At 39.7% G+C, this 288,358-nt stretch overlaps 6 protein-coding genes, 1 long non-coding RNA gene and 1 other non-coding gene across 14 annotated transcripts; 2 read left to right on the top strand and 6 right to left on the bottom strand.

Annotated features, from left to right (window-relative positions):
• Positions 1-84,375: 84,375 nt before the first annotated feature.
• LOC149913118 (uncharacterized) lies at positions 84,376-105,786 on the bottom strand. 3 transcript variants are annotated; one of them, XR_016462103.1, is made up of 3 exons: positions 103,570-105,786; positions 100,970-101,104; positions 84,376-86,104 (listed from the first exon to the last, which is right to left on the bottom strand). It is a non-coding gene; the product is annotated as an uncharacterized LOC149913118 (long non-coding RNA). The 3 variants fall into 3 exon arrangements; XR_016462101.1 differs by having other exon boundaries at positions 100,970-101,101; XR_016462102.1 differs by lacking the exon at positions 84,376-86,104 and adding an exon at positions 99,775-100,555 and having other exon boundaries at positions 100,970-101,101.
• A 155-nt stretch (positions 105,787-105,941) lies between these two features.
• Positions 105,942-117,369, top strand: PTGER4 (prostaglandin E receptor 4). The gene is made up of 2 exons (XM_031594548.2): positions 105,942-107,282; positions 115,198-117,369. The coding sequence occupies exons 1-2, from the start codon at positions 106,452-106,454 to the stop codon at positions 115,789-115,791; spliced, it is 1,425 nt and encodes a 474-aa protein (XP_031450408.1). The 5' UTR covers positions 105,942-106,451; the 3' UTR covers positions 115,792-117,369.
• Positions 117,370-120,644: 3,275 nt separating this feature from the next.
• TTC33 (tetratricopeptide repeat domain 33) lies at positions 120,645-163,372 on the bottom strand. The gene is made up of 5 exons (XM_031594551.2): positions 163,262-163,372; positions 162,724-162,952; positions 143,238-143,319; positions 129,941-130,072; positions 120,645-123,276 (listed from the first exon to the last, which is right to left on the bottom strand). The coding sequence occupies exons 2-5, from the start codon at positions 162,942-162,944 to the stop codon at positions 122,926-122,928; spliced, it is 786 nt and encodes a 261-aa protein (XP_031450411.2). The 5' UTR covers positions 162,945-162,952; positions 163,262-163,372; the 3' UTR covers positions 120,645-122,925.
• Positions 163,373-163,813: 441 nt separating this feature from the next.
• On the bottom strand, positions 163,814-184,290 carry PRKAA1 (protein kinase AMP-activated catalytic subunit alpha 1). Of its 3 annotated transcripts, XM_031594550.2 has the most exons (9): positions 184,110-184,290; positions 178,709-178,850; positions 176,586-176,679; positions 175,630-175,774; positions 174,257-174,344; positions 173,169-173,393; positions 170,517-171,003; positions 169,348-169,474; positions 163,814-166,868 (listed from the first exon to the last, which is right to left on the bottom strand). In XM_031594550.2, the coding sequence occupies exons 1-9, from the start codon at positions 184,237-184,239 to the stop codon at positions 166,624-166,626; spliced, it is 1,683 nt and encodes a 560-aa protein (XP_031450410.1). In that variant the 5' UTR covers positions 184,240-184,290; the 3' UTR covers positions 163,814-166,623. The 3 variants fall into 3 exon arrangements, with proteins under 3 accessions (XP_031450410.1, XP_089988723.1, XP_089988724.1); XM_090132597.1 differs by lacking the exons at positions 178,709-178,850; positions 184,110-184,290 and adding an exon at positions 177,075-178,702; XM_090132598.1 differs by lacking the exons at positions 174,257-174,344; positions 175,630-175,774; positions 176,586-176,679; positions 178,709-178,850; positions 184,110-184,290 and adding an exon at positions 173,840-174,236.
• A 5,322-nt stretch (positions 184,291-189,612) lies between these two features.
• RPL37 (ribosomal protein L37) lies at positions 189,613-192,296 on the bottom strand. The gene is made up of 4 exons (XM_031594552.2): positions 192,185-192,296; positions 191,346-191,481; positions 191,008-191,092; positions 189,613-189,852 (listed from the first exon to the last, which is right to left on the bottom strand). Exons 1-4 carry the CDS (start codon positions 192,185-192,187, stop codon positions 189,783-189,785), a joined length of 294 nt encoding a protein of 97 aa, XP_031450412.1. The 5' UTR covers positions 192,188-192,296; the 3' UTR covers positions 189,613-189,782.
• LOC116229824 (small nucleolar RNA SNORD72) lies at positions 189,930-190,009 on the bottom strand. The gene has a single exon (XR_004167115.1). It is a non-coding gene; the product is annotated as a small nucleolar RNA SNORD72 (small nucleolar RNA).
• A 16,445-nt stretch (positions 192,297-208,741) lies between the features above and the next one.
• C7 (complement C7) lies at positions 208,742-229,488 on the top strand. Its single transcript, XM_090131696.1, has 18 exons — positions 208,742-208,920; positions 209,217-209,272; positions 209,908-209,983; positions 210,929-211,070; positions 211,815-211,956; positions 212,791-212,929; positions 214,132-214,266; positions 215,365-215,608; positions 216,253-216,366; positions 216,765-216,931; positions 217,893-218,121; positions 218,693-218,864; positions 219,232-219,319; positions 220,566-220,698; positions 221,610-221,801; positions 222,842-222,938; positions 226,302-226,486; positions 227,926-229,488. Exons 1-18 carry the CDS (start codon positions 208,915-208,917, stop codon positions 228,111-228,113), a joined length of 2,505 nt encoding a protein of 834 aa, XP_089987822.1. The 5' UTR covers positions 208,742-208,914; the 3' UTR covers positions 228,114-229,488.
• An 11,834-nt stretch (positions 229,489-241,322) lies between these two features.
• On the bottom strand, positions 241,323-268,814 carry C6 (complement C6). 3 transcript variants are annotated; one of them, XM_090131910.1, is made up of 18 exons: positions 268,770-268,814; positions 267,280-267,437; positions 266,451-266,607; positions 264,319-264,463; positions 263,539-263,680; positions 262,590-262,728; positions 260,469-260,669; positions 256,357-256,597; positions 255,204-255,326; positions 251,069-251,235; positions 250,618-250,843; positions 248,333-248,504; positions 247,234-247,345; positions 246,735-246,867; positions 245,574-245,765; positions 245,016-245,106; positions 243,879-244,120; positions 241,323-241,978 (listed from the first exon to the last, which is right to left on the bottom strand). In XM_090131910.1, exons 1-18 carry the CDS (start codon positions 268,809-268,811, stop codon positions 241,797-241,799), a joined length of 2,865 nt encoding a protein of 954 aa, XP_089988036.1. In that variant the 5' UTR covers positions 268,812-268,814; the 3' UTR covers positions 241,323-241,796. The 3 variants fall into 3 exon arrangements, with proteins under 3 accessions (XP_089988036.1, XP_089988037.1, XP_031460888.2); XM_090131911.1 differs by lacking the exon at positions 268,770-268,814 and adding an exon at positions 268,443-268,691 and having other exon boundaries at positions 267,280-267,464; XM_031605028.2 differs by lacking the exon at positions 268,770-268,814 and adding an exon at positions 268,443-268,691.
• Between the last annotated feature and the right edge of the window lie 19,544 nt (positions 268,815-288,358).

Below are 288,358 nucleotides of genomic sequence, written 5' to 3'. Positions count from 1 at the left end.
TTCCCTTTCTATTTACTGTTTATAACTGTCTTAAATCTCAGTTGATTTGATCTGTAGAGAACATTTTATGGAGTCCTCAGAAAGACTTATTGTTGGGGAGTTAGTGATAAAGTGTCCTGGGACAGACAGAACAACATGCAGTTCATGAAGGTTTTATTACGAGTAACACAAAAGCGTAAGATTCCCATCCAACAGATGAATCAAGTGAAACTTTAGTTAAATGAAAGCCCACAGACAAGGAAATCTGGGATTTTTACATAGTTAAATGTAAACCACTTTAGTAGGGAGAGGAATCAAAGTTTAAAGGCATAATACATAAACTTGCCCATGAATTCCAGGTTACACTTTGAACTGAGCTAACATCTGTGGTGTTTGTCATTGAATGACTTTAATAAAAAAAACAATTTTCCTACTTATCTCAGAAGAATTACCATCTGTATCTGGCAGTGGTATAATGCAGTGGATATCATTTTTTTTCTTCTTCTGAATAAGAGTCAGCTAGACCTTTGTTTATGGAAATCTTAAAGAACTTTGCAGAGAACAGTTATTGTCATTGCACTCTTAAAGTTGGGGGAATCTGAGGGTTGGAAAAGCAATGCCAGAACAGGAGTAGTATTTATTCCTATATGGTTTGTGTTTCCTTGCATATACTCAGCTTTTATTCCTATTTCCCATGCGCGTTAAGATTAACAGAGGAAAAAAAAAGTGATTGTGATCTGCACCCAGGATTACTCACAGCTTCTTGCCGTGTGAAAAGAGAAGTATGTGTAAAGGAAGAAGAAATAAAATTTCCCACTGAAAATATTTCAAAGCTGCTGCTAAAACTGATTTTTGTTGTTATCTGCTTTTTTTTAGTAGCACAGTTCATTTAAATACAAAAAAGAAAATCTGGATGATAAAAAAAAAAAATCTTCTCTTAGGTATATTAGAAATCTCTCTTTTTGCCAACAGAATGATTAATAAAGGGTTTTAAATGAAACTCACAGGTGATAACAATTAAGGACAAGAGTAACTTTACATAAAATATTAGAATACATGGAAAGTTCAGTTAAAACTAACTCCTTACAATTTACAGTTGTTACATTTGTGGAAAAACAAAACAAAAAATGTTGTTTGAAATTCTGGCTCATTGTAAAAGGAGCTTTTTCTCCATTGCTTGGTGTACACACAGCATTTCAGGTAGAGAGTTTTAGGCAGCAGCACCTGTGTCAGGAATCCATGAACAGTCAAACACATGTAAATATTAAACTGCATATCCAAAAACTTCCTTTGTAAACAATATCATATGTAATGATTTTTTTTTTTTAAAAAAAAGTTACCTGTCTTAAAAATATGAGCCAATGTTATCACTTTATACATGTCTTCAGTCAAAACCTCATGAAGATACTACAGGACAGTAAGCCTCACATCTGTGCCCGAGAAGATATGGAACAGATCCTCTGAAAGACATGCTAAAGCGCATGAGGGATGTGCAAGGTTATCTGAGACATGCATGGCTTTACAGGGAAGTAGAAGGGATGTAGAAGATGGCTTTACAGGGAAGGTTGCACCTGATCAATCTATGATGGCCTTCTATGGTGGAAGCCAGTATGGCTTCATCAGGGGAAGGTCATGCCTAAGCAATCTGATGGCCTTCTATGATGGAGTGACGGCACTGGCAGACAAGGGAAAGGCGACTGATGTCATTTACCTGGACTTGAGCAAGGCCTTTGACATGGTCCCCCACCACATCCTTATCGCCAAATTGGAGGGATGTGGATTTGATGGGTGGACCACTCGATGGATAAGAAACTGCTTGAAAGGCCACAGACAGAGGGTGGTCATCACTGGCTCTATGTCCAGGTGGAGGCTGGTAATGAGCGGCGTCCCCCAGGGGTCTGTCTTGGGACCGGTGCTCTTTAACATCTTTATCAATGACATCGATGAATCGAATGCACCCTCAGCAAGTTTGCTGATGACACCAAGCTGAGTGGTGCAGTTGACACGGTTGAAGGAAGGGATGCCATTCAGAGGGACCTCAATGGGCTAGAAAGGTGGGCCCGGGTGAACCTGATGAGGTTCAACATGGCAAAGTGCAGAGTTTTGCACTTGGGCTGGAGGAATCCCAGGCATCCATACAGACTGGAAGGAGCGGTCCTTGAGAGCAGCCCTGCAGAGAAGGACCTGGGGGTCTTGATAGATGAAAAGCTTAACATGAGCCAGCAGTGTGCCCTTGGAGCTCAAGAAGCAAATGGTATCCTGGGCTCCATCAGAAGAGGGGTGGCCAGCAAGGACAGGGAGGTAATTGTTCCCCTCTACTCTGCTCTTGTGAGGCCCCATCTGCAGTACTGTGTCCAGTCTGAAACCCCCAGTACAAGAAAGACAGGGAACTATTGGAGAGGGTCCAGAGGAGAGCCACAAAGATGATCAGGGGACTGGAGCACCTCCCCTATGAGGACAGGCTGAGGGAGCTGGGCTTGTTCAGCCTCGAGAAAAGAAGGCTGTGGGTTGACCTCATTGCAGCCTTTCAGTACCTAAAGGGAGCCTACAAGCAGGAGAGGAGTCAACTCTTTGAAAAGGTAGATAACAGCAGGACAAGGGGAAATGGTTTTAAGTTGAAGGAGGGGAGATTTAGGCTGGATGTCAGGATGAAGTTCTTTACAGACTGAGCGGTGAGGTGCTGGAACAGGCTGCCCAGAGAGGTTGTGGATGCCCCGTTCCTACAGATGTTCAAGGCCAGATTGGATGGGGCCTTGGGCAGCCTGGTCTAGTATTGAATGTGGAGGTTGGTGTATGTGGCAGGGGGGTTGGAGATTCATGATCCTTGAGGTCCCTTCCAACCCTGGCCAGTCTGTGATTCTGTGAGCAGTGGACAAAGGGAAAGAGATCACTGTCATCAGTCTGGACTTGTGCAAGGTTTTTGACATGGTTCCCCACCACATCCTTACCTCTAAATTGAAGAGTTAAAGATTCGAGGGATGGACTGTTTGGTGAATAAGGAATTGGTTGGACGGCCATCAACAGACGGTTGTGGTGAATGGCACTATGTCCAGGTGGAGGCCAGTGACAAGCACTGTCCCCCAGGAGTCTGTCTTGGGACCAGTGCTCTTGAACATCTTCATCAATGACATCAGTGGCAGGCTTGAGTCACCCTCAGCAAGTTTGCTGATGGCACCAAGCTGAGTGGTTGATACACTAGGAGGAAGTGATGCCACTCAGAGGGACCTCAACAAACTCCAAAGGTGAGCTGATGTGAACATAATGAGGTTCAACATAACTAAGTGTATGGTTTTGCACTTGGGTCAGAGAAATTCCAGATATGTATACAGACTGGGAGAAGAACTCCTTGAGAACAGGCCTGCAGAGAAATGGGGGTTCTGGTGGGGGCTGAAAAACTGAACACAAGCCAGCAGTGTGCTCTTGCAGCTCAGAAAACCAATGATATCCCGGGCTCCATCAGAAGAGAGGTGGCCAGCAGAGATAGGGAGGTGATTTTCCTTCTCTACTCTGCCCTCATGAGGCTCCATCTGGAGTACTCTATCCAAGTCTGGGCCCCCCAGTACAGGAAAGATGTGAGCTGTTGGAGAGGATCTACATGAGAACCACAGAGATGATCAGAAGGCTGGACCACCTGCCTATGAGGACAGGCTGGGTTTGTTCAGCCCTAGAGAAGAGAAGGCTGCGAGGACACCTCATTTCAGCCTTCTAGTGTTTGAAAGGGAATTGTAAAAAGGAAGGGAATCAAGGTTTTACAAGGATAGACAGTGTTAAGATAAGGAGGAACAATTTAATCTCAAGGAGGGAAGGTTTAGATTGGATGTAAGGGAAGTTCTTCACAGAGAGTGGTGAGGGGCTGGAATAGGCTGTCCAGAGAGGTTGCGGATGCCCCATGCTTGGAGGTGTCCAAGGCAAGGTTGAATGGGGCCCTGGACACCCTGGTCTAGTACCAGATCTGGACATTGGTAGCCCTGCCTGTGGCAGGGGGTTTGGAACCTGATGATCCTTGGGGTCTCTTCCAATCCAAGCCATTCCGTGATTCTATGATTCTAAGATAAATAATGTCAAAATAAACAGCATTTTGCTGTCTTCACTGCTTTTAACTCTGATACAAAATGTTAGGATATCTAAAATTGTAACTGTTCTGAAGGCTCTGTTTCATGGAAGTCTAGAAAGGAAGTGAACATAAAACCAGACCTTGCTTAAAGATACTTCCTGTGTTGAACATCTATACACATATCTGCTCACATCTTCAGAGATGCCCTTAAGAATTTAATCTGTTCACACATTTATTTGAAAGACTAAACTATCAGCAAAGGATACTTACATTGCAAAGTCTTCTTATTTTATAACATATTCTTCCTGATGACCATGAAACGGTATGTTGGAATAAGGAAGTACTTGAAAAGGGATATTGGACAGTTCAGAGCTGGACAGAGTTTATCAAGCTTTTGCTAAGGTAAATATTAGCTAACGCTCTTACATTCTGCAGATCGAAATCATCTTCAGAATCTTCCAGATCATCAGCTTAGCTAAGGGACAACTTGACATCTTGCCATGACAACACTAGAGAAAATGTTGCTTATTGCTTTACATATACCAACTGTAAGAAGCATTTGTCAAAGTTCAGAGAAATCTGAGGAGTCAGTATGACAGTATGTCAGTTTTTTGCAGCAATTCGCAGAAGCTGGGATATCCAATTGCTGTAAAAGTAGATTTATAGTGTCATGGTTTTATGGTTGGTTTTTTTTGTTGTTGTTTTCATCCTCCAAGCTACAAATGAGTTTGATTAAAATACAAATCTGCTGTGACATCATTCATAAAGGATAGCGAAGCCTGCCTGTTGCTAAGTCAACGTAAATAGCAATAAGCTGTTCTATATTAGGCTTAATTTGAAGTCTAGCTAGTTAATCTTTCTCTAACCTCACCCCAAATTCCTAAAATAGATACTGAAAGCGTTTTGAAAACTTGTACAAGATTGTGACATACAAACCAGTAATTTTCACCGTGTTAGCATTCACATGCAAAAACTGCTGCTAATTTGTTTCATGAAAGCTACTATTTAAAAAATAAAAATTTAAAATCTTTATTTTGTTATGCCTTGTAGCTATCTTCAGTCAAATTTCAGGTTCAAAAAATTACTGCAGGTACATGTTTCAGAATGTTAGAACACTTTGAGAGAGCACTACTGCACATAGTTGTCCATCAGCTTACAAATGTTTTCCACAACACACACTATCTTGACTTGACTTAGTAACTCCAAATATTACAAGATTGTCAACACTTCACTGGTGGCTTATCTTGTCCATCTTGAATATCAAGAAATTCCTTAAGGGTTGCTGAAGTGCCACACCAAGAGTGTTTTTGCTTCCACTCTCTTCTATCTGATCAACATTCAAAGTCTGACAGAGAGTAGTTCTAGCATTCTGGAAGAACCCATTACCAGCATTGATGTTAGCCAAAAGTAAAACAAAGTAAATCAAGTAATGATTAATACTGAGAAGTTCCCATAGAAGTTTAAAAGATTTTGAAGAAAAGGACATATATGAAAGCAATGTATTAATTGAAAACAGATATCTGCCTTATCAGAATCTTCTGATAGGAATTGTTGATTTTGCTCAAAATGTAGAGCAATAAAACACCACTGAAATGGTAAGGAATATAAAATATTACTGATGCTGCTATCAACAAGCCTGAAAAGTTGAGTGGTCATTTCTTCAGAGATAGAAATGAAAAATATGATAAAAAGAATCCCACATATGACACTTCATATTTCTTCATTACTGTTTGTAATATCTTATATTATGAAAAAATCACAAATCATTAGCTGAAATCCCTTGTTACTTGTTGCAATTCAACAGATACACTGTAGAGAACTAAGGGTCAGTCCCTGCCTTGAAGAACTATCAGTCTGAGCAGACAACATGGACAAAGGCTAGGGAGAAAGGACAGATCATTATTGGCAGGTTAAGTGCCTAAAGATTTTTTTTAGACACAAAAACTTAATGACCTTGCTTGGATCTGTGAATTTATATCAGTGTATAGCTACTACTGTCCATAAAATTGTGCCCACAAAACCACGTCCATAGGTTACTTGGCCAAAATTACAGTGTCTATAGCAGAACTAGTTGTGGCACTTAGATTTTTACAGTGTCAATTAGCCTGAATCACTTCATTGCCTTACTGCTTGTTGACATCATTATCCAGTAACCATGAACTGTATGTTTGTATTGCTGTAATGTGGGCAAGTCCCATTTAGATCTTATCTTCAAAGGCACTTGTATCTTCCTCTATCCTCCAGCACCGATCAGGGTCAAAATACATGAAAATTCAGTTCTTTTTGCAAAAAGTTTCAAGACACTCTGTGAGTTTGGATCTCTTGAACATCTGAGTCTTGTTATGACTGCTAGGCATAATGGAAATTTAGACTTTAATGTGCAAGATAGCAGTAAATAGTCACAAACTTTGTGAGAAGTGTGATGAGGAAGAAAGTTGTGGGGACTAAAGAGGAGCGGTACAGGAAGCAAACCAGAAATACCACAGTTCACAGTCATTTTATTTGCAATTTTCTCTTGTTACAGGCATGAAGAAAATCTAACTCAAGGCAGAAAGTTAGTGAATTTCAGGACATTTCAAAACACTTTGGGTTTTGAAATGTTCTGAAAACCAAAATTACATTTGAAATCTACATTTTCCAAGGAACAAATTTAAGTGTTGTTTTCCTGATTTAAAAAAAAAAAAAAAAAAAAAAAAAAGTGCAACTGGGATTGTTACAAGCTAAATCAAAAATAATTTGAATTTTACAGGATATTTTATATTTTTTAAGTAGGAACAATAGTGAAAGCTCAGAGTAATAGTTTCAGTAGGTATTTTCCCATCCTATTCCTAATTTATGTAGCTGTTCAAGAGATTTTTTAAAGTTGCAAACAAGCCTGAGAAGGAAGGAAAACTATCTGATTTGCTTTGCAGTTATATTTATCTCATAACAGTAACTCAAGATCCTACCTAGCCTGCAGAGTAGTATCTCCTGTAGCCTCAGGCAATGAAGCCTGCTACTCTGGTTTTCAAATGCCAGGGTGAAGAATTTTGTGTGTTTGCTTTAATATGAGCCTTTCAGCTCAGGCATTTAGGGAATGATGCTCAGAGGTTTTCTAGCAATCCTTCTACACCTGGGGAAGGGCTGGTATAATAATGCTGATGAGATTTATGTGCATGACATAGATGGAAAAACCTCAGGTGCTATACACAAAATCAACAAAGTTGTTTTCTTTGTAAAAAAGCTATGGTGGAAGCATCCCATAGGGGATAGGACAGGTAAGGGCTGCACTGATGAACTACCACTAGTTTGCTAGCTTTTGCAGCTAATTTCCTGGCCTGTGACTGATGGAGGCAGTTGTATCACAGAATCATGGAATGACAGAATCACGGGGGTTGGAAGGCATCTCAAGAGATAACTAAGTTCAACCCCCCACTAAAGTCACACATGTAGGCGTCCAGATATTTCCATGGAAGGAGACTCCACAACCTCTCTGATCGGCCTGTTCCAGTGCTCTGTCACCTTTACCGTAATGAATTTCTTTGCGTCTTAGTCTGGAACTTCCTATGTTCAAGTTTTCTCCTGGTGCTTACAGTGAGCAACATGAGGGATGATCTTATGTCTTGTCCATTTTTTTTTTTCTTCAGTCTTGGTCTCTAGATCATTTGTTGCTCTGACAGTTATGCAGCATTACCTACCATAACACTCACTGCAAATAGAGATACTTTACTATCATACTCCCTAAAAATATTCTGCAGAAGTAAGATACTATTGCCAGAATCTAGGGAGAACAACGGATTAACTGCAAAATGGCACTTTTGAATAAGGATTCAGCAGGAAATCTTAAGCAAATGACACTGGAACCATTTTAGGCCTGCGTTTAAGAAGTAATCAGAAGATATTTTGCCACATAGATAAGACTAGAGCACACCTAGAGGGCACCTCAAAGGCACTGCAATGCAGTGCTATTTTGCCAAATAGCCAGCTAACACTTTTCCCAGTAAAATCAATTCCTTTGAATGCAGTGTGATGCATATTCCCTACTCGTTGGATGGATTCCTTTTCCTGCCATCATAATAGTCTGTACAGTGAGTTGTAATGTAAGATTCATACAGCCAAAGAGTCTTCTTCCTTCTCAGGTGAGGCCTTTGCTACAATAACCTTGATCTCCTCAGAGAGGACACTCACAGATAGGTGGAGGTGAGACCACCACATGATTCATATGTGAACCTTCCCATGCTCACCTTGTAAAGAAAGAGGATTAAGAACAGAAACCCTAGGACTCCATAGATTCAGATCCAGTGCGCACCAGTGCCCTTGTTTGCCACGCTTCTAGCTCTTCTTTCTACATGCCACAACATTCTCATTCCGTCTCATGTTAGGACATTTATATATATATAAAACCAATTAAATGTTAATATAGGCTTAAGCAGGGATGGTGTCAATACCCATCAAACTCCATTGCATACTTCTGACCATATGCATATACATGTCTGCAAGCAAACATGCTATCCTAGGATGTGAGCTCACGCTGAAGATTTATTCACACATCTGAAATACTTTCCATTTAACTGAAATTTCAACTATGATGGCAAAGGATGGAAGAGTAAGAGGGAAGGGAAGGGAAGGGAAGGGAAGGGAAGGGAAGGGAAGGGAAGGGAAGGGAAGGGAAGGGAAGGGAAGGGAAGGGAAGGGAAGGGAAGGGAAGGGAAGGGAAGGGAAGGGAAGGGAAGGGAAGGGAAGGGAAGGGAAGGGAAGGGAAGGGAAGGGAAGGGAAGGGAAGGGAAGGGAAGGGAAGGGAAGGGAAGGGAAGGGAAGGGAAGGGAAGGGAAGGGAAGGGAAGGGAAGGGAAGGGAAGGGAAGGGAAGGGAAGGGAAGGGAAGGGAAGGGAAGGGAAGGGAAGGGAAGGGAAGGGAAGGGAAGGGAAGGGAAGGGAAGGGAAGGGAAGGGAAGGGAAGGGAAGGGAAGGGAAGGGAAGGGAAGGGAAGGGAAGGGAAGGGAAGGGAAGGGAAGGGAAGGGAAGGGAAGGAAAGGGAAGGAAAGGAAAGGAAAGGAAAGGAAAGGAAAGGAAAGGAAAGGAAAGGAAAGGAAAGGAAAGGAAAGGAAAGGAAAGGAAAGGAAAGGAAAGGAAAGGAAAGGAAAGGAAAGGAAAGGAAAGGAGGGAAAGCACTATCACCAGAATGAATTTTCATGCAGTTTTCTCACTCTGAGCCTCACAAGGAAAAAGAATATATTTAACTTAAAAGAATCCCTGGGCCTATATTTCACAGTGCTTAATTGATAGTTAGTGCTATATTATCAATCAACAGGATTTTTTTTTAAGCTTCTACTTAGGAGTCCTCTACACCTCTTCAGTTCATTTAAGCTCAAATTGGCACATGCAAAATAAATAACAAGCTAAGCACAATGTCCAGAGAAAGGCTTTAATGCCAGCAGAAATACTGAGGGATCGCTGAAGCACTACAGACTAATAAGCTCCCACCACAAACACAAGGGAGCGTGTTCTTGTGCTTAATATCTGCTTTTGGCTAGCTCTCAGCAGCTTGTGGGGATACATTCTCAGGCACCTGCCTATTATTACCACACACTGAGCAGGAATTTTGAGTACATAAGAACATCTGCTTCCAAAATAAAACTGCGAATGCCAAATGATTAAATTAGCTACTTTGGCACCAAAGCTACAGCTTTAAATCTCAGTTTCATACTGAATCTAACCCAAAATTCTCAGATGCAGGAAAAGGACCTATTGCAGAGAAAGCTCGAAGACTTAAGCTGATTAACACTGGCTACAGAATGGATACACAAGGTGTAACGTATTGTCCAGAGCTTTTGGATATTTATTGAATTCAGACGGCTTTGATTACCAAATTCCATGAAAATAATATTATCGGGGCATTGATAGTGATTCCTTTCTTATCTATAATTTAACACCATCACTCAAATTTGAACACATTATTTTCTTACAAGTATTAATTTCTTCCCCTTTTCATTTTTTAGTATTTAAATACATTTTCCTTTGTATCTTATGGTCAGTGCAATGACTGTGTACATATCAGTTTTGTGTAGTGAAAAATGCATAATCCACTTGTCAAATTAACTCTAGCATTACTGTAATGTCTACCTATAGTCATGACTGGCACAAGGTCTCACCTGAGGGCTAATTTGCCCCATCCTTATGCTGCCAAAATTAAATAAATAAATAAATAGCTCAATTCCTAGATGTTGAGGTAAAAAACAGCACACACACACACAAGACAAGAAAAAGAAAAAAAAAGAAAAAAAAAAGAAAAAATCAGAAAAATAAAACACCCCAATGCTCATTTTAATGAGAGTCTATTTTTATGTAAAAAGTGCACAGTGCCTAGTCATGTGCTTGTTCTTAAGTGCGTGTTGCACATAAGAAGTGAAAGTCTTTATTTCTGCTGCAACATTTGCCTTCTGGGTGGGGAAGTCCCCAGACTTGTGCTGATGACTGCTCTTTGACCGCTTGTTTTCTGGGACATTGCACAGTCAGATTTCTCTAAGTTAGCTTTAGGACTTTCTTATTCCTCTTTTAGATGTACGTCATAGAGTTAGGTCATGAATAACCTTTTGAGATACATGGTATGCCTAGCAATATTTCTTACTATATATAAGGAGTCACTGCCATCCACTTCATCAGTTGTAATCATTATGCACGAGAGTTTTGCCTTAGGGTTAGGCGTGCTAGATTTAGAAGATTTAATTGTCATACCTGAAAGGAACTGGCAGAACACAACGCTGTCTCATTTGTTGCTTTTTCCCTTTCTCTGCAGGGAAAGCAGCCCATATCTAAGCCTGGGTTCCCGTGAATCAACATGTTCTCTACCAGAGCCTTTTCAAGTGTACATTTGTAAAGCCAGTTCTAAATTACATTCCAACTTATAGCACAGGCCTCTTCTTAGCTGATTTAGCTGTGAACTATTGGGCAGTGGGAAATAGAGAGGATAAATTGGAGAAGCAATGCAGTATAAAAAGTGAGAGAAGAAAACCGGGGTCAACAAAGTCAGTGTGCAGTGCAGATTTAGATTAATGACTCATGTATTTGCTCCAGAGGAAAAAGAAGTTTCCTGCAACTCAGATTACAAACTGCCCTTCGCAGTTTTGGTCATCACAGTTGTGGATTAGGTTATTCAGTTTTAAGGGATTTTCTGTCCACTGTTCTTCTGTACACCTTGCATGAACTGCTGCAACCCTTTTCCACTCCTTGTAATTAAAGCTGACCTAGACAAGGAGAGAGGCAAGGCCCCAGTCATCATGCTTTGTGTATCAGAGTGGGTGATAAATCATGCAGTCACATGATGGTGCACTATGAAGGAGTAAACTAGTGCAGTCTGGATTTATCTCCATATCCACATCTATACCACCCAATCAGTCCCATCAGACATGTCTAATTGCATTTGAAGTAAGCAAGGGTTGGATGCCAGGAGGTGCTGAGCAGTTTCAACTCACAGGATTCGAGACTGTGGGAGCTGTCAAGATGACTCCACTGTTTTTGAAAATGCGCCTTCCTGCCTTGCTTGCTTTTGGTTAATAGAAGAAACAATAAAACAAATTCTCTGCCTAAGGGGAACACTGTTCATATGAAAAAGAAGTGCTTGTTACAGGTCTCTACTTGGCACAGCATTGTACCAAACAGCCTGGACAGACTGGCCAGGATAATTGTCAGTGCTGTAACAATAAGATGTGTAATAACACCTAAATATTTCTACAAATAAGGACTTATGTCATAACACTATTTGCTTGGCTTTTGCACAAAGTTCTGCACCTGAGATGAGTCACTTCAGTGCGTAATCTAGTAACGTTCTTTCTTTTTGAAGTTGTGTTATATAAAGGCTTTTATGAGGTGCGGTTATGCCAGGAACAACATGAGGACTGTATGTCCATGACACCTTGATGTGTTGAGTTCAACTGAGAATGTGGACAAGTAAAAACAACTTATTGTATTTCAATACATATTTGTACCCAAATGTACAATATCACAATCAGAAAATGGTAACAGCAGTGTAATTTTAACACACAAAGTAGGGATGGGCAGAACCCTTTGAGCAGAACGAGAAAGCAGGTCTGTGTTGTGCAAGAGTGTGCAAAGCAGAGATCCTGAGCTTGCACATACCCAAACAGGTCTGTCTGCATGGCACAGCAGAGTGCCAGGTTACCAGCGCGAGTGTTGGAAGCAGGGCAGCAGCACTGGTGTATTACCTGGGTGCGGTAAAGATCTTGGCAGCACAGTGCTGACACGGACATCCTTCTCCTGCTTCCAGGCCTCCATTATCTCAGGCACGCATGCAACGTGCTGCATAGTACTGTGAGGATAAGCTCTAAGTTACCTGGAGCTTTGGGCCCAGCAAAAAAAACAAAGCCTTTGAGAATGTCAAGAAAAGCAAGCCATCGAGTATTGGAAGAAAAAGATAAAGAGATTTAGAGGTGATTTTGGACATGGAAATCTAGTAATAATACAAGTCTTAGGATGGGGACATAACTCCAGCAACAGGACAGCACAAAATGCATGCACATAATTGGCAGCTAGTATGTGGTCTTTCACTGGCTCTCTAAAGCAGGGTGAGCTTCATCACCAAAGAACAATTAAGTGAAACCATCAATAACTCAGGCTATTTAAAGATATCAGTACTCAATCTCTGTGAGAAATTAGAATCATAGAATCATAGAATAGTTTGGATTGAAAGGGATCACCGTAAGATCACCTAGTTCCAACTCCCTGCTATAGGCAGGGACACCTCCCTCTAGTCCAGGTTGCTCACTGCCCCATCCAGCCTGGCCTCGAATGCTTCCAGAGAGAGGGCATTCAGATTGGGTCTCTTTTATTCCCTTCTTTATTGTTTATTTTGAAATAAAATATTTGCAATGATACTTCTAAATGAACTTCCTAAAAGGTGTCATATGAAAGATCTAAGCATTTAAATAATGTCTCAGAAATTTCAGGTATCTTGGAACTCCTAATTGTTTCCTGCCTAATGCTGAGTATCTTGTTCTTATAAGACCTGAGAACTCTTACATAAACCTTCTGTAAAATGCTGTGGCAGAAGATAATCATGCTGGATGGTGTGGTTTTACAAGCTGATTAAAGCCATGTTTAGATTATGGTCCTTTGCGGAAATGAATGCCAATGAATGTTGAAATGCTTTGTCAAAAGAAGAAAAAAAGGAAAAAAAAAAAAAAGATAAATCTGGGACAAAATTATCAGGAACACCAGCTAGTAGTTGATGCAAGAATAGAAAAAAAAAAAAAAATTCCTCATTGTTGAGGTCAGAAATCAAACAGCTGTTTGTTCTCTGCAAAGTGGTTAATGCCATGAGTTAAGAAAGGTTAGTTATAAATTACTAGCTAGATACTTAGATGGGTTTTTCCTATTTTAAAATCAGCACCTTCCACAGCATCACATCCCAAAAAGGCCAATTTTTGTCCTTAAGACAAAAAAAGAACAAACATTCGCATGGATTTAACTAGCCCTGAAGATCAGAGAAGATACAGATTCACACCCTCAATTTTCTTCTCTCCAAGTCACTTAGAAATATCTGGAACATCCAAGATCAGAGCATATCTCACATTCCCTGTTTAAGATAGGGTCAGAGCACTGAACTGATGCATCTACATGCCAAAGGTTACATTCTTGCTGTATGGGCTGCTCCCATTAAACTCTCTGCATTACCATATTTTCTACCAAACAGTTGGAATCTCTAATTCCCTGATATGATTCATATGATTGAAATGAATCTGCTATAAGCAGAGGTCACAAGATCATTGCATTTTCTCCATTAATGAAATCAAAACATAGGATTTTGAAGTAGTTTTCTACAAAACAATTGTTAAAAAAATAAAAAGAAAGAAAGAAAAAAAAAAAAAAGCAAGAGACAGAAAATTAAAAACAGAATCAAAAGGTCACTTTTCTGTCTACATTGTTTCTGATTTGTCATTTCTTACGTTACTTCCTCCTCCCATCTGTTCATAACTTCCTGGTATGAACTGTCACACCACAAATTCTTATGACCCACTTAACACATCCACAATTGCTGCTTAAGATTGCATTACTAACCATCCTGGTTTTCTAAGTCACAAATTCAGATACTATTTTTACATTTGCCTTTGTCCCACTTAGAAAAATAGCTCATCTGAAGTAGAGTGCATAGATTACACGGATTGCTGTAAGCCAACTTCTGCCTAACCTGAATTCTTACAGGGGAGTTCCCGAGCTCTGCAGTACTTCTCTAAATGGAGTTTCTCTATCTTTTTAATTAAAATACATAACATAGGGAACGTGTTTAGATCAAGACAGAAGTCACAAGTTGTAGCTGTAACCACCGCACACAGCAATAATGACGTGCATATAGCTGATAATTCTGGCATATAGAAGTCAGGGGAAACTTTCTCACAGCAAATTCTTCTGCTGATTGGATGTTCTTACAAAGTTTCCATATGCATTCTCAGAACCATGTTCTCAAGCTTCTCCTTAGACACTTTAAAATGTCTGGCTTGATGTGCATACAGATCAAAATATCTTTAAAGACTTTTTCCAGAATGATATGCCACAGTGCTGTATCTACCAAAGTAAAAGGAGTCAGCATGTCCAAGCTACGCTTTGAATACAGAAAGAGACAAAGGGAGGGTCACGCCAAGACCCAGGAATTACATCATAACAACATTATTGCACCACTGATATGAAGCTGATCTTACTACCTCTTGTACAGATGTAGTTTGGGCAGCTGAGCTGAAATGTTCGCTATGGAACTGATTGTAAGGCTGTTTTCATCTAATCATGAAATTTCAGTACTTCTTTCTATTGCATTGAGAAATTTTATGGTTTAGAAAGTGTTCCTTTTCTATAGCTTCATCTCATGTTTAGTACAGCAGGACTCAGCACAGCTGAAAATATATGTGGGTCAGGAATGCCTAGGCGCGTTACACTAAGATAAACAGAAACTCAGCACAGCTCATTGCAAACACTTCAGGAAATGTGGTTGGGTGATGTATGATTTCTATTTTGGTGTTTCTCTCTTTGTCACAAGTTGATGTGTGGTTCTATGATTCAGTTTCATGTTGCAGTCCCTGTCTGTCCCTGGCAGAACAGTTAAATTTGAAGAAAAATCAGAGTGTCAACAATACATGTTTTCAATAATCATTAAGCATGCTATGCTGCAATGAACAGCACTGAACATGTTGTGCTGTGCATTGTTTCTCACTTAGAAAAAAAATTCTCTGACAGTGATTGTTAACTACTGCTGTTTAAACTGATGAGAAACAATGTGTTATAACCTGGCATTTCTCAGTCTCACTTGAAGATGCTGTCATTGCACCTACTGAGGTTCCTTCTGATTGATCACTTGCCTCATTGGAACTGAGTCTGATTTTTAAAAGTTTTAAAATTATCTAGTTAGCAGCAAGCATTTCAAAAGCAAGGAATCTCACAGCTTTGTGAAATAGGAGAATGACATTCTAAATATGTTAGTACAAGTTAGACAACAGTCAGTATGCGACAGCCCAGCTGGAGACTTACTTGGTCCTCTCTATGCGTTCAAAGGACTCCTTTTATCTGAGGAAGAAAGTATCAGCATTTCACTTGAAGCACTTTGGAGTTTGATTTTTAGTGTTCTTTCCCTCAGAAGTACAGGTTACAAACTCATTACGGTTCTGGCACACTACAGACATACATATGCTCTCACCAAGAACACAGGAAGAGCAATGTCATCTCCTTAATGTTGCCCCATGCTTTCAAGTGCTGTTCTCAGTCTGGGACTTACAATGCAGAGCACACACAATCAATCTCTCCCCAAAAAAAAAGAGCTAAGAAAAAAACCTCAGAGAGATGATCTATTATTTTCCTTTGACAAGGAAACTCATTTTCAACAAAACTTTCTTCATAAAAAGTCCAGATAATGCTAATCACTATCAGCAGAGTGGATTTAAAAAACAATGTTGATTAGCACCTTAAAAATACAGTATTAGTATTTTATTCTAATCCCAAACATTTATACGGGCATTATAGGAGTGTTAGTAGAACAATACTTCAGTATTTGCCAGTCACACAGTTCCTGACATTTGCAAATATTCCTGTTTGAAAGACAAAATTAACTTCAGTTGCACCACTGTGTATGCAACATACATAGTGTTGACTTTTTCAGTAAAGTTTCCCAGGGAAACTAATTTTATTTCTTTAACCTATGAAGTGTCCAGCTGTAATTCCATCTATCTGTAAATTAATTTTTTAGAATAGAAGATTTTAAGTACAAGTAAGAACAGGTCTGTCCTTAAATGCAACCTTTTTCTAATGCCAAAACTGCTTATTTTGCAGGTTTCAGTCTTGTGCTTATCTCTTCTCTGAGCATTTAAAAAATGTCCTGCCTGTCTCTTATTTATTTTATCTATTACGATCAGCCTTGTTTGTCACTCCCACAAACAAAACCACTTTCAGGAAAAGATGATGATGTGGTTATTGTTCTGTATATTATTTCGTAAGCATCAACCATGTATCACACGAAAGCCTAAATATGTTACAACAGTGGATTTTTTTTAATGTGCACAGCAAGGTTGCAGTTGGATAAGCACTTTCTTTTCTGATCTCACTGATCAAGTCTTAGAAATATTTTCAGAGTTTGAATCTTTGCAAAATCATAGTATTGTGGTAGCAGAAGTGCATAAAACTTGGAAATAAAAATATTTTAAGAAAGATTTGTTCCAATTTAAGTTAAAAACATATGTTTTCAGATATTCCAGATCTAAATTGAGTAATTTTTTGAGTTTTTTCCCCCAAAATTTCATGTCCTAGTTAGTACAGAGTGAAGTCAGGCAGTCTTCATGCACAGACAATCAGGGTGCCTGAAACAAATACATGCCAGGAATTTCTGACTCCTGGCCCTGATGGCTGAAAAAATATATTATATATATATATAAAAATTCAATATCAGCATGAAAATATACCTTAAGATTTGATCCACAGACTGTTCACTTTCAAAACAGTGAGAAATCTCTTCATGAACCAACCTCATACTTGTGAATCCTTCTCTTCATAAGGTATACTGTCTGGAAAAGTCGTAGGGTAAATATCTTGACACCAAATAACTCTTTGATGAACTAAAACAAAATAGCAGGGCAGTTTGACCCTTAAAATAATCAAGGAATTTTATAATACTATAAATGTATTCAAAAGGCTTACCTGTATTCTCAGATATAATAACTTTGAAACCAGATGTTTTGAAGTTAGGACTAATAATTATATTGGCTATGGACATATTGTTTTATTTTAAATATGTGCATCTGCATATTACTTAAATCTTGCGTAATATACATGCGTTTGATTGGAATAAGTTTCTAAGTGTAAGCAAGCATAAGAAGATATTAATGCTAAATCTGTACTCTGTGCAGCTACATAGAAGTTATTGTATATAAATGTTCATTTAATTCAATTAGACATCGTATAAGGAAAAATCTAAACCTACCAGCTGCCTTTACAGTCTTATTAATGTGTGCATTTTTCTGGCAATAATGAGCCTGCCAAAACAAACATAGCAGTGTGGCATAATGAATGGCTATGCTTCACAGAATTTCCTAATACTTTAAAGAAATATGACAGAGTTCGGATGTTTATGCAAAAAATATACAGAACTTTTTTCAGATGATGTGTAAATAATCAGTAAGAGATGAGAATTTCTGGGTGGAAGAAATACATCTATTTGAGTGCTCAGATAAGACACGTTTCTTAGCTACATGTAATGATAGAATCTTAGAATGACTTCAGTTGGAAGGGACTTTAAAGATCATCTCCTTTTGTCTCCCTCCTGTTTAGAAGCTCCTGGAGGGTAACAATGAGATCTCTCCAGAACCTTCTCTTTTTCAGTCTGAACAAGCTTGACAGGGGAGATATTCCAGTCCTCTGAACATCTTCTGGATCTCCTCCACACCTTTCTTGTGTGGAAGGCTCCAGACCTGGACACAGCACTGCACATGGGACCATTTGCTCCCTCTCCCTGCTGGTCACTCCTCCTTTAATGTACCCCAGTATACAGTTGGTCTTCTGAGCTGCAGGCGCAAACTGCTGGCTCATGTCTGGCTTTTCATCCACCATAACCCTCAAGTCCTTCTCTGAGGGGCTGCTCTTGATGAGTTCTTTTCCCAGTCTGTACACATATCTGGAATTGCCCAGAGCCAGGAGTAACACCTTGCAATTGGCCTTGCTGAACCTCACCACATTCATGTAAGCCCACTTTTTCATCTTGTTAATGTCTCTCTGGATGATATTCCTTCCTTCTCTTTTATCAATTGCACAACTCAACTTGTCATCTGCAAACTTGCTGTGTGGGCATGTGATTCCACTATGCAATTGAAAAATATGCTGAAGAGCACTGGTCTCAGGATTGACCCCTTGAGGACATCACTTGTCACAGCCTCCACTCGGACACAGCACCATTGACCTCAACCCTCCAGCTGTGACCATCGAACAAATTCTTTATCCACTGAATAGTCCAGCCTTCAAATCCACATGTTTACAATCAGTTTTGGTTTTTTTTTCTCTCTCTCTAAGGTGTTTTTATTTTATTTTTTTACTTAAATCCTTCTTAATCTGTCAAAAAATGATTTTTTTTACCCACTATTAGTCCCGATTTACTTAAAAGATGAAAAAAAAATGTGCAGCACCAACTTCACAGAGATAACAGAATGAGCATCTAGTATAAGGGAAATTATATACTAACTTACACATAGATCCACTCAGAATCTCTAATACATCCTACTGAAATCCTTAACTATGTAATACTGGCACGTACATACTTTTTAATAAAATAAGTGCTTTACTTCCATTATAATACTGAACAGCCAACTTGGCTTGGCAATACAAGTTAAATCATAGACAGCTGATGCAAAATATAACAGTCTCCCTTTCGTGTCAGTACTGCACTTATAACAAAGTTCCTTCTGATGCTAGCAATTTTTTCCAATGCCCACACCACTAAAACATATTCTTCAGCTGAACAACAAGAAAATGTGATTCACATTGAGATAAACCTGACAGAGCCAATTCACTATAAAAACTTTGCTGGATCGCTAGAAGTATTGCAAGCTAAAGTCATTTAAACTTTTTCAGAAAATAAAGCTACAACAATCTGATTAAACCATGTTGTAAACCAATTTCTATAAATGTTTAAAAAAAAAAAAAACACAGTTAATAGACCTAGTGTCTGATGCCAATATAATGCATAAATTTTTCACATCTTTAGGTTACAGGTAACAGGAGTTTTTGGTCATATAACTCAATTTTAAATTCAAATTTAAAAAAAAAAAAAAATCCTCCAAGTATAGCCCAAACAACAGAAGTCTGAAGTATGTTCAGGTGACAGTCAACGTCAGCCAGCAGTTTGACAAGTCCCAGTTCTTCATGCAAGACTACAAGAACTATGAAGGTGCACAAAAAATATCACTCATATAGAATGCATTTTTTTTTGTTTAGGAAATGTTGACTCTTATTCCTTTCTGCAACAATAATTTGTACCTTAAGTTGCTCTAAAATGATCCATCCTGGATAATTCCCACAGAAATAACTATTTAGAAAAAGGAAGAATTCAGTAAAAAGCATTCTGAAAAGGCATAATCATTACTATAAAACTGAAAACCACATGTGCTTCTCAGAAGAGCTTAAAATCTCACTTACACCAATAAAAATCAGATTGAAAAACAAAAGAGCAGTTGAAATCTCCTTCTCCTAGGCTCAAATAAACTGAAAGTCAAATTAAGAATCCCAGTCTTTATACTTGTTAATTCCCGTTAAAAATACAAGAATTTTCAAACCCCAGGGCTGACGCAGATTTTTGAAATTTTTGAAAGAAAGAATCATTAAATGAATGCTTTTATTGAATTAGTTTTTAGACTGCCATATGTTGCAGATACTCAGGATATAACAATTATTTTAAGAGAAGTTTGCAACTATGCATAACAGTACTTACGCTGTCTGAAGGAGACAGATAATGATGGCTTTAAGAGGTTAATATTGACCCTTTTTGTCTTCTTGTTTATCTCTACAAAATGGACTTTTCCACTTCAGGATTGAAAAGATGGACTTAACTCTGTACCAAAGAGACACTTCAGGACCAATTCAAAACAGCATTCCAGCTTGACGGAAACACATTGATCAGCTGAGCAGATGCATAGGCTAAATTCATCACCCATTATTATGGATAATATTAAAATAAGGCTCATTAACATGATTTATTTATCCTTTTTTTCTCTAGAACCTAATTTCTGCCTGACCATAATAATTAGCTTCCTTCTCTGAACTTTCAGGGTATAGTTTTTATATCGGTCTTAGGAACATAGTGAAGTCGTTCTTCCAGAGCTGAACTGCAAACTTCACAAATTACAAGAACAATTTCTATTCTTAGGCAGATAGAGTATGCATTCAAGTACGCAAAGCAAGATCATATTTCCTTTGAGAAAGAATGTGCTATTCAGCCTTTGCCCAGCTGCCTTGTAGTTAGAACACCTGTACAAGAAATAGTACATATGGACTTAAGTTTTGGGTCTCTAACAGCAGCGCAGCAAAAAATTCTGTGTGAAAATCAACCCACAGCTGTGTTATCCTTGTGAGTCAAATAGATTCTTACAAACAGATAAACTTCAGCTTTAAAGAATCTTTTGTTTTCCTGTGTTGTTCTTAGTTTTCTTCAAATTGCGTTATAGAAAATGATTGTACTTCAAATTAAGATATGTGCTTTATTTTCCTCCTTCTAACTATTGGCAGATTCTCCAAGATTCTGTCACTGTTAAAGCTAAATTGTTAAATAAAATAACATAAAGAATTACAGTACAGCTTTTATTCAAAATGATGAAACATAGTAGTCCATACTGTGATGTTTTGCATTGGAGGCGGCGTATTATAAATACAAAAAAATTACTTCCATTTGTATGTAACATTTTCTATGTAGACGTATACTGCATCAGATCTAGACATAAACTACAGTGCACCAGGAGCACAGCAGCAGAGCAGACAGAACTAGGTTCTTATTACTGCTTCACATTTTTTAGATTAGGCAAGTTTTCTTTGATCAGTATGTTGTGGTTTGTGTCCTGCCCCTGATGACTAACATCTTGGTAGAACTATCTTCAGTCAAGGGATTATTTGTATACTCCCTCCTGAATACTGATCCTACCACATCCACTTTGTGTCACAACCCCAAACAAAAGGAGGGGGACTGCTGCCAGCACTTTTTTCTGTGATCTTTGTGTGAGCACCCCCGTCCAAAATGCTGCCCACTCACTCTTCCTGACATTAAGAGTCTGTTGTGGGAATTTTACAGCCATTGAAATGGCACCTTTATACACAAACAAAACACAGCTTCTGTTTCCTCCTGTCTTGTTTCCAACATCATTCCATTTGTCTGTTATTTTTTTCTGGGAAGAACCCTCTCATCTTTCCTCTATTGATAAAGCGCAGAAGTAAATAAGAATTAAAACCTCTACTAATAAGTTGGAATGCAATGGAAGTTGACAGTGCAAACTAGCAGTATCACAAGTGGCATGGGTAAGTTGGCTGACTCTGAAGAAATTGGAACAATATCTCCTTCTATTTCAGAAATGAAATTAACCCTTCGTTGGACTCTGAACTACCAGGACATATATTATTGCCACTTTAACAATCGGTAGTCAATGATTGTATACGCATTGTGATCCTCAGACTTTGCCACTTATGACACATATGGGTCTCTGCTCACTGTGCTGTTATGTGATGAAATCTGACTTTGAGGGAACTATTTCACCTTGTAGATTGCAGGGGGAATCAAAGAACAGCTTTAGCTTTGGCCTCCATTGTAGAGACTGTGTGCCCAAACATCGAGCACTGCAAGCCTCAGCATTACAACACTAAATTCCCTTTTGGATGTAGGCCTAATTTGCTGTATGTCTCTTCAAGCCTGAAGTAGTACCTTGGTAATGAGTTTAGAAACACTGACCAAATTATTGTGTCTGACAAATACATAAAAACTTCTCCCTGGGAGAACAGTCTGAACTTTCACATACAGAAGAAACCCTGGCATGTTTCCACTGTTTGGGATTTTGAGTCATACACAGATTTTTTCTCTGGACTCAAAGAAGACAAGTGGACCTAAAGAAGCTGTCTGTCCTCCTATTAGAGGTAAGAAAGTGTATGCAGTGTTAATGTTTATATGGATGAGGCAAACACAAAATAACTTGCCTTGATTTAGAACTGTAGGTGTTGTGCTACATAAGATATTCGCAGCAACGTGACTTAGATACACACTACTGTCCTTTACTGAGGCAATTCTCTGCAGAGTGTGCTAGCTGCCATGTTTTTCATCTTTATGCATCTACTTCTCCATATTCTCTCTCTCTCTCTCTCTATTATATATATATATATATGCAATATACCTAATATATAATTAGCCTCAGGGCCTAACTCAGGATTCTAAAACAATCGCGTAGCAGAATAGGATGGCCTAAATTTTCCCATCTAGCTGTAGACATTTGCCAAACTAAAGCACTATTTGCTCTCCATCATCTGCTCAGGCAAAAGGGTCAGCTAAGGGCACCTGCAGGGGATCAGTCAGATGCTAAGTAGAATGAATTACCTCCTAGTGCTGCTTGCTTCTCTTCAATAATTAGACAAGAAGGCTTCTGGTTGAGATGCCTGAGATAAATGCCTCAGTTTAGATGAGATGAATCTAGGCTCATGTGCTATATAAGGAGAAGCTGGCAACACACCCAGTTCTAACATGGAAATAAAGAATATTATGCATGGCTTTTAAATTGGCACTGTGACACCTCCCTTTCCTCTGTAGCTCTGCACTCAAGAACTTGAATGTGATTTACCCCACTATAACAGCTGCCAAGTCCACATCCAGATTGTCTTAATTAAAAGCAATCACATTAGATAAGGACAGGTAAAGACATGTCAGATAAAAGAAATAAGGTAGAAGGAATAATCTTAAATATGCCTCAGGTTAAAATTACCCTGAAAATTGCCAAGTAGGCAAAATACTGTGGATTTCAGTTTTATTGTGCCTGTATTATCATGACAAAGTTTGAATTCTTAGGTCCTTGCCTGTTAAAAGTCACTGTCTTCTTTTCTCTGTCTGGTACTCCAAGTGCTTGGAGACATTTGTCATCAGTAAGTTCATTCTTTGCTAGCTACTTGAATCAACATTTTAAGGCACTTTACTTTGTTGTCTCATACTGGCTAGCTTTCAAGAAAAATTCTAGGGATTCAGGAACATTTCCTCTAACCAAACCAAAGCTGTGGTATGAAGCACTGATTGTTCTCTTTTTTCTCCCCTGAAAGTTTTTCTCAGTGTAAGCAAACTCCACTGAGGGAGTTTCATAAAGAAAGTTATTTTGGCAAGTCTTTGTAATGACTGTTTTGGGAAAATGATACTCTGACATCGCTGGTGTAAGCTATAAATGAGTCCTAGGATAAAGCAGTTACATGATCACATAAAGAAAGGGACTTCAGGCATTGTACACAATGTGCATTTCTCCCACTGAGGATCAGGACAAGTTCCACAAAAAGATGAAGACTGTCACCCAGGGCAGCTTTCTGCAAGGGTGGGCAAAGCAGCCACAAACTCACTGTACATATTAGACTGGAAAAGCAAGTTTATAGATGTTGTTGCCTTCAAAACAGAATCAAGATTTGATGAGATCTTTCCCAAAAGACAAATCCCCCCCAAATCTTGCTTGTTTCTGCAAGCAGCAGGAATAGCCAAGCCAAAGCATTTCATTCACTCTCCATCTTGGCTGTATCCACTGTCTGCTAACATTAGAAACATTCTGGCCATAACCTGTCATCCTCTTCATCCTCCTGTAGGGCCCGCATGGTTAGGATGCCTCAAGGCAGCTCTGTTAGAATGACTCCATTTGTAGATGATGGAAAGAGAAAATGAAGTTAAAAGATTAAAATCGGAGTTGCGAGTTCTATCCAATCCTCAGAATGGAAGAAAGACTCTGGGAAAAGGAGAAAAAAAAAAAGGTAAGAACCATAAAAGATGTTGGTGAGAAAGAAGACAGCCTATCCAGACAGAACTCAAAAAGGTATCATTTTGAAGAGTAGCCAAGGAAATGTCTGAAAGCAGAATTTCTTAGGGTAGGCTTATCAAGTATGAAGATTAAATGTTGTAATCTGGAAACTAAAGACAAAAATATATGGAAGTCCCTAAGGACAAATATGCTGTTAGTTGAACTTCAACTTCTACAGACTTCTTTTTCTCCAAAACATTTGGGGAATGTTCACTACTTTAATTACATAGCATTAGTCTAAACTCTATTACCATCTAAGTCCATGCAGGTGCACTTGTCTTAAAGCTCTGATAGGCTGCCTGACTAAGTGCAATTACAACCTTGAGATACAGCTCTGGAATTTCAAAAATAATACAAAATCTGTACTCAGCAGACAATTAAGATTTGAATATATGCAGGAGCAAGCTGTTCTCAGACCTGCAATTAAATAGCTAACTGGATTAAAAGATTCTGTGAACAAGTTCTTCTACTGAATCACATTGGCTTTCATCAGCATGTCATAACAATCAGAGTTTCGGAAAACAGTGTTGCCTGGGAATATCTAGCTGAAGCTTACCAGCTTTCATACAAAAAAAAGGTCAGCTTTTTTAGAAATGTTGCATACAGAGATAATTATTTTTTTATCAAAATGTTTTATGATTATGGAATGAAACAGAAATTTAACATAGGCAAATGCATCTACATTTTAATGTCGCAGCTTTGGAGTTTACATACACATGAAAAAACAAACCTTCCCTTAACCACAGTTATCCCTCATCTCTTTTTTTATTTACTTATACTAACTTAAGTCCTAAATAGCATGTTGAAAAGCTTGTCTTCCATGTCTTGGTCAGATTAATCTTACCAAATAATAGCCATATGTAAGCTATACATCCAAGATTAAATACTATCTTAGTTAACAAGAGGAACACTTCCCCAGCTACAACACGTCCTAAATATCCTACACACCTATCTTAGAAAGGGATGAATTGCCTTCATCTGCCACAGATTATGGCGAGAAATTAATATAGACTGGATAACTAATTTGGTGGTGATCAAGATGAATCCCATACAGTCTATGTATGCAGCTGACGGAAAAAGAGATCATAGTACTTAAGTGATCTTTAAAAAACTAACAAACTGCTATTTAGAAATTCAAAATGGTGGAAGAAACATTAGGAAATATCATTTGGTTCATGACATGCTAATTTTAAAAATATCTCGTATCTCTAATCTTTCTTTCTCTGGATTCCATCAAGAATCTCATGCTGTTCCTCTTCAGCCATCATTTAGGCATTATTCTTCACATCTGTTTCTCTATAATCTCCTCACATTTAGACCAAAACTCTGCTTTCTGCAGCTGATGTCAAGTTAAGAAACTTTCTTATCTATATTTTATTTTTTGATTGACATGAAATCTTGGGATATGACAGTGTAACTGCATAGGTGGACAAGGGCAGAGCCACTGATATCATCCATCTGGACTATACTAAGACCTTTGACACAGTACCCCATAACATTCTTCTTCCAATTTGGAAAGATATAGATTTGATGGGCAGACAGTTTGATGGATGAGGTATTGATTATGAGATTGTACCCAGAGAATGGTATTCAGTGGTTCAATGTCTGGATGGAGGTCAGTCATGAGGGAGGTCACCATTCCCTTATGATGAATGGTGTCCATAAGGGATCGGTATTGGGACTGGTGCTCTTTACCATCTTCATCAATGAAATTGACAGTGGGATAGAGTGCACCCCCAGCTAGTTTGTGGATGACAGTAAGATTTATGTTGCAGTCAATACACCTGAAGGATGGGATGCCATCCTGAGAGACCCAGACAGGATGAGCAGTGGGCCCAGGAGAACCTCATGAAATTCAACAAATCCAACTGCAAGGTCTTGTACCTGGGTTGTGGCAACATTTGTTATCAGTACAGGCTGAGGGATGTAAGGATGGAGCAGAACACAGCCCTGACAAACAAAGAGGTACTGGTGGATGGGAAGCTGGATGTGAGCCAGAAATGTGCCCTCACAGCCCAGAAAGTCAACTGTATCCTGTGCTGCATCAAAAGATGTGTGGCCAGCAGGCTGATCTTGCCCCTCTGTTCTGCATGGGAGTGCTGTCTCCAGATATGGAGTCTTCAGTACAGGAGAGAAGTGGACCTGTTAGAGTCCATCCAGAGGAGAGTGACAAAATTGAATCAAGGAATGGAACACCTCTCCTAAGAAAACAGACTGAGAGAGCTAGGACAGTTCTCTTCCAGAGAAGTACGGCTCCAGAGAAACCTGAGAGTGGCTTTTTAGTATCTAAAGGGAGACTATAAAAAAGAAAAGAGACAAACCCTTTAGCAGGATCTGTTGAGACAGGACAAGGGGAAATAGTTTCAAAATAAAGGAGGGTAGATTTAGACTGGATATAAGGAATTTTTTTTTTACAGTAAGGTTGGTGAAGCACTGGAACAGGTTGTCCAGAGAGGGAGTGGAGGTCCCGCCCCTGGAAGCTTACAAGACCTGGCTCTGAGCGCCCTGATCTAGCTGTGAATGCTCCTGTTCATTTCAGGGGAGTTGGACTAGATGACCTCTAATGGTCCCTTCTAACTCAAATGATTCTATGAGTCTATTATTCTATGACTCTATGATGTTCTATCTTTTCCTACTATAACTCATTTCAGTAAGTGTTTTGTTTTGTATTTTATCTTTTGTTTTTCTAATAATTTTTAATTTTTCTCTTTTCCTAATAACCTTAAGGTAATTTTCAACAAAATCCTTATTCTTATCTGTAAACCTAGATAAGCATGTTCTTGCAATTTTGTAAAATGATTATTTGGAAAATATTACTACAATCACATTTTGTTACAGCTTTTTTCTCTTCAAACAAGTCAAATGTAATTGAATGTTGATGAAAGAATCTGGATTCTCCAGCTTTACAGCAGAACAAAATAATTTTACATTATATTATGTGACAAATCCACTGATTCTTAATTTAATACACTGTATGCAGCTCTTGCTGTCAACAGATAATGCTGTAATGTAACATTTTCCACTAAACCTTTCATTTATGTTTTGAAGCATTCGTCTATTGGCTAAAGAGGTTATCCCCTTTGCATCAGATCAGGGCCAATTTATGTGAAATTATTTTAAACATTCCCTGCTAGTGAAGATTCATGCTGAACACCTCAACTTCATTCAATTCTGGATATGCCATAACAACTACTCTGCACCTTGGTGACGAAGATTCCATGAAAAAGAAAGAAAAGTTGCATATGACATGACAGTTTGACGCCCAATGCAAAATCCATCTGTATAATGATAGAGGATTTACCAAAAGCTCCACAACAAGCAGTAGTTTTTATGTCACTTTTTTTAAGTAAAAGTGAATGGATTTTCTATTGCTTATGCTGAATTCAGTACCGCCCCTTCGCTTCTACTACCCAAATATGTTGAGCAGAGTCAGAATACCATCAATAATCTGAGTAATAAATTGTGATGCTTTTCAGTATTTTTTTATTTCAACAGGCCAGAGAGAGGAACCATATCAATGTAAGCTCTGATACCTTAAATTAAATAGGACAATCCACTTTGCCAAGGCATGTGCACAGATAGTCACAACCTTAACCAAGAGCTTGGAAAGGATTTTTCACTTTTGAAAACTGTAAAGTCTGTCCATATCTTATTTCAGGCACTCACACGCTCTTTTAAAATCCAATCTTTGGCCATACTCCTCGTCTTCTTTATGTCTATGATAAGATATCTAGGATACACAAGTTTCTTCAAATCATTGTCATCCTTCCTAATAGCTATGATAAATTGCATTTGTACAACTCTTTTTCAAACCAATTCTAGAAATATTTTGTCTTTAAGGCAGTTCAGAGCCCCTTATTTCATGATATATACACTAGACGTAATTAAACATCTGAAATTGTCTTGAATGATGAAATAAAATCTACTCTTCTATGACCTTAAATTTGTCAGTAGCCAAGGTATTTCTCATAGCAAATACAAATATTCATCTCTGTCATAGTTATCTTGCACAAAATTGCCGTGTATCTCAACATGATCAGTACATAGGAACTACAAATTAATGTATCATTTTACGTGACTGAGATAAATAGAATTTTTTTTTTACATTTCTAATATATTCTATTTGTTTGGTTTATTTCAAATTTTATAAAATTTTATATATTTTATAAAACTTTGTTCAAATAAATTTTGTTGGAACATTTAATATTGAACTGGTAGTTCTGTAGAAAAAAAAAGTGTCTTATAGTGATATATAAATATGGTTGGTTTTAGACTAAAATGTTAAGAAGAGCTTTTGTCAGAGGTTTATGTCATGATTTATGTTCTTTAGCATGACAAAAACGCACAATTATGGGTTAAAACAGTTCTGACAAACAAAAAATTCTTCAACTGGAAAAAGCATTGGAGAGATTCAAGCTAGATAAATGTTTCAATATCTACTGAGGTAACAGTTAACTGACATGAAAAGATGAAAGACGCAGTAAAATCATTTGAAGAAATTCAGCAGAACTTATGCTCTTTTTGAAATAGATAATCTGAGTCAAAATTTGACTGTGTCAGCTTCATCCTTCAGGGAAATATATATTTACTGCTCAGACCAATGCCTGAAGTACCCATTATATTAGACATGGATAAAATATATAATATCATCATTTGTGTCCGAAGGGTTTTGCGTTACCGTAATTTTTAGTGTGGGAAGAGAAAGAGGGAAGAGGAGAGATGTCAAGACCACCCAAAAGAAACTATGATTCAAAGATGACATGCTTTCAGAGAAATGTTCCAAACTTACTGAGAACCATTTCAAAACACATGTCTATATTAAATAACGGAGTTTTACTGCATTTAGGTGTCTCGATAAACCGTTTTAATTATGGAACTATTTTCTTAGTCAGTTAGCCTTCTGATCATCATTATCAATAGACGGCCAGTACATTAACTACAAACAACAGAGAGTTATATAAAAAAAGGATGCCAAATATATTGAAAAAAATTGTTTATACTCTAATTCACCATCATACAAAACACAGGGTGAGAAGCGGGAGTGGAGGAATGTTGTTTTTCTGTTGTTTTAATAAAAAGTTCTTGTTCTTTTAGAAACTATATGTCAGTAGATCAAATTTTATTCAAATTCACCAACATAATCTATTATTTAAATAAAGAATGAAAATTCCTTTATTCTTCTTGTGTTTGACAAGAATGAAGAGGGTAAACAGAGCATTCAATTTTCACTTCTTGTTTAATTCTCTCATATAGTCAAAAAAAATTGACCTTTCTTTTAAAATAACACTACAATTTTATATGTTTTATAAGTCAAAAATAGGGTTGCACACAAGTGAGAACTAATCTCTTATATTTCATTCAAATAATTAAAATTTAAATGCATAAAAACAAAGACCCATGAAACCTGATTTGAATAAATACAATTATATAAAAACTATTTGACAAAACAGCCACTTGTATTTATACATTTAAGACAAGCATAACAGCATAATGTCATTTTCTGAGAAGACAAATGGTTTCCAATAATTATGAATTGTGCAAAATAACTGACTCTCCTGTAATAGCTGTCAGCCCTGACTCAGTTTTGATCTCTTTCCACTGGAATTCAGAATTTTAAACATAGTAATATACTGTGTTTTTTTTGGTTTTTTTTTTCTGATTTTTTCTTCTATATAATGAATATATCAGCTGAAGATGTTGCCATCTGAAAAGCGCTTTCTGTAAAACCCTGGCTCATCTCTTTGAATTACATGGGAAAAATCTATTTTCTCCTTATTTGTTCAATATTTAAACTATGCACTTCAATGTAGGTAGCTTTCATTTGATTTCATGAGTTGATCTGAGATTTATTTGTTTTTTAAAAACTTTCCTAAGCAACAACAAAAAGTAGAAATAGTCTAATTTTATCTTCTTACTAAATAATCATGGAATCATACAATGGCTTGGGTTGAAAAGGACCTCAAAGACTATCTCTTTCTACCACCCCTTCACCAGCTACTAGACCTGGCTGCCCAGAACCATATCCAGCCTGGCCTTGAATGAATCCAGAGATGGGGCATTCACAACCTCCCTGGGGAACACATTCCAGTGTGTCACCACCCCCTGAGTGAGAATAAGAAAACTATAAAATAATGAAAAAAATTATTGGTTCTTTGTGTTCTAATTGCAGTCTTGTGACACTGATCAAGCCAAGACTAGCTTTTCAGTTTCAGTAACTTGCAAATCCATACAAACCTGTGAACAGGTATTGTGGTGTGTACTCGTAAGAAAGTGGAAGGAAACACTGCATCTGTAAAAATTAAGATTCACTATTCTTATCTCAGAGAAAATTCAGCCTCTAAGCAACACCATCTGGCAAGTATGTAGACAACTGACAATGTTTGCTCATAAAGGCAGAGCTCAGTTCTCCACTTCCTGGTTTCTCAGGCTCCAACTTTCAATTTTTCCTCCAGCTGAAATACATCAGCCAATTGAAATGCTGGGCCAGATTCTGAATTCTGCTGAGATTTCTTAAGTAGATTCTTGGCAACTGCAGTGGAAGAGGAGGATGAGGTGGTGTTGGTGGAAGCACGGATTAGGAAAATAGGGTAGAGAAGGGCCTAGAGCAGCAGGGTGACTACAGTCTGCAAGAAGGCTGTTCTCTGTGGTGTTGGGTTCAGCAGCCCTACTGTTCTGCTGAAAGAAAGCTGCCTTATCTCATTTAATCTGGGAGCAAGGTTGCAAATGCCATGGTCCAATGGTTAATATTTAGGTTTGTATATGAAAACATAATGAATTTCTTATTCCATTTGAAAGTTAAGGCCTATAGCAGTTGAGTTCATTCAGATGTGATCCTCTATGACATTGTAGCTACAGACCTACCATAGGTGTTTTGTTGGGTTTTTTTCATCAACAACTTTTGAACTTACAAGAGAGTAAATTTAAGAGAGTTTTCAGAGTTTAGGGAAGTATAACTGGATGGTATGCTCCCTATAATCTTTACTCTTCAGCTAATCTAACAATACACAGAGAAATAGAGAGATCTGCAATGACTAAAATACAAGACAAAAAAAAAAAAAAAAACATGCTCCACAATCTAGCAAGACAGAATACCTTGAGAAAAGACAACAGTGTAAACAGTGTAGCCACAAATGAGAAATCAGTCAATTATCAATAGTGTTCCACTGCCACTCTGCAAAAGGCTTCATTTGTTGCACTTCAACTTTGAATAACAAATCTGAAATATTTATTAGGCTTTATCCATAATTACACTGTGCTGATCCTGCAGTTAGAAAAGGACTAATGAAATTATACAAATCATCATGTTTTCACATCCTTGTCTGGGGACAAATTACTTTGAATAAGTATTGCCCAAAGCTAGAAATTCAAATCTAATACTGAACACTCCTAACCAATGTGATATTGGCAGTTTTTTCTCCCTTCCTCATAATCTTGAGAACTAAAACATCCTTGAACTGAGATTCCAAAACCATATCATGATTTAAAACTGAGACATGAAATAACTGAAAATCTTGATCTCATTGAACTTGTGCAACATTAGATATTTTATTAATAATATTATAATTCCACTGTTTCAGCTGAAAGGGCAGGACAAGGATTTGCAATTAACAAGGAAGTGCTCTGTAAAAATTCAAAAGATGTAACACTGCCTCATCAAACTGGTAATGTAACCGTATATAATGGCTTGCTTACATTCCTTGTATGCATGAACTGACACAGCTTAATCAAGGTACAGGCAGAACAAGTGAGAAAGCAGCACATTTCTTTTAAGTAACTAACCTCCTAGCAAGCACTCAAAAGTAATCATTGGATGCTAGCTCTCTTCCAACCTTTACTTCTTTAACGCTTGATCAGTTCTGGAAACAAGAAGATATAAATTGCTGAGATCAAAATACATGCAAGAACTTACAGTAAGTGTTTGATTTCCAGAAATCTAATTCTTACCCTTTTCTAAGAGCAGCCTAACTAAGAAGAATAACTACCCACAGTTACCTGAACAGCCAGCAGAGATCTGGACATACCTTTCCTGCTAGAATGCTGCTGAATGGGATCCTAACTAAGACGCATCTGAAGCAGAAATACCTAAAATCAGCAACATGTTCAGAAACCCACCTAACCATTGCAAAGCACTGTAGGCAGAGAGGAGACTCAGAGCTGATGTACAGTCCTCTGCTTACATTTTGTCTTGTGTTCTGAAAACTTGATTATGAAGGGTCTTTTTCCTGTGCATTTGCATGGGTTTAGGTTCAGTTGTTAATTTTCTGCATGGAGTCAGATTCCAGAAATGGTGAGTGAACTCTTCCTTTTAACAATCCTTACAACACTTTCTTTGAGGATAGAACCGCTTCAGTGTGAACAGATGTGGATTTTTTTTATGATTTTTTTTATCATCCTATTTTGAAATTTATTCCCTGGCATCTCCTTTCAGATGATTTCACTTCTGAACAGACATGCTTCTAGTTCTGTCTAGGGTGCTGAGCACCCTTGAGTCATTTGTTACAGAATGCTAGAGATCTGCATCTGAATTGCTCTTACTATAACAAAAACTAGCAGTACCACTAGCAGTGACCACAAGAGGTTTTCTGCTTCTACATGATGTTTTATGGCTCAGAAAACACAAGAACAAAATCAAATAGAATTTGCGTAACGTGGAAGGAAAAGAGACACTTCAGTGTACTGTGTTGAGATTCTAATTCTCAGCAGAGCTTCCAATGAGGTCACTCTTACCCAGGGTTTATTTCAAAGAATAATTACCCATTCCTATTGCCCAGGAATTAATGAAAACTACCCCATTTAGAGGAGCAGCTGTTCCCAGAATGGACTTTGTACAAATATCAAGGGGTTGCAAAGTTTATTTCCACTTCCAAATGCTTTGAAAATGCTTTGAATCATCAGCAAGGCTTTCATCCTCTAACTTTACTTCAAAACAAAAAATGCATCTATGAAACAAGCATTTCTGCTAAGTTCACCTAATGACACTTTCCTTACTGGAGTGTGCTTGTGCTTCTTTCTCATCTTTTTCATGTAAACTGATTTTTTTTTCCCAGGTATTCATCTCCACAAATACATTTTCTTCTCCTATTGTGCGGTGTTTTTAGAGGAAACTTGACAGGGAGAGAAAAAAAAAAGCTGGTAGCAAACCCTTATTCAAATATTGGCAAAACATCTATGAAACAAATCTTCAGCTGGAAAGGAAAAGTACAAGTTGTTTTAAATTAAAGACCTCATATTGCTCTCGTTGTTCCATTAAGTGACTCTAAGTTTATGGGACATCAACTCCCACAGTGGGACTGCAAGATTAAGCTGGCATCAAAAAGCTGTCATGACAAATGAAATGCAGTTTGACAAAGAAGTGACCCAAGATTCGGAACCATGTAATCATTTCTTCCCACCCTCTCCAGCATTTTACATTCTGGGTTGGTAATGTTGCTTTACAGTGCTAAGTCAACAATGATGTCTTTTATTTGTCAAGCATCATTTTCACTAAGACATAGCCTGCAAACAGAAAAGGAAAACAGTCTTACAGCTCCCAGAGGGCCTCATTATCTGATGGTCTTCTGACAGAGGGAGTAGTTTTACTGCTGCTAGTTTAACATTCTGCAAGCCTCCTGCAAGGATGTGACATCTCTCTGGAATTAAGTAATCACAGAAGAACTTGAGATAATGTAAACTCTTTGTGATCTCCACTGAAATTCCTGGCCAAGAGTGATAGACAATCTGTCTACCTAGTTGTCCATAGGAACAAAAGCTTGTACTATCTTTTCATGAAATAAAGGCTACACAATCTCTTCTTGTTTCACAATGACCCACTGTCCACTTCATTTTCCTTATGAAGCAGTAGTAATGCTGGCTGCACTAAATATAATCTAAGTGTTGATGTTAACTGAAAAGCTCTGAAATGAGTTGAAAAAATTTCAATACTCATGTAGTTCCTCTCCATGTGCCATGACACAAATGTACCTGTTATAAACACTGCCATAGGAATTATGCATATTTGCTCCTAACTGTGTTTATAGTGAAAACATATCCCAAATTTATAGCCCTCAGAGAGTGAGAAACAGAAAGACCTGAGACTGTCTTCAGGCTGATAGCTAAATAACTCCTCAGTAGCATATATGGTATAAAGGTATATTAATAAGGATATATTAGTAAACTTTTAATTGATAGTAGATTAATAGTCTTTTTTTTTCTTTTATAGTCTTTTAAAATTAGCTTTAATTCTTTAATTAATTAATTAGTATAAGAAAACAGAATCACATTTATTTTTCCCTTTGGAACCTGGACACATGCATTTGAATGAAGATGAAGTGACTGTGGACAGTAATGAAGTACAATCATTGTTTATATGTGTTAAAACAACAGCCAGTATACCAGTGCAAAATGAGGTTAAAGCATTTGGGCATGTACATATGCTCTCAAGGCAGTGTCAAAAGATAAGGCAAAGGAAAGATGGGGGGGGGAGGGGGAGAGGGGGAGAAGGAAAAGCCTTGCTCAAATTTACACAAGTTACTGAAAGAATTACATGCCCAGCCACATCTCCAAATTGCAACCTAGTAAGTTAAGTGGGAAAGAATATTGCTTCCCACTTAACACTTACTTTCTGTAAATATTGTATTTAATTTCTCTGGCTTTCTGTCAACAAATAGTGAATGACATATTGCTCGTAGGAAATTATAAAGCACATTGTGTACTCTAGGTATACATAATCTACAAAAGTACAGTAAACATCATAATTTAGTGTTTGCCATCTAGTTCAGTACTTCCAAGAAACAGATAAAGTGGTTTACAGCTAAAACAGTTAAGCAGAAATTCAGTAGAGGGTGCCTTATTGGATGCACATCTCTCCCTACTACCTTTCCTACATTGTTAGAAGTTAGGACTAAGTCTGTTCAAATTCAGAGTTACAAAGCAATGACAAGAAGTCATGACAGCTTCATGTAAATTGTACTCATAGGTATTATTGAAGATCTCATACAGTCAAAATGATAACAATAGAAAAAAATAAATTGGAGGGCTTTTACTTTTTTTTTCTAGTATGAATAAACACCACATTGTGGTTCCACCTAAACCCTTTCCTGGTAATGATTGGTCATGCCTGATGTTTCTGATTAACAACATTCTTTCCTTGAGAAAAATTTACATTTTTTTTTTGCTGAAAATTCATAGAAGAATCAACAGATACAGCATGGATTTGATTTTGTTCTGTCATGCCTCAAAGATTGGCAAGTGACTCTAATGACACACTCAGAAGCTATAGCAACAAAAGTTTTCTTTCAACTGCAAGTATTGCAAGGGTATCTAAATGTGAGAAATTTTCTTTGTCAGAGTTAGAGTATTCATATGAAGGTGACTGTCTCCATTTGAAAATACTTCAAGACTGTATTTTAAAGCTGTAATCTAAGTGACTATTTCAAAAACACTGGGAGCTGAAAGGAAAAAAAAAAAAAAAAAAGCAGAATAGTTTCCAATACTTGGCAGTATCACATATCTTTCTGGAAAAAAAAAATAATAATAATAATAAAGGGAGCTTAATTATAAAAGATTCAAAAGACATAGAACGAATAGATATGTGTTTTGATGAGAAAAGGAAAAATTAGCATTAACTGTAAAAAATGTGGATAAGTAGGCTAAAATGTAGCACCTTTCAATCATATAAATGCAGAATGGAGGAATTTCATAAGAGTTTTACTTACCAGAAACTGTGATTTCCACAGCATCTTTAAATTAGTAATATTGCAAAATGTAGAATCATTTTGTACCAGTCCTTTCTTTGTTTCATGTTCTGTTCTTGTTACTCAAGGTTTTTTTATATTGCATTTGTAAAAGATATTACCTAATAATATAGCTATCCCAGAATACACTTTTTATTCAAAATTGTTATTTCAGTACCATAATGAAAAGCTTTCCATTTTTCCATTTCTTTCTCTCTCAAACAAACAAACAAACAAACAAAAAAAAAAACGTATAAAATATTTTCAAAGACAATTTTGACTTTATTTAAGCTTAAGAATTCTCAACTGAACAAAGCATTGGAAGTTTTAATAAGCAAAAATCAAAGCATATAGAAACATCAACAGTTTTATGAATGGAAAGAAATTAACAGTGAGGCAATTTGCAGAACATTTAAATATGTAACACTATAGCTGCCTCGAAAATTGTCTAGGAACTGTAGAATCTGTAATACTCAGCTTATAGCCATTTAGAAAATTATCCTACAATTCTTACTTATTTGAGTAAAGCTACCAACGTCAACAGCCCTATACACATGTATAAGGATTTACAGGATCAGGGCCCAACGCAACCATTGGTTATACTCTCTGTAACCCCAAATATAAAACAAACACTGTTGTGCAACATTTATTGTAGCCCAGATGAATTCACATGTTTTGTTTAGGTTGTTTTTTGATTGTTTTTTTTATCTTCCTGACTTCAGTGGGAACCAAGTCAGGCCTTAAAAGCTAAAACAAAAAGATTAAAGAAATTGCATCAAAGAAAACTGGAATAAACACAGTGATGTTTTGATAAGAGTTATCAACTTCCAAACTGCAAAAAAGCACTGAGATTATTGGACAAAACATCCAGAATGTCTCATTTTAGAGCTGTTAAGCAAAGAGAGCAGTTGCCAAAGTATACACTCAATTACTGACACGTGTGTGGGAAAATTAAGGTTTTTCTGGAGTTTTTGTTCATTTGTTGTCAATTCTTGTTTTGGTTTTGTTTGTTCATTTTATACAATCTGTGTCTTATTGCTGTATAAAAAATAAAAGGATTATGTACTTATTCAGAGACATTCCAAGTTTGAATCTGTCTTGATTTGATTTTGAACAATAGATTGATGTTAATGCATGAAATAACCTGTTCTGTAGTTCTTAATACAGTCTCTGTAAATATCATCACCTTATAAAATAAGAAAAATAAATCACTGGAAAATTTTCTGAGACCTATACACACTGGGAAGAGGGTTTGGTCATTCTTTAGCATACTTCCATAATTTCTATCCCTAAAGTTTCAAAAGTTAAAGATTTCAGTCCACATAGTCTCTTGTTGACTTGGATACATACAGACCTACTTTCTCATAGGAGAGGAGTCTTATGTAGAGAAGACCAGTACTGTCTGAGTTCTTGCTATCCTGAATAGTGAAACACTTTCATATCCTCGACTAGTAGGGTTGCAGGAGCTGCAGCTGTGTTGTTTGTAGTGCTTTACTTGGGTAACAGTTATGGTCTGACAGTATCTTCAAATGAGTGTAACTGTTTCCCCAGATAATTAGGGGGAACTTATGCAAGTTAATTAGGGGAAGTCAGACAGAAATTTTGATACAAAGAAAATTAAGTGAGCAAGAGGGTACAAAGCACCTCCTTACTGGTATCTTTGTGAGGACTACCTGAATTAGACCTTACTTGAAGTCATGTGAATACTCCTAAAATTAATGAGTAATTCTGAAGATATGAAGATTCATATTGAAAAAAACCTTCATTTCCCTCTTCAGTCTTATTTTTAACTTCAGTTTAAAGTTTATTAAACTTTCTACTTTAATGAAAAGTTTAAAAAGTTAAAAAAAATACATTTCAGAATATTTTTGATCAAAATGTTCTTAAGTGGTTACTGAGAATGGAATTAACGTATCTGCAATACCTAAAGACAGGGCCAAGATCAGTTGGACATAATGACAAGAACTGAAATTCTAGTCACCTTTTGTGACTAAATCTCTCTATTCTTAAAGAACGCCTTGTCCACAAAGTACAAAATACATTAAATAATAGAGATTGAAGGACTGAAGCAAAGGTTACACTTGAACTACTCTTTGCTTTTTCTATCTTTCAGTCTCTGAAAGTTTTTGTCCAACCTGCTGGCAACTTGAGATCTTTTATAAATTATAGTGCAGATTAAAATAAGATCTATCCCTATACCCTTTATGTTTATGGAGGCCTTCACGAAGCTCAGCAGGTCAGCAAAACAAGACTTCTCTTTGCAAAGGCTTCAGGTAAGACTTGCTGTACATTTACTTCAAATTCATCTCCTTTGAACTACCTACTAGAACAAACATGCTCTATGTCAGAATCTTCCCAGCAGAAAAGTCTCCTTGCAGCTCTGCTATGACTTTATTACCCTTGTCTCTTTTAAACTGTTTTATCAAGCAATTACAGTAACTCCCTACCTTTAGAACTAACTAAATGTTCTTCAGATGCTACAAGCAACCAATAATTTTAGTTTTCTGTTCTGAGACATATAGAATTTTACAGAAATTGTGACTTTGGTAAAGAAAAATATCTAATTGTATGGGAACTCCTGAATCATGGCCTGAACCTCTGTTGATCACCTGAGGCAAGCTCTGAGTCAGTGGTGGGAGCACAGGTGAAGGCAATTCACTTGTGTGAATGGAAGTGGTACAGCCTGGCTGCACCTCTCCTAGACCCCATATAAGGTCTGACTGCTACTGAGGAAGGATCTCTCTCTGGAGATTGCTCTTCTTGGAGTCCTTTCCTGTAAGTCCAGGACACCGGTAAGCTTTTTCATTTATTTCCGATTATCTCTTTCTGATGTGATAATCTTTCCAGCTATATGCTCTCTAAGGACCAACCTAACTTCTCTGTGTACTTGTCAATTATACATCTGTGTACTTGTTGATTATACACTAATAAAAACTAAAACGTCCTGCAATTTTCCCATGATTTAGAAATCACTTCCCCTCTCATGAATTCAGTCAATATTTGAATCCACATGGTTCCATAAAAATAGAACTATTCTAGAGAATGGATTGAAGTTCCTCTAAGTTAACATCATAGTAATTACATGCAGAATTTATCTCTGCGTACTATTTTAAAATAAACAATATATATAATTAAGACATCTCTATAAGGTATATTCTCAATGAACAAATATTGGTTTTACATCTCCTATCAAAAAATGAATTAGAATCCATAACTAACAGTACAACTTTTCATACAATATGCGACTTCCCAGTATTGCTTCCCGGATTTGTTTTTCTATATTTGATCAGGTAATTACTAAGAATACTACTTATCTCTCAGTTGATGTTTACCAGGAAACTAACATCATAATAAAAAAAATTCCTGATCTGCCCTGCACTGTGCAGCCTCACCTCAAGCACTGTGTGCAGCTTTGGGCATTGCAATGTAAGAAGAAAATAAAACCATTTGAGGAAAAACCAAGGAGGACTGCAAAGATGGTGAAGGGTCTGGAGGGCAAGGTGTGTAAGGAGTGGCTGAGGGTCCTATGTTGGTTTGGAGCAGACTGAGGAGAAGCCTTATGGTGTCTGCAGCTCCTCACAGGGAGCAGAGGGCAGTGCTGACTTCTGCTCTCTGTGAGAGCAACAGGGCCCAAGAGAATGGCATGGAGATGTGCCAGGGAGAGAGAGGGGGTGAAAAGGCTAGAGTGTGGTGGCTGTGGAATGGGCTGCCCAGGGCAGTGTGCACAGCTCAAGCTGGCAGAGATCAAGGAGCGTTAGGACAGTGATCCCAGGCATAGGGTCTGGATTTTGGGTGGTCCTGTGTAGAGTCAGGTGTTGGACTCCCTAACTCTTATGAGTGCTTTCCAACTGAGTATGTTCTGTAAATCACAGTCAGAGAATCACAGCAGTTGAAGGGATTTCAAGAGATCACTGAGTCCAACTCCCCTGCTAAAGCAGGTACTCTACAGTAGGTTGCACGGGTAGATGTCTAGACAGGTCTTGAATATCTCCATAGAAGGAGACTCTACCACTCTGGGCAGCCTGTTCCAGTGCTCTGCCACCTTTACCATAAACAATTTCTTCTGCATGTTTGTCTGGAGCTCCCTATGTTCAAGTTTTAGGTCATTGCTCCTTGTCTTATGACTACATATCTCTGAGGAAAGCCTGGCCTTAGCCACTTGCCTCCCATCTCCCTTTAGGTATTTATAAACATTAACTGGATCCCTTTCCCAGTCTTCTTTTCTCCAGGCTGTATAGATCCAGGTTACTCAAGCTTTCCTCATGTGAGGTATGCTCCAGGCCCTTAGTCATCTTTGTGGCCCTCTGCTAGCAGATCCCTGTCTTTTTCAAACTGCTGACCCCAGAACTAGACACAGTATTCTAAATGTGGCCTCACCAGAGCAGGCCAGAAGGGGAAAATTGCTTTCCTCAGCAATCTTATATTATGGTGCATTAATATCACTGGCTATCTTTGACAAAAGGGCACACTGCTGGCTCATGGCCAGCCTGTTGTCCACCAGGACACCCAGGTTCTTGTCCACAGAGCTTCTCTCCAGTGAGTCAGCTCCTAACCTGTACTGACATTTATTCTTCCCCCATTGTAGGGCTCTACACTTCTTGTCAAACCTCATCAAGTTTTCCTCTTGCCAATTCTCCAGTCTACCCATGTCTTGTTGAATGGTAGCACAGCCTTCTGTTGTGTCAGTCACTGCTCCAAGCTTTATATAATCAGCAAACTTGCTGAGGGTGGACTTTATTCATTCATCCAGGTCACTGATGAAAATGTTGAACAAGACTGGACCCAACACAGACCTCTGCGGAACACCGCTGGTTATAGACCTCCAACCAGACTCTGTGCTGCTGCTTCCAGCCCTATGAGTTTTGCCAGCCAGCCAGTTCTCCATCCACCTCACCATCCACACATCTATCCCGCAGTTTATAAGTTTCATATCAAGGATATTGTGGGAGATGGTGTCAAACGCTTTGCTGAAGTTAAGGTACACAATGTCCACTGCTCTTATCCCATCTACCCAGCCAGTGATGACTTCATAGAAAGCTACTTTGAAAACTACTAGGTTAGGTGAACATGATTTCCACTTGGTGAATCCAGGCCATCTATTCCTGATAGACTTCCTCTCTTCCAGTTTCTCAACAATGTCATCCAGAACAAGTTGTTCTATCACCAGATGCCCAGTTTCAACCTCCCCTGGTGCAATTTTGCGCCCTTCTCTTCCTGCCATCCATTCCCAGTGAGCAGAGCCTGGCACCTCCCTCTCTTCCCCTCCTCAAGGAGATACAGAGAGCAGTGAGATTGGCTCTCAGTCACCTCTTCTCCAGACTGCACAACCCAGTGTCCTCAGCTTCTCCACACAGGACATGCCTCTCAGCCCTGTTACCAGCTTTTTTGCTCTCTTCTGTATTCCACTAAGTACCTTAAAATATTTTTTATACTGTGAAGTGGTGTGATACTCAAGGCGAGGCCACACCAAAACTAAATAAGCAGGAGAATCACTCCTGGCTGGCTGTGCTGTGCTCAATGTCCACTACAGTGTGGATTGCTCTCTTGGCTGCCTGGGCTTATGTTGAGCTGCTGTCACCAGCACCTCAAGGTCCCTTCCTGCTGACCTGCTTTCCAGCCAGTTGTCTCCCATCTGTGCCTGTGTCTGGCATTTTAGTGCCCCAGGTGCAGCTTCTGCCTCTTCCATTGTTGAACTTCATACTGTTGATGATAGTCCAGTGCTTCAAGGTACCTAGATCCCACTGCAAGGCCTCTCACTCTTTCAGAGAGTCAGCAGCACCTCACAGTGTAGGAGCATCAGATTAAGCATAAACTTTAAGAAATGAGAAAAGAAAGAAAGAAACAGCGGGGTGCCTTTTAACAAATTTATTTGTGGTCTGGGGTCTAGATACTCAAAAGGATTTACCCAACTAAACAAACTGAATTTCATGAGAGCTTCCTAAATCTCAAAGTGATGATTTCCAGACTCTGAGTTCTAATCCTGTGTCCTCTACCAGTATTGTTCCATAGCTGACTGCTGCTACACATGAATATGTGTCAAAATCCAGATCAATACTGAAATTTCTAATTTACTGAATAATAATAAAAGCTATTTAGCAAGAACCATCTTCAGAATAAACAATCCTTGTGGTCTTCACAGAACAATAAATTACATTGCAGAGTCACATTTAGTGGATGAATGATAATGTATCAAATCTATCCATCTTCTTTCTGTACATTTCTGTCCTATACTCACTGCCTTGTGGACACTACAGGGACACAACAAATACTAAATGAGTAAACCTATATTTCACACCTGTACCAAGCAAAGTTCATAAGCTTGTCTCTCTCACTACTGAGAAACATTTAATAAATAAATTTTGGATCTTGACATTTTGTAAGTGCTGCTGAAAGAAAAGTCAACATTTCCTTCTTTATCACATGGTAAAGTTCTCATCTAATACCAGGTTCAATTACTGAGTAAAACCAGTTTCAATTTCCGTCTTTTCTTAAAAGGAACTGATTTTCCCTGCCAAGATAAATGCTCTAAGCATGGTAATATAAAGGCACAGCTCCCTTAATTGCATTTGAATTTTTTTCTGCTTTCTTCAAGATAAAATTAAACATTTATTAGTCTAATAAGACTTAGTTCCACACCTCCATTTCAATGAGTATTTAAGTACACCTTCACTGGAGCAGAATAACCAAGCCATTAGGACATATAGGATCTCTTATTTTTCTTCTTTCATTAGTCATTCAAATCCCATGATGCACTGTAGCTACAGCTGCAGATTTCCCTAGAGTGAGGTGCTGCAATGTTCAGCATTGCAACACCTCATTTTGCTAGATCTGAGTGGCTACTGAGTCTGAGGAGCTACAACAGTCTTACTGAGGAATGACAGCCGCACACAGACTCATATCACTCATCTTCCATCTGAGCTCTACAAGCTCAGCCATGCCATAATACAGCTGTTGTCAGATCTTGAATCTGAATTGCTAATAACCTGTGTACCATTCTGGTAAGCAGAAGGTCTTAGGCTCACATTTTTCTTGCTTAGTATAAGGAAAGTGTGAGCTCTGAAGAAATTCTAAATGGAAAGTTTAGACTGCAAACATGCATTTATTTTCAATAGCCCAGGCAAAGGAAAGGTTGAAAAATGCTGATTGACTTCAGAGCTCAGCCTCTGACTAGCACAGTACTTTGGTTAAGAAGGATAGTATTCAGACTGATAAATTTTCACTCTCAGAAAAAAAAAGAAAAAAAAAAGATGACTGGTAATGTAGCATACAAGGACTAAATAATGGCAACTGCATTTGTCTTCCATACCTGAGCTAACTGAAGAACAGCTTTTTCATTCAGTCAAAAACAAAATACTGACAAGATTCTTCATGAATCATAAGCTTTGAAAGCCTTGAAGTGGAAGACTTATTAAATAGGACTGTCTCATCAAAGATTATCCTTAGGGATAAGACTTGTTTATGTATTTTGTCCAAGAACAGATAAAAGTGAATCACAAGCAGAATATGTGTCAACAAAGTAGTGTTCTTTGCGGAAAAAAAAAAAAGAAAGAAAGAGAAAAATGTCATCCTCAGATGCTTATCCATGGTAATGCCTTCAAGTGACATGTATAGCCTTCTAGTAACAGTGCTAGGCAATCGTCTGATGGAATGATGCATTCTGTCCTGAGAACAGTCCTTCAAAATCTATGCACTAACTAGAGAGAACCCACAAGAATGTTATCAGAGCAGTAGAATACAATAAGTATGAGAAAGAGAGAAAGGACAGAATTAGCATTGTTTAGTCTGAAACATATCCCACTGAAGCTGATAAAATCTTTAAATGCATACAAAGTTGCTGCAAAAAGAAATGGTACAGCATGCAAGCTTCTATTGGTCAAAATGGATAAAACAAAAAATAGTTCATAAGAGGAAAGATTTAGGTTAAATTCTTGGAAAATCTTTCTAAAACTGGGGGCAATTAAGTATTGAACCAAACTGCAGAAGGAGATATTGGAGTTATTTTTTTACTGAAAGCTTTAGTAAATGGAGTACAACATTTCTTCAGAAAATCTATGTTGCGTCCATATGATCCGCACCACGTTACTTTCCTAAATTCTATGCAGAATTCAAAAGAATTCATTGGGAAAAAGCTCAAAGTCCAATTCCATCTCTTCCACATATGTACCCTAGTTGCTTTGCTACAAAAATCAGAATTGTTTTTGTTCCTGAATCTTTTTTCTTTATTTAAATGATTATTGAAGCAGTTCGAGATGGGCTGGTAGGTTATGAGTCTACTAAAGGGTATTACTTCTGTTCTTTACCAGCAGATGACAGAAGTTACAGCATTTCCAAAACCCTGGAGAAGCATAACTTCTGCCTGCTGCAAATAGCTTTAACATTATAGCTTTAACATTATAGCTTTAACATTATAGCTTTAACATTATAGCTTTAACATAATAGCTTTAACATTTTCTTAAAGTCATTATTCCAAAACATAAGTGTGAAGCAAGACTATAGCACACCTCCTTGAAGCCCAAAATACTGCCTCTTCTAATAGCTACTTAACGGCAAGATTGCTGCACAGAGATTGTGTCTTCCATGTGCAGAGCAGAAATCAGTTCCTCTGTTCCTATTCCTATAAAGTAAAACACACATATACTTTAGGAAAATCAGCTCCCTTTTGCTCCTATATCTCATTTTCTATTGCCTTACACCATGTGTAAACTTATGCCAAAGTCTGAGTCTTAATTGTTATGGCATGCAGTTAGAAGTTCCCTGTGGAAAGGTTAGAATTTAGAAGAATGTGGCAGGAAGCATTCTGCAGATTGTTTCCTTGAGATTTCAGCTAGGTAAAAGCTTCTCTAAATAGAGAAGGTGCAGTTCTATTGATTTAATTCATTTTCTTCACCCACAGAGCCTTCCCCTCTCCTATCAGGTTCTGCTTTGAGGAATTGATGCCTGAAATGAAGAAGGCTGCATATGCTGCAGTTCATCTGGTCCTATCTACCAGGACCAGAATGAAAAAATGAGGGGATGACAGAAGTCAAATTATGCCTTCTACTCACACTGAAAATTCTTTTAAATATTCATATTGTCTAGTCCCTACAAACCTTTCAATCTTAATGTATGTCATGCTTAATCAAAGACAAGAGAAGTCACATTTGCAGATGTTTTTATTTGATCAACAGTCTTCTGTTTTATTAGCTGTGAGATTGATCTCACGTTTCCTTGGATGTGTCATGTTAACTCTCACCATACTAGATTGCACAAACCATACTGGGTTGCTGGACCAGTCACAAAGAGAAGTGGCTGCTTTAATAATGTGTAATATTTGCACAGTCTTCCAGACTTTCAACAGAGCTTCAACAACAGTGTTACACTGCCAAAAGTATGGGGAAAATATATTTTGGAATGCTTTGTTTTTTTGGAATCATTGACAATTTCAGGAATAACAAAGGAAGTTGGAATCCTCTCAAGATTTAGCCTTAAGACTTCCATAGAAAAGTATTAGCTCTAAAACTGGAGAAACGTGATTCAAGTACCCAAAAGAACTTCTCTGCAGAGAACTTCACTGCTGCTTGGGTGGTACTTACACACAAATCCATCCAATGAATCTTTCTATACTACTGCATATAACTATACTGCTATATATTACTGGGAAATAGCTGTGCCTTAGTAAACATAGCTTCTGGGTTCTTCTTGAAGAAATTCATAGATATATATCCACACACAGCAGAGGTCATTCCCCTGTGTGGAAAAGTCATGAGATCTGGGCCCTTTCTGCAATTGGGAATTCTTATTTCATGTTGTATTCTATAGCATTTTTCTGGAAGCAAAGCCATTTTAATTGTACTCTGTCCTGCTTCTTAAGCACTGCTCCATCAATGACACAACAGATCAGTTCTAGGTAGCATTACATGAGGTCAATGACATGCAATAGTTAGCAGACAAGAATTTGAAAAAAATCAACACATCTCATATTTATAGCTATAGAATTATAAAGAAAAAAAAATCCAAGTTTAGCAGTATTTGTTTACAAAGCTATATTTTCCTCTGCCCTTCATCATCTGATTTACTAACTAGAGAGAACAACATCGTTCTTTTAAAGACAATCAAATCATGCAGCAGAGCAGGTCATGAGATACACAGAGAACAGATCATAGAATCATAGAATTGTTTGAGATGGCAGGGACTATGAAAGGTTATCTAGTCAGGCTCCCCTGAAATGAAGAGGAACACCTACAGCTACATCAGAGTGCTCAGAGCCTGGTCCAGCCTGACCTTGAATGTCTCCAAATACAGGGCACCCACTACATCTCTGGGCTACCTGCTCCAATGCCTCACTACCCTTACTAAAAAAACCTTCTTATTTTCACTCTAAAACTCCTCTGTTTTAGTTTCAAACCAGTTTCCCTTGTCTTTTCACAACAGACCTTACTAAAGAATCTGTCCCCTTCTTTCTTATAGCTCTCCTTTAGATACTGAAAGGCTGCTATTAGGTCTCCCTAGGCATCTTCTAGCAGGTGCAAACAAAGTAATGAATACTTAAACACAGTAGAAGTACTTGCTACCTAAAGCTGAAGACACCAGTCTGATGCAGTAGATTCATCAGTAGGATCAATAACAAAACAAAATAAAATAAAACAATCTGAGAGCTACCATTCCACTCTGGGAGTAAGGGTCTATTGACTTCATGAAGTCAATATTCCTCATGGTTGACTTGCTAGTGCAACTAAGTTAGAACTTCTGAACTATATCTGAGTCCACTGTCTAAAGGCTATGGGAGTCCACAGAGACGTATGAGGAAAGTAGCAGCACTTCCCTTGTATCAGCATTTCCACCCTTCCTGTTCTGAAGTAAATTCTAGTTATCAAAAAGACTAGCCAAGAACTCACCTAAATTTAGCACACATTGTACTGGATGCACGATGAGCCACCTGTTTCCAGATCAGCAACTGCTTTTTGGTAGCAGAACAACTCTGCAGGGTTCCTAATCCTAGGGAGAATGTGGCTGACATGATAAAGAAATTCACAGAATCATAGAATCACAAGGTTGGAAAGACCTGCAAGATCATCTAGTCCAACGGTCCTCCCATTACCACTGCTATCACAAGCACTAAACCATATCTCATAGCTCCTCAACCAGAAGCCTCTTGAATACTGCCAGGCAGGGATGGCAGTGTCCACCACCTCCCTGGGCAGCCATTCCAGTGCCTGACCACTCTCTGAGAGAAGTTCTTCCTTATGTCTAACCTAAACGCTCTCTGGTACAACTTGTGGCCATTTCCTTGGGTCCAGTTTGTTGCCAGGGAGAAGAGGCCAAACTCCTCCTCATCACAACTTCCCTTCTGGAAATTGTAGAGACCAATATGGTTTCCTCTGAACCTCCTCTTCTCCAGACTAAACAATCCCAGCTCCCTCAGCTGCTCTTCATAAGACTTGTGCCTAAGACCCCTCATCAATTTCATTGCCCTTCTCTGGACACGTTCCAGGGCCTCAATGTCTTTCTTGTAGTGAGAGGCCCAAAACAGTACTCAAGGTGCAGCCTCACCAGTGCTGAGTACAGGGGGATGATCACTTCCCTGCTGCTGCTGGCCACACTATTTCTAATGCAGGCCAGGATTCCATTGGCCCTCTTGGCCACCTGGGCACACTGCTGGCTCATGTTCAGCTGAGCATCAACTAGTACCCCCCTCTTCACAGTCATCCAGCCACTCAAACTCAAACCTATTGTGCTGCATGGGGTTTTTGTGGCCAAAGTGCAGGACCCTGCATTTAGCCTTGTTGAACCTTATCCCATTCACCTCAGCCCAGCGATCCAGCTTGTCTAGATCCCTCTGAAGGGAGTAGAGATACTTTCAGGCAGATCGACACCACCTCCCAGTTTGGTGTCACCTGCAAATTTACTGAGGGTATACTCAATCCCTTCATCTAGGTCATCGATAAAGATATTAAACAGATGGGCCCCAGTACTGACCCGTGGGGGACACCAGCTGGACTTATCTCCATTAACCACTATCCGTTGGGCACAGCCCTCTAAGCCAGTTTCTTACCCAAAGAAAGGTATCCCTGTCCAGGCCATGGGCAGCCAGTTTCCCCAGGAGAATGCAGTGAGAGACCATGTCGAAGGCTTTGCTGAAGTCTAGATAGATTACATCAACAGCCTTTCCCTCATCTACCACTCTGGTCACCCAGTTGTAGAAGGAGATGAGGTTGGTCAAGCACGACCTGCCTTTCATGAACCTGTGCTGGCTGGGCCTGATCCCCTGGACGCCACTCACATGCCATGTGATCTCACCCAAGATGATTTGCTCTGTAATTTTCCCTGATACCGAGGCTGACAGGCCTGCAGTTCCCCGGATCCTCCTTACGGCCCTTCTTGTAGATAGGAATCACATTGGAAGCCTCCAGTCCTCTGGGACCTCTCCAGATAACCAGGAGCACTAGTAGATGACCATGAGTAGCTCAGCAATCAACCCCGCCAGCTCCCTCAGCACCCTAGGATGGAGCCTATCCAGTCCCATGGACTTGTGACAGTCCAGATGGAGGAGTTCTCTAACCATTTCCACCTGAATCACCAGGGGTATATTCTGCAGAGCATTCCAGGCTTCCAGATCAGGGCGTAAAGTTCCCTGAGAATATTTTTGAGGATAAAATTATTGTTTAATACATTTTGAAAACATAAGGATATTATCCTTAATTAACAGAAAATAAAAATTCAAATAATAATATTAAAAAGCAACAACATGCACCTATAATCTTGATGTATGTTGTGTATTGTATATATATTATATATATATAAGGATGTATACATCACTGATTACAGTAGGAAGTAGGAAATTTTGTACTGAAATACTGTAACACTGCTTTCCATAGTCAACTGTAAACTTTTTTTTAAAGAAAAATAATAATAAAAATAATAATAATTAGTGTGAAAATGAGAGGTGTTCTTGATCTGTTTTCTTCAGAATATACCCAATTTTAATCTAATTAAAATATAAATATACCCAATTTTAATCTAATTCACTTGAATGATTCACAGGCTTGAAGAAAGGCATGTGCTGAATAGGGATTTAAATCTCTGTAATGTCAAAATACTGATTGACGTCATTTCAACGAGATGCTTTACTTATATTGTCCAGAACTTCATACACTGTATTGTTTCATTGTCCTTTGGCTGAATGCGTGGCCCCAGTTTTGGCTGGGAAAATCATTACTCTTTCAGAAATTTTCTTCCTTGAAATCTTTTTTTTTTTTTTTTTGTCTTTTCGTTTGGAGCCTACCTCAAACTGCATTCTGCAGTTTAAGCTGCTTTCTTTTCTTTATTGCTGTTGAGGCAGAGTTAGTCTGACTGTAATTCTGTTTCACATAAATTAATAATTACTTTTCTGGTAAGTCTCCAGTGCTGATAGGACTAGGTCAAATGCCAGAATCCACTGCTAATGGAACAAATTTTAAACAGCTCAGAGTGGAATTCAGGTGTTAAACAAGAGCTTGGTCATACAGTCAACACATGTGCTTGTAAATTAAACAGCTCCAGTTTAATTAAACAGTATCACTTGCCTATGCTGTTAACATCTCAGATGTTTCATGTAAGCTAAAGCTAGAGGACAGTCCTAGAACTTTAATGTATGCATACATATTTGTGCAACCACAGATCCTTTCTGAGATCAACTATGTATTCATTCCTGTGCAATTTCTAGGTTAAATGCATAAATAAGGATAAAACCTATGAAAAAAAAGTGTATAAACATGGACAATCTAAACATTAAAAGAGCTTATAAACATATGCAAAATTTTCCTTCTGATAGGACAGGCCATAATGATGTAAATTAATTAATAATCTACCTCACTGTTACTACATTGATTGATGTCATTGATTTGTTAAGTAGCAAATATTAATGTACAATATTTCTTTCAATCTCTCAAGTAGACTGCAGTAGTACTAGATGATACTTTAGCAAAAGATAACTAAGAAGAACAGATTAAACCCCAGCATTCAGAAGTATTTCAGAATGACACTGGAGACTATAAAGGGAACTTCAGTGGCTATTGAAAAATGCTATCATTGAATTTTCAATTCATAAATCAAGAATATAAAGAATAAAACAAGCAGAAGTAGATGGAAAACAGCCCATTGTAAAAAATAATATTTATTCCAGTTCTTTTGAGCCTTTACTAAAGAAAAAAAAGAAATAGCACACACATAGAAGAGAATAAATTGAATGGGCAGCTCAGAAATGCATGACAGCATGGCTTAAACTTTGTGATCTTTTGTAGCCACTGAAGGTCAGGAACTACAGTACTGTTACACAAATTCACACTAAGGATGCTCTAACACTTAACCCAGAGCCCAGTAAGCAAAGAGTCCTAAAACTATCTCCAGTGAACTTCAAATCTGTTCCAGTTAAAGAGCAGTTGCAATTACATGTAAATTCATTTCTTGTCTTCCATTTGTTTCTTTAGGGGAAAAAAGTGCATGTGTGCACTTGCACCCAGACAAAAGTTATCCAAGTCTCACACTACATTTCTTCCTTTCTTCTGCCAGGACAGAAGTGATGTGCCCGAAGAGTTTTCCAACCAAGTAAAACCAAAACATATGCATTGCCATCTGGAGAGCAGAACTGCTTCAAAACTTACTCTTTGAGGTCAGCAGATGATACAGCCGAGTAATACTCTTGCTTTATGAAACAGTGTCTCAGTTCAGGAATTAGTCCAGTCAAAACCACGTTCTACATTCTCAGCCAATGAAACATGGCAAATGAGGCTGTAACCAAATAAGACTACCAGGTCAAATGAAGAAAGACAATGTTCTTGGACCTGGGGTACAGAAAAGAGAGATTTTGACTTTCAAAAGTGTCTTCTAGCAGTATTAAAATACTGAAAGATTAAAAAAAAGTTGTATTTTCCTTTTGAATTACTATATAGAGCTGAAAAATATGTACACACAAAACATAATTTCACAGGCCCAGAAAATAAACATTTATTGCAGAATTGCTATGGTGTGTAATTGAAGTCATAATGTGATTTAAGACATTCACTGAACATTTAAGACATTGAAGTGCTTAATTCATGAAAGAATCACCTAAATGGCAGAATAAGTCTAGTAGAGTGGTACCAAGAACCTAAAATATGACTATCAGTAATATGTGAGATTAAATGATTTTCAACTGATTTATTGCTGGCAAGAATAAAGTAAGAATAATACAAAAGTGAATGTAAGAAGATGCAGAATAAAATTCAAGGCTAAATAACACAGTGCCAAGATTCATTTCTGAGGAGATTTTACTGCTGAAGATTTCAAGATTGTGGGCAGTTTTCTCAGTGGAAATAAGAGCAAAAGAGGAGCGTTTGTATGCTAAGCACTGAGTTCTGGAAGAATTGGGTTTCTGCTTTTCTCATTAGAGTCTTTTTCTTACCTTGCATAATTATGTTCACTTACTGACAAAATAAAGACTGCCATAAAAATAATGTACAGTGCATGCCATGTATTTGACACAGAAGCTTGCCTGAATTGTGCAAGACAGAATAGTCATACAGAACTGGATGATCTAATTAAATAAAGTAGTCTAGCTGAAGGCCTCCAAATTAAATTCCAGATATTCTTTTCAAACTGCTTAAGGAACTGAGTAAGTAATCTATATTATTGTTATTATCATTACCATCTCTAAAATTATTTCACTTCTGTGGTTTCAAGATTTTTCGAAGCTACTTACATAGACAGACATACTTTTGTGGATAGACAGAATGTTGTCCACCTCTGTCTGGGATGTTATGTATGTATACGTAATCTCCATAAGACGAGTGGACAAGCAGTAAGTGTACTGTGTAAAAAGCACTATTTTCAGTCAACTGACTTTACCCTGCTGAATTGCATCTCACAAGAGAAACTTCCTATTCTATTATGGTCCCTGCATGCTTCACCCAGAGGATTTGCTTGAGACCAACAGGTTACTATATAAAAGTGAGATGGGTGTGAAATTTCTTGTAGGAGTTGTTGCAAGAGATCTATAGAAGGAAAAACACAGGCAATCAAAAGACACAGATCACTGTCTACAATATAACAATGCCTATGAATGTGACTTTATCTTGAAAGCCATGATGCAAGACAATTTAAAGTAAACTGTCTCTTTTCTAAACATTTTCTGAAAAAATTAAATTTTTTCAATTGCAAATGACTATTCACTGTTAAAAAAAAAAACTGGTTCTTAATTAATAAAATGAACTTTTGTTGGTGAGCAAGAACATTTATTAAACTAATTGTGTTGTTAAAGAAGTTAGGAATCTCTAATACCTGTATATTATTTATATTATGCCAATAGTGAAAAAAAGCAGTGAAAAAGTAAGTGAACATCACCTGATGGAAATATTTTTTTTCAGGAGTGTTATATCTAAAATTCACAGCATAGAAAGGTCAGCAGGAGTCCTTCTGTTGTATCCAATTATAATTCACTTAAGTACTTTTGTATTTATACTGTATCATTATGTAGATGAAAGTATGAAAGTTGCTCTTCTACAAGTTTCACTCTGAAAGGCAAGTAATTTAATACAGGACTTGCATGCTTTCCACAGAAATCCTTTGGCTGCCCTCCTTTGAAAACCCCTAACAGTTTGGATTCCTTGTGCACTCAGCATGAAAGGATTTCCTTCTTATAATCCCCCAAGACCAGTTTTAATAGTAGCTTCTCCTCTTTGCAGTGTAGGATTCTTTGGTCTGTTAGGTGTTAAAATTACCAGCTACTTTTTTCTCAAACATGTTCTCCACTATAATGGAAACAAGTATCAGTTAGGACTCTGTTTTAACATATATCTTCTCCTTTTTGAGTTTCCCATAATTAAAACAACTTTGGCTGCCAGGGTACAGAAAGAGAAACAGATACGATGTCAATAGATTTAAACTTTCCATAACTCTCTCTGATACTTATTTCTGCCAAATATTTGCTTTTCCACTCTTTTCAGACAAGAAAAATGCAAATTAATGGTTCAAAAGTATATTCCTTGTATCTTAAAAAAATTTAAAAAATTAAATTTCCGAGTAAAGTCATTGATGCGAAAACTTATTTCCACAAAATTATATATAAAAAAAAAATGATTCTATTTCTTTTTAGCATGTTAATTATTGATTTAACCAGAACAGTTTACTAGGAGTTCAATAGAAAAGAACACTTTGTTATTACATGCTGAATGAAAGAAAGAACTATGTTTAATCTTTAGCATTTAATTACATATAGGATAATATATTTTACTTTCTCTGGGCACTAATATATAACCTAATTGTTTATTATAGGTGATCTTAGCAGAAAAACAACTGCTGATAAAGCTAGTGATAACTTGGTAAATATGCAAATTAACTGGTAATTAATCAAATAAGAATAAAATGCTATATATGAACTTCCCAGTAATCCTTTATTCCTGCCTTTCTTTGAGATATGCAGAATTGATCCTCTTTTATTTGTAACCTACCCTTCAGTTCATATCATCATCAGTTAACCTCTTCAACATTTAATTCATGAAGGTCTAGTCTCAAATCCAAAGCAAAGTAGTTACACACTTTAATTAGACTTAATATCTTTAAGCATATGTTTAGTCCTAGCATCGCTATGCAGCCTGACAGACAAACTGTGAGATATCATTTTTATCTTGAGTTGAGCATGCAATTAAGGTCATCACTGAATCAAGTATGTCTACTCAACTGAGGATCATACATCAGGGACTCACCTACAAGCACTGTATCTATTTCAAGTCCTCTTTCCAGCCCCTCATGTTGTGAGAGATTATGCACATAAGAAGATTGTTAACAAATAAAGTTACTTATCAGTGAGTGTAACTCTTTGAGAATTGTAATCCACAACACTGTTGTGTTTATGACACAACGGTCCTGCTTTGGAGATTTTATAGCAATTCCCATTAGTAAACTCACCCCCTATTTTCCTTCACATGGTCATCAGAGAACTGCTTTGAATAGCCCTTAGCTCCCTTCAGGACAAACAACCATTGGAAGAGACTGGAATAACTAGTAATATTGAGTTCACCTACTTATACGTGGCAAGTCAAAGACCACCAGCTATTGTTTTATAAGCTTTTTTTATTTGTTCACACGTGTATTCAAATTTTAATAGTCAATACAATAAATCCTACAAACAGATACAGATTTTAGAGCTTTCTCAGAAAAACAAAATCTATACAGCCATCATAACTCGCAACAGACCGTCTGAACATTTCTGTTGGAGTGCATGACTGCATTGAGAAGAGACTACAGCTTGTGATGTAATGCTTCATTATTTTAATTTGTTTATCAAGTTTTGCTGTGTGAACTCATTTCAGTGGCATGAAAGCATTCCTCTCTCATGTGAAATGACCAGCTAGCCAATTTTTAATACATGCAGACTTCTCTACAGAACAGAATACAATAGCACACAACAGAGCATCAAGGATAACTTTCTGGTCTAAATACTACAAAAAACAATCAGAAATGAATCATTGCTGAATATAGTGCAAAGAAGGCAGTAACAGTGTCTCCTAATAGGATAGAAGCAGAATAGAAAGCAGATAAGAGGAAAAAAAATTGGCTCACCCCTGACAAAACCCAGTAGCAGCCCAAGACAAGAATAATCTCTGTCCAGAAGGATACTGCTTCCTTGACTGCTAACCCTTAAATGAGTTTGAGGAGGGGTGGCTGCAGGTTCCACTCCTTCTGATCACTCAGGTGCATTGCTTGCACCTCAGCTCCCTAGGTTAACCATGCCTTCTTACATGGTGCTTAATCATTGGTTCAGGCCATGTCCAGGTAATTCTGCTACAAGTTCATAATACAGTTTAAGGGTGGAAGCTGTCCATAAGGACAAGGGAACTGACTAGAATTTGTGACTCTAAGGATGCCTTTCTGAGAGCACAAGAGCTTTCCATCAAGTAGTATAAGAAATCAAGCAGAGAAGGCAGAAAACCAGCATCACCATCTCTGGTCAAACTGAGTGATGAGAAGAAAATGAGTAGTCAGTGGAATCAGAGGCATGTTGTTTGGGAAGAATACAGTGATGACATTCAAATGTTCAGAAAGAGCATCAAGAAAGCAAAGACACAGATTGAACTGAAACTGAATTTAGTGATGGAGGTGAAAAATAACAAGAAGGGATTTGACGGGCACCTTGAGAAGAGACAGACAAAGGACAATGAAGCCCCTCTGATCAAGGAGAAGGAAGAACTGGCTTCAACAGACATGTAGACAGCTGAGATAATCACTAAGAGATTTTTTCCTCAGTCTTCACTGGCAGTCAGGCTTCCCAAGCCTCCTCTGTTCTTGAATTTCTAGGTGGGGGACAAGGGAGAAAAATCCCTACCAGTGCAAGAGGAGAGTCAGTCTGAGGTCTCCTCAGACTTACACACTAAGTGTGTACAAATCTGTGCAACTGGATGACATGCATCCCAGAGTCCTGAAGGAACTGGCTGATGTACTTACCAAGACACTCTCCATTTGAGAAGTTATGGCTGTCAGGTGAAGACTCCAGTGACTGGAAAAAGGGAAACATCACACTCAGTTTTAAGAAAGGTAGAAAAGAAAACCCAAGAACCCACAGTCTGGTGAGCCTGGCTTCTGTGTCTGAGAAGACCATGGAGTAGATCCTCCTGGAAGTTATGTAAAGGTGTATGCACAACAAGGAGCTGAGGCATAAAGGCCAACGTAGCTTCACTGAGGGCAGATCATACCTGATCAGTATGGTAGCTTTCTATGTTGGAGTGACTACACTGGTAAACCAACATTAGTTACCTGGAATACTGGAAAGCCTTTGATATGGTCCTGCACCACATTCTTATCTCTAAATTGGAGGAACATGGATTTGAAAGTATATACAGACAAGGAATTGATTGGATGGTTGCAGCCAGAGGGTTGTGGTCTACACCTGCATGGTGTACATCCAGGAGAAAGAAGGTCATCAGTGGTGTCCCCCAGGTGTCTCCCAGCCTTCTGAGCTGCAAGCATACACTGCTGGTTCATGTCATGCTTTTCATCCACCAGAATCTCCCAATTTCTTCTCAGCAGAGCTGATCTCAAGTAATTCTCCCAGCCTATACACATATATGGGATTTCCCCAATCCAAGTGTAACACCTTGCATTTGGCCTTGTTGAATCTCATTTAGTCCACATGTGCTCACTTTTCAATCCTGTCCAGGTCTGCCTGGGTGTCATCCCTTCCTTCTTTTGTATCAGCTGCACCACTTAGCTTGGGTTCATCCACAAGCTTGTTGATGAGCTCCATTCCTCTGTCTATGTCATTAATAAAGATACTGAAGAGCACAGAGCACCAGGGAATACCCTCATGACTGGCCTTCATCTGGACCTTAGACCACAAAAATAAGAAAGTGCGGAAAGTGTACTTTCTGTAACTTACAGTGTAGTAACTTGCAAATGAAGAAGGTTTCAATAACTAATGTTTTATACAGTTTTGAGGCTGGAATCTCAAATCAAACTGACAACTTGGGAACTAGATGGGTCTAGTTCCCATCTCAACATTATCATGGTAAAAAATAGAGTAATAAACACATAAATTCTTCATTGAAGTCTAGAGGCTAGGATGACTTATCAACCATAAGGGTGGGTAGCAATAGGACAGTAGGAAACAGTTTTAAACTGAACGAGGGTAGATTTAGACTAGATATTAGGAAGAAATTCTCTATTATGATGGTGGTGAGTCACTGGAACAGGTTACCAAGTGAGGCTGTGAATGCACCCTCACGGGAAGCATTCAAGACCAGACTGGATTGGACACTGAGCAGCCTGGTCTAGAGGGAGATGTCCCTGCCGATAGCAGGGGGTTGGAACTAGAGAAGGTCCCTTCCAACCCAAAGCATTCTAAGGTCCAGCATTTTCCTATAACTTTTCTGTTCAAAATTTTTTTTTAACATTTATGAAAGATGTTTTCTCTAAAGACAAATGGAAAAAAGTTGACTCCAACATTTCTCCTCACATCTCTGTGATTCAGACTACCTAACACAAGCATGTGTCTCTTGATCAAGAAAGGCAAAATGCAACTTTAAACAAGATGAATATTTGGATTAAATACAAATCACTTTTTAATAGAGGCTAAACCTTCACAACTGCTGATAGAGGCTCTGGGACTTCTGCTTTTATACTGATTTTGTTGTGCCCATAGAAAATTTACCCTGGGTTGAATTTTTCATTATAAGAAACAGCTCCTGCCTTCCATTTACTTATGTCCATTGTGAATATATTCATTGAACTTCTTCTGCTACCATTCTGCTTTCACTCAAGTAGTCTGTTTGTTTGTTTGTTTGTTTATCTTCTTCAGCGTTACATATTTTTCCCCTCCTCTTTTTTTACTTTACTTTTTCAGCTGCTTAGCAGAATGCCAGTACATGGTCTATCGTCATTTCAGTTGTGGGTAAGGTCTCATTGTTTTCCACTCAGACATAGAAATGCTTTCCGAAAACAGTTTGCATTTGCAATCTTTTCAGTCTACTTCAGTATTAAAATTTCCCTTACTCATTGTCTTCATGTGGTTTTTCTCCTATAGAAATGACTATTGTCTGGTCTCCAGAGAGTACAGTTGTGCCGCAGCACCTTTCTCAGCTTGCGTCACTCGAACATCATAGTCTGGAAAGGGTTTTCCATTTTGCGGTTCAACCATTTTATTTCCTTTGCCTTCTCTGAATTCTTAGCAAGGAGGGTTTTTTTTTTTTTCTTAACTGCAGGGCTTAAGGGATCACTACATTGCAGTTATTTGTGGCTTGGCGTTCAATCACTTTCTCTCTCATCTTACAATACTACCCTCCCACCAGTTCAAAATTCTAAGGTAGCTAGCTTCTGAACATAAGAAGCCAGAAAATAGAGAGAAGAATATTTCTTTCTACTTTTTATTTTCATTTAAAGCTATCAGAAATGGAATGCCCTTATAGCATCTGGAAAAAAATGGTGCAGAAGTATACTAGCTGCCTTTGTAATCTACAAGCACAAAGTCACAGTCCTTTCTGCATAAGTCACAGCTTGCCAATGTGACCCTTAAAGACTGCTAATGCACTAAGTCTGATCTGAGACAGCCAGCATAGCTTCACCAGGGGCAGATCTTGCCTGAACAATCTGGTGGCTTTCTATGATAGAATGACGGTATCAGTGTACAGGGAAAGGGCAACGGATGTCATCTATTTGGACTTCTGCAAAGCTTTTGACATGGTCCCTCACATATTATATCATATCATATCATATCATATCATATCATATCATATCATATCATATCATATCATATCATATCATATCATCATATCAATCATCATGGAATCTTCCTGCTCTCTAAATTGGAGAGGTGTGGATTTGAGGGATGGACTGTTTGATGGATTAAGAATCTGTTGACTGGGCTCAGGCAAAGGGTTGTGATGTCAAAGTGTTCCATGTCTGCTGGATCCCAGTCATAAGCGGTGTCCCCCAAGGGGACTATGATTCTACGATAAGTTTTTGTGAGTGACATCATTCTACTCACTGAAGAACATCTCCTCTGCTGGGACTGAACTTAGACTTTCATCAATTGCATCATCTTTATAGGATATTCCTCATTTCTGAAAATAGCAGGAAAGTAAATATAAGCACTTAAGTTCTTGAAAGTAGGTTATCGTTATATACCATCGTAGTTACATATGATATATAAAATTTTTACACTTCAGTATCTTCAGAAGTGCCCATTTAAAGCCATTCTTCATCAATTACCAGTGCAGGGGCAAGCCTTGTGTCAGAGAATTCCCCAGTTATCCTAGCTTTAGTATAAGTTAGGAGTTCATAAGTTATTATAGATTGTGTTCCATAATTATAATGAAGTTAGTGTGTTCAATGAATGTCTTTCCCTTAATTAAGGTTAATAGGTAAATAAGAATTAATTTTAAAATGCAGTGACACTCGTCTACTAAAACACTATAATGTTTCTGAAGTTTTTACTTTCTAAAATGAAGAGGCACTTAATTTCAAGAAGCTCATGGAGATAATATTGTCTAGAACTAACACAGCCCCAGCTGTTTTGGCAGGATTTCTATATAGTTAGAAATAGCCATGGGACAGCAATATTAGGTGAACTTCCAATCCATGGAAATCAACACTACCTTCTGTAATACACTGCAGATGTCAAACAAGGTTCAATATAATGACAAATAGATAGCCAAATAGATAGATGAAACAGTTTTCACAAAGCATGAAAATCTAAATATTGCCAGCTTTTACTGTAAACTAACAGAAGTTCTTCTAGTATCTTGATGTTATTTTATTTTTCTGCACAACACAATCTACTGTGCTAATGCAGATAGACTACTTTAAGGAGTAGGATAAGATTAGTGTGTTATTCTACTTTAAATATTAAAAGTTATTAATTTTGCACTGGAATATAAGTTTATTTTAAAAGGAAAAATGTTCTCCAAGTTTATCTGAAGTATGCAGTGCACTTTACTACATGATTAAGAATTTTATTTAAGGCCTTTAAAACACCATGCCTGAAGTGGACACTTGGTTAAACTTTATTCTTGGAAACATATGTTCTCATACAGTTAACTTATAGCAATAAACTCGTAGAAATGAGTCAAATTTTTCTCTTGGATTCAGTTAGATTTGGATCATATGATTAAACATAATCAGTTACAGAAACTAGCATCTAATTTTGAATAATAGAAAGAATTGATGTGTAATAATTCTAGAATAGTAATAAAACAAAAACAATAGAAACAAAGATCTATGGTGCAGCAGAGACAGCACTACAAATCCAATCACTCATCCAATAAGAAAGGCTCTACTCTTTCACAGTGAGTAAAAACACATATCGTAATCAATTGAAGGGCACTACTCTCATTTCTCCCAGAAACAAAATGCAGAGAGCATAGTGCCTTCTACACCACAAATATATATGAAAGGAAAAGAAAGGAGCTACCCCATCAGGAAAGCTTCTAGAGTTTGGTTTGTAATGCTTGCACTCTTTAAAATGCTCTTTGAAACACCTTACACCCATTTGCATTCTGAGACATCAAATATTGCCCAGAAAAGGGACATTTCTTTCAGTTGGAATACTATTTCCTGAATTCAGATCTGTCAGTAATTATGAATTTAAGTACAAAATATAAGAAAACAGATATTCATTGTAAAGTATCTGAATTTTTTCTCCCTTGTTTATAAATCAATTTATCAAGGTCGGAGGAAGGTATTCTCTCCTACTACATGATAACAGTATTTATCAGTGGGAAAGGCTACATAATACATTGCATGTGGTCTTTAACAACAGTAATTATTGGATGCATAAAAACAATTCTGAAACTTCACAGTTTATTTATGCTGTTGACACTGCTGTTTTTAAAAGCCAAGACTTTTGTGTAATTATTTTGACTTTCCTATACTTCCAATACTTGCTAGTGTTAGAAGAAGTGAATAAAATACTTTGCCACCTATTTCAATGAGAAAAGTGTCTCTTGGCACATAACATGGTGAGATCGATTGATAGGGCTTTAAAATATAATCTATTTGGGAGAATATTATTATTAAAAAATTAAGTAATGTCAAGAGATGGGACAGCACTGTTGGAAGTTGGCAAGGTTCAGAGGAGCATCTGTTCGAGGGAGCACAGATTAGGGTTCGGGAATACGTCTGAAATGTTTATATACCTACACACAAAGTATCAGGAACAAAATAGACTGACTGGAAGCTCTGGCCCATTCCCAAAGTTATGATATCATTGGAATTGATAAGACTTGATAAGACTAGCTCCATGACTGGAGTGCTAGAATGGAGGGCTGTAGACTGTTCAGGCAAGGCAGGTGAGGTGAAGGTGTTGTGCTGTGTGAGATATTAAAATGTATTGTCCTCTCTATTAGGAGTATAGTAGAGAGTCTCTTGGCAAGGACTAAGGGAATTGGTCACAGAATCACCAGATCATTAGAGTTGGAAGGAATCTCTGAAAATCACCAAGTCCAGAGCCTCTGCTAAAGCAGGTTCTTCCCTACTGTAGGTTACACAGAAAAGAGTCCAGGCAAGTTTTGAGCATTCCCAGAGTGCACTCCCCAATCTCTGAGGGTAATTTGTTCCAGCGCTCCATCACCCTCAAAGAAGTCCTTTCTTATATTCAGATAGAGTTCCTCGTGTACCAGTTTGTGCCTGTTATTATTTATCTTGTCACTGGGCATCACTGAAAAGAGCCTGGCTCCTGACACCTGCCTTTCAGATTTTTTAAAATGTTTGTAAAATTCCCTTAGTCTTTTCTTCTCCAGGCTTAGCAGTCCCAAGTCTCTAAGCCTTTCCTCATAAGCAGGTTCTCCAGGACTCTAATCATCTTTGTAGTCATCTGCTGAACTCTCTCCAGAAGTTCTCTGTCTTTCTTGAACTGAGGAGCCCAAAACAAGAAACAATATTCTAAATGTGGCCTCACCAGGGCAGACTAGATGAGGAGAATCATTGTCCTCAACTTGCTGGCCACACTCGTATTAATGCACCCCAGGACACCATTGGCCTTCTTGACCACCAGGGCACACTGCTAGCTCATGACCAACCTGACCTCTACAAAGACACACAGGTTCTTGTCCACAGAGCCCCTGGTTGAGGGGCTGGTGCGTTCCTCTGAAGGTGTGGGAATCTGCACTTGCCATTGTTGAACCTCATCAGGTTCCTCTCTGCCAAACTCTCCATCCTGTGCAGGTCTTGCTGAATGGCAGCACAGCCTTCTGGTGTGCCAGTCACTTCTCCCAGCCTTGTTTCATCAGCAAATTTGCTGAGGTGCATTCTATCCCTTCATCCAGGTCACTGATGAAGATGCTGAACAAGACTGTACCCAGTACCGATCCCTGGAGAGCACTGCTAACTACAGGCCTCCAACTAGAGGCCAATTACAGACCTTGCTAGCTAGAGGCCTCTGCACCACTGATTACATACTCTGAGCTCTGCAAGTCACCCAGTTCTCAATCCACCTCACTGTCCAGAGCTGACTGCTTTTTCAAGAATGATATTTTAAAAGCTCCAAAGCAGGAAATCCTTCTGTGCCACAAGACAGGAAAGGAGAACAGAAGACCAGCCTGGATGAACAGGGAACTCCTTGAGAAAACTGAAAAAAAAAAGAAAAAAAAAGAAAAAAAAATTCAAGGTCAGGTTTGACTGGGAGAGCAGAGAGTGGGAGTTTGCTATGGCAGGGAGAAAAAATGAAAAGCAAAACTCAGATCAAGTTGGCACAGACCAGTGTGGTGCCAGACAGCAGAAAACTCTTTTTAAAGTTTGACAGCAGCAAGAGGAGGTCAAAAGAAAACGCTGATAGTTAAACAATCATAGAATCATAGAATTATAGAATCCTTAGAGTTGGAAGGGACCATTAATGTCTAACTCCTCTGCAGTGAACAGAGGTATCCACAGATAGATCAGGGTGCTCAGATCCTGATCCAGTCTGGCCTTGAAAGTATCCAGGGATCCAGAGAGTGGCATCCACCACTTCTCTGGGCAACCTGTTCCAGTGCCTCACAACCCTTACTGTAAGACTTCTTCCCTATATCCAGCCTAAATTTCACCTTTAGTTTGAAACCATTTCCCCTTGTCCTGTCACATCAGATCCTGCTATAGAGTCTGTCCCCTTCTTTCTTACATCTTTAGATACTGGCAGGCCATGCTCAGGTCTCCCTGGAGCCTTCTCTTCTCCAGGCTGAACTTCCCCAGCTTGCTCGTCCTGACGTCATAGAGGAGGTGTCCCACCCCTTGGATCATTTTTGTGGCCCTCCTCTGGATGTGCTCCATCAGGTCCACATCTCTCCTGTACTGAGGACTCCACATCTGAACACAGTACTCCAGGTGAGTCCTCACCAGCACAGGGAAGAGGGACAGTATCACCTCTCTCACCTCACTGGCCCTGTTTCTCTTTATGAAGTCCAGGATACAGTTGGCTACAGTTGGGCTGTGAAAGCACACTGCTGGCTCATGTCAAGCTTACCATCCACCAGTACCCCAAGGTCCTTTTCATCAGGGTTGTGCTCAACCATTTTATCCACAAGCTTGAATTGTCAGTGACATGACCCTTACATTTGGCTTTACTGCACCCCATGAATCTGTCTATGTCCTGCTGGACAGCATCCCTTCCTCAGGTATGTCAACCACATCCCACAGCTTGGTGTCATCTGCAAGCTTGCTGAGGGTGCACTCAACCCTAATGTTGATGTCACTGTTCAAGATATTAAAAAGAATTGGTCCCAGCACTGACCCTTGGGGGAAAGCACTCATTGCTGATCTCCACCCAGACATAGAGCCATTGACCACCACTCTCTGAACTCAGCATTGCAGCCAGTTCTTTGTCCACCAAACAGTTCACTCATCAAATCCATATCTTTATAATTTGAAGAGAAGAATGTTGTAGAGTAATGTATTGAGGAAGATGGCTGCCTCAACAAGCAATGGTGAGAAAAAGATGGAGGTGTTTAATGCTCTTTTTGCCTCCATTTCTAATAGTAATAATAGATCTTGGGCTGCCTGGACCTCAAACTTAGTAAACCATCACTGGAGGAACAGTGACTTTTCAGCTGTGGTCACCAAATTTGTAAGGGAACAGCTGAATCAGCAAAATGTTCACAAATCTATGGTGTCTGATGGGGTTTGGCCCAGAGTGGACTAATGGAACTAGCAGATAACATAGTTCAACAATTTAGCAAAGGTCCTGAAAATCTATGGAGGTCATTTCTGACTGGAAGCTAGTCAGTATCATATCCATCAACAAAAAAGACTTGAGAAAAGACCAGGAAACTACAGACATGTCAGTCTAAAACCTCAGTGCCTGAAAAATTCATGAATAAAATTATGCGTAGGTGTTGCTGAAAGTCGATTAAAGAACAAAGCTATTTTCAAGCATAGTCACCATGAATTCATCAAGGGAAAGTCCTGTCTTAGTAATTTGATCTCCCTTTACGATAAGATGAGCTGCTTAATGATGAAGGCAAGGTAGTGGATGCAATCTTTCTGGAATTCAGTAAGGACTTTCGCACTGTCCCTTATAGCATCATTCTGTACAGACTGTCACACTGTGACAGATTCACACTACACGAGGTGATGAACTGGCTGAACAGAGTTCAAAGGTTTATAGTGAGTGGTGCTAGATCTCGCTGATAGCCAGTCACTAGTGGTGTTTCCCATGTGCTCAGTTCTGTGGCCAGTCCTGAATACCAGTTCAGTATTTTTATCAGTGATCTGAAGGCAGGACTGGAACGAGACTTCAGCAAGTTTGCCAATGATCCTAAGCTGCGAGGTGCTGCTGACTCTCTGAAAGAGTGAGAGGCCTTGCAGTGGGATCTAGGTACCTTGAAGCACTGGACTATCATCAACAGTATGAAGTTCAACAATGAAAGAGCCAGAAGCTGCACTGAAATGCCAGACACAGGCACAGATGGGAGACAACTGGCTGGAGAGCAGGTCAGCAGGAAGGGACCTTGAGGAGCTGGTGACAGCTCAACATGAGGCCCAGGCAGCCAAGAGAGCAATTCACACTGTAGTGGACATTGAGCACAGCACAGACAGCCAGAAGTGATTCTCTTGCTATATTTAGTGTTGGTGTGGCCTCACCTTGCGTACTGTGTACAGTTCAGGGTTCCACAAAATACATAATGAAAAATCACTTTTATTTTTAACCTAACCAAGAAAAAATGTGAGACTAACAAGAAGACAGGACTTCTTTAAGTAGCTTTCTTATGCTGGAGTAAAATGTTTAGAGAATTATATAACAGTTTCCTATTCTGAGATATATTTTCAAATTTGGTACAATTCTAACTGTACTTGGTCTAGGAAGACCCATTTTATATGACAGCACCAGAGCATGCAGCCAAAGAAGTTGTGGAATCATCACAGAGTTTCTGGACTTGACCAGTCGAAGTCGTAACTTATCTAACATTAGTGATAGTCTTGCTTTATGCAGGAAGTTTGACTAGATCCAAACACATTTCTGTGACCTGAAATAAAGCTAGTAAGTACTCAACAAATCAAAACTAACATATACAGTACTGTCTCGCTGTCTGTGTAGGCTGACATTCTCTGTAAATGGTTTTTACCTCTATTCTGCCAATGCACATTTCCAAAGCATTTTTCCAAAGTAGATATAAGAAAAGGAAAAGTCGTTTTCAAAAGCAAGCATTAAAAGTTGAAATTATTTCAAATTACACCACCTTTTCCTAATACTCAAAGGGCTGAAGTTTAGATAATGGGTATCCTGATTGGCCTTGCATTCTAGCCAGCCTGTTTTAACCAACTTCGCAAGTAGTTATCAGATTCCTACCTGTGTAAGCCTATCCATAAAAATGTTCTTCAGAGAAGGGAAGTTGAACAGATGGATCATCGCAAGAGACCTAAATAAATATCTTTACAATGAGAAATGATGCATGAGGAACGTGCTGTACATGGATATGCAGGACACAGTCTAATTTCCTAAGAACCTCAAACTGTATGCTTGGCAGTAAGGGGAGTACATGAAGAAAACAAAAAGGTCCGTGTCACAGATAGGAAGTGCTGAGGAAATATTTCTAATTTAAGATGCAAAAGAAGACTACGACCATGAGATAAAGAGGTGGGAGTCATGCAGTGTTGTGAATGCCCATGAGATTTCCTGAAGGAGTCTTTATTTTTTGAAGGTCATTGAGTCCTGTGCAAGTATCTACAAAGTATGGTAATTAATTGTTTGGCCAACAAACCATCTTAGCCCAGATGCCTAGATTGTAATGCATTACCCACTGAGGCTGATGGAATGATGTTCATTAACTACCATGAGAATCATGGTTACCCCAAGGCTGCTGGCAGCTCAGAGCTTATGACTTAGATTTCCATTAAGAGGATTTTACAAACACAGGAATAACTTAAGGCATCTGAGCAGTACCAGTGAAGTCAATGCAACTAATCACTCAAAAATTTGCTTCAGCTGACTCATAAAAGAAATAAGGATTGAAACTCTGAGCAAGTTAACTATTGAAATAAGACCCCTCCTTTAAATAAGGCTCTTTAACAGTTTTCATAATATTGCTCTAAAACATCTTTTAAAAACATTGATAAATAGTATCTGTCAAAGTTTATTCTGAACCTTTTCTATTTCTGCTATTTTTTTCTCAGTAGAGTAGGCACATTTACTCACATTCATTTGATTAAAGCAAGCTGCTTACATATTCATTTGCTTAACAGATATTAGATTATACATATCTCTACATATCACATCACTTATAGCCTATGGCTGCACAGGTCATGAGCAGGAATTTACATTAATTTTTTTAGCCTTCAGGTACATTGTTGTTCCTATAAACTAGTACTTGGATATATCTAGTGTCCAACTTGTCGATGAGATTACAGGAAAAAATGCACAGTATATTTTGCAAAGCCTTGTCAGAAAGACTTAGAATAGTTTTTCCACAAACATCAGATTAATGTGCTTAAAAGTTTTGAAACACTTTTTTTTTTTTTTTTTTAATTAAAAGAAGAGCTGTCACATTACAGAAACTGGTACTGTTTAAGATATAATATAGTATCCTCAATACAGTATTACATTCTATCCTCAATTTGCAGCTCAAAGTTAGTAAATGTATCCACACTCTCATTTTCATGAAATTTATGCAAATATTTATGCACATAAATTAAAAAGCTGCAGAATATCTACTGAAATCTGTTGTAAAATCTGCTATAAAGTGACACTGTAAGTTTAAAAGAAACAAAGTCCAGTAGAAGAAGGTCTGCAGCAGCAGCATCAAATACTGAAGTTATGATTTTAAAGGACAAAAAAATGTTCCTGATCTGTTAGCAGTACTTATGGTTATTTTCTTTGTAAGGGTAAAGTAAAACCCACCTGTTAACAAGGTCAGTCTTGAGCTTTGCACACTTAAGAATGAATCCACTAGTAGTCCATTGAAAAGTTTAATTGATTCAGCTGATTTCCTCCAGTTCTGTTTTAGTCTACAAATTCCACAGCAGCCCAACTTGCCTTACATAGGGTAATGATCAAGTTTGCCTAATAAGAGAAACATCTAATCACTGTTAATGTTCGAGCCACCAACACGTTTGCAAAAAGTTGACTGCACACAGGTAGCTGGGTTTCTGCAGTAACACTAGCTAGAAAATGCATATTGTATAATAGCACATAAATCTAAAAGTGGCCATAACTACTATGGCATGTTGTGGTTCATCACAGAAATTTCTGACAAAAAATATTAACAGAAAATATAATAACAAGAAGCATGTTTTATACCTCTATACTATTTCTTACCTAGTTAACATTTAGCACTATTAATTTAAATACTTATGATTTTTCTTCCACATGAGAAGCTGTGTTAACATACAGCTCTGTAAGATTTATGTTTATCCACCTCTCTTAATTCTGATGACAAAAACAAGGACATCCATGAACTTATGTTATGGAAAGTATCTCCCCTGCTGGAGCTGTAAACAAATGGATGTTCCAGTCCTTTCAATTCTGGCCTGTTTTCAAATATTCTAAAGAAAAATTTAGATACCTCTTTTGAAATTTCACTCTTCCAGGATTTTACATAAAATACAGTTCATAAAGACTGAACTTTTCCTCTACTGAAGTCAGTGGCAGGTCTTCTGACTTCACTGGAACACGAAACTCAATTCTTAAGTATGAAACTAGAATTTGCTAGAAATAAGAATAATTGTTGATCAGTAGAAAATAATTATCCGATTTCAAATGATCCTGCTTGTCCAGAATTTAATCCAAAACAGAAACATTGTACTATCAGCCTCCGGGAAAGCAGATGTCTAAATAAAAATCTCCAGTGTTGATTATCTGTGGAAGTCAACATACTTAGGCTGCTAAATCCTTTGATTTAGATAGCATTTTGTAACAGCAGACAACTTTGTTAATGTAAATATCTTGTTCTTAACTCAAGAATCCACATCCTATTGTACTGGCCACAGTATTCAATGTGGTGCAAGTTTTACTTGAGAAATAGCTGTTCACAGAAACAGAACAAAGTTTGTTTCCCCTCTCCTATTTGCAGAGTAAGCGAGCTTAGCCTGAATGTTGGATTAAGATGTCGCAGTAATGCACTGGAGTGCATTACTCCTACTTAACAGGAGAAAAACTAATTCTTCTATACCAATAGTTTTTTTTCTGGAGAAAATTGTATTTGCAACAGAACAATGCTGCAGATTTTAAAACTGATTTGGAATATTTATCTGTATTTATCTCTACTGACAACTTTTATTATGATGATACTTTTAGAACACTGGTGGCCCTAAATTGCACACTATAAGCATATAAGAAGTTGTATTTCCTCAGAATAAAAAGAGTCAAATATTAAATAAGTAAGTCAAAAGCAGCAAGTCTTTAAAAAAGTGAGAGAAATGAAAGCGGGGCAAACAACAAGCTCGTGCTACTGTACCAGTAACAGCATCAGGAGAGTAAGACATCTTCAAGACATATGATACAAAATGTATTTGTTTTTAAGCTTTATCCAGAATTCTGTTATTTCTTGCTGGCACTCAAAGCAGCCACCCTCATTGCTTGGCTCAAGTGGGACTTCACAGTGTTGTAAAAAATTTAAAGGCTTATATTTCTCTTGCCATGGTAAAAGCACATCTACTGAAATCAGTAGAAACAAATGCTTATAAAAGTTGGTAGATATAAAAAGAAATACTATTTCCTTTGACTTGAGACACCAAACTCCCCTCAGATCTCTGTTTTCTTTCAATATGGAAAACAAGAATCTGATTCTGATACAGAGAACCACTCACTCATGAGGTCTCCTACAAACTGTAATGTAGGTGTATGCCAGAGCTATGTGGGTATATGTAGTGATGAACCTTATAACTAATTACTCTTCTTTTAATTTTTTATTAATTTAATTAAACATCATCACCATAGGGGTATCACCTGTCTTGAAGGGAGAAACAGATCCTTGCCCAGGAGCTGGCAGGACTTGTAGAGTGGGCTTTAAACTAGATATGAAGGGGAGAGGGGATAAAAGCAGGTCCACTAGAGATGAGCCTGGGGGAGCGGTAATGGGATTAGGGGTGAGGTGAGAGGCTCAGCTGAAGTGCATCTACACCAATGCACGCAGCATGGGCAACAAACAAGAAGAGTTGGAAGCCACTGTGCTGCAAGCAAGCTATGACCTAATTGCCATTTACGGAAACACAGTGGGACTGCTCCCATGACTGGAGTGCTGCAATGGCTGGCTATAAACTCTTCAGGAAGGATAGGCAAGGAAGGAGGGGTGGTGGCATGGCTCTCTATTGGAGAGTGCTTTGATGTTACTGAGCTTATGGTTGGGGATGATAAGGTTGAATTCCTATGGGTAAAGATCAGGGGAAGAGCTGACAAGGCAGACATCCTAGTGGGCGTCTGTTACAGACCACCGAACCAGGATGAAGAGACAGATGAGGTGTTCTATGAGCAGCTGGCAGAAACTGCATGATCACCAGCTCTTGTCCTCATGGAGGACTTCAACTTCCTCTACATATGCTGGAAATACAACACAGCGCAGAATAAGCAGTCTAGGAGGTTTCTGGAGTGTATGGAGGATGACTTTCTGATGCAGCTGGTGAGAGAGCTGACAAGAGGACCTGCCATGCTAGACCTGCTGTTCACAAACAGAGAAGGTCTAGTGGGAGATGTGGAGGTCGGGGGCTATCTTGGACAGAGTGACCATGAAATGGTAGAGTTCTCAGTTCTTGGAGGAGCCAGGAGGGGGAACGGCAAAACTGCTACCTTGGACTTCCAGAGGGTGGACTTTGAATTGTTCAGAAGACTAGTAGGGGGAGTCCCCTGGGAGTCCCCTGATTCATTCATAGAGTGTAAAGGGGTCCAAGATGGCTGGTTGCTCTTCAAGAAGGAAGTCTTAAAGGAGCAGGAGCTGGCTGTCCCCCTGAGCTGCAAAATGAGCCAGCAGGGAAGATTGACATGGATAAAAAGGAAGTTATTCTTGAGGTTCTGGGAGAAAAAGAGAATCTACCTCCTGTGGAAGAAGGGTCAGGCAACTCAAGAAGAGTACAGAGAAGTTGTTAAGATACGCAGAAAGAAAATCAGAAATGCAAAAGCTCAGCCTGAACTCAACCTGACCACTGGGGTTAAAAGGAACAAGAAACTCACAATATATCAACAGTAAGAGGAGGTCTAAGAAGAATCTCCATTCTTTACTGTATGAGGCTGGAAATGTGACCACTGAGGATATGGAAAAGTCAGAGGTTCTGAATGCCTTCTTTACATCGTCTTTAAAGGTCACACCAGTTATTCTCAGGGCACTCCACTCTCTGACCTGGTAATCTCAACTGGGGAGCAGACTAAACCCCCCACAATTCAGGAGGACACAATCAGACAGCTACTCCAACTGGACTGTCACAAGTCCATGGGGCTGGATGAGATTCACCCAAGTGTGCTGAGGGAACTGGTGGAAGCGATAGCTATCAGTGCTCCTTGTTGACTGGTTAGGTCCCAGAAGACTGGAGGCTTGCCAATGTGACTCCAATTTACAAGAAGTGTTGTAAGGAGGATCTGGGGAACTACAGGCCTGTTAGCCCCACGTCAGTGCCAGGTAAAGTTATGGAGCAGATTGTCTTGAGGGAGATCACGCAGCATGTGCGAGACAACTCTGGGATCAAGCCTAGCGAGCATGGGTTCATGAAAGGCAGGTCCTGCTTGACCAACCTGATTCCCTCCTATGAGCTAGTGACCTGTCTGGTGGATGAGGGAAAGGCTGTTGATGTAGTCTAGACTTCGGCAAAGCCTTTGACACTGTCTCCCACAGTATTCCCCTGCAGAAACTGGTAGTCCATGGCTTGGACAGGTACACTCTTGGCTGGGTAAGGAACTGGCTGGAAAGCTGGGCCCAGAGAGTCGTGGTGAATGGAGCTAAATCCAGCTGGTGACCGGTCACGAGTGGTGTTCCCCAGGGGTCGGTGCTGGGGCCTGTCCTCTTCAATATCTTTAAGGATGACCTAGATGAGGGCATTGAGTGCACCCTCAGTAAGTCTGCAGATGACACCAAGTTGGCTGGAAGCATCGATCTGCCTGGGGTTAGCGAGGCCCTACAGAGGGATCTGGAAAGGCTGGAGAGCTGGGCTGAAGCCAATGGGATGAGGTTCAACAAGGCCAAATGGCGGGTCCTGCACTTTGGCCACAACAACCCCAGGCTTGGGGTTGGCTGGAAAACTGTATAGAAGAAATGGACCAGGGGGGTATTGATTGATGCTCAGCTGAACATGAGCCAACAGTGTGTCCAGGTGGCCATGAAGGCCAATGGTATCTTGGCTTGCATCAGAAACTGTGTTGCCAACAGGAGCAGGGAGGTAATCATCCCCCTGTACTCAGACGCACCTTGAGTACTGTCCAGTTTTGAGCCCCTCGCTGCAAGAAAGACACTGAAGCCCTGGAGTGGATCCAAAGAAGTGCAGCAAAGCTGGTGAGGAGTCTGGAGCACAGGCCTTATGAGGAGCGGCTGAAGGAGCTGGGATTGTTCAGAAGAGGAGAAGAGAAGGCTCAGGGAGAAGAGGAGGCTCAGGGGAGACCTTACTGCTCTCCATAACTACCTGCAGGGAGGTTGTAGTGAGCTGGGGGTCGGCCTCTTCTCTCGTGTGACTGGTGATAGGACTAGAGGGAATGGCTTCAAGATGCGCCAGGGAAGGTTCAGGCTGGACGTTAGGAAATATTGTATTGCTTGTCTGAAAGAGTGGTCAGGCACTGGAATGGGCTGCCCAGGGAGGTGGTGGAGTCACCGACCCTGGAGGTGTTCAAAGAATGTTTGGATTTTGTGTTGAGGGACATGGTTTAGTGAGAACTATTCGTGGTGTGTGGATGGTTGGACTGGGTGATCTTGTAGGCCTTTTCCAACGTTGGTGATTCTGTGATTCTGTGATTCTATGATATTTTTGGTGTATGTTCAAAATACTTTCTTCAATTAAATCTACAATAAACCAGACCTACTTACAAAGCTAATTTGTAGATGAGGCTTGACACACTAAAACAGAATCATCTCACTAGTTTTCCTTTGTTTCCTTGGAACCAAAGAGGAATGAAACTGACACAATAAAACTTAGTTATGGAATCCAAACAGATACTCATTATGTATGTATTAAAACAAGCATGATGCTTAATTAAGGAATGAGCTGAGAAGTGAAATTCTACTAGGAGTTTGTCATTTGTCATGCAGAAGAAAATCACTTTAGAGCTCAGGAGAAGCTTATCCACCTTCTGGGAGAATGACCCTTTGCACAAACATGGAACAGTAAGTTTCAATCATCTTTTTGTCATCCATCTGAAAAAATCTGAAAAAAGTACAAGAACTACTGAATATTCAGTTTGCGCTAGCAATATGTCTAGCTTACACCTTAGAAACAAGGAAAATATTAATCTGACAGCAATGTAGTTTAAAATAAAGCTATTTACGGGCCAAAAAAATGAGGCCACAACCATCCGTTCAGCAACTTTATAAATGATGTACTCCTGCCCTCCTGAAGGTCTTAGTGCCCCCAAAAAAGAAAGTCATGAACATATCCATGATTTGCAACAAATTTCTCCCCATTCCTACCATTCACCTCTGGTGCCACTTAACTTCCCTGTGCAAAAGATTGTAGCACCACCACAGCATTTCAGAAACACTGTTTCTTCACAGAGCTGAATACTCACAAGGGCTGCCTCTTCCTTAGTTTCTCCCTTACCCATTTTCTCCAGTGCACCCTCCCATATGTTCTCTCCACTGCTTCCACAATGTACCCAGCTCCTACTGTACTTATTAGAACATAATCTGAATTAATCTAGATTTCTTGGTCTCTCTCACATGACCAGTATTCTAGCATCATAGTGGATGTCAGCACAGATACCAATGAGCTGATAAACTTTTATCTCTAAAGAAGGAGAATTATTTTACTGCCTAAAAATAGATTTCTTTTTTTTTTTTTCTGCTGTTCATCCTCAGCACCAGACCTTGCCCTTCCACTTTCTGATCAGATCAGTCCATTTTTTTTAAGAGAGAAAGTCTGCCTCTTGAAATTTATGTTACAAATATGGACATCTGGCTTAATGAGAATTAAACAAAAGAATGATCATCAGTATGATGACACGTGAGTATAATAGTGAAATGGAAAAGGTTCAGACTGGTTCAGGTAAAACTCTTGCCTATGGAATTCTACTTGTACAGTTTTTGAAAAGAACGAAATCCAAAATACAGCAGAATGATGGGCCTTATGCACTAGTGTTAGTTCCAGCAAGAGAGCATGTACTCCAGACTTCTGATACAATACAGAAGCTATTCAAGCCATTTAACTGGATTGTGTCTGAAGTGCTTATGGGGGCAGAAAAGAGAAAATCAGAAAAAGTCAGATTACATAAACAGATAAATATCCTTATTTTCCTTATTTTAACCAGTTGCCTGGTTGATCACATCAAGTCCACAAAATATATTTATTTCCATCATACTCAGTGGCTGACCATTGGTGAAGCAGACAGAATCCTGAACCTGGTCTTTAAGAAAGATGTAACAGTGATAATGCTTTAAATACCGAGACAAAGATGCGCCTGAATGCCCTGATCTCAGCAATACTCACAGAAGAAGTAACACAGCTGGCTGACACCAGTTTGAATGATTTGATCAGAATTTCCATAGCAGATAAATCCAGAAGACACTCAAAGCAGCAGTACAGAAGAAGAAACTATTTCATGATACTATTTCATGATAGTCCCCACCAAATTGAGGCTTGTCCCATTAACAGCTTTTACCCTAGAGAAATCCAAGTATGAAAAGCAACACATGCCTGGAGGCATTCAATAATTGTTTAGATACTGTACTCAGGGACATGGGTTAGTGGGGAAATATTAGTGATAGCTGGACGCTGGACTGGATGATCTTGGAGGTCTTTTCCAACCTTGATGATTCTATGATTCTCTGATAAGAAAATCATCTTTTCTTTTTTTTTTTTTTTTCAGTTGTGAACCAACAGAATTTCACTACAAGCTCCACTATGAGGAATAAGACCAAGATCAAATCGATGGAGTTCTGGGAGCTGTACTTATCAAAAACCTAAAGAAGCAAGGGTGTTTTCATTTGATATCATTAAAGAACACATTGTGGCAAAAAGTATGGAGATGAAAATGTATCTACTCAAGCAGACCATTTTTTTAAAACCTTATCTTTGAGTATTTTTGTAACAATATGGATTTTGCGTTTCAGTTTGCACCTACAGGATTTATCTTAACTTTATAGCTCAACTATATGTAACTCAACTATATATTAGACATTTTCAGTAAAATCTATATTGGAATAGATAGATTAGAACTACTATCAGCTGAATGGATTCTGCCCCAAGAGGATGAATTCCATTAGGAATACATAAAATTTCATCTGCATATACATAGTATTTGACAGAATGGTCTTTCCCTGGAAGTGGAAGAATTAACAGATAGTAAGAAAGATTGAAAAATGCAGTTTGAGCCAGTGAATAAAAAGATTAGCAGACAGGTTAAATAAAAAATAAAAAGAAATAACAAAAAAAAAAAAGTCTATTAATACAGATAACATTGTACAATTAAGACAAATGTGAAATAGCACAGATATGACAGATAAAGTAGCTAAGCCACTATTCATCTTATTTTAGAAGTCATGGCTGTTTGATGAAGTTCCCCTGATGTGAAAAGTTGAAACACAATCCACTTAAAAAAGAAAAAAAGAAAGAAAAAGAAAAAGAAGAAAAGGAAGTCTAGGAGAAATTCTGGCCACTTAGTCTCAAATCTGTGCCAGAAAACTATGCTAAGGCACATGGGAAACAAAGAAGTGCCTGATGACAGGATGGATTCTATAAGGGTACATCATGCCTGACAGATTTGGTGGCCTTCTACAATGGAATTACAGCATTGATGAATAAGGGAAGAGCAATGAACAGCATCTGCCTGAAACTGTGCAAAGCATCTGGCACTGTACTGCACAGTATCCTTGTCTCTAAACTGGAGAGACACTGATTTGGCAGATGGACCTTGAGGTGGACAAGGAATTGGCTGGATGACCTTTCTTAAAAGAGGTGCAGTCAATAGTTCAATGTCCAGGTAGGGATCAGTGGTGTGTAGTGTTCTCCAGGGACTGGCAATGTGTAATGTCATTGTCAGTGACATGGAAAGTGGGACTGAGTACACTCTTAGCAGTTTTGCAAATTACACTTTTTTGCTAGAGGGAAGGAATGTCATCCAGTGGGACCTTGACATGCTTGAGAGGTCACATAGTTCAGTATGGCAAATTGCAAGGTTTTTCACCTGGGTTAAGGCAATCCCAAACATGAATACTGGCTGGGCAGATAGTGGATTGAGAATAGTCCTGAGGAAAAGGATTTGAGGATCTTGTTTGATGAAAAACTTAACACAATCCAGCAGTGTGCACTTGCAGCCCAGAAGGCCAACTGTATCCTGAGCTGCACCAAAAAAAGGGTCAGTAAAGGGAGGTGATTGTCCCCCTCTCTCTGCCCTCATGAGGCCCCACCTCCAGTACTGTGTCCAGGTCTCGGGCCTCTAGCACAAGAAATGCATGAAGCTGTTGAAGCAACTCCAGAGGAAGGCCACTAAGATGATCAGAGGACTGGAGCATCTCTCCTATGAAGACAGTCTGATGGAGCTGGGGCTATTCAGCCTGGAAAAGGCATTTGGGAGACTTCATTGAGGCCTTTCAGTATCTAAATGGGGCCCAAAGGAAAGATGGAGTTCGACTCTTTATCAGAGAATGTTGCAGTGATAGGACAAAGAGTAACACTTTTTTTATGTCAATTGACTGGGTTGACATAGATTAAATTCTAGGAAGAAATTTACTCAGAGGGTAGTGAAGCATAGGCTGTCCAGAGAAGTTGTAGATGCCCCATCCTTAAAGATATTCAAGGACAGGCTGCATGGGGCTTTGAGCAACATGATCTAGTGAAAGGTGCCCCTGCCCATGACAGGGGTTTGGGAATAAATGATTTTCTATCTGAAACCATTCTATGATTCCATGATTCTATGAACTAACTTCATTACTAGAAGCAGTGTAACTACACTAACACTGCTCTTTAGGGCAACTGCCCAGTTCACAACAAGCTGCTTGTCATGGGCATCGCTGTTCTAATGTCTGTAGAGGCAGCATAAAGAACCTTTGTTTTGAGAGAGTAATCTGGCAAGGACAGCAGCTGAAAGCTACTTGAAGGGAAAGAAAAAAGAAGGAGGCAATCAGAGTCATATCCTGAAAATTAATGTTGAATACCTTGGGTCACGTCTGCAGAGACTGTAAGATGACAAAAAGACAATAAAATCTTACTATCGGCTGGAACATGGTCACAAAATTAAATCCAGTGCTGAGCAGTTACTTCTGACTGTTTATTTGTGCACTATGAACCAGACCCTCCTCTCTTAATTATAGTAGTCACCTGTGTACAGTCACAGTGGCCAAGCTGTGCTGTATAAGTGCTATAGATTCCTAGGCATCAGCCTCCCTTTCTGAAAAATATTGTCTTAAGAGCGAGAAATGAATACAGGAAACCAAATTTCACAGACGTGCAGACTTGTGAAAAGTAGGAGAATTTTGTCTTTGAAAAAAGATCTGGTCATTTTTGGTAGGAGCCGATAGGACATGATAAAAATCAACTTTATGGCTAACATGCCTAGCAAGATATATTTAGAAAAGGGAGTGAAGACCTAAGCACAGAAAGTCAAGGACAATGAAGCTGCCAGCTTAAATAATTCACAGGTTCTCAGACAGCCACATCACCTGACTGTACAAGAAATTAAACAAACAGTAAATGTTACTACACATTGATTTATATAAATTGCATATAATGATGAAGAAGTACTATGTAGCATATGCAAAGGTTGTCTAACTTATACTACCCATGCTATAAGAGGAACATTTGAGATATAATACAGTTCTTACATTTACAAATATCCAAGTGGTATGACAGAAATATATGCATTTCAGTCACTGTTGATATGTAGGAAATCAGCAGCTACTTAGCTAACTTCGTGGATACTCCACAAGCCCATGGGACAAATCTGTGAATCACAGTACAGACTTCCCAAAAGTAAAAAGAGAGAAATTGGATCATATAGTCCTAATGGAAATACTTTTATGGTGCTATCAAAATCCTTTATTTTTAGTAGTTGTCAGTCTTCAATCAAAAGTCTGATTGCAGCTTATTACAGAAACCAAACTATTTTTAACCATCTGGATAAGAAACTGATAATTCATTAACTGTGGTAGGAAACTCCATAGAGCCTGTTGATCATTTGAAATCTATATAGTTTTCTACGCATACATTACACTGTACATTTAGTTCCATGCTAACACAGTTGTCTGGTTATCACCATCAGAACTACTTAATTCAGGCTAAGTACGCTGATATAGTTGCTGCTGTATCTAAGACATCAAACAGACACTCCCTTTACCCCAACCTCACAAGAAAGCCTCAGAAACTACTGGTGAAATTTTACAGCCTGTTCTAATTAATCTTTGAAAGTCCTAAAATTATTATCAAGATCTTATAGACCTAAATCTTTAAGAGAATATTTAAGAAAATGTTGATACTTGTCATCAGAAAAAAAGCTTTAATAAAAGCTGAGCAGGTAATAAATCACTGGATTGTATAAACATTATGATAGACAGAAATACATTAAAAAAACACAGATGTACTGCAAAATAATGCACAGAGTGGTTCATTGCTCTGGATCACAGCAGCCTTCTCACTTTGTTTCTTTCACTTAACTATTTCCCATGGGTTCCACTTCTCTGACACTACTTTACAAATTCTGCCTCTTTGCTATCCCCTTTCTCTCTTATAAAAATATAGTGGATATTACAGGCAGGACTGTATTCATACATGCAGTCTACACACTTCAGTTGTGGGACTACTTTAGCATATTCCAACTGAAATTAACACAAAGAATTTCCAAATTTTCTGCAAATTCCAAAAGTTACTTAAAATTATGAAGCCAGAAACTGATCCTTGTTCTTCCAATATTTATCAAATAAAATAAGATTTCTATACTACAATATGCCCATTTCTCTTCAAAGGTAAATTCAATTACATGGGATTTGTAAAGTAATTTCTATTTTTTTGATATATTTCTTGCATTATTATACAAAAGAATAGCAGGCAACCTGGTCTATAAGAAAAAGTTAAAGAACTTTAAGCAGCTTTAAAGAACTTGTGAACTTTAATTCACAGGTGAACATATACCAGAGATTTTTCTTTTCTACTCACTCCTTTTAAAACAAAGAAGGCAAAATAACTTCAGAGTCAGAAAATAAAACCATACTCTTCCTTTTTCATACCTTCATCCTCAAAAGCTATTTAAAAAAAAAAATGCCTGGGATAAGCTCTTTTATACTCTTTTACAGTCTCTTTTACACTATATAGAATGGTGCTTCACCAATATTTTAACAATGAAAACTACAGATGGGAAGCTAGGATGTTTGGATGTTTAACAAAATAATGATATGACAGTAAACATAGCCAAAATTTGCTGAGGCTACTCATGCCACCTCTACCCTGCAAGCACACTCTTCAATTCCTCATAAAATCCTAGGAATGAAAGAGATAAAGATGTCAATTAACTACAGCTATCAGGAAATATAAATACTGGAGGCATCAGTGGAAGAAACAGAGGGGATTTTCCTGCTCTTTAATACTTAAACTGGTTTTGTTTTCTGGTGCTCACATCTGTCTTTCTGAAAAAAAAAAAAAAAAAGAAAAAAAAGAAAAAAAAAAAACAACTTTATGTGATTTCCCAGGAAAAAAGTATTTTGGTTCTGCTCAGTGCTGGAAAAATGTCATTTGCATCCAGCCTGTGAAATCAAGTAATTTCACAGGTTTACATAATCTGTGTATCAACTGGAAATGGTACAGCATGGAGAATAATAATTAGAAATAGCATGATCTCTGAGGAAATACAGTTTACACTAAGGAAGATGAAATCTGAAAGCACAGATACCTTGATAATGCAAAAGAGAGCAAATAGTCAACCCTCAGTGCTTTTCATGAAAAGGAAAAGAAGCAACTGTTTTAAGTTTCTGGAGCAGAGATTAGGTTCAAATAATTGGAAAGACATCAAACATTCTATTTTCTAACAGTATGGACAGTTTAAGGTCTGAAACAAATTTCTCGAGATGTGTTATCAGAGGACTCCGAAAATAAACAGTGTGAATAATAATACCAACCACAGTTTTCTCTGACTCCTATGACTGTCACATACTCTGATACTCAGCTACAAGTATTCAAGGTTTTTTTTGCCATGGAAAAAGATGAGAAAGGGGTAGTAATTAGAGAATTAGATTTATTCAGCAACAACTTGATTGGTCTGGAGTTCACATGTTACAAAGCAATGGGGAACAGAACATGTAAGGTGATTGTCAGCTTATTAAAATTTAAAAATAAAAATAAAATCAGGCTTCTGACTAAGTCTATTTCTAAATGACACTAAAGAAAAAGAATGGAAAATATGTGATCCACGAAGAATTGTCATAAATCAAAGTTTGATAAGATAAAAAAAGAAAGGAGTAGCAATAAGTGGTCTTTTTTTCTTTCTTTCTTTTGTGTGTGTGTGTGTTGTTTTCTTTTTTCTTTTTTTTTTTTTAACTCAAAAAGCTGAACAGTGTAAGTTACTTGTTACTGTTTAAATAGACATTCCTGAAAGAAAACTGGCACAAAGGCTGAACAGTAAGCAAGAAAAAACTGCAGGTGCTTCAAAGTTACTTAAGGTGGTCAAGTCCAGACAGGACTGCAAGAAGTTTACAACAGAAACCTCAGCAATCACCAAAATGGCAAATGAAACTCCATGTTGGAACTTACAAAATAACCCACATTGGACAGAAGAAAAAGGAAGACTTTCATCATCCTAAATTAAATGTGTGAAGCTGGGAAGAGTCTGGTATCGCTGCAGAAAACTCATTAAAGACCTCAGCCCAATGCTGAGCTGTGGTAAAAAAGCAGACGTGATGTATAGAAGGATAAGAAATAGGATGGTGAATAATACAGAAAGTATTATAGTGTCATGATATAAATCAGTGGTGGAGTCTCAAGTGGACTGTTGTGCATGTTTTGGATTACCCAGTCTCTAAAAGGACATTACTGAACTGGTAGAATTCAGAGAGGAGAAACCTGGTCTAGTGAGAGGTGTCCCTGTCTATAGCAGGGGATTAGAATGAGATGATCCCTTCCAGCCCAAACCATTCTATATTGCTATGAAAAATCAAAGGGCTGGAAACCTCATAGGCAGTAATCAGAAAAGATGGAAAAAAATTACTCTGCTTCTGAAAGGAACAGACTGTCAATAGAAAGTTTTCTCCTTGATGAATTATGGAGAAAGCAAATATAAATTTTCCTTCTCCTTGCCTCATGACACAAGAACAAGTTCATTAACTGACATGAAAATATTAGAAATTTTAAAATGATAGGAAATACATCTAAAACACTGTATATAGAGATAACTGAAGCCATTGAAGCCAAGTACATCTGTGCATTCATTTTCACCTCAGATACAATCACAGAATTACAAGATGGTTGAGGGTGGAAGAGAACTCTGGAGATGATCTAGTCCAACTCTCCTGCTCAAGCAAGGTCCCCAAGAATGTATTTACTTGGCATTGTGTCCAGACATCTTTTGAACATCTCCAGGTAAGGAGAAACCACAACATCATTGGGCAATTCATTCTGGTGCTCTGTTATCCCCAAAGAAGAGAAACTTTTCCTCATGTTCAGCTGGAACTTTCTGTTTTCCAGTTTGTGTCCATTGCCTTTCATTCTTTTGCTGGGTGTAACTGAGAAGAGCATAGCTCCATCTTCTTGGCATCCTCACTTTAGATACCTATATATTTTGATCAGAACCATCTGAGCTTCTCTTCTCCGGGATGAACAGACCCAGCTATCTCAGCCTTTCCTCATAGCAGAGATGCTCTTCATCATTTTAGTGCCCCTTAACTGGACTTGACCAAGGAGCTCCATATCTCCCTTATAATGGGGAGCCCAGAACCAGACGTGGCCTCACTGGGACAGAGTAGAGGAGGAGGATCATTTCCCTTGACCTCCTGGCCACTCTCCTTTCTGTGCACCCTAGGATACCATTGACCTTCTTGGCCACCAGGGCACACTGATGGCCCACGGCCAGCTTGACCAGCCAGGTCCTTCTTCTCTGAGCTCCTTTCCAGCAGGTCAGCCCCTAACCTGTACTGGTGCACTTGGGTTATTCCTTCCTGGATGAAGGACCCTGCACTTGATTTTGTTTAATTTCAGGAGGTTCCTCTCTGCCCCTCTCTCCGGCCTGTTCAGGTCTTGCTGAACGGCAGCATGGCAATCTTGTGTGTCAGTCACTCCTCCCAGTTTTGAATCATCAGAAAAACTGTTGTGAGTGCACTTTACTTCTTCATGCAAATCACTGATGAATAGGTTAAACAACACTGGACTCAGTATTGACTCCTGGGGAACACTGCTAGATAGAGACCTCCAAATATGAAGTAATTAAAAGAAAGATATATAAAAACTACTGAATGTTAAGAAAACTTGGAAGAAACAGTAAACCAAATAGATGAAAGGTATAAGCCTACGAGCAGACTACCTTCTGCTTTACAAGCAACTTCTTGTATTTCCTTAGCTACCTGGTAATGGCCGGAGTTGACTGCAGCTTGCTGAACCGTACCAACCACAAAACTAGTCTTACTCTGGCCCTTTTCCTGTGTCTGTGAGAGAAACAAAGGAGTGCTGTGTAATGTATAAATGCAAGACACCCAGGAATCCCAGAAAAGGAGAGAAATGAAAAATCATCATTATATAATTGTCATAGAATGCCTTGGGCTGGAAGGGACCTTAACGATAATCGAGCTTCAACTCCCCTGCCATGGGCTGGTTGACACCCACAAGATCAGGCTGTCTGAGGCCTCATCTAACCTGGCCTTGAATGTCTCTGGGAATGGAGACCCACAACTTCTCTGGACAGCACTGTCCTCTCTCTGAAAATTTTTCCCCTAGCATCTAATCTAAGCCTTCCCTCTTTTAGTTTAAAGCCATTTCCCCTTGTACTATCACTATCAGACTGTGTAGAAGATCTGTTTCCCTCTTGCTTATAAGCTCTGTTTAACTGCTGGAAGGCCACAATGGGGCCTCCCCTGAGCTTTCTCATCTTCAGATTCATCAAGCCCACCTCCCTCAGCTTTTCTTCATAGGAGAGGTGCTCCATGCCTCTGACCATCTTTGTGCCCTCCTCTGAGCCCATTCCAACAGCTCCACATCTTTTCAGTGTTGCAAGCCCCAGACCTGGATGCAGTACTCCAGATGGGGCCCCTCAAGGGCAAAGCAGAAAGGGAAAATCAATAGCTCTGCATTACAGCAAAGTGCTGGCATAGGCCTCAGGAAAGACACTTTTACAAGTTTTAAAACTCACTTAAAAGTGTTATAAACAGGCAGGAAATCAGGAATTTGGTTCAGAAAAGTACTCTAATTCCAAGAAGGCATTCAAAAAACTAACATATTGCATTGTGTACACCTGAAGTATTAAAGAGTTCTATGCAAAATTCACCTAGTGGCTTTTGTTCTCTGAATGTTGGAATGAAACAGATATAGCTCTCATCTTCCACAGTGAGTAATCTGAGATGTAAATTCAAGGAGAGATCTTCAAGGATATAAACAGGAGTTACACTTTTAAATCCCATAGATTTTCAAAATATATTGTTAATGGAGTGTGCAGCCCTGCAGTCATCCTCTCAGCAGTGCTAAGTTTCTTTGGCTTTAAATAAATGTGTTGTTTTGGGGTTTTATTGGTTTTGTTGTTGTTGTTGTTGTTTGTTTATTTGTTTCTTATATAGGCATAGTAAATGGGCTTTTGGTGGTAACCAAACTACTTAACTTTTGGTGGTATTTTTTCCTTTACATCAGAGGGAACATCAAATAAAATACAATTAGCTATTATTATTTTTTTATCACCGTGGTTACAAGAGTCCCAAATGGATAGATATTCCTATCTCATCCAGAAAGCCTTTTTTTGTTCCAATGCACTTGGCAGTTCACACATAATGAAATGCGTGTGACATTCAGGTAACGTCAGAGACAGCACATGGCAACAACATAAAAGCCATATTTGGACAGGAAGGCAGACTGCTGCCTTCTACTGCACAAAGACTTATGACAACATCATTCTGCAGGATTTGCATGACTAAAATTAGGCAAAAACATATTCTCCATGAAAGAAAGACAAGGCAGTGTACAAACAGTAGCCAGAGGCAGCTTCAGACGTGTCGGTTCAGCTGTGCAAAGAATGTGCCAGTCCCACTGTTGGAATAGTTTCCACACTTAACATACAGAACGAGTCATTAAAAATGAGGGGGAGTAACATGAAAGGGTGAGGCATATGGCACACAGTGTGCTACCACAGCATACCATATATTCCAGATAAAAGCATGCATTAGAAAATTCATTTACACTTTCACTGCTGACAAGGACAGCTACTGCCAATTAACCTCTCTCTCCACTTCAACCTCAGTTTCTGTTTCAGGGTAAATTCCTGGCCCCAGTGAGTCAATGGGAAATTTGCCATAGAAGTTAGTAGGAACAATATTTATCTGCTCTGGCTTCTGCAAATGTTTTTATTCCCCTAATTTACATATATATACTTACTATATACTTTAAAGCAAACTATTTGCTTCACCCCCTCCCGCACTACTGTCCTCAATTTCTTTTATTAGCTTGGAACAATAATGCCTGGAAAGTATTCCACCATCTGGTATACTACTATCAGATACAAGAAAACTGGGCAGGTATCTAAGGGGCAGAGCTTCTGCATGGGAGAACATGTCATCTGCAGTTCCAGCACACCTCTGAGCTTTGTCTGAGCAGACACCCCCTATAATGAAGAAAACAGGACATGAACCAATGCTACTGGAGGTCTGCGTGGCACAAGCTCACCGTTGACACCCCAGCTGAAAGACCTGCTGAGTGCAATGACAAGAGTATTCTCATTGTTTTGGGCCTAATCCTGCTGTGCCGCATCAGTGGAAACTTTACCATCCACTTATGAGGCAAGAAGATTTGACCCTGGATTGCACTTTAAATCCCAAATCTTTTCTCAGGAAAAAAACAAAAAACCAAAAAACAAACAAAAACAAAAAACAAAACAAAACAAAACAAAACAAAACACATAAAAAAACCCAAGTATTATTAATTCTTAGATCACAGCCCAGGTAGTATACAGGACTTTAAGTACATAGGATCAGTTCCAAAACTATTAGGAAATGGTACTCTTCTGTTCCAGGGAGCCTGTTCACTCTTCAATACAAGCATTATTTGGATTCTTGTTAGTAACTGATTAATACTGATATACACACCATTTAAAAGTACACCAATACAACAACACATCTCTCCAATCCACTGCCCTAGTGTTTGCCCTGCAGAAACCAGTTTCAGGTTTGAGGCAGTTTGAATATATATGTATTTTATGCCTATAAAGAATGTGGAGGAATACAAGTAAATTCTGAAGAAATTGCTGGTATGGAATTCCTGTCGCAAACAGGTGAGCACAACAGAAAGTTACGTAGAAAATACAATGAGTAACATATCTCTCAGTGTGGACAATTTAATTTAGATCAGAAATAAAGGGTAAAATATTCCCTTAGAACAAATTCCACAATTATTTAAAAAAATCATCTGTACAGCACTTCTTCACACTGCACAGTCCAATGGCACTATCTACACGTTACGGTACTATTTATGTGAAGAATGGTATGACTCAGTTTGATCTTCATTTTTTATTTATTTTCTACTTTATTTAACCATAAAACTTAATCACAGAGATACAATTGTATGAACTTTAATTTCTTCAACAGAAAATAAAAATGCCTATTTTATTGCAGCTACTTTGAACAGACCACAAGAAATCCACCCAAATACTAAATGACTTTCAGTGACTCTACACACACTCATACTTGTAAGAGGTATTTTTTATTAATTTCTTGTGTGCAATTCTACTGTTCAGGAAAATTAAGAGCTAGTATTTCAAACCAATCTGCATTCTGGGTGAAATTCTGTGGTTCTTTAGCAGTCCATATGTGTTAGGCTCACTCTTTAAGCAGGAGTGGATTTTCTTCTTACATCATAACATACATTATGGTTTTAGGGGAACCGGAGAGAAGATTCGAGGTTATTGTGTAGAACTGCAGAAATTGTGCTATGAATGCTTCAGTGTATAAATGAAAGTGGGACAAACGAGGAATGGAAGAGAAAACTAGGCAAATTTTGTAGAATCACAAAACCAAAGATTCACAGGGGTTGGAAGGAATCATTGACTTCAACCCCTCTGCTAAAGCAGGTTCTCTAGAGTAAAACAGTGCTCTTCTAGCAATACCACTCACCTCCAAAATGGCTTTTAAAAGTGAACAGAAAAAAGAAGTTAGCTTTTCTAGGTATAAGCATCTTGCAAATTCCTTTCTTTTCGGTGCCTGCTGATAATGTTACCAGCCATGAAAGGCATTTACCCAGTGCAGAAGATTTATGATCAATATTTTAATCATAAATCAGTTCAAGGGCAATCAAGGATATGAACCATGTAATTTAAGGTAGAAGTTTCTAAAACCAAACCAAAAAGATCTATGCAGCACCCTCTATATTTATTATGTTCTAGAATGGTTTATAAACAAAGTAAGTATATATTAATAATGCTGCCATACAGCTTTAAGAGGATTAAATATATCTCTAGAAGGAGGTCTACACCCAGGCTAAACTGTTATCTTTATGTTCCACTTCAGATTTTGTGTTAGTAAAAAGCATTCAAAAGAAGAATTTCAAGCTGCTGGTTTTTGCATTTGGAGTTCTTTTGGGGGGGGGTTAGTTTTGCTTTTTGTTTTGTTAGTTGTTTTGGGAATTTTTTGTACAAGACAATTCCATTCAAAGAGGATGCTGACATTGAGAATTTCGTCCCTCTGCAGATAACTGCTGTAGTTGCTATCGACTTCAGTAGAAGCAGGCTCCCAAATGTAATTTTTTTAATGGTATTTTGCAAAATCACTGAACTGTAGGAAGAGACCACTGGAGATCAAGACCAATGCCCCTAGATCATCAAGACCAATGCTAGAGCAGGTTCCCTACAGTAGGTTACATAGAAAGTGTCCAGATGGGCTTTGAATATCCCTGAAAAGGAGACTCTACAGCTTCTCTGGGCAGCCTGTTCCACTGCACTGTCACTGTCAAGGTAAAAAAGTTCTTCCTATGTTCAGACGGCACTTACTGTGTTCCAGTTAATGCTCATTGCTTCTTGTCCTGTTGCTGGGCACAACTGACAAGAGTCTGGCCCCATCATGGGACAACCATCCTTTACATATTTATTAGCATTTATAAGATCCTCTCTCAGTCTTCTCTTCAACAAGCTGAACAGCTGCAGGTGTCACAGCCTTTCCTAAAACTAGATATAGAAAGATAATATAAATAATGGCTATTAAAGCATTACAGATGAACAAGAAGATGATTTCAGAAATCTAAACTTTAAAATGTAGCTGTAGCGTCACAGATGCAATGAAACCAGAAAAATTTCCCTAACTATAGCTGTTTCTTTACCTTCTCAGCCTGAGAGAAAAATAACAATTATTAGAATGACAGTCTTACATTTCAATGATCATGCATTCAAATATCAAAATGGTATTGTACTATAAGATTCAATAATCTTACTCTTTTAAAAGGTATAAAATAAATGAGATAGATAGATACTTCTTTGATAGTAGAAGATGTAAGAAAATTCTAAAAGACCATTTTTCTATTCTTTCTTCCACTTAATATTCTCATATACATTTTAGTTCCAATTGAATCTATACCACTTTGTGTGCATGAAGCAATTTAGTCTAAATAACAGTGTCAAAGTGTCTGAAAGAAATTATACCTGCTGACAGTGAACAAGATGATCAAGAATTCAGGTCTTGTAGATGAGTCACTTTTTGTACGACCAGTACAACTTTATATTGTACAAGAAAGATTTGAATCAGTATCATCACATGTGGTACATGCATTTGGAATGTCTTCTAATATGGAGATAACGTGTTGGTGAGATGCATTTAATAGCAGATGACATCAGAAACAAAAACTAAGAACAAATAGACCCTTTGTGCCTTGGCATAGTCTTCACCATACTGTAACATTAAACGTTACTTAATCTCGCAGATTCACTTTCCATTATTTCATTTTATTACTCACTGCTAATCTCTTTGGTTTTAAGTATGGTGAAAATTGGAAGTTCTGTAGTAGCTGTCTTCAGGTCAAAAATGTGCTACTCTAAGTCTGTATTTTCCTTTATTTCTCCAGAATGTGCAGTTTAAAATGAGAGCCAAAGCACACACAGAAAGTTAACCCCAATGGTTAAAAAAAAAGCATTGGCCAGAAGACATGTGCACATTAAAAAATTCCTTATTCTCTTCTCTTTTTGTTCCTTGGAACAGGCTTGTAAATTAGAGCTGAAACTCAATCCCTGTCATTAATTCATGAATAATATACATATGGTGCTTAAAGCATAAAAAACACCAAGGCATCTTGTAAGACTGTACTGTTTAGTGCTGTTTTAGTCATATGACAAGGCACTATCATCTTCCAAAAATGATAAAAAGAAGATATTTTATACTGAAAAAAAATCTATGTTTGCAACCTCGTCTCAAGAAAACATATTGCAGAAAACAAACAAACCCAGGGAGGTTGTGGAGTCTCCTCTGGAGATATTCAAGACCCGCCTGGATGCCTACTTGTGTGACCTGGTATAGGGAACCTGCTTTGGCAGGGGGGTTGGACTCGATCTCTGGAGGTCCCTTCCAACCCCTACAATTCTGTGATTCTATGATTTCCTTCTGTTTTCTTTCTACATCTTGCAGATCTGTGACAGTTCCTAGAGAAAATTAAAATGAAAAAGATATCCACCTAGAAAATTAGACAGAGTTCAGCATGGAAAAAGCAATAAGAACACAAGAGACTAAAGGAAAATAAACAAAGCTATAGATACTGGACAGCTACATAGTTGGGACACACAGAATAGACTGAACTAACTTTGTGTAGTGTTTCCCACATTGAATCCAAAGACAATAATACTGAAAGCACTGGTTTCAGTATAGGAGAAACATGCTGTAGGCCCATTATGAAGTTTGACATGAATTTTCTAACTTCATGATGGTGTGATTCACATAGGTGGCAGCTGTAGAATCAAATCCATTCTCAGGTTTCTTTGAAACAAAAACAAAATTTTAATTTGGCCTGTGTATGAGTTCTTAAAAAACGAAACAAATTGTGTAAGATAAACACCCAAATGATTTAAACATTTCCACAAGTTGATTGCATTGAATTCCATTTTATTCTTGCAGCTAAGAAAATGCAGTAGTAGTTTATGGAACAAAGTTGCAGGCAACCAGTTAAATTCATCAGCAGTTGGGATAGTAAAAGCAGATTCTTGTTTCTTACTTAAACAGACAATTTAGGGGCAGGATTCATCATTTTATTTTAAGAATAAAGTGTATTCTTAGTAAGTTATCAAGACTCTCCTTCAGGTGAGTGGAGACGAACAAGCATTCCCTATGGACAATTCCACATTAGTCCAGGTCAAGCCTTTGGCACCTCAAGTACACCTAAGCTTAGGCTGCTGCAGAGGATAATCGTGTCCTACCATACACACATCCCTGTAAGTCCTTGCATGTTCACATTCTATGAGATCAGAGAACAGATTCAGCTGAATATGAACCAAAAGTGCTCTAGACAACTCTCTTTCACAAACAGAAAACTCAGCGTAACATATAAAACACATATAAAATAAGCCTATTTGAGTAAATAAGTATGGCCATATAAGGCCACATAGGCCTTATGAAATCTGAGGATGCTGAGGATGTACAGATAGGCAAAATACAAGTATTAGGCCTTCAAGCATACTGAAGGACTGTGACCGCAGAGCATCAAGTCAGATGTTGGTATAAGTCTCCTGGAAACCTTTACAGGCCCTACAGGTTGCAGCCCTGACTTCTGTCTTCCCTGTCCATTCTCCACTCCATGATACCTCCACTGTCACTAGACTTACGTAGTATTGGTACTGCATATTAAAATGTATATCTGAAACCTAAGTTTCAGTATTGCTTTTATATATATTTGTGCTCTTTCTCAGTTGAATTAGTTGCAATTTACACATTCAGGTATACACACATACAACGGCACCTGAAATACCAAGCATGTCCACATAGTAACACCCATCTGTAAGACTCAGATCTCCCTCTTCCTCTTTCTGTCTCTCCAGCTGTCTCTCCAGTTGCATAATTAATCTTACAATCCCATTTTAGTTAGTTAGTTTTCCCTTTTTGTTTGTTCCAAGATGTTGTCCACTGCAGTGACTACAGACAAGTGGCATGTTTGATCAGCTTACTACACTGGATTATGGAAGAAATTATTTATCCAAGAAATAAGATTACTGAGTGTTAAAAAATGTGTATCCTTTCAGTCTTTTGAAGTATCTATCTCTCAATATTAATGTCAGAAATCAACTCATAGCACACAAAAGCTCTTAGCTATTCATCTTCTTCCTCTTTCAAGTCTCATTCAGGAAAGTTTAGCTTTATAAAAAGCAGTACAGTCTTTCAAACAAAAGCTACTGCAAGCAATATATACACAGAAAATATTTGGATTACCACATATTTTGGCAACAGGAGTCAATCCATATTTGCAAGTTTAGAAATGGAAAATTGTATTATTTTGTCATTTTTTCCTGTTTTTGCAGTGTGCAGTAGAAGGAAGATTCAAATCAGAGACACTATGCAAACACAGGAGGAGCCAGTGTTCACAGAAGTCTCTGAGAAATTAAGATATGTTGACACACAGTAAAAGTGAGAATGAAAGGGGAAGAGAGAGGGTGTTTCTCAGAAGCAAAAGGACAGAGAGAGTGGAGGACTTTACAATTAATAGGCAATTGGTGACACGGGTATTCCTCTGACTCAAGAGAAAAATAAGGAAATGCTGGACTTGAAGATGAAGAATTCTTGGAAAGCAAAACTGAGGCTACCTAGCAGAGAAGCGGTTTTAAATGCATCTTTCATTATGTTACTAAAAGGTAATATTGAAAAGAAGCAATTTCCTCTGAAGTGCTTCTTCAGTCTGTTTTCCTGAGATGAAGGACATACAAACTATACTGTAAGCAGTATGTCTCTGGAATGTATAATTCAACAAGTGAAGATCTGTGAAGATCTGCATAGAGTCATCATTTGGTTAAAAATCACCATATCAAATGTTGTTTTTCAACCTAATCTCTATGAAAACAAAGATCTGCCTTTCAGCAATCCAAAGCAGAAAGGCTTAAATTATCAATGTAATTCAACTACACAATAGTTTCTGAAATGCAGATTTAAGGACATCAATTAAAACCTTCGTTACACTTTTCTTAAAATGCAAGTTATTTTTGGCAAAATAAAACATCTGGCTATCATGGGAAGGGCTCAGGAAGAAGCTGAATATCAAATATCAAGAGGTAATACTAAGAGCAAGTTGATAACAAAGAGCAAGGGCAAGAGAATATATTCCTGCTCAGTAACCTTAACATTATCTACTCAACATGCAAAAAAATTACACACCTTAGTAGCCCTCCTAACCTGAGCACATAATCTCCTTAAGTAATTTAGTGAGTCTATTATGTCTACTGGAAATAGACCTGCTCAATTGTTCATTTCCCTAAACTGTTCATTTGCTGACAGTCTAAATCTCTTGTGCAATATTTGAGCCTTCCAGTTACTGTAACAGCAATTTTAACTTTCAGAAGGCTTCCCTTTCCTCTTAAAGACTGAAATTTGTTTTGCAATTCAGCTCATTGTATTTATAAATATTTAATTTTCATTTGCCTCCTTAAAATTTGTTCTGAGTGGATAGTAACATGAATTTATTATGAAGTGTATTTATCTTTCTCTACCTCATTAATGCTCAAGAGTTCTGCTGCCTCTATTAAGCATACTGCTAAACAAACTTCTGGAAGCTGAATCCATGTGAATGGAGGAAATAAAACATAAATTCAGGGTACAGTTCTTTTATTCCCCTCTCCGATTTCTATCAAAGTCACATGCTCTGATAGATTTCAGAAAAGACATTAAAAATGTTGATGTGAAAGCAGGAGATGTGATCTGGAGTAATTTCAACCTTCAACAAATTACACCAACATTATCTCCTGGAATAATCTGAAGTGGAAATTCATAAATCATAGAATCCACAGAAAGGGTTTGGTTGGAAAGGACCGCAAAATTCCAACCCTCTGCCATGCACAGAATTGCCAACCCCTAGATCAGGCACCAGATCAGGTTGCCCACGGCCCCACCCAGACTGGCATCCAAGGCTATAAGCACTTAACCAATATAAGAAAAAGGATAAAAACATCTTTAGAATGAAACAAGAATATCTGTACATACTGGGGTTTGTAGTTGTTAACCAATGTTATTTAAAACTAGTTTTTCTCCAGTGTTACTTTTCATTAGCTTTGGTCACTGTTCCTCTCTCTCTGAGATACAACTAAACAAATAAGTTCAAATCAAATCTGAGACTGCTTGAAAGAGAGTAAACTGAGGTGAAGCAGCAGAAGAATGAAATGAAGAACATGCAAATAGTTTAAAGATTAAAAAAGAAGAAAAAAAAAAGCAAATGCAGTTTGTCAGTGAGGATTAACTGACAAAGAAATAATTGGATGTTTAGCCCATTCATGTGCGTCATCATGACAATGCTTAGTGACATTTTCAGCCTACCTTCAATTAAACCAATCACATATAGTAAATATTCTGAGAGCATAAATATAGTGAAAACACTGGCCAAGAAGAGCACAGAACTATTTTTTACTTAGGTGCATCGCTACAGTTTTATACAAACAGTCACAATTCATGGAATTTTATTTTTTATTTTAAAATATTTATGTTGTTAAATGGCTGGTTATCTTGGCTGGTTACCAAACACTCTCTGATCTCTCCTATTAGGGAGAAATCAGACAGAAGTTAGTAACTGGGCAGTTCCAGACATATCTGGATACATTTTCCCCCTAAGACCACCTTCACAGTTACTTTATGTTTTATCAGAAATTCACAAAATGAATCAAATTTTCCCATAATTAATGAATAATTTGATAACTGGAGAGTATAAGGTTTAAAAGCTATTAACTCAGCTATGAATTACAAAATCAGAAACCACTGCAGTGCTAAACACCTTGAGTACAGCTTCTGCATACATCTGTCTGAATGAAAGCTATACACTGTACTTAACTGCTGCTGGCTTAATGCAGTACAAAGGGAAAAAAATAAAAGAACACAGCAAACATTTAACAAAAGTATTAAAAGTCTAAGTGCTTCTGCCTCTGTGTGTATGCAGACCAAAGGGGTAGACAACGTGTGTTAGGGCAGAATGAAAGTGTATTATGCTTTTAAATCAGTGGGAAAGCATATAGTCAAAAATACTTGTACTGGCACTCTTAAAATGTCACGATGATCCATTTTCTTTGAAACCGACTAACATGTATTTGCATCCTTGAGATAAAACAACCAGAGAGCTTTTGAAAAGTTTATCTTGTTCCACTAAAACAAATACTGCAGTTCTCTATATAACTAAAATATCCATTCATCTGTCAAACAGTGATGTTTCAGACATTTAAATATGTTATTATAACTGAACTTAGGGTGGATTTTGAAGTTTATAAAAGATTAGGTAGTGCTTGAACTCATTCTCTTCTTATTCCCAGACAAAACATAATGCTTAGAAATGCCAGGAAAGTTCTACAACAGTTGCACTTTTTCAGAATACCAAAATACCATTCACTACAGATACCTCTGGCATTTACGGTTCCTGAATAGGAACTATTCTAAAATTTGATGCCTGTCACATCAACTTGGATACTAAATAATTCTAAATACTAGACGTATATAGAAATCTCATACTTTATTTCAGAAATTTCTGAGTTTTCAAGGGATTCTCTTAGCTACTGAATCAGTCTTACCAAACACAATATTTAGTTAGCAAAGCTTGGTGACACTGAAAGCAATCTACCATAATTGGTTCAGTATTCTTGACTATTTCTGGATTTTGATAAAATATGTGGTTCACAGAGAAGTGTTAATGCTAACATCCACATCAGATCACTTACAAAAGTGTAACTGATTTGGTTCACTCCTACTACTTAAATCTTGGTACATTCACAAATACTGATAAACCATTAATTACTCAAAAGGTGTCTATAAATGACTCTCCAGTAAAATGATCAACAATAAAAAAAATAAAAAAATAATCTAGATAAAATAGATTGATTTGTTCCTGTAAGAAACAAAGAGGAAGCAGACAGATCACTGATATAATCATTGTTATACATTAAGTCAGTTAACGTCCTATCAGAAAACACTCCAATAAGGAAGAGATCACAGCTAAAAAAAAACCTACTGAAGATAGTGCTAACATCATCAGTTTAGAACAGATACAGGGAATAGTATATTTGAAGGAGCAATTTTAGACATGAAGTCTGGGGGGAAAAGAAGGAACTAGCAGATTCTTGCAAGAGTGAGTGGCAACACGCAGAAATGGGAAGCTGTGACAATAGAAAACAAAAAGAGGAGGGTTCAAGATTTTTGTACAACATGGAAAGCAACAAAGCAATAATAGCTGCACAGGAAATTGCATGGGACTTTAAAAATGCCTTACATTTTCAGTATGGGCACACATGGTTTGAGCTCTATGAGCACATAATGAGAATTTAGATGCTTGATTTGGTGCTTATGTTCTAAAATCAGATACTTAAAATTATTACTGCTAATTAATCCTGAATATCTATCAACATGCTCAGCTTCTATTGCTCAAGATAGCTGACATCTCCAGTACCATCTTAACCTTAATGATTTTCACTTCTGTTCATACCTACGGACAGTTCCACATTCCTCTGCTTCCCTCTGCTGTGATACTCTAATCAAGGACAATCTTAGAAAACCAGGCTGAACACAAACTGCAAGACTAATGATGAGCATTCCCTGGAGCTAGGGCTTACAAACTATGACTATACTCCCAGATGTGTGAGCTAATCTGTAAACTGATCTTCTTTTGCTCTTCCAATTAATAGTTAATTATTCGATGTAAAGCAAAACATCTTCAAAAGGAGACACAGCAACTATTCCACCTCAGAGTATTTCATAGCCAGGATACTTTCCTGGAAGATGGGAGACACTGATTAGTGCTCCCTCAGGCAGAGGAAGAAACTGAGCATAAGTCTGCTGCCATTTAACTGCTGAGCTAGTGCATAGCATGTGCTGGGAGTGGCAGGCAAAGAACACAACAGTAAGGAGTTTTGAACAAAAAAAGACTGGCTAATTTCAGGAAAGCTGAAGGATATGGTGGTATCTGAGTCTCAGACAACCACACAACTGAGGGCACTCTCTAAGCTTAAGTCCTTTTCCAGGTATATCTCTACCAGCTCTCCATTCAGCTTGCTGAGATTTGCCATGTAATTCTCCTGAATTTTCATAGGAACTTCTACACAACTAACCAGTATGATATTTACTAATGCCTACCACCTAGGCACTGCAGAACTTAAAGCTGAAGCACTTGTGCTGTTCTTTAGTGAGTGTGGTGTCTGCTGAGTTAGGTGCCCTTGCCAGAAGGAGGTAACACATTGGTGGCTGCACATACCTGGGTGCACACAAGGCAGTAGAGTTTAAAAGTGAGTCCTGACTGAGCACACACACTGTAATCCAACAGAAAGTCACAAGGAAATAGTGTGGGGAAAAAAAAAACAACCTTTTTGATATACAAATAGTGAAATTCAGAGAAAAGAAAGTTCACTTAACAAAACAGCCCTGTTTGTCCATAAGCCCTGTTGTGTTTCTCTCTTCAGTCCCCTGCAGTCTTATCACCAAACCTGCTGACTAGCTGTCTTCCTGAAAGCTACCATCTCACCCTACAGCTCTTCCTTCATCACATTCATAAAAATAACAAGGTTAACCATTAATCATTCAAATAAAGTACTCTGTGCGAATCTCTATTCCTGAACATACATAAAATTGTTATTTAAATTATTTTAACTCAGACTGCAACTTCCCCTAATTAGGAATATCTCCATAGTGATACAGACTGGTACATTTCCAAGAAAATCTGATTTATATCAAATGAGTATCTTGCTTGTCTAATTAATATTCATCAGAAAATTATGCAGGAATGCTTTCCACATGGCATACACGTCCAGGAACTGAGTGATATATCACACACATTCCTTTCAGATCTGAGATGACAGAAAGGGTGTCCTACAACACTGCTATACTTGCACCTGCTCAGGCAGGTGTGGGCAAGGCATTACTGCAATAAGCATATTAGAGATATACATTCAGAAGTTACAAACAAGAGGGCATAAGCCTCCGGTATTTCCATAGGCCACTATCATCCAACAAGAAACACTGCTCTTTATGTCGTTTTCCATTTTTTTTCTTGTCAGCATGCCTAACGGGGTCTTCACAGCACAGAATTGCTTGGTAGAAAACTGAGATAGTATTGTTCTGAGAACTATCTTATTATTTCCAGGATTAGACATTAGTCATGAATCTGAAAGTCAGTTTATCTTAGAAAGGATGGGAAGCACAAGGAAATTTCATTTACCATATTTTAACAAATATTCCTAACATATAATCCTTCACATGACATGATGACCACTTCAATCTGATTCCTTTCTTCCTCCTCAAATCAGACTGCAGCCACTCCACTTCCTAAGACCCATCCTCAAGTTCTTAGGTAATTCTTTCAGCTGAAACCAAATCAAAAAAAGAAACCAACCAATCCACAAAACTACATTTGCAACACTGCAGAGACACTGTAGAGCACTTAGGTTTTTTTTCCTGCTTAATAACTAGGAAAGAAGAACATTAAGTTCCTTGAAAATTTTCAGACCCAACAGTCTTTCTCAAATTAATACCAGGCTTCGAAGCACTGCACAAGAAATCACAAGCCTGTAGGATCACAGATAGTTACTCATACTGCGTGAGTTAGGTTTTCATCACAATACCAGAAGTGTTACAGCCACATACAGAAGCTGTGGCAACTGGTTGTTTAGACAAGAATACTCACATTATATCCACTTCTCTTCTGAAATGTGCATACATGTAAAATCCAGATCCAATTTAAAGATATACATACTGAAATAATATAGAACAGTGACAATGCCAAGGTACATAAACCAAGGTTTATCTTGTGAAAAGTTATATTCCCATTGACATGTGGAACTTCAGGCTGTTGCAATCAAAAGGCGTGTTTGCAAGTCTAACATTTATAATTACACAAACATTCCCCCACCCTGAATGTCAAACATACTGAATGCCTTTCTGACAGTGAGAGGCTTTCCAGCTGGTAAAGAAAACAGCACAAGGAATTCAGTTGTACATTAATTCAAACTATTATCTATCTACATCTCTAAATTGAGGCTGTTTTGTTCTGGCTACTCTACTAAAGCCAAAGGCTATAATGGGCAGATAGAATATTTAAATATTTATGAAGATTCATTGTAAAAAGCTGAAAAGTATTACTAGGTTAATACATGCCTTTAATAAATGGTGAACTGTTTGCTGTAGAAGGCAGTGGCTCAAAGGTTACTTATGTCTATTTAAAGTATATTAATTTCTAACCCATACATTCTCCGTCTGTGAAAAGCTTCCAGTCTTAATTAGCCAGACATTAGCCCTTTGTGAACACCTACCAGTGAAACAGTATAAAGTTCAGACTAAATGCATTAAACGAACAATAAGCGGGCCTGTCTCCTCCAGACAAAGCTGCTTCTACTTTGGAAGGCAACGTACTCACCTGAGATTGTAAGCGACTGGCAAGTCACAATTCTGGCACTAACTCCTTTGTGTGATGCTGGAAAAGAAGTCTCTAACACCTTCCTTTCTCTGTTATGTGTTTAGATAACAGTGGTCTTGGAAAGGTACTAAGACCTGGAATCATCAACCCTGCTGTAAGGAAGATATGCCCGCTGTAAGTGAAGATCAGGTTTGAGACCATCTAAAGAATCTGAAGGTGCATAAGTACATGGGACCTGATGAGATCCATCCACAAGTTCTGAGAGAACTGGTGGATGAAACTGCCAAACTGCTATCCATTGTTCTCACTGATTGGAAAAGAGGAAAAATAACCTCCACTTTCAAGAAGGAAAAAAAACAAGATCCAGAGAACTGCAAACTAGTTTCACCTCTGTGCCTGCTAAGATTATGGAGCAGATCCTCCTGAAGGCCCTACTAAGGCACATCAAAAATAAAGACACGGTGATTGGTGGTAACCAATATGGCTTCACCAAGGGCAAATCATGCCTGACAAACTTGGTGACCTTTACGATGGAATTATAATGTCAGTGGATAAAGGAACAGCAACTGGCATCATCTATCTGAACTTGTGCAAAGCATTTGATATCCTGGTTGCCAAATTGGAGAAAAACTGGATTTGATGGATGGACCACTTGCTAGATAAGGAATTAACTGTACAGTTGCACTAAGAGAGAGAGCAGCAGTCAACAACTCAATGTCCAAGTATAGACCAGTGACAAGTGGTGTTCCTCAGGGATCAGACTTGGAACTGGTATTATTTAACATCTTGGTAGATGACATGCACATTGGGATTGAGTGCACATTCACCAAGTTTGCAGATGACACCAAAGTGAGTGGTGCAATTGATATAGAGGCTAGAGGGAAGAGTTGCTATCCAGAGGGATCTGGACAGGCTTGAGAGGTGGGCCCATGCCAAGCTCATGAAGTTCAACAAGGCCAACTGAGAGGTCCTGCACCTGAGTCGGGGCAATTCCAAGTGCAAAAACAGGTTGGGCTGAGAATGGCTTGAGACCAGCCCTGAGAAGGATTTGGGGGTGTTGGTCAATGAAAGATTCGACATGAGCCAGCAATGTGTGCTTGCAGCCCAGAAAGCCAACTGTGTCCTGGGTTGCATCAAGAGAAGTGTGACCAGCAGGTCGAGAAAGGTGATTCTGTCCCTCTATTCTGCTCTCCTGAGACCTCACCAGGAGTACCACATTCAGTTCTGGAGGCCTCCAACACAAGAAGGACATGGAGCTGTTGGAGCAGGTTCAGAGGAGGGCCACAAAGATGGTCAGAGGGCTGGAGCACCTCCCCTAAGAGGACAGGCTGAGAGAGTTGGTACTCTTCAGCCTGGAGAAAAGGCGGCCCCAGAGGAACCTTACAGCTACCTTCCAGTACCTGAAGGGGGCCTACTGGAAAGCTCGGAAGGACTTTTTATAACGGCACGTAGGGACAGGAAGAGGGGAAAATTTTTTAATTTTTTTTAAACTGGAAGAGATATTAGGAAGAAATTCTTTACTGTGTGATTGGTGAGACACTGGAACAGGTTACCTGGAGAGACCGTGGATGCCCCCTCCCTGGAAGCATTCCAGGCCAGGCTGAACAGGACTCTGAGCAGGAGGTGTCCCTGCCTATAGCTGGGGGGCTGGATGGTCAAAAGGTCCCTTCCATCTCAAAGCATTCTATGATTCTATGATTCTATGCCTAACGAAAGTGCATGGCCTAGGAGACTGATTGCATAGATTTGTAGAATCAGTGGAGAACATGTCATAAATCTTCTTCTGCTACTCTTCTGTAGTTCTCTGATTATGTAGAATATGGGTTTAAAAATGGAATCAAGATAATTAATTATATCTGTATTGTTTCAACATAAAGAGTTCAGCTACCTCATTCATTCTCATTATAGACAGTTTTTTCAATACAATAAATAGAAAACAGTAGTGTCATTTCTGAATGTAGACTGAAAACTGGAAGATGAGGAAAGAGTCTAGAACACAGAGGGTTACAGCTAGATTTGACTTATTAAATTGCCTGTCTGAGACTGACAACTACAGCAGCTTACAGACAGCACTGCTCTATGATGATTACTTTGAATTAAAACATCAGAGAAAATGAGAATCCACGAAGAGTGTCCCTGATAGTCAGCACACATTATCAGTACAGCAGAGATCGGTGCAAGGTGGACTACCACCAGAGTGCACAAACGTATGTGCTTCTGAGCAGAAATAAGGGTGATGGATGTGACCACCAGTGGAAGAACTCCCAACTTCATAGCAGGCTTTAATACCCGTATGCTATGCCTTAATACCACCAGTAAGATACACTTGCCTTACATAAAAGGGGTAAGATCAGTTGCATCATTCCAGATCGCAGAGAATTTTTAAGCAACTATAAACAAGCCAAATATTCTTCAACAGGAACAAGTCTGTGCTTTCAGTGCAAAAGGCTTTTGTGTTGTATCTACTTCACCAGCTGCCAAACTAAAGTCAAGTAGCTCTTAAGCACTAGGCTGATAATGAAACCACTCTCAGCATAAGCAAACTGCAGTAATTCTTAAAGGGCAAATGAAGTGCTTTGTGGCAGAACAGAAATGGAACTGCTGTTGAGTTTGGCTGTCTTTTTCAGTTCCAAACTAAGAACAGACTGTAGCCTAGCAGTTTCTGCGTTTGTTCATCTGATGAGGTCAGTCAGTTGAAATTAATTTTTATTACTCTATATCAAATAAGAGGAAATGGGAATCATTAAGTTACCTTTCCTAATCAATTCCTTCAACACACCTAGCTTCCCAGAGGATAAACTACCCTCTGCTGGAATAACAAAGAACTTACAGGCAAGAAAGCATTTCCTTATTAACTTTGCACAGAGATTCTTGAAAGCATTCAGTTGCAAACATAGCCTGTCTGTTGCTGCAGGCTTACTAAAGCCAGTAATTTTGCAGCAAGTGTCATCTTAGATAACCAACTCTCTTAATAGATGAATAATTCCCACAAAACTTACCTTTCTTAAATGAGCATAGATTTTTTTCTAAGAAACAAGCTGCTGATTTACATAGCATCCAGTAGCTTGTTGGTTTGTCTTATTTTTCTTAGTCCTGGAATCTTTCAGAATTCAAAGCTCAATGTGATATAATTTACATCATGCAAGATTTGATTACATACAGGAGTTACATATTGTAGGAAAACTTCCTGAATAATTGTAATGGCAAGTACTTAAAAAAAAGAAAAAAATCCTTCCCAAAGAGTCCAGCCACAGTGTTTATCAGGAAAAAGCCACTGCATAGCACTATTTATTGTTAATTTACTAGGGCTGCTCCAAAAGTAATGCCTCCCATTTTATCGTGTTGGCTCATGACATCAAAGGCAGATGATATGGCAGTAAAGGTTGAACCTTTCCACCAGTATCCTGATACATTTTGTTGCTGTGTGACAGATAGCAACAGAGGCGCACTCTGATGAAATGGCATCTGACATGAAAGAACAAATGAAGCAAAAGTGTGTCATAGAATTCCTCCACTTGGTAAAAATGACACCCACTGACATTCATCAATGCTTCCTGAAAGTTCATGGAGACCAAACAGTGGATGTGAGCACAGTGAGGCACAGTGAAGGTGTTGTGTTTTATCAGTAGTAACAGTGACATAAAATACAAGCCATGTTCTGGATGTTTATGAAGATTTTAATGAGTGCAGAATGCAGGCAATTCATCGCTGAAGAGCTAATGGTAGAAATTATACTGAAAAATAGTGTTCTGTAGCTGAGAATTTGCTCTATCAAACAGTGTTATTGTGCTCTTTGTATCTGTTGTAGTTTCCATGGAAGTAAAGAGAAGGCATTAATTATCAATTAACTACTTGTCTTGAAAGATGGAAGTACTTTCTAGCCAGCCCCAAGTAGGCAGGATGGTACAAGAAGAGACTTTATTAAATTTCTGAGCTGATCATGACTCCCATCTAGATTCAAATCACATGCCAGGCCAGCCTTCATGCTGCAGGTTCTGCCTTCTTTCCAAAGATGGTCCAGAAGCAAACATGTCACCTTAAGACTACTGACAATCTTCTTGAAGTGCTTAACCAGGACAGAAACAGAAAATCCAGTTTCTATAGAGGTAACAGATTTTTCCAAAGAAATTTAGTTTTATTTTCCAAAGAGATATTGAAAAACACCGAAGTCAAGTAGGAAAATAAGGAATGGAATGGTACAATCATTACGAACTAAGCCACATCCCCAACTCTTAACTTCGCTGCAAAAATCCTGGGTCTGCTGATTTCATCAAAGTTGTATATAATTGATACAAGTTTCAACTTTCAAACACAAATGAACAACCTCAGCTTTTTCTTCAAAACTACAGAAAATGGCTGTTAACAGGCTCTTGGGCATATGTAAAGGAAAGAAAAAAAATGAAAACGCCACTTTGTTGAAATTTCTAGCACACAAACATCATGGTGGAATTACCATAAGAATCCTTGGAAAGAAACTTACCTCTTCAAATCTCTCATGGAAAGTTGGAAGAGCTAGTCATCAGTCGGACCTGTTAGTTAAAGACTTGCTGTGCACTGCTGGGTTCTGTCTGCTTTCACCATGGCCATCAACAAACGAAGAGCCCCCACACCCCTGCTGAAAAAAAAAATAATAATTAGTAATACATCTTCTAAAATTCCCCCCAAAACAATCCTGCAGACATCCTAAAAAGATATTCCTTTGTTTCAATGAAGGTGCAACCTTCTGTGCCCCAAAGGCATTTGTAACATTTTTGTCTGAATAATGTTCAACATAACTGTTTATTTGTAACTCATCAGGCAAGATCCCAGGTAGCCACAATTACTTTACTGGGCTGTAAAATAAGAATATATGTTAAAAGCTAAGTATTTGTGTGCTTTTATGAACTTTCACACTGTTTGCCTCTGAAAGACAGATAAACTTACCTTAAAAAAAAAATGAAAATCAGAAAAAAATAGTACATGGATACAACCAACGACTGAGGAAGAGTTTAATTTAACATACATAGCTCCAAAGAAATGAGTTGAAAACAAAACAAAACAAAACAAAACAAAAATTATAAGCATTTTTACTCATAAAGCAGACTTTGAAACTGCTAAAATAGAGGTACGTTCCACCAAAGTGACAAATGTTATTACAGAGGAAAAAGCCATTTGGTGTGCCATACAGATTAATAGCCTAATTTAAACAGGGAGAAAAAAAAGAAGAAGAAAAAAAAAAAAAACAATAAAACTTGACCAATATGGAACAGGTGAGCAGTAAATTACAGAGCTGTATCCTGTGGGAGTGCAGAGGTGCCTGCCCACTCACCATCAGCTCCTCTCGCAGCTGCAGTCTGTGGCTACCATGGATGGTCACACAGAGAAGAAGAAGACAGTGGTGGGGTCTGCTCTCACAGAGCAGGGATACTCTTCCCTTCCCAGAGAATTCCCCCACCAGGGAAAGCCCCACGCATCAAGCTGTGTTATGAAGTACAAAGGAAATGTACCAGAAGTACCACTACTGCTAGTCAAACTAGTAGTAACCAGAACTCTTAAAAGAAATTCAACACCGGTTTCTTTGTGCATCTAATACATCTAAATCTAATACCAGCTTACTTGTAGTTATAAATCTAGTACTGTAGTATCCGCAATGATGCTATGTAAAAATTCACAGGCACAAAAATGCTATGTGCTTTAAAATACAGAAACTTGTATTTACTCACAATGCTATTTCCATTCCAATTCCATTACAAAATCTGCTATTTCTTTTTAAATATTTATTCATCTTACTTCTTGTCTATTTTTTTATTTCCTATTGATTAATTAAAGACCATTATGTAACTTTTGGTTCAGTCTATTTCTACTGCCTATTAATAATTTTATTTTGGCATCCAGGCATAGTTTAGTAACTAATGTTCTAATGTTGTTGGCTTTTTTCCTTAAAAAAACCTTTATTTTGTCAAAAGTATGATAGCTGAATAAAAATTTAGCCAAAAAAAAAGCAAAAGGGAAAATTTCCCACCGAAGAAAAATGTTTGAGAAACTGGTAAGTGATTCAAGAACATTATTGAACATGGGGCATTAAATGGGCATTTACCATGCAAATCATCTATCAGGCCTGAAATACATGCCAAGAGCTCAGGACAAAGTTTCCAAAATTGGCTCTATATCCATTTCTATCACCCAACTTACAAAGCTGTTGAAAACACACTTCTGTTGAAGCTCTTAGGAGCACGCCTGGGAAAGAAGCCACCAGTATGCAAGCCTACATGAGTTTCTGGTGTCAAAACTACACACATCTCCACACACTCAAGACCTCTGCGTAGGTTATTGTCTGCGGTTTGACACTTCTGAGCAGTGTAGGTAAGGTTTTGGTACCACCAGCTGGCAAAAGAGCTTTGAGAAGGCTGTCACATGGCATCTGAGACATGCTGAATAATTATGAGCCTCCTACCACACCACAGAAAAAGCCAGGTACATTAATTTAAATCTCTTTCACCAAGCTAAAAATCTAACCACAACTTATTAAACAGCTCAACAAAGGAAGCCAGAGTAGTTCACTCATGTATTTGAATACTGATCTTCTAACAATTGTAAAAGCACTGAAATCAGGGAAAAAAAGAAAGAAAAAAAAATTAAGGCAAGTAGAACCTCATCCTCATCATTTTCAGGAAATGTCATTCGTCTGCTTGAGCCAAAGAATATCGCCACGTCTGCCTGGCCTGACTTAAATACTACAAACAGTAATGAAAGCAAAAAGATTTATAAATGAACTGTTCCACTGGTTAATAGCTCTTGTATTTTAAAAGTCTTGTTTGTTACATGTCAGTCAACGACACTGTCTGTGCTAGTAAACACAAAGCACATTTAAATCACCTGCTCTAGAACGGTTTGCATGCATTTCATAAACCGGTGACCATGTTTTCTCATCTACTAAATTTTAATGCGCAGTTTTATTCCACACATGATTATCACTCAGAAGTTGCTTTTTTTTATTAGGTATTCTGACTTGCCACGTATGTGGTTTCAAAGAGAAGCTGTCTGATGGTTACTCAGTGATTCAGCATGTGACACTACTGCTGTGACAGAACAAGTACTCACCTTGCAAGCACAACTTCTTCAGTTTTTCAGTTTCTCTTTCAGTATCTTCTTTCTTCTGAAGTCTTACGTGTGACTATGATTTTCATCCTGACTAGGAGTCCTATGTATCAGAGTTATTAATTCAAAGGGAAACTCCAAAAATTTAGTACATGTTTTTAGTAACTTGAGAAGTTTTACATGGATAAATACAGTAGGGTCACATGTGGCCTGTCCCACAATATTGTGACTGACTTCTACCACTCCCTAAAAACTAGCAGTATTTCAAAAAACTGGCCTTGCTATTCTTGCACTTGGAAATGCATTTCTGTTGTTTCTTCACTGATTTCCCTGATTTCCCTGCATTTTTAATTAGCTCTTTAGACGTATTCATTGTAAGGCAGACCTGGTAGAATGAAAAAAGGCATTCATTCCTTCACATACACACTGTAGCACCATAGACTTCTGTAAGAGGAGACTTCTGAAGACACACATGCACACACAGTCTGTTCTAAAGTATTAACATAATTCACAAGGTTTGGTCTGCAGATAAGCAAAAAATCAATGGAGAAGCTGCAACACAGAAGACAAATGATTTCCTCTGCCCTTAGTCATTAAAAACCTTTGCAAACCTACAGGGCAGTCAGGTGCTTCCTCTCCCGTACTGCTGCACTTATGTGAACTTAATGGCACATTATGGACTCTGATACCAGAAAACCAAAGTTTCAGTTTATGAAAGAACAATAAAGAAAACATGTACAGTTGGTTGGTCACACGGCTTGAATTCACAGCTTGCTGGGCACTAGGGCACTGGATCACCAGGCCAAGTGCTCCTTTCCTGCAACATGTGGAAAACTAATAAATAAGAAAAAAAAAAAAAATCTCTTTGTGCAGTGCTTTCCTTTGGAAGTATTTTGGGCTCCTTGTAATTTGTTTCTGACAATTAGGCAAGCTTAACTGAGCAACCTCTCCTCCCACATGTAGCTCTGTGCTTATGACAGAATGATTTTCCAATTTGGGAAAGACTGAACAGCTGTCATACCAGCCAAACAAATATCATCCTATTTATTATTTCAGAACCACTAATACAGCCTATTTGTTGTTTTAAAACCTCTTTTCCTAAAAATTAACTTTATTTCCAAAGCAGTAAGATAGCAATACTACAAAACTGAATGGTGAGATAATAAAAATTGATTTTCTTCTTCGTGTCTGTTCGCACAACATTGAAAGCTGAAATCGTTCACCTTCTTCCCTTCAGCAGGCAGTCTCACATATTTTGCTCTGACAGTGCTTTTGCTGTTGATATGTTACAACATCATCACTGTCACAGGACTAAAAAGAAAAGGGAGATGGAGGGTGGTGACGACAGAAGAAGATGAGGCTTTTATAACACATTTTGCCTCTACATCAGATAAGAGTTTCTTATAAGGATATAAATTTCATGCTCCAGGGTACAGGTTTGATATCCTCTGCAGGAGCTGATACCATCTAGTGCAAAGGAAAGGACACACGGCCAGGCAGGGCCAGGTGTTGGATACGGAGTAACGCTTTGATGACCATGTTCCGGACCTGACATGACAGCATCCTCCCTAAGAGGAACACCGTGCAGGTATGTGCCTGCTGCAGAGCAAGCTTTTTGTTGACAATTCTGCTCCAGGAATCCAGCAAACAGCACTCCTTATGTGAATGTCACCAGACAGGCATCAGATGACACAGGTTTTTTTCCTCCATCAGCCCAGCTGGAGGATGAACCATCTAAGGAGGCTTTGTTAGACGATACAACTATTGCCTAGTGTGCAGATGGTCTTCTCACCGTCTAGCTAGAAGTGCTTGACACAAACGTACAAGCAGGTCCCTCGCACACACACACACCCTTCTGTGTTAAGTAACGCAATTAACACGGCTCTGAAGCCAGCTGTAAAAAACACATCGACGACAGGCTATGAGGAGAGGCGATGGCTGGCAGCAGGAGATACCAGGCACGCCGCTCTGATGCAAGAGTGTCTTCTGCGCGTTCGCTCTGCGGTATGGCCCGGCTCTACCTGCGCTTATCGCTTCGGTAACTCGCCCAGCTGCCAGCCCTGTGGCTGCGGCCCTCGGGACACAGCTTCCCCCAGGGGACGGTGCGAGAAGCCCTCGCCGCCACCGACCGCGAGCTAGGCAGGGGCCGGCGGCAGCCGCTCAGCCGCGGGGATCCGGGCAGGTGCCTCCCGTCCTTCCCGCGCCCCACGGCCCCCACCGCCTCCCACCCCCGCCTCGGCGCCCCGCCTCGCCCCGCCGCCAGCCTCGGGCGGAGGTGCCCGCGCCCGGCCCCGCGCAACCTGCCCTCCGCGGCGCGGCCAATGGGGCGAGAGGGCGGGGAGGAGCGGGGCAGACTGCCCCGGCCGCCTCCGCCCTCCGCGGCGAAACTCGGCGGGAGCGCCGCGGGGAGTTAGACGGCCCCGCGCCCCGCACAGCAGCGCAGCGCAGCGCCGGCGGGAAGGAGGGAGAGAGGGAGGAGTTGAGCGGCGCCCACCGCGCTCCGGACCTTCCCGCGCCGCCCCCGCCGGCACCTGGAGCCGTCCGCGGGGTCGGAGAGAGACGGACGGGTGCCGCGCTCCGCTCCGCTCCGCCGGGCTCCGCGCTCGGGCCGGCCCCGCTGCCCCGGGCACCTTCGACACGGCGTGGGGAGAAGCGGAGGCAGCGCTCGGCTGTCCTGGCGCTCCTCTACGGCTCCTCTCCTAGACTTTTTTTTTTCTTTCTTAACTAAACCAGACGACTTTTTTTTTCTCTTTCCTCATTCGATTTTTTTTTGTTTGTTACTATTTTATTTTCAGGCTAGGCTGTCCCCTCCCCAGTTCCGCTCTTGCTCCCTCTTTTCAGACCCCTCTTGCCTCCCCACGACCTCCCGGTAGCACGCGGGCACCATGTCCTACTACTCCACTACCATGCCACCTGCCAGCGGCTCTGCCAATGGGACTGCCAGCGCGGCCGAGGGCAGCAAGCCCGCCACCATCCCCACCGTCATGTTCATCTTCGGCGTGGTGGGCAACCTCATCGCTATTGTGGTGCTCTGCAAGTCCAGGAAGGAGCAGAAGGAGACCACCTTCTATACGCTGGTCTGTGGGCTGGCGGTCACTGACCTGCTGGGGACCTGCCTGGTGAGTCCAGTCACTATTGCCACTTACCTGCAGAATCGCTGGCCAGGAGGAATGGCGCTGTGTGAATACAGCTCCTTCATCCTCCTCTTCTTTGGACTTTCTGGCCTAAGCATTATCTGTGCCATGTCTATAGAAAGGTACCTGGCCATCAACCATGCCTATTTCTACAACCATTATGTAGATAAGAAGCTGGCAGGGCTCACACTCTTTGCCATCTATGCTTCCAACGTGCTGTTCTGTGCCCTCCCCAGCATGGGGCTCGGCAGATCAACCTTGCAGTACCCTGACACCTGGTGTTTCATAGACTGGCGAGCAACGAATGCCACTCACGCAGCATACTCATATATGTACGCCGGCTTCAGCTCCTTCCTGATCATGGTTACGGTGATCTGCAACATCCTGGTCTGCGTGGCCCTCATTCGCATGCACCGCCAGTTCATGCGGCGCACATCGCTGGGGACAGACACCACCTCCAGCCGCTTATCTGACTTTCGCAGACGCCGGAGCTTCCGTCGGATGGCCGGAGCAGAGATCCAGATGGTTATTCTGCTCATTGCCACTTCCCTGGTGGTGGTCATCTGCTCCATTCCTCTGGTGGTGAGTAACATTGTGCAACCCTTACTTCTTTCCATCGTCCACACTGCTGAGTCTTTTCTCCTCCTCTTCTGTGCTTGTAGGTCAGAATCATGTTTAGATGGTTCTGCAAACTCTTAGCATAAGTTCAGTGCAGTTACCACGCACTCATGGTAATAGAAAATTGTAGTGGTTTATATTTGCAAGGAAAGAACCCACGCTTATACCAAGTCCTGAACTACTTTGATTGGTTGAAATGCAGTGCCAAAAATTCTTAACACATTTTCCACTGTTTAACTGGAATCAACACAGTGAAAATTTCACTGAGAGCTGAGGGCACTTGAAAGTTCATTTCCAAAATTAATTTGTGATGAGTGAGGTTTGGAGCTGGCCTGCTCTTCGGATGCTTGTTGTGTTTCTAAAATACTTGCTGTTGTTAAAGGGTACAGCAGTCCTTACTATGCAGAAGGAGGGGAGCGTTCTGTTCGCATGGCACCATCAAGGTGCAGAATGCTTGTCACCCAAACCTAAGCTAAAGCTTCCCATCCCAAAGGACCCACTTGGGAAGATCCCACACTATTTCACTCATCCAGCAGCCATGCTGGAAGGCTGGAAGCAGATGTGCCACTTGTTGCTGTCATTTTTAGTTGAGTTCGAGTTGCAAGAACCTGGCCCCCATGGAGCTACAGAAATATCAGAGTGCCAGACAACATTACCACTATTTGCTAATTTTCTGCAACAGCTGGTACAATTATTGCCATTGACTTCAACCTGCGGCTCGTAGTTTCTTCTGTTCCTTCACTTTATCTCCAAGGAAGACAAAAAAAAAAAACACCAGCTCAAGGCTCAGTTTTCGTGTGCCACCCACCATAACACAGCTTGGCGAACTTCTATTTCCTCCTGGCTTAGAAATGTTAAACAGTTGGTTTGCCGTACTCGCCACCTTCTAAAATACAGTTTAGGGAGCCAAGAAATTGTTAGACATAAAGCAGCATTGGAAGATGGATTGCTTTGAGGGAGTTTGGTGTAGATAGAAGCTATTCCACAGTCTCTGTGTCACAGAGGGTTTGCGATGTGTGTGATGTATGAGTGCCCATCAGGGGATGTGAAACAGCCATGCCGCAGCATAGTAAGGAAGTTCAGAGAAATACATCTGCAGAGAACTTGGAGAGGTCAGTGAGTCCATCCCCCTATTCAGCACAGGGTGTAGTTGCAGGGGTCAGGCCAGTTTTGCCACATTACTGAGATAAACAGGAGCCAGCGGAGTGTGGCTGTGCTGGAGCACCAGCAGCTGTCACCCAACGCTGTCTCCCCTCCTGCAGCGCTGTCGTTTCATGTCATGCTGTGGCATAGCTGAGCGCTTTGCCGTCTGTTTGCTGCTTGTCATCTAAAGGAAATTGAAATGTGCTGCTCGAGCTGTGCGCGGGCTGCCTGCGAGGCACGCGTGTGCTCGATCGAGGAACCGCGCAGCCTGTTACGCAGTACAGCAGCAGAAACCTCATGGGTAGGCTGACTTGCAACACTGGGGGAATTGGGTCACGAGGTACCAAGCCCCAGCAGTAGGGTTTTAGAAAAAAGCCAAAACCTCCCTTGGAGGAGCAGCTAGAGAAAGGCTGAGGATGCAAAATGAAATGTTCCTGTATGTTAGGAGCTAGAAATCTTACAGAACAAAAAAAAAAAAAAAAAAAAAAAAAAGGAAAAAGAGGGAGGGGCTACCAGAAAGGAAACTAGATTGTTGACAGTTCAAATTAATGATCTTGGGTGGGGCAAGAGATTTATTATTTAAACAGTGGCTGTTGAAAACCTTACATGCAGCAGAGAGCATGTGAAGGTGCAGGTGACAAAGTTCTGCACTCTCTCAGACCTTGGTTCTGCTGCTTACAAAAGCATGGTGTTGCCTTGAGACTGTTCACATGCAGTTGTTTTTCTCAGCTAAAGCAGCAGACTTCTGTGTGCAAAATGAAGTAAAAGAACGTTGTTTTGCTGTTTCCGTATTTGATGTGTGATGAGGAAAAGAAAAATTTTGTTTTACAGCACTTGTGGATCCATCGTTACAGAGTCCAGTATGGTTAAATTGCTCCATTGTAAGGGTAGCTTTTGTCAGCCTCCTGCTGTGGGAATAAGCCACAGCTGTTTATGTTTTGTTGCACCACGGTGATGCCCCTGGAGCCATTCAAGGCCAGGCTGGACGGGGCTCCGAGCAACCTGATGGAGCTGTAGGTGCCCCTGTTCTTTGCAGGGCAGTTGGACCACACAGCCTTTATGGGTCCCTTCCAGAACGCACAATTCTATGATTTTGTGTACTGCTGCATATGTGTATTAAGCCCTCTGCTTACAGACGGAGGTTAGGCATTCCACGATAAACTCTGAGCAGTGACACCTTCATGTTTTAAATCCTTAGAGAAAGCGGCAGAGACAGGAAAATCACTAACTTATACGTACATCTTTATGACTCAGAGGAGTTCCCTGGAGTTACGGGGGGAGCCCACACCGCAGAGGAGACTGCGAGGCTGGCAGACACGGGAGCATGCGAGTAGTAAGGTGGTGGTGGCATGATTCAGATGCACAAAGCCGGCTCAGAGGGTGCTCGGTGACTGAGATTTTCTGACGGGCTGATTTCCTACTGATGATTTCAGCTGAATAAACTATCTCTGAAGTCAAAGCAGAGCAAGTTCTGAACGACAGACAAACTTTAACACTTTAGAGTGAATGCTTTCACAGTACAATAAACTGAGAGAGGGAGCCCAGCAAGCTGTATTTATCAGAATTTAACCAAAAAAACCCACATTTTAAAATACTAAATAGCTCTAAACTACTAAGAAAAGACTTGTCTTGATTGAAAAAGTGTTTAAAGAGCAGTGAGCTGAGTCACAGGGATCAGCCGTTCTCAGTAATGACGCTGCAGCACTCAGCTTACAAATAGGGTTGTTCAGCATTTTAATGATTTATTCATAAAATCATCAAATCTTACAATGACATGTGCTGTAGCAAAGCTACTGAGGATAGCGCAAAGCACTGAATGAACATAAAAATGGAGGCGAATCAGATTTATCAAAGGAAAAAGAGCAAAAAAAGCCGTTATCTATAATAACCTTTTGATATAACCTGCCGTGTTCTCAGTGTACAGAACACGGTTGGAAAGCGTGAAGGAAAGTCTGACAGGAATTTAGGAGTGAAACCGGGGAAAAGCATATCAGCTGTGTGCTGCTTCTCGCCTGCACTTCACATTGTTGTTTTTTTTTCATCTTTTAGAAGTGTGTGAGCTTTTAGAACATAGGATTGATACAGTTAGAAGTAGTGAGTGAGGCACGTTAGGTTGTACTTTATCAAGAATGTAGTGGAAATTGCTGCCCAGCCCTTAAGAATGACTGTCGAGAAAGTAGGCACACACTGCTGGTAGTACAGTTCACTCCAGTGGTCTCTCAGACATTCTTAGGTTTACAAATACATGATCTTTTTCTTATCCTGACCTCTGCATGCTGTTGCGTTGCACTGCAAGTGTAAATAAAATGCTGTGCTTCAGGATGTCTGTGTGGTCCATCTTGTGAAATAGTCAAGAGATTCTAACGTATGGTTTAGTTGAGATAAAGTTTGGGTTTTCATTTGGTTTGGTGTGGGTCCTGCAGCCAGCAGCATGGTGGCAAGCACAGTTACTGGGCCATCTTTTACAGCAGACGCTAGCCCTTAAAGGCAAAGGATGCTGGCTCCTGGAGATGAAAAACTTGTTTCCTGATTTATATCATTTAAAATTTATCCTACTGGCATGTGGGACATTTTATGAGGGGAGATTATTGCACCAATTGCTCTATGACAGTAACTATACAAATTGCTTTATAGTACTTGACGGAAATTGAAATCATGATTTGCACTTGCATTTAGTTAAAAAAAAAAAATGCAAAAGCAAACCATGCAGGGCTGCAATTCTACCACTGCCTGTTGCTTCAGCATAAACTCAACACTGTTGCTTAACTGTGCTGCTTAACCTCTCCTGTGAAGAAAGGCTGAGGGAGGCTCCGGGATCACGTCGCTGCAGCTTTGTAGTACCTGAAGGGACTGATAAACAGGAGGGAAAGCGACCTTTTACACAGACAAGTAGTGACAAGGTGGAATAGTTTCAAACCAACAGAGGACAGATTTGGAAATTCAGGTTAGTTGTTAGGAGGAAATTCTTTACCCAGAGGGTGATGAGGTGCTGGCATTGCTGCCCAGAGAGCAGTGGTGCCCCATGCTCAAGACTGCTCAAGACTGGTATGGATGGGGGCCCTGGGCAGCCTGAGCTGGTGAGGGCACTGCCCATGGCAGGAGCTGGAGCTGGGTGGCCCTTAAGGTCCTTTCCAAACCATTCTGTGATTCTAAGATTAATACCATTGCAAAGAAACCACAAATACTTTCAAAATATGTTGCCTGAATTCTGTGGCTGCAGATGTATCACATAAGTCTCAGTTATTTGAAATATGAATTGTTCTCATTTGCTTTTTTCTTAAATTAGGATTTCAAATTGGAGAAATTGCAGAAATTCAAGCAGATAATCAGCTAATGTAACATAGAAATATAGTCTACTTTCTGAGCACTTATTTGGAATACGCAAGGCGATATCCCTTACCATGCTACAGCCTGTAAGGGAAGACTCGTAGCCAAAAGAGGTATGTCTCTTGCTGTTAGCGTGGATGTTTTACCAGGATGTAAAGAAATACTAAAACTGACGTTCCAATGCAGATTTAGTTTTTACTATATTGTGATTAACAAGTTATCCAGGCAATAGGTCCGAGCTGGTAAATGCATTTGACTTTTTGGGGGGCTTCTATGAAAAGGTGTGGGACAGTTCAAAGTTTTCATTGAATGGGTTCTTTTTAGGAATCTCTCATCTCTGCGTCAAAAAGAAGTGAAGCGTACAGAGGTAACATAAAGCAAGCTGTATGATTTTTCTTTTTAGCCGCGGTGTCAGCGCTTAGAGACATTTGTCCCTGTTCTCTGCCAAGCAGAGAATGGTGAATCGAGTGCCTCAGTTTCAGCTGGTGCTTATCAGAGGAACAATCCCACTATTAAATCACTGGTGTGTAACTATAGCTTAAAAGGAAAAAATAAAATCAGGCCTCCAGAGCTGGTCTGTGTGCTGCCTTCAGAGTGCGCGTCTGGCTCCGAGATGCGGATGAATGTATCAGGAGAAGCTCTGCCTGTCACACCTGTCAGGTTCGTGGCAGTGCGTGCTCTGCTGCTCCAAGGCTGCTGCTCCCAAGCTCTGTCCTTTGGGCCGCTGTCTGCGGGCAGGGCTTTGTGCCGGGATCGCAGCGCAGCGCTTACACGGCTCCAGGCTGTGTCCCTTGCCTAAGGGGAAGAGGAGGAACGTCTGGAAAGAAATGTCACGACACAGGTTAAATCCTTAGGAGAACTTTGTCCTTCGTGTGTTTACAACCTTTTACAGTTTTGTTTTGTGTTGGGTTGTTTTCTTTTTGTTTTGGTTTGGTTTTGGTGTGGGTTTTTTTTTTTTTTTTTTTTCAGAGGGTGAAAAAATTCTCATAGAAATGGCCATGCGTATTTCAAGAGCAGAGTACAGCCGGTGCCATAGTCGCATCGGCTCATCTTCCAGCCCCTCCGCGCTGAGGAATCCCGGCTGCTGCTTTGCAGGTTCTCTGCGAACAGAAACGGAGGCCCAGAACGGGCGCCCGGCGCGGCTGCGGGGTTCCCCTCGTGGCCGTGCCCTGGGGCAGCGCTGCCACCTGGCGGTGCGCTGCGGAACGGCCGCTGTGGGGAAAGCCCGCCCTGCCCGCCGGGAGAGCCCGCTCCGTGGGTCTTAAACTCCCGCGGGCCGTTCTTATGCAGGATTCGTCGGTGATGGCTGTCAAACAAGAGAAGCAGCAAGTTGGAGGCTGCGTAAATACTAAAAAAAAAAACTGTAGTGAGTGAAGCCTAATCAAAGTGATCTGGGGGTCAGCCTCTTCTCCCTTGTAACTAGCGATAAGGCTGGAGGGAATGGCCTCAAGTTGTGTCAGGGACATTGCGGTTGGATGTTAGGAGGTACTTCTCCAAGAGAACGGTCAGGCGCTGGAACAGGCTGCCCGTGGAGGTCTTTTCCAAGCTTGGTGATTCCATAATTCTATAAAGTAAAATCACAGAAACAGACATTGCTGTGTGTGCAGGAATAATCTTTGATGTGTATCACTTGTGTCTGTGGCTTAACAGAGAATAAGCTAGTTGTCAAACAGCCACCTGCAGAGTTGGGAATAATTAGGAAGGATCACTGTATTGCTCTCTAAATTCATTATTTTCCCGTATTTTGAAATTCCTGTGGAAAGGTTTTGTTACCCGTGAACCTGGATGAAGGTGCTGAGAAAGCAAATACAGATGATCATCAGCTTCATGTCCAGTCATTTGAGATTCTGTGCATAGCACTGCTGAAGAAGAACTCTGCATTGCTTTATACATACTTTGCCGGTAGCTTTGGGGTGCACTCACACTCTAAATCCTGACAAGCAGAACACAAGCAAGCATGGCTCTGCTGCAGGAAAATTTCATCAAAGAACTGTGACTTTTTTTTTGTTTTTTCATCTTGCATAGGTTCACAATCACAACTTCTAGTAAAAATGACCTGAGAGGGCTTTTCTCAGAAAAAGTTCAGAAGCAGTTTATGCGCTTGCTTTTCCTCATGTTTGTCTGTAAGTTCATAAATAGGCCAGACTTGACTCATCTCAGGAGCCAAGGTGAAGGTTTTAAAACATCCATAGTTGTGCTACTAGATTTTCACTGTGTCATGTAAGGAGCGAATTAAGGGATTTAATTAAGGAGTTCGAAGAATACAGCATCTTCATTTGTCATTTTTTTTCAGTGGCTTTCCTAGGCCTTCCTAAAATTCCAGACATTGCATAGGTCTTCCTAAAATGAAGAATTGCTATTTGAGACTTAATACACTCATATGATATCATGCTCCTTTTGGACACCGAAAATATAACAGTTGATATCAAAGGACTGTATTGTACCCTACAGAAGCATTTTCAGAAGTGGTTCCAAAACAAGGGTAGGGACTATAGTACTGTTTTCTCTTGGATTCCAAGGAGAGCCTGAAGGAGGCATTTCTGACAGAATACAAAGTAGTCTTACAGTTTTTGCATGATAAGTTGGAAGAAGTGCTAATTCAGTAGTCATCTAGCAGCTGCTTCAAAATCTTGAATTCTTAACCACTTCATATGTATTTTTATGCTTTGCTAATTAGAACCAAATGCCAGCTCATATAGGTAAGCAATGCAGTCCAGTGCTGGAATCATCTAATCTTATTGACGTATTAAAAATCTTCTACCTGAGGGACCTTTCTTTTTGTTACTTTATTTTTTTTTTCAAAACATGCTGTAACAAGCAAGGCACTGAGGTTATACAACTTCAGTAAGGACAGGTGCCAGCCGGAAGTATTTCTGTACTTGGCAGACAACAGTTCTGGGCTTGTTTCTGGAAAATAACATACCTGGATTATAACCTTAGTTTCAGTTTGTTTCTGAACACACAATTATTAGACCTTTGCCAGAGGAAACAGTTGGTTACGTCCCCTTCGTGGACTCTGATATCTCTTTGCAAATAGCATAAGACCAGAGATACAGTAAGGAAGCAGGATATAGCTGTAAGTCTTTGTTCCTGGGTTATAACCATTAACAAGGAAGTTGTAAAAGCAGCATCCAAAAGTTGAAGATTCAAGGATTAGTTATGAGGGGTTAAGAGAACGTCACTCCTTTCCTACTTGCAGCACATAAAATCAGTTTACAGCAAAATCTCTTAATTTTTTGCAGTTTTGAAAAAGAACCTCACAGTTGCCAATCTCAGCTGCATTGCTTTGGCAGCCTCTTCTCTTGTATCTTGCAATTGCAAATTGAGATCCTTGCTTTGATATATAATCTTTGATTTCCTGACATAGTTGTAAAATTTTGCCTTTATCCTCCCCCTTCTCTTTCAATAGGTCCGTGTCTTTGTGAACCAGCTCTACCGGCCCGAATTAGTGAGAGATGTAAGGCAAAACCCTGACCTGCAAGCCATCCGCATTGCCTCAGTGAACCCCATTTTGGACCCCTGGATCTACATCCTTCTCCGCAAGACTGTGCTCAGCAAAGCCATTGAGAAGATCAAATGTCTCTTCTGCCAAATTGGGGGAGCTCGGAGACAGCACTCGGGGAGCAATTTCAATTGCGTGGATGGTCGCAGGACCTCTTCTGCTGTGTCAAGTCAGTCACCCTCTTTCATCTCCCGTGAGCTGCGGGAGATCAGCAGCACGTCCCAAACACTGCTCTATCCCCCGGAGTTAAGTGAGAGCAGTGTTGGTGGTCGTGTGCTGCTTCCGGGCCCCAGTGCAAGTTTGGCTCAGTCTGACACTACATCCGTAAGGACACTGCGCAGCTCAGAGACCTCGGACTCCTCACAGGGGCAAGACTCAGAGAGCGTCCTCCTGGTGAATGAAATCAGGTCTGGTGGTGGTGCCAGCTCTGCATCCAAGGGCAGCCCCCTCCAGGTCACCTTCCCCACTGAGACATTGAATTTATCAGAGAAGTGTATATAGCAACAAAAGGCATCAACCCTGGTGATCTTTCCTGGTACATTGGAAAACCGGTGCAATAGATAGGCATTCTACCTATTCAAGTGGAAAGGGGATCAACTATGCTCCAAAGGGCTAATTTTCTCTTGCCATGTGATGGGTACATTTCTTTCAGACTATTGAGGACTGTGTGGAATAGACACTGCGTTTTGTGCTGCCATCAGAAGTTGTACAAGATGAGTCTAATGAGACTGGAATCACAAACATGTCTTGTTTCTGGGTCACAGGAGAGCTACTGGGTTCTCAAAATAGAAAGATCCATCACTTTCTTTTCCTTTTTTCCTTTCTTTCTTTCTTGCTTTGTTTTGTTTTGTTCTTTTGGTGTCTTTTTTCATTTCTTTCATTCTCTTTCCAAATCTGGTAGAACTGTGTTTTCCTGTGGCTGCTCAGCTATCAAGAGTCTAAGGTTCTGGTACTAGAGCAGAATGTGAGACAACTACTAGGAACTAGATGGAGCTACTCTGACAGCTGCCTGCAGTAGGATTTCAAAGTGTCTCACTAAAGCATGAAAATGTGAATTTTTACTGTTGTGTATATATCGGGTTTGAAAATATTTAAAAGTCTATTCTTCTCTGTGAGAAGGGTTCTTATTAATACCAGGTATGTAGAAATGATTGCCAGCCTTCTCTTCCCCAGTGTTTCCTGCTGATAAGACATTCTTGGTTTAGATTTGTTGTCCGTCCTAGATTCACAGTTGATAATTCTTTAGCTGAAAATATGTAAACACTTTGAAATGAAAATGTATGTACTATTGAGAAAAAAGAAAACATATCTTCAGTTAAGAATATTCCTTTTCAGCGTGTGTACAAGCCAGATTTTATTTATGTGCTGATAGTGTTTCCGTGTATAAACACATCTGCTCCTTGCTAAGTACTTCAGCCCACGTCCTGCACACAGTTAGGCACACACTTAACAGTGCCCGTCAGAGTAGCTCTTCTGCTGCCAGGGAGACTCTCATGTAAAGTTAAGGACATACAGAAGTACTTTAATAACGGCCTAGAACTTTCAACCCCTGGTTAATAGTCTTAATATTCACTTTAGTTAAAGCATCACTGATGTAATAAAGGTATTTTTTCATAACATTTATCATTTTACTTTAAATAGTAAATAGAACTTTATGACTCTGTAATCTGATATTCCACCAAATAAATGTATGAAACCATGGAAGCAGAATCTTCATTTAAAAGCGTAAGTTATATAGAACCAGCTCCTGGTCTTGCACTCATTGTACATTATTTGTTCCTAGAGTTTTAATGGAAAAGACATCACCAAAAACAGCTGTTAACCAGTGACAAAAGGACTTCTGGTGTTTTATTTTGTGAGGTTAGATCTTGTTACAGAAGTACTGTTTACTAAAATAATTCTGTACAGATATTTGGGGATGTTTTGTCAAATACTAAGCATGTTATGCTGCTTAAAGTGTTCTTATGTGAAATGCTTTAATGTAATGAAAATCTTGAGCCTTATGTTGATGACATGTTTAAGCAGTTGTATTGACCAAAATGATTTTACAGATCACAATTAAATGGAAATGTTCTGCTTGAGCTCAAAAGTTTATGAGTCTGCCATTCAGTGCCAACTCCCAACTTTAACAAGCCACCCTTCTGGAACACCTTGTGCTTAGCTGCTCCCAAAACCTACCAGAACAATCCTACGGAACAAACCTACAGAACAATCACCATGAGCAAGAAGGAGCCATCTTAGAAAACATGTGAAAGGTGTCACACAGCCATGAAAATCTCTCAGAACAACAGAAAAATCAAAAACCCCACTCAATTAAACCTCTACCTGCCTATTTTCCTCTAGCAGAGGAGTAGTAGAGCTTATTTGTATGTAGGAAGTTATGCACAAATATTGCAGCAGAAGCTACTGCTGCACTGATTAAGTAGAGAACAGTGCTACTGAAGTTCCTACTGTAGCTGCAGGTACATATCTGCCTTAGTTCTTTGCAATTAAAGCATTTAGCTATGGTCTGCTGCTTACTAGTGACCAACAAATAGCCCTCACTGTATTGCCTAAGAAAAGGAACAGTACCTGACAGACTATAGTTTCTAAATGAGAAAGGCCTGTGCATTACTGATGGAAAATAGTTTGTTGTGATAGACTTCTAAGCAAGAATAGAGCACCAAAAGAGGTGTTCTTTTTTCCCTTTGCAAAACCAAATGGTAAGCCTTCTCACCACAGCATTGCTGGTTTATCAGCACTGGACAGGACTCACAAGCCCACATCAGCACTAGTTGCCTTAGGAATGAATGAAAATCCCCAATCAACCCGCGTTAATGGAAGATGCATTAATTCACAATTCAAAAGTGTCTTATTCCAAAATCTTATCTCTGTGACTCCATCCTGTCAGTCCCACCACCCCCGGTCTCACACCCTTACTTCCAGCAGTCTGCTTCTGCCCACACCACAAACTGCAGCTTCACCAAACCTCATACCCCACACCTTTCCCCAGACTCCAGACCCAAACTCCATTTATTCCCCCATCCTCTGGCATGGTGTGAATAGGATGAGAGCCAGTATTGGTAGGAAACTGATTTCTATGAATATTTGTAAATCAATCTGAACCTATGATCCGTAAGTTAGCATTACAGTTGGATCCAGGTTTAAGGAACAGGATATAGTGTACTTAGGCTCCAAGTGTGAGCTGAAAGATCCTGTTACAAACTAAGCTTATACATCTCCACTGTCTGCAACACCAGTGCTATGTAATATATGTAATCAGTGCTGTAAGTGCAGTGCCAAAGTGATAACCATTCAATGTGACCATTATCTTCAAATGGCACCATGACATCTTGATCAAGAAGTCTTCTACAAAACTTTTCAGCCAATATTCTTCCGCAGAACTGCATATCTGATTTACTTAAGCAGATTTACTTTTCAAGTTTCAACATAACAACAGACCTTTCCACTGCTAGGCCCTGTTATAGACTTGTCAGCTTTATCAGATATGAAAATAAAATGAAGTTAGAACCCCAAGCTTAATGAACCTCAATACAAAACTCACTCCTTACCTCCAGTTTTTTTCTACCCTCTAAAATTCAAAGAGCTACTAGAGTCACTTCTTTTAGAAAGTAAGCCCCCTAAACCGGGGCTTACTTTCTAAAAACTTCTGCTACTTAACAGGCCAAGAACTTCAATCCACTTGAGAATGTGATAGTTAATATGACACCAACCTACAGTATATCTGCATAGTCCAAGCCTACATGCTTCTGCTTTCCTGAACCCCAGTACTATGTAAGTTCATAGCTATTATATGATCTAGAAATAAAACTCATTTTTACCTTCTTCCCATTACTTTTAAGATCTGGGGGACACTAACCTCATGTTGCCAGGTACATTTTCAATGCTACCCTTCTCATCTTGATCCCAAACATCAACAGTTATTCAAGGAATTTTTAGGGATGAGAAGAACAAAGTTCATTTTTTTGCCTTCCATAACCTGTTTTAAAATCCAGTCCCATACTGAATTATTAAATTAGAGTCAGTGTTATCTGATCCATACTTTACCCTCTAATATTGTTGGAAAGTATTCTCTCTCCATGTAATCTATGTATTTCTGATTATCAGAAAGTAATGCTTCCTATGTATTTCCATGGATACTACAACGGATACAAAGAAAACAGTAACACTCTGACAGAGCAAATTCTCAGATTTGCAGAAAAACATTATTTTTCAACACAGTCACCACCATTAGCCACGTATTTTCACCAGCCATGAATAAGAGCCCGCACGCTGCACTCATTAAAACCTGCCCCTGCAGAGGTGACCCACTGTTTCACAGTTGCTATGATGGCGTTGTTGCTGCTGAAACACTCCACCTTCTGTCTCACGGTGCCAACATCTGCTTACTGGTATCTACCAACATTCAGGAAGCATCGATCAATGTCAATGGGTGCCAATTTTTTTCTGCATAGAGGAATTCAGTGAACACACCTCTGCTTTATATGCACTTCCACTTCAGATGCCATTTTGTTACGCTGCCTTTCTGCTGCTGTCTGTTCCATCTGTTGTTCCCATGGTGGAAAGGTTCAACCTCTACTGTTGTATCACCAACATCTGCTTCTCAAGTCGTAGGCAAACACAATAAAATAGGAGACATCACCTTCAAAACAGCTGTCATCTGTTCAACTTTCAAAAGATCATTATCTCATTCATATACTCAGTTTCAGTATCTGAAGTTGACTACCAGTCAGACACCTCAGGCTTCTTTTTTACAGTCAATGGAACTAATTAAGCACCTTGATTCAATTTTTCCAAAGATTTTTATCTCACATAAGGCACATGAATGGCCCTCTAAATTATACATTTCTTTCCAGATATAAAATTTTCCAAGGGAAAAAGTCAGATTTAAATTCTCAGCTGTGTGTATTTTGCTCTTTAACTACCTTGCTACATTTCAGCATTTTCATATATGATTCATATGGAAGACAAATATATAAAAGCTACTGAAGCCACTGACTGTGAGTGATGATTATGAATAATAAATTTCAGATAGTAAAGTAGCAGTAGTATTTCCCTTTTTGATAACAAAGGCTTTCTCCTTTGATCACATTCTTTTTGATACTCCTGAGATGCTCCAAACAGCTTACCACTACCTTTTATTAAATATTTTTCTTGAGATGGCTTTAAAAAACAAAACAAAACAAACAAACAAACAAACAAACAACAAAAAAAAAACCTACAGGTAGTGAACACAGAGACAGAAGAAGCCAACTGATTATATGACTAACATCCTAAAATGGTCAATGGTGACATTCTTGTTACTACCTAAAGAATAAACTACCTAAAGAATAAACAGGCATCACTACACAGCAGAGAAGTCATTATTTTATTCAAACATATCCAGAAAATCCTGTACATGCAAAACATGGCATGCTGTACAAAAAAGGAGAGAGGTTGCAGTATCAGGAGAGTATCAGTAGTGAAGCTTCCTCCCTAAGAGTAACATGTTCACAATAAATTATCTGCTAACTGTTTCATATATTACTGACAATACCTAGAATTTATAACCTAGTAACATCAGAATAAAAACACACTTAGTACTGGGAATGGGAACAACACCACCTCCAGCCCAACACATCTGTTGAGCCTGATGGTACAGATGTGCACTGCCATAACTTTGACCAACAGCACTGAAGTCAACAGTAATTTTGCAAATCATTTCAGTGGAAGCAGAAACAGTGATAACAGTGACCTCTGCAAGGAATAAAGGAGTCCTTTCCACATGAGTAAATACACAACAATGATACAATTACAGAACGCAAAGAAAGGAAAGATTTACTTGATTACAGCCAAACTACTTCAAAATGGAAAACAGAAAATGTCTTACAGCTTTTTTGCATGTTTCCTTTTCCAAACAGAGAATGTCTCTTCTTTGAAGAGAGTTATCAAACTTTTCTAACACCTCCTATTGCTGAACAGACTGTATTATTTGTTACAAAACAAAACAAAAACAACAAGATGAAGAAATTATACAGCAGAGCATCTTAAACAAGAATCAGATACCTATTCAACGAGCATTTAAAAATCTATCTCAGAACTGAACAAACACATAATATGGTGATGTCTTACATTTTTTTAATAGTCATTGTAATTGTAATTACTTTGGATACTTAAATGTGAAAAAGTGCATATTATTTGTGTGCATGCACAGAGATCTAAAAAAATATCCATGTATTTGCAAAAATATAATGAAAGCTTAGTCACGTGAGAACATGGAAATTAACTCTTTTAAAAGGATAATTAATTTCTACAAAAAACTTAGCTGTCCTCTTAAGAATTAGCAATATTCAGTTGAACTATGCTTTGAGTTGTGTGACTTTTCCACAATAAACATTCTATTGCAAAATTCGCCATGCTTCATGGGCAACAATAATATTATTTTTTTTTTTTAATAGAAATCAAGTATTAAAGATGTAGAAATTTCAAAAGGTTTCACTATTATTTTAAGTATTTTTTTCCATTCAAAATATTTCAAAAGTTAAGTGAAAATATGTTCCCAACCCTGAATTTTTGAGAATTCTTCAGTAGACGATTATCCAGTTCAGTCTGGAGGCTCTCATCTCTATCCTGTCTCCTCTGACAACAAAAAGAGGGTAGTCTTAGCAAAGAATACATCAGAGAAACTGCCTGATTTTATTTCTCTAAATGTTTCATACAAGGAACCAGCGGCAATCTTCCCCTAAACAAAGATGAAGTAAGTTTATTCAGTTATGAATATCCACCACAGCATCTAAAATACAAAAAGAATAAAAATGGAGACTCAGCCAATGCTGCCCTGAACAACCGAGACCATAATTTAGTTGGCAGCCTGCAAGAACTGTTAAAAGGAAACTGATCCCCTTTATAAGACTAGCCTGACTAAGGAAAGGCTACATAAAATGTAGAAATATCTATTTCCAGCTCCCAACATTTTACTTGCGGTGGTATTTGTAGTACAGCACTTAAGAAAAGCCCAGTTTCAGTCTCAGCTGAATCTTCGCTCTTCTAGTGAAACATTTAATAACAGTGAAGCATCCAGGTGCTTGTTTAGTATAGCACTGCCTTTCATCTGAAGTATTTAACCATTCCCCTTTGAAAGCAGCATGAAAGACTTTACTAATTTTGTTTGACTACAGATCAGATCTCCAGTCCATCACAGACACAACAAACAAAAAAGTTAAAGTCCATCTCTGCTTCACAGAAAACACCACCATAGGAAAATTAATCTTAATGAAAATAAAAGCTTCTGGTAATAGAGAACAGTTCACCATATCTGGAAGATAAATAATGCTAATGATTAAGGATTGAAATATATATTTTGAAATCCCTTTTTCTTTTGCATTTTAAATAAGTTCATTAATTAGTCAGAAAATGTAGACATTTACCTGTAAAATGGTCAACAAGAGAAAGTAGTCAAGTGTTTTAACATTACATTTCTGAATGAGATTTTCAAAATAAAATCTTGGATTTCCTGTCGAAAAACAGCTCACATCATTTTTTTCTCACTTTACAAAAGAAAAATAATTTCAATCTTTTATTTTTGCTTAAAAAAAAAAACAAAATCCAATGTGATAAACGACATTTGAAACAGCAGCAACAATCCACAGGGCTGCCCTATCGGGCTTTGATAAAAATGGATTCATCAGGAGTTGAAGTGCAATTCTCTTTCTCAGTAACAGTCTCTACTGTGCCTGAAGCAGACACGATCACTACAGTTTTAGCTTCTGAAAGAGCCTTCTCCTTCTCTGCAATGGCAGCACAGACTGCCACAATTTCATCACTTTCAAAGTCATAGTCTGGGATCGATGCTTGTGCAACCTCTTTTCCTTTGGCCTGTGATTGCACTGCTTCAGTCTGTGTTGCCTTCTGCTGTTCATGTAGTTTTCTTGCCCAAGAAAGGTCCTCCTTCCATACTTCAGGGTTCATTGGAAAGATGTGTAAGGATACCTGAAAACTCCGGATTGCCTGCAAACATAATAAGGAAGAGGGATTGGAAAGTTTGAAGCCTACATATTTCATCACAGAAATTTAGAGGGAAAGAAAGAACTATGTACATCATTTGAGCACAGCAAAAAATGATTTTATTGCAATCTGACTTCAGAAGAATATTCTCCCTCAGCTCCAAGTTCAATAGCAGCATTAACCCCAAACAACACTGCATGCAAGTGTCTGAAAACACCAGGAACACAAAAGCACAATCAACAGACCAGGTATTTGGCAACAAAGGTACAAATAAGAGTTCATATGTCAAAAACAATACTGTAAATAAGTAGAAGACAGAATTACTGCACTACTGTATTAGTCTAAAAATCAGTACCAGTGGAGGAGAACCACTGTTCTGCAGTTGTTATGATGGCATTGTTGCTGAAACCAACCCACCACCCTCACTGTACTCATATCCACAGTTTGGTCTCCATAAATGTTTGTAAGTTTTAATGAATGTCAGCGGGTGCAATTTTTTCAGCATTGAAGAATTCAATTCCACCCTTTGGCTTCATGTGCATTTCCATGTCAGACACCGTGTCAGACTGCCCCCCTCTGCTGTCATCTGTCACACAGCAACAACACGAAATGGGATATTAGTGGGAAGGTTCAGCCTCTGCTGCTGTACCACCAACATCCATCTCTGAAGGCTTGGGCCAATGTAGTAAAATAGGAGGCATTACTTTTGGAACAGCCCTCATATGTTAACAGTGAAAAGGTCACAACTGACTTCATCTACTGTGACTTACAGGCATGTAAGTATTTTACATCTGTGATTTTATGGTCAGTTATGGAAGTAGCCATCTGAATGATCAAATTCTTCTATGACGAAGCATACAAGCCTTCTCATGGGGTGGAAAATCAATAATTATACTGCTGGCAATATTTGGGAACAGTTCTAACAGCTTGCATACAATGAATATAAAGACATGAGCAATTATCAGATACTGTGTTCATTCATTATTTATAAATACAAAAAGAATGGAAATTAATTTGAAAAATGACTACTTTTCATCTGGATTGACAGAAACTGCCAGTTCTTTCTGCTCCTGGCCACAGTAATATACAAATTCCACATGATGTGGACTCAGCAGGAACAGACTAGATAAAGATCAGATCTTAAGAAATGCTGATTGTGCTATCAGTATTACTGAAGTTGTAATAGGCAGCCTTTCAGTTCCAGGAAAACGGAAGACTTTATAATTGGTCCTCAGCCAGATATGAAGTACAGGAGCATGCTGGAACTTTAAACAGAAGAAGTAGCGCAGTTTAATTCTTGCAGAACAATGTCATTTTATTCAACTTTGCTCCTTTTCATTTCCAGGGATAGATGAGCTACAAGTAAACACTAAATGCTCTTTTTTTTCTGTTAAACACAAAATATAAACAAACACCATCTGCCTTTAAGCCTTCCAAGGAAGAGGTCTCTTAATTAAAACCCTTCTATATAGTTATGGTAACTTTTCTATATAGTTATGTTCATGCATATTAAGCGAACTGAACACAGTAATAAAAAAGAGATTAATATAAGGCAACATTTAATAAGCTGAAAAAGCTGCCTTGAGAAACATACAACAGAAAATGAGCATCTTTGTAAATTTATGAGAAAAAAATATTCTGTATATCTCTTTTTTTTTTTTTTTCTCTATTTCTCATCCCACTTATAATTTTAATAATGACAAACTACTGCTGAAAGCAAATTATCTTGTAGTAAAGCCATTCACATGGATCAGTTCAGGAAGTGCCACTTTCACATTCTGTGCTGACGGAGATTATACACAGCTCACACCTCACATTAGGGCTTACCCAACTCACACCTGACACTTGGGCTCACAGTAGGTTTTCATTTTACATCTGGCAAGAGTCTACCTGACCTATTTTAAAAGTTGGCCAACAGTTGAGATGTACATACAACTGTAAGTAATCTTTCTCCGTATCTAACAACACTTACTGATGGACTTTTTTCCCTAACATTCAATGCACCATTTTATTTCAATTAAAATCTTATATCTTGTGCTATTCACAATGACTATAAGTCGTTTTCATGGAAATCTCTACTATATTTAAAGACACTGACCAAATGAAATCCAGATATTTTCACTCTAATTACTTTATATAACTTAATCTGAATAGCAAATGCCTTTATCTACTGCAACTTTTAACAGGCTTTATTTTTCTATGCACTTTTTTGTTCCAGTTATTTCTTCTTTTCAGCAGCGACTTTTTAATTGAAAATTATTTCCAGCAAAAATACTAATTCTGCATTCAAGAATAAGCTGAACACTTTATTGTCTGTAGTTCTTAAGTTCATAAATCCATTTTGTTCAGAATAAATCCATTTTGTTTGCGAGACACTGGGGCAAACTCTGTGGATGCATCTGCCTTAGGCTGGCTTTACCTTAGAGATCTGTACAGTAAGCTCTACTGAATACATAGGCATAATCCAGTTTGATCATAGGAACAAAAAAATTATCCCATCTGAGAAGTTGACACATTTGACTCCTACCAAATGATACTGCTAAAGAGGACGTGTTCTCAAGAGTGGATGTGGATCTGCTGGAAATACAGCTGAAAGAGCATTTAAACTCTCAGAAACTTGTTTCCTTTTCTGCAAATTGAAAATAAAAATCAGCTCTCAGTAGAAGGGACTTTCATGCATTAAAAATGCGTTATAACCTTGTATCACTGAGAGGTACCTACTCTGGAGAAGGATCATTAAAAGCTGTTGAAAAGAATTCAACAGAACTCCTTTTCATCTGACAAAGTCTTTTATTTTCTCTCAAACTTTAGCTTAATGCTTCCCAAATCCTATACATTAGAACATGTATGACGCTGGCATGTAGTTCTGTTTAGCAGAACAAGAAATATGTCTTGTGCTTTCTTTTTTTTTTATCTCCCTATAGAAATGTCTTTTATCAAAACCTGATGCAAATAGTGTAATTTAGTGTTTTTGTTTCACACTTCAAATGAAATTCTAGGCCAAAATTACAAATCAAGTAGCTATTTTTCCAATTGCAGTGCTTCCTTTTAATTTCATTTGTGCACATAAGAAGAGTTCTGACTATACTCATATATTAAAGTTAAATATCTTATCAACATGCTTAAATAACTACTCATATATTAAAGTTAAATATCTTATCAACGTGCTTAAATAACTATAAAATAATCTATACATTATGTTGTAAAACAAAAACTATCACAGCAGTGTAGTTAAATATTTTCATTTCATATAAGTCTAAAAAGAAAATGTGAGTTATCCGTCCACTCAAGAATTTGGCAGGAACACAACCAGGTACCAGTTTACAAATGCTAAATATAAAATGAAACCTTGTAACACTCTCATAGATTAACAAATATATTCTGTTAAAAATGTAATAATTAGTCTTTGTGTAACTCCCATCGCTATATAGAAGCCCTGACACAGAAAATCATATTCTCCACAAATGAAAGAAATAAGCACGCATAGCTGGTTTCCATTTACACATCTGCCCACTCAACTTTACAGTTATCAATACTCCAGATTTGAAAATGAGGACTAGTCCAATATAAACTTATGTCACAGAATGCACAAGTTTGGCAGGACCTCTGGGTCCACCTGGTCCAACCCTGCTCAAGCAGGGACACTGCGAGCAGTGTGCCCAGCGCCATGACCCAGTGGGTTTTGAAGACCTCCAAGCTGGGAGACTCAGTTGTTTTCAGTTGGTTATTTTTTTTAATGCTGCATTTGTTGTGTGCTTTTTGCTTTGTGGTTCATTTATTTATTTATGGTTTTTGCTTGTTTGTTTGTTTGTTTGTGAAAGTATGCCTCGCTTTCCCTCATGGAAAAAACTGTTCCAATGAAGATTATTTGTGTGGATTTGTTAGAGTATTATCAACAATACAGTAAAATTCACTCAAAAACGTTTACAATTACAGAAATAGAGTAAGCTCAATTATGCACTTGTACAGTTTCTGTATTCACAGTGATATTTACTCAGGTGCACTCTTATAAATCAGTTTCTAGAATGTAAGAAATTACATCTTACTTGATATGCACTACGTTCTGCTTGTTTGTAATTAACTCTTACTAGCGAGGTGATTTACTAAATTCAGGGAAAAAGAGTGCATAGCTTCTATAAAAGTTAAATAAATCAGGACTACTTTACCTCATTTAGTCTCTGTCACAAGTTTAATCCCCCACAAATCTTTCATTTGCAAGAAATATATTACTCACAATATAGATTAGTTTGTTTGGAAGTTGTGTTTGGGACAGAGAAAACAAAATCAAAATACACTACATCTTTTCCTATGAAAAGTACATCATTCTCCGTGAATTAATAAAAATATTTATGACAGACCCTTTGGCAGGATGTGGGCAGTGAGGAAATATAGCGGAGTGAAGAAAGGGAGATTTAAAACAATAAAGCACTGAAGCTGCTCTTGAGAAGGGCAGGAGTTTCCAAATCTCAGACATTACAAAAAGCACTGACGTTCATGCTTTATTAACACTTCTTTGTAAAAAATTTAATACAGTGAAAGATGAGAATATCATGGCAATGAAAGGCCAATGGGAAGAGTATAATTACAACAGATAATTTGTTCAAGAAGTCTCCACAAGTTCAATATTTATGAAGTTATTTAACCTTGTAAGGTTTCTCCAGTCTTTTCATAAGATTCCTTAAAAATTCCTCTGTTTGAAAATAGTGAGCATTATCTAAAGCTTATAAAAATTCCCAATGCTATCCTTTGTACGTGACAGCACTCTCATTAGGAGGCAATTCAGTATGCCTTAAACACACAAAAAGCAAATAATGCCTCATGTTAAAGCACTGGAGATGCCAACAGAAGGTTACCCACCACCAGGCTCCCTGCTCTGACACCTCAGTGTCAATACAGCGTAACTAAAGGTGCACCTATACATGTGCTTCAGTTCAGATTCACAATGTGCTTTGATGCAAGTCTCTGTTCCAACTTAAAATGCTTTGGTTAGCACTGGGGAGTCAGACAACCCTTCTGGTTAAATTCCATGTTCACTCCAAGAAAGTCCCTGAAATTCTCCAAACAGAGCTAATCTGAATTAAAACAAAATGAACACAGAGTGGATATTAAGTCCCCAGCTCTACTTACTGAAGATATTTGCTCTTGTTGGAGTCATGCAACTGGTTAATGCAGCTGAAGCTTGCATGGCCTGGTGTGCGGACCTGGTGGTGTAACTAAAATGGGTATATCTGTAATTTTCATTGCCGTTATTGTAGCTTTTTTTTTTTCTTTTCTTCTTTTTATCTTTTTTTTTTTTTTTTTTTTTATAGAATAAGCAGCACCAGCTACCTGGGATTCTTGCAGGAAATAACTTCGAATTTCCTGAGACTAATGTATTTAAAATCTCAGACATAATTTACAGTGGCAACTTTAGGCACTGAAAAAAAAAGAGGATTTATAGATTGTTAATGCAGACATCCGCCCTTGCCTTTCTACAACACAAAAACAATGGAATGTCACCAGCTATTTGACATCATGCAGACAGATATGGATTTATATTAAATATTCCCTGTTTTGATACCGTGACAACAGAAAGCAGAACACTACACACACATCTGCAACACTCATCTTCTACTTCATGTTATTCTCATGTTCTGCCCTTTTTAAATTTTTTTCAAATACTACTGTAGTTTTTTAAAAAATCACGCTCTCCATGATTTGTTAGCCTCACTCAAAAACATCTTAATTTATGCTTGAAAAGTTTTCAGTTCAAACACTGCAACTTTCCAGAAATACTCTAATAACAATATTATTCATTTCTATAAAACCAGCACTCAGCTACTCAAAATGAAAACAAAATAAAACCACTATCTTTTTTATCCGAGAGCCCATTACAGTTTATTTTTCTAATAGACTTTTGTGAACATATCTGGACTACAAAACTCACTAACTCTGTTTCCACACTTTAACATGCAGACAGCTATTTAGAGTTGGATGACCTGCAGACTGCGGGTGATTTGATGTAAGGGATGTTTCCTTTTGCATCACTTAATATGCCCAGTACAGCACCATGGCATTCAGCGGGAGCTAGAGAAAAGCTGTACTCCAGCTACTGAGGAGCACCCCAGCCTTTTCATTCTCTTATTAGCAAAAGAATCAATTTCATCTCCCATATGGAGTCATGGAGCCACAGGGATGCGTGGAAGTGCAGATGTGATTTGCTGCATTTGAAGCAAGAAAGCAGGAGCAAGGGAAAACAAGATATCTTCTAGCAGCCAGGTATAAAACTGAGGACAGGTATCACCTGGGACTTTGCAGTACTTTCAGCTCTGAAGTGTGGTGTGCTGTGTTGCAACAGTACAGGGCCTAGGATGTAGCATATGCAGTTACATCATTGCAATTATTCTGCTGCATAAAGCCACCACTTAAACGCAGCATATAACACAGAAAGCTTTGAGCTAGGCAGGTCTTACACAAGCCTGGCAGCAAAACCACACAGGAAGCATTTGTGATAAACAACCAAGTAGAGGGGCATACTGGTAACTAACAGCAAACATCTTTTTCCTTGCCTGCTTTCAGGCTACTTAAGGCTATTCAACTGCCTTGGTATTTTTGTGCTTCCACTCTCTCGCACACAGTTCAGAGGATGTAGTTCACAATTTTAACGTGTCAATGTTTATTTTCCTACCAGTGCTATCTCTCCTAATCCCAGCTGGGCACGTCCCAAAGTCTGCCAGGCATCCCAGGAACGTGGGTTCCTCTGAACAGCCATTTCTGCTGCATGCACTGCTGGGAACATTTCATGTAAAGACATCAGGACCTATGGCAGAAAAATAAGAGGAATAAGAATAAGCAACTGAAAACAGAATTAGGTTTTCTGGGATTAGTCATGTAACCACCATTTTTCCAGTATTAAAGACAGTTTCATCTCACCTATCATTTCAAAGTCAGCTGCCTGTGACACTTATACTTGCTCCATAGCTCATGAAGAGAAACAGGCATGCTTCAGGATGATTCATCTTAACTGTTTCAGCAATTATCCTAGAAGTAGATTAATTGCTTTGAAAGGCATCCCCTCTCCTTCCCTACAAATCCCACGCTCTGTAAAAGAGTATCAGAATTGTGGCATTACACCATGGGACAACATTGAGAATTAAGCACAATAAATAAGCAAGTATTGTTGCAAAACTCCTGAGTTTTATTTTTTCTTTTTAATAGAAAATTGAAATCCAACCAATAAAGTTACAGTGCACATGATAAAATTATGGAAAAAAATGGTAATGGTAAAAAAGAAGAATGAAAACTACAGTAAAACAACTGCAAAAATGCTATACTTGAGAGACAGCTTGCTGTTGAAGGATGCTTTACTTAGATATGAACTCATTTACATAAAAAAAAATTAGAATAGTCATTTCTGAACATGGAAATCACTTTCACTTGGCACTACAGGTTGGTATGGGTCTGTTACTATTTTATCCCTCATACTGAATCTTCATAACTTAGCCTATAAATCATAGCTAACAACACGTAACGTGGCTTAACGCTTGCCTTGTTTTTCCAAGACCTCCATGAAATTGGCATGTTACCTGAAGACCTACATCACTCTGAGATCATGACTTCAGACACCCACATGCTATGGTGATAGATAACAGCAAAAGAAACAATGACAACTGCATTCCAACAGTGTGATGAAAATGTTAACCACACAAGTAAGACTCATGCGTGGCTAGCCACTTTCTTCCCAACTGGTCAACCCTCAAGCATGATAAATAACAGAACACAACAGCACAGCTGGCTTAAGTGCAGAACCTTACTTTCCCATAGTATATTAAACAGACAAATATGAGTGTGGTGTAAAAGAGGATTCAAATTCAAGCATCTTGAATTAATATTAATTAACTTTAATTCACAAAGTACTTGCACAGCATTAGGGCAGCTACAGTAAATAGCTTTTACTGCAGAAAGTTAACCGTGCACGCAAGAAATACAGTAAGCAAAATCTCCTTTAAAGCCTTTGGATCCGTACCTCTGGTGTTTTAATAAGACTTCTTCTGAAGAGCAGTTGCATGGTTTCACTTTAACTCAACAGGCTACACACTGGAAGTTAAAAATATCTGAACTGGTTTCACTTTAACTCAACAAGCTACACACTGGAATTCAAAAGTACCTAAAAAATTTTAGATACAACCCCCCACAGCTGTAAGTCACATCATGTCATTTTCTCCTCTTTTTTTTCTTCAACAGTTATCAACAGCCGTGCTTTCTCAGGAAAAAAAATAATGTAATGAGTGCATTTTTCCAGAACTTTCAGTTCAACTGCATTTTTCTGTGTATCTTCTTCTGACTGAAGCAAATCCATGAACTGAGTCAAACTGTTACCACTGGAGAGGTGTACATCCCACCAAGACTAAGTGGTCCTGCACCTCTCAACTGGCTTTTACATTCATCTCTTAATGTGTTTATTCTCGTAACAAAAGGTAAACCCAAGTATATAATCACTTGAACAATTTTATGTATCTCTGAGTATTCAGTATTTCTTACAAGTACTTTCTTCTGCAACAACTCCAAAATATTATAAATATTTAGGATATAATTTGTAGTGTTGAATGAATTTTACTGCCATGTCTACTGAACTACGACCTTGCTAATAATAATGCAACCCAATTACTCCACTTCCACCCATGTAAAACTGCTGTGTATTAATTTAGATATCTGATTTAAAAGTGCTCTTCCAAATCATGATGGTAAGCACTGTGCTAATAGCAACTATGGCACCAGTTTCTCAAGTTACTAAAAAATTAATCTGAATGTTCCAATTAGCAATCCAGCACAATTACATTTTTCAGTTATTAATAAAGGGTCACAGCTACACTTACCAGCCATTATGTAAAAATAATCTTAATGCACATTGTTTTCATGCAATTTTGTTTTCGAGCAAAAAAAGTCCATCAAAATGAACATGCAATGGCAGACCTGAACGTGTGCAGCTTTGTTTTAGGTTACTCTACATGTGACATTATCGTCACCTTAATAAAACAGACTGCACACAAATTTACTTTATCATCATTTTAATAATCTTTATATTTTGGTTCCTTTTATTTATTTCTTTTTTTTTACTGTCACTCTGAGTTGATCAAACATATTAGCAGAATGGTCTACTTTTCTGCTTTCCATTAAGACGTTTCTAGACTTCGTTCATTCCAGTCCATCTGCTTGAAATACTTGAGATGATCTATGATCATCTTTCCTTCAGATGTGCAACTGAAACAGGAATCTGTCAACTGTTAGTGGTCCTTACACCTGCAGTATTAGAATGCTTGCTGCAAATCTTATCTCTTAATTTTATCCCTTCATTATTGCAATCAGTTCTTATATTAAGATATTTGGTTATACTTGGGTATTTACCTTCACTACTTTGAAATAATTCTTCTGAAGAAAACTGAATAAATAGAAATTACCACCCCCAAAGGCTCCCTCCAAAATAAGCACTCTTTGATTTGGTTGAATTCCATTCAGAAGGAACTCCTCCAACAAGAATGCATCTTGCTGGGAATTCTTGTCAGAATCCAGACACATACAACTAGAATACATTATCAGCAACTTTGTGTAAAGCTCAAGTTACACTCAAACCTATTTCAATGGTGGGAATTTTTTTGGTAGTGAAGACGAATAATTGCACCCTTTGCTAGTCACATCCACAAAAACTCATAAAAACTCATATTACTAGTGAAAGCAGGAACAAGAAAACACTTTAAGCCACAAATCGTATCATAGAATCACACAATGGCCTGGGTTGAAAAGGACTACAATGATCATCTAGTTTCAACACCCCTGCCACAGGCAGGAATGCCAAAACTGTTAGAATAAATCAGACTTGTCAGAGTCTTTATTTAAAATGGGCATTTTTTTTTTTTTTTAACAGAAAAAAAAGACATTCAGTTGCACTAGGGTATTTTTCAATGACCAGATAAATAGCATGATCCTTCAGAAAAATGCCAATATTACCCTGTGTTTGAGAGAATATCAACCTTTTACTTGCCATAATTATACTGGGGAAAACCTCCATGAAGAGACAGTCCTATTAACAAAACAGATCTTGCAAGATATGCCAGGAAAAGGCTATTTTGCCAAAATCACCTGCCTGTAAAGTGAGGATTAAGATATATTTACTAGTAAATGTCCCATCTAAGAGCTGACTCCCTCAGACTCTGTTTCACTTCTGTTACTCTAATTTCTTGTATCAATTTTCTTTTGCAAACTTCATTAGCAAGGCAGCATTCAGATTCCACAGCTAAGTAATCTTATCACATATTTGATTTATTTCTAGTTGTAGTGAAGTTTGTATCATTCATAGACATACATCTGTGAAGTCTTTATTTTCATGAGTGAAATGAACCAATCTCTTTAAAACATAAAATGTGTATCAGTTTAATAGCTTGCACAGCAGAAGTAACATTAGAACATTACATAATTACTGTAAATCAGTAAATCAGTAAATCAGTAAAACATTAGAACGTTACATAATTACTGTAAATCAGACAAAATGGCCAATATAGAGACATTACAAGAAAGCTACAAACACATAAAAATATAAAAACACAATTCTGCAGAATCAATGTAATACATACAGCTACAATATTGACAGAGAATACACAAAGAATCTGGTAATTCCTTTACTGAATTTCATCAACTGCTGCACAGACTAAATGCAGTTCAAGACCACAAGAACTTCCAAATAGGCAGATGCTGTACTGTAACCCTCTCAGTAAATCTCCCTCCTCTTAAACTTATTCAGGTACTGTGTTTGTGTTGTAGCACAAACTATTTTGCTTGGAAGTAATTCTTTGTTTTAATAATGCCATTTTAAAATCAACAGATCTCAATACTCGTTGGTAGCACAATTTCAGCCCGTCACATGAGAACAGCATCTCAGGACTGTCTGTCAGAAGAGTACGTTAAATTTAGTTCAGTTCACACCTACACTGAGTTCACAGAATCTGGATGTTCTGGGTTGGAAAGGACATTAAAGATCATCTTGTTCCAAACACCTGCTGTGGGCAGGGTTGCCACCCACGAGATTATGCTGCCCAGGGCCCCATGCAGCTTGGTGTTGAACACTTCCAGGGATGAGTTCAATGACTGTAAAAATCATGTCAGCCAAAGATCTGATCCAGCAAACAGATTCCAGTGGAGCCAGAGAAAAAATAATTCCTACATCTCTCTTTTTTTTTTCCTATATTTTGTCATGGATGGATGTGCAGCAGTCAGTCTGTTTTCAACTAACTGCCAGACATGTAGACCTTGTATTAAACTAAATTTCATATTCATCATAAACATAAAATTTCCAAAGATCATACATCTGGTAGATATAAGCCAGCAATTATTGGCTGATTTGTTATAACCTTAACTGGGGATTATGAAATCTGTCCATTTCTTAGGAAGCTTGTCAATTTTTTAAGTATGAAGAGAGATGAGTGGAAGTTGAACTTATTTCTTCACTGAGCAATGGATTTCTTAATCCTTAAGAACAGTGGTTGGAATGATTTAAATAACGGACTTGGCATATATGTAGCTGAAATCCTGCTCACTGGATGCAAATTGAGGATGCTGGATGGTACACAAAGTAGATCAGACAGCTGATAAACAGCCAGAAAGCTTACTAAATTTAGAGAACTGTCTTTTCTGCTGTTGTTTTCATTTGTATTCACTCATTTCTACAAATATCTAAAAACAACTATACTGTATACTTTGGTATTCCTTTAAAAATGTATTAACCTATAGGGGAAAAAAAAAAACAGCAACTGTAGTTCCTTGCCTTCCCTCTTCCCCCAGTACTAAACCATGTAGATTCAGTGTCCCAAAATAACAGCACAGATGCTGTCATAGTTACATGGCATGTTTGAGAACGTTATCTGAGATCTCTGCAGTACTAGTATCACTGGATGAACAACATTAGCCAGGTGAATTCTCAGGAATTCTACCTGAATTCCAGGAGAGTTCATTACATGTACCACTGCCCTTTGATATGTCTCTTCCCTCAGGAAAGATTCCTGGTTGGTCCAATGCACAAAGGTTCAGACTCTTAATTCATACAACTTCTTTGTATTTTATGATTTCCTCTAATTCAAAGCAGCAGTGAAATAATGCACCGGATGTTTAAGAATTTAGGCCACGATGAATTTCTTGAAGACTGAATATAGGTGAACTTCCTACACTCCTCTGCACAAGATGCTACTGATCTAATATCAGAATTAACAACAGGAGACAGGGTTTTTTTCCAAAATGTTTAAATAATAATACTGCAGAAACGAGTTGCTCACATAAACATTCACTTACTATCCAGCATTTTCAACAGAGAAGCAGTTAAAGCTGGTAAGGGAAGATGAACTACAGAAACTGAAACATCTTGCATGAAAAGGAGAACAGTGTGTGCACCCCTAACTTCTCTACACATCATAATCATCGCTTTTTAAAGAGATCAAAGAGTAGCTGAGAGCAATGAAAAGAAACTCATCAGCTTTCATGGGTTTTGAACCAAGATTCAGTTGAGCAACTTCACAGATCCCATATGACTTTCTGGAAGTGCACTTACTGCAAACTGTCACTGACAACTGAGAACTTTAAACACTATTTCCGCTCTTCAGAAATTAGGAAAGACATTTGTCCCACATCAGTCAGAATACAGATCTTTTAATCCTTTCCATAAATATTTACAGATTCCTACAATGTCATTAGCTTATTTTGCTGAGCTGCATATTAAACAACAGAATATATACAATGTTACTTCGTTGCTGATAAAGCAAATACTGATGAACTGGGAAACTGCTATATAACCCATACTAAAATAATAAGCCTTGCAGAATACACAGATCTTAAAGCCCATCCTCAACCTTTCATCCTATGTTAAATCTCAAAAAAGAATGATTTCACAGGGAGATTTTTCTTCACTGACAGAAAATGAGTACAGACCATAAAAATCCTCTGCATGCAGTGAAAAGTTACTCCTAACATGAATCACTCCCTCAAATATATGACTTGCACCAACAGTGATGAATTTCATAGGCCCTAAGCACCAGCCAAGGCCCTGCAGAAATTGGTGTTCTTCCAAATCTGGAGGTACCTAAACTTTCCCATTGAGCTACACAGTAATAGCTTTAGTATTTGTGTTGGTATGCTGGATAGGAACAACATACTCAGTCAGAAGACAGTTTCATTTAAATATTAACCACAGTATTTTTTCAATGATTTAAGTATTCCTATTTTGGCAAAAATGGATTTTTACAGCTCACATCAGTGCATTAAAAGTAGAAAGATATCAAATTACACCTTACACTAATCAGCTTCCAGTAAGCATAAGTCATACCACAAATAACATCCGTAACAGTTACTTGTGCATACTAAAGAAATGTTGCTGATTTAAACTTACGTTTAAAAAGATTTAAGAAATAAATTTATGAAGTATACAATTTTGTACATAAACTTATCTTCTACTGCAATGTGAATAAGAATGTACTATGGAACAACAAAAAATGAATACAAAGAGAAACAGTGAAACTTCCCAGCTGTGTGCCCTTCTTCAGCAGAGAGCGAAGTTCACACTGAAAATAAAAACATAGATTCCCTTATGAGAATCATAGAATCCTTAATGTTGAAAGGGACCTTTAAAGGTCATCTAGTCCAACTCCCCTGCAATGAACAGAGACATTTATAGCTAGATCAGGTTTCTCAGAGCCTGGTCCTGAAAGTCTCCAGAGATGGGGCATCCAGTGCCTCATCACCCTCAATGTAAAATATTTTTTTTCCCTTACATCCAACATAAATTCCCCCTCTTTAAGTTTGAAACCATTTCCCCTTGTCCTATCACCACAGACCCCGCTAAAGCGTCTGTCCCCTTCATTCCTGTAGCTCTCCTTTTGATACTAAAAGGCTTCTATCAGGTCTCTGTGAAGCCTTCTCCCAGCTGAACAGCCCCAGCTCTCTTACTCTGTCCTTACAGAGGAAGTGTTCCATCCCTTGGATCATTTTTGTAGCCCTCCTCTAAACACACTCCAACTGGTCTCTACATCTCCCCTGTACTGAGGACTCCACATCTGGATGCAGTACTGCAGGTGAGGTCTCACAGTGTAGAGGCACAGGATCACCTCCCTCACCATGCTGGCCATGCTACTTTTGATGCAGCCCAGGATATGGCTGGCTTTCTGGGCTGTGAGGGCACACTGCTGGCTCATGTCCATGATATTCTTTCAGGTTTTGCTCTTCTCCAAAAGTATCATTAAGTGAAGGAATTTTACAAAACCAAATCACAATCATTCAGCCAATTTTTGGGTCCTTTCTAGTGAGCTGGAAAGTGACGTGCCATCTTCTACCAATTCACCTACAGATACCTTGGCCATTTAGCTGAAATACCAGGACTTGAAGGGAGCATATAAACAGGAGGAGGAACGGCTGTTTATGAGGGTGGATAGTGATAGGATAGCAGGGAATGGTCTTAAACTGAGACAGGGGAGGTTTAGGTTAGATATTAGGAGGAAGTTTTTCACACAGAGGGTGGTGACACACTGGAACAGGTTGCCCAAGGAAGTTGTGGAATGCCCCATTCCTGGAGGCATTCAAGGCCAGGCTGGATGTGGCTCTGGGCAGCCTGGTCTGCTGGTTGGCGACCCTGCACATAGCAGGGGGTTGAAACTCAATGATCACTGTGGTCCTTGTCAACCCAGGCCATTGGATGGTTCTTTGATTCTATGACTGAGTGTGACAAGTACACGACCACACCAATATCATGTCTTGCAGCTATACTACCAACTGAATGAAGCTGTGATAAGCATCTGTTTGCACAGTTTACACGGCACACTTGTTCAAATCCTGATGAGCTAACAAGTCCTTATTCTCCTCTTATTTACAATGTGAAAATATTTTTAAAAGAAATTCAAATTGCAAAATAGTGGCTACTACAAAAACATCCTCCTTGAAAGATAGACTTGAACCATTTCTATCCAAACTAGAAGAAATTCTACTAGGTATCTATTTTATTCAAACAGGGTTTAAGTTTTTATCTATAGTCAAAAGAAACTATGAGTTCACACCTTGAAGGAATATCTTTATTATGAGAATAAAAAACTAAATGCACAAATGAACAACTACATAAGTTAACAACCATTACAGCAACACGGAAAAACGCTAACTGAAGCAAAATTATATTACACAGTCTTCTCCAATAGAAGAGTGAAGGTCATAAAGTAAATCTATGAAGTGGAAAGTTCAAAATAGACAAAAGGAAGTAATTCTTCATATAGTGCATAATTAAGATTTGGAACTCCTTACCACATAGCTTCGTGAACGCTAAAAATTTACATGAGATGAGAAAGTGATGAGACAAATGCTGAAGAATAAAATCTTTTCACACTTCTGAACACAAAGAATTCCCACAACCAACAACTGCTGGAGGCTGAAAAAAGTAGTGCTTCTGCCATTTATATGATTCTTGCCAAGTCATTCCCTACTGAATGTGGTCAAAATACTAGATGACACAGACCTTTCACTTACGCTAGCACTGTTGTAAAGGTATTAAAGTATGAATAAGTGTTTAAAGGAGCTTTACACTTTTTAAGACATTATGGCACCATATCATTGCAGAATTACATAGGAATCTAGAACTTTAATCATAAAGAAGATCTGTAATGTTAATATGGCATCTAAAGAAAATATAAATCTGATCCGAATCGCGTCCAAGTTATGGGGTGTACTACTGTGAAGTTCCCATGAGGTTTGAACAACAAGAAAACACATTGGTATTTCTAAAATAAAAGAAGAAATTACTGACTACAAATCTAGTCCAATGAGAAAGTAGGAAGAACAAATGCCCACTCTCTCAGTGTCCTTTAAGATACAGAATGATTGAACTGTACTGGAAAAAAATCTGCAGCTTCACTCCAACTCCCTGCCATGGGCAAGGCTGCCAACCATCAAATTAGGTTGCCCAGGGCTCCAACCAACCCAGCTTTGACAACCTCCAAGGAATGGGCATCCACAAATTCTGTGAATGAATCAATTCATCAAACAACTTTTCACCCACCAACCCCATTACAGTCAAGTTTTTCTAACATAAGCTATCTATAACCTGTATATGCATATATATCAACTGGAAGCAATCTAATAATACCCAAAATAATTCAGGAAGAAAAATCTTTTAAAACATTAATTCTCAAATCAAATTCAAAACTAGATAAGATCTAAAACTTCAGTAGCTGCACAGAACAAAAAACTCCTCCAGCATTACTGCATTGAAAGGAGCTTCTAATTTTTCAATTGCTCTACAAAATCTAACTTTCTTCAGTATGCAGACAACAAAGGTGTGATAACCAAAAAAAGCCATACTGACCACAACCTGTCCTCCTTTTTGTTTTCTTTATACTAGAATCAAATTACATTAGCAGTAAAAATTTTAAAACTGAACAAGACAATCACAGAAAACAGAATCACAGAAACACCGAGGTTAGAAAAGACCTACAAGATCACCCAGTCCAATCATCCACCCATCACCAATAGTTCTCACTAAACCATGTCCCTCAACACAAAATCCAAACATTCCTTGAACACCTCCAGGGTCAGTGACTCCACCACCTCTCTGAGCAGCCTATTCCAGTGCCTGACCACTCTTTCAGACAAGCAATACAATCTTTCCTAACGTCCAGCCTGAACCTTCCCTGGCGCAGCTTGAAGCCATTCCCTCTAGTCCTATCACCAGTTACACGAGAGAAGAGGCCGACCCCCAGCTCATTACAACCTCCCTGCAGGTAGCTATGGAGAGCAGTAAGTTCTCCCCTGAGCCTCCTCTTCTCCAGACTGAACAATCCCAGCTCCTTCAGCCACTCCTCATAAGGCCTGTGCTCCAGACTGCTCACCAGCTTTGTTGCCCTTCTTTCAACCCGCTCCAGGGCCTCAGTGTCTTGCAGTGAGGGGTCCAAAACTGGACACTGCTGAGTGCAGAGGGACAATCACTTCCCTGTTCCTGCTGGCAACACTGTTTCTGGTGCAAGCCAGGATGCCATTGGCCTTCTTGGCCACCTGGGCACACTGCTGGCTCATGTACAGCCAAGTATCAATCAATACTCCCAGGTCCATTTCCTCTACACAGTCTTCCAGCCACTCTGCCCCAAGCCTGCAGCACTGCCTGGGGATGTTGTGGCCAAAGTGCAGGACCTGGCATTTGGCCTTGTTGAACCTCATCCCATTGGCTTCAGCCCAGCTCTCCAGCCTGTCCAGATCCCTCTGTAGGGCCTCGCTACCCCCAGGCAGATCAACGCTTTCAGCCAACTTGGTGTCATCTGCAAACTTACTGACGGTGCACTCACTGCCCTCATCCAGGTCATCAATAAAGACATTGAAAAGGACAGGCCCCAGCACCGACCCCTGGGGAACTCCACTCGTGACCGGTCGCCAGCTGGATTTAACTCCATTCACCACGACTCTCTGGGCCCAGCTTCCCAGCCAGTTCCTTACCCAGCCAAGAGTGTACCTGTCCAAGCCACTGGCTGCCAGCTTCTGCAGGGGAATACTGTGGGAGACAGTGTCAAAGGCTTTGACAGTGTCAAAGGCAACAAAAAAAAACAACACAGCCATTTTCCCAACAGTTACATAAACATTCGTTGATGTACTGTTTTAACTTTCCCTTTTACCTCTCTTAGCTTTAAAAAAGCATGTGTTCACTAAGGAAATATGTTGTGCACAATGAAGAACTGAAGTATTAACTGAGAATTCCAGAAAACATGAATGAAGAAGAAACAGCTCTCAATATTTCCTCTGATACAACAGAAGTCTCTCCCAAAATCCAAACATGCATATATTGTTGTACATTAGCTTAAACAAGGTTTTTTATATTTTCAAAAAAAGAAACCTAAGGTGTCATGTGAGGAAAGAGGCCCTGTTCACTCCAGTTTAAATAGTCTTTGTAAATGCAAAGATATACATAACACTGCTACTTTGCATCTTCCCCAAAGCCTAGTAAGCTATGTCCTACAAACATAATTAATAAAATAAAAGTGACATTTTCAGAAGCTTGGCAAGTATTTTGTTTCCATTATGTTGATTACAACGTTATTTTCCTAAAGAAGGAATAATAAAAACTAATAAGAAAGTAGAAAAAATGTGATGGGAAAGATGGACAGCAGTCTTTATCAACTGAAATAAGAAATGCAGCTTATACAGGTATTAAACACAGGAAAACAATATAAGAAATCTGAAGCCACACATTCCTTGTTCTCATTCTTAATCCAACTTTAAAACATTTTTGTAGAAAGCATCTTTATTTAATATGGGCAGGTAAAAGTAATTTTGTATCTTGTCACATAGATAGCGACAGGAATTTCCTCATCCAAACAGAACAGTACAACCTGGCACTTTTGCCATCTAAGCTACAAAAAGAAATCAGAAGTTGGTGAGGTGTTGATGGATGCAAGCCTTTGGCTTTGATGAATTGAAATCATAATTATACTTCAATTAATACTTTTTTCCAAGACAGATTTATCTATCCTGTCATTGGTTACAGCCAACATGGGTTCATGAGTGCAAAGACCTCTTCTTCTTGGATTTCAGCAAAGCTTTTTTGTTACTGTGTCTCACAGTATCCTTCTAGACAAAATGTCCAGATACAGCTAGATAAACACAATGCAATCAGCAAAAAGCTGGCTGATGAGTTGGGCTCAAAGCATTGGTTATAGTAAATAAGTTGTAACAGGCTGGTAGCCAGTTCCACAGGTCTCCATACTGGGGCCAGTTTTCTTCAAGATGTACATGAATCACAGAATAGCCAGGGTTGGAAGGGACCTCAAGGATCATGAATCTCCAACCCCCCTGCCACATGCAGGGCCACCAACCTCCACATTTAATACTAGACCAGGCTGCCCAAGGCCCCATCCAATCTGGCCTTGAACACCTCCAAGGACGGGGCATCCACAACCTCTCTGGGCAGCCTGTTCCAGCACCTCACCACTCTCTCTGTAAAGAACTTCCCCCTGACATCCAACCTAAATCTTCACTCCCTCAACTTCAAACCATTTCCCCTTGTCCTGCCATTATTTACCCTTTCAAAGAGTTGATTCCCCTCCTGTTTGTAAGCTCCTTTTAGGTACTGAAAGGCTGCAATGAGGTCACCCACAGCCTTCTTTTCTCCAGGCTGAACAAGCCCAGCTCTCTCAGCCTGTCTTTATAGGGGTAGGAGAGGTGCTCCAGCCCCTTTATCATCTTTGGGCTCTCCTCTGGACCCTCTCCAACAGCTTTCTGTCTTTCTTGTACTGGGGGCTCCAGACCTGGACACTGTAGATGGGGCCTCTCAAGAGCAGAGTAGATGGGGACAATCACCTCCCTGTCCCTGCTGGTCACCCCTCTTCTGATGGAGCCCAGGATACCATTTACTTTCCAAGCTGCAGGAACACACTGCTGGCTCATATTAAGCTTTTCATCCATCAAGACCCCCAGGTCCTTCTCCACAGGGCTGCTCTCAAGGACCGCTCCTTCCAGTCTGTATGAATGCCTGGGATTCCTCCGGCCCAAGTGCAAAACCTTGCACTTTCCTGTATTGAACCTTACCAGGTTTACCTGAGCCCATCTTTCTAGCCTGTCAAGGTCCCTCTGAACGACACATTAAGTACATTTGCAGATGACACTCCATTGGGAAGATCTTTTAATTCCACTGAGGGTAAACAAGCCTTGCAGAGAGACTGCAATGAATTAGAGGGTTATCAACTATTCGAAGTTCATCCTAATTCACATCCTAGCAACGATGTTACTTACTGTGATTGGCTGGGATATACCACATTTTTAATTCCTGCTATAAGGTATCCTGTTGTGTTGAGAAGAAATGGAAATCCTAAGTAAGTTTTGTTGTACTCTATCCACTGATCAATTTCACATAGCTGGAGAGTATGTAGTAATAATCACAGTTGTTTATTTATGAATTTCTAGACTGATAAAGAACTGTGATGATTTACCTGTGATTTCATCTCATAAAGTGTAGCATCCTCTGGAGTTAACTGAAGTGCTTCATCCCACTTTTGAATAGCCTCCCGGTACCTGCAATTACAACAACATTACAGACTCACTGTAACATTACACTTAGAGAAGACTTAAATCTTAAGTTTTTCTATTTTTAAAGTTGATGTTGTCTTATTTAAGAAGTCACAGCATCACATTAATATTAATGATTTTTGTACTCATATCCCTGTAAAACATGTTTAATTGCTTTAAGGAACTGGCTATTTATTATGGAAAACAAATGGAGTACTAAGTACTACTGCACAACTGGCCTTAAGTGAATGGAAAGGTTAACATAGAAACTTATGTCAAACTAAAACTGAAATTCTTGAATTGAATTCAGTTCCCCTCATTGTAAAAAATCACCCTCAGGTATAAAAAAAAAATGTAATCTGGACCAAATATGCCTTGCTACATTCATCGTGTAAAATTTATTTTCATCATCAGAAGCTACTAAACACTGGAGTTATCCTCTTCCATTTCTGTATTTTGGTAGAGAGTAAAATACAGAAGTTTGAGTAATTTCAGTATAGGGATAGAAAGTAAGTCAAAAATAAACAAGTAGACCAAAATAACTCTTATTTGAAAAGAGATATGGTTGTTCTTTAATGTTATCCTCCCCTAAAAAAATGAAGAAGTGAGTTTGCTGACAGAAAAAGTAGGTCTTTATCTTGAACTTGGTGAAACTTGGTGAAACTTTATCTTGAAACACCAGAGTTTGAAACTGAAGAACTGTAACAGCATAATAAAACAGCTACTGGAGCACAGTCTTCAATCCTTAAAGACAACCTCATATTAATAACATCAATGCCACAAGTTCTCTGAATCCTCTGTTTCAAAATCCACTTTTGCTATAGAACTATGTAGGAACACTTATTTTTCTATTAAATTCACTGTGAAGGCACAAAAGCTGTTAATCTAGATAAACACACTGCATTCTTAACATAGCATTGATAAAATGAATTTCCATACACACTTCATATGCAGTTTTTATCTTCCTTCACTTCCCACTCTTTCCCTTCTCCCCATTTTTTGGTGATCCAGCCTGCATCACATCAGACCAGATACATGACAACTTATATGAATTGACTGGAATGGCAGATTGGAAAAGCAACAAAACTGAAGTTGAGGTCCTGGAAGCAATTCAGGTACCACTCATCTGTAAATAATACTGGTAATTATGCTTAGTACTCAAATTAATCTTGAGACAATATTCCTCATTGTTTAACTACCAGCTGTGCAGTTGTCAGCTGTTCATTTCCTATGGACAGGTGTTCACACTAGAGGAAACACCACTACATTTTCTATATAAATCAGTAAAAGCATTAAGCTGTCTTTTAGTTAGATAAACTACTTTTTCAGTAGAAGACTATAGTTTTGCCTAAGATCTTGCACAGGCACACTACAACAAACCCTTTATGAGCTTTGAGCGGTGTTCTGGCTATGCAGCGAGCTGCAGCACCGTGAGTGTGGAAAAAAAAATTCAGAAATGGAAGATTTTAGGAACCTGAGCAAACATGATGGAGACAACTAGAGAGAAGGAAGGAGGAACAACACTGACTTTCTGAAAATAGATGTAATACCAAGGTTGTGTTTCATGAACATGCATTTTTACTTCTATGGAGAACACTGCTGCTCACTGAAGTATCAGTCTGAGTAAGACAAAATTCACAGCAACAACCTCTGAAGACAGTGCCAATAAAGGCAAGCATTGCCCAAATACTGTTTTGCTGCGTATCTGTTAACACTTTGTCACCAGACTAAGTATGAGCAAGGGAAAGGAGGTTGCTCATTCACAAAGATGTTAATGTGCAAGCAATGTCTGTGAACATCACAGAGCAGTGATCCAAAAGTTGCTATCATCCACAAAAAAAAAAAAAAGTGGACAATAATTTGTCAGTAAAATACATGTGAGCCTCAGAAAGACTCATCCGAGAGAAATTAAGACAACACCAGAGCTACTTGCTAGGCCTGAGGACACATCAGAAAAAGACTGAAGAAGAAAAATTTGCCTGCAGGTACATGGTGAACCATCTGCTCAAAAAACCTGATAGGTTACAACTGTCTTAAAGCGTGGAAATATCCATACAGCTTTGGAACACTGACCTTTTCAGTTATGTACATTTCCCTAAGAAAAATGTATGACAAAATAGGACCATTTTATCCCTTTATAAATAGACAGGATAAAAAGTGTTTCAGTTGTTTCAGAAAAAATAGGGATACTGTTCTTAAGAGAAACTGAGCTACACTGCTTGCTCCAGTGATGCAAACTCAGGAAAAGAAGCCTTTTCTGTATAGTTCTTTATTCAAATAATTTTCTGCCTCATTCTTCTGAAGGAGAGGATTATATACTACATTAAATATCTGATGCCCTACAGAAGAAAGTTGCCTGGGGATATAAAATACAGTTGTAAAGTCAGTGTTCCAGTGGAAGTTTTATGAAAACCATAAACCTCGGCTGACGTAAGAAATGAGCTAACGTGAAGTATTATTCCTAAATTTAAAAAGTAAAACCTGATCATTTTACTGCACCTCAGGAACTTGGAAGAAGGTTTTTAGTTTTATTTTTTTAGAAATAGAACTTCAAAATAAGTATACATACTCTGAGTTTAATTAACACACATTTAATTGAATATTCCATGTGTTATTCCCATTTCTTCTCAGAAAGTAAGCAAGCTCATACATACAACTGAAGTACCAGCATGTAACAAGCTAGTACGCATCAGCTGAGCTGTAGAAACTATCATGTCATGGCTGGTAGAGCGATCAAGAGAATTTTAGCTTAATGCTGTTCCATTCATCTTAACACAGATCACAAACATGGCTGAACTCCTTGCACTGCACCTGCTCTGGAACAAGAGCATACATATTGAGAACACATGCACAGATGATGTGCAAAACATGTATGCGAATCTTAAGACCTTAAAACAAAAAATGAAACTTAGTACTTAAAATAACTTGCATCTAAAATAGTTCATACCAGAAACAAGAATGAGATTCAAAATTACAGAATGGCCTGGGATGAAAAGGACCACAAAGATCATTGAGTTTCAATCCCCTGCTATGTGCAGGGTCGCCAGCCACCAGCCCAGGCTGCCCAGAGCCACATCCAGCCTGGCCTTGAATGCCTCCAGGGATGGGGCATCCACAACCTCCTTGGGCAACCTGTTCCAGTGTGTCACCACCCTCTGTGTGAAAAACTTCCTCCTAATATCTAACACAAACTTTCCCTTAGTTTAAAACCATTCCCTCTTGTCATAGGGAATCCCCAGATCCATCCACTTGTGATGTTTTAAACGTTCTTTAGAAACCTCTGATGTCTGATCAGCATGGGGTACTGTCCTGGGCACCACTAGGCTAGACACATAGTGGTTGGAAAGCAGATCATAGAATCATAGAATCACTCAGGTTGGAAAAGACCTTAAATATCACAGAGTCCAACCGCAACCTAACCATACTACCCTAACTAACAACCCTCCACTAAATCACGTCCCTGAGCAGATTTGCAGAAAAAATATCTGTGGGTCCTGGTAGCCAACAAACTTGCTATGTGCCATCAATGAAGCCAAACAGCACTGTGGGCTGTTTTAGAATCTCCAGCTGAGGAAGGTGAGGTTTCTCAGCTTTGGCGAGCCAGAGCTCTGGTATGCCAGGTTCAGTTCTGGGCTGCCAAGCAGAAGAGAAATGTAAACCGACCTGAGCAAATCCAGCCATGAAGAAGTTTAAGATCTGGGAGCTTCTTTCGTATACAAGGAAAGCGTCAAAGTACTGAGACTGTGTAGCCTGGAGAAGAAAAGGTTAAGGGGCATCTTAACACAGCACAGTGATTCAGAAGTGGGGGGCAGGAGTAAAGAAGATGGAAACAAGACTCTTCTCATCAGCACCCAGTGACAGAATAAGAGGAAATGAACACAAATTGAAACACAGAGAAAAACAATTATTATAAAGGGTGGCTGAATATTGTAACAAATTGTTCACAGAGATGACAATGTCCACCACTGAAGATATCCAAAAGCCAACTGGACAATATCCTGAAAAAACTGTTCTTGTTGAACATGCCTTGGAACTGGAGGAGAAAAATGTTCTGGGTTTTATCAGTATTGTATGATTCTACATCATCAACAACCTCAGTGACACATGGTCTAAGAGGACAAATGATTATCTCAGCTGAAAAAAAACAAATAGAATAAGAAAATTTCATGTTACCAAAAAAAAAAAAAAACCTAAGCTATTAATTTTTACATGGCTGGGATTGCTATAAGAGCTTATCTACCATAACAATAAGAAGTCACAGAATGTAATAATTGGTATATGCTGTGCTTACAGGAAATCAAAGTAGGATTTCCAGCAGAAGTAAAATCCCAACCTATGTGTACATCATAACTAAGCTTCTAAGCTCCAGTAATATACAGCTTTTTTAAGAAAAGACTCATATTTTGAGGTTTTGAATTATTATTTATGGAGTACTAAGATGCAGTACATTGAATTTTACCTACAATTACTTCAATCACATAGCATGTCTCACTACAAAGGAAAAATATTGTGATTTTAAACAGATCACAGACATTACTTTCTTCACTGAAATGCCAAAGAAAGAAGAAATCAATGAAAACTGGATATACCGGGGATGATTCCAGATACAAGACTTGATAGACATTGCCAATTTTATTAACAAGATATGAAATTCCACAGCTCCCTTGAAGCACTAAAACTTCTCTCTTCAGATACGCTGCTGACCATCTGGGATCCATACAGATTTGGCAGACTTTTGTACAGCTTATTGAAGTTAGAAACCCATCTCACAATTACACTTCACTTTCTCAACAACACTTCTGGGAAAACAGGATCTCTTGAACTCCAAAACGAAATGATTGTACCAAATTTGTCGTTTCATAAAAACATGTTTAATTGGAAGTTACTGAATAAACAAACAAGCAGCAAAAAGTAGCACTTGATACAAATTACCTACAAGAGATCACACAAGATCTAGAGTCCTATGAACAGGCCTGCCACAGCTGTTACTTGCCACGAATTGAGAAAGGACACATGCAGAATAGCACTGAAAATGTGTGAAGATATTCTGAATAGATGTAGCAAATTCAGATGAAATGAGACAGGCCTGCAGGAAAAGACATGTCAGTGATGTGCCATGTCAGCAGAAAAAAAAGAGGGAATAGCACCTTTATTTCTTAGGGACTTGGAGGGACTCCTGCAATCAGGCATTTCAGAAAGATGAGGACAAACATGGTTATAGGCAAGAGGAAAACAAGATTTCAAAAAAAAGAATATGGCTCCTTCTCAGGTACTTTCACCACATTACAGAGGATGAAGGTGACTGGCCTGTGGCCACTAAAAACACTGGCAATTTTAATCTAGTGCTTGACAAAATTCAACAGACTTTAGTCAAAACTAGAGGAAAAGAACACCAGTCAGTAACTATACAGAGTACAAAGCACAGAGAAGGGAGGGAAAGGTAAAGCAAAGAAAGCAGCTGATCATAGGAATATACTTTCAAGGTAGGTGATGATGCAGCACTGCATGGTGGAAATGAAGACTCACAGAACAAATGAAGAAGGAGCCTCACAAGTAAACTTCAAAAAATTATTATGTGTCTAATTTTTTTTTTTTTTATTGCAGATAATTCTACACCAACAAATTGCTGCTCTACAATGTAGCTTTTTTATGGTAAATAATGTGCCCCGTACTACCTGCGATTGTCAAGGCAGCAAGTTAAAACTGCCTGCTTTACTACCTGATGGAGTTTCCAGTAATTTTTTTGTTGATTTAACAGGCCTATTTCAGTATGGTCACACTGGTTACCACAGGTAAAGATGTACATGACAGCTCTTCAGTGGCAAGTGACCACCTACAAGTCCTTACCACACAGTAAACAACAGGTAGATGTGAACAGGCTTGCTGTAACTGCCATAAAAGTAGGTTAAATATACTGAACTTAACACTGGAGAAAACTGCATGCACACAGCTGATCCTCATAATTTTAATATGTAACTGTTCTCAAGAGTTCATATTCCTGCATTAGACCCCATGATATCAAGTCACATCATCCAAATAGTGAAAAAAGTCAGACTTATACACACAAATAACTCCACAAATACTTCAAAGAGATGCATATCTCAAGAACTTCCAATGAAGACCGAATGTGAAACACCATTTCACCAAATGCCAAAAACAATTACCATCCATCACCACATTCAACTACAAAATGAGGTTTTCAATGTGAGTTCAAGCTCTATTTGTTAAGTTGTACTTCATCCACACACATACCTATGGACACTCCTTATTTCCTGTATTAGGCAACTAAAACTACTTTTGACAAAGAAAATCTGTTAAAACTAATATTGGAGAGAAGTATTCCTGTAGCTAATATACAGAAGTGAAAATCATATAACCAAGATTCTGATATCATCTCTGATAGAGATCCTCACTCATGTAGGAATAACACTTAATTTCCTCATGCACAGTATGAAAAAGCAGTTTTTCGTGAATGATCAGAAATCATTAATTATTAACATGATTATTTTATTGTTTTGAGGCACAGGAATGGAACAAATGGCAGACATTTTAACAATAAATGACAAGTAAATGCAACAATCTGAAAGCACTAGATAATAATGAAGATAATCATTGCCTACAATTGACCATCTGTCACAACATGTCTTCCACATTTTATATTTAAGTGTGAGGGCCCTGCTTCCTTTACCATATTTTATATCCTTCTTGAAAATCCGGCAAATTGTTGTTTCTCAATCAAACCCACTCAAATACTACACTGCTAAGAAGGCAAGCTAATGTGCAACACAAACACAACATATCCAGCAGCTAGTCAATTCTGTCCCCACTAAATGCTTAGTACTACTATCAGTATGCGGAATTACACAGGGCTTTTTCCTCAATGAAGCCTTTGCCAAGTATGTATGTCCATTTGCTGGTGTTTTTTCTAGAACCATGAAATATATCAGTCTGTGATGAATACAGAATTACATGGCTGTCTGACATGCAATCAGCTGAAGTAAGACCAAAGCATATATTTTTCTTTAAAAAAAAAAAAAAATCTTTATATTCAGCAGAAACTCAAACAAATTGCTCACTACAAATCCAAGTTTAAAATGTCCATTACATGCCTAATTCTAGAAACTAGGAATTACATAATTTTGTTTCTGGCTTCCCTGCAGAATCTCCTCAGGCCTGGTACTTATTCTTCACAATTATGCCCTCACGTATGGATCAGATATAGAACTTTCTTTATCACATAACAGAAAAAAATTCTTAACTGCAATAAAATAACACTACTGAAGACTCCAAACAGCTTCCATTGTGCAGACAAGAACCAAACTCTCACCCCTCTTCTCCTGGCCACCCTTCCACTGTGCATCCTAGAGCATCCAGCTCTAGGCTTCCCGCCAATCAAAAAGACTTGTCTATCTTTGTAAGTGACCCCAAAGAATATTTCAATGAGCCAAAATAACTAATGTTATTTGACAAGTTCAGGCTGATTTTAATAGATGCGGTAGTATTCAGAAATACATAGTTTAACTTTGAAAGTGAGAACGATCAACAGCAGAAGATCTTCACAAGATACTAAGTTAGACACCAGAACTGCTGGTTTTGCTGTTTCAGTTTTGTCATGAAAACCCCAAAACCTTCATGTACAGCTGTGTATCTTATTAACTAAAGAAACATTAACAGATGCACAGCAGTGACTGCAGTGCTGGTACATAATAATGAAAATATTTCCACACAAAAATCTGCTACTGTAATGATGAACATTTAATCTTAAGGAATCGAAAAGAAATAAGCTATTTCTAGATTAAATATCTCAAGGAATAGCATGCAATTTCTAGAATCTGTTTTGCAACCATCTACAAACATGAGTATTTCAATAAATCCCAGAGTTGTAATTTAATATTGCATGATTAAAATCAAAATGACATTACTGGTGGAGTTCCCCTCCCAGGGGGTATTTAAGAGATGTGTAAACATGGCAGTAAGGGACATGGTCTAGTGATAGGACTCAATAGGCCATGTTGATGGTTGCACCTCATCGTGTTGAAAATCTTTTCCAACTAGATGATTCCATGACTTTATGGGTGACAGTTCTGCAGGAAGCCAAAATAAAGAATGATAAATAGGAGCAGAAATTAGGTTGACACACAGAAATTCCAATTAAGAACAGGAATACAATGCAATACAACACCTCCTATTTCATAATTATTTCAGTAATAACAGGCCCAGTAACCTTGTAAGTTTTGTAGTAAAAGGAATTGCACTGCTAAGGTAAATCCAATTAACTCCTTTAGTATCCTAAAACAAAAACTGCAAATTAATACAAGTATAAGAACTTGAAATAGTTATAATACTTCTAAAATATTTTTAATATATCAGGTAATGAAGCAACATATGTCATTGCTAGACTGAAATCTTAAATACAAAGCTTCAATTCCTCAAAACAGCTTCAATAGCACTTCCTCTGAAAGCAACAGGAACAAAAATATAGAAGAAAAACTGTTGTGCTATATTTAAAGATATTTATAGTTGTAATCTGGGTTTAATTGTGAATTATTTGTTCACATTATCCTTTAGAAACATAGAAGTAGACCTAGAATGATTGATCCCATCTGTTTACTTCTTAGTTCAGCACGCATTTAATTCTCCTAACCTTTCAAATACTTCTCTACAAATAACAGACAGCTCTATCTTCCACTCTTCACACTATGGTTGTACTGGCTCTCACAAATTAATCAGCAGAACAAAGTCAAATGCTGTTCACAGCACCAAAAAAAACAACAACAACAAAAAACAACAAACAAGGTAAATAAAATAAAAGCATTTCTCTACCTTTCTCTTAAATGGCCAATTACCAAATCAGTGTGCTTGAGGATGAGATACCACCCTCACTACAAGAAAGGCTGTGCAGTGAATCCAAAGGGCAGTGAAGCTGGTGAAGGATCTGGAGCACAAGTTTTAACAGGAAGCAACTGAGGGAACCAAGATCGTTTAGACTGGAGGAGGCTCAGGAGAGACCTTATCACTCTCTACAACGATCTGAAAGGAGACTGCAGCAATGGGGAGGAGAAGGGTCAGTCTTGTATCACAGGTGACTAGTGATAGCACAAAACGAAATGGTCGGAAGTTGCATCAGGGGTGATTCAGATTGAATATTAGGAAATATTTCTTCTAAGAAAGAATCAGGTACTGGCACAGGCTGCCCAGGGAGGTGGTGGAGTCACTGTGCCTGGCGGTGTTCTAGAAAATTGTAGATGTGGCACTGAGTGACATGGTTAGTGGGCATAGTGGTGATGGGTTGATGGCTGGACCAGATGATCTTAGAGGTCTTTTCCATCCTTCATGATTCTATGATTATACAGTGCAACAGTCTTTAGATTATACAAAAAGCAACAGTCTTTAGTCTGTTCTCATTCTCTATTGGATAGATGCATTTCATCTAGATGATATGCTGTCATTACTTCGGTATGATTTATACCAAATAATGTAATTCCCCTTATTTTCTTTTGTTTCTTCTGGTCTCATTACTAATTTGATATTAGTATTACAAGTAACAACTACAGAAGCTACATAAAAAAGCAGACACAAAGGATTAAGGTAGGTGAAATGTGTAATCCTCCACGGCATTTTGAGATTTATAGAGGGCAATTATAATGTGTGATTCATGGAAGTATCTGTAAATTAAGTAGGCAGGTACCCTTTAACTCTCCCAATATAAATGAAAAGATTATGAAGTATTGATATAAAATGACTATAATATCTCTCTACAGATAATAGCAAGTTAAAAATGCCAATTACCTGAAATAAGTGAGATATTATTTTGCAATAGTACACGTAGAAGGATATAACATGCACAAATATAACTGTATGTGAGCTGGGGCTACTGCCACTCAAAACCAAAGGAGTGCATCAGAACTTTCAAATCTCACAATGACCTGCAAATTTACACAAACATATAAATTTAAAATGAAAGTGGCAAGCAGAGTGGGAACTGTCCCAGCTGAGGTTCTCTACCAGAACTTCAGCTACCAGAAATGGTGAGCCTAAACTCATTAGACAAAATTGTTCTGTAAAGGAGGGAGAAGAGGCAAGCTTAAGTTGTGCTTCCATTCCCACAAGAGAATTGAAGTAATTTAAAATGAAGTATATTTCTAAGGACGAGCATCCTCACAAGAAGCTACAGATTCAGATTCATTATTTTTTTGTCAATGTAATTTTGCACACACATATACTGCCTGTTGAGAAAACAGCAGCAAGAAATGTCTGAGCTATCTCCTCCCATTTTTCTCCTAGCACAACATAAGAAGAAAAATAAATTACTGAAGATTCAACAGAAGATTAATATTGCATTAACATTAATATTTTTATCTACATTGGTTACTGGTAGAAATAATTAAATCATTTAGACCACAATAACTTATGCTTCTGAAGCCTAACTTCTAAAATAATCTCTGTCTTCATTTTATGACCGAAACTCCATGCCCCACACCTCGAGGTGAACACATACAAAAGGAATATATTGAGCTCTGGAATGAGTCCCTGCCAATTAAACTACCCATAGATTTACAGTGTAACTTCAGACAGAAACATGACAGCAGACACCAATTTGCTTAGATCATTAACTAACTAAAACATCTCTTTTCTTGTGAAGAAGTGAAGCAAGCAAAGCTTGATAGCTTCAGCCTTTATCTGGAGAAAGGATATCCTAATTACACTTTTATATTCCTTACAGCTTATGCTAATTACACTTTGATATTCCTTATAGCTCAATAGCTTTAAGCATTAGATTGATGTCAATGATTAGATGAACATAATTAAGTCAGAGTGGCAAATGCTTTACCTTCTCTACAAATCTTTTTCACCTACTTAATGAAAGGTACAATCCACAAACTCAAAACATGAATGAATTCAGTTCAGAATTATAAATATACTCACTCTGTTTCAGTGTTTTCTCTTTCAAATTTTGCTCAGTATTCAAAATTCCAACTTCCCAATTTCAATAAACAATGACAAAGCTTAGGCACTTTTTGGTGGTGGGAGACTACAGGAGTGGTCTTTGTGAGCAGAGCCCTTGTCCCTTGACAGAGCAGAGCGAGATTCATTGTTTCAAAGGGGACCCACTGCTGCTGGAGCTGAGCCATAAGCCACGCTGGGTGTGCTCTTGGAGAGCAGATCCAAGGAAGGGAAAAACTGCCGTGCAACAGCAGCTGGGAGAGAGGAGTGAGAAAATGAGGGAGAGAAGCAGCTCTGCAGACACCAAGGTCAGTGCAGGAGGTGCTCTAGGTGCAGAAAACGTCGAACATTTCAAATGAAATGCCCAGGAAAACCAGGTGCATCAGTAATGCCAGGGAAAGCTGCTTTTCTAAAAATCACAACAGTTCAATTGTCAAACAACTTCAGTCAATTAAAAACACCTATGTCAACATCCAGATTCACTGAGGTAAGCTTATCATCATCATCACAAAAGCTAACTGCCAGAAAAATGAATGGTTGTATTAAAGCCTGCATAAAAATACAAATTCCTACAGAGAAAGAAAGATAGCAGAATACCCTCCATTAAATTCATGCTATTTAACATACTTAATAGGTGTCCTCTATTTTTAACACTAAAATAGGATGGTGGAACTAGTTGACTACAAACCATTATTCATTGCCAACATCCCCCCAAAAATTCCCCAAAGAATGTTGTTTAAAAAAAGTCTAAATCTATAAACTCTACTATGTCTTCAACTGTTATTTTTTTGCTAAAGAGACAAAAAGACTAAGTCATGGTATAAAACATTAGCTATTTATTACTAGCTGGCAGGTCAAAGAAAATCTCTTCTAAGACCTGCCATTTTGTTGCTGAAGTCATTAAAGTTCCAGAGGTTGGCATGAAAACATACCCAGTGCACACTAAGAATGGGAGGATTCCAAAAAATCATCAGTTTGAAATGGCTTCAAAAGAGCAAGCTTCAGTCTCTCATGGAAAGATTTCTAGGATTGTTACGGGGTACCAACTAGTGGTAGACAGAAAAAAAAAGAGCAGAATATTATATATGTGAGTCTTCATTTAAGACTGGGACAGATGCGCTGATCGTGCACCTTCAGCAAGTTCATGGATGACACTTAGCTAAGGGATACAGTTGACACATTTGGAGGGGATGCCAGCCACGTATCTTGAAAGGCAGGAGAGGTAGACCTATGCAAATTTCATGAAGTTCAACGAGGCCAGATGTAAACCTGTGCACCTGGGTCCACCTGTCACTCCCAAACATGCACATAGGATGAGCAATGAGTGGATAAAGAGAAGTTCTGGGAGGTCGTGATGAATGATAAATTCAGCAAGAGCCAAAGACATACACTTGCAGCCCAGAAAGTGAATTATATCTTAGGCTGTACTACAAAAAAAAGGTGATCAGAAGGGTGAGGGAAGAGATTCTCCCCCTCGACTTTGCTCCCATGAGATCCCACTTGCAGTAATGCCCAGGTCTGGGGGTCTCAGAACAAGGAGGACATGGTCCTGTTGGCACATGTCCAGAACAGGCAGGTGGACCACTTTTTCTATGAAGACAGGTTGAGGCATCTAGGTTTGTTCAGCCTGAAGAAGAGAAGGCACCAGGGAGGCTTCGTCACAGCCATTAAGTAGTACCTAAAGGGTACCTACAGGAAAGACAGGGAGGGACTTTTTATCAAGCAGTGCAGTGATTCGACAAGGGAGTAAAGGCTTTAAATTAGAAGAGTGCAGTTGTGGATTAAACATTCAGAACAAATTCTTCACTCAGAGGGCAGTGAGGCACTGGCACAGGCTGCCCAGAGAAGATGTGGGTGCCCCATCCCAGGAGGTGTTCAAGGCCAGGCTTGATAGGGCCCTACACAACCTTCTCTAGTGGGTGGCAACCCTGCCCACAGCCCCTCCGTAGTTCTATAATCTAAACCTGAAATACAATGGTTAATTTGAACAAATATAAGTATTATAACATCGCAACAGAAAGGTGTTTTTTGTTTGCTTTTAAAATTTTGGTGTTTTGCTTTTGGGGATGTGATTTTACTTTTTTAAATTGATGCACCTTTTGATAAATTGAGCTTTTTATAACACAACAACTGACCATGACACTAAACATGATTTTAAAAGGAGTATCATCTTATGCTGACTCTTTACAGGTATCTAGTGAGAAAAGAACTCACAGAATATATATATATATCTAAGAGATTACAGACTACATGCAATGAATACTGACAAATTAGTACCAGAGGGGAAAAAAAAAAAAAAAGGAAAAAAAGTCTACTAAAATATGGATTAATTAGCACATCTTAAAATATTCTTTTAAAATAAAGCAATGGGTTAGAAAATCTGAGAAATTCTTACGGAGTAATTCTCCTAGAAGAGTAAACCACTTCATGGAAAGTTACTTTTGTCTGTTTGTAGCACTTTGAAAAGGCCTTGTTTAATTTGATATTGCAAAAGCTAAACCAAAGATAGTATTGGTTGGTCTCATTTACATTAGCAACTGACAAAGCAACAACAATTTATTTATTTTAATATTGGAAATTCTCCATAAGCTCAGCCAGAATACTGTTTTCCAGCTGAAATCATAATCTACCAGCTTTAGAAGCAGGGACTTTTAATTTAATAGGGAAACAATAACAATAGAAATAAGAAAACGGAGTTAACCTTCAGTTTTCAGAAATAATTGAAACATTAAATGCAAATCAACAAGAACATAAACCCAATAGCATCTATCTGTAAAAAACAATTCAGATAAGCATTTTCTGCAGTCCTTCAGGGTTTAATGAGAAGAACACTATCTCCACCTACTGGACCACTAAAAAATATTAAAAAAGAAACTGCAAAGTGATCTATAAGGATATGCATATGTTCAACTATATGAAAGATACTAGCATGACATTAGTACTTCTCTCCTTACCATCAGCCTTCAAAGCAGCTTAGTTACAGGATTTTTCAGCTCTTAACTTTGAATCTTCCATTATTTAATCTCACCCGAGTCTCAAACCTGGGTCCGCATGCAGAGATTTGTGGTTAACATAAATTGTTGTGTTTTTTTTTTAAATATACTGAGGCAGAGTACAATTTTTATACTTTCATGTAGTGAAGTATTTAAAGATACACATACCTATACAACAATCAACAAAAAAAAACCTTTTTTTTTTTTTTTTTTTTTTTTAAGAAAAGAAAAAGATATTCCAGTGCATAGGGACACATCCCTGCTAGTATTTCAGTTTGGACGATATGCGAGCATTCTAAGTTTCAGATTAAAAAAAAAAAAATCTCTCTAAAAATAATCTCCATGTTTCTCAACTACGGAGTATTCTGTTCCTCAAAAGACAGTGCACATATGCCTGGTTTTCGCTGAATCTCTCCTTCCCAAAAATGCAAAGAGCAGACAATTGTGGCACTTCGTCCACTTAATTCTCTTCTTTCTATTCTGACAGACCACTGTCTACTGTCTATCTATCAATCTTCTAGAATTGTTCTCTATGATGTATTAGACTGTGGTTGTCCAACTTTCTGGCTTGTCTGGGCTGCACTGAGTGAAGAGGAATTGTCTTGGCCTCAAGAAAGTTGCTTGGAAAGTAATGCCTACTGTGTATTCCCATAGAAGCTACAACAGATACAAAGGGCACAATAGCACGGTTTGATTGAGCAAATTCTCACCTTTGCTTCATCCACACTTTCTTATCCTCATTGGTCACATCCCTGCTACATCCAATAAAGGATGGAGAGTCTTCTTTGCCCTCCTCTTACTGTTAATATACTTGTAAAAAAAAATAAATAAATAAATAAAAATTGTTCCCTTTTATTATAGTGGTCAGGTTGAATCTAAGCTGGGCTTCTGCCTAATTTTCTCCCTACTTATCCTTGCCATTTCTTTGTAGTCTCCCTGAGCTGCCTGTTCTTTCTTCTACAGGAGGGAGACTCTGCTTCTCCTGGACCCTCAGGAAAAGTTCCCTGTTCATCCATATCAGCCTTCTTCCCCTCTAGCTCACCCTGTGGCACAGGGGAATAGCCTGCTACTGCCCTTTAAGACTTCCTTCTTCAGGAGCATCTAGCCTTCCCAGGCCCCTCCAGGATTGAATCCCAAGGGACCCTCCCTACCAGCACCCTGAAGTTCTAAGTTCTCCCCCCAGAAGAAGCTTTGCTGTCCCCCACCTACCTTCACCAAAAAATCAAGGACTCTCTACCATTTTGTGGTCACTCTGCCCAACACAGCTCCCAACCTTCATGTCTCCCACTACTCCTTCCCTGTTTGTGAGCAGCAGCTTTAGCAGGGCACCTCCTCTGGTAGACTCTTACAGCTGCAACAAGAACTTATCTTCCACATTCTAAAAAAAACCTCCCACACTGCTTCTTGTACAGCACATTACTGTGCTGTAATGTACTTCCAATATATATCAGGGAAGTTGAATATCCCCTTGAAAACAAGGGCTGGCAATTGCACAACTTCTGCCAGATGTTGTAGAAAGGCTCATCTGTCTCTTCATTCTGGTTAGGCAGTCTATAACAGACGCCCCACCAGAACATCTGCCTTGCTGACCCTCCCCCTCATCCTTATCCATAAAGACTCAACCTACCCAGCCCCAAGCTCTGAACACAGAGAGTCACACCACCTCCCCTTCTTTCTTGCCTACCCCTTCTGAAGAGCTTATAGCCTTCCACTGCAGCACTCCAGCCACTGGAGCAATCTCACCATGTTTCAGATTTACCCGCTGAACAGTGGCTTCAAGCTTCTCCTGTTTGTTCCCATGCTGAATGCATTGGTGGTTTCAGCTGAGCCCCTGCCTCGCTCCCAGTGCTGTCATGGTTACCCTAGGGTCATCTCTAATTAGCCTAGTTTTAATCCCTTCCCCCTTCACATCCTGTTTAAAAAGACTCAGCAGTGAGCTCTGCCAGCTCCTGGAGTAGGATCCTTTTTCCCCTTTGAGAAAGGTGAGACCCATCCACAGCAATCAGGTCAGGTGAGGAGTGAACCACGCCATGGTGAAAAAAAGAGCAAAATTCCTGCAACCACACTAGCCTTTCAGCCACATATTAATGAGATGGTTTTTCCTGGTCCTCTCGCTGCCAATGAAGGGATAGAGGAAAACACCATCTCTACTCCATCTCCAATGCCCTTAAGTCCCTTTTGATAGCTGTCAGGATTCTCTTAGCAGCTTCATCACTGTCAGCCTGAAAAGGGCTGTCAGTAAGGGACAATAATCAGAGGGGTGAACCAGACTAGGGAGTCTCCTAGTAATGTCCCTGCCCCAGGGAGAAAGCACACTTCTGTATGTCTTCTGGTTGACACAGAGAGGCCCTCTGTTCCTCTATGAAGGGAGTTAGTTGCTAGGATAATTACCCTTCTTTCCTTTTTGGCAGAGGCAGTTTTAAGCCATGCAGAAAACCACCTTACCCTAGACAATCTTTCAGGTGGACCTCCCACTGCATCCTTCTCATCTCTCCCTCAAGTTCCAGAGCCTCAAACATATTTACATAGGGGTAGCCAGAGAATCAAAGTAGGTAGCAACAGCTTATCTGCATCGCCACCTGTTTCCACTCCTCCTTATTTCTTAGGTCCCATTTCATTGCCCAGCGGTGGCACGACATGAGATTCACCATTGTTTGGGGGTTATTACTCCAGTGGCCTTCTCTCAGGTATGACTGGGAGTTACTCCAGCTTGCACTCCGTGATGCTTCTTAACCTCCTCAACTCCTCCATGCACTCTGACACGCACTGAGCAGATCATCCATCTGTTCACACTTCATGCAAGTGGTATCCCTGCCATACTTCACTGGTAGCAACAGGATCAGGCAGCCCCTACAGCCAGACACCTTAACAGCCACATTTTTGAGAAGGCCCAAAAATACATGGATCAGGAACTGTTCTCCTCAACAACGTATCTTCTGTATCTTCCCCAGACTTTTAGAAGTTTACTCCAAATGCATTACACCAGGTATAGTAGACAGCTGTCATAAAAGCTCAAACTTGTTTAGCTGGTGACAGCTTTCTTCTCCATTCACTTGTGCCACTCCTGAGTTTTCTAAAGGCAAAGAGCAGGATGTACAAGTTTTTTCTAGCTATGTGTTACTCCTTGCTCCCAAAGAAGATTCACTTTACAAGCACAAGTCAGTCAGTTTGATCTCAGATGGAAATATGCTGGGTAAGTAATACCATCACTACTGTGATTATCCCTTACCAGAAGATACCTGGCCTACCCAGGCAGCAGTAAGTTCTATTCCATACAAGTGATACCAGATCTACTTGTAAAACTCTATCACATTAGAATAATTGAGTAACTTGAGATGGAAGGAACCCATAAGGATCAGTGAGTTCAACTTCTGGCTCCACAGAGGACCACCCAAAAATCAGACCAAACGTTTGAGAGCTCTGTCCAGGCACTTTTAAACAGTGGCAAGCTTGGTGCCATAACCATCTCCCTGGGGAGGCTGTTCCAGTGTCTGACCACATTATTGGTGAAGAACCTTCCTCTGATATCCATCCAGAACCTGCCCTGTTGCAGCTTCATACTGTTAATATACTAATTTTACTGTGCACTGTAGTTTCTTTTCAATAAGAAATGAACATATTACTTTCCACTCTTCTTTAAATTTATTTTGCTTCTTTATCAAATCTGTTTCCCCTCTGGATCCCCTCCATCTCTTCATCTCACAAGCAACATCAGCTAAGATACCACCTTGGTTTCCCACTAGCTTTCAGTCTTTTGATTATCTACAACTGAATCATTACCATTCCTTTACCTGAATGCTGCACCATCCAACTCAAATGTTTAACTGCTACTACACTATTTCAGAAAACCATCTATATTAAGTTTTTTATTTTTATACAAGTCTCCTTATGTTGTACAAAATGTTTATTAAGAAAAAAATATACCATGGAAGTCTAACAGAACAATCACTTTCCACCAGACAGAATAAACATAACTTCACAAACTGCTTCCTTGTAACGGTATGTCAACTATTCCACCTTTCTAAGCAGTAAAAGCTTCCCACTGACAGCTTAACTTTAAATCTGTATGAAATTTTTTTTAAAAAGAGGTCTGCTTGAAAGCTACGTACACCGATAATACCAGACTGCTGTAACTGCCTAAACTCTCTAGAACATGATAAAGTCATTGATGGCAGTAATGCCCCTTCAAGTATGAAGATTACAGTTTTAAGTACAGAACTTCTGTTGAGCCTCAGACTTAAGTGCTAGAACAAAAGACACACAAATGTTGTTCTGAAAACAACATTTTAATTTCTTGTTACTTGTTTTCCATACTTCTTATAGACCACTTAGCTTTTATCGGTGGTTGCTGTAAGCTCTCTGTCAAGATACAGGTCTCACTAAATTCACAAGTAAAACCACGTTGCTAGTCATGAATGGGCTGAGTTTTTGTACTGTTCTCTAACAAATGTTAAAATGAAAGTTTCAGGACAAAACTCAACCCCTCAGAGTAATTAGCAGCACTAAGAATTACTTGCTCCTAAGCTGTTCTCTGTGAATGCCTCAGCCATCCTTTTTCAGACTGACAGGTATAGCTTAACAGAAGAGAAGTATATACTGACTTCTTACGAAATTACTTCTGTCAGGAAGGAATTCCAGATCACTGCTGATCTGGAACAGTGAATAAAGCACAGATGTCCTACAACTACAGCCAGAACTCAGATTTAGATATCAAGTATTCTGATGTTTTTAAGGAGACTATTATTAGAACTGTGTTCTTCTCTCCTCTAGAGAAGATCTAACCAAACTATGGAGTTTTGAAACACAATTTATAGTGTCTCATTCTGCTTCTGTTCATCCTCCACTCCAAAGTTACTTCCTGCTTGAAGTGTATCGGGAACAATTTATGGAATACTCTTTCAAAAAAATCCTGCTTGAGTCCTGACTGAGTACTACTATCAGGAAACACGCAGAGTGTCTACTTGAACCTGATCTGCCAAAAGAATTAGACAAATTACAGCACATTAATTGCTGTGCACTATTTCCCTATTTCCCTAGTCACATATACACTGTGTATGTATAAACACACTTACTCTTTGTAACATTAAAGTGAGATTACGATACGTTTACAAGACAGGACAGAACTCCCTGAGCAGCTGAAGCATTATTTACAGTATGACTTACCTCACAATATTCTATCTATCCTCTGAAATTTCAGATGCAATCAGTCATCTCTCCCCATCATTTGTTGTTAAGCAAACACATTGAGATGAGACTTGAATACAGACACAGCAGCAGCCAACACCAACACCAAAAGGCAGAAATAAACCTACTCAACATCAGACCGTAGATGCAAAATTTAAAAGAAGCGATCCTTCTATTTTTCAAACGTAAGAAGCATGAATGCAGTAACTAGTATTTAGTGGTTAGAAAAAGGGTTAAAATAAGACCCAGCACTTACTGAGTCAAAGAAAGACTAAGATAACATCGGTACCTCCTATTTTCAGCCAAACTTGCCCCCTCATCCTTCAGCTGTTTGCTCTTCTTCGCGCAGCCTTCGAGGAGAACTTCCTTCCTTCTCTTCGCGGCGTGCACCCAGTCCTCATCCTCATCATCACCCGGACCCTTCTCATCCGCAGCCTCTGCTTCAAACTGCTGGGAAGTGGCCCTGGAGACCTTCTCGCCGATCTTTCTCTTCCAGCCAAAAGATGCCATCGGCAGAACTAGAGAAAAACAGATTTCAGCGATTAGGTGAGCTAGGTTTAAGGCGTGCAGCTCGCTCATCTCGACCTTCAGAGCAGTAACACGAAGCAGAACGCCCTTCATCCATACAGATCCCGCCCAGCAGCTCCACGCCAGGCGCTAGCGAGGCGCTCTGCACCAAGGACAGGCGACAGCAGCAAGCGAGGCACGCCCCAGGCCCAGCCGCTACGCCGAGCTCCCCGCGGAGCCGCCGGCGCACGGCCCGGACACCGCCAAGAGCACCGCCCGCCGCGCGGCACAGAGGCCCGACCGCAGCCACAGCCCGCTACCTGCGGCCCGCGCCGCCTCCCAGCCCGATACACCTCTGACCCGCCGGGAAGCGGAAGGGCGGAGCGGCAGCGGCTCAGCCGCGGGCGGAGGGCGACGGGGAGACGAGTGCGCGTCCGGCCGCGGGGCGGGGCGGAGCCGCGGCGGCGGGTGCCGTGCGCCCGGCCACCGAGCGGCCCGGAGTGACGGCACCGCCGCCGTCCGTTCAGCGGCGGGGCGGTTCGGAGCGCTCGGAATAGCGCTCGTGGGTCACGCCAGCCCGCGGCCGGGCAGAACGCTGGCGGTGCGTCGCAGCTACGCTGGCGGTGCGTCGCAGCTGCTATGGCGCTGCCACTTCAGCAACCCTCGGTCACCGTCCCGTCCCCTCCCCGCCATCGAGTGCGGCAGCCCCTCTACAGTGACAGAACAGCACGAGAAGCGCATGCCTCCAAACGGGAGGGTTAAGTACTTTGTTTTTACTTGAAGCTTCTGAAAGCTTAAAAAGTCAGCACAGTTATAAACACGCATTTTTGCATTCATTACTTTGTCAGGAAAAAAAAAAAAAAACAACAACATAGGAAGTAGGCACATCTTTATTAAAGATCAGGACTCCATATCTTACAATGGTAATCAACTGGTAAAATAACACTTCCAATTTTGTAGTTAACACTCATAGCAAGACAAGTGTGAAATTTTCTTTGTTGCTTTTAGCATTGCGCATCCAATTTATATATATATTTTTTCAATTCATTACCTACTGAGCTCAGAGATAACCAGGTTTATCCATGCTTCCATAAAGTTAGAATGCACAGGAAAAATAATTCAGCACACTCCCAGCTGAATAGGCTTTGGATTACGTACTAACATACTTGAGCAATCTGTATATTTGCATCAATTACATCCTTACACTCCTGGCATTTTTCTCAGTGAAGTTCAGTCTCAACCTGATGGGATGATAAAAAAAGGTCTTTCAAGCTCAGTAGGAACATCTGAAGAAAGCAGTCTCAAAATAAAGATCTACAAAGCCTAAGAAAGTGACGCAACAAACAATTGCACTGGATTCAAATAGGTTGTCAGTCCCGTCCTCCCTCCCCAAATCTGTATTAAAAAACAAACACCTCTGTTCTATCACAAAACCTTTGGCCATCAAAACTGTTGCATCATACCAACAAAATTCACCTCATTCAGACAAGACAAATGAAAAACCATGGCTGCCTTAAAGAACAGAAGGGCCAAAAAAAAGTGTATAAAAATTAAAAGCTGTTTGCACCTTTACACCTTGCATTGGTGATCAGCATTACAGATTCACAAACCAGGAGCAGACACCATTTGTAAATAGTTAAACATATGCAGGAGACAGTTTCAGTGATCCCAAACCAATTCCAGATGAGGAATTACTGCAATAAAAATAATCTGTGCGTTTGTTATACTTGTACAAGTGCAATGTTTAAGTTTCAAAATAAAAGGATAACAAAATGAACACACCTATTTATTCAGAACATCAGAACCTTTCCCTACACAACTGAAGAAAGGACTTAAAAGTATGATTGATAGCTGGTCCCACATACTGTCATCTCAATCTCAATAGTTTAAATGCAAAGTTTTATTGAAGAGAATCCTTCCACTCTGAGCTACAGTAATATAACCTTGCATTACAGGGATCATGTGAGACACTAAGGACAAAAACTGAAGTTGTACCTACATTCAAGACAGACCACACAATTGCCCAGTTGAGAAGAGCTACAGTAGTTCTGAGAATTAAGTAGATGTAAATTTCTTCAAATTTCTAACAGGAATTTCTGGACTGAAGCCAATTTGACTGCATTAGACAGTTCTTGTCATCTACAGTTAGCAAGCTGTCAAGGATGGAATCTTGGACGACTCATTGGCAAGAAGTCCCATCCATTTCTAACAAAGACCAGATTTCACTGTTTATATTAATGCCTTGATTTCCAGTTTCTAAATTGGAGAGCAATCTTTCAAATTAAGCCATGAAGTCTATTTTGAAAAGAAAAATCCCCAAATAAGAAATTAAAATGTTTTATGGCAATTTACTGATTAACACTTACATCTATTAAATGCTAAAATTAAGTGCTAAATGAAAATTGAACCATGGGTATGTACATCCAATTTACAAGATATTTAACGTTTTTAAGCAAAGATATCTGATTTAGCATTTAAGGTCATTTTCTTAAACATTTCTTCTGCAGTTATGGTTTCCACGTTATCCATGACTGCAATCTACATTTCAAAACTTCCTAAATATTAATATTTTAGTTGTCATTTTCAGCTTTTAACATTCAACTGAAAAACTGCACTATTAATTTCCACAATTTAAATGGTAAAATTTGTACAAGGGTAGCCTGGAAAAACTTAACTTATAGATGTATTTGAAATGCAATATGAATTCTATACAGCATATAGTAAGTTAACATGTGATGTAAGCAGACATATCTAAGTAACTTTTTTTTTTTAAAAAAAAAAGGTATGTCAATTTCAGACTGCAGAATAACATGCAACAACCCCTAGGCTGTGCTCTTAACTACATGCATATACTTCTAAGGATTCTCAGCCTGCAGTAACTGTGCTGCTACTACACTATGGTATGAGCTAGCAAACCTGCACAGATCAGGAGCTTGCTCACAGTGCTTCAGAGCAGTGATTTGTTTCAGGCCACTGCGTGGCATATCTTCTCAGCATTGTCTCTCTTGGCACTGCTGTGGTTTCAGCTGTTCTACTTACACCCCAGAGAATTTTATTCATAACTGTGCTGCAGAGCACTTAAATGTACTGAAAATTCCAACTGGTTGGATTTGCCAACATCTAATCAAATTTATCAATTATTGAATTTCATATTGTAGCACATCAAACTTTGTTTAAAATCTCATATACTGCTGAATAAAGGGGGAAGGAACAGCAGTTTTAATGCTTTACTGTTAGAAGACATTAACTGTTCTGATCAACTGAGGCACAAATGTAGACAGTGACCAACAAGTCAAACTTAGGTCATTGAACTTCTAAGTGCACATTTTCTTACAGTGCTCCAGATATATGCATCACCAACAAGACAGATAAAAAGGACTGTGTAATGTAAATGTTATATAAATACTAATGTGCACTCACTGAAAATGTTACAAGCACTGCCCAAGGGGCATGTGACTTCCTGTACCTGTGTGAAGTTACTGAATAGCAGAAAATCAGAATTCACTCCAGCTTCAAAGCAGTATACCTAACTGCTCATAATTACTTCAGTCCCCAGGTAAATTGCATTTTGCAGGTATGTTTTTTCAGCGCCTTTGTTAATTTAAATTGATTACAACTGGAAGCATCTGACTAAGATTTATGCATGCTTATTGCTGTAAAAGAAATAAGCGCACCTTCAAAGTTATTGTGCAAGTATTTTAATAAGATTTGCACACATCTCAAAAAATTCTATTGTATGACTGCCTGGTCTTGGAGTTAAGTCAGCTGTCGAAGAATCAAGTGAAGAGGTCATTGATGAGGTAAGGGATGTATCTGCAGATTTTCCTTGTGCATCACCATCTGAATCTTTCTGAGAAGATCTGTAGTTGCTCACAGAACCAGATCTCTGTGGAGTTGCAGTCCCAGACTTCGTTTCAATAATTTCATCTGAAAAGGGCAGTAGAGAGTAAAAAATTAGTCATTCACATCAAAACAGCCAGAAAAACAGCAAAACAGCTTCCCCTTCTCAGACTTAACCTTATTTTTAAAATCTTCATTAATATATAAACAGCTCTTGTGAAATATATATAGTTACTAAAAATAAAAGGTTATACAAGAGTAACAGAAGCAATCATCCTTATGCAAATTAGTACTGTTCTATGAACTGTGCTTCAGGACTATCTGATCAACATTAGACCAGCAGCCATCATATTTTTCATTCAGTAAATAATTTCAGTGGCTAACAGTTCAATTGATTTACTTGAATTATCTTTAAAGTTAACTTTATATAGTTATCTTGTTTAAGCCAAATAGCAGTTCAAACATTTTGTAGATGCTTTTTGCTAGCATTTACTTCATTTTTATTGTATCTGGTTATTTATGTTTTATTGCTAATATTCTTAAGAGTAATTGATGCATTGATTGCTATTATTTAATTTACTAAAGTGAAAGACAAACTAACGTGTTTCTTTTAGTATTTTGAACGCCCTGGGCTATAGCTATAGCAACTTAAGCTTACCTTCCATATTAGAAAGAAATACTTCCATCTTAGAAGTAAGTTCTGCTGAAGTATCTCTTATCTTACTTTAGAAACTGAACAAGCTTGACTCACATTTGTCACTAAAAAAGTTATTTCCAGGAAAAATTACTGAGTAGGACAGTAGGGACTGTCTTTTCATATCAGTCAAACCTACTTGAAACTACAGTCCCATAAAAGAAATACTGAATAGTTATTTGTGGCAAAAAGGAACATCAAATCAACTTCATGACTGAAAGGACTGTCAACCAAGTCCATGGCTTTAAGCTGTCCTCAGGAGCTGAAAAGCAGGAATGCGACAGGCTGTCCTTTCTAAGCTGAGTGGCTCTAGGCAGTCTCCTCTCCTCCCACTGTGTTGGTATTTTTCTTACATTACAGTTGGTTAGTACAGGAAAGTGATTAGTACCTTTTGTCAAGTATCACTGGATCTAAGCAAGAAGTTGTATCATTCTAAGGGACAAAGGAAGAACAGTAGTGCTGAATCATATTAAATTGATCAAAGACTCTACCTAAATCATCACAGAATGGCTTCGGTTGGAAGGGACCTCAAGGATCATGAAGCTCCAATCCCCTGCCACAGGCAGGGCCACCAACCTCCACCATCCTCCATCATCCTATACTGCAATCCAGTTGGACTCGAGCAAATCCTTTTTCCCTGCCCTCATGTTTTCCCAGGTATGTTACATAAACCATTGGCTGTAGATAATCTTGCTTTTTTCTACTCTGCCCCTAAAAATGATAGACTGTAGCTCTTTTGTTCATTTTCAGGCAAATACCTAACTTACAGTTGTACTATCACTCTGTAAAGTATGATCTTGCTTAGGTTAAGCTACCAGCTTGGAAGGCACTTCAGTTACTGTATTTACAATTCCTAGCTAAATTATCTGCTACTGCCACCAATGGTGCATTGATTTTATCTTGCAGCTACATGCCCAACAAGCTTCTTACTCCATCCAACATTACACAGTTCAATGGCATAAGCAAACCTTATGGCTAAAAGCAAAAAAAAATTCACGGGTCACGATAAAGATGTTTTAATAAGAGAATTAAAAAAACCAAGGTGATGCAAAGGTGATCGCTCACTACCTCTCACAACATGACTGATGCCCAGCCAGTCTCTGAGCAATGGCTACTTTCCCAAAATCTCCCTTGTCTCAGTTTTTTTGTTGGTTTGTTTGGTTTTGGTTATTTTTTTGGCTAAACATGCTACTGTATGTCATAGAATAACCCTATGGTCTATATGAATCACCTGTCTAGACTGTCTCCCTTTCCAACTTCTTGTTCACCCTTGGTCTATTCACTGGACATAGCAACATAAGGAGAAAAGGAAAGCCTTGATACTCTGCTAGTACTGCTCGACAATAGCCAAAACACTGGTATTATCAACACTTTTGGTCAAAAATCCAGAACACCATACAAATTGCTACCAAAAAAATACCATCTTAGCCAGACTCAGTACAGTAATGCACAAATCAAGAAAAGACAGTACACCTACACATCAAGTTTTATCTTCACTAGGAAAAGATGTTCACATGCCTACCCCACATCTAAATTAACATTTAAATCTGGCCCTCAGAGGCAGGTTAAATTGATTTAAGTATTGCCTCTTCATAGCACTGTCCCTTTTACTACCATGACACCAGTGCTGGTAGAGACACACAAAGCAGTAACTCAGGAGTTAATATACCTGAAGAGGGTTTTGAGAGACGAACCAGCTAATCATTCGATCACAGGAGCACTAGAGCAGGAAGGAGTAAAGAAACACTACAACTCAGATCTAGCTTTAACTGATAAAGGGCAACAGTTTAATTTACCTACTCACAAGTAAATTAAGACCCAGCATTTAAAACAATTTCCCTTAGTGCTTTATTAACACAAGTCTTTCCATACCATCAATGCTACGGAAGTCCAGTAAATATGTTCTGCTGTCCACCTGATACAGCTGTAAACTCATTTTAGAATATGCACTTGTCACTGGATTCTTCCTTCGAACACGCAAGTAGTATGGATTTACAACCTAGTACAAAAGAGATTTGAGTTAGTTACCAGAACTGCTTGAGATGCAGAGCATACTGTTCTTAATTCAACTCACTAACAGTAAGTGATTTCAGGCTTGCCTCTCAGGGTGTGGGTTTTTTTTTTCCTACTGACAAAAAAAAAAGAAAAAAACATGCACATCCTCAGGGCCCCCGTAAAAAGGCTAGACATGTTAACAAGATTTTTTTCTGTCAGGATAAATAGCCTCTTCCAAAACCATTCTTACACAGACAGCAAATAGTCAGCGCGCACACACACACACAGTTGTTTTCCTGCACAGGAATAGCATTAGAAAAATCAGGGAAGAAAACTAATTCCAATCTAAGAAAAAACAGCATTCCTTTTAATTAATGATACGTACCGGGCAACTTGACAAATCAAGCACGCACTCCTGGAGTTCAGGTTCTAAATTTAAGCAGTTAAGACACTCACATGCAATACATTTCCTGGAAACCACATACATATTCATTATTATCCAAGCATTCATTAACATATGTCAATGTCCCTTCGGGCGTGCACAATGGGAATTTAGGGTGGTCACAGACCACTTCCTTCAACCTCATTTTTCCATCTTCAACTTCCTCCTGATATCCCTTGGCTGATCTTTAGCTGTTTTCCCCCAATTTGGCAAATTTTCATTGCTTGTCATGTTGTAATGAGTGACTGTCTATCTTGGTACCCTATAACTCAAAACAATTTATACGAAACCCAAGAAAAAGTCCTCACACCTGGTGGATGCAAAGACAAAAGTAGTCTATTGTGACTTTAGTGCTTCAGTGAACAAGGATTATTCAGAAAAACATGACTGTTCACATATTAAGCAAATCTAAACTGGAAAATTTTAGAACTAGCACACATTAATTTCTTTTTGTTAAACTAATATATTGGTCCTTAAACTAATGCATTTCTCACTATTGCTGAACCAGTCTATATCTAGAAGATGCAGGTTTTTAGACTTCTAGGCTATATAACAACAGCTCAAAATCTACTGTTGTTGTAGTAAATAAATTATATTCTTTTACCTTCCATTCATAATCCAGCTGCTTAATTGCTCGACAGACTTCAGCCATTATATCATTTGGTCGACTCTGACTCCGTATCCCCAAGTGCCACTTCGCTCTTCTTACACCTTGGTGTTTTGATTTCTGTGGATTCAGCTCATCAAGAGTATGGCGAGGCCGTGGTGCTTCAGCTACTAAGAATGGCACTCTCTCTGGATGAGGCCGAGACAGATGGTGATCATCAAGAAAAGAATCTGGCGGGCTTGTAGCTAGGTAGAAGTCTTTGGCCTCATTCATTATTCTTCTATTATCTATAATGAGGTGATAAGCAACTGCTAAAGGATCTTGATGATTTCGGCTATACAGACAGCTTAGCACTTCCTCTTCAGTACATTCAAACTTCTCACATACTTCTTTTAAGGCTTCATCGTCAATCATGGTTGAGCTATATGAAGGGTCTTCGGGAAACAAGTATTTGGGAAGGTCCTGCTTAAACCATTCGTGTTCTCTAGATTTAAAAATAAACAAAGTCTAAGTCTGTATGTACAGCAAGCCTTCTTAGCAATACATTATTTTTAAAATTGTATTTCATATGTACACAAAGAAACACAACTGTCTGCCCAAGTGTTCCTTCTCTGTGCTTCCAACAAAGCAATCTGCACGCACACTAAAGCAACTGAAAAACTCTGTAAAATAAAAAGCAAGCATTAATGGCTTCACAACATTTTGGTAGACATTCAGCTCTAAAAAAACTAAAAAACCCACACTTTCTTTCCTAGAAATGTTGCAACTACCTGAGCTTCGAAAACTCATTATTGTAACTCATCAGCTTGCTGTATAAATGAATGGCTGTTGTTTTTTTTTTTTCCCTACTTCCAGTATCTTAGATTTAAGAATATTTCAGCTGAAATTCTAATGCTGTCCTTCTAAAATTCTTAGGCTATCCCATCAAGATATCCCTCATACATACCTAATACAGTTAAGAAGTCTTGATGGGTAATAATTTCTTTGACAGATATTCAAATGAGCATTTTTGAATAAAATCAATTGTGCTTCCCTTACAAATCATAGAAGGGGGGAAAAGACCTCTGCAATCATCTAGCCTAACCTTCCACCTAGCACCAATATTGCCACTAGACCGTGTAGCTGTCAATTTTTTTTCCCCCCATTCAAAACCCAGCTTGTCTCCAAGACATACAAAATTGAAGGGAGGATATGGAAAATATCTCTAGTGCTGTATTTATAGGATAGTTTTCATAGAAGAAGAAAAGCCAACATACAGATACTTATTTTTTTTCTATCATCAAGTAACCTATGTGCCTGGAGTAAGCTGATTAACTAGCCAAACGACATGGCATGACAAGGTGCTGCATACAAGAAAGCTTTCAAAACCAAAGGTCTGCTACAGATTGAAGAGCAGTTGCATTCGTGAAGCTCTAGTTTCAGCACTAATGAGTTAGTAAAATACACTTTCATCAATAATGAACACTTTAGAAGCAGAAAATGCTTTTCCTAAGCCATTACAAAGCACAGACCAAGCTGGGTAAATGTGCCTAGAACATTGTTAGTATTCATTAAAACGAGCCTCTCCTCTTGCACATGCACAGATATGGCCATGAAACAACTAAAGTATTCAGTTAATTAGTTAGGTTGCCCTTTAAACTGATATGATGTTTTATGGCTAAGAACAGAACTGTTAAGGATTCAAAATCCACCCATGTTCTGCAACCAAAGTTTTTTAACATCTTTTCCAATACTTCTTCTAGACTTAAGATGACTTAAATGAACTAAGTTCCTATCCATTCAAGTTGTACAGCTCTTAGTTCTCAGTGCTTTTGTTTTCTGACAGGACCTGCAAAAAATATTCCTTGTTGTAATGAAGTAGTATAGTATATATATGATATGCGCCACATTTTTTTCTTAAGATGAAAAAACATAAACATAGTTTCCTAACTTCTAAGACTAGAAGAAGCAGCATCTTCACTAAGATGCATTTCAGTACACTCTTCTTAGGGCTCCTCACAAAGGAAACAGGAAGACCTAAAGCCGTACTTCTTCCAGCAGCTTAACAAACACCAATTCTTTGTTTTTCCTATTTGCCAAAGCAATCACCCACTGCAAAAATCACAGCCATTGTGGGCTCCAGATTCAAATATATTTGCAGCTTTAGCTCATCAAAATTCTGTGTAGTAATTATCAGTCTTACGCACATTCATGCGAGAATTTTGAAGCCAGAACAAGAAGTGTTATCTTAACATGGAATATTCATCTTAACATCTTTCTCACAGTCTCCAGAAACTGGAATTAAACAGTAGTTATGCTGAATTAAGAGCGGTAATGTTTCCTCAGATATTTAAAGCACAGAACAGTGATTCTTAAGAAGTACTTCGTCCAGAAATCAATAATGCTGAGCAGTTTTGCAAATCATTCTGCAGCAACACAGTCCTAACTCAAGTTTCTCAAAATTCCCATAAAGCATGTTTTACTGTGGCCTCCAATAGATACTTTTTTGTCCAGGAAGATGAGAAACACCAAAGGCCAAATGACCAGAAGCTGATTTTTACCTCTTATACTGTAAAATAAGGATAGGCCATCTGACTAGTTTCTTCATACTGCATATGTGCACTAAGATAATTCTAGCATTGTTTGAACAGACATCAGTTAGTATTTTACCTAATGTCTCGAATTGTTGCTCTCTTCATTGGATCCACTTGCAGCATATGTTTCAGAAGACTAATGACAGATGGATTCAGGTACTGAGGAGTATAAAAGATACCATCGCATATCTTCTTAAAAAGTGTTGGCACGTGATCATCATCAAATGGAAGTGTTCCACATAACAATGCATAGAGAATAACCCCACTGCTCCAAATATCTACTTCAGGACCTGCATACAACCTGGGAAAAGGTTAACTATTAGTGACTTCTGTTTAATACTTTAAAAAAAAACACTTAAAACACACCATGCTTTCTTACAATAATCGCGCACACACTTAGGGACAACTAATCTGCAAGTACTACAACATTCTGGTTTACATGCCACACCTCTCCCCTTTTTCAAATACATACAGAAAGCTAGGAAGGAAATATGTAGTTTTCCCCTTTATTATGTATAAATACTCCACAAATACAATTTAAGACAATGGCCAACTGAAAAAAAAGTTGTCTCTAATACCAAGAAGCCTGTGTTATATGTTGCACAGATTCCACTAAAACAATGTTAACAAGGCCATCCATCTATTCTCCAAATCTGAGATGCTGAAAAAATTCAAGTGAAGACCATTTACCTAGACTTACCACATCTATGCTACTGCCCAGATAAAAAAAAAAGACATTTGGCCTACCGTCAACAACAGATGATATTAGGGTAGCTGTAAACAATAGACTTGACAATGACAGTCCAAAAAAAGTGGAAGTTACGTTCAGGCTGAATATCCATTCTGCAGCGGATATTTCATGGCCACTCAACTTCGCAGAAGACGTCGTCTCTAATTCTATCCATACCTCTACTTCCTATATGAGGCACATCGCACATACTAGATTTGGGGCATTAGACATCACCTCCAATTTACAGGAGCTATTCAAAACTAGTTCAGAGAAGCCTTATACATTTATGAAAAATTATTAAGGCAATTAACAGCTCAGCACAGTTTCTTCACATCAAGCTGATAAAGAACTATGTAGCCTTTAGAATAAAGCAGTAAAGTAACTGAAGTACATGCACACATATATCCAATAAAAAAAAAAAACAAAAAACCTACCTTCCTGAAATTACTTCTGGTGCAGCATAGTTAGGGGAACCACAGCTCGTTCTTAAAAATTCTCCATCAGACATCATATTTGATAGACCTGAAAGTACATAAGAATAATTACTAAAAATTCAGAGGACAAAATGGTTTCACACTGTATATACCATCTAGAACAAATCACTAGTAATTTGACAGAAGTTAACATTTTATCTCAGCTAGTACGCACACTTCTATGGAATCACTAAAGTTTTCACGCATGAGAATACCATATAATCCTTTACCCCATATCCTGTTTAGTTTATCAGAAAATACCAGACAAAAGTTACCACTTCTGGAATAGCTGTGGAGAATATTTTCCCGTTTCCTCAATGGAAGCCTCAACATTAAGATTACTGCAGTCCTGAGAGCTCAATTCAAAGAGGAGGCATTAAGCCCTTTTCCCAGGGAAGGGCCAGGAGATGGAAGTACAGAGCTTGACCAACTCTGACACTGCCACATATGAAGCTATATGAGAGTATTAAGCTCTCATTTAATAAGCTAGTCATGATTTACTGAGTGCTGTGCTTTTGCAGATACTTCTGTCATGGAAAGAGTTTTTACTGTTTTTGTTTTTTAAGTTGCTGTGTTTTATTTTTTCTTCAAATAAGTAACTGCATCACAAACAATTCCTATGCAAGAACTTACTACGATACACAAGAACACTTCAAAGAGCAGATATTATGTACTACTTCTAACAGAAGATATATTGTGATGGCAGCTGTATAGATACCTTACTATTTTCATACAGTCAGGTTTCTTCATTCAGATGATAATTCAGAACTATCAATCAGTTTGTATGAGCTGTTTGTGACAGACTATCAGATTCTCTGACTAGTTAGGCACCCATGTAGCAAAGAGCTAAGGTGTTTGTAAAAAATCAACTATTTTACTTTTTATACTAACTGCATTTTTCTTCCCCAATCACATATTTGGAATTTACATTTTACTGAACAATATGCTTTTTAATTATAAAGAACTGTCCTTGCACTGTAATTCCAAGAGTGTTAAATATATGTTTTTTACAGATAGAAGAACAAGGAATAGAAAGTTAGTTTGCAAGTGATAAGGTGGGGAACTAAGTCTCATTTCAGAGAATTATTATTAAGCACAGCTTAAGATAGCTCTTGGTTTTGCTCAGTAACAAAACTGACTTGAAAAAGAAGAAAGCACAAGGGAAAGCAAATTCCACGGTTGTCCAAGAACAGTATTTTCTCTTGCACTCATGCTTTTTACAAATTTTATCTCACCATACAGGACACTCAGCTAACCAAATATTAAGTATATTCTACAGCAATTAAACCCAAATAACACAAAAAAAATGTTTCTAGGGTAATATTAATGCTTACCAAAGTCAGCTATCTTGGCATTCATGTGTGCATCGAGCAACACATTTTCGGGCTTTAAATCTCTGTGAACTACCATGTGCCTGTGACAGTAATCCACTCCAGAAAGGATCTGTTGGAACAGACGTCTACTTTCCTTCTCATCAAGCTAAAACAAGAATTTTAAACAATTCTGAGACAGTGGAATATGACTTTTTCATTTATATTAATTACAGAAAATTTTCCAATGACCTAAAGCTATCATTTATAGTTTTGATACTTTACACGGCACATCTTTGTGGCAGAAAATTTCACATCTTACATCATTTTGCTTCTGCCACAGCTCTGAAATGAGTAAGATAAAACAAGATCCACCTAGTCAAGAGTCACTGACATTTGTCAAACATTCTTTGGAAACTGGTTAGGTAAATTAGGAACATTATCACCCAAACTTTTATACTGTCTAACTGGAATACCAAGGTACTTCAGTATGTAAGTACACAATAAGATTTAAATAAGACAAAAGATGCTGACAGAGGCAGTAAATTTTTATATAAAATGTGCTCCTACTGGCAGCTTTGCTCAAATAGCAGACTTAGTTGGACATTCCCATGGAGCATGCCCTACACACTATGTCAGCCACTAATGCTTTTAGTTATTTGTTAGACTAAGCTTTCTAGTTTGCCATAGGGGACATTAGAGAATTAACAGAACCCTGTAAAAGAGGGCAATAAGGGCAGTATAACAGCTTCCCAATAATGGAAATAATGCTTTACAAAGTGGAAAAAAATAGCATGACAGATACATGTGAAGATCATGTTAACATGTTCTGAAAAATACACATTTACAAAGATGAAACCATAAAATATCTTTACTTTTAACTGCTAGCAGCAAAAATAATGCTGATACATAAAAACAAACCATTTAATAGGAATGTTGCAAAAGCAATAACAATGCTGTAGAGTTGAACTACTTCTTACCCTTCCATTTTTACAAATATAATCAAACAGTTCTCCTCCTGAAACGTATTCCATCACCATGAAAATGTCAGTTGGGGTACTGATGACCTGGTACCTGATACAGAAAGGTATCTATTAGTTTAAGTATTCAGTATTAGAGATTAGTTATATGGTTAAACACTTTAAAATATATTTCTGTGTAACTCTTCCCACAGTACTGGTTTTATCAGTCAATTTACAATCACTGCAATAACACTTTCTTATCAGCTGTTTTCTCACTTTTTACTTAGGGATGCTGCTGCTGTAAAGACTAGCACAAAATTTATATTTCCCCACCAAGAAATTTTGAAGCCATAGCCAAGTCTCACTACTAAGGAAATGATATTTTAATACTTTTAGTAAGAAATTACTAACTTCTAACATTACCTTTCGTGATTTTCCCTATAGTTATGAGAACAATAAGCTGTATACTTCAGGCAATCATGAACAACAGTTCATAGTTGAAATTACCACAGTGATTTCCACTTTTTGGGTAGAGAGACTGTGAAAAATGCTGGAAGATAAACCTCTCATGATCTCTGAAAATAAGCCAGTCCACATCTCTTGGAAGATGCAACCATACTTCTCTTCAGTCAGTTCATTTTTCTAGTTACAGAAAAGGCAACTGCAGAACACAACAGTTACATACCAGTAACATAAGCAAGGTCAAACTCCACAAAGTGGATGACTTAATCAGGAAGAAGAATTTTTACAGAAGAAAACACAACTCATTTTATTGCTAGAGTCTAAAGAACAGGGAGGAGACACTTCCAAGGTTTTTAATTAAAGCACAGTATAGAAATGAGGTCTTGCAAAGATAGATGTAAAGTTATAAATACTGATAAATCGTTTTATAAAGTTTTTAATAAAGTGTTCCAAATTAGAAATTCTCTTATTTATCATTAAACTGAAGAAAACTGTTTACTTTCACCCCACCAGTTCCCCAGTCTAGTTCCTAAGAGCATAAGCAGCATGACCCTAAGTTACCAGCAAGTCAGAACAACAGTATCAGTTATAGCTCAAATGGCATTTTTATACAGAATAACAACCCTTCAGCTTTGGAAATTCAGGTCAAGCAGTTGAAAAGTTGAGCATTCTTAATCTTTTCTGTCATCTCCTACATCTTCACATGCTGAAGAGAAAGAATTTTGCACCACTATTCACTGAATAATTGTTTACTTGAAAACAGTTAAGCTGACTTAAGAGCTACATATTACTATTCTGCCTCATATCTGCCAAAATATTGAAAATTTGTTTTGGCTGCAGTTATGTGTTTTGGACTTGTTCTTGAACTCTTAACCAAAGAAAGTTACTGAGATGATCTGGCAATCTAATTTAGCACCAGTCTGTGTTATTGTTAAATCCAAGGGAAACCTAATCCAAAAAGAATCTATCAGCAGTATCCTGATCCTAATACAAGTCTGACAATAAAAAAAATAAACTGCCATTCTACAATTAAGAGTGAAAATCATCTGCACTCTAGATGTGCCCTACCATAGGCAGACTATATGAAAAGCCAAAAATCTATGGCATTTGTATCTAGTCTTAGAAAATAAATTACAGAGTGTCTAGTCTAGGACATATTTAGCTGTACTCTGAACTCTACTCATGAACTACTGATTGCCTAATAGATAGGAAGGCAACAACCTTTTTGCATACATACAAGTGGTAACAGCTATATCAAAGAATTCTGAAATATCAAATCACACTGCACATCCTTAATTCAGAAAAATTTTGCAGAGGCATCAACATTGGATAAATCGCAGGTAACTGACCATTATGTTGTTAAAAAATACTGAGGGAAAAATGCAGTAAGCTTCCTATAGAAGTACACTTTACAAGCTAGTTCTTAATTTGATTCTAGGCAAAAAAAAAAATACAATTAGAAAAAGAACATTAAAGCACACTTGCCTGATCCCCAGAGAAGATCAATATTGTGAAAACGCATTACAGGGGATACTGAAAATGGAATACTGTTTCCTAGAAGCTAGTTAGTTTCCTAAGAAGCTACTGCTAATACTGCTGCCCTTTGGACACATTTCAAGTCAGTGAGAGCAAAAGAGATTATTGCTTAAATAGATCTGATTATAGCAAATAGAACTTACAGCTTAATTATATGAGGGTGTCTGAAGAGTTTGAGGTTCTGAATCTCCCTGCGAATTTTTCCTACAACGTCAAGGCTGCGAATCTTCTGTCGATTCAGAATCTTCACTGCAACTTTATGTCCAGTTAACTCATGCTTGCCAACTACAAGGAACAAAAAAGAAATTTAGTGAGATTTTTCAGTTGTTCCATAAAGGACATTCATTAGACCGTTTCAAATACAGCCAAGAAACACTACAATTAAGATACTAAATATTCCACAAATCCCCATTACCTTTAGGGAGGTTGAAGACCACACAGCACATCATTTCTGCTGTACCCCAAATACTTCTCTCAATTCTACTGAGAGAAGACGAATTAGAAATGCTAAGAACAACCTTAAATCTCACACTTGGAACTCTTGCAGCATGACTGAATTTTTGCACAATTGCAAGCAAAACGTTTTTCTATCCCAAAACACTGCCATCCTTGCTAAGGAGGAAGACCATTTCATTTCTCTCTATGAGTCAATCTAAGTTCACTTGATAATCCTCTCAGACATGCTCTCCCTGCAGCTTTTCTACTCAGACAGCAAGCATCGCTGTTACTAAAACAACTGTTTCCTTTCCCTCAAGAACCGTGTTTCAGCAATCAGAATTATTGCTAAGAGTATCCAATCTTCAAATATTTATCTGTCTTTGTAGTAGTTTCACCCTATATGACTTACATAGTAAGCAAGTACATCACACCAGAGTTTCATTCTATAAATGGCAAAACATAGATGAAATGCACAAAATAGAATCCAGTGTTAACTATGACAAGCAGTCTCTTATGTTTCTAAGTTTCTTAGCATTTCTACAAGAATTTTTGTTTCAGAGGAAGTTGGTAGCATAGGACATTAAATTCCTTCAGTTTGCAGGTACTTTTGGAAAAGACCACAACAAAATTACTAAGAAAATGCAGTACCAGATCACAGATACATTACAGAACATAAGCATCTCTTTCACTATAAGACTTGAATGACTGCCTGCAGAAACTTATGCAGACAACCAACACTGCTAGTATCATAACTACATCAAACTCCTGCCTTCTAAATGCAAACCAGATTCCAAGACTCCTAAATGATTCATTTTTGTCCACCTGACTGACACTGGTACCTCTGCAGAACACAGTGGACTCACTCACATGCACGTACCTCTTCCCTGATGAATTTATCTGAACCCCAAGCTTTATTTAAATACAACCATGGGAAGGCCATGATAAGCAATTCTAATGTTTTTTTAATAACTTCATGCTGGAGAACCAGTTCCTATGTATTATACATCACATATAATATATTATCTCCAAAGCCTTCAATAATTTTGCATTTGTTATTTTACAGTGCAGTTAGTTGATCTGGAAGCACTTATCTTGCTTTTAGAAAAAGAAAACATTAGTGAAAATGTCAAGTTGAGCACAGAATCAAGGACTAGACCAGTATTCAGATGATAAAGCTATAGGCCAGTGGTATACGGTAGCCCACCTCTTCTCCAAATGCACTGCGGGGAAAACAAAAAACAAGCCTCCTCTGATTCTGAGGAGCCATTGTCTAAAGAGCAACAGAATAACCAGAACACTGTGCAAAAGTGTTCACGCCGCTGAGGAATGCAGGATAGCATATACATTTGAGCAATTACACAGTTTAGCACATATTCAGTTCTGACATACATGGTCTCATCTATCAGAGAATTTGTTTCATTTATGATTTGTCAGTACGACCTAGTTGAAAACAAGCTTTTCTGCCTCTTTAGCACTGTTTGACAACTTCAAATAAATTACTGAAATGAAAACATAGCAGCTTTCCACAAGTACAGAAAGATTCCAAAAGCCTGAGAAGTCTTCAGGAAATGAATGAGTCTCTTCAGTAGTTTTTGCCCCTTTGCCCTTTCTTTCCCTCAAGTTTAAGTTTATATGAAATCTAGCTTTAGGACTGGAGTTTCCAATAATCACCTTCATGAAATAAGAGTGATTCTTGCAAATGTTATCCACAGAGTATACGTGGCATCAGCCAACCACCACAGATCACATACTTTAAATACTAGACAGCACTCAGAAAAAAATCTTTCATTCTTCCCAGACAAAAGTAATCTTCACTTCACTGTCTAATGTAATAGCAAACACAAGTGTTTCTACATGCTTTAAAAAACGTCAAGATAAAAAAATCTGTTGTTTTATTTTGCTACTGTAAAGTAGCTTTGCAACATCATTATTTTGAATGCACCTTAGATGAGAACTGGTCTGTAATTCCACAAATAAGCAGTCAGATATCCACATACCATAAAAAATAACTTTAAGATGGAGCAGTATAAAGTTTATTGGAACTGCTGGCTATTTTTGAGCTCAGCGTAAGAATGGAACTGAAAGCAAGACCTCAGATGATAACATCATGTACAGCCCATAGAAAACCAAGAAGCCAGTGTTATCTTTCTGTAAGCTACTCTGTATTACCTCTTAGCATAAGTTTTATCTACCAAAGGGCTGGCTTACAATTTAGAAGTATATTTAGGTTAATCAAGTTAATCATTCTAACACTTCACCAGTCTTAAAAAATAAAAGCATTGCAAAGAAAGATCCCTTTGTATAGCTAATATACCTCACTTTATTCTTTGATAATAGACTGTGGGTTGATAATCATCTAAGCTCAGAAAAACCTTCAAGATCACCAGATCCAACTATCAACATCACCACTCGAGTACCATCACTAAACTATGTTCCTTAGTGGCACATTGACACGTCTCAAATACCTGTAAGGATAGCTACTCCACCTGAGCAGCCCTTTCCAATACTTGCCCATTTTCTAAAGGAAGGAATTCTCCCCGATATCCTATAAAAACCTCCTCAATGCAACCTGATACCATTTTCTCATGTTTTATCACTAAGTTCTATCACAAGTTTCAATATGGCTATGCACAGCAGCAATTTTTCAAAGACACTTAGAGATAGATCCTTAAAGTTGCAATAACATCAACAACAGTTTCAACTGTTTAAGTGCAGAGACATTTGTCTAAATTCAGGTCAGTAGGCCTTCAGCTGGAAAAGAAAAACAACCTCAAGCCACAGGAAATATGATGTTCTTATGAGATTAGGTATGGGTTATAGGCACACTGAAGAGAGTCTCTTTGGATGTCCTCTGCAACAGGAAGGCAGTTGGAGGTAAAAGCAGAAGAAATACAGCTGTGCAATGCACAGGGGCTCTCACTAAAACCTGGGCTTTACTATCACATGTAATTATACAGCCTCAATCTGGCAGGTCTGGCATTTGTTGGGTGGTTCTCACTTGGCCATTCCTGAAGCTGTATAAAATACAGAAGACTTACGAGATCTTTGGCACAGGAGATCACAGAAGGTGAAATTTAGTCACAGGAGCAGACTCTTAGGTTGCCTCATCTGATGGTTGGACTATATTATTTTAGTAGTCATAAAATCATTAAGGTTGTAAAGACCACATGTAATCAAATACAGTGCCAGAAACCAACAATCTAAGCCAAGGCTCAGTAAAGAGTAGCACCCTTTAAAATTAAGATAAATAACGTCGTTACTAACTTGGAAAAAAAAAAAAAAACCCAGCAGTTAATGCTGTGCAAAGACAGATTACTTAATAAATACATCAGAGAGCAAACATGCGTTCATTGTTCCCTCTCAAGTTTCAACAAGGCCTGTTTACATTATTTCTGCAGTTTATACAAATTAGTGTTCTTGGCCTAGTTTTAAAAGCTTGGACAAATATTTTGTATTTACAATCACAAACATATCCTCACTCTCACAAATCACTAGAAGTCTGACTACTCGTCTCCTTATGAAGTCTAATCGTATAGAACACCTAAAATTAAAATTCTGCCTTTGGTTTCAGCAGAAAACATGATCAATTTTTAGAAAAGACAACACTAAAACAGTAATCACAGAGTGGCTTGGGTTAGAAGGGACCCCAAGAATCATCAAGTTCCAACCTTCTTGCCACAGGCAGGGCCACCAACCTCCAGATCTGGTACTAGATCAGGTTGCCCCATCCAACCTGGGCCTGAACACCTTCAGAGACGGAGCATGCACCACCCACCTGGGCAGCCTGCTCCAGCATCTCACCACTCCCTCTGTAAAGAACTTTCTCCTGACATCCAGAATCGCTGAGGTTAGAGTAAGTGTTTCATGTCAAATGCTTGTATAATTTAAGTGAGAATGTACTTCACTCATTTACTTCCAGCATTCTTTTTTGCCTTTCATGTCAGTGGTATTTTTACTTTGCTTGGATGTGAAAGGCAAAAAATGCTAGAACCAGTTGTCTTCTCCATGAATGCCCATCTGAGGCACAGTCACATGAACTAAGTAACTAACTCAGGATCATAGAGCCAAATTAAGAGTTAAAGAGGCAGAACATCGCATCAGTAGCAACCATCTGTGATAGTAGAACACCAAGCAAAAAGGTGAATTCATCTGACAGCTAGCTTAACTGTGGGAAACCTTTGATAGTTACTCACAAATCTGTTTTTCCAACTTATTTTTAGGGCTGTCACTGCCATTAAATACCCTCTCCCAAAAAGACTGCTAGCTTAACCCAATTTAACTATGAATAAAACCAGCTCTGTGCCAGCTGAAGCCATGATAAAGCCTGACCCCACATCACACAAACTCAAGGAAAATCCTACCTGAATAAAAACAGGACAAGCTTTTTCTTACAGCATAAGCTCTAATTGCCAAGTGAGGAAACCTTATCAAAGCCACCAAAGGACGCAGAGGAATTAAGGAAGTCTTTAACTCTTTTCCTGGTAGGCATCATATTTGCTGCATGCTATTTACAGCCCTACTTGTGCAAGTCTGAGCTGTAGAGAAACTTCAGTTACCACCAGCCTCAGCATTAACACTTCCCATACATCTGTGCCAGCAGCAGCGCTCGTTACTCAAATAATTTCAGGCTTTTTTTTTTTTTTTTTAATGCTTTACCCTCTGCAAAGCAAGAAAGCTCGTTATCCTTATAAGGACGTCAAGCATTGGCGGGACAAAATACAATCCCGAAGCCAGCACTGTCTGTACGTCGGCCACCTCCGTTACAGATGCGCTCATACTTGCAGCGCTCCGGGAATGATATCTGCCAACGCGGAAGAGAAATCCCCCACCCGAAGAGCAGCCTCGCCCCACCCCAGTCATGCCTGCTGCCGCCTCCGCGACCCGGCCGCCCCTCGCAGACAGGGCTACCGCCCGCGGCCACACGAGCCAAGACCCAGAGCCCAGCCCTCAGCCCTGCGGCACCCCGTGATGCAGCGGCCGCCCCACAGCCTGACAGAGCGGCCCCCCGGCTGGGGCCCCGGCAGCCCCCGTCCGCCCCCAGCCACGTCCCGGCTGGCAACCGGCCCCAGCCCCGACCCAGAAGGAGAAGACAGCGCAGCGGCTCACCCTTGACTTTGCCGAAGGTTCCGACGCCAAGCGTGTCGCCCAGGATGTAGTGCCCAATCTTCACTCGCCCGTGCTCGTGCTTCTGTTTATCTGCCGCCGCCATCTTGAGCCAAGAGCCGAGTCTGCGCATAGTGCTGGGCCGGGCCCCCGGCGAGGAGCGCCCGCCCGCAGCCGGCCCCCGGAAGTAAGAGCCACATTTCTCCCTTCCCGCCTTCCGCCGGAGAGAACCGTTTCCGGTACGGGGTGGAGGCGGCGTGCGCTGCTACTTCCGGGTTGAGGGCTGGTGTGAACTCGCGTAGTCCTCGACGGCACCATCGTGAGGGGATGTTTTCGCTGAGTACCTGCTCTTAATTCACAAACGGCCCAGCCGTAGCTCAGCAACGGGCGCTTTTGGGCATATAAGATGAAGAAGGCTGGCAGAGCCGTGTTTCTGTTACTGTGTTGTACTCAGCCTGCTCCCTCAGGGAGGAAGCTGAGAAGAGCTAGCCGCCAAACCAGTCCTGCTGCTCCCATGGCAGCAAACGCAGCCATCAGAACAAACAGACCTGTCAAGTCTTTGTATTTCTAATCAATGTCACAGATTAAACCTGTTAGTTCTTCTCACCCATTTCCCTTCACCCGGGCCAACGTGAATAGGACTCTTCTGAGATGGAAACAGAACTGCCTCACCCACTCATTTATGAGCAGTGCACTGGTGCTTCTGGCCCTGAGAGTCCACCTGCCTGCTGCTTTGCCTTGATGCACTTCTTACATACCACAAACCAACAGTTATTCTTGCCTGCAAGCACTATTTCCAAATTACGTTCCTACCATGTCTTCAGATGGAATTAGAAGAAGAGTGTCAATTGGGTGGTCCATACTGTGGTCCAGAGGAGGGCTACAAAGATGGTGAAGACGCTGAGGGAGTTGGGTTTGTTCAGCCAGGAGAAGAGGAGCCCTGGGGAGATCTCATTGCAGCCTTGCAGTACTTAAAAGGAGCTTGCAAGCAGAAAGGAGAGCAATTTGTACACAATCTAATAGTGATAGGACAAGGGGAAAGGCTTTAAATGATGGGAAATTTAGGGTTAAATGTTAGGAAGAAACTCTTCAGTGGCAAGGCACTGGCACACATTACCAAAAGAAATTGTGGATGCCCCATCCCTGGAGGCATTCAAGACCAGGTTGAATGGGACCCTGGGCAGCCTGATATGGTGGACAGCAACCCTGCTCATGGAAGGGGTTAGAACTAGATAGTCTTTAAGACCTAAGCCATTCTGTGACAACTGGGCAGATATTTGTCCTGGGAAGATCACTGACTCAAGGGGAATGTTACTGCCACAACCCATCCCCCTCCAGACTAAGTGAATGACAGCAAATTAAATGCTTTCTCCTGCCTCACTGAAGCACAGCTACTGAACATGTTCTCAAACAGATGAATGTATTACAGAAGCTGCATAAAAATTTTTCAATGTGTAAACACCACAGGAAGTTAAAAATACATTCTTATAGTTATGGGCTTAAACTTGATTCAGAAAACATTCAGTATTGTGTTACAGCAGTCATGAATTTAACAGAAAATTGGAAAAGAAATTCTGGTCCCTAAAAAGATCTTCATGTTTCACAGCATCCCTCTAAGCTAATGGCTTAAAAAAATCGAAATCCATCTGTTTATATCTACGGCAGATGAAAACAGTAAAATTCAGAGTAATTTAAAAAACAAACAAACAAACAACAAAAAAAAAACCTTTTTCATTTGATGAGACCATGTAATTTGTTCAGGCAATGTCAAACGTAGGCCAGTAAAAAATGTAAGTACTATTGTTAATATGTACCCTGCTAAAATTCACATTTTAAAAAGTAACATTTTACATGGTAAAATACTCAAAACAAGGAAAATAAAACTAATGATTTTTGAGTAATTTAGAATTTAAATTCCAAGCATTTTCACAAGAATTGTATTTAGGCAAAGATAACAAGATGCTTTTAGCCAACACTACATGACAAGTAAAATCTTTAATATGAGCAAACTTATGTAAAACATACGATGCAGGACAAGGGAGTAGCATTCCTCTGTAATCCTCTGTTAATGTGTGAAGATGCCAACTTCTGAATTCTGGTATGTTATCTAAGCTCTTTTGGGACACTGTCTAAAGAAGAAATTCTACTTTTTATTACAGTTCATGTTCAGCACTTGAATTTTATTGTTGTCTTGTGTGTGTGTGTGTGCTCGCGCGTGCGTGTGTCCTTGTAACTGGAAAAGAATAGGAAGAAAACGTAATTTCTCTTTTTCTAGTTTTGAGCTCTAGTAGCAAAACCTCCTGTCCTCTGCAGCAGGACCCATCAGTTCCTAACAAATCTTCAGACACACTGCATCCGGGGAGGAAAAGAACAAGCATTAGGCTTTGTTTCCATCTGCGTACATGTGATTTCCTGCTGTTCTGCTTAAGTGTAAATGACATCCCCAGTTGTTAAGGGAAAGCAGAAGTTCAGAGCTATTAGCAAGCACAAGCATGGTGCTAATTTACTTGAATATCAGTTCCATAATTTAATGAGGCCTCAGCTTGAAAGTACTAAAATTACAAGGTATTTGATGTTGATTTATATAAACTTACCAACTTTTTACTGTATGACATTTTATCCACTACCATTACCTCCCATTTCCAACAGCAGAAGAGTAAGCATCAGGGATAGACACTGTATTTAGAAAACATTTTCATAGAAGGCGGTTAGTAGACTCTCATCTGAGAAACTCCCAGGAAAGAAACCATGAGAAAATCATGAATAGTTGATAAAAGCTTAAGAAATACAAAAACAAACATGTAGATGAAAACAAGTATTTGACTGCAAGAATTTAATGCTACTTAGTTGCACGTGAAACAGGTGACAGCTGCAAATACTGGAGCAAAAAATGTGAAATAGTCTACCAGTATTTCTTGGATGTGAGAGAAGTGTATGATAAAATGCAGATACTTGATAAAATAGCTAAAAATAATTTCTCTATGTGTTCCTTAGTTATTTACCGAATCCCAGTGATTGATTACATTTCAAATTTTGAAGAAAATTCAGAGCATTACAAGCCCTAGTTCCTAAAAATAAGAAGGCTGTGCTCTTTTCTTTTTCCCATGTTATTACAAACAGCTCATTGTTAGTAAAAACAAAATACAAGTGGAGCCTGCTAGCAATTTAGTCTGTCTGGTTCTTCAGCTATTATCTGTTGGGAAAGTACATTTCAAGTAAGAACCCACGTTTGAGTTTTGCTCCTTCATTTTTTTCCTTCATCTTCCCATAAAATTTTTGTAGTTACAAAACAACGTGACCTACATTATGTAACCAAGCATCTAGATGCTTGAATTCTGTATAGTATCCAGTGTACAGCTTGTGGTGATCTGTAATATAGTAGGAAAATTACTGCATCTGCAAGATTCTGAATCAAGTTTTAATACAAAAGGGAAGCTTAAGAATCTAGAATAGTAGTGAGGCTGCCTGTGGTAAAGTTTCTGCTAGGTCTTAAAGTCACTGTCATGAGTCAAAGCACAAACACTTTTCATGCAAATTTTTAAAAAGCGATTAACTTCTCTCCAACTTTTTCCTCACAGATCCTATATGTTAGGGCCACCTTTTCCAGTAGGCTACTAAATCTAGTGGATTTTGTTTCCTTGTGTCACTGTTTTAGAAGTAGCTAGACCAGTCTCCACACTTAATACAGCAACAGAGAATTGGAATTCAGCTTCTACATAAAATTAAATTAGCACTACATGGTAGCATACTAATTGTAGAAACATCTACAGCTGTTCCTGCTGTGGAGGCAACAACCTCACACTGACATAAGTCAGAACACCCTCTTGAGTTTGCCAGTGCACACATGAAAATTAACTAACATAGGTGCTAGTATTTATGCGTTTTTGCAGGACGCATAACAACATTAAAAGGCAAAACTAGCTTTAGGTTATTAGCTTTTATCAACTGCAACATACTGTACTGTAAAACTAAAACTCTGGGTTTAAAGTAATTCCCTAATTAGTTGTCTGTTAACTATGGTTCACTATGCATTCAATAGCCGTGTCAGATTGTCAGGTCTTATCCTTTTATCAGAGGAATCAACACAGATGAAATACTGCTCCATTGCACCATGCAGAATTCCTCTTTACAAGATGGATTCTGAGAACTCTGAGCCTCATGTCATGCTGGCAAGGACCCCTCTCTTTAAATTCTGGTGTTCTGTTACTTCTAGAGCTAGACATTGGAACGCTGACTTTGAGAAACTTTTAATTTAAATAAACTGATATGCTGTTGTCTGGAAACAGGATTTTTGCTTCAATCAATATGAAACTTAATAATTTCTCATGTAATTTAGGCTACATGGTCTAATAGTCTCTTGCATTACCTGTGCTTGATCTATCAGTCGGAGAAAAGAAAAAATCATGGATCTAAGTTAGTAGTTCTGTAAACACAGAACATGCTAGAGAGCACAGTACAAAGGCTCAATTCTAGTAACTAACCGAGTTAGGATTATTTTACCAACTTGACAAGATTATTTGTATACAAAAGAAACCACCAAGGCATTTTAAGTTTTCAGCACTTAGGAGAAACAATAAGAAGTGAATGCCTAAGAGTCTACATTCAAAGCTTACTTCTAGGCCAACTGTGACAGACGTACTGCTGAGCTACATGAGCTTTTTTGAATATGTTTACCATAACCCAAATGAACTTATTTCCTGCCTCTCATCAATAATTTTAAGAACAATTAAAAATGCAACAAATGTCACTGCTCCAGAACAGAAATTAATGATGAAACCAGAAGAATTACAAGCAGTTTCAGAAGCTTAAAGCAAGTATCAGGTTCCTTCCCACTTTACCCTAATTTTCTCTTCAAGGCATGTGAAAATCCTCCATTCTAGGATCACTATCCTCTATTATTTTGAGAGTTTTAAAACCAGCAATGACCCAGTAACACAATATAACATCTAAGCTCATCAAGTATCAGTCTGTAATTCAGACATACTTACATGTGGCCTACTCTCATCTGTATCTTAGTACCTACCATTTGATTTACTTGTTCACACCCAGCTTATCTATTTTTCCCTCACCTTTCCACATTAATTTTCCAAGAAAGTTTGGATAGTTTTCTTTTCTTCCTGGCAGTACAGCCCTTGGAGTAATTTCCCCGCCCTACCCCAAGAAGCAGTGACCCACTGAGTAAGTAACACTTTAATCGGCCTTTCAGAGTCATAAAATAATAAATAATATGGCTAACTCTGGGCATCCATCTTAAACTACTGCATCTCAGAACAGCACTTAAAGCCATTAGCCACTTTACTGGATTTGAGACAAATTCTCTGTGTTATCACTTACTGTGTCTGTGAATTACCCAGAAAAACTTAGGAACAAGCCCACAGCGAGCATTCAATTTCTCTTGCAAGTAGGATTTCTCAAATAACCCTTAAAAGCCTCTTTTTAAATGCAGCATAGAGATGATGACCCTTTTCAACCTAAGATGCTATCAAATGAGGAGTCAAGCAAAGAATTATTTTTAATGAGGAGTCAAGCAAAGAATTACTTTTAATGTATCTTTTTGTATCACTGAAAACTGTATAAGTATACATATTTTCAGTTATCCCCTTTTTCACTGAAGTACATGTATAGAAGGTGACATTTTATGAATAAGACCATTTATTTTAGCAAATAGATGAGTCTTTATGATGAGCTGGATGCTGCAACAGCTGCTCTCTTCGGCTTCGGTGTGGTTCCCTCACGGAATCCATTCCTGCAAGTAATAATACAGTTACCACGTGTTGAAAGGGTGTTTTATATACTACATTATAGTTCATCAGTTTTTTTTTCAGCTTATCTCAGTAATGCACTGAAATCACTATGAAGTTCATATGTTCAGACATTTTAGTAAGAAACATCATTGACAAGCTGTTTGGAATAAGCAGTATTGTTTTCTCTCTCTTCTGAGAAAGAGAATTTGACATCTTCAAATAGAAAGGCTTTAGTAACCAACCCAACTCAGTAAAACTCAGATACAGTACATCTACTGAAGGCACCCTATAGTTTACGTAACTCAGCAAAATATTTCAGTGTTTGTTCGCACTGAAAAAGCAAGAGAATTTCTTGCAAAAGTTTTCTTACAGAACTTCTCTATGCTTTTAAAAAACTAGAACAGTAGTGACAGAAGAGTCAGTTTTAAGCTTGCTGTTCTATGCAACATTGATATTTCAGCCACTCTTAGGGGAATCGGGCTTGCAGTTGCACAACGAAGTATTTTCTGGCTGCAGCTGGGAAAGACTGATAATTAAAAACACCCATACAAAGGATCCCTTAACTACACCTAGCTCTAGAAGTTAAATTAGGTTACTTCACAGTATAATACCCATCCCTGCAGTACCCTGCAAGAACAGCTCAAAGCTTCACACTGACTTCTAGGAACCTGTAACACAAAATCTGATAGACAGCTACCTACTGCTAATTGAGCTCTAAGTAACAGAAAAATAAGTGATTTTTTTTTGTGTGTGTGTATGTGCATAAGTAGGGGGATTGGAACACACTTTATGAATTCTGCTATAAAAATCCATGCTAGAGTTCAACCAGCAACTCAACTGACTTAGAAATACAGCCAATGGCAAACAAAGCACTATTCTCTTTCAAGTGCAGCCATTTTACTATCATACCCTGTGTTCTGTAGCGCTTATATTTAAAAGAAACATCAGAGTTTCTTATGCAACCTGTTTGTTACTAACAGCAAGCTTTTCAACCTCAAAGCAACATGCTGTGCATCCTTTATGTCACAGCATATTTTAAAAGATCACACCACATTAAGTCTTCTGAACAAACATATCTACTCTGGGTAACTGATTTTATAACAAAGTGAAAACATACAGGATACCATGTTACACTAATTAACAATGACACATCATACCTGAAGCGACGGTACACCTTTTTCAGGTGCCTCATGCGACCAGTACCAGTGGTGTTGCGTCTTTTAGCCTTTGCGCTCCAGTTGTCTGGAATATATAAATTACTGTCAATGTTGATCTGCACAGAACATTTCAACAGCACAACTATTCACTAACAGAAGTAGAAAAAAAGTTTTAAACAAGATCAACTTTTACACAGTAACACTACAAACTGCTAAGTTAGTTTCAAAAAGGCTTCAAACGTGAGAGTATTTTTCCTTAGTCTGAAAATAATCTGACATCCTGAAAACAAAGAAACACATGCATTTAAACTCAAGTCAGTCAGAACTTCCTTACTTACACTTTCTCTTACGCTTGGCAGGGTATCCACATTTCCCACAGGTAGACTTCTGCAGGTGGTATGCCTTGGACCCACATCGACGACACAAGGTATGTGTCTTATTCCGTCGCTTACCAAAGGATGATGTACCCTTTGTCTGAAAAAGATTTCAAGACACTTGTAAATACCATCACCATTTTGCAAGGTACATACCACAAGAAATAAGCTCATCAAAAAAAAACCAAGCACGGTTCTTTAAAACCCATAAGCACGACGATGGCACGCTGTGCCATCACGAACCCAGTTTTACCTGTAGGCCTCCTTCATTTTTAGAGATCAGCTCTTTACACGTCTCTGTGCCATCCAGCTCTATCCCCCATCTGCCGCTGAAGGAAACTACCCAGCAGTTACCATCAAAGCTGCCCTCAAACTCATTTATGTTAGAAATTTTTTTCCCGAATGAAGGTAATTCCTTCAGCAACGTCAGCCATACGCTCACCCCACATCATAGCCGATTCCCCTCTTGCTAAGCTAGCCGCGTGCCGCCAGCCCCGGCCCGCTCGGATCCACATTACTGAGAAGCCCGTTGCAGACGGCGCAGCCCTGTAACTCCCGCTTGGGACGAGACGCCCCGCGTTCGCCGTCCGCAAAGAGACCGGGCCCGGGCCCACCGCCGCGCCCGCCACCAGGCTCCTAGGCCGCGGCCCCGTAGCCGCCCCCTCGCAGAGCCATCCCGCCACCAGGCGCGGCTGCAGCAGTGCACGGGGCCATCCCGAGCACCACACGAGGCCCGCCGGCCTCCAGGGCCCATCGCTGTGGCGGATGTCGGCCGATGCCCGCGCCCGCAGCACAACACTCACCATCTTCGCCGGCCGCCAGCACCAAAGAGGCCGAGCCCCGCCCCGCTTCCGCTATAACCCCTACAACTGCTTCCGGGTGCGCGGCGGGGCTCGGCGTGGCGGAGCGGAAGTGCCTTCTGCGGGCGCGGGTTGGTTCCCTGTGCTGGATGCGGTGCGGCCGCCTCGCATTGGTGGTTCTGTTGTGCTGCCCCGCCCCGCCGCGCCGCGCAGCGCAGCGCTGTGCCGTGGCTGCCGGGGAGTAGAAACCAAGGGGTAGTTATCTGTAATCCTACATTGCTGGTAAAGAAAATGTTGTCTCGGTAAAGCTGTGTTATTCGCAGAGTGAGCTGTTCTGTGTGCTGCACGGTCAGCTGCAGCTCATGCCAGGCTGTAGGATCTAATGACAAGCTCGCAGAGAGCTGTTCTCACAGTTTGCACCCGGGACGTTGTGGACTGCAGTACACATCAAGAGAACAGCCATAAACAACAGTCCCCACCGCTGTCCACCACATCCCCTAGCAACCTGTTCATTGTCCAAAGCAACCACTGGGGCAAAATAGATTCTAGCACAGATGCACCACATAAATTTTCACGTGCTAGCCTACTGTAGACCTCCAGCACGCTTACAGTCTGTAGAAAATTGCACCTTAGAAAATGGCCTAGGTCACTCACTCAGCTCTTTCACTTCAGCAGTTTCTACCCCCAGAATAAAACTGAAGGCAAAGTCTACATTCACCTTGCATCATCAATTTTACCTGATAGTCTTGGCATCTAGTCTGTCCACGTTCTGCCTGTAGTTAAAGGCGAGAGAGAAACATTTCCAAAGGGAAGTTGTCTCACCTTACATGAGGGGTCCAAGGTGGGATACACAAATTGCTACTGGGAAGAGCCCTTCTCCTAACAGGAGCCTAGACAGCCCCCTTAGGCAAGGTACTAGATGGCTAAACATAGGTAAGATGACCTTTGCCCTAACAGAACGGAAATATTTTTAAAGAATCTGTTTTCTTTGAGAAAAGAGAAGGAAAGAGAAAGAAGGGAGGAGGGAAAGGAGGAGAAGACAGGTACACTCTTGGCTGGGTAAGGAATTGGCTGGAGGGCTGGGCCCAGAGCGTCGTGGTGAGTGGAGTTAAATCCAGCTGGCGACCAGATACGAGTGGAGTTCCCCAGGGGTCAGTGCTGGGGCCTGTCCTTTTCAATATCTTTATTGATGACCTGGATGAGGGCACTGAGTGCACCATCAGTAAGTTAGCAGAAGACACCAAGTTGGCTGGAAGTGTCGATCTGCCTGGAGTTAGCGAGGCCCTATAGAGGGATCTGGACAGGCTGGAGAGCTGAGCTGAAGCCAATGGGATGAGGTTCAACAAGGCCAAATGCCAGGTCCTGCACTTTGGCCACAACAACCCCAGGCAGTGCTGCAGGCTTGGTGCAGAGTGGCTGGAAGACTGTGTAGAGGAAATGGATCTGGGGTATTGATTGATACTTGGCTGAACATGAGCCAGCAGTGTGCCCAAGTGGCCAAGAAGGCCAATGGCATCCTGGCTTGCACCAGAAACAGTGTTGCCAGCAGGAACAGGGAAGTGATTGTCCCTCTGCACTCAGCAGTGTCCAGTTTTTGGGCCCCTCACTGCAAGACACTGAGGCCCTGGAGCAGGTCCAAAGAAGGGCAACAAAGCTGGTGAGGGGTCTGCAGCACAGGCCTTATGAGGAGTGGCTGAAGGAGCTGGAATTGTTCAGCCTGGAGAAGAGGAGGCTCAGGGGAGAACTTACTGCTCTCTATAACTACCTGCAGGGAGGTTGTAGTGAGCTGGAGGTCGGCCTCTTCTCTCGTGTAACTGGTGATAGGACTAGAGGGAATGGCTTCAAGCTGCGCCAGGGGAGATTCAGGCTGGACGTTAGGAAAGATTGTATTGCTTGTCTGAAAGAGTGGTCAGGCACTGGAATGGGCTGCCCAGGGAGGTGGTAGAATCACTGACCCTGGAGGTGTTCAAGGAACATTTGGATGTTGTGTTGAGGGACATGGTTTAGTGAGAACCATTGGTGATGGGTGAATAGTTGGACTGTATGATCCTGTGGGTCTTTTCCAAGCTTACAACCTTAGTGATTCTATGATGAAGAAGAAAGGAGAGGAGAGGAGAGGAGAGGAGAGGAGAGGAGAGGAGAGGAGAGGAGAGGAGAGGAGAGGAGAGGAGAGGAGAGGAGAGGAGAGGAGAGGAGAGGAGAGGAGAGGAGAGGAGAGGAGAGGAGAGGAGAGGAGAGGAGAGGAGAGGAGAGGAGAGGAGAGGAGAGGAGAGGAGAGGAGAGGAGAGGAGAGGAGAGAAAACAGTTTCCCATGGATGAAATACCATACAGAGAAAAAATACCAACTAGCTCAAACAGTATGAATACATCCTACAGACACAGCAACCTTGCTGTGTGTCTTTCAACTGGTGCCTCCTTTCCTCTTTTCTCTTAATCTCAGAAAATGAGGATGCTGAGAAGAGGCTGGATAGATGCCATGACAACAGCCTCCCAGAGAAGTGTGCTGGGTTGGTGGCCTGCAAGGGTTTGCTACCAAATAATTATTCTCGTCCACTGTAGGATAAAAATAATCAAGTTCATTTAAATGTTTTCAAACCTGCTAGGAGAGAAGGACTTCTGCTATCACCACGCAGTCAGTGTTCAGGAACAATGGAAACGTACATGGTGGGGAGTGAACAAGTCTGTGGCTAACCCAACACCACCCAGCAGCTCTCAAGCTCCACCTGATTTGCAGTTGAGGATTGTGTGTACTGCGGCTAGTGAGCTGAGGCCTGCTTAAACCCATGGGCTCATGTAATAATAGCTGCCAAGTGGTACCAGCCTAAATTTAGCACTGGCCAATTCACTCTTATCCAGCGGGACAGCAAGTGTTTCAAGAGACACAGAAGATCTGGATTTCAGAGCTGTCTTTTTGATGCAGGAAATGGCAGTCTGTCATTGCAGCACGTGTCCCAATGCTGGTTCGATGGATAAAGAATTTGTTGGAATGTCACAGCCAGAGGGTTGTGGTCAGCAGCTCTTTGTCCAGGTGGATGTGATGACAAGTGGTGTCCCCCAGGGGCCTGGTACTCTTAAACACTTTTATCAGTGATATAGGTGATGGGTTTGAGTACTCTCTCAGCAAATTTTGCAAATGGCACCAGTCTGCATAGTGCAGTTGATACAAGAGAAGGAAAGGATGCCACCTAAAAGGAGTGACAAACTTGAAAGGTTGGCCCATATGAGCCTAATGTGGTTCAACAAGTCTAAGTGCAAAGTGTTGCACTTGGGTTGGGTCAATCCCAGATAAGTGTACAGACTGGGAGAAGAACTCCTTGAGAGCAGCACTGCAAAGAAAGACTTTAGGATCCAGTTATTTGGAAAAATTAACATGAGTCAGCAGTGTGTGCTTGTGGCCCAGAAGGCCAACAGTACGCTGGGCTGCATTGAAAGAGGGGTGGCCAGCAGGGAGAGGAAGGTGATCAGCCCCCCTACTCAGCTGTCATGAGGCCCCATCTGGATTATTGTGTCCAGGTCTGGGGTGCCCAGCACAAGAAAGATGTGGAGCTGTTCAAGTGAGTCCAGAGAAGGGCCATGAGGATGATATAAGGGCTGATGCACCTCTCCTATGAAGACAGGTTGAGTAGCTGGGCTTGTTCAGTCTGGAAGAGAGAAGGTTCCAGGAAGACTTCACTGCAACCTTCCAATACTTCCAATACTTCCAATACTTCCAATACTTCCAATACTTCCAATTCCAATAGGCAGGTTATAAACAGAAGGGGCCCTGAAGACTGACTTTTGACATGGGTAGATGGTTGATAGAGCAAGAGGGACTTGTTTAAAACTATAAGAAGGGATATTTAGATTTTATATTAGGAGGAAATTCTTTATTCAGAGGGTTATGAGGCACTGGAACAGGTTACCAAGAGAAGTTGTGGATGCCTGATCACTGAATGTGTTCAAGGCCAGGGTGGATGAGGCCCTGGGCAGCCTGATTTAGTGGTTGATGACTCTGCCTGTGGTGCGGGTTTTGAAGTTTATGATCCTTGAGATCCTTTCCACTCCTAGCCATTCTGTGATTCTATATTCCTATCCTTAGGTCTTTCTGATTTCTTTTGCCCTATCACTTTTCTGGGAAAGTGGAGGAGCAGCACCCATTTTGGTGACATTTGCTTTGCACAGGTTTGATGTAATGCTACTACCTAGCACAGGCATGTCCAACCCGTGACCTGCAGGCCGCATGCAGCCCAGCACAGCTCGCACTGCAGCCACCCCCTGCCCCACACCATCATGGCAGCAGCTCTTCCCACAGGGCAGCCTGGCCCAGCCCCTCAGCTCCACCCAAACAGCGGTGTGCTATGAACCCATCTGGGGGTTTTAATGTATTTAATGTGGGCTGCTCTGAAAGTTATGCCTCCTATTTTATTACATCGGCCCACAACATCAGAGGCAGATCTTGCTGGTTTGGCAGTAAAGGTTGAACCTTCCCACCAGTATTCCATTATATTTTGTTGTTGTGACAGATGACAGCAGAGGGCAGTCTGACAAAATGGCATTTGATGACATGGAAGTGCACGTGAAGAAAAGGTGCGTTATCAAATTCCTCCATGAGAAAAAGATACCACCCACTGACATTCATCAACACTTGATGAATGTTTGTTGAGACTAAGCAGTGTAATGTAAGCCAGTGGATGTGAGGTGGTGAGTGGTGTGTTTCAGCAGGACAACAACAGTAGGTCATGTCCTCTGGTCCAGATTTTTACAAGTGTTGCATGCCGGCTCTTGTTCATCACTGGCAAAAATACAGAACAAATGGTGGTGACCGTGTAGGCAAAAATAGCATTTTGCAACTGAGAATCTGCTCAGTGTTCTTGTGTTCATTGTATCTTTTGTAGTTTCCATGGAAATAAAAACGAGGCATTACTTTTGAAACAGCCTCATAGATGTGGCCCAAGACAATTCCTGTTCAAACATGTGGCCCAGGCAAGCCAAAAGTTTTCTCCAAAGCAGAGCAATTTTGCTGGTTTTGCAGTTCTGCAAATCCTGAAATTTGCTGAAAGAACTTCTGTGTGGCAAATGCAAGACCAACAGCTTCTGTTAAAAGTCATCATATGGCATCACTTAGTTGTGTATGTGTAGCGTGTATATGTGTCCTATGCACAAATGGCAGGACTACAGGGGATTGAAAAAGCAAAGGTTGATGCATGACATATCATAGAATCATAGTTGGAAGGGACTTTTAAAGGTCATCTAGTCCAACTCCCCTGCAGTGAACAGGGATATCCATAGCTAGATCAGGTTTCCCAGGGCCTGATCCAGTCTCACCTTGAAAGTCTTCAGGGATGGAGCATCAACCATATCTCTGGACAACTTGTTCCAGTGCCTCACCACCTTCACTGTAAAAGACTTCTTCTTTCTATCTAACCTAAATCTACCCTCTTTGAGCTTGAAATCCTTTTCCTTTGTTCTGTCACCACAGACCCTGATAAGAATCTGTCCCCTTCTTTCCTGTAGCTCCCCTTTTGATACTGAAAGGTCACCTTGCAACCTTCTCCTGGCTGAACAGCCCCAGCTTTCTCAGCCTGTCCTTGTAGGAGAGGTGTTCCATTCAATTAATCATTTTTGTGGCCCTCCTCTGGATGCGCTCCAACAAATTTATATCTCTCCTGTACTGAGGACTCCACATCTGGATGCACTACTCCAGGTGAGGTCTTACCAGTGCAGAGTAGAGGGGCAGGATCACCTCCTTAACCCTGCTGGCCATGCTACTTTTGATGCAGCCCAGGTTACAGTTGGCTTTCTGGGCTGCAAGAGCACATCACTGGCTCCTGTCCAACTTTCCATCCACCAGTACTCCCATGTCTTTTTTTTTTTTTTTTTTTTTTTGCAGATCTGCACTCAGTCCTTTCAGCCCCCAGCTTGTATTGGTAATGAGGATTGACTCAACCCAGGTGCAAGAACCTTGCACTTGGATTTGTTGAACCTCATAAGGTTCACCTGAACCCGCTGCTGAACTGTTGGGCAATGAAGACTTTAACCATGCTTACAGTGTTTCAGGGAGGCTGAAGGAGAACTGAGTAATTCAAGGACAGCATTTCAATAAGGGTCAGTTTATATGCCTTTCTTTCTGCATATCATCTTGGATTCCTTGCTGAAATTAGTGTGGAAGAAGCTGCCCTAAATATCTGTTATGAAGCTGTCTCGGGAAGGGTGTCTGGTTTGAAAATATACCTTCATTTGTATGATATCCAGATATCTGAATTTGAAAATATTACTTTGTTTGAACAAGAAACATTGGTCACCACAAGATGGTAGTATAGTTCAACTAAAACTTCCACACACTGAACAGTGAATTAGTTAATAAATTAAAAGCAATGTTATTTATACAGTTCTTAAATCTCTATGATAGTAGCAGAAAATATGAGCAAATAGCAATGCTTATGAAAAAGGCAGTTGCATCCTGCTAAGAAACTAATGATTATTGCAAATGGTTTTCTTTCTATTTAAAATGAAAAAGGATGGAAGAAAATTAAATAGCTGCCACTAACTTACAAAATTACTTGTTAAAATATAGTGAATATAAATTATCAAAATTATCAGAAGGCTTTGCATGACAAAGCTTACACAAAATGTATTAAAAACATTTTATATTGTTGCTTTCTGGATGAGTCTGTTTATCACTATTATGTACTATTTCCATGTATCCACACTCTTCTTCACCACACACACACACACACACACAAAAACAATAGCAGAAAATGACATCTAGTGTAGCATGCTGAAATAAATACCAGAATTTGTTAATAAAAATAAATTATTAGAACTCACATTCCAGTGGCTCCCCAAGTGTTTTTCTCAATACTGAATTAAAAATGTACACAGCCACTCCATCAGCCATCATGGCATGAAGTACATTGTGCTAGTGACATGTGACATGTGACATGTGGCATCCCTTCCATAGTGCTCATGTGCAGTGCTTATATAAGCAAGTTGCATTAGAAAAGCAATATTATAGTTTTTTTTAATTACTAATCTTTAGCACTGGACAAAGAGACCAGGATATGGGCTGAGTGTCAGAAGACATGCACAGAAAGCTACAAGCTCCTTTACAAGTTAATAGCTGTTAAATATTATTATTATTATAAAAATAACACTACACAAGACAAACAGTCTTTTTCTGGATAATAACTTAAAATCTTGCTGGACATACATACACACACAAGCATAGTACACAATTTTACTGGAGATCTGCTAAAAGTTGCCTCTGAGCCCCCATAGTCCAGATTTGTAACTTGCATCACATTCTAGATTGAAAGGTTCAGCTTTTGATTGTTTTCCCCTGACACTGTAGCAGGAGATGTTTTAGTTACTGGGAAAACTTTTGTACCACCACAGGTTGGAAAGCACTGGATTTAATTTTTCCTCAGATGGCTCTGTAGTTTTTGAGAAAAGGCTAGGCAAGTGTTTGTAGTGGTGTGGCAGATACACTAGAGGAACTTCTGGCATCCCTTCCAGCTATATTTCTTTAATGCTGCCATTTTATAAGAGATCTCTAAGAGCAAAGGCATGACTGTACCTCCAACTTCTCTGAGTGCCATGTTTTCGGACAAATGCTTTTTATCAGTTTTATGCTTGGAAGAAAAAACTTCAGTGTTCAGATGTTGACTGCTTTTTCCCACTATTCCTGTTAGTCAAATAAAAACCTGTAGCCTCTATCTTACAAACTTGCCTTGCACTGACATGCATGCTTTTTAAACATCTGTCATTTACCAGCATAATGCAGGTCTCTGGCTTTCATTTGCAGAGTTTTTTTAAAGGACATTAAACTGAAAAGATTCATTATTGAACAAAAGAAAAGCAAATGTCACTCAGTCACGTGTATGTATCTCAGTGTAGACACATGCACAAGGATGGTACACACTAAGCAGTACTAGCAATGTTTTCTTTCTTTTTTCCTTTTTAAATACAAAAATTATATCAAAAGCTCATCTGTTTCATAGCTGGATACAGACTAGATCTAAGGTGCAGTGTGCTCACTCAGAAACCCACAGTTGAGCATTAAGATGTAATTTACAATGACAATTGTTTTATACTTCTCAGGTTCCTAGTATATAGGTTACATGGGAATATTGACTCTTCAGAAACAAAATGTAATTTAAATTGGTTGGAAATAGAACACTTTTCCTGCAAGAAAGGTTAAAGACTTTGTCAGAAGCTTGTGAAAAGAAGCCCTGCACTTAAGGTTAGAGTCAAACAGTTGACTACCTTACCCTCTCATTTTTCACACATTTTATGTATAATTACACATCTCTGCAATCACATTCCCTCCATGTGGTACTCAGCATCAAGCAAGTGATTTCGCTTTTTATAAAAATGTACATGAAGCATGTTAAGTATTTAATTTTCTTTCACAAATGCATATTTGCTTTTAACAAATATTTGCTATTCATACATTTACTTTAGATCCAATATTCAGTGTATGCATGTTTACAGTGAGGTGAATATCAGAAGAAAACATCGGAGAAGAAGGGCTGAAAAGACTCACGTTTAATCCATTAACCAGTAAAAACAAGCCAAATTTATTTAATTTATATCACATCTCACCTCAGGAATCCTAAAGAATTTACATTTATCTGTCTCTGGGATTACCACAAGGGACTGCTCACCTTGATCCTTTGTCCTGTATGGAACTTTGTAGCTTGCCTTTGTTACTGGTACTCAAGAAACAAAATGTATTAAAAAAGTCTTTGCACTGAAATGAAATAAAGAGTTGTATGTTTTAAGTTTATTAAAAATAAAGCCTGTTTCCCCAGGTGAAGTAAGTTAGCCTTTCTCCTTCAAAATCACTGTTGCATTTAATAATGATAACTGGCTGAGAGCCTTTCCTAAGTACAAATGCTTTGCCAGGAAACATCAGCTCAGGCCTGCAGTTAGAAATGTTATCTTCTGTTTATTCTGGAATAGCTTATTTCTGCATCAGGCATTTTCCTCTTTCTGTTTACTGGAACTGAGGCATACTGGTGCCATCAGGAAATTCCCTTAATATCCATGTACAATTTCCATCTAATGCCATTTCTCTTGAATAAAAAATGGAGAACAAAGCATTGCCTAGGTTTATTAGTGTGTGCAAAGAGGACAATAAAAAAGATTTTTGAACTTTTCCCTAGCTGATCACAACATAGATCTTACAGTCATGAGGCCATAAGGAACAGTGTAGACTAGCACATGCAACACAGCCTGCCTTTTCAAAGCAGACTTCTGAGGGGATGGGATGCAGTTGTGGCTCCAGGTCTCCATTTTGCACCTCTGGGTATAGGGAAATGCTGTTCTGGGCACCCAAATCAGATGGAACTTTCCATACAGTCCAGCTAAGTATCTCCTATTATTTTGGTTGGATCTGCACTTTAGCACCTTTCAGCCTCTGACAGGGTGATTTTCGATTTAGCAAGGCAAACTCAGAAGATATACGAGCGCTTATGCAGAAGATACATGAGCCAGCAGTGTGCTTAGATGGCCAAGAAAACCAACAGTACCCTGGCTTGTATCTGGAATAGAGTGGTAAGCAGGACTAGGGAAGTGGTTGTTCCCTGCACTCAACGTGGTGAGGCTGCATCTTGACTGCTGTGTTCAGTCTGGGGCCTCTCTTTACAAGAAAGATATTGAAGTGCTGAAGTGTGTTCAGAGAAGGGCTGAAAGGACTGGTGCACAAGAAAGGACTGGTGCAAAGCTGCTGAAGGGACTGGAGCACAAGAATTATGGGCGGTGTCTTAGGGAACTGTGATTGTTTAGCTGAGAGGAAAGGAGACTTGGGAGAGACCTTATCGCTTTTTACAGCTTGGTCTCTTCTCTCAAACAATGAGCAATAGGTCAAGAGGAAATGGCCTCAGGTTGTACCAGGAGTGGTTTAAGTTGGATGTTAGGACAAACAGGGTTGTGGAGCATTGCAACAGACTGCTCAAGGAAATAGTTGAGTTATCATCCCTGGAGGTATTTAAAAGATGTGTAGATGTGGTGCTAAGGGACGTGGTTTAGTGCTAGGTTTGGCAGTGCTAGGTTATTGATTGGACATAATGATCTTAAAGTCTTTTAATTTGGAAAATAACTTTATAATGGAAAATATGCCTTACAAATTTAGACATGGTTTGTTGTGTTAGTACTTGTTAATAAATTACTTTAAATTGGAAATTTTTTCAGTTGTGCTTGAACTTATATTGGGTGGAGATGTAACCTAAGAAGTGTCTGAAGTCAGAAATGCCTGTGGGAATATTGCACTGTAAAAAAAAGATCACAAAACTGTGACTAGTCCTAGACTACTTCTTAGACTCCTAGTCTACAGCCTTTTACGGTATTCTAATATCAGAAAAAAAAAAAAAAAAGGTAAATTCTGAAGTAATGGTATTGGCAAATGAATTTTTCAACTGTCTTGTGACCATATTACAAGTTACTGACTTAAGTAAAAAATGATCAGAAACCTTTCCAAAGGTTCTTTTCTCAAGACTGATGCATTTTGCATGAGGAAGTATAACCCTAGGCAATATAGCCCTAAGCAGTGTTTATTTCTGCCTCTGAAGTTACAGTACAGCATTACCAATAAAGGACGGTGGTGTGTGTTCCTTTCTTGCCATGAGTGCACACAAAGGAAGAAACACAAGGCTTCATTGACCACTGAGGTTTTTGTAAACAAATGTTATCAAAAGCCCTACATTTTACACTTTCCCCTAAGAAAGATCGATATATCTTTTCTGGAGGCTTTTTTTTTTTTTTTTTTTTTTTTTTTTTTTCTAGCTCTAAGACATCTGGACATTTCTGTTTGCTGAATGCTTTTTCTTAGCTTTTAATTGCTCTACAGGTTCTCTGCGCTCATAAACATTTGTATGTTTAGTCAGTCTCATGATGATTCTTGAACCAAGTAGGCACCCAGCAGGATCTGTTTACAGGCTAATTAAGAGCACCTACCATCTTCAGGAATGAAAAAAATATTTGTTTATATGGTCTCCCATATCAAATTAAAAAAAAATGCCAGATTATATTTCATACAGAGACAAATTAAAACCAATTTGTTATAAAAATGATACATAACAGTAACCATATGACATAATAGGCAGAAATTGTCAGAGCTTTATATGTGGATAGTAGCAAAGTATGTCATTAATACTGGTGACAATGAAAATATATATCCTCCTGACACACACACACACACACAAAAAATCACAGTTTACTTTCTTCAGTGCTGCTCCTTTGAGCACAGCTGTGGATACAGATAGGAAACAGAATAACTTGTAAAAGAACACCGTTCCCATTTTTATGCTTGCTGTAGCAGAGGTAACAAGTGCTACTGAGCACACTGGAGCTCAGGTGAATCTCTGTGACCACATTAGCCCTTTGATATTTCTGCTATGCATTTTCTTTACTGCAACTGATGGTTGTTCTATGTGTTCCCAGCCTAGAATTAGGGAGGGAAGAAGACAACCAGACATCATCTTGGTGCTGAGAGAATAATGCTCTATATTCCCAGTGTCTCACTGAAAGTTTGCAAAAGCTTGCTTTACTTATCTGACTTTGGTTCCAGACACAAAAACTCATTCCAGGAAGTTTCACAGAGTATTAGGGTTATTTACTTGACTTCTTGAATAAACTGACAAAATTTTAACAAATTTCAAATGGTCCTAATAATGCTGTGATTGAAAAAGACATCCTAAGATCTACTTCTTTGAAGTTCTGCCTTTTTTTCTTTTCTATCCTTCTGTCAAGGAGTCCTTCTTCTTGACAAAATATTTTTTTTAGGTTTTAATTTCAAGATTCTTGTACATTTTTAGGGAGAGACCAATGGATTTTGATGAAAGATTCAAAGTATGCTTCTTGAAACATTTTGGCTTTCCAACTACTTACAATAATAATCCTTAAAAAAAAAAATAACAATAATGCACAAGCCCTACTGGCTTAGAAAGAACTAGAAATATGAAAGTTTGGATAAGGCTGGTAACGGCTAATGTTTAACATTCTACTTGCTATACAAAGAGCTATCAGAAAGAGATAGCATTTTGAAAAGCACCAAGATATCAGACTGAAACAGACTTTCTGGATCACCAGTGCTAGATGCTGCTGTCTCAAGTACTCATATCAAGCTACTTACAAATTTAATAAACTAGAATTAAACTCACAGTTAGACAGTGTAGAAGATACAAGAAAAAATAAACAGAAGCTTAAATCATTCAATATTTGTGAAAAACTGACCTTGTCTTCCACTGAGGGTCAGTTGCTTGGAACTGACTGTACAGTCCTTGGTATGATTTAATCCTTGAGATACTCTTTTCTACCTAATTTGTGCTTTGTGTTACCATTATGCAATGCAATAATTCTTCCTGAACAGATGCGGCTGTTGCATGTGACTCTTTCTGTGTTAGCTTATTTGAAGTGTTAAAATCATGGGACCAGCCATCTGATTCATGAAATGCACTTCTTTTACGCATGTGTGAGCCTCTGCTCCTGGGCAGGTGTATGAGAGCATATGGATCTGCTGCAGGCAGATTTTCAGGTTGAGAGGGCTCATGGAAGACCTTACCCAACTTTCATCCCTCAGTGATAAAGGCCATTGAAAATCTCTCTCATGTTTATTATCCATACCTCAGTCACCTCCAGAGACTGACAGTTTAAACTTAGCATTTTTTCATCATGGAACTGGGATGACTCAGGGAATATTAGAAGTATCAGTAGTTTCAGAAATGAAGAAATAAACATTCAACCTCAAAGAACGCCTACATCTGGCCCATTTGGGCAACTGGTCATTAGATAGGATGGTGAATTTGGATTCCACCATCATGTCCAGCAGAGTCCTGTGAAGCAATGAGGAACAGGGTGGCTATAATCAGTAGTGTAGGATAAGCATCAACCAGAAGAGTTGTGTAAGGTGTTGGTTTGCAGATACTTGAGCCCATGGAGTGTCTGGCTGGATCTGCAAGCAGAAAGGTCTCCTTTTGTCTTCCCTTCTATCTTACAAGTTTCATTTCTTTTTCCCTGTCCCTCTCCACCCTGGCAGTGCATTGCTACCCTCTTCCTGGCTCTGTTTTCTATCTGAACTCCCTGGCAGCCAATCTAACTCATCAACAGAGCAGAAAAGCACCCATATTTTTTGCTGAATTTATTGTAATGGACTAAACTGTCTCATAAGGAGAACCAAAATGGGTCAAACCCAATGCCAGATGTGCAGGAGAAATACATCATCAGGATGTGAAGTAACAGCAGAAAAAGAGGTGGAGAAGCAGAATAGAAACTCAGTATTCGGGGCAGTATCAAGCTGTAAAATTTTTCACCTTGTCTTGTGCTGTAAGATTAGAACCTAATTCTCGAGAACAGTAGTGACTTTTTTGGCCATGTTTGACCTTTCCTTCCCCAAAGGCTGAAATGTCTGTGCTGTAGGCAAGTCTAATTTATCACTTATCTGCTACTAAAACCTTCAGAATTTTGAATTATGGTAACATGAGCTCTTCTCTTCTGACCCACTTTGTTTAAGCCAGAATTATCTCTGCCCTTGTTTGTGTGACACAGTCTTCAGTACATTCATTCCAGTTTCTGAAGGCAATATCCTTCTGCAAAGTCCCTTGAGAGAGGATCATTTGTATTACTGTTAGCACAACATCAGTGCTATCTGACATATTTTATAGATACACATCCCAAGGCATTGTCATTAATCCTTGAAACATGACAAATACTTTAAAAGCAAAACAGGCAATTAATACACTTTTAAAAAATTAGATGGCATTAGCAATCAGAAACAAATCCAAAACCTCCCTGAGTCAGTTTCACCGTTTAAAATCATAATGACAGGATGTTCTTTCTCCACTCAGTTGTCACTGAATCCTTGGCATTTGCAACAATCACAGAGCACAGACTGTCTTCAGGGCTGTAATACATAATGAACTTGGACAATGAAGACTCAAGACTATTTAAGGCTGGGTAAACTATTGAGTAACCTTAGCATCAATCCTACAAAGGGCTGAAAGTCTATAGGGAAACATCTCTGATATAATTATATTCTGGCTGACCTTAGTGTGAAGTAAAATACAGACAATAATGTTTCATACTGTCTCCAAACCAGGCAGGATATCATTAGCCCAGCAAGGGAAGCATTACATTAATCATTCTTGTGCTAGAATTATCATGTGGTGCGAGATAAGAAATACCTTGCCTTATGGCTAACCCTTTTTTTCTCTCAAATTGCTTTTCCTTTACTCTCCCTAAAATTCCCTTTTAAGCCTAAAGACAGTTCATTTCTGTACAGACATTAGAAACGTTTAGTAAAAACTGAAAGTTCCTACCATAAATGCATTTTTAGTGCCAAATGGTTAGTAGAGCAGGAATTACTGCTGTTTTCACTAATGGTAATGGAAAATCATCCTCACCTTCTCTGAAAGTTATGCTCTGTCCCTCACTGCTGTGCACTCTAGGAAAATAACTGGGGAGCTCCCTCCCTCAGTTTGATCTCTCAGTAATAATTTCTGTTGTTTGTAGCAGTACTTACCAGTCACAGCCTGGCTCTGTGCTGGCGCTGCATAGTCACCCATCAGAAAAAGCAAGGAGGTTACCCCACAAATGCACACAGACTTACATTGCCTTAACAGATACAAGTAGGAAACTATCTAGAAGGTATAGAGCCTAAGTGCTAAGCAGAGAAGAGTTATTGTAAACACTCTATAAAATGGAGCCAACCATTCACAGTCCCATTGAGAGGAGGCTGAGCAGCAATCCATTGCACAGCATTAAAGGAGCCATAGGCTTGCAGTCTAAGGAAGGGCACAAGTCCAGCTCTAACCTCACTCTGTTTTGCACCTTGTCAGGTCATCTCTTTGCTTTTATCACTGCTGAAGCCATGGTCAGTGAAAAAGTAGGATCCTATTCCCAAATGTAGGAAGATAATGTCTTTGGCCTTTGGTATCAAAGAACATATGCTGAAAGGACTAGTATACCACCATCTGCCAAGTTAACAATTCTGTCTTGCCAAAATGGTTCTTGAAGGTAGATTCTCTATTGATATTAACTGTTTTGAATGATTGGTAGAGCACTGGAACAGGCTGCCCAGGGGGGCTGTGGGTTCTCCTTCTCTGGAGATATTCAAAATCCACCTGTGCAGCCTGCTGTAGGGAGCCTGCTTTGCAGGAGGGTTGGACTCAATGATCTCTGGAGGTCCCTTACAATTCCTACAATTCTGTGATTCTGTGATTCTGTGAATAAAATTTCAACAACTTTACTACTCCTTAAGAGCAGACCCACACCACACATGTATACTTTGCTGGTTGTATTTGGCCTCTCATGTTTATTTGTGTGTGTTATCTGTGAGCAAATTACAGCACATCTCTATCTTGAAGGTTGTTGTAACTAAGATGTTCTTACAGAAACTGACATTTCTATCTAAGCCATTAAAACAACTAACTGCAAGGCATATGTCTGGAGAGATAAAATAGTCTTTAGGAAAGTTTCCATATATCAAGCCAGCAACTTGGCTGAACTCAGTTTTAATCATTTCTTACTAAGGCAAATGACCCCTAATAATTTGGGACAAATCGGCCATTCAACTTAACAGGAACATGAGGATTTCAACTGGAAGCAGTAAAATACATATAAAAGTGAAGGAAGTGTATAAATCACATTACAAAAGAGGTTCATAGTTAATAAAAATGAAAAGTATCAAAGACAGCCTGTGCCTTATATAAATGGGCTCTGTGGTTCCCAACTTTCCCAACTTCTGAAAAATGGGCACAGTGCCCCTGACACAGGTGGAATAACATGACCAAAGACCTGGACATCTTCTCAAGGAAAGCAGACCATGCCAAAGGAGTGCAGAATTTAAATGTCTCCCTAGAGGAATGATGTGACATGAGACATTTTCTCTGAGGACTGTGCTAAACAGTTCAAAACAGATGTAGTGCCTGAGATGTAGTATCTGAAGAGATTTCAGATAGAGGAGCCTCTTTTCCATGAGGCTTCTTTTCTCATGCAGGCTAAGCTAGGATAAATTCAAATAAAGTTTTGTGTTGTTTTCTTAGTAGAATAGATCAGCTCCCAAAAGTGAAAAAAAAAATCAGAAAAAAAAAAAAAATAAGGAAGCATGGCAGGGTAGGGAAAGAAAAAGTGAACCCCCTAAAAGAAGCTGTTGATGTAGCGTAAATACCAATGGCTTTCACAACAGGGCCGTAATAAAAACGGAATAAAACTGTATTCATATCCATCAGCTGATTTTCAATATGAGAACCAACAGACAGAAATCAACACAACTACAGAAGGGAAGACTGAATGTTCATGATTAGAATTAAACTTTGGCAACATCAAATTAAATCTAGAGCATTTCTGCCTGTTGGAGGCAGAGACCAGCTGTGGTTCAGCATATGTGACACCAGGACTGGCCTAAAAGTCTCCTTTGGAGGAAAGAAATAGTGACAGAGAAGATAAAGACATTCTTCCAGTAAGCAGTCCTCACATCTTTTTGCCAGCCCCATTCTGCCCAGCCAAGCCTTGATTTATGTGTTTTAAAAACACTGGGCAGCTCCAAGAGCAAGCTGTGTCCCCAGAGAGCAATAGCTGGGTTAAGATAAAATTCCTCAGCAGTGTTCAACTTTTTGGGGGAAAGAAAAGCTGAACAGCAAGGCAGAATGAGCAGAGGCATACAGTAGCAGACAGACTGACTGACTCCTTCAGCTGCTGAACTGAGTGGAAGCACATTTTCCCTGGTAATTGCTGGATGTCTGAGTACTTCATCTAACATGAAGGTAAAACAATCGTTTACTTAGTTTGTACTGATGAAGTGAATATAGCAAATGCAATGAAATATTAATTTCTGTGGAGAAATACTTAGCTGAAAATGTGACTGGGCAGAATTGGAAGAAAGAAGAAAACTGAAAAACAGTACTTTGCACAACAAGACTGAAGAAGATCAGTGCACTATTCTCCTTATTTCTCCAAGCAGAGTAGTGTAAAGATTGCAGGAAGTTGGAATAGCTGCATGAGGTAATGGAAAAATAAGGAAAAGAAAAAAGTAAGTTTGCTTTGCTTCTCTTTTTTTCAGGTGCTGGGGATTTTTTTCTTGCTGGAGGTTTCAGGCTTCTTTCCCACTTTTTCCAGGTGAATACTTATTTAGAAAATAGCATGGTACAGACTAAGCATGAATAATTTAACAGACAGTGCCAGTTGCATGTCATGGGGCTGGGCTCAAAGGTGGTTTCAGATGAATTTCCTGGCAGAGAACTGACAATGTTTGGTATCAGCATTGCCACTGTTATCCATGGTGACAGGAAGAAATTATGGTGTCCCTTATCTCTTTGTTCAGTGAAGGAGGAGCAAGTAGTGGTGTGAGCCTGTAAACCACACCTTGCCCTGAGCCAGCCGCATGTTGTGGCACTGCAACCCTGATTGCTGTCCAGACACCTCTGGACGTGATCTGGATGCTCTCTACTTTGCAATGTGGAGCTGGTCTTTGAAGTTAGCGGTGTATTCGCAGAGCCTTAATGACTTTCAAGACAAGGGAACTTGCCAAGTTTCTTGCTGATCAGTGACCAGAAAAGCTGAGAAGGAACCGATTTTATTCTTAAGAATGGAAAGCAAATCTTGGTGGTTTTAGTGGGAGCCTAATGGCTCCCCTCATTTTCTTTGGAGGTCTGCTTTGCTGTTTAAGGAAGTTTCTCACTAATGCTTTTGAATGGAAATAATCGACAACATTCCATTTTTGTTTTTATAATGCAAAAACCCTGCCGGGACAGCCGTTCCCATCCAGTCAATTGCCGTTGGAATTCTTTTGGCCCTTGGTCCGAGTGTGATGGCTGTACCCAAAAACAGGTATAAATAGACACATTTTTAGGTATGCATGATTTCACAAACATATGTTTTTTTTTTCCCCATTAATGGAGAATCTGTTCTATCTTTAAACTCAAACCAAGTTTCAAACAAAAGCACCTGAAGTGCTGTTCCACAGAAGAGCAAGAAAGGCTGCTGGACCCTAGAGAAGGGAATTCTCCAGTCTGTCTTCTCTGTGCGCTCTTTCAAAGTTGTGGTATTCATGTTGTAAGATAATTTGTGCTGTTTTTGTTTTGGTGACATTTCCAGAAAGGTTAACTGAACTGTTCAGTACACCAAGACTTTCCTTGGCTTGTACCACTTCCATTCATTCTTTATCAGAGTGGTTATACATCAAGGGAAGAAAACTTTGTTGCAAAATATTACATACAATGAAAACAAGTTGATGATTTTTAAAGTGTAATTCTATAAATTCTATAATTCTGTTGATTTTACCTTTCATTTTCTTTCTCATTTACTTTTATGTTGCATCAGTTAGGGAAGGTTTGGTCAAAATTAAAGATGTGCTAGGAAACTATACTTTTGCTTTTTAGAAGCCAAAGGAAACCCACTTGCTAGATTTTATTATATCTCTCAATAGCATTTTGATCTGGAACTAGCAAATTCATATCAGGCATGGCTAGCCTATTAATAATATTAAAGAAAACTGAAATTTGTCAGCACTTTTCTCCTTTTGGTTTCATATCAGATTACTGAACAAACCAACCAGGTTTATGGCTCAGTCTAAAGACCACACAATTGTCTCATTATTAACTTGTGAATCTGTTACCATATAATACTGTGGCAATAGGAAGTGTGGTTAGTCTTAGGAAAAAGTAGTGAATGCCTCATTCTTTACAGCAGTAGAGCAGCATCCTGTCTTGACACCAGTAAACTGTTTCTGCTTTACCTTTTGATTTTCTAAAATCTCTCTTGATTTACATTCAGATTCGGAGACGGACAGTAGCGGTTTATGGGCAGTATGGGGGAAACCCCTGCTCTGGTGATGCCTTTGAAACAAGACCCTGCACTCCGACAAGGGGATGCCCAACAGAGGATGGCTGTGGGGATCGGTTCAGATGCTCTTCAGGTACCATCCGAGATATTTTTAACTATTTTCTGGACTTTGAAGTTGAGAAATATAACTTTATTGTCTTTGAAGTTTATAAATGAGCAATGCTATTAGCAAATCCTTGACCTATAAATAGATTTGATTTAGCAAGAAATTTTTTCCTTTTCAGCCTCAAATGTGCTTGTTTTTAATTTTCAATTTACTGAATTGCTTCGGAGTATGTTTTTGTGTTTAATTAAGAAAAGGTAATTAAAGAATGCAACCTTAGATGACATTGCTCAAAACTGATCAAGGCTATATTCAAACATCTTAGAAACCACCTAGGTCCTGGACACTGAGGGACTCCAGACTAATCTAGCATCCAGGCAACTTCTGTTACCTTCACAAAAAAGACACACTACCTCATTGGGCAGATATTTATCATGGAGAAATATGATAAACTTGTTTTGGTGTTATCAGAGAGATAATCAGATTTAATCACATGTGATAAGGCCGCAAGATGAAAGCGTAGGAAGTAAATTTAGAAATAAACAGTTTTATTAATGTATCAGAAGACTTGATTGGCTGTGGTTTTCGTGACGGTACTACACACTATTTCTTTATGTCTACGTTTACTGTTGTTTCACAATCCCTCCTGAGTCCACTGTGGGAATGGCAAGCTGATTAACATCACAATTAAGTGGAAGAGTCATTTTGATTTTAGGTGATATTGAATTTTAAACAAACATTCCTCTTTTCTCATGCATTTTTGTTTCCTCTTAGGTCAGTGTATTAGCAGATCTCTTCTGTGTAATGGAGATCAGGACTGTGAAGAAGATGGTACTGATGAAGATCAATGTGAAGAGAAGATGACTGTATGTGATATTGATAAAACACCTCCAAATTCAGAACTTACAGGAAAAGGGTAATGTACTGTGCAGACATCAGTAGTACTGGTGCCAAAAGCTTTCATATTTTTATTGTGTTTACAAGCTCCCACTACACAGACAGAATTCCTGGGCCAATGGTAGAGCATCTGATATGGAAAAGTGTTCCTTACCGCTGCCTCCATCTTCTTGGTGGCTCAGTGCAACTGAGATGTACTAGCTCTTTGATTTGAGGCAAAGAATAAAGCTTACTATTCTACTATTTAAATACATCTTCTAATATGTGAAATACAATGTAAGCCACTAAAACATAACTATCAGAACGGACAAAATGAACCAGCAACGTTCATTCTTTTTGTTTACTGCTATTTCATTTAGTGCTGTGGATCCGTATCTATTTTTACTTTTGCATCCTCCATGCAGCCTAACAAAATAATTGTCTCATGTTTCTTTAGCACAGTTGTATCACTTGGAACATGATATGATTCAATTATATAATTACATCATATATCATACTATATGGTATAGTATAAAACTATTTTTGAATGGGTGTCCTATTGTTGCTATTGCACATGAATTCCTGGAAAAATAAAAATCAAATCACTTGTGATAAACATAAATATCTTAAAGTCAATCAATGTGTGTCCATTTTTGTTGAAAAATTAAGAACTTTTTTTTTCCCATGTGCTTATGAGTTCTTGTTCTACAGATAAAAGGGTCTGTCAGTTGAGTTCCCCTTTTCTTAAGTAAATTAGATTATGATCTTAGCTGCAGATATAGCATTCAGTTATAACAGGATGGTAATTTTTAATTCCTGTAGAAGAATTTCTGCCTCAGTGTCTTAATGATTTTTCATGCTTTTATTCATGCAGTTTTGATGCAATCACTGGAGAGTCGAGGGGAAGAGTTATTCATACAAAAAACTTTGGAGGACAATGCAGAAAGGTCTTCAGTGGGGATGGGAGAGAATACTACAGGCTGAGTGAGAGTGTTCTTGCTTATACCTTCCAGGTATGTTTCCATTAAGCACAACTTTGTCTTTAGAGTAACGTTTATAATGGGGAGAATGAGAAATCTTGCAGCGTCCCTTGGCAGATAGGCTTCCCTAAACGCAGATGAATTATACCTGTTCCCTCTCTGCAGAAACCGCAGGAACTGTGGCTGTGCTTCATCTTTCACAGAATTAAATGCAAAGAGAAGAATCCGGTGTCTCTGTACATCTGCTGGCTGGAGTTATACCAAACTTACGCTATTGCCAATAGCAAAACATTTCATTGCCACCAGAGTTGTGGGCCATATGACACTAGGTGCTCTGTGAATGTTGTGTCAGTTCGTGCTGAAAGAATCTGGTATATTAAAAGCTAAAATAAATAAATTAAGGTATATAATTATTTCAAAGGTGTATCCATATGCTTACTATTTTGAAATAAGTTAGTTTATGTCTTGCTAAAATGGAAAGAAAAAAATGTAATTGCTCAGATATGATTTCTAACTTTCTCACAGCTAGAACATAAAGTCACCTCTTTTGGATAAGCTGCAACTTTTGGATAAACTGGCAACTTTGAATTACCTTAAGAAACATGATGGGCATCTGGCTTTGGAACACTTTGTGGAGATCTTCCACTGAGACATTTTATTTTAAATCACTGTCTCAGGGATTTGGTTTGTCTCCTTCTTATCAAAAGTATGCCAAGCAATCATTAATGTACTTTACTTTGTAATGTAAATACTTCATATACAAACTTACATGTATACATACATATGCACACACACGTCACAGAATTATATAATTATTAAGGCTGGAAAAGACCACTAAGATCATCTAGTCCAACCATCAACCCACCACCACCATGCCCACTAAACAATGTATCTTAGAACCACATTTACAAAATTCTTGAACACCTACAGGGACAGTAACTCCACCACCTCCCTAGGCAGCCTCTTCCAATGCATTACCACTCTTCATGGAAAGAACCTTTCCCTAATATCCAGTCTGAACCTTCCCTCGTGCAACTTAAGGCCATTACCTCTCATCCTGTATGAGAGTAACACTACTGAAAAGTAACACACTTTTCAATAGTTTCCACAACATTTTATGAAATCTGAAGTGGATTCAGCCTCCAGTATTTTGCACCACGAAGAACTTGGTCTACTTGATATGATTTTTAACATCCTTCATGAACGTCTTTATACAGAATTCTTCCATTTTCTAGGTTAAAATTCAGAATGATTTCAGTTATGAGTTTTTCAACAGTAGCTGGTCATATATGAAACACACAGAAAAGAAGAAAAAATCAAATAGTGGATACAGTTATTCAGAGAAGAAAAATGAGCAACAGAGTCATAAGGTATGTATGAATTGTCATTGTAGCTTGGAATTTTCCATAAATATTTCCATCATTTTCATGCACTTTCATAGAGAGATACACAAATTAATTCTGCCCAGATATTTTTGGCAGAAAGAGCATGACAGAAAAGAAATCCCTTAAAATATTCAAAGAGATCAATGGTTTGGTTGCCAATAAAATGGCTTGGCTGCTGGTTTTTCCTTCCTTCCTTCCTTCCTTCCTTCCTTCCTTCCTTCCTTCCTTCCTTCCTTCCTTCCTTCCTTCCTTCCTTCCTTCCTTCCTTCCTTCCTTCCTTCCTTCCTTCCTTCCTTCCTTCCTTCCTTCCTTCCTTCCTTCCTTCCTTCCTTCTTTCCTTCCTTCCTTCCTTTCTCTCTTTCTTTCTCTCTTTCTTTCTTTCTTTTTCCTCTTTATCAGTGATTCATTTATTTACAAGTTATTTTCCTCCATATTTGAGAAAGAAAAGCATCAGCTTCTTATTATAACTGATTAATCTTTTCCATTTTCCTCCACACATTTTTTTTCCTACTATCTGTGTGAGTGTATCGGACTGAAAATATTCAAATAATATTGTGGTTAAATTGTCTTATAATATCTTTTCCTCTAATAGCACTCCATTAAGAGAGAACTTTTGCCTTAAACATATATCAAATTAAGCATTAGATAAGTAATTTGTGAGTGACTCTCAATTAAGAAGTAAAACCTTTATCTCACAGCAAACAAAATCAAGTCACAAATATATAAATTTTATTGCTTCCGTGCTAACAGAGGATAAGCTTGTCTTGCTGCTCTAACAACAATGTATTTTAAGACTTAGTCTAACAAAATTCAAAAGAAACTTTGGGAGGCTGAGGTGATGATCATTGTGCAGACATGTAGGGTTTTATTTTCAGTAGCATCTTCAAAATGGCTAAAGCACCTTACAAATGAAGGATCCTCTAGATAAAATCAGGCTAAAAAGAAAAACTTTTCTGGTCCCTCCAATTTGCTTTCAACAATTCTATAAAGGTCAGTATCTGATGTCACATCTTCATCATCTGGCTGATAAGAACTATCCTTTTAGTAAAATGAAGCATGACTGATTTATTTTCCTTTCCCCAGAGTAGACAGCTGATGGTTGTTGAAAACACAGTGGAAGTTGCTCAATTTATTAACAACAACCCAGAGTTTCTCACTCTTGCGGAACCATTCTGGAAAGAGCTCGCCAACCTTCCAGTTTTCTATGAATATAATGCCTACCGAAGATTTATTGAGAATTTTGGGACTCATTTCTTACATTCTGGATCTCTAGGAGGACAATATAAAGTTATATTTTATATGGATACTGACAAAATGAAAGCAGAAGGTAGAGTACCAAGTATTTCTTACCAGAAATAAAATAAGAATAAAAATTTCTTTGGATATTCTTTCAGCTAATATCTAAAATCCAGAAAGATACTTCTACTTGTCATCACATTCTCTTCATGGGCAAAAGAAAGATGGCTATAAAAAGTTTCAAACTACAATGTTTAGTCAAAGATCTGCCTGTGTAACCTGGGGTGCTCTGAGTAGCCAAGTTATCCCAGCTGTTTCAGGACCTCAAAGAGTAAAATAATGTTGTAGGGCCAATCTGAATCTCAAATAATATTAAAGCTTAAACATTGCTTAAAAGCGGAGGCTGGGTAAAATGTAAAAAACAGAATATATTGCAAACAGAGCAAACACCAGAGTGACATATACAAACATGCTCAGTGGGGAGCAAAGCTGTAGGACTAGAGATTGCTGAGAAAAAGAAAGAAAGAAGTAATAAGCCTTTCCCAAGTACGCCTTCCATCTGTCAGTCTCCATCTGTAGGCTCTAGAAACATGTGTACCTTCCGACATAACCTGCTTTTTAGCTGCCTTCTTATTTTTTTCTTTCTAATGCACATTTGAAGTCAATACGCAGCTTAGAAATGAACCTAACATGCTTCCTATGTGCAGTGCTGTTAATGGATGGATTTATCTGCAGATATGAGCATAACAGATATGTATCAGTGCACCACATCAGGCTGGAACTTATTCATTGTGAAGAAGAAGAAAACAAAGTGCTCTAAGCTGGATGAACTGCTACAGGCTTCTTCAGGTGAATGTTCAGTAGTGACTTGTACAGTTATGTCTACAGCTTCCATGTCCCTCTTAAATATCTGTCAAAATGAGGAGCAGGTGTTGATCGCTGTGTTGAGCTGCATCTTGACGTATTGAACTCAGATCCAAATGTCTAGTTTAAAAGGCTCCCTAGTGCAAAAAAAAAATGTACCTGATGCTTTCCCAATAACTATTATTTTTTCTGGACACCTGCAAAACCAGACATTTCTTGTATATCATCCATGTAGGACTGCTTGATACAGGCACAGATGGTTGATCTGCATCAATGAGTCCTTTGACTACTTACTAGTACAGATTTTGCATGTATCATTTCTATTTCCATTTGCAAATATCACAACAATGGCATTTTCTTTATTTTTCTTCCCAAATCTTCAGGAAGCAGCAGCAATAAGATTAGAGGAGATCCCTACATAGAAGGTGGAAGCCCAAGTGCTGTTGCTGGCCTTAGTTATCTAGACCTGGCTGATCCTGCTGGGAACAACCAGAGATACTCCTCTTGGGCCAGATCTGTAACAGACTACCCCAGAGTAATTAAACAAAAGGTAAGGATGGTTTCCTGAAGCAGAGATGAGCAGATGGCATTACTCCAAGGGGAGAAATGATTAAGCTATAGCTGGTGATTAATCAGGTAGTAGTCTGAAATAATTTTGTATTCAGATTAATTTATAAACTAAATAAAAAATTCACAGGAAATAAATTCCATGAAGTTAACATGAAGTGATAGCTGTATCATCAGCCTAGCCTTTGGCAAGTCAATAGCTACCCTTTTACAAGCCTTCAGTAACTTGAGTAGAGCTCTGTCTCAGGATAAAGAATCACCCTAACATTGGAAAAAGCTCAGTTTCCACATAGCCCTGTTTCTGAAAGGCATATTGGCAGATTTGTGCAGCTTCCACTCAGCTTGTTCTTTTTATCCCTCTCCCTTTTCTGTGCATGCAGAAATTTGATATAACTGGGTATTCTGGTAGCCAGACACAGAAGGCTGATCATGACCATATTCACCACTACCTTGTTTAAACTCTTTTTGGAAGCAGTCCATATACTGAAGAAAGGTGTGATACCAAAGGAATTGCCAGGGGCTTTTCAGTTAATGCAAAATGTTTTTGCTTATTGTTGCCTTCAGTCACTGCTCAATGAAATTATATGATATCCAGGCTTTTGGATTGGAAACAGTTTGGCAAGGATTAGGGTTTTTGTACCTTGCTTAATTGTCTTATGGTACACATTTATCTCAACTGTAATATCATATATCAAATACTTTTAAACATATCTAAGGTAACCAGTTGCTTCAAGGGGGTGCTGTTTAAGAAAAGTTGAATTTCCAGAAAAAGGATAATATTAAAAATTAACATAAGAATTTAGACAGATAGGAAATTAGAGCATCTTTCAAGTCCTATGTGCAGGAACATATATTACAAACCATTTCACATGGCTAAATATGCTTACACACCATTCTATCTCTAGTATAACTATTTAATATCAGTGTTTTTCTATTCTCTTCAGCTAACACCATTGTATGAGCTGGTAAAGGAAGTGCCCTGCTCCTCAGTCAAAAAGCATTACCTAAAACAATCAATTGAAGAATATATGGCTGAAAATGATCCCTGCAAATGCCAGCCATGCCAGAATGGGGGTGAGGCAGCTGTGGAAGGAACTCAGTGTACATGCTACTGCAAGCCTTACACCTTTGGAGCAGCTTGTGAGCTGGGAACTCTCGTGCAAGAACAGCCAGGTCAGCACTTTTTAAGCTCAGAGTTCAGAATTAGCATATGTTCTCCTGCTTCTGAAGTCTGTCCTGCTGCACGAACCACTGATGCCCAGCATTCAGCACAGGAGGATCTTCACATGAATGAGTCTTGCTTTGCATGTCCAAGCAGTACTTCACAAAGAACTTTTGTATTATTGTTAAATGCAGTGGACAATATTAATAACTCAAACTGCAACCTTCTATAAACAAATAAATAAACAAATAAATAGGAAGGAATAGCAATATAAATAGGAAGGAATATGCACTGAATGACCAGCTACCAATACATTTTAAAAATTTTGTACTTTAATTTTTTACCTAGCTGTAGCTACTGTTATGTTGTCTTAGACTGGTAAGCAATTCCAAGTCCATGGGATTATAGCTACAGAAACAGTGAGTCCAGGAGAAATCAGATCATTGCCATCTGGACCTTTCTGTAAGGTCGTATTTTGGCTCATCGTTAGCTTGTTGGGTTTTTTTTTGTTTGCTTGTTTGTTTTTAACGACAACTACCCTATAGAGCTGTTTAACCTGAAACAACCTCAAATGTTACATAGGTGTTGTTGATGGACGCTGGAGCTGCTGGTCTTCCTGGAGCTCTTGTTCAGGAGAAAGGAAAACCAGGAGCCGAACCTGCAACAACCCTTCCCCAAGTGGCGGAGGGAAGGACTGCATAGGAGAGCAGCATGAGAGCAGGCCCTGCGAGGATGAAGAGCTGCAGCACTTTCGGTAAGCAGAAAAGGAACATTTGGGGTCTGAATACAGGAAGTGTTAAAAATCTAATCCAAAATACCATGTAAGATATTGAATTCAGGGAGAAGGTCATTTATTGAGTTGTCACATTTAAGCTGAAACAAAATGAAATTCAGAAGTTGTGATTCTGATAGAAAGTATGGCTGGAAAATGGGGTAAAAAACTGTAAATGTGACACTATTCTGTTCAGTACTCTCTCACACAGCCTGGCAGTGCCTGCTTTAAGTATAATCGTGATGTAAATGGGACATATGATAGTCTTGAAATTAGGCTTCTTTGGAAACATAGCATTTTGAAGGGAAAACTGAATTCAAACTTAACCATACTTTTCTTTACTTTATAGCTTTATTGAACCACACTGTTTTGATACATCCATAACTCCTACAGAATTCTGTTCACCTCCTCCTCTCTTGGCAAATGGATTTGTTCAAGTAAGTTATTTCTATTACTCTATTATCTGTCCTATCCCCATCAGCAGTATTCCAACTTCAGTAATGCAGAGATCCACTTGCAGCCATGTATTTATCCTGTTAAGCTCAATATCAGAGCTACTGCATAGTGGCTTTCTCAGCAGTTTTCCTTGGCTGAAGTTTATGGGACATTTGCTAAGACTTTTTATTAAGAATAAAAGCAAACCATAAAGTCATACAGAAACCAGAACAAAATCTTTACTTTTCAGTATCATGCTGCCTATAGAATAAAGAAATCTACATGTGCCATATCCTAAAGACATACTAAAAAAACAGCTGTGCCTTGTGAATTACATATTAATATAGAGGAAATAAGAGAGGAAACAGCATAGAGACTACACAAGGTCATCCAGAAAGTCCACAGCAAAATTATAAACAGATTTTAGGGATCTGCAGTTTATATGCCGGGGTTTACCATTACACTTTCTTATTCTCTGTTGAAATTATGACATGTAAAGGTAAATTGAGCCTATATAACAAGGGCGAAAAAATTCTTCAGAGTATTGATTACATCTTCTTTATTTCTGCTCAATAAATAGATTGAAGCATTAGTGACAAACCCATCAGTTGCCTCTGCACAACTGCAACCTGAGGCAAGGTCCCAGATTTTGTGCTCTCCCTTTTGCTAGTGATTTTTTTCTGTAATCAATAGTTGTCTCCCAGTCAGAGCTTTTGGTTCAATAACTAAAAGTAAATCCCTGCACTTTGACATGTAGTCTCATTTTCTTTTATAATAGGGAGATTTTTAATATAACAGAGGGATAAATAAAATGACAAATGGCATATGTCCTGAAGTCCAGCTCTTCTTGACCATTATCACTTTTACCTTGAGGGAACTGATAATATGCCCTCCTAAGAATTAGCAAAGCCATATATTGTTCACTGATCCACTTGTAAGGCTGTTTAAGAGCTTGTATTCCTCCTCTAATGCTTGATAACTGGTATATTTGCTGTCTGCTTACAGACAGGATAGAACTGATGTGTCACTGCCGGATCCCTGGCAAAGGGCGCCCTCAAACCTAGCCCTACCTTAGTTTAGTAAGTTAAGGTAGCCAGAATATTCTGTATTTTGCTGATTTTTTTTTTCCACATCTCCATTTTGATCTCATCTTCTGACTATTGATAACCAGCACTGTCCACAGTATTCCAAAGACTCAATCATTTTTCAATTATATATTTTAAATGACACATATTTGCTTTCTTTCAGAATGCTGAAAACTCATATCCTGTTGGGAAAAGCATTGTTTATGCTTGCAGACATGGATATTCTCTCATTGGTAATCCTGTTGCTAAGTGTGGCAGTAATTTGGAGTGGCAGGGTGGAGACAGATATTGCCAGGGTATGTCTGTTTCTCATTTTGAAATACAACTTAATTCTTGAATTCCAGTGAAACTTCTCTGAACAGGGAAAATGCACACTTGTATTTCCCAGATCCCTAGACAGAATTTGTTCTACATTGACTTTTATTTTGCAGCCACATTTTTTATACTGAATAGAAACATGTCCATGAGTGCTGGTTTTAAGACAGGAAATGGAACAAGGAGAAAAATCCAGTCCAAGAATTACTTTCTATGTGAAAAACTTTTGTTCCTTAATTCAGTCCTGTGGTGGAATTCAAGAATTATTGTTATGAGCCAAGCAAACTGAGTAAAAGGTCCAGAAGACAGCATTGGACAACCACAAAGGTCTCAAATAACCATCTTGTCATAAAAGCACAGCTTCACGGATCATTTTCCATCTTGGACAATCTCCTCACTCCACTCTTTTCCTCTTAACCAGTCAGTTATCCTTAGGATTTCTTTTTGCCAAAGCTGTTTCTTATGATTCAGTATTGAGTGGGATTAGAGACTTTTCTTCTTCCTTACCCGTTCTAGCCATAACTGACTACCACAAAGGCTAGTCCACATTGCTTGAACACCATCTAACTGTGAGAACTAAGTCCTTAGGATGTTCCAGGGCCCTGTTTGTATGATCTGACCATGCTAGCTTGTTACTCACTGGTATGAATCCTCAGCAGAAGCATGGGTCAGACCTTCAGGTAGCAGGAGGAGATATTGTCAGAGTATCCTTGGTACTGCACATTCATTTTCCTGGTGTGATGTGTTAATAGCTCATGCTAACATGATCAGTGTATACCTACAAGAGCATCACCTAATCTTATGATTTGATTTCTTAAGAAACTTAGGAGATGAAACCCTTTTTTGCAGCCCACTGGTTCACTGTGGCTATCTCAAATGCTTCATTCCTTAGAAACTGCTTGCCTCCTGCCTCTCTTGGAGGGGGGGCTGCAAGGAGAGCCATGGAAACCTTCATATGAGATTGGTGAGAGAATAACTCTGTCCTGTTCTCATGGCATGCATCTAGAAGGGGCACGCTCCATTTTGTGTGAGTCCAGTCTCAAGTGGACTCCTGACATGAAAACCATCCAGTGCAAAAAAGCAGGTAAGCCGTTGCAATCCTTGAAATGCAACACAGGAGTTTATTTTCTGGGTAGACCATTGGTGGTATAGATAGAACTGTTGCTGACATGGCTGCCACCAGGCAGTCTCCTACTTTTCAAGTATGTTGTCTTTTGGTCAGCTATCTGCTGCCTGAGGTAGCCTGATTGGAGATGAAGGGCAGGTGACAATCAGGCCTAGACCAAAAGAGCAGCAACCTGAGTTTCCCATTCTCATAATTCATCACTGTATCAAATCTATGTGCACATTAACCACAATAATTTCTGAGAGATTAACATATCTGTACATAGTTCAGTTCACCATTGCTGAAGTACAGAAGTACCAGATCTAAAGTACCACTGATGCCAACTTCACAACTCTTTCAGTTTAGCCTTACAGAGCCTTTTTTGTTTTGTTGGGGTTTTTTTTGCATCATTTATTAAATTCCAGTAATGATTAGAAAGTTTAAAATGCTTCCATCTTTAGAAATAGCTTGTGCCTTGCTTAAGGGAACATGACATTTGTACAACGGTTATAAAAAATAGTGAAGATTAAAGACTGTAAGATGGAACTTGCAGCTTTATTACCATCAGTGCATAACAATATTAAGACTCACTATTTCGACACAGGGCTTAGGAGCCTTAGCTTTTCTGGTTCCAGTAGTGAAGCCAGTAACTCTGAAACCTAATGATAAAGCTGTTGCTAGCAATGATTCAGCATTGCTAAGATTAGCTGAGACAGACAGCTGCTGCAGAAACGAGATGGGTGTTTGAGCTTGAACATAGTACCTGGCTCTTTCCATCTGACTCATGACCTATGGATAAATTACTGTTCAGTAACTTTATAAAGTGTATCATATATTTTTAATACTGTTGGTTCCTTCTGTGCAGAAGGAACTTTTAATGAACATGCAGGATATGATTTTGTGTCATGGCTGTATAATCCAGTGCCTTTTATGCTCAGCTGGTAGGATACTTTTGGAGTAGAGCTTTAGCAGCCCTTGTTTTTCTGACCCTTGGCATTGTCTGTGTTCTTTTACTTCAGTTCCCAGTGTGAAACCAGAAGTGACAGAGCCTAAATGTCAGCCATGGGAGAAAGTGCAGCAGTCACAATGTGTGTGCAAATTGCCCTATGAGTGTGGGTAAGTTCAGGCTGGATTTAGCAATGACCTTCTCACTTTATTCAAGTCCAATTAAATTTCTGAAGTTTTCATTCCATGACAGTTTGGAAAGCTTTACTCACGAGAAGCAGGCATAGTACTTTGTTTGCTTTACAGCTCAATCAATGTCCTGCTCATCACTTACCTGCCTTGTCAGAGCTGTCAGTGGGTTTTAGCAATGATGGAATTTGGTTAAATGACAGAAGGTGAAGGAATAATTTCAATTCCACTTGATCTGTGAGATAGATGGAAAAAGATAAAATGATATTTTGAAGATTTAGAAGACGGAGGAAAAGTGAGAACAGAGACCCTTGGGACATAAAACATCAAAGCAGCAAGGTAGGGTAATAAAGCAGCTTTCTTTTCCCTGCTAGGGACTGCGGTATTACTAATGACACAATAATTTAATTTCCCATTTGCACAGCCATTTGCACAGATCAGTTATGACATCTTTCCTGACCTCATAACTTGCAGACCAGGGTTTATTTCCTATCCAAACTAAGCCTACATTCAGCAATAAGCAATGCAGGACAAAGGTATGGATATGAGTCAAACTGTCAGTTCCTTGCAAAATGTTGAAGGAACAGAATCAAAACAGAGATTAACAGGAAGAGGCCTCTCAGACCATCCTGTGCTGACAGCCAAATGTGCCAAAGAATTCAGCATTCCAACATCTGGCTGGTTTTCAAAGATCAGATAAAGTTTCCAGTGAAGTCACTGCTGAGCTTTAAATGTGAAATCCAGCCAGCTTATGTCACAGCAGGAGCTAAGCAGTTTGGAAACTTTAGGATGACAGACTGGATTTGTCCTTTCCTCGTATAGCAGGGAGAAGATATTTTGAACTCCTCTCCAGTGATTTAAAAGTAGCAGAATTTCTCAGTGGAATAGGTGCGCTGTTCCCATCAGCCTCAGAGATCAGTAATGCCTTGCATGGTGACTCTAGTTATAAGCCAAAATTAACACAATTTGAACATTAGTGATTTTTGTTCAGATTTTGTAGATCCAGTGGACTCTCAGCAAGTATTTGAAGACATTGCCTTGCACAAGTGTAAAGCTTGTAATAAGCCTGTTAAGAGTTTGTTCCTATATTTAAACAACTATATATAGTTGTTTTACTAACCTAGTCCTACACATTTTATCTCAGTACTCACTAAAGTGAGGCAACAACATCTCTGGTTCATGGATGCAGTGAAGTTATTTGGGGGGGGTCCACAACACTGGGGAAGGGCTTGGATAAAGTCACAATAACATTGTAAAATTAAATAAGTACATTTAAGCTTCAGTTAAAATTAATCCACTGCCTCCTGTTTCCACTTTTTAAATTATATTTAAAATGTCAGGAAGATAGATAGCAGTCATTTTTGTTACTGTCTTTTTGCTGTCTTGAAATAACACATCTAAGAATAGAAAGATAAGTCATCACCTGTCAAAACAGACCAATCTGCCAGCCTATTCATGCTGTAGGACAAAGGCATGTCAGTAGATCTTGGTCCTTCCTCAGAGTGCAGAAGTAGCCCGGTTTGTTCTGCTGTGGTGGTGACACTCAGCAGCAGCCACTGCTTAAGAGGTGGGAACAGTTGACATGGGAAGAATTGTGGCTTCAGATGCATCACAAGTCCAGTGACAGCATAAGAATCCCACAGCGTGGTGAGGGATCATTTGTCCCTCATGACAGTGCCTTAGGTTAATCTACCCTCACCAATTACAGCCAGAGAATGATCGTGGGCAGTGGAGCTGCTGAATCCCTAAAGCAGCACCTGGCAGTTTTGGAAAGGGTCAGCGCTCCAAACACAGCCCAGGAATTGTGAAGGTGAGGGACCAACTCTAACAGGCCATTGGTTTTGGTCTCCTTTTGTGGACAGAGAGAACATAACAGTATGAACATAAGCTTTTCTGTCTGAAAGGGTGTGAGGTTGGGAAAGGGTCATAGCACAGTTAGTGCATTAAGATGGATGAAACCTCAGCTACTGGAGGCTAAAGACTAGCACCTAAGCTCTAGATTCAGGAGTTTTTCCTCAACATTTATTTGTGTAGCATCCCTGTCTTAGCCTATGTTATATTAAAACTTATGGGCTTGGATACAGTTTTAAGATTTTAATCATTTCCAATTCAACTTCTCACTTAGTTTCAACTAAAAGCTGCCCACCTCTCATAGCAGGTGAAAGGGAGAGAAAGTATATGCTGATTACAGCTGCAATTTCATTTCTCATAATATGTTCTTCAGTAAAGGAACGTTCCTCCCCCCCACCTGGGTAGAAGTTGTTGAATTTTTTCAGGTTCCCTTTACATAAGGACTCTTCCTTGCCTTTAATAATTTTTATTGCACTGCTCAGAGCCCCCTGAACAGTCTTTCTAAATTAATAAAAATTAATAAATTATCTTATAAGCAGAGATTCACTGTCCTTTTTCTGATGCATCTGGTCACGTTGATTTCCACTGACTTCTCCCCAGTTGATCCAGCCATGGCAAATAGGTACAGCAGTCTCAAGATAGCTTGAAGTGTTACTGCATTGTAGCTGCAGATTGGCAAAATGGAGCATTCATTCCTTGTTCCTTTCCCAGCAATCAGATTTCCCTGTGTTCAACCAAGTGGTGAAATCAGCCTCTCTCCCCTCTGCTGCTGATAAAGTGGTGCAAAGCAAAGACATTAACACAATTCTATCTGACTTTTACTTTTCCAGCTAACTTAACCTGCCTCTTCTACCAATTTTTGTCCTTAAGGCTCAAGTACTGAGATTTACCATTCTCAGGCAAATATAAAGGCCTCCGAGCAATTTTAAACATAATACACAACTTAACTTAAAGACTAGATGCTTCCACTGGATCACACTATGCTCTTCCAAATTTAAGCTGATATTCAAAAATTAAGAATTTCCTGTACCCATACCTGCTAAGATAACTTTGACATCAAAAATCAGTGCCCCAGCATCTCATAGGCTGTGCAGCCAGACAAGAAAATGATGTAAAAATGATGGAGAGAAATGTACAGTTTCTGTTATTAGCTGCTTGGCACTACATATCTGTTGGGCTCTTACTGTTCCTCAGAATAAAAGAGCTAAACTCATTCTTTATGTCAACAGAAGATCAGTAAGGAAAATACATGTGACAAATGTAGGTACAGATATTGTGAATAATAAGGGGCCCATGGCAGGTGAGGACGCTAACATCTGAGGGGCAGCATTGTGTGGAAAACAAAAACGTCTGAATTATTCATGCATCTAAGCCTCAAGTTCACCACTGCTTTCTTTGGATGTACCTCACTGAAAGGAAAAAACAAGAATTGGGCACTGAATGTTTTCCATTCTCACACTTTTAAATGACATGAACCCTGCTTTTTATTTTCAGTCCTTCCCTGGACGTCTGTGCCACAGATCCAAGAACAGAGAGAAACATACCTTTAACTGTTTGCAAGATGTATGCCTTAGAGTGCATGGGTAGAAAATATTCTCTTACTAATGCAGCAAACTGCAAAACACCTCAGGCAGCTGAGAGATCATGTGGGTCATGCCACTCGTGGGAAAAATGTGAAGGTGAGAGATTCTTCATGATTTTAAGTGAAATTTATTTATATGATCACAATGAAGTTCGTAACCCCTTTTACACCCTATTACAGTGGTGGCAGCCCTGTGCTGGTGCAGCACCTCCAACCGTCCCAGCAGCACAGGGCACACACTACTGCTGAGCAGATTCAAGCCATTCACACAGGGTTTGGTGTCTGAGTATGGCAGGAAGGAAAAGAAACTGCCGTGGGGGAGAGTAACAGAGTGAGCGGTCTACAGGAAAAGCTTACACTTACTCCCTCCTCAGTGGGTTACCTGATTTGATGTTCCTTGAGAAGTTGTGCGTGAAGCTTTTGCCTCACTTTTTTTTCACTGTTTTAAGTTCCCCGACTCAATACCTGCAGGAGTCTTTGCTGCCCTCAAGAACAGCTAGGCTTTTCCTGGAATTGGATGAGCTGTCTTCTCAGCTGTATCCTGTGGCAAGGAATTGAATGTTTCATTCTGTACCACCTAGAAAAGCCACTTGTTTTTGTTTGTACTTTGCTGCATATCCCCAGTTTCTCATACTGTGAGCAAAGGTGAAGGAATATTCCCCCAGAGGAAAGAGGCCCAATCTTTTGCAATCTGTGTTCAGTGGAAGTTCTCAAATTCCCTGATTTAATTTCCCTGAGTGTCCTCCATTACAGTGCATTTAATGGAGGGCTGGCAGAAATGGAAAGATAAAGGAGTAAATTACGTTTTCAGAAGTGCCCCAGATAGAAGGCACAGTTATTGTCATATTCTTACAGTAAAAAAGATTGCTTGATAGGAACTTGTCTATTTTGTCTACCAACACTGAATAGAAAAAAAAAAAAAAAAAAAAAAGGAAAAAAGAAAAAAAAAAAGATAACAAAATTGGATGGAGCTTCAGCAGAGACAAACATACCACACACCACACTGAAACAAAGACATGGTTGTGGAAAGCAAACCTCCTTACATGATTATTTATTGTTGGCACTGATGCAACTATGCACATTTATTTGTAGGAGCAAATCGTTTTGCTGCCTATAGATAAGTAAAAATACAAGTTGTGTGTGCCTGACCGGTTTGTTACTTTCCAAGGACAGACCTCTCATTGTACATGGTATCTGGAATCCAGAGCAGTAGGTTCACAGACTGGTGTTAGCGGACCTTCAGCAGTAACATCTGAGAGCATACAGCTGATGAAGCTTTCCCACAAGTACAGCCAAGCTAGCTGAGGAGGAAGGCCTGCTGTCCGCACTGAGCTCCTGTTGCAGCCAGCACCACCTGTTGGTGCTTCTAGTTATTCCATCAGACCTGAATGCCAGCTCATGTTACAACTGGGTGGGAAGAGCACCCTCTGCACGTTGCCGTTACTCCCAGTAACATTTTGCTAGGAATGGTTTGGGTTCGCTTTGCATTGAATCAGATGCTATGCTGAGTGCCTTTTCCTCTGTGCCCTTGCTCAGCACAATCCAACAGCTGTGTGTGCGACGAAGATGCGCCGTGCGAGGAGGGCGGCATCCGCGTCTGTGCTGCCGTGAGCGACTTCACTGCCCACCAGACCATGACAGAGTGTGAGGCCGGACGGCTCCAGTGCCAGGGGCAGACTGTCACCCTCGTCAGCATCAGGCCCTGTGATGCGCAGACCAAATGAGATGTGTATGGTTCACTTTGTTTATTGCCACGGGATATGTCAAAATGTGTCAACTCTTGGGCAGGACATACTTCAAACCATGCTCTATCAAATACAAGCTGTGCTGTGAAGCCCACTGCAGCCTACAGGGCTGTGTGCATTGGCTCTGGTCACACTGCCTGGGGCCCTTCGTTAGGCAGAGCTGCACTCTCTGCTGATCCAAAGGCTCTTGGCTTAGGCTCCTGGCTTAGCACTGGCAAGTTTTGTTTGCATTTCTGTCACAATTAAAAAGTGTTCCTGAACTCCAATTGCCACAGCAGTGATGGATATAGTATATAGCATGGCAAATGCATTTTTGTGAGAGCAGCGCAACCATATGCATGTGCTGACTAGATACAGCTTCCTAGAAAAAGAATAGCCTTTACAAAAAAAGACATAAGATTCTTCACTTCTGATAGAGTAACTTCTTCCTGCTGTGCCTCATTCAGCTGTGCAAACAGCATCTACAGCATTGAACCTGTTGCTGAGCCTGAAGCTTTTAAAGGTCTAAACAAGATGCATTAACAGCAAAGTCAGCTTTAAGTAATGAGACGAATGTCTTTGCTCAGTTTCTTGTACACAGAAGCACTTCAAGAAGAATCACCATTCTACACTGTTGTGGCTATCACCATGAGCTACATTTCTAAGTGCAGATAACTGCATTACATTTGTCACATATATTTATGCTCTTGCCAATACTTGTTTTCTCGCAGACCATTGCATGTAGAAGTCTTCTACCACAGCACATCTTTCTCAGTAGGAGCTATTAGGGAAAATGCATTCTCACGGGCATGGAGAGAGCATACAATCCCTTGGAGACAACCTTGGAAGAAAGACAGTTACTAAATGCAAGGAGTCTCTCATACTCCTTCTATAAACTTGTCATCAGGCAGGACCACCTTTGCTCACTAAGGTTGAATCTTGCAAATCAGCTGAGGTGCCTCTCACAGCTGTCCTTTCAAACAATGCCTGTAATGACATAAGAGGTCATCTACCCATCAAGAGGTGGGTAGTAAGCAGCAGGATGAGTGATCAAGAGAGTGCAGCGCTATCAGCAAGAAGCCTGTGTGCTTTATAAGTAACAGATATTGTTTCTTACTATCAATAAATGCCTAGCAGAATATACATCTCCCTTGGTTTATCATGTTTGTATCTGCAATTTACCTAACTCTTGTAGGCCCTACTCTCCGCTGAAAATGCTTTGCTTTCTGTGGTGCTGGAAATGAAGATTAAGCCTGGATCTTAATTGTCATTTTAATTACTTTTTGTGCGTTGTTTTTTTTTTTTTAGAAAATTGTAAATTTTTGGAGACAGGTTACAGATAAAAATAAGCAGAATAAAGGCCAAATTAATCATTTATTTACTCTGAATTATCTGCTGAATATGAAGGAACAGCATCATTGAGGAATTTCTGAGTGTTTGACCCATGTTTATTCCCAAATTTCTAACACAGCATTTCTAATCTTTTTCTTGGGGGCACAACACAAGCCTTGACAATGAGCCCATTGGGTATCGTTAGTCTTCATACCTGCTGGAAGCAAGAGAAAATCACCCAGAAACTTTCTCATAGAAAATGCAAAATGAAGAGTGACTTGGTAATTTGTGTCTTCAGAAAGGAAAATGTAGAAAATGAGTACAGGTCATCAACAAACACTGAGGTTTTCTGATTAAGAAACAGTTGAAAAAAAAAAAAAACACCTAAATTGCCTGTTATTCACCTTCAGATATCAATAGGAACAGATCCCTATGTCCATAAAATAAATTAGTCTGATTTAAGAGAGAGAAAATATTAATTAAGATGGCATTTCAAATACTTCAGCCAGTCCCTTATATCTCACTGTTCATCTGACACATTGAAATCTCTGCAGGGCTCCTATGTTCCTCCTCTTTCTTTCTAATGGTGTACTCCATCATTCCCACTCTCCAACCCAGCCAGGTCCTGTCCTGTAGATGCCTTGTAGACCCTTTCCCTCCCAGCTGCCTGCTTGCAGGTTTCCAGCATAGCTCTGTGTCACATCACAGATGCTGTGACATCACAGTCTTTTCCCTGCTCAAATTGGCATCTACTGTTTTCAGTCTCATATTTGCCTGGGTCAGAATGTACTTTCATGTCCTGAAAATCTGAGGACATCTTATGGCATTTTAGAAAATATATTAAGCCTTCCCAAAAGCAGAATGGAACAACAAAAAAATCCAGCTGACTGCCTAACACTGAAAGGGAGGAAGTGGTATTATGAGTAGATAGAAGTCTTTTTCAAACTTGTAAGACTATTTAATAAATCCTTTGGACGCTAGCAGAGCATGAGGAAGAGGCATTTCTCAGTGGGAAAATTTGGGGGCGATATCTACAGAATAGTTGGAGTTTTATTCTTTATTTTTCTCAATTATTTTTCTCTACCAGATTTTATGGCAGCTCATCAATAACAACCTTTTCTGAGAAGCCCAAATCCCCCAAAGTCACAAAGTTGGCTTCAGGCTGTGTGTACCTACTCTCCCTGCTCTTTAAGCTGTCTAGACAGAAGACAGGCTGATCTGGGGACGATACAGCTGTGCCAGAGTAATATAGTGGCTAAGCTAGTAAATTCTGGGGAGATCAGAGTGGATTAACTTAAGAACAGGGCAGTGCTTTGAGACTTAAGCCAGCATTCAGGAGGAAAAGAAGTGGCACAAATACAGAGCCAAAGCTGGCAGTGACAGCCACATCTGTACCCAGCAACAACTGATTGCTCATAGTGCGATGCTGCTGCACTGGAGACGTATCTCAGTATTCACAAGTTTTGACGATTTTAGAAATAGAGAGCAAATATCACAAGGCTAAAAGACAAGGAGAAATCATGCCAGTGAGTTCTTACTCACAGGGGCAAGAATAATGAAGACTTAAGTAAAGTTATGCTGTCATGCATGCCCACACAGATGGACTAGTTGCAGCCTGAACAGGGACTGCAGTATCTGTGGTTGGACAAGAAATGGGAGAAGGTGATGATGCCAAAGCACTTCTAGTCTCTCTAGTAAGCGTGTTTATACATATGTATGAAGACACATACCTGCACGCACCAACCTAATAAGGAATGCTTTTTTTCTTGGCACAGCTCTGCACTTCATGTCAGCCAAGAAAAAATGTAACTTTTACAGGAAAACCTAGGGCTGTTCTCAACTTGTTACACAGTAAATAACAGCATTGCACAATGAATGTTGATGCAGCAACTCACAGAGGAGTTTCACAGACAAAACAAACAAGTAGCTAGGGATGATAACGAAATAAACTGGGATTTCACATCTATTTATGCAGAAATTATACCCAAGAAAAATAAATACTAGATGATTATCATAAGTCATCTTATGCCACCACATGCTGTACTTTGCATACTTAAGAGAAGTTGAAGGAATACATAAAGCAAAAATTTCCCAATCTCACTGAGAGATCCCACGTGGCTGCTGTTAGATTTTTTTTATACTTCAAACCTGGAACATTTCTCTGTCCCTGAACACTGACCCTTTGGACTGTTGTCTGTCCCTAATGCATGACAAAAAGTTTCAAAATAGATATGAGCATTCACCAAGTCTAGGAATTCCTGGGAAAGATGAGACAGCCCGTGTTTATACCAGTAAGTAAAACAGATCAGATGTTTTACAGCCGCAGAGGCAACAGGGCTTGTTTTAGTTCGCATCCAGCCAGCTAACCTCCTACCACGGGAAGAACTGTCCTGCTGGAAACCCTCTGTCCGTGTGGGTTATTGCATTGGGCCCAAGTGCAGTTCAGGGGAGGACCGGCTAGCACAGACCAAAACCATATTAAACAATTCAATAGGAAGGATAATCATGCAATCTTTCCTCAATCCTGTGCTCTAATGGTGTTTAGTCAGACACAATCAGAATGCTTGATAGAGGACAGAAACATGCTCAGTCATCTGCAATGTCACAGTGATCCAACTCTGCTGCTTCTGAGGACATGGGAATAAAGGCGCTCCACTCACACAATAACCTGAACTTAGATGAGCAATGAAATCTGAAGTGCAACTGCTTAACAAAGTAATAGTTCAGAAATGTTTCCAGAAAAATAACCTTTGCAAGGATCAATTCAGAAGTGCCACTTACAAGGTCATTTTTTAATTCTGGGAGGGTCACAACTAATGAATGCAAAGACATCAGATTAAGCTTTGAAAATATCAGACTAAACCAATGCATTTGAAAGTTAAACCTATCACATTTAGAAAGTGTCATATCTGCAGTATTGTTGAAGAAGGTATCACATCTGCAGTATTGTTTCCTTCAATCCTCACTGTAGATATTGTTTTTTGACCAGCCCAGTGCATGTTATTTCACAATTACAGGGACCAGGACACAGAAAGCAGAATTACTGGTTGTCTAGGCCAGTTTTCAGCTAAATCCTGGCAAAAAGGCTTCACTCCCTTCTATTTTGAGACTTAGACAATAACACGAATACCTCCAGAACTGTCACTGTCAAAAGAGAAAAACATAAAATGAAGAGAAAAAACCCTCAATCCCCCAACACTGACAAAGGATGAGTTCACTTCTGCCTCCTGAAATCTAAAGCATTCTTGTTGAATCTGGCAGCCTCACTACTTTGTGTCATGGTTCTTTGTCTCTGCTCCTTGTGCAGCCTTTGGATGTGATTTTTTGCAGAAATGTTTTTCCTGGTGCACTGCCCTGGTGAACCATTCCATCATTCTGGTTAATTTTCGGTAATGCAGTCTAGCATTAACCAGCACACATTTGGTTCAGAAGTAATGTCACTCTGCCTGCAAGCATGGTTCACATATAATGAACATTTTAATGAACATTTTATTTTGTACCAGCAGTTAGTTTCAGGCCTTTTTTTTTTTTTTTTCCCCTTCAACCTAGTGCAGTAATAATCTCAGGGAATGGGAACACCTCAATTTCCCCTTATTCTCTTATCCCAAGTCTTCAGCTGTAGTTGTGCAGATACAGTGGGATCCAACCTGTTGCTTTTTTTCAAAATACAGTTATCCCTTAAATGCAAGTGAAAGCCAGCACGGCTTCACCGGGGTAAGGTCATGCTTAACCAATCTGATGGCCTTCTATGATGGAGTGACGGCATCGGTGGACAAGGGAAAGGCGACTGATGTCATTTACCTGGACTTGAGCAAGGCCTTTGACATGGTCCCCCACCACATCCTTATCTCCAAACTGGAGGGATGTGGATTTGATGGGTGGACCACTCGATGGATAAGAAACTGGTTAAAAGGCCGCAGACAGAGGGTGGTCATCACTGGCTCTATGTCCAGGTGGAGGCCGGTAATAAGCGGCGTCCCCCAGGGGTCTGTCTTGGGACTGGTGCTCTTTAACATCTTTATCAATGACATTGATGATGGAATTGAGTGCACCCTCAGCAAGTTTGCTGACAACAGCAAGCTGAGTGGTGTAGTTGACACAGTGGAAGGAAGGGATGCCATTCAGAGGGACCTCAGTGGGCTAGAAAGGTGGGCCTGGGTGAACCCGATGAGGTTCTACAAAGCCAAGTGCAAGGTTTTGCACTTGGGCCAGAGAAATCCCAGGCATCCATACAGACTGGAAGGAGCGGTCCTTGAGAGCAGCCCTGCAGAGAAGGACCTGGGGGTCTTGATGGATGAAAACCTGAACATGAGTCAGCAGTGTGCTCTTGCAGCTTGGAAAGTAAATGGTATCCTGGGCTCCATCAGAAGAGGGGTGGCCAGCAGGGACAGGGAGGTGATTGTCCCCATCTACTCTGCTCTTGAGAGGCCTCATCTGCAGTACTGTGTCCAGGTCTGGAGCCCCCATACAAAAAACAGAGAGCTGTTGTAGAGGGTCCAGAGGTGAGCCACTAAGATGATCAGGGGACTGGAGCACCTCCCCTATGAAGACAGGCTGAGGGAGCTGGGCTTGTTCAGCCTGGAAAAAAGAAGGCTGCAAGGTGACCTCATTGCAGCCTTTCAATACCTAAAGGGAGCCTGTAAACAGGAGGGGAATCAACTCTTTGAAAGGGTAGATAACAGCAGGACAAGGGGAAATAGTTTTAAGTGGAAGGAGGGAAGATTGAGGTTGGATGTCAGGGGGAATTTCTTTACAGAGTGGTGAGGTGCTGGAACAGGCTGCCCAGAGAGATGGTGGATACCCCATCCCTGGAAGTGTTCAAGGCCAGATTGGATGGGGCCTTGGGCAGCCTGGTCTAGTATTAAATGTGGAGGTTGGTGGCCTGCGTGTGGCAGAGGGGTTGGAGATTCATGATCCTTGAGTTCCCTTCCGACCCTGGTCATGCTGTGATTCTGTGAAAGCAGTAAAAGGGATGCAGCAAATCTTACATCTGGCTGCTGTTGTAGTTGGGGTGCATCAATGGACTCTGATGAGGTCAATCTTGCTCCTAGGGGAAGGTGGCTGGTGGCACATTCAGTCACTTCTGAACAGACTGTGCCAATGGCACCAATGCACTTACATGTTATAACCTCCATTACCCTGATTGTACTGCATCACAAATGTTAACTGTGAAAATTAGGGGAAAAAAAATCAAATGTTGTTAGTCAGTTCATATTTAAATAAATAATTGCTTATTTTGCTATGCCTTTCATTTTTCTCCAGCTGAACTGATTTCCAGGAACAGATCCTGTAATTTCTGCTGTTATTTGCAATCACCTCCCTGTGGACTGATGACATGAAACTACAGTTTGGCTACTTTGCAGTGTCGTATCAGAAGGACTTTCTGAGGCAGAAGTGAACAGTGAGTGGGCTGAGCAAACTGCAATTAATTTGATTTTTTCCCTGAGTAGTTTTTAACACATAAGTCATATTGATCAGGTCTCAAAGACAGCATTTGATGGGACCTATCTGTTCATTAGGGGCCTGAAATTCCTACTTGATGTCCCATTACCAGCCATCACCTGTGTATGACAGCTTTTGTACTTGATTTGTCTGAAAAGTAATATATTATTATGGGTGAAAGGCTCTGCTACTCTGAAAGCTATGGGAGCAACAAATTCTGAGAACAAAATGGGAGTGTGGGAGCTTACCTCTCCACAATAATTTCTTGGTTTCCTTAAAGCTCATTTGTGTCCCATTAAAGACTTCTTGACTATCAACTTAGGTCATAACTGGCCTCTAAGGAAAAAAAAGTAAAGGCTTTATCTAAAGCGATGTACAAAGAACTTCCTCCTGAAAAATGCGAATAAAAATGGCTGTGATCTCCAAGATCAAACAACCCAGTGCTGAAAATTAAACATTAGGACATAGATATAAAACACACACACACAGAGTTTTAAAAATAGAAGCACTCATGTTATATGTATTCGTAGATATTCATTAGATATCTATAACATAAATATTTTGCATGCGGCCTAGCCACTTCCATTTCACTTTACATTAAACCTTTAGGGCCTAATTCATCTGGCCTTTTTCAGAAGTCATGCCTTCTAAGAGGTGGTTACTCCTGTCCCTTGACTAGAATGGCAGCCAAAGATCACAGAATCACAGAATCACAGAATCACAGAAACACAGAAACACAGAAACACCAAGGCTGGAAAAGACCTACAAGATCACCCAGTCCAACCATCCAGTTATCACCAGCAGTACTCACTAAACCATATCCCGCAAAACAAAATCCAAACGTATTGGAAGGTTGCAGTGAAGTCTTCCTGGAACCTTCTCTCTTCCAGACTGAACAAGCCCAGCTACTCAACCTGTCTTCATAGGAGAGGTGCATCAGCCCTTATATCATCCTCATGGCCCTTCTCTGGACTCACTTGAACAGCTCCACATCTTTCTTGTGCTGGGCACCCCAGACCTGGACACAATAATCCAGATGGGGCCTCATGACAGCTGAGTAGGGGGGCTGATCACCTTCCTCTCCCTGCTGGCCACCCCTCTTTCAATGCAGCCCAGCATACTGTTGGCCTTCTGGGCCACAAGCACACACTGCTGACTCATGTTAATTTTTCAAATAACTGGATCCTAAAGTCTTTCTTTGCAGTGCTGCTCTCAAGGAGTTCTTCTCCCAGACTGTACACATATCTGGGATTGACCCAACCCAAGTGCAACACTTTGCACTTGGACTTGTTGAACCACATTAGGCTCATATGGGCCAACCTTTCAAGTTTGTCACTCCTTTTAGGTGGCATCCCTTCCTTCTCTTGTATCAACTGCACTATGCAGACTGGTGCCATTTGCAAAATTTGCTGAGAGAGTACTCAAACTCATCACCTATATCACTGATAAAAGTGTTTAAGAGTACCAGGCCCCTGGGGGACACCACTTGTCATCACATCCACCTGGACAAAGAGCTGCTGACCACAACCCTCTGGCTGTGACATTCCAACAAATTCCTCATCCATTGAGCCTTATCTTTTGAACTCCTATCTCTCCAATTTAGATATAAGGACGTGGTGTGGGACCACGTCAAAGGCCTTGCAGTAGTCTAGGAACACAACATCAGTTGCCTTTTCTCTGTCCACTGATGTTGTCACTCCATTGTAGAAGACCACCAGATCAAGGCTGAGGCAGAGGACCTTATGTACTAAGGGATAAAAAGAAAAATGAGTGGGCATCTCCACTGTTATATTTGGCTTTGTTTTTTCATCCCTAACCAAATCAGTGGAATGCAGAATATGATGTTATAACAGGGATACAGAGAAAGGCTCCAGCCTCCGCGGTATCCAATGACCCCCTAGCTAGATGGGTGCTATGAGCACATTATCTGCCGACATTGCTCCAACACTGACTGGATGCCAAGTGCTGCACGGAAGCAGCATTGGGACATGTGCTGCAATGACAGACTGCCATTTCCTGCATCAAAAAGACAGCTCTGAAATCCAGATCTTCTGTGTCTCTTGAAACACTTGCTGTCCCGCTGGATAAGAGTGAATTGGCCAGTGCTAAATTTAGGCTGGTACCACTTGGCAGCTATTATTACATGAGCCCATGGGTTTAAGCAGGCCTCAGCTCACTAGCTGCAGTATACACAATCCTCAACTGCAACTCAGGTGGAGCTTGAGAGCTGCTGGGTGGTGTTGGGTTAGCCACAGACTTGTTCACTCCCCACCATGTACGTTTCCATTGTTCCTGAACACTGACTGCATGGTGATAGCAGAAGTCCTTCTCTCCTAGCAGGTTTGAAAACATTTAAATGAACTTGATTATTTTTATCCTACAGCTGGCATCTATCCAGCCTCTTCTCAGCATCCTCATTTTCTGAGATTAAGAGAAAAGAGGAAAGGAGGCACCAGTTGAAAGACACACAGCAAGGTTGCTGTGTCTGTAGGATGTATTCATACTGTTTGAGCTAGTTGGTATTTTTTCTCTGTATGGTATTTCATCCATGGGAAACTGTTTTCTCTCCTCTCCTCTCCTCTCCTCTCCTCTCCTCTCCTCTCCTCTCCTCTCCTCTCCTCTCCTCTCCTCTCCTCTCCTCTCCTCTCCTCTCCTCTCCTCTCCTCTCCTCTCCTCTCCTCTCCTCTCCTCTCCTCTCCTCTCCTCTCCTCTCCTCTCCTCTCCTCTCCTCTCCTCTCCTCTCCTCTCCTCTCCTCTCCTCTCCTCTCCTCTCCTCTCCTTCCTTCTTCATCATAGAATCACTAAGGTTGTAAGCTTGGAAAAGACCCACAGGATCATACAGTCCAACTATTCACCCATCACCAATGGTTCTCACTAAACCATGTCCCTCAACACAACATCCAAATGTTCCTTGAACACCTCCAGGGTCAGTGACTCCATCTCCCTGGGCAGCCCATTCCAGTGCCTGACCACTCTTTCAGACAAGCAATACAGTATTTCCTAACGTCCGGCCTGAATCTCCCCTGGCGCAGCTTGAAGCCATTCCCTCTAGTCCTATCACCAGTTACACGAGAGAAGAGGCCGACCTCCAGCTCACTACAACCTCCCTGCAGGTAGTTATAGAGAGCAGTAAGGTCTCCCCTGAGCCTCCTCTTCTCCAGACTGAACAATCCCAGCTCCTTCAGCTGCTCCTCATAAGGCCTGTGCTGCAGACCCCTCACCAGCTTTGTTGCCCTTCTTTGGACCCGCTCCAGGGCCTCAGTGTCTTGCAGTGAGGGGCCCAAAACTGGACACAGTACTTGAGGAAATGATGATTAGCTTGGATACATAAATACACCTTTAGGGGTATCTCATTCTCATAATCCAAGGAAGGAAGATCAGCTTACTCAAACCTGTCAACATCAGTTCAGATCTACCCCTTGAGCTTGTTGTTAAATTAACAGTTAAGTTTTAAGGGACAGTGTTATTTGTAGCATTTTGTCCCATATGACCCCACCATCAGAGCTGAGTCAGTTCTGTCATAGCTGCACTTGAAAGCTCTCTTATCTGGCAATAACTATCTAAAGCATAATGCTCAGGGCTCTCTGAGCAGAAAATGTAACGCCTCCTCAAATTGCATGTTGAAATGGACCTACCGTGAATACTACAAGTTATGCCGCTGTTGGAGATTCATCACTCAATGCCAGCCAGGAGAAGCGCAGGGGATAACAGTGAACTCTGCAGGAACCCAGAGGGAACGACTGCTCGATGTCATCTCTTTATCATTCTCTGCAAACACTTAACTTTATGTACACATATATTTTGCGTATGTGTTAGTAATGACTGTCTTACTTTGCACCAACTCTTAAGAGGTACTTAACTCTACATAACAGTTGAAGTAAAGACAGCATATTTATTATGAGATGTTTTCGCTCACTGAAGGAGAAATAGTAACTGAAATAATTACGTAATGGCCCACTGTGAAAAGTTTGCCAGTTACTACCGAAGCCAGTACCCACCCAATTTTTAACTCCATTGAAGCAAACTCTGAATTGTCCCTTTCTGAAGATACATAAGGACAAACCTTGAATATATATATACAGTTCTTTTCTATATTTAGTCAAATTTTGCATTCTACATTACAATTGCAATGGCTTCATACAAAAGCCCAGAACAGCAGCTTCTAATTGTCCAGCCATCAAATCAAACCTCAGCTGCTGAGCTGTATTAAGTGTATTCTACATACACTCAACGTACAGTTGTGGTAGAGAAAAATGAAATATGGAATGTTGTGTGGAAGTTCTTGCGTTGGTGGAAATGCTCATTATATTCATTTTGAGTAATGCCTCTGCTCTGACGTTAAGAATGAACACATGATATTTTTTTCTGTGCAGTGGGGAAGCAGCATTACTGAGGCAGCTGTCCTTTGAGAACTGGTAAGCTCCTTGTGACTCTAGTTACCCTGACAGATTCAGTTCAGGTGTTGCTTCATTTTTCCCAATTATAATTTATGACCCAAGGCAGTGATCCATCAAACTAGATAATGTTACTTAGAGCTTACAGTGGCAAAGAAGTGCAGACATTTCCTGCCACCAGTGAACAGGCAATCTCTATCATTATCTAATATATGTTATCACAGTAGAAGAGAACTTACTCTAAGAAAAATGTGAATGTTACAGGAAACATCCAAAAGCTGCAGTCTTTGATGTGAAGATTACAGATCTTATAGCAAAGTGTAGCAATGAGTTTTAAGTCATTGCAAGTGCCACCTGCATCCTAATGAAACCAACAGCAGAACGGCCACTAATTTCAGCTGAAAATTTCCTCTGGATTGAGGTTATGGCTAAATCACCACCCTACTAGTGAGTAGCACGTGTTGTCTCCATTCTGTGTCGTAATGCTAAACTGTAAAACTGAAACTATGGGTGTTGTCCCCACCAGCAAGAGAGAACAATACAAGTCTCAATGTGAATGCTTGCTACCACTCAGATTACAGGTGTCAGAGAAATGGGGGCAGTCAGGTAGCTATGGTTTCCTTCTATTTATCAGAAAATAACTTAATCTTGCAATTTGTTATGTTGAAAAGCATTAAGGGGAAAAAAAAAAGAATTCCTCCCATCACAACAAACACTGCCAGTCATGCTGGAATCAGAATCTGAAAATGAAAAGCCAGTATTGAGGTGAGAGAGCAGAAGCGAGAAATCTTCAGTGCTTGTTGAGGGTGAGGAAGGCACACACAACATTCTGAGTGATTACTCCCATACAAAATGTGAACAGCAGTAAGAAAGAAGGGTGAAAAACAGAAGCCAGGGACAATGAAATTTGCAACACTCCCCTGCACCATTGCCAGCATGTCAGTATAAACCTTCAGTTGGACAAAAGAAAAATAGAAGTACAAGGGCAAAACTATTTTTTTATTAAAATCATTTTGACTACATTTTAATCAAGAAAATGTAATGCTTTATTGTATTTAGCTGAACATTTCATTGCTTCTTTTCCTTGAGCTCCATCCAGTTGATAGTAACTGCTGTTGATTTATGGAAACTGGCAGCATCCCAAATGTATGAGTGTGAGACCTCTTGGAGGGGAAATAGTCATTTCATGTACAGCCCTTGCCCTGCTCCTACATGACTCTACCCATCCCCTGGCCAGTTGTGACGGTTATATATTGGACACGTCATTCACAGATGGACACTTTTTTGGATGCCTCTCCCCTGCTGCTCCCTGATTTTCATTGTTCATCTCAGTGCTAGAGGAGGAAAGGAACTGTCAACTTTCCCCTGCTTGGAAGGCAAGTTTCTAATCCTCCAGCTTGTAAAATCCTCAGCCTGAGGATCGAAGCCAACAAACAAAACCAGAAAGCAGACTCTTCCTCCCTTCAGTTACACTGATTAAAAAAACTCATGGTTTTGAAAGCTTCACTGAATCACTATATATTTGTGGTTTTCAGTATTTTGTATTGCTCCCTGAATTTGCATAGTGAGTGCCTGTAGGAGTGAACTCCTTTGTAACTCTGTTATGTGTCAGAAGAAATATGAAAAGATATCCCCCTCAGTGTGAGAAGGACATGGAGCTGTTGGAGCAGGTCCAGAGGAGGGCTAAGAGCAGCCCCTCTACGAGGACGGGCAGGGAGAGTTGGGGCTCTTCAGCCTGGAGATGTGAAGGCTCCAAGGAGATCTCATAGCGGCCTTCCAGTACCAGAAAGGGGCCTACAGGAAAGCTGGGGAAGGACATTTTATAAGGGCAGATAGCAACAGAATTAGGGGAAATGGTTTTGAACTGGAAGAGAGTAGATTTAGACTAGATATTAGGAAGTTATTCTTTACTATGATGATGGTGAGGCATTGGAACAGTGAGGTTGTGGGTGCCCCCTTCCCAGAAGCATTCAAGACTGGATGGAACTGTGAGCAAATTGGTCTAGAGGGAGGTGTCCCTGCCTATAGCAGGGGATCGGAACTAGATGATCTTAAAGGTCCCTTCCAAACCAAGCCTTTCTATGATTAATTCTATGATTCTATGTTGAAATGCCCAGTGGGCTCTCAGCCAGTAAGACAACCAGGATGCAGAGCAGTTGCCAGAGAAGGGACAGAGAAACAAATGGCTGAGGAAAGGAAGAGTCTTGTCCAACACCAGAGAGACCAGAGGCAAAGCTCTCCTTTCTCTTTTCCTATTTTCTCCCTTCCCTCCCTCTGTCCACGCAGAAATATTGACAACAATAGCAGTTCTTATACCCTACATTCAAGTCATTTTCAAACTGAAATAAAAATCCCACTGCCACTCTTCTTCCACTAAATTAGCTCATTTTTAAAATTATTATTATTGCATCCTTCTTGAGTTCATTTGTCCTTTTATAACCAGTTGAGTTTTCCCTATAGTGGTTTACCCCATTGTGGTGGGATGACAGTGGTGGCCACTGGGAGAGCCACTGATTTACCCCAGGCAGTTCCCCTCCTCCAGCACCTCCAGTCTGATGCCAGCACACTTCATGGCTGCCAGCACACAGTGACTGACTGTCTTCCTTCTCCCTGTTGACTCCATTCGGATGCAGTGAAGCTGGCTCTCTTCTCTGGGGCACTGGTAAGGCATTAGGCAGGAGCACTGCATCTGTGATTCTGGCAATGAATGTGTAGGAGTTTTAGCTGCAAATTTTATGACTAAAAACATTTTATCATTTTATAGTTTGACAACCTTTCAAAAGCCAACAAGGAGAAACGCGATTGCAGGTTCATGATACCTTAGTCAGAAAGCTTAGTGTATGCACTAGGTAGCAGGACATTGGGAAGCAGAGACAATAGGAGCTTTAAGTACCAGTTTTTGCAGCAATGACTACAGCAGTAGAAATGAAGTATCTAACTATTTTTATCCACTAGTTTACCTTGACCTTTATTCTAAACAAAAATATATTAAGTTGACTTTCTGTTCCCAATTATCTTTGCACACAATGGTGCTGTGAAATGGAGTCTTAAGGTCCGTATTGTGCCAGCTCCTATTTCATTAGAGCTCCCTTTATGAATGCTAAACTACCTGCTGCTGGCCTGTGGTAAAACTCAGTCCTGCCGGTTATTTCATTACCTATTTCTGATCTAATCAGATTCTGACTCTTTATATTCTTTCCCAGAAATTCCCTGGGCAGGAAACTAAATTCCTGCCTCCCCTCTCTTAAAACAAATGAAAAACGTGCATTTTACTCAGTTTAGCATCTTTTGCATGGTACTGCTGTATCTTCTGCCTCTGTGTTGATACAATCATGGACACAACTACTAATTAACTTCCATTTCCTAACTGCATACTCATGGGCAAGAATATTTTTGAGGAGCTGGTGAGGAATTTTTTCCAGTTAAAACCTCTTGAGTACCACAATGAAAATTTAATGTCTTTTTCTCCCCAGGACTCTTGCTCACTGAACAGGGCTCCTCTGTGGGTCTCTGAGATAAAAAACACTGAGATGATGGCACTGAATCCAGTCTTAATCCAGTTTCATGGTGGGAACAGGACTAGGCTTCTTAGGGGCTCTGGAATAAATAAGCTAAATGTTTTTTGAAATTATAGTCACCTACAGAGGAGTCCACCCTGCCGTGCCCCCTGTAGAGCACACCTGATTCTGGCTTCAGCCCCACTTGAAGCAATACCTTGTGCAGTAGCTTTAAGCCACATCCTTTCAATCCTGTGCTGCATAAATCATCTTGCAAAGCAGAGGTTTTAAGATTGCTTCACACTGGTTTTCCTTTTTTTTTTCTTTTTTTTTTTTCCCCACAAGCAGATGAAGTGGATTGGATCATATTTGTCTCTGGAAGCAAGCGGGGGAATGAGTGTGATTGCCACTCAGCCTTCTCCTGCCAGGCGTATGATGTGCATGGAGCAAGCCAACACCTCAGACATTTACAGGAAATCCTACTGCTGTTATCACAGAGTTACAAAGTAAATAGCCAAGTTGCACAACAGTGTTTATAAAATAATCCTCTTAGGGATTTCACCAAACAGCTTAGCTAGTTCATTAAAACTCTTAATAAACACAGCTTTCACATTGAGGTATTTGCACATTTTACCATTAAAATCCCATTAAGACTGATGGCCCCTGTCTTGCTAAGTAGTTTTATGATTAGTTTCATAATTTAATTATATGCTATAGAAGGTGTGTCCCAGATTTACTCCTGAAGTACAAGCAGGTGGTTGCAGTAGACTTACAGGGAATAGGTGATAACATTTCTGGCTGCATCTCTGTAATTATTGATACAAATATTAATTCTCCCCAAACAGTTCCCTTAATCTTCACATTTCTTTCATCCCTTACTAATGGGAAGTGGCCATACCACTTTTGCCTAAGGGAGAAGACACATATCTGAGTGTAACACATGTTAGCAGGGATGCAGCACCGACCCTGCTTCCACATTGCTCTGGCTGTAACTTGCTGAAGTGGACCACAATACCTGTAAATCCCATTCTTACACAATGAAGGAGCCAGCACATTTTAATTTCAGTGTCTGTGGACAGGGATAAATTCAGAAGCCATACCTGGACATTCCTCCCAGTCATAGCAGGTGTCATAGCCACAGGGCACTTTCTTCAAGCTTTTTGCAGAGAGCTTTGCCCTTTCAATAGCCCAGTGTAAGTTGGAACTACTGTGGCAAGGACCAGCATGCAAGAAGTGAAATGACTGCTCTCCGAGGCACTTTTCAGCTGAAAACTGACAGCTGGGCTTCATCACATGCTGTTCGGAAAGAGCATGTAGCACACAGATGTCTTCTGAGTAGTGGCTGCCCCAAGGAAAAAGAATAATTATTTTAACAGACTGTGATGCAAGTCCATACTTTAAAAAGTCCAATAACATAAAATGAAAAACAGCAAATCCACGACAGGCTAGATATCTGTCTAAAGACCTAAGGCTGTCATAGCTATTGCAGCGTCTGTTCTTTGAGAACGCAGTGGTACAGCATAGTGCCTTGAGCTGAGGAAGCTTTGGTCCCAGCCATGAGATACAAAGCCAAGGATGTGCTTGGATAAGGAAACAGGAGGCACTGTTATCTTCACAAGGCACAGGGCACTTCCAGTGACCCTATGTTGACCTGGCTCATACTCAAGCCATATTCATCTTTCTCATCTTCAGCCCTACTCCACACCTCTAGCCTGGCCAGCCATTTACTAAAAATTCTCTGGGATAATCCTTTATTCACTTGAAGGCTCGAAGGTCTGTGCAGGTCGTGTTTTGCTAAGAGACAGTAAGTCCAAGTCTTACATATTTTCTTATGCTCTCAGTAGTGAAGTACATGGTGTGCTTTGCACCATGTTCACCTAAAAAAAGTGGATGTCAAGTACAAGTAGTATGGCACATTAGGATAAGGTGATAACTATGGAAGTGTAGAAGTTGAAGGGAAAAGGAAGGAAGAAGAGTTGGGATGTCCAGTAGCAGATGACAGTGGCAAAAGATTAGAAGGAGAGACTATGGTGTGCCATATGGTTAATTTTCATTTTATTTCATAGACTATAAAGAGGGCTGTAATTTGAATGCAGGGGCTTAACAGGTTAATTTGAGACCTGAGGAATCCTCAGATTGCTGTCTTTTGTTACACTTTATTTTGTCTTCAGAATGGACTTTCTGTCTGCCACTGGGGAAACTGTGACTTTTCTTTTTCAAATGGAACTTTAACTTACCCACAGTCCTCTTCTGGATTCATACAAACACACTCAGACCCAACCTGTTTTTGTCCTGGATTGCAAAATCCTCTAATCTTAGTTTGCTCATCTGAAACAAGAGTGAGAGTTCTTGTAACTGGAAACAAAATTAGCAGAAATTACTTAGACTTCTACTGCCAGGGCTAAATTGTATTTATTTCCGTTTACCCTGCATTTCTCTCTTTATCAGGTGCAGTGACTGGCTTTCCACAAATATGGGTAGGTCCTTGCAAGAATCACTGGAAAAACTTGTGTACGAAGTTTCAAAAGAATGAATTCTCCTGCTACATTTTCATAAAGCATTGTTAATACAGCTTTCTCCAACCCCAAGATTACAGTTATTGCAATTTCATGATCAAAATGTGCAGTATGTTGAACTCAAAAATTCTGATAATGAACTTTATTCTAATAATTTAATGATAGTTTCTGTGCATCTGAAAACTAGTAATCCACTTTCTAGCTCTATCTAGTTGTAATAAAACCATGCTGACGATACCAGGACTACAGGAATAGTAATGCACCTGCAGAGATACTAACCTTTTTCACATGTAATAGACCTCAGAATAGAAGGAAACCAGGACAGGTCTTCTTCACAAGTATACTGTGTTTGACCAGTGACTACAAACCCAGCTCGACAGCTTAGCTTCACGGTTTCACCAATTTTGTAGTGTTGCTTGAATGGGGAAATTTCAACACTGTCAGATGTTGGTGGCCTCAGGCATAAAGAGGCTATATTAAAAAAGAGAAGAATATAATTCTAGCTGTTTTCATGGTGTAGGGATATTTATAGCAAGACATAATGCTTCGGGTGAAGAGCCATTAGGCACACACAGTAACACCAAACACTTGAATGACATACAAAAATAATATTTGTCATAATTAAGCCTAGGTATTTTCAATGCATGTCAATGTTTTTTATAAAAGTAATTTTTGATCAATAACTACATAACTACAATCCATTACTAATGCATGCTAGAGTAATTTAAGAGTAATTTAATGTCATTGTTTGTTAAAATATGAATGGTATTTACAGAATATTTTAATCTCACTTTTGTAAATGAAGCTATTGACAAAACAGTTAAAATCAATGGCGTTAAAGAACTTGGGAGTATAATCAGACATTTTTTTTAATAAAATGAATAGTAAGTCAATAAAATTACACTGAGTTTTAACAAGGTATTGGAAACTTTGCTATTAGCAAGATCAGGCCACTTCTCATCTATAGCTGTTGAACAGACTTGTGTATAAGTAGTTTGAGGCATTCATTTCTTATGGGGATTTTCAAGGCAGCATAAAGGTGATTCTAGAGACATAATTAATTTAATGTAAAAAATCGTAGTCAGATTCTTCCAAGAACATTTTGTTCAGCTTAATCGACAAACTTAAAGATTATTATTATAAATATAAGAGATGAGTACTTCTCTGAGATATTTAAAACTAGAAGAGTGAAAGACCTCATAAAACTGAGTGTTTTCTAAAACATTTAACACTGCGATATTCTTACAAAGCACACAGCAGCACAATGTAATGACTCAGTAGGTTTTTGCTATGCCTAGTGTGAATGCTTTAAGCACCTTATTAAAATGCTGTCTTTTCAGATATCAGTACAGATTCTTTTGTTAAAATCAGTATTATAGTCTATTTTGTGTATTTTTCCATGACTTGTTTTGTTTCTGAGCAAAACTAGTTTTTTCTTACGTTGGCATTCAATAGGTTGTTGTGTCCAAGTTTGATCAGGCAAACATCGAAGGAACTGATAGCCACTGAGGACATGACCACTTACACAGGCAATTTCAGCTTCTTCTCCCACTGCATACTGGTTCTTTTCATTCTGACAAAATAAAGCCCCCAAAATAAAAAAGACTGTAAAAAATCTGAAATGAAAATAGACGTTGTAAAATAAATCAGTGCTTAAAGTCCTAAAGTTAAGTGGTTTTCCTTCTCTGAAACAAGAGTCATCTAGTCACCTACAGAGTATTTGTCCAGCCACACTAAATAAATCCATGTTTACAAAATATTCAATGACCAGTTTGGGATGGGTTTCACTTTGCCTTTGATTCACTTGCTCATGGATGCTGGTGAACTGGAGTCCCACAGCAACATTCTCACTAGCACACTTATTTGCTTGGGTATCAATCTAACAAAGAGACTGTAACTAGTGTGTTTTCCTTCCATCTCAATCATTTTTCACGCTCACCCTTATGAACCCATTTTCTGGGGGGTCTGGCCTGGAGCATCCAGTCTCAAGCTCACCAATCACAATATCCTCTTCTCTTTTTGCTTCATCATCATTAATACAAGGAGCTCCTCTGAAAAGTAAAAATTGCTGGTAAAGATTCATCTTAAGCAACTGTCAACAAACAATAAACAATGGCATAATGTCAAAAGTTTTGGTCAGGTATGCTCAGAGTACTTGCCTCAAAAAAAAAAAAAAAAAAAAAAAGTGAGAAGCCAGTTTGGTTAGGTTTATCAGTAATAATGTTGTGATACAGTAGGTTTTTGCCATGTCTAATGTGAACACTTAAAATACCCCCTTAAAATGCTTATGTGGTCATAACCCAATCACTGCTATCAGTCAATGGTTACAGGAGGCTGGTTTCTATCAGTGTGGAGCTGTAAAGCCTAGTCTCTGAGGTAAGTAACAAAGAACCACATGGTCCATTGCTTTTCATGCTCTCTCTCCTATCTGCTCCATAATCTCCTCTGCTGTCATTACAGCACGGAAAATATTGGCTCATCTGTTTCTGCATGTGATTCTCAGCAGTTGAACCTGCTGAAAATCTTATTCTTAAAGATGCAAGAAACTGAGCCTCTTTTGGGGCTGGAATTATGATTTCCATGCAAGATGAAACCATGCAAAATTTGTACATTAAATGTAATCAATGCAGAAATTTGAAAAGCTTGTTAATTTCAGAGGAATTCTCTCCAAGGCACTGAGCTCAGACTTAAACCTTTAAGAGAATGTAGTACTAAAAAATAAAGAAACTGCCCGCTCCTGTGAGTGTAAGAAGATGACTTCTCCATAGCTCTGGCCAGGAAGCCATAAAAAAGTTTAAGACATCTACAGACATACTTTAGGATGTCATTAATCAGCCATTTTCTAAGAATAAATAATGAGTAAGTCTCAACCTGAAGCAAGTTACAAAAATTTTCAAATATTTCCTTTTCTCAGCCCATACCACATAAGTTCAGAAAGGGGAGCTGTCTGTCATTTCTCCTTGGTCACAAAGCCACTCTGGAGGGCTCTGTAACTCTGTCTTATGACTGAAGAGTCTTTTGATCAACCATCTTCTTACTTGTCCATGAACACAGAGACATAACAGTCCTCCTCTTCTTCCTGTTCACCCTTGCAAGGTTTTCCACCGTTCATTGGGGATGGGTTGTTACACTCCCGGGTCCTTCTTCTCTTGAAAGTAGCATCACATGAGCTCCATTCAGACCAGCAACCCCAGCGACCATCTACAGCAACTGCAAGAAATAAAAGAAAGCCCATTTTTTTTGACAAATATCATATATAGAAGTTCTTAGTCAACATATCAGAGAGATGATGGTAAATTCATAGTAGTCATTTTCAGAGGATTTAAAATTACTACTGTTAACAGAGTAGATTATGAGGCTTTCCAAAGAGATAGTCAGGCAAATTTCAGATAGCTTCAGGAGAGGCCTTGCTTTCCAGTTTTGTTTGCAAGTCACGTTTAATCCAGAAGCAGTATATATTCTACTTCACACACAGATGTTTGCATTTTCTGGTTCTGACAACTCATGAAAGGATAAGCTATCAAATTAAATATGAGCTCTAAAACTAAGTCTAAACACCAAATCTACTTCCCACACAAACTGAATTAAAATATCACTGTCTTTTCTCACCCACCAGGCTATTTGCCTGTGCCACCACAAAGCATTACATAAGAATTACTATTTACACACCATTTCTGTTCTTTGTGAGATACGTTATCCACATCCATATCTTTATTTGCATATCTTATATTGTTTCTTTTTGAAGCACATAGTTGTTGAGATACTTTTTCTTTTAACACAACCAACATAATAATATACTATGTCTCTTCTATTTTCTACATGAATGCCAAATTCTTTTGAAAAAACTTCTTTTGTGTGAAATTATTCTTAATTTTTTTCAGAATTATGACTTTGTTCCCTATCCTTAAGACATTTCAAATAGATTTTTCCTTCTACACTATAATTAACAACTCTTATATCCATTAGATATTTTATCATAAGTAAAATAGGCCATAAGGAAAATAAGGAATGGATTTCTTAGTTTTTGCATCAATTATCTTTGGTCCTAATTTCATCCTTTTTGCTAAACAACTTATTTCACACTATCTCATAAATGTAGCTTACGGATTTTTTTTTTTTATCATGTCTTTTAATTTCTTTTAAATGCTATGCTTATTCTGTATTATTTTCTATTAGTAGTTGCCCCTTTATTTAAATACCTTCTGATCACAGTGGGGTAAGAAGTTGCATGAATTTTGGAAGGGAAGATTACATCATATTTATCTTCGACTAAATTGACAGGATTTTGAGGTAAAAGTTATGATGTGAATTTATGATATCACAAGGTTATATTTTGTTTTATTTTGTTTTGTTTAAAAAAATAAATAAATAACTGGTGAGAATGTAAAAGTTTAACAACATTGAGGACCTGGCCCAGAGTTCAACTGTGAACAGCCCTTCCCCACATGGCTGATGCTTCCCTGGCCAAAGACTTCCTGAGGTCTAAGTGGGAAAGCATACAGTCTACTGCTTATCCTAATATCTTGATAAATCCCAGCTATCTTTTGTGTATGTTGTCTAACAGATAACATCCTTGCAGAAATAAATTTTCCTGCCTAGGGACTCTGAGCACTTTGAAAGATGCCTGAAAAAAGCCAGCCCAGAGAGGGGCAGGACAGGCTGTATCAGGATTAAATCTTCAATATTTCTGCAGTGGCTGCAGCCCTGTTAGCAAGAGCTTTTCTGTTGTTCTAAGGGTAGGATTAAATACCACTGTGCTCAGAAAAACACTTTTTGATAGACAGTGGAAAGAAGAGTGGAAGGCCAGGCTGGATGTGGCTCTGAGCAGTCTGGTCTAGTGGTTGGTGACCCTGCTCACAGCAGGTAGGTTGAAACTCTATGATCATTGTGGTCCTGTTCAACCAAGGCCATTCTATGATTCTATGATTCTATGATTCTATGATTCTATGATTCTATGATTCTATGATTCTATGATTCTATGAACTGCATGAAACATGTATATGCTACATTTATTAATTTATGCATAAAGTGATGCATTTCTTGTGCAAATAGATGCATTTTTATATAAAATAAAAATATTTATGTTTCTTTATGTTTATACACTCATAAATGAATTTATAAAATCATTCATGTTTTTATTTTTCAGTGAAATTTCAGAGTTTTGTTCTCTAGAAAATACAGCAAATTTGATTTTCAAACAGTCTAAGAAAGGAATGATTACCTTCTCAGTTCTCCTGTACCACAGGAATTCCTGACCACAGCCTGTTATGGCCTCTATAACAGGCAAACCCCATTTACACCATGACAGTATCATCACACTCACCTGACTCATACCCTGGAGCTCGGATCTCACAGTTTGTGCCGTAGGTGCCAGCCTGGCACAAGCAGAGGCACTCTGTCCCAGAAAGCACAGGCCTGCCATTGTTAGGGCACGGGGCACACTGACATGAGTCAAACCTGCCTACATATTCCCCCAGGGCCCTTCTGAGGTTGCGTCGCCTGGTCACAGCACAAGGCATGTTCTTCACCAGATCCACAATGGACGACACCTGGAAAACAGCCATTCAGTTAGCACTTACCTTCGGTTTAACTGTGTGCCATACTTTGCAATGTAGATCCAACTAGGAAAGGCACATAATTTTCTTTATATCTTGCCCAGATGTGTGCGCGCATGTAATTCACCTCACATTCAACATTATCTGGATTTAAAGGGCAGGAATGCATAGCTGCTGGCTGTGGGGCATTTATCGATATTTTTCTTAACCTTCTCTTACCTCAAAGTCAATTACCACAGGATTGTCCTTGGTCGATTCCAGCCAGTTTGTAAAGATTGTGTTCCCTGGAAAAGCCCCCTTTTTCTCCCAGGCCAGAGCAGCAGCGTACTCTGATCTGCCACCTTTGACCAGTGAGACTGACCGTTCTGCTGACTCCAAAATGGAACCTGAAGGGATTTCAGAACAGAAATGTCAGATAAAGGCCTTCAAAGACAACAACAGCATCATAAGGAAAAGTGTAAGAGGATAGAAAAGTATACTAAAATATTATAAAGTTACCCTCGGAAGAAATGAGTCTAAGCTCAGAAAAAAAAATATTCCTATTCTGCTTAGTGATGTATCAATTTCCTAAAGAAGGCTGTGTGAGACTGCTGCCATGGAGATATTCTCAACTACACAAGAGACTTGTGAAATTGTATGGGATACAACAGGCTTCTCTAGAAGAAGAATGCACTGCAAGGCAGGATCTTTGGTCCCAGTTATAAATGCCTGTTGAATTGGACTTGATCACAGAATGAGTGCAAAAGCAGTGGAGGTGAGTGGTGCAGAACACAACCCTTACCATTCTTTCAGAAATTGTGTAAACCTTCCATGGTATGAGATGCATTGGTGGGGGCTTCCTGATGTCTGTTTAGGATGAGGAAGATGGGAGGGGAATATCAGAGTACCTTGCATTGCCCAGATTTCTCAGCAGCTCTGAGCAATCAGGGAATCACAGGTTTCTCACTTCAGCAAGCCTGGCTCTTGCCATGCTTGTCAGACCCATGACTGCCAGAGCCACTGACACGGTGTCTCAAGTTACAGCACTCCAGAGCAGAGGATGAGATTTCCTCTATCATAATTTTGCAAGCAGGAAGTTGTTTTTGATGGTTGCTTCAGTGAAACAGTGAAACACTTTCAACCACTGGCAACACAAGGGGCTGTTCCCCAGGGGTTGGTACTGAGCCTGTCCTGTTCAGTGTCTTTATTGGTGACCTGAGTGTTGTGGTTGACACGGTGGAAGGAAGGTATGCCATTCGGAGGCATCCCAACAGACTTAAAAGGTGGGCCTGGGTGAACCTGATGAGAGTCAACGCAACAAAGTGCAAGGTTCTGCACTTGGGCCAGAGGAATCCCAGGCATCCATACAGACTGGAAGGAGCAGTCCTTGAGAGCAGCCCTGTGGAGAAGGACCTGGGGGTCTTGATGGATGAAAAGCTTAATATGAGCCAGCAGTTCAGTGTTCCTGCACCTTGGAAAGCAGGCTCCATCAGAAGAGGGGTGGCCAGCAGGGACAGGGAGGTGATTGTCCCCCTCTACTCTGCTCTTGAGAGGCCTCATCTGCAGTACTGTGTCCAGGTCTGGAGCCCCCAGTGCAAGAAAGACAGAGAGCTGTTGGAGAGGGTCCAGAGGAGAGCCACGAAGATGATCAGGGGACTGGAGCACCTCCCCTATGAAGACAGGCTGAGGGAGCTGGGCTTGTTCAGCCTGGAGAAAAGAAGGCTGCAAGGTGACCTCATTGTACTTAAAGGGAGTCTGTAAACAGGAGGGGAATCAACTCTTTGAAAGGGTAGATAACAGCAGGACAAGGGGAAATAGTTTTAAGTTGAGGGAGTGAAGATTTAGATTGGATCTCAGGGGGAATTTCTTTACAGAGAGAGCGGTGAGGTGCTGGAACAGGCTGCCCAGAGAGGTTGTGGATGCCCCGTTCCTACAGGTGTTCAAGGCCAGATTGGATGGGGCCTTGGGCAGCCTGGTCTAGTATTAAATGTGGAGGTTGGTGGCCCTGCATGTGGCAGAGGGGTTGGAGATTCATGATCCTTGAGTTCCCTTCCGACCCTGGCCAGTCTGTGATGCTGTGAGCTGGACCAGGGGAATGAATCACAGAATCGTAGAATGCCCTGAGTTGAAAAGGACCACAATGATTAACTAGTTTCAACCCCCCTGCTATGTGCAGGGTCGCCAACAACCAGACCAGGCTGTTCAGAGCCACATCCAGCCTGGCCTTGAATGCCTCCAGGGATGGGGCATTCTTTGGGCAGCCTGTTCCAGTGTGTCACCATCTCTGAGTGAAAAATTTCCTTCTAATATCTAACCTAGGTCTCACATCTTAATTTAAAACCATTCCCCCTTGTAATATCACTGTCAACCCATGTAAAGTCATTCCCCCTCCTATTTACATGCTCCATTCAAGTATTGGAAGGCCACAATGAGTTCTCCCTGGAGCCTTCTCTTCTCCAAGCTGAATAAGCCCAGTTCTCTCAATCTTTCTTCATAGGAGAGGTGCTCCAGCCCTCTGGTCATCTTAATGGCCCGCCTCTGGACCCGGTCCAAGAGCTCCACATCCTTCCTGTACTGGGGACTCCAGGACTGGAAGCAGTATTCCAGATGGGGCCTCACAAGAGCCAAGCAGAGGGGGACAATCACCTCCCTCTCCCTGCTGCCCACTCCTCTTTTAATGTAGCCCAGAACACAGTTGACCTTCCAGGCTGCAAGCGCACAGTGCTGGCTCATGTCCAGCTTCTTGCCCACCAGAACCCCCATGTCCTTCTCCACAGGGCTGCTGTCAAGGAAATCTTCACCCAGTTTGTATAAATACCTGGGATTGCTCTGACCAAGTGCAACTTGGGCCCTTGCACTTGGCCTTTTTGAACTTCATTAGGTTTTCATGCTCCCACTTCTCCAGCCTGTCCAGGTTCTTCTGGATAGTGTCTGTTCCCTTCAGTGTATGGACCACGCTGCTCATCTGCAAACTTGCTGAGGGTGTACTCCATGCCATCATCTATGTTACTGATGAGGATACTGAGGAGCACTGATCCCAAGACCAACCCCTGAGGGAAACCACTTGTGACCCGCCTCCACCCTGAAACAGAACCATTGATCACAACCCTTTAGCTATGTTCAGCCAATCGATTCTTAATCCACCATACTGTCTATCCTTCAAATCTACACCTCTCCAATTGAGAAAGAAGGATGTGGTGAAGGACCATGTCAAAGGCTTTGCAGAAGTCCAGGAAGATGACATCCATCACCCTTCCCCCATCTACCTATGCCATCACTCCATCATGGAAGACCACAAGATTCATCAGGCACGATCTGCCCTTGGTGAAGCTGTGCTCACTGTCTCAGATCATGTTGAATCACCTCACCGAGTAAGTACAGCCTCAGTAAGTTTGCAGATGACATCAAGTTGACAGGAAGTACTGATCTGCCTGAGGGTAGGAAGGCCCTACAGAGGGATCTGGTTAGGCTGGATAGCTGGAATGAAGCTGGGATGAAGTTCAACATGATAAGTGCTGGATCCTGCACTTTGGCCACAACCCCAGGCAATGGTACAGGCTTGGGGCAGGGTGGCTGAAAGACTGTGTGAAAGAAATGGACCTGGGGGTGCTGGTTAAAGTTTGGCTGATCATAAACCAGCAGCCAAGAATGCCAACATCTTGGCCAGCAGTCCTGCCAGCAGGAGCAGGGAAGTGATTTCCCTCTGTACTCAGTCCTGGTGAGGTCACATCTCAAGAACTATGTCCAGTCTTGGGCCCCACACTATAAGAAAGACATTGAGGCTCTGAAGCCTGTTCATGGAAGGGCAACAAATCTGGTGAGGGGACTGGAGCACAAGTCTTATGAGGAGAAGCTGAAGGAACTGGGATTTTTTTATTCTGGAGGAGGCTCTGGGGAAACCTTATCCTTAAAGCCACTTCGAAGGAGTTTGTGGGTGGTGGGGGTTGGCCTTTTCTCCCACTTAACTAGTGATAGGACTAGAGGGAACAGCCTCAAGTTGTGCTGGGGAGATTCAGGTTGGATGTTAGGAAAAATTTTTTCTCCAAAAGAGCAGTTAGCAGTTAGGCTTTAGAACAGGCTGCCCAGTGGTGGAGTCACTCTTCCTGAAGGTGTTCAAGAAACATTTAGATGTTGTACTAATGGGCATAGTTTAGTGGGAAATGTTGGTGGGAGGAGGATGGTTGGACTGGATAATCTTGGAGGTCTTTTCCAACCTGTTGATTTTGTGATTCCATGAACACTGGCTTCTCTGTCAGTGTTGGAAGAACACCTCTAGTGTTGGAAGAACTCCTCTAGCTGGGAGGACCTGGTGTGCCTTGTTGAGGATAACTCAGGATAACTAATAGGATACAAACCCTGTTATTGTCATAGTTACCTTCATGTTTCACAGTCATCTTGTTTGTGACGCATTCAGTACTGACTTTCTTCTTCTTTCGGAAAAACACACGCCTCGTTGTTTCTGTTCGAATACACTCCATTGATTCATCCACTGACAGACCTAGAAGTACAAAAGCAGCAGCTGCATCACCATAGATCTGTTGCATCACAGGTCTCCCTGCTCACTCATTTCTTTCTGACCTCTTTTCTCCATTCAAGCTCCTGATCCACCATTGTCTCTGCTGCCAGGGTGTGTTCTGCTCCTCATCAAACCAGTTTCATCAGGTGCTGACCATAGACTCACTTAAACTCAGCCTATTCCTGTCTAGGTATTTCTCCTATATCACCTCTTCTGTTGTATCTGACAACCCTTCCTTCTTCTGGTGCACCATGGAGCAGTCCTTTGCTGTTCAAAATCAAAATCCAGTCACCCAGGGTGCTACTCTACAGAGTGGGTGGGAACAGCAAACCTTCATCTGAGCTCAGGTCATACCAACAGACTGCTCTGCCTGGAGCAGTAATTACCACCGATTGCTGCAGCACTCTGGATAAAGACCACTAATATTACAGAAGCAGACATTGCTCCTGAAGGTACCCAATTCCCTGGCTACAAACAGCAGTAGAATGCATCATACTTACCTGTAGGCCTTGTAGGTATCCTCCCTTACCCATACAAGATACAGTGGTGGCATTAAATATCATAACTATTAATCAAGAATTTCTCCTTCTGTAATATTTTGTTTTCATTTTGACAATCTAGCAGTCATGGATTGAGTTTCAGACTAATTTCTAATCAATATCAACAGCTCTAAAACTGTAGCCCAGAAGGCGACATATCTCTCAGACCTCAGTCCCACAATGGGGTATGTTGGAAAGCCTTCTTGGTGTCACAGAATTTGGATTTGAAGGTCCTAAATACTGCCATGAACACAGTGACATTTACCAATTAAAGAAGATATTCAATTTTTCAAAATAAAGAGTGGAGTAGAAGTTTCTTCTTGCTTTATATTTGGGTGGTGTGAGTAATTCCTCTGTCTATGCAAATCTAAGGGATTTTTTTTCTGTTAGTTATTGAGTTTTCTATGTGGTGTAAGACCTAAAAATAGAAAGTGGTAAGAACAATGCTAAACAAATTGCTAAAGATTACATACCTGAGTTCTTCAATTCCTCGGAACTATATTGGTAAAGAATGTCGTAAGAACCACCCATCCTTCCTGAGGTGTAGTAATGAGTGCCAAAGTCATCAAATATTCTGCTGTATAAAGCATAGTTGTACTCCAGGGGCAGCTGGTTTAGTGCTTTTAGAAAGACATCTGAGAGCTGCAGATCTGACTCTTTCATTGTGAAGTTTGCAACAGAGATGACTTTATGGACTCTAATAAAGTTGGAATTCTAGATATAAAATAAATAAAATAAAATAAAATGAAATAACATAGCCTTGCCGCTTTCATGGGTAGTCGATTGCAGAAAATAGAGTGGCCAAGAGTATGATCTGAGCTACATTGCAAAACCTATTTCATCCAGTCCATCATGATGCTTTAACCACGATTAAACTCATACAGAATAGCCCTGGAATTTCCAAGCATCCTGTGAGGTTCTCAGGAACAAGAATCATTACTGCTTAGCGTTGTGGGAGTGTATAGGATTTCAATGTGATTTAAGAATTCCTAAGCAGTAGGCAAACAGAAAGCAAAATGACTTCTGCTATAGCAAATATACCAGTAATTGATAAGATAGCCAAAAGACTAGGAGGAAAGGCTGAAGCTAGTAAGTATCTGTGAGCTGTTTGTAATTAACTGTGAGTGGGTATTTTGGATACTACCTCACTATTATGAGGTCTCAAATGTTGTTTATCAGTCTGCTAAAACTAGATACAGGAATAAAGATTTAATTCAGGGTCAGGCTGTTAACGTGCAAGGTCTGGGGTGTGATATGGGTGGAAGAGAAAGCAAAGAAGAAAGTTCAGAAACTAGAAGCATCACCTCTTACGTTCAGAAAACTCAAGTTTTTGAGACAGCTAATTTTTTTTGTTTTCCTTGTTGAAGGTTGTTAATGAGAGAATTCAACTAAAAAGAGAAGAGAGAAAAAGAATACTGAATGGAGAAACTGGTAATGTGGCAAAAACAAAACAAACCGAAACAACAAGAAAAAAAGAAAACCTGAAGCTAAGAGATCAGGAGCAAAAGGAGTGATGGGAAAGAAGATCAAATGAGTAATCTGCAGAAAGAAAAAAATCATTATAAACAAAATTGATACTGGTCCATATAAAGGTTCTTCTATTGCGTTTTCGTATTGATGGGTTGATTCTGCTCCACTTCTGGCTTCAGGTTCATGTGGCATAGAAGACATAAGACTGCATTAAGTATGAAGTTTCTTCAGCCAAGAATCAGCAACATAACATGTGAGCCGGACCACAGCACTGAGATGTGCACAGCACTGTCCATTTCAGTGCTCTCGTTTGCATGCTGGAAGATAAACTTAGCTTTCTGTAGCAGTGAGAATAAAAATGGAAGAAATAGGGTATGTAATATTCCCTGGACTGTACTCTGCTCCTAAAATACCCTGAGGTAATATCATTTCTCAGAAAATAACTTCCAGGTGATTTGGGCTCAGTTTTCAGCCATACCATATAACATTTCAGCTATGATGCACAAAATTACAGGCAACTTTGGCAAACTTTAATTCTAAATGCTCGGGTGAATATGATGCTCCTGCACACCAAAAAATAATTTTTTTCTTTCCTTGCACCACACATTTATATTCTCTAATATTGAAAGTATCTTAAGTGCTTTTCTTACTAGCAATTTCCCTTACAGTTGTCAAACCCACTGACTTCTGTATTAAATCCCTGAGGCTTGAACAACCTTGGAAACTTTTACTTGAAGAAGAAATTCAGGAAACTGGATTCCAAAGTCTCCAGTTATCTCTGGTCACATGTCTAAACATTCTGGTAATCCTTGGTGCCAATCTTTATCCATGAATAACAAGTATTAATACAAAATACAGTGCTGTAGATCAACAGGTGATTATTCCCAAAGATATTCAGTCAAAATCTTGGTCTAAATCAAGTGCAAATACTCAAATAAGTTCAGATATAATATAAAAACTACTCAACTGCCAAAACAAAAAAACAGCCAGACACAAGCTGAGCTGGACTGATGAAACCAATAGTTTTAATTAATTAGAACATTTCTAACAAAACAGACTCTCACTAGAACATACTGGTTAATTAAATAATGTTTATTTCCAAGTAATGCAAGCATGGAATCTTGCCTCTCTGTGTTTCACATCCCCATGGATGGGATGGCTTCTGATCTTTCAGATCTCAATTTTTGAATTGTTGTTCAACTCAGTGAGCTGCAGCCAAGAATATTAGGAGCATGATCCAATGGGTTGGGCACAAAAACTTCAGGAGTTCCTTGGTGTCTTTGAATGCCTGGAACACACATGCTATCAGGCAATTACCAGTGTGCCAATTCTGAGATAACTTCTCCATCTCAAAGGAAAATGGAGTTTGAAAAAATTTATGAAATTCAGTAAAAAAAATAAATAAAAGAAGAAAATGGTACATAAAAATAACAACATTCAGCATGATGGGCAAGATTAATCAAGTTTATGATGAAATGGATAATATAATAATAATTCATAATATTAAAGTTTCACTTTATGAGTCTTTCCTTATATTTAGTAGTAAAGAGTGACAGCTGGTAATTGGGGCTCCCTTTAAGCCCTGCTGGAACACTATTCAGAGCACTCACATTTATGTAAAAATCCACCGAGTTTCTTTTAACTTATACAAAATGAGGGCAACTAGCTGAGATGCAGGGTTCTGTAAAACTGTCATTGTCTGCAGATATGCAAGATGTATCCCACCCAAAATGCTTGTTTTGATGCAAACAGAAGACCTCAAAGGGGTCGTTACTGTCATGAAAATTATTTAAAAATTAGAATAAGAGATTATGTACTAAAGGGCCTAAAGATTAGCTTAACAACAACAACAATAATAATAATAGAGAAACAAAAATAAGCATCAGAAACATATTCATATTTCCTCTTAACAAAATGGAAAAATTCAAGACCTTTCAAGTCACTTAGGCCCTACAGTGACTCTGTGATGCTTATGTGAAGCTGTTCTGCTTGCAATTGAAATTCTGGTCTGAATTTGACCTCTCAGATTGTGACTTCCCACTTCTTGTCAGTGACCTGTTTAAACTACTTTCACTTTCTAAGTGAATATTTTAAATTTATAGATTTGTTTCATATACATATGTAAGTAGATATCTGCTGTTGTATATACCTATAAATAAACTGCATACAGGTGGGCACAGGTGAAAACAGTGGCTTCCTGTAACATATGGTAAGGAACCTGAGGAAGATCAAAATGAAAAGTCTTTTCATTTTGAAAGCCGTGGACACAGTCAGGAGGAAATTAGCCATCTACAGCCAACAGCAGACCAAGTTATCAGCTTTCACATGTGTGTTTCTGAGATTTCATGACAATAAAGTTCGAAACAAATTTAAGTCCAATAAACCTTCCTCAAGAAAGTTTCATTGATATTCACATTTCTTTACATAGTTTGGGACTGGGTTTAAACCTTTAAGAAGAAGAAAAACTTGATACATATAACTGCATCAGAATGAAAGCAAATAGAATTCCAGTAGATGGAACTTACTTAAGCAAAGATTATTTCAGACTATAGATAATGGACTACTTAATCAGTCAAGTTACTTAACAATTAAGACAAGCCTGTAAGCTTGTAATAAATCTTCTGTCATTAAAACATTAAAACAGATGTTTTTGTAAAAATTCACTATAATTTTATTACAACTCGTTAGTTTCAACAAGCTTTAATTTTGAACAGTTTTATGGCCTCTGCCAGGTGTAATTTCAGACAAAAGAATAGTTGATCCTTTAGTATCATTAAACTCTAGAAGTATCCTAATATTATATTTCACAGTATTTACCTGAATTAGAGGCAGAATTTTATGGGAAGTAGTTGTCTGCTCTCAGAAACTTTTCTCTTGATGTGTTATTTCTGGGATTGTTTTTGTGACTGTGTGCAGCTTAACAGAAAGTATGTAGCAACCAGGAACAACCTGTAGAATCAGGAGAGGACCTTCTCGATTTTTAATTCTAGTAGTTTTGCAAAATGTAATCCCAATATACCTTGTTAGTGGATAATGACCTGTAGTAGCTCAGTTCCCCTAAACAAGAAGATGGAAACTCAAAGAAAGGAAGAAATTGATGTCAGCATTCAATTACCTTTTCATGTGAGGCTTCAATGGCTTTCTTGAAGGAGGAATGTGATGTGACTTGAACTTTTCTCTTTTTTGAGAATAGACCCGGTATGCCAGATCTTCTCTGAGATGAATGAGAGGATGTACCAGTTCCCACATCTCCATCACTCAGAGGCGTTAAATCCCTGTAGAAATCTGATTTTACATCATCCTCTTCATCTATTACCTAGAGATTCAGTAAATCAGAATCAATTTGCCCTAATAACAACTTGAAAGGGAGCAATGTATTAAACAATGAATTCTTGGCTTCTTCTGGAATAGATATGCTTGATGCTTGGGAACATAACAATAAGCTAAAAAGCTGTTCTAGGGTAAGGAGATGGCTATACAGTGGGCAGCTATACAAAGCAAAAAAAAAAAAAGAGAAAAAAAAAAAAAAAGAAAAAGAAGTCATTTTCTTCTAGAAATCCCCAGTCCCCCTGCCCTGAATCTTAAGAACAATTTTTCTTGAATGTTTCAGCATGCTTTTCAAAGACTCTCATACCTGCATATTATGTTTACACCAAAAGTAAGTCTCAGAACATACTTATGCATGCCCTTTGTATTGTACAATGGTGTGTTTTTTACTTTCTTGATTCCCTTCTAGAAGGGACTAGAAGAACGAGAAGGTTTTATCCAGATGGGAGTCAGAGCATACCTGTAGTGTAAGTCACCGTATCACACAATGGACTAGAAGCAGATGAATAGTAACAGAGAGTGAACCTATCAGTATACACTGGCAAGACTCAGTTATTCTGTTGTGCTAAGCAGTGATACTAAGGCATCTTGAACATCGATTCAAAAGTGACTCATTTCCCATAACTAAGGCAAATCCCTTGCAAGATCTGTGGCCTTTAGATTCATTTTTTACCATTTCAGGCTCACTTAATAAGGCTTTGTAGGATCTGTGAAGGACTTCGGGCAGTGATGTCCACTCCCCTGATCCAGTTCTGTTCTCCAAGAAAACACATGCTTTTGCATTAAAATACACTGGAGTTCCAAGCAGAAAGCTGATTCAGTGACATTTCTATATCAAAAACTACTATGTTGAAAAATAGAGATGCAAGCTCAGGTGAGAGTTACAAACTCATAATATTTTTGCAGATGGACATTAATTACTCATAAACCAAAGAGCTTGGAAAAATTGGGCAAACCAAGACTTGTTTTTCCCACAGAACATTTCTGCACACAGTACTTCTTTAATGCCATTCACCAAACCAGACAATGTTGGAATTCGCTTTGTTCAGCTGTGCCTTTTAAAGTAAAATCTCACAACATTCATCTCAATAAACAACAGCTCAGTTTCTTCCACTCCTTCAACCTTTTTTATGTCCTGCATCCCTTTCTTCCCAATGCTGTAGCCATTTGCTTCAGAGAGGGCTTTCCAGTATGTACGCGGCCAGATACTTCACCTTAACCATAATATCCCAATTATTTTATAAATATCAGTGTTTAAAAGTCTAAAATATCCTGCCTGAAAATCACATTCCAAGATTTGAGGAAAAATAAAAAACAATGTCCTTTTTTCTTGGCCTGTTCTGCAGGACTTCTTCCCAGAATTTTGTCCTGCTTCGCAGGCTCTGTATCTGCCTCTTTTTACTGATGGTTGGAAGGGCTGGTCAGGGGACAGGCTGGACTCAGAGGCTGAAACAGCTAAGGGAGGAGCTTCTTCCAAAGTTGCAGATGCTTCAACAGGAGGCTTGTGTTGGGAGAGCTGTTGGTACTGGAAGGATTCATCAGTAATGCTAAAATGAGTTTGGTCTTTACCAAGCCACTGGCTGGATTATATCATGGTTGGGAACAAGAACTTGCATACCAAGTCACAGCAGAGGCATGGCCACAATCATGAGGAAGCAGGAGAGAAGATGAGATCAATTTGTGTTGATTCTGAGTAAACACTCACTTGAAAGTGAGAGAAAGATACGAGTAGAGCCACCTAACACTGCTCAATTTTTTCCCATTTCCACACATCACCTGAAGCACTTTCAGGCCTCAGCAGGCTGAAAAGTCTTGTCTTCTTAAGACTTCCTAAGACTTCAGCATATAACTTGGACTACGTTTATGAAAATGTTTTATTTTTTTGCTAAAAGTTGCTGCTAAAGAGTACCTGAAAGCTGACAGCCTCCAGATTTGCAGGCACACGATATAATTTCCTTGTCTCATTGCGTCTCACTGTTCTGCATTCTCCTCCATTGAACGAGTTGCCAAGGACTTCCCCTCGGCTCTCTCCTGACAAAATGTGAAATCTAACAACAACAACAACAAAAGGAATTTCCAGAAATTAAATGGTCTCAGAAAAACATAAATATATATCATTTGTTGTGTACAGATGCGACAAGGATGCTTTATGTTTGAATGAGAAGATATAAGTGTTAAGGCTCTGCAAGTGCTTTGAAAGAAATTTCTCCATAAGAATTTCTGATTCACCCTGAATTCACCTGGAAAATTATACAACCAGACTACAACACCAAGGTCAGCATAAGACTTGGACAACCACTGACTCGAGTAGAGAAACACAATAAAATGGCGCATGGAAATTAACATGCTGTTCTCCAACTCAGCCACAAATGATTGTTACCAGAGTGCACTGAGTTCATTCAGAAACACAACACTTGGGGCAGGCTTCAAATGCACATAGGTGTTGCACTGCTTTAATTAGTAGTCTGGAAGAGGTGATGGCTGGTACTGCAAAAGATGTATCATGCACAACCAAACGTCTATAGAGAACATCCTCTAAATTTTTGAAATGCTTTGTAATAACTGAGCTGAAATTTGTCAGTAAGTGGTGTTCTGGTTGTTGTGAGGGCAGGCAGTGTCCCTTACAGCAGTGCTCCTGATGGCTCCTGCAGCAGGAGTAGGGCAGAATAGGTTTGCCAGATGCAGCAGGCCAGTCCAAGCCTGGCTGTTTAGTTACATTCTTATAACCTCTTACTACTTTTCATTTAAGAGGTCATGTTTTAATGGTTTACTCTCGCATGCAAATTTTAGAATTGTCTTTTTTTAAGTAAGTTACTGATAAGCAATATAATGCCTGTGAAAAAACAAAGTTGGCTTACCCACTGCCGATTAAATGAACACCTGGGATGCTCTCAAACTTTCTGCTACACACCATCTTTTTCCTCCCACAATGACTTTCATCAGAGTTGTCCCCACAGTCATTTTCTCCATTGCATTCCAATTTTTTTGCAATACAGCGACCTGGATCAGAGAAAAAGCAGCAGCAAGAGGACTTTTGCAATGATTTGTCACACCTGAATGCAAAAAAGAGTAGTTTCTTTCTCTAGCAACGGTGTAAACTTGCAACAGGAATTACCAGAGTAAGACACTTCAATGCATATATTACTTCAGTAAATATATTTGTTTCTGTTCTGCCAGTTTGTGTTACTTTGAAGGCATGATGGCCAAAGTCAAGGTTTGGCAAGAGGAAATTTGGATAAAATTATCAAATGTAAAGGTATATTTAAAATTAAACAAGAACTGCCAACACAATGATTTTTAAAAGTTCATTAAAACAGTACGATTTTCATTTCAGACAAACTATAAGGATATGTTTGTACATGAAAAATGTGCAAAAAGAATTTCATTGGAACAGTGCTACTTTCTAGCAGCCATGGTGATGCTACCATTGTAGGATAAAGATTGCACAACCATGAATTCCTTTTAACTAAAGAAGAAATGTAAACATTAAGTTCCCATTAAACATAAAATCCTCAGCTCCCTGCCCCTTTTTCCTAAGCTCTGTGCACAGAATACGTAGGGACGACCTGGAATTATCTATTTCTATTATCTGTTATCTACTGAATTATGTAGAAGTTAAGCTGTGATGGCTATCATACCATTTTCACACTGGAATTTATTCTTGCAGTCCATATCCACAATGTTGCAGAGCTTAGCTGGAAAGCACGGTCGGGATTGCACCAGTGGTTCGGTGCAGGGCTGGCCTCCAAACTGAGATGGCCGCAGGAGTTTCCGGACACGAAACTGGGGGCAGAAAAACAAATGTGTGAATGGGAGAGTTTTTCCTGTTCCTTATCAACTCTGTTGAAATAGAAATACCATGGTGGGGCACGCATCGCTATTGCCAGACCTGTTGGCTTGGCTCTCTCTCAACAAGGCTTCTTGTCTGAGAATTGAGCAGGAGGGAATTTGTATTTCTGAAATTTTCTATTGTTAAACATCCAGGAGTGATATCTCATTTGTTTTTCTTTCCCCAAATCAGAACCCACCTTGCAGAATTTTGATGCTGAATGTTGCTAGAAAATCATTTCAGTTATGTTTTCCACCCCTGTTCCAGGGGCTGCAGAAGAAACTTATCTGCCTTTGACGGAACTGTTCTTTCCCTAAGAAAGAGTAGGAAAAATTTCCCCAATTGATATACAGTTCCTTGCAGACTTCGTTACAACCCTGCCTCTAGACAGACCTTGAAGTCAAACAATTGAATGGGACGCCAAAAATAAATAAATCTGTATCTGAGTGACTATGATCAGAGGGAACAAAGAGCAACACTTTCAAAAGGCTTTTGACTAAAGACAACCCTTTGTTGTACTCTGTTTGGAATCTACAACACATGTTATATTGTTTGTGTGAGCTTTAACCTCTTCATCATTCCATTCACTGGGAGCTTGACTAAAACAGTCTTCACATTTATCTTGAGGGCACATCCCCATTCTGAAGGCTGTTCATATTTATAAAGGTCAGAAGTAGTGATCTTTATAGTTTGGAGGAAAAATATGTTCAGCTTACGAAAACACTAGTTATTTTATTTATTTATTTATTTATTCGAAAGCAGCAAATGCTTTGCATGAATATATAAAGCTAATAAAAACGAGCTTTTACACAGGGTTGTGTAGGTACGGAACCTAGAAATTTAACTAGAGGATATGGATTACAAAAATGAGTTTAAATGAGAGCAATAAGAACCTTTCCAGTTCTTGCAGCTTATTTGCTGTCTCCCATTATTTCTCCTCATTCTGCTCTCACTCACCACCCTGGCTGTAGGTAGTTTCCTAGAACTGCTACTTCACGGCCCCCCAACTCCAAACCATTTTTTGTTCTGCACTGGCATCAAGATAGGTATATATACATATAAAGATATACATACAGTACCTAACAGGCTTTCTGACAGTGCTGTTCAGATGTGTATTTCTGAAGCTGCACAGGACCTTCAGAAGAGCTGTAGGCTATGTCTGCATGGACACTTAGAGTGATCAATGGTAAGCCTTGGACTCACCAGCTGTGTAACTATCCCAAAAAGCTGCCTACAACCTTTTTTTTGCCAGGGCTTTTTGTGTCAGTCCCACCTGAACCTGTTCTTTCACCTGTTCTCTCTCTGCTAGGGTAGGTACATTTAACTCCTAACTCTGCCATCAGGGAATCAGCACAAGCCCAGAGACTCAGCCACAGGAGGATTTTGTCCTACAGATATTAAGCACATCCATCTGGGTTTTGTGTAGACTATTAGGGTTGCAGAAAAGGTGCTAAGGATGTCTCATCAGCAACCTCAGACTGATCCTGACTATGATACTGCATTTCTTAACAGTGCTAGTTATGATTTGCCAATTATCTCTTTTCAGTAGATGACTTGATCCCATTATCTTTCATTTTCAGAACATATAAAATGTCATGCTGTGTGAAAGATTCCATGACATGCCCCTGTTGAAACAGGAATGCAAACTCTACAGCTTAATTTATCTCTTATGTAGAAAACTCATCTTTAATAATGACAGTGGCACTTTCAAAGCAAGTTCTCATAAATGGATTTACACTACTAAATTGCCCCTTTCTATTTTGATATACTTATTTTAACTTGTTCCCTCCAGCTCCTACTGTTACAATTTATAACAGTTATAACCTTGTTAACTTAAACCGTCATTTTGCAGAACCAATTTCCTTGAAATCAAATATCTGAAATCAAGAAACTTAGGCACAATTTCTTGCATTTAACATGCATAATACACTGTCTACCTACTTGTTTTTTAATGCATGGGTCACATTCTGACCAAGAGCCAAAGTCTCCAAGTTGGCAGTTGATAGGGCAGGTCTGTTGGTTACACGCACGAGATTCCTGCTTGCTGCACAGCTGGTCACAGAAGTTCTGGTTATAATATTCATCCATTTTTATTTGCCTGAAAAAGGTCACTGAAAGAGTTACACCGGAATGGAAAAAAACTGTAGATTTCTATAACTGTAGGTTAAGGCTGATAGTGTTTTAAAACAATAAAAGCTTGAATGGTAGTGGGTGGCTCTGGAGTGACACTTGAAAGTAAAATCTAAATACACCTTAAGCCAGGAATGAAATAAGGGATTTCTTGTAAATTTAGAGTGTGCTCCTGAATTGCATGTAGTTTTGTGCAGTTGAATCTTTAGTTAACTGTGATTGCAAAATTATTTGTACAAGAAGCAGCTTTCTGTCAGCTTGCCACGCTGGAACTCGTATCTTCCAGAGCGCTGCTTGGTGCTGGGCAGAGCTCCCAGCATGGGCTCTGGGCACCAGCCCTGTTCACAAGAGCTGGCTGCTCAATGCCCACTGCTGGCAGGGCCACCCCAGGACCTGGCTCTTCTGACTGTGTGTGTGCAGAAATAATAGGTTTGTTTGGAAGCATGGCAATATTCTATACACAGCTTTAAACCTTGCAATTAAAACCCAGTCATCTGCTAGACACTACCATTTTCTTTTCTAGATATATTATGGATGCTGAAGCATCAGACATGGAACCTCACTCCTGTGAGTAATTTTTTTTTTTTTTTTTCTGTATAAAAAGTAAACCCATAAATGCAGTGAGATGATTTGTCCCTACCTGTGCCTTGTCTGCGTGCCATAATTGCAGGTTTTTGAACAGCTGGACCATGACCCCCACGGATAATGTTCGCAGTAGCACCCTTGGCAGCTCCCAACCACCAGGCTCAGCAGGATCAGCTGTATTAGCACTGTCTTCTCCATAGTAGAGGTGTTTATCTACAGATAGTAAAAGCTCTGGAGGAACTGTAACATTCACAGTTACTGTATCTTAGTGACTAGTCTCTTCTGATCTGCTGGGTCTATAAATCTATTTTGCAATACAAATATTTCATTAAGCAGTGTACCTGGAATGCAGTGATAATACGTGAGAGAGTATTAATTAAACTAGTGTAATGTGGAGGGATGCAAGTCAAAGGCATCTGATCTCTTATTCAGTATTAATCATGACTGCATGTTAATTCTATTTAAGAAACTGTTCACCGATTGTCTTGAATGTGGCAAATAAAGACCTGCTATTACTCTTCATTGTTTCTATGTGTTCTGAAAAATATTTTCTACGAATACAAATGAAAATATGACTAAGCATTTTTCCTACTGGGCATGGAAATAATAGAGACTTAACACTAACTGGCTACAAATTCATTTTCATCCCTTTTTGCCTAGCTGCTTTTCTGCAGTGAATCCTTTCTTCAGGTCTTGTGTTGCTCTTAGTCCTGACGACTGAATGCTTTTTTCAGGAAAAGCATTTATTCACTGAAAAATTGCAAAATATTTTTTTCTTCATGCTGTCACTGAACCAACAACAAACTGTAAAGGCTTTTGCAGCAGAACATAGTCATTCTGTTTTGCCACAAAAGAACAACAAAAAAAAAGAAAATGTAAAAACAGATTATCTCATTTTGAAAATGTTTAAATGAAATGTGAAATCGTTATTTTATTTTTTAATTACAAAGCCCATGCTATTCTGACTTCTATAGCTTACTGTGAAAAATATTTTTTTATGAAGTGAAGATATTGCTTGCTCCTTTAGCAAAGAAGCCAGTTGGTCTTCTCAGTGCTGTAGCAGTGAGAGCTCAGTGTGCTTTTTATGCAGCCATTCAGTCAAAAAGCTTCTTAGAGAGTTAAGTGTAATCAACAGAGTATAATCAAACCGAAGGCAGAGAAGACAGCAATCTTGCCAATGAACCAAAAGGAGAGCAGATACTTGATCTTTTTCCTTACCTGGGCTCCTGGCTCCTTGTACCAATACTGCCAACTTAGAAGAGAGATGAAGAAGCCCTACAAGACTCTCTCAATTACTTTGCTTATTCCTCCAGAGTGCTCTACGCCGAAAATACTCTCATCTGGTAGTGAAGTTCCAACCAATCAGTACATCAGAACTGCATCAGCAACTACATAAATGTAAGTACATGATAGAGATAAATTTAAGCTTTCAAAGAAAAGATACAAGCAAACAAACAAACAAACAAAAAAAAAACAAACCAAAAGCTTCCCCACACATCAACCTATATACACTGAAGCCAATAAAAATCTTCCTTATCAACTTACTGTAAGACTCTTGGCTGCAAAGCCAACTCTGCAGACTGTCATGACCTCAGCATGGCTTGCTGCAGGCTCTGAAATGAAAGGTTTCATTTGGAGGTTATATTTGATCTGGTTACTAGTTAACGAGGACAGATTCTGTCTGGAGACAGGAAGGGTTGGCCTCTCTACAAGAAGAGCCTCAGGAGCAGGCATTTTCCAAAGGACTGTGCAAGAACATCTCTCCTCACAAACATACATGCCCAAAGCAAGAAGATGCACAAACATTTGCATTAGGCCACAGTGGCTGGATACACTGCAGGGCTTCTCACAGTGCCTGGCAGGGGTGCACTGCCTCTCTGTTCTGAGAGCAGCTGATGTTCTCACTCCTAAACTCTGCTCAAGGAAGGAAACCCAGAACTCCAAAGAGCAGAAGGGAGGGAGCAAAAATCATAACGTTCTCAAGGAAATAAGGAAGACCGAATTCAAACAGATCTTCAGTTTAAATGTTATCTCCTGGGGCTCTCCAGTTGCCTGAGATGCAAAGATAGGAAAAACTGTCCATTCTACCCCATTAAACTCACAGCTACAGATGGTTACCAGGTCTTTGGGTGGCAAACCACAATACATCCTCCTTTCCCTCCTTTCCCACCAGCTCTCACAGATATTGCAGCTACAGCTACAGCTTCTGCTCTCACCTTCACTGTTGGTGAAGTCTGCGATTTTAAGAGAATAAACTGATACTATTCACTGGACATTTGTTTCCTCAAAATCTTCCTAAACGCTGGAAAAAAAAAAAAAAAAAAAAACACTCTCAGTCCTACATAGCAGATTAAAGTTTAATATCTGCCTGGACTCAGACAAAAATACACTTAGCACTTCATTCAATAATTCACATAGGTATTTTTCCTCTTTAAACTTTTATCAGCCTACAAATCCCTCATGAGAAGGCATGTTGAAGTGCAAGAAAAAAGTAGGCACCTTTAAGCACGAAAGGCCATCTGAACAGCCTCAATACTGAACTGTTTTGACATACCCTGTGGCAATAAGAATAGTGAACCATAAAATGTTTTATTTATTCTGTCCACTGTTGGATGCTCTGACAACAATGGCAGCATTCCCCATGGCACTGTATGGCACAGTGCATGCAGCTAGGTGCCCAACACTAGCCTCTTGGTCAGTGGGAATCCACGGCACCACATCCTTGTTTCCCTCCTTCCCCACTGGTCTGGAGAGGCTGGGGTTGCAGGCAGAGGGTGCTGTGAAGCAGCAGAGACAAACAAATTATATTGGCAGATTTAGGTTTGGTGGAACAAGGTTTGAAAGTGTAAAGTTACAGCTGCCAACTCCTGATGCTTTGCTAAACAAACAGTCATGTATTCCCTCTTCAACTTCTGAGTTAGCTCCTTATTTTTAATTGATAATTAACCATTTTAATGCAAAGGTAGGAGTGAAAGCAATAACAGCCCACAGGTTTGCCACTATACCTATTTATTTAACCACAGAAGTTCTGCTGCAAGTATTTAAATGCACCAAACTTAGCTCTTGGATCTCCACAAAAAGAGCAGCTTCTTGCCAGCCTATGCAGCATTGCCAAGTTCTGATACAGAAATGAGATCACAACTTTCCTTCCTTCATGGAGCCATTGGAAGGGAGATGTGCCTGCATGGAGGTTACTGCAGCCAAGCTGTGACACAGCAGCACCCAGCCATGCAACCACAGCATTTCCCGAGGAGGCAACAAGTAGCCTTGGGAACAAGGCTGGAAGAGCACAGTGGCACCTGACCCAGTAAGCAGCATTCAACCCAGCAGAGAAACAAGCTCTTGCAGTGCTGGGTGCTGTACTAGGCTTCACTGTGTTGGCAGAGAAGGTCTAGCAACATACACACATAAAACAAAGAGGAGAAATAGGAAATTTCCTTTGCACTTTGATTCCAGTTTGCCTCCAGCCCATCTGCTGGTAGGTCTCAGCTTCCTGCAAACGGAAGGAGAATATGCTTCCTGACAGAAGAAAAGGACAGAAGCAACAACAAAAGGAACAACATGAAGCAAGAACAACTAAGTTATGATCAGAAAGGTCCTACGATCATCACTCAAAACATCCAGCAGTTGCCTTCTTTGGTCTCCAGGTGTTTTCCAAGTTCACAGCCCTGCCAGCTGCACAGCTGTGGCACTGAGGGCACTGCTTGCTGGCTCTGCTGCACACAGGGGGAGGAAAAGAGCTGAGCATTTTCCTCTGGTTCACTCTCTGATCCCAGAAAAGGACTGCTGCCTTATACCTAACTGGAGAAACTTGACTGAGTGATGAACCTTTATAAAGTATTTACAATTGAATGGAAATGGAGAAATGCAAAAGCTTTCTTAGGAATAACATGTCAGTGGCAGAAAAATGAACAGGCTGAAAGTAACTTTGTGTGCTTTCAGCAGACCCTTTCCTAGAGAAGCCAAATATTTGCAGTCTGGTTTATACCTTGGTTCATACAGTTCTCCTTTCTGCCTCTATCCTTGTCCTCTTCTAACTTTCTAGTGCTGCTTTCACACGGCACAAACTCTCTTACAACAAAAATGTCCATAAATGCTAAATTGGTCTCAACAAAACAACACAGCCTCCCATGCTGTCCTCCTGCTTTACCCCCAGTCAGGAAACCTGAGAGAGTTAATACCCTGGGTCTGCCTGATTAAAGGCTTTTAGGTGTGACTGAACAGCTCTGTGAAAAATGTGTCATCTAGCAAAACCAGTAAAATATCTTTCAAATGTTTGTACTGCATAGTTAACGAAAATGCCACATTTCTTCAGAAACTCCACAGACCTGCTATCATGAGCCACAAAGGTGGAACTAAACTAACCTTTTCTTACTCTTCCAGATTATTACTGTAAAACAGACTTTAATCTTACTGATGTAACCCTATCTAACACCAGACAATTGGCAGTTGGCACAGCTGGTTGAGAAGCCTGTAAATCCATTCCAGACATTAATGCAATTTTTTATTTGGTGCTTCACAGACATTCTGTTTTGCACTAGCTAAAGGAGGAGTTCAGACCTGGAGATGGTCATGCTGTTAGAGGTAATGAAAACATGCTTAATTTATCAGATTCAATATTACAACTTTGAGTCATTGCTCTTGCTGCTCCTAGTGGAGTAAGACTTTCGAATCTCACTGGACAGACAGATACTTTCATTTCTGGATGGCTTGTTCTATGCCAAAATTAAACTTTTACATACAATTATTAATATTTTTCCTTTCCCAAGTACTTCAAAATGAGAAGAAATGGCACGATTCTCTGTTTTACACAAGCTAAGCTGATCCACTCTGCTGTTCATCACTTTCTCTTCCTTTTCCTCTTCTCTTGAATAGAGATGAGAAACTTTCTGCACCTGTCATCAGTACATCCTTATGTCTTCACTGAACTGCTGTCCAGATACATGTCTTTCTCCTCCAGACCCCAGCTCAAGGCAGGTGTTTGTCCCCAGCCCAAAGCACATGATGCTGGAGGAGATACCCAGTAGGGCCTCCCTGCAGGTAGGGTAGAAGCTCTGGACAGATCTCAATACTGGGGATCAAAGCTACAAAACTTGAATTTCCCCATCTAGATGTCTTGCTGGTGGGTTTCCTTCCTTGTTGCAAGTTTGCCATGTGGTCATCCATCATCTCTGAAACATAAAATAGGGAGGAGTAATTATGGGAGCTACCACTGATGTCATCAGAGAATTTGGCAAGAAAAGATTAAAATAAGATCAGGAGAGTTCATGGGGCTGTTGGCAGGGCGTGTGCCATGCAAGAAGGTGCACATGAGGCAGAAGCAAGGTTTGAACTATCCTGCTTTACAAGAGGTGGGGCAGATGGACAGCCAGCAGCAGCAGTGTCCTGGGGGCTGCAGAACACTCCTGGTCCATTCAGTATCCGTCCTTCAGCAGTATTGCCACAGAAGCTGCACAGGAACATCCTCCAAAATGCGCCTCCCTTCAGTCTTGCAAAAAAAGCCCCAGTGATCATCAGGGTGTTCTTGCAGTTCAATCCTGCCTTCCATCGTCTTCACAATAATTTTTAGCTCTTTAGAGGAAAAACAGAAGTCAACAGAAACAAGGCACATTACCTTGCAGATGATGCAGTGATGCACTGCAATGCAAGTGCCAGGGTCTTCAAAAGCTGCGATGCTGATGGCATGAGGTGTACCTACATTCCCCTTGAAAGCACCCTAAACACACGTGATGCATTTGAGATGCAGGCAGATCATTCGTATGCCAAGTTTTGATTTAATTTAAGTCAAAATCCTATATAGCTCAGATACAGTAATAAAATTTTTCTAGCTTGAGCACTGCAAGATAGGTCCGCATGGAGCTGCAATACGAAGAAGTCTAAATGCAATGTGATTATATGGGCAGAAATGTTCATGGGCTTTTGCAACAATTGATAGCATAGAAATATGTTTCCGTGCTTACTGTACTGTAAATTGAGTTTCATTTTAAATGAGGCAAAAAAAGGAACTTAACTGCTGGCCTATTATTCCATCAATTTGGTTGGGAAATACAGAGTGCTTCAGAAGAGCAAGCTACACTGATTGGGAAGGTGGGAGAGCAGAGAGGAAATATGGCTGAGATTGCGCTAGATTGTGTTATGTATAAATTAGTTATAGTACAGTTAATTAAAAGTGATTCCAATTAATCTTCCTTTAAGAAATCCTCATCACTTTCACCAAGCATTCCCAGGCAGAACTTTTACCTACCACCGTGTTTACTGCAACGTGTCTCTTTCAACAGAGCTGGAGAGCTGGTTCAGCTCTGCCAGAAGCTGTAGCTGCAATGTTACACCAGTTTTAAGATCAGGCAATGCCTCCAGAAAGACAGTGTGACAGAACCCACAGCTGTGCATCTGAAGCACTGAGGAAGCCCGCTATTCTAGCCCTGTCTGAACAACAATAAAATTACCATTTGAACAGTCACATCAGCTCCACAACACAAGTACATCTGCTCTAGCTTGTGCCCTGAAAGCCGAGAGCTAATTTGCTTAATCATTGTACGCTCCAGAATAGAACTAAGGCATTACTGCAAAACCTTCTCACTGTGAAATTTTCACCTACAGATAAAGGAAGGAATCACAGCAGAAAACAGGATCCTTCCAGTGGGGCTCAGTAATGCAGCACAGGCTGGCTTAAATAATAACACCCTGCTCCCAGAAGGAGAGTCTTTCTGATGCTCAGACACTGTGCAGCAACTCCCACCTACCAGAGCTCTCTGGGGCAGAGAAGTTGTTGCAATATATCAGTCTTTAGGCTGAAAGGAGCCACGTCAGCCTTGTACACTAAGGGAGACTAATAGACCTCAGCCAGTGTCACTGCACTGGGCTCGAGAATTTGAGAGGGCTGAAATTTAAAATAGATATATGTTTTATAAATATATATTTCACACGTGTATTTAGAAGATATCAAATCTTGACTTACAAATTGCATAAACCTCTTATTTCATTTCTTCATTGCGTGTGCAGATGTCAATCTCAGTGTGTTCTGGGGGAACCCAAAGGCTATAGAGGGCTCTTACTGGAGGAACTCACACAGTGGGGCTTACTCACGTGAATCCAATAGCAAGGCTTTGCCTATACAGCCAGCAGCAGACTAATTCCTGCAACATGACTGGCAGAAGTAGGAGCAGAAGAAACCATTCCAGCTTAGTTTGTGTTGCTTGGGAGCAGCATGGTTATGCCAGGCTCCTGTTCCACATGTCTGTCTTAATCTGCAAGCTGTGATACATGTGGGTATTTTGCAGGTATCAGGCTCGTGGCTGTGAGTTCTATTTTTCAGCTGTTTCTCAGTTTGGTGAAGTTCAGCACAAAAGAAAGCCATCAGAGCCCCTTTGGGCAATTTTTGTCTCCAAGACCACCACTAGAGAGACATCCCCACCTCTGGCTGCAGGAGCCCAAGCAATCCGTGGCCTAGAGGCAGAAACATTCCCCTTGCCTCTAAGCAGCACATCTACCTGGCTGTGCTGGTGCTTTGTTCCATATGAATGAGGAAAAAAACAAGAGCCTCTTATCTTATCCGATTTGGAAAGCTTTACGGGTCACACTAACACTAATAACTGAAATGAACAAAGCCTTGGAAGGAAAAAGGATTTTCCTCACTGGCGTGTACATTTTTCAAATCGTAACAGCACTGTGCTACATAAATACTCAGTCCTGTGAGAAAAGATATGCATGAATGACATTATAACACTGGATTTTTATTTAAAACAATTAAGATACAGAGTTATGCATTCACTAGCAAAATTGCTGTAGTTCTCTTGCAGGCAAACCTCACCACCAGGGAGCACCAACAGACAAAGCACTTCAAGGCTTTTCCGTGCTGAACTCAAACCACAGGCATAAAATATAGACTGCATTTAACACAGACATAATAAACATTTTAAATCACAATTTTTTAGAACTGCCCACTAAGAAACCAGGTGGGTCAGAAGTAACAGGGCAAGAGCTTTTAATTTATTTGATCACTGGTTTATTTGATCTGTAAGTTGACACTTATCAAGTGCTGTGCTGATTCACCTCTGCAACTGGTGTCTGTTTTTCTCCAGTCTCTGTGTGATCAGTATCTTTATCATGATAATAAAAGACAAATGCCAGTGCTGAAAGAGCCTATCTCCATCAGGTATGAAATTGTGAGGTCACATCTGAAGGACATTACAGTGCCAAGAGAACAAACAGCTTGTCTTTCTGGGGCAAATCAGGACCACAGGCTTCTGACAGTGTTTGGTAGTGATTTGGGTAAAACTGAGGGCTGCGGCTCAAACCCCAGCCTATACAGATTAGAGGTGGCTGCCAGCAGTTTCCCTACACAGCTTCAGTTCTCATTCTTCTTTCTGTCTGAGTTGGAGGCAAAACAAGCATGATCATCACAGCCGTGCACAGTGGGCAGCCTTAAGGACAGTGTCAGACTTTGCTGTGGAATCCTCTGGTACTTCTGAGTTTGGCTGTGTCCCATCACCAGGCTCCACCAGGGAGCAAAGCATTAAGGCTTTGCAATGAATGCAAGGATCAGGTCAGTATGCCTTTGAATCCTAAATGGCTTCGTGGCTACCAAACAACATTTATAGTAAACTGATCACTAACATAAGATTTCACATCACATCTTCTGCCTCTAACTAAATTGGATTAGCCTTGATTACCCATTGGAATGGGAGCCTCTGAAGCTACTACTCTGCCAATTCTTTATTTTCTCCGACAAAACTGAATCAGTGGGTGGTGACCAGCCTTGTGAAAACCCTTTTGGTTACTGTATAGGAAATGAACTGCATTTATCTACTTGCCGTGGTGGCTCAGTTGCAGTCAGTTAAGCCATCTCCTCCACCAATGGCATGTTATACAACGTCTTGTTTTTCACAACAGTCATACAGCAGTATTTGTGCTCTAAGGATCAAGAAGGGGTGCAACTGAACGCTGTGCAATGGCAGTGAAGATGACATTCCTGACGATGCACTGAGGGACAGCTTCTGTCCATGGTGCTGCAGGGGAACACGGGCCCCAGCTGGGGACCCCGGTTCGCATCCCCATCTCGCTCTGGCCCTGAGCAGTGGGATGGGAGTAGAAGTGGAGCAGTCGGGATGGGCTAAAGATACGTGAGATAAGCTTGGTGTGTGATGAGTCGGAAGACATTGCTTTGCCAGGCCAGCACAATCCCAGGTTCTTCACCTCTTCAGTGCAAAGGAAGTATTAAATTAGTCCTGTGGCTCCCCTTTCCCACAGCCATTCCCAGCTGAAGGACCTGGCCCTGGTGGCACTCAGAGGGGTCCCAGCAGGACGGTGAGTTTTGCCTGGCTTGTGTTTCACCACCTGCATTTCTGTGAGGGCATAGGGAACATGAGGCAACCTGGACCTGGTGCTAAGGAGAACCATCATGACTGCATTACTGTGGAACATTTTTAACACCATTCAGCTCAGCTGAGTTATTTTTGATTAATGCTGATGCAAGTGGGAAATGCAGAACTTTGCTGTGTGCACAGTGACTGACAGGCTCATGAGGTGATCTGAAGATATCCTACTATCTACCTAAAACAGCTCTTAGAACCAAGCTTGCTGCAGTCAATCCTTTAGAAACTTAATGACTTTAATGATCATCCCAGTAGGACAAAGCAACTTCACAGAAATAAGCCCAGAGGACAGAAGGTGAATGCAGGTAGGTTTTAGTCCCTTAGGCCAGCCCTGCTGAAGACAGAAGATGATTTATGGCATACCTGAGCTGCAGATAAACAGGAGGCGAGGTATTTCTGTAATTACTCATGTTCCCTCCTCTGCAAGCAGTGGCTATTTTCATACCACAGCCCAATAAAGGAAATGTGAGAGGCATCTGCACTTTGTTTATAGCTCCATTAGCCTTTCTTGAACTGTAAATTACTTGGCAGCAGCTGAGAAAGAAGGGAAAGACAAGGCTGGCTGCCAGAGGAAAAGTTTGAAGTTCACAGCACAGTCTTTCAAATTTCACTACCTCAAATTAAAGTCCCTCTGAATAGTTAGTCCATAATTATAAAACTCGTTAGTGGAATTTTACACATTTAGTATATACTTAATTGTAGAGTAGACTACTGCAAAGTATATTTTTTACATCCCAGTGGTGTATCAGATTTTAGCTATGACCATTTTCCATGGCATTCATCACTCAACACACCCACCTGTCTCCTTTCTTTCCATCAGTCAAGAAACAGACAACTGAAAAATAGAGTTAGGTTTTGACTGGCACACTTGAAATTTCCAGACTAAGGGGAGCTGAGAACAATGAAACATACTTTTCTCCCATTACTAACCCTCTGGTTTGACCACAGCGACCACATTAGGAGGACATAAATGTGTAGACTGTGGGGGCCTATGGCAGAGCATTATGCTGTAATAGCATCTGGAGCATTATCAGTGGCGCAGTTGTGAGTAATTGCATTAATTGCCTTTAATTATACTCTGTGACCCAAAACAGGCTGCTTCCAAGAAACATGACATGCTACCCATCACGATGGATTTAGCAAATAGCTTGAATAAGGATACGGTTGGATCTTTGTAATCAAAGCCGCAGCTGGAATGAGGGATGTGTGCCTGTGTCTGTCTGCCTGCTCCACAAGTCACCCTCAGCAGAAGCAGGTCCCTCTTCACACAGAAAACTCTATACAAACTGTTCCCTCTCCACATACACAGACTATTCCCAGAATAAGGACTGATCTGGAAATGGTACTTTGCTTCCCCTCCATACATGAATACATTCCACTTCAACCTTCAGCCCTAAGGGTCTTCTCACCCTCAGAGACGCACCACAGCATCCTTGCCACAGCCTGGGTGAGTGTGGTACTGTGAACAGCTTCCAACACACTCTGAAAGGATTTTTCTTTCTCAAATACAGCTTCATAGCTATCATGCTGCAAACATGGGTGAACTTACCTCTGTGCCTTTCTGAGGTGCTGCAGTCTTAGTACTAGACAGAAATTATTCAGCTGAAAGTCAGTGGGAGAGCTGCATTATAAGGACATGCCCTCAGTTGCCCCCAGACCTTGAGGTGCACCTGCTGGCCCTCCACCCCAGCAGGAGGGCTGAGGATTTTCCTAAGGATGCTTTAAAGGTCACATGCCTCTGTAGCAGGCGGATCTGCAGGACGACATTTTCTCTGTCACTCCCTGCAACCCACAGTTGGTGGTGTTGCCATGTCATCTTCACAGTGTTCACCTGCAATTATGGGAACTGCGCTTTTATCCATGACTCAGAATGTTTTATTCATCATCCATTTATGGCAAGGCAAAGCACAAGGGATGCAATCTTCCTCTGCATCCTAAGGGGTAGTCACCGGGGGTCTCTGATGCTCACACCTTACGCTGACATTTGTTCCATCTGCAGGAGAGGCACATGGTAAACGTGCTGCACATGCACTCACCTGAGCATGGTCTGCACATAGAGTACAGCTGGTTGTGCAGATTTAATGTGTGCACTTCAGCCCCCCAGAATAACCCTGTATGCATGTCAGCTGGAACATCTATATGACCTACTCACACTGCTGGGTGCTCCACTGCAAGGTGGCTGGAACCACACAGTGAGATTAATGGAGGTGAGACTTTTGGGCAGGGGACGCTCATGGCTCCCCTGCCCAAAGCACTAGTGGGTCCAAAGCAAGTCAGTGCTGCCATGAAGGGTAGGTAACATCCCATCCCTCCCTGCAGTCGGCAGTGCTAAGAGGAGCAGTGTTTCTGGTGTTGAGACAGAGACATGTTGACAGTGAAAACATTAAATTCTGTTATTTGCAGACAAAAGCATCCATTTTGGAGGAGTTTATGGTCTTCAGCCTTACCATTAAAGCACCTGGATTAACACACCACGGAGGCATTCAAGAGTTGGATGCAGAAGGACATGCTGTAATTTTGTTGTAAGTCACACAACTCTTAGTCTTGCATTTCTTTGAAAATGTCTTAAACATTTACTATAGAAAGCCTGCCTGTATACTCACCTACCAGAGAAGAAAATGACTGCAAACAATGGCCAAAAAATACAGCAATGAATGGCTTTACCAGGGTACACACTACTGTTCTGACCTGCTTTGCAGAAAGGAGAACAAAACTTCAAATTCTCTATACCACTACTTAGAAGTAACTGAGATCCTGGGTTTTCAGAAGGATTCAAAGACAAATAAATCTTCTAGAAGCCAGCAGTGTCCTCAACTGCCCTTTCAAGGGCCTCAACTGCCCTTGAAAATCCCAGCCTGAGGTCTTGCTTCTGTTTCTATCAAAGTAATTAAATTAATGTAATTCAAGATAGGGCAGCAGAGGAAAGTGTAGAAGTGTAGCTCAGACAACCAAACAGAAGGTTAGGAACTAGAAATTACAGCACCCAGTCCCATGACTTTTTCTCTATAGATTTTGTCAAGTCACTTACATTTTTGGCTTTTTTCCATCATCTTTTTTTAGACTCAGTGGTTTATTCACCTACTTAAAAAAAAAAATAAAAAAAAAATTGTACACCAATAAACCCACCATGCAATCATCACGTTGTTAATTTTCTTGGATAAAGACACTGATAACAACTATCACTGCTTCTCATCACACTGCATCCTGGACTCTCCTGTCCACTCCCTGACACCGCAACCTGAGATGGGGTTTGTTCTGTGCTTGGAGCCTACAGAGACCATCAAGGAGCATTTGGACAATGCTCTCAGACATAGGGTCTGAATTTTTTGTGGTCCCGTGTGGAGCCAGGAGTTGGGCTCAAGATCCTCGTGGATCTCATCCAACTCAGGATATTCCATGACATGCAGAGATCGCTGAAAGACAAAGCTGTTGAAGATGCAAGCCTATGCTGCCCACCAGGATTTAACCCACAGGAGGTCTCACGACTGACCCATCAGACATTGGCCTCTGCATCAACATCAACATTGCTCACTGCCAGCATTTTGAGGCTTGCTGCTCTACCCACGCTTTCTCTACCAAGCCCTTCTAGTCCCAGTGCTTGTTCATTCACTGCCCTGGTTTGCAGCTTCTGTACACATTCCCTGTACATACCCAGCTCCCCTGCAACTCATCTTCTCTTGTTCAATCTGCAGTGCAGCTGTGATCTGCTACTGCTCTTCTCACAGTTCTCATTCTCTTCATCTATTCACTAATCCACCCATCCCACTTCCAGAAGGCTGGCAGCACGGTGGGCTGCCCTAGTCATGGTTTCTGCTCCATAGTGCTGCTCCAGACCACCATGGTGTCCTCCAGCCTGGGCTATCAGGAGCTGTATCACAGCCAGCTGCTGGCGCGTGAGAAAGGGGCGTTCCCAGTTCATGGGTCTGCCTATACGATTTCCTATCCCCACGTTTTAAGTAGTAGAACCCCAAACAAATTTAACAGTGCACATTGCAATTGCCAAAACCCACTGTACATTACCTGCAACAGCTGCTTAACATCACCTTTGCCCTCTAAAGATAGTCCTAGTGAGTGGTTTTTCAGCTTTGCTAAAGACGGTGGGCCTTGAGAAGAAAGCTGACAGTTCTGCTGCCGTGATTTAGACCAAACGAACAAATTAAACAACTTGCATCAGAGATTTGCCTTCTTTTTATGCCATTTACCCCAGGCAAGAAGGTCATGCAAAACACCTTTCAATTCATTAAAGGCAGTTTAAGTCATTAATGTTTAGCTGACTGCTGTACTGATTCTGTACTGCAGAGGCCAGTGACCCAAATTATCTAATCTGCATAGAAACAACACGATGCAATTATGGGTGTACAGCTATGGTGTAGGAGTAGGTGTCACCAGGTCATTCCTTCAGCCAAAGGTCAAAACTTAAAAGAAAGGTCATAAGTAGAGCACAGGGAAAAACATCAAAGGACTCTTCACTTTGAAATTCTTTGTGATCCTAGAGGTTGGAGCTTTTTTAAATAAGAAAATCATTAGGGGCAAGTCAAGTAAGAGGTTCACCTAAGGTGGAGTGTCAGGGAGTCCCAAAAGTACAACAGAAGGTGAGAGTGCATGGGAGAGATGATTGCTGATCAGAGCTGGAAGGCTGGAGATGATGATGATCATTCTCTATAAGGCCAAACCAATGAAGGAATTTTAATTGTTTTTGAACAAGATACCTGAATTAAGAATAAAAGGGTTTTGATGTCATTACATTAACTCCACTTTATTTTTCTTATGAATGAGTAAGGTGAGATTCAACTTCAATTTGAGGAATCTGGTTTTATTTTTATGATGACTGTTGAGGTCTCCCAGAAGAATTAGAGCAGTTGAAGAAAAGAACAATCAATTGCATATTAAAAAAAAATTAATTATCTGGAGTGTGTGCTATCTAATTAGGCTTAACCCAACTGACATCTCACAGAAGCTATGCATGAAGACTCCTCAGCTCCAGAATTCTCAGTCTGACTAAAATGAGAGATGATGTGATCCAGAGGCTGTGATTTTGAATAAAGAAAATAGTACCAAAATCATACACTGTGGGTTACTAGGGCACATTCAGGTACAGACAAAGAAGGGGAAGAGCAGAACAGTACCATAGGGAAAACGTTCTCCCAAGAGAAATCATGACTGATGGAGCACAGATACTGCCCAGTGCTTACGTGCATGCTGGTGTATTTATTATATTTGGGCTTACTGGCTTCTGTCTGGCACAAGGCAGGAATGTTGAAGAGGTTACTAAAATACTGATTTAATGTTATAAATATTGGAAGCCTAATTGCACAACTCCCTTGAGAATTTACAAACCAGAGTGTTAGAAAAACTTTTCAAAGACCTCAGGAAAACCAAGAAAACTGGATCTCTATTAATTAAGTCACAGCAGAACTTCATTTTCTGATGCATGATCTGCACTTTCTCCGTCACCCTTTGCACTTGTAAGGGGTAAAGGAGAGGAAGAAAAATATTGTCATGAAAGTGGACGTTTTACCCATCAAATGAGGTCCATGTTTGTCTTTTGGATTTAGAAACAGAAAGACCCAAAGAGCCTGCTTAGCTGACAGCTGGCCATGGCAGAAGTCCTGTAGAATCCCCAGCACCAGCATGATGCTCTTTGCATCTCACCTGGGCAACATGATGTCCCTGATGTGCTGGGGATAGGGGAGGTGCTGTGAGATGCCAGCACAAGGTAATCCCATGTGTGAGGGTGCACCCTAACCCCCAGAAAAGCAACTGAACTAATCCAAAGAATCAGGATCTCCTTTTCCTCAGAAAAAAAAAAAAAAAGAGTTTCCCATTTGTAAGGTCAAAATGCTCTGAGCTCCCCACCCTACAGCAAATTGACAGAAGATGCATGAGGAACAGCAGGAGGAAAATATGTTTTGTCGTCTTCTTTACTATTTAAAGCTACCTGTTTTTTTTGCAACAATAAAAATAGAGAGAGAAAGATCCCCAAACTGTTTTGATCCTTTCCTTCTTGGCCATTTTTAGGAGTGTAAGTACTTGAATAAAGATACTCTGTTTTGCGTGCCTGATGGTACTGAAGTGCTCCGTGTGATGTGAAAGATCTCCAGGAGAGGAGCACTGAGGAGCACTGCAATTGTGCAGTGACCAGCACTGTGCAGTGTTGGAGCTACCATTGCTGCCTTACAGAACCTGCCCCAAATTTTTGGCTAACGTAGCAGGGATTGGCAGTTTGGTGTTGAAAAACAGCAATTTCTAGGAAACAAACTATTAAAGCAGGAGAAAACCAAAAACCAAACACAAACAAATAGAAAAACAATGCCTGGAAGACATGAAAGCACCAGATAATAGTTTTCCAAAGGCCACCGCTTCCCCACAGAAGCGCTTACTAACATACAAATGCTCACATGTGTACACATGATGTCTGGAGGGCACAATCGTTGTTTCAGGTTTTTTTGGAAGAGAACAAGGTTTAAACTTACTGACAAATTTTTGTAAACATAGTTTGGCCCAGCTCTTTAATATGGCCTTTCAGTAAAACCAACCATGTTCTTGTACTGAATATTATAAATGTGAAATGCATCAGAATAGCATGAGAAGCTTCAACACTGCAGCTTTTACTTTATGCAGCATTGGAATCCTCTGCTTTAAAGCAAGAGAATGCTGAGGTAGATCTGAAAATAGATCCCATTCATGTTTATCAACAAACTGTGAGTGTGCACTGGGTCCCACAGGACATCAAAAGTTACCATGGATGTTCTCCTTCCATGAAGGTTCTGCTAAACTTCCTCCCTCCACCTCTCCACCTGATCGAATGGAGGCACCAACCACCCAGTGCCCCCGTGGCCATGACCTGCAGATGCTGGCTAACACAACACAACTTCTGACACCACACGGTCAGGCTAGCTCTGCCTTCATGCTGGCCACCCCAGGCTTTGAGGACACCTCGCTGGTGGCGCAGCCATCACCGTGAAGCCAAGGAGATGACAACCTCAAACCCACCCAGGCACATTCTTCCAGCTTCCTCACCAGAAATCACGAACTGGCTTTGGTTTGATAGGAGACAGGAAACCTTCCAGTCCAAGCCCCTCCTCTCTGTGCACTAGAGGCTAACAGGCATGATCACCAGTGCAATTCTCCAGCTTATTTAATTTTTCCAGAATTTTTACCTTCTTTTTATTCTGTATATCTGAAAAAAGAGCAAAGTTAAAAAAAATAGCAAAAGGTTCACTGAGCAATAATTTAGTAACATATACCTGAATTCTCTCATTGGTATCTTGGTCATTTAAACTGTGGGGGGTTTTTTTGCATTAAAAAATTGTATTTGTTTAATTGAAAATCTATTCATAGCTGCAAAAAGATAGCAGCAGACAGAGAACATCAGGGGAAAAGCTCCTTGGAGCTCTATTGTGTTAAACATTATGATTACAGGCAAATTAACACACTTCACGCATATTCGTTAACTGCAGCCTTTGCACAACTGACACTTTCAATGCTCAGAAAGAGCAGTTCTGAATGTTGAAAAGCAGCTTTATCATAAATTGTTAATTTGCATTTTTCTTTGTCGAGTCCTTTTAGCAATCTCTAATTTAGGACTTTGGCTTTATTAAAAAGAAAGCTGAGGGAAGATGACAAACATCTGAGAGCAGAAGAGCCGTGTTTACTCCCTTCTCCAGCAATCAGACCCTTCTTACCTGGCTCCAGGGAGGGGCTATGCACTTGCATTCAGTTGCTCGTGGTTTTAAATGGTCAATATGTTGTCATCAGGATAAATTGCAGCCCACGTTTTACACAACCAGGAACACGTATTCAAAGACCTGAGGGGGCTGAAGTCCTCCTGGCATGCTTGCTCCTGGACAGAATGGTGGGATGCATTGGTTGCAGAGGCAGGGAAGCTCGCACTGACCCTTACCTGCCATGCAACCAGCTCTGCTTTGCTGAATTTCAGCAGCTCAGCCTCCCAGCCCTTTCCTCCCTCTCAGCTAATGTCTTGCCATACCCAAGCAAAGATCGTAGGGCTTGGGCTGTGCAGCCTGCATTGGTGCTGCCAGACTGTGTGAGTGCCTGCTTCCATGTCCCTCACCTGCAGGCTTGTTATTACACACAGACAGCAAGGTTTAGCCAAGTTTAGTTTTGTACATTTAGCTGCCCTCGTAAGGAGAATACAGATTACCTGATTTTCTTGCAGAGTATGTTGCCTGCACAAACAGATGTACAGAGTAATAATCCTCGAATTACAAAAAAGCACCTGATCTGACTATACTAGAGCTTCAGTAATGCAGTGATTCACGCAGACAACAAACTCCCCTCTAAAATGTTTGATTATTAACTGGGGCACTGCTATTTTGTGTGAGTTCATGATTTGTGGGTATGATTACCTATTTCTACGACTAGGTAGTTAATCATCCTGTAGCATCCAGTGTGCCTGCACGCTTTTCATCTGGAAAAGGCCATTGTGGTCTTTATTTCATTGAACACACACCATGAAGATACAACAGACAGCTTGTTAGATTGGGCTATGGAGAAGAGACATGTGAGCCAGCTGGACACTAAGCCATGTGACAAGCCATGACTACAGCTAATGAAGTGCTCCTGGTGCTCCACATTGCTGTAAATCATATGCAGAAATCTTCAGCCCAGAGAATAATATTACCCAAACGCACATTGGACAAGCAGCCAGAGACAGATTTATGAAAATCTCTACATCAAATAGACAAATGAAGACATAACAGGATCTTCTCCCTCAAGATAATGTTTTAAACATCTGATCATCCTATCTAGCCAAAGGTATTAAAAAGGATTAAATATGGAAACAGAGGAGCCTGAATTTTTCTATCATCCTGTGATAACAAATCAGTGGGTTGCTCAATGGTGAGCTATTCAAGCACAGTTTTCCTACACATCAGTATATCATAAATTAACTTTTTCCCAATTTATCAAACTGTAGCTATATTGAATTTTGATTTGTGTGAAAGATTACTCTGATTTTATGAGTTGACAGAATAACTTTTCTTTCTGTTATGAAATAGCAGCTTCTAAGTACCTTCCCAGACACTAACCATTTACAGATGTGGGACTCTCTGAGATTAATCCAGCTTCTGTATATTTAGCAACCACCAAAATTTATTTTTCATGAACACATCTGATAAGCTTTTGAGCTTATGAAAACACTCAGCACCCCAGCATCCTGAGGCAAGGAGCTTCTCAGTGTAACTAGCACAGGTAAGAATCTGCCGGCTTTCATTGTGAACATGCCTTTGGCAAGATTCTATTGAGGCTTGTTCATGTTGGGATTGCAGTTGCAGTCAAACCCTTCCATGCCATTCATGGTTTCATAGAACCACAGAATTTTAAAGAATCACAGAATCATAGAATTGCTCAGGTTGGAAAAGACCTTCAAGATCATCAAGTCCAACCATGACCTAACCATACTACCCTAACTAAATCATATTCCTGAGCACCACAACCAAACGGTTTTTAAACACATCCAGGGATCGTGACTCAACCACCTCCCCGGGGAGCCTATTCCAGTGCTTAACAACCTTTCTGTAAAGGACCATTAGTTCGGAAAACACAGCACCTTCAAGATTATCAAGTCCAACTAGCATCATGACCTACCAGGCACCATCACTAATCATGTCCTTTGGTCTCTCTCACCCTGATATCAGTTTCTTTTCCATCCTGAAGAGTCCTGAACTAGACTTACCTGAAGGTAGTTAACCACAGCATCACTCATCCTTGTTGCTCTTCTCTGAGACTTTTCCAGAGCTGTCACATCCTCCTAAAGAAGGGGTAAGGAAATTGCACTCTGTACACAAGATGCTTAGGTGAACACTGCCAAACAATGTGCTTTGTTTTTCTGTTTCTTACCTTATGATCCCTGCTGTGATTCACTTTTTCAACCGCCTAACTATATGAACTTTTTTCTCCATTACTTGCAGCTTATTTCAGTGCTGATGTAACAGTTATTACAGGACTGAAAGGCAGGGAGACGACAAATACATTTCTCAACTACCTAGGAGATAAGCTACAACTGTTTGCTGTCCTCACTGCTAATTTTGTTGAACCAAATATTTATTTTCAGTTAAAAAACAAAATCAGACACTTATTTTTGAAATGGTGAAAATGAGTCGGCCAATATGGGAGTTTGCTTGACTCTGTATGGTTATAAGACTTGAGTACACAGAAGTACATCCACTATGCTATACTCTGGTTTCTCATGCTTCTTTTTTTAGGATGCTGTAATTGGAGGAAGAGAGAGGTGAATTGTATGAGCTAGCAGATATATGAGGTATCAGCAGGGAGAGGAAAAGGAGTTTGCTCAGTTTTGGGGTTATATGAGAAGTGTTTCAGTGAGTGGAGGTAATTTCATGTTATTGCAAGGGAATAAATAGTGATTTATTCCATTATTTGTATATACCAACACCACGTACTGAGCTGCTATGGGCCCAGGACCCCACTCAGCCCCTCTGCAGCCATCAACCCCTGCCCCAGTCTCATCCCCATCTGCATGCCCCTGGTTCAGCCATCTTAGGCTGTTCCTGGCTCCATTCCTACATAGTGACAAATGCTGACCGTCTAGACAGAAAAAAGCTGCTTAAAATATAATACTTCGCCTTCTCTTTGGGTTTTGTGTTGCAGCAGCATACAAGAAGAGAAATGTCTACTCCTCTCAGCTAACTGCAGACCAGAGTTGCAACCCGGTTGGCAGGAGCTGGGTGCTCAGGATAAGAATTGCATTTGCTTACTGTCAGGAATGCAACACACTGTCTGCCTGGATGTAAACGTGAGCCAAGAGATAGTTTCTTGTGTTACATTGCCAGAAGAGCACAAAGGACTCAGACAACTGGCTCATGTGCTCCCTAAGGAATCCATTCTGGATGTCTTGCTCACTTTGTGCTAGATGCATCTGAAACACACACCAATTTGTGAGTCCCACTGCTTCCTTGCAAACTGAACAAGCGTCATGGTAAGGTATTTAGGAGATTCAGAAATGTGACAGTTTGGATACTCAGGAATGGGAAGCAGTTTGGAAGACAATAGTTAATAATACTGAAAAGATAATAAGGAAGACCTTGTGGGAAAAAGAAAAAAATATGTTTGCCTAGATTACATATATACAGCTGTGACTCCCAGCTAGACCAGCCACCTGGAGCATTTACTGTTGCATCTTAACAAGAAGCAAACCCAGCCCCAGCCCATGCAATGCCTATTGATGCAATTGCTCAGTTCTGAGGTTTTCCCACCTTTGCATCAACTCTTCCAAAACACAGTTCTCCTCGCAGCACAGCCCCTTTTGGGAGCCACCTTGGGCCCTCCATCCCTTCCCTGAGTTTCTTTAATCTGTTTTTCTCAGAGCTGTGATGCACAGAGTGAGCAGTACCACCTTTCTTTCTTTCACAGAGATATCTTATACAAATTTTAAGTAGTCAATTATACTTGGCTAGGTAAATAACACTGAATGAGACTAGAAAATAGCAAATGAAGTGTTTAAGGACTGCATAAGACCCAGGATAGGTGAAGGCATGTTTTTCTTCTTCCTCAATTGCCTAATGTATTACAGGGTTCAAAGCATTTCAGTATGCTTCTATTGTGTTGACACAATTAAAATGTATTTGAAACATTTCTTCTGATGAGATTGTGGTAAAAAATGCAAAGTGCAGCTTGCTGGGTTTTATTGTAGAGTAATACAATCTCCAGAATGTGCAAAGACCAATGCAGTATTTTACTTTCTGATTACCCTAAGGAATGTGGCATTAAATTTGCCAG

Source organism: Phasianus colchicus, chromosome Z, assembly GCF_987193195.1.
Source record: "Phasianus colchicus chromosome Z, bPhaCol1.hap1.1, whole genome shotgun sequence".
NCBI classification, from domain to species: Eukaryota; Metazoa; Chordata; class Aves; order Galliformes; family Phasianidae; genus Phasianus; species Phasianus colchicus.
Note: the sequence above shows the minus strand (reverse complement) of the source record. Positions and strands in the feature narration are given on the sequence as shown.

Coding starts and splice junctions, on each gene's coding strand:
- TTC33 (XM_031594551.2), bottom strand. CDS start 162,944: ATGGCATCTTTTGGCTGGAAGAGAAAGATCGGCGAGAAGGTCTCCAGG. Junction 143,320..162,723: donor AGTTTGGCTGAAAATAGGAG/GTACCGATGTTA, acceptor TTGTAATTGCAG/GTACCGGGAGGCTATTCAAA. Junction 123,277..129,940: donor GATTAGGAGAGATAGCACTG/GTAGGAAAATAA, acceptor TTATGTTTGCAG/GCAATCCGGAGTTTTCAGGT.
- RPL37 (XM_031594552.2), bottom strand. Junction 191,093..191,345: donor TGCCAAGCGTAAGAGAAAGT/GTAAGTAAGGAA, acceptor TATATATTCCAG/ACAACTGGAGCGCAAAGGCT. Junction 189,853..191,007: donor AAGGTGTACCGTCGCTTCAG/GTATGATGTGTC, acceptor TATTACTTGCAG/GAATGGATTCCGTGAGGGAA.
- PRKAA1 (XM_031594550.2), bottom strand. CDS start 184,239: ATGCGCAGACTCGGCTCTTGGCTCAAGATGGCGGCGGCAGATAAACAG. Junction 174,345..175,629: donor TGCCAAGATAGCTGACTTTG/GTAAGCATTAAT, acceptor ATGTACTTTCAG/GTCTATCAAATATGATGTCT. Junction 173,394..174,256: donor CCAGAAGTAATTTCAGGAAG/GTAGGTTTTTTG, acceptor ACCTTTTCCCAG/GTTGTATGCAGGTCCTGAAG.
- PTGER4 (XM_031594548.2), top strand. CDS start 106,452: ATGTCCTACTACTCCACTACCATGCCACCTGCCAGCGGCTCTGCCAAT. Junction 107,283..115,197: donor TCTGCTCCATTCCTCTGGTG/GTGAGTAACATT, acceptor CTCTTTCAATAG/GTCCGTGTCTTTGTGAACCA.
- C6 (XM_090131910.1), bottom strand. CDS start 268,811: ATGACAGTCTGCAGAGTTGGCTTTGCAGCCAAGAGTCTTACA. Junction 256,598..260,468: donor TTGAAGCCTCACATGAAAAG/GTAATTGAATGC, acceptor TTTTATATCTAG/AATTCCAACTTTATTAGAGT. Junction 241,979..243,878: donor TGACTGGGAGGAATGTCCAG/GTATGGCTTCTG, acceptor ATTCATTGCCAG/AATCACAGATGCAGTGCTCC.
- C7 (XM_090131696.1), top strand. Junction 212,930..214,131: donor TTCTTGCTTATACCTTCCAG/GTATGTTTCCAT, acceptor TCCATTTTCTAG/GTTAAAATTCAGAATGATTT. Junction 219,320..220,565: donor TGGCAAATGGATTTGTTCAA/GTAAGTTATTTC, acceptor GCTTTCTTTCAG/AATGCTGAAAACTCATATCC.